At 43.2% G+C, this 288,358-nt stretch overlaps 8 protein-coding genes, 1 long non-coding RNA gene and 1 other non-coding gene across 22 annotated transcripts; 7 read left to right on the forward strand and 3 right to left on the reverse strand.

The window, feature by feature from the left end:
- Positions 1 to 28,637: 28,637 nt before the first annotated feature.
- On the forward strand, positions 28,638 to 33,415 carry LOC115156704 (60S ribosomal protein L5). Of its 2 annotated transcripts, XM_029704300.1 has the most exons (8): positions 28,638 to 28,745; positions 29,946 to 30,015; positions 30,996 to 31,111; positions 31,217 to 31,351; positions 31,850 to 32,052; positions 32,410 to 32,587; positions 32,899 to 32,987; positions 33,247 to 33,415. In XM_029704300.1, exons 1-8 carry the CDS (start codon positions 28,743 to 28,745, stop codon positions 33,347 to 33,349), a joined length of 897 nt encoding a protein of 298 aa, XP_029560160.1. In that variant the 5' UTR covers positions 28,638 to 28,742; the 3' UTR covers positions 33,350 to 33,415. The 2 variants fall into 2 exon arrangements, with proteins under 2 accessions (XP_029560160.1, XP_029560162.1); XM_029704302.1 differs by lacking the exon at positions 29,946 to 30,015 and having other exon boundaries at positions 28,665 to 28,745.
- On the forward strand, positions 32,095 to 32,218 carry LOC115157812 (small nucleolar RNA SNORA26). The gene has a single exon (XR_003868567.1). It is a non-coding gene; the product is annotated as a small nucleolar RNA SNORA26 (small nucleolar RNA).
- Positions 33,416 to 33,607: 192 nt separating the features above from the next.
- Positions 33,608 to 42,625, reverse strand: LOC115156703 (divergent protein kinase domain 1A). The gene is made up of 5 exons (XM_029704299.1): positions 41,978 to 42,625; positions 37,274 to 37,408; positions 36,831 to 36,938; positions 36,288 to 36,464; positions 33,608 to 36,071 (listed from the first exon to the last, which is right to left on the reverse strand). The coding sequence occupies exons 1-5, from the start codon at positions 42,029 to 42,031 to the stop codon at positions 35,259 to 35,261; spliced, it is 1,287 nt and encodes a 428-aa protein (XP_029560159.1). The 5' UTR covers positions 42,032 to 42,625; the 3' UTR covers positions 33,608 to 35,258.
- Positions 42,626 to 44,962: 2,337 nt separating this feature from the next.
- On the forward strand, positions 44,963 to 54,412 carry mtf2 (metal response element binding transcription factor 2). Of its 6 annotated transcripts, XM_029704298.1 has the most exons (17): positions 44,963 to 45,183; positions 46,742 to 46,754; positions 46,874 to 47,087; positions 47,225 to 47,306; positions 49,296 to 49,370; positions 50,481 to 50,576; positions 50,778 to 50,878; positions 51,157 to 51,293; positions 51,370 to 51,465; positions 51,586 to 51,654; positions 51,909 to 52,032; positions 52,514 to 52,581; positions 52,740 to 52,913; positions 53,077 to 53,185; positions 53,268 to 53,323; positions 53,413 to 53,538; positions 53,701 to 54,412. In XM_029704298.1, the coding sequence occupies exons 3-17, from the start codon at positions 46,995 to 46,997 to the stop codon at positions 54,059 to 54,061; spliced, it is 1,767 nt and encodes a 588-aa protein (XP_029560158.1). In that variant the 5' UTR covers positions 44,963 to 45,183; positions 46,742 to 46,754; positions 46,874 to 46,994; the 3' UTR covers positions 54,062 to 54,412. The 6 variants fall into 6 exon arrangements, with proteins under 6 accessions (XP_029560158.1, XP_029560153.1, XP_029560154.1 ...); XM_029704293.1 differs by lacking the exon at positions 46,742 to 46,754; XM_029704294.1 differs by lacking the exon at positions 46,742 to 46,754 and having other exon boundaries at positions 53,431 to 53,538.
- A 9,897-nt stretch (positions 54,413 to 64,309) lies between these two features.
- ccdc18 (coiled-coil domain containing 18) lies at positions 64,310 to 103,976 on the forward strand. 5 transcript variants are annotated; one of them, XM_029704305.1, is made up of 27 exons: positions 64,310 to 64,674; positions 64,868 to 65,069; positions 65,385 to 65,540; positions 65,630 to 65,739; positions 65,879 to 66,007; positions 66,265 to 66,361; positions 66,451 to 66,572; positions 75,172 to 75,490; positions 75,612 to 75,684; positions 76,045 to 76,262; positions 76,554 to 76,664; positions 76,874 to 77,005; positions 77,317 to 77,451; positions 77,671 to 77,748; positions 78,051 to 78,167; positions 78,319 to 78,486; positions 84,058 to 84,200; positions 86,354 to 86,517; positions 86,719 to 86,932; positions 88,472 to 88,571; positions 88,723 to 88,839; positions 89,474 to 89,542; positions 89,941 to 90,081; positions 90,225 to 90,362; positions 90,827 to 91,039; positions 91,951 to 92,652; positions 103,706 to 103,976. In XM_029704305.1, exons 1-26 carry the CDS (start codon positions 64,571 to 64,573, stop codon positions 92,623 to 92,625), a joined length of 4,245 nt encoding a protein of 1,414 aa, XP_029560165.1. In that variant the 5' UTR covers positions 64,310 to 64,570; the 3' UTR covers positions 92,626 to 92,652; positions 103,706 to 103,976. The 5 variants fall into 5 exon arrangements, with proteins under 5 accessions (XP_029560165.1, XP_029560164.1, XP_029560163.1 ...); XM_029704304.1 differs by lacking the exon at positions 103,706 to 103,976 and adding an exon at positions 93,990 to 94,189; XM_029704303.1 differs by lacking the exon at positions 103,706 to 103,976 and having other exon boundaries at positions 91,951 to 93,843.
- Positions 103,977 to 108,844: 4,868 nt separating this feature from the next.
- On the forward strand, positions 108,845 to 131,712 carry LOC115156706 (gelsolin). 2 transcript variants are annotated; one of them, XM_029704308.1, is made up of 17 exons: positions 108,845 to 108,990; positions 112,312 to 112,499; positions 114,426 to 114,580; positions 118,528 to 118,689; positions 119,908 to 120,057; positions 120,603 to 120,692; positions 120,999 to 121,131; positions 121,429 to 121,517; positions 121,819 to 122,034; positions 122,376 to 122,509; positions 122,899 to 122,989; positions 124,325 to 124,495; positions 129,270 to 129,444; positions 129,799 to 129,914; positions 130,119 to 130,196; positions 130,318 to 130,378; positions 130,922 to 131,082. In XM_029704308.1, the coding sequence occupies exons 2-17, from the start codon at positions 112,319 to 112,321 to the stop codon at positions 131,080 to 131,082; spliced, it is 2,163 nt and encodes a 720-aa protein (XP_029560168.1). In that variant the 5' UTR covers positions 108,845 to 108,990; positions 112,312 to 112,318. The 2 variants fall into 2 exon arrangements, with proteins under 2 accessions (XP_029560168.1, XP_029560169.1); XM_029704309.1 differs by lacking the exon at positions 108,845 to 108,990 and having other exon boundaries at positions 112,319 to 112,499; positions 130,922 to 131,712.
- Positions 131,713 to 133,440: 1,728 nt separating this feature from the next.
- LOC115156707 (protein wntless homolog) lies at positions 133,441 to 158,263 on the forward strand. The gene is made up of 12 exons (XM_029704310.1): positions 133,441 to 133,822; positions 136,935 to 137,207; positions 140,981 to 141,105; positions 141,327 to 141,488; positions 141,728 to 141,864; positions 144,954 to 145,122; positions 151,770 to 151,867; positions 151,991 to 152,054; positions 153,344 to 153,487; positions 155,110 to 155,193; positions 155,396 to 155,549; positions 157,007 to 158,263. Exons 1-12 carry the CDS (start codon positions 133,717 to 133,719, stop codon positions 157,102 to 157,104), a joined length of 1,614 nt encoding a protein of 537 aa, XP_029560170.1. The 5' UTR covers positions 133,441 to 133,716; the 3' UTR covers positions 157,105 to 158,263.
- Positions 158,264 to 158,272: 9 nt separating this feature from the next.
- LOC115156709 (uncharacterized) lies at positions 158,273 to 158,830 on the reverse strand. Its single transcript, XR_003868309.1, has 2 exons — positions 158,590 to 158,830; positions 158,273 to 158,456 (listed from the first exon to the last, which is right to left on the reverse strand). It is a non-coding gene; the product is annotated as an uncharacterized LOC115156709 (long non-coding RNA).
- Positions 158,831 to 167,781: 8,951 nt separating this feature from the next.
- LOC115156710 (guanine nucleotide-binding protein G(I)/G(S)/G(O) subunit gamma-12-like) lies at positions 167,782 to 223,804 on the forward strand. 2 transcript variants are annotated; one of them, XM_029704311.1, is made up of 5 exons: positions 167,782 to 167,891; positions 168,024 to 168,105; positions 223,051 to 223,099; positions 223,210 to 223,318; positions 223,554 to 223,804. In XM_029704311.1, the coding sequence occupies exons 4-5, from the start codon at positions 223,226 to 223,228 to the stop codon at positions 223,677 to 223,679; spliced, it is 219 nt and encodes a 72-aa protein (XP_029560171.1). In that variant the 5' UTR covers positions 167,782 to 167,891; positions 168,024 to 168,105; positions 223,051 to 223,099; positions 223,210 to 223,225; the 3' UTR covers positions 223,680 to 223,804. The 2 variants fall into 2 exon arrangements, with proteins under 2 accessions (XP_029560171.1, XP_029560172.1); XM_029704312.1 differs by lacking the exons at positions 167,782 to 167,891; positions 168,024 to 168,105 and adding an exon at positions 220,289 to 220,416.
- Positions 223,805 to 229,142: 5,338 nt separating this feature from the next.
- LOC115156711 (growth arrest and DNA damage-inducible protein GADD45 alpha-like) lies at positions 229,143 to 231,733 on the reverse strand. The gene is made up of 4 exons (XM_029704314.1): positions 231,574 to 231,733; positions 230,746 to 230,847; positions 230,390 to 230,603; positions 229,143 to 230,027 (listed from the first exon to the last, which is right to left on the reverse strand). The coding sequence occupies exons 1-4, from the start codon at positions 231,621 to 231,623 to the stop codon at positions 229,914 to 229,916; spliced, it is 480 nt and encodes a 159-aa protein (XP_029560174.1). The 5' UTR covers positions 231,624 to 231,733; the 3' UTR covers positions 229,143 to 229,913.
- Positions 231,734 to 288,358: the final 56,625 nt, after the last annotated feature.

The raw sequence follows: 288,358 nt of genomic DNA on the forward strand, positions 1-288,358 counted from the left end.
CTTTAAATGGATCTCATATCCATTCATTATCTGTACTATTTGTGTACTTAATTGACCAGGCATCTTGACTGAAATGAATAGCCCATTGTTGTCTTCTCTCCTGGTTTTCACTTTTCCTACAGGTGGCAGTTCATGGGCATGAGGGCTTCCACCGTTAGAGCCAGAAGGACTGTCACTGGTTCCACCCATGCCTACTCTTACACACAGAGCAGGGCAATTGTGGCCTTCATTGTTTCCCTTTATGGATTTGATATCAGACCTAGGTTCAAATCATTTAGTTGGCTTGATTGAGCTTGCCTGGTGAAATGGAACCAATGGAATAGACCCAAGTGCAAACTTCGCCCATCTGGCGCTCCAGACAGACTTAATCAAACACTCTAAAGACTTGAAAGATTTGAACCCGGGTCTGTGAAATCTGTTTAATATTCCACGTTTTTTGTTCCCCTGAAGGTTTATCTGCATCCAGAATATCTGGAGGGAAATATCCCACACCCTTTCCCTTTCCTCAGCGGAGGATTTACCTATATGTGCCTTTTAGGGTCTTGAGAATGAGACTGATTAGACAAATAGCTTGACATGTACAGTTCTGCACAGACTTAACATGGTGTGTCTGCATTGCACAAAAAATACACAAGATCAGAGCATCAAATACACTAAGCCCCATACTCTGTCTAGTCTATAATAACAACTATTTAAGCCATATAAAAAATGAAATGGGCACAATTTCTCAAATCGCTTTGTGTCCTTTTAAACAGTCAATATGAATCACACTACATTGACGTAATCGCAGAGTAGACTGACCTTGTGCAGTGTTGCAGAGTGATACACTACCTAAAGTATATGGACAGCCCATCAAATGAGTGGATTCGGCTATTTCAGCCACACCCGTTGCTGACAGGTGTATGAAATCGAACACACAGCCATGCAATCTCCATAGACAAATATTGGCAGTGAAGTGGCCCGTACTGAAGAGCTCAGTGACTTTCAACTTGGCACTGTCATAGGATGCCAGCTTTCCAACAAGTCAGTTCGTAAAATTTCTGCCCTGCTAGAGCAGAAATCAACTGTAAGTGCTGTTATTGCTAAGTGGAAATGTCTAGGAGTAACAACGTCTCAGCCATGAAGTGGTAGACCACACGGGACCTACTAGTGCTGAAGCTCGTAAAAATGGTCTGTCTTCGGTTGCAACACTCACTACCGAATTCAGCACAAGAACTGTTCGTCGGGAGCTTCATGAAATGGGTTTCCATGGCTGAACAGCCGCACACAAGCCTAAGATCACCATGCGCAACGCCAAGCGTTGGCTGGAGTGGTGTTAACCTCGCTGCAATTGGACTCTGGAGCAGTGTAAATGTGTTCTCTGGAGTGATGAATCACGCTTCACCATCTGGCAGTTTGACGGACGTATCTAGGTTTGGCGGATGCCAGTAGAACGCTTCCTGCCCGAATGCATAGTGCCAACTGTAAAGTTTGTTGAAGGACGAATAATTGTCTGGGGCTGATTTTCATGGTTTGGGCTAGACCCCTTAGTTCCAGTGAAGGATAATCTTAATGCTACAGCATACAGTGACATTATAGACGATTCTGTGCTTCCAACTTTGTGGCAACAGTTTGTGAAAGGTGCTTTCCTGTTTCAGCATGACAATGGGCCCATGCAGAAAGCAAGGTCCATACAGAAATTGTTTGTCGAGAAGAACTTGACTGGCCAGCACAGGGCCCTAACCTCAACCCCATCGAACATCTTTGGGATGAATTGGAACGCCGACTGCGAGCCAGGCCTAATCGCTCAACATCGGTTACCAACCTCATTAATGCTCTTGTGGCTGAATGGAAGCAGGTCCCCGCAGCAATGTTCCAATACCTAGTGGAAAGCCTTCCTAGAAGAGTGGAGGCTGTTATAGCAGCAAAGGGGGGGACCAACTCCACATTAATGGCCACGATTTTGGAACAAAACACTTCAGTCTGGTTTTAGACCCCATCATAGCACTGAGACTGCACTTGTGAAGGTGGTAAATGACCTTTTAATGGCATCAGACCAAGGTTCTGCATCTGTCCGCGTGCTCCTAGATCTTAGTGCTGCTTTTGATACCATTGATCACCACATTCTTTTGGAGAGATTGGAAACCAAAATTGGTCTACACGGACAAGTTCTGACCTGGTTTAGATCTTATCTGTCGAAAATATATCAGTTTGTCTCTGTGAATGGTTTGTCCACTGACAAATCAACTGTAAATTCCGGTGTTCCTCAAGGTTCCGTTTCAGGACCACTATTGTTTTCACTATATATTTTACCTCATGGGGAAGTCATTCGAAAACATAATGTTAAATTTCACTGCTATGCGGATGACACACAGCTGTACATTTCAATGAAACATGGTGAAGCCCTAAAATTGCCCTCGCTAGAAGCCTGTGTTTCAGACATAAGGAAGTGGATGGCTGCAAACTTTCTACTTTTTAACTAGAAAAAAACAGAGATGCTTGTTCTAGGTCCCAAGAAACAAAGAGATCTTCTGTTGAATCTGACAATTAATCTTGATGGTTGTACAGTCGTCTCAAATAAAACTGTGAAGGACCTCAGCGTTACTCTGGACCCTGATCTCTCTTTTGAAGAACTTTTCAAGACTGTTTCAAGGACAGCTTTTTTCCATCTACGTAACATTGCAAAAATCTGTCCAAAATGTTCTGTCCAAAAATGATGCAGAAAAATTAATCCATGCTTTTGTTACTTCTAGGTTGGACTACTGCAATGCTCTACTTTCCAGCTACCCGGATAAAGCACTAAATAAACTTCCGTTAGTGCTAAATACAGCTGTTAGAATCCTGACTAGAACAAAAAAATGTGATCATATTACTCCAGTGCTAGCCTCCCTACACTGGCTTCCTGTTAAGGCAAGGGCTTGCTCCTACCCATCTTTCCGATTTGGTCCTGCCGTACATACCTACATGTACGCTACGGTCACAAGACGCAGGCCTCCTAATTGTCCCTAGAATTTCTAAGCAAACAGCTGGAGGCAGGGCTTTCTCCTATAGAGCTCCATTTTTATGGAATGGTCTGCCTACCCATGTGAGAGACGCAGACTCGGTCTCAACCTTTAAGTCTTTACTGAAGACTCATCTCTTCAGTGGGTCCTATGATTGAGTGTAGTCTGGCCCAGGAGTGTGAAGGTGAACGGAAAGGCACTGGAGCAACGAACCGCCCTTGCTGTCTCTGCCTGGCCGTTACCCTCTCTCCACTGGGATTCTCTGCCTCTAACCCTATTACAGGGGCTGAGTCACTGGCTAACTGGTGTTCTTCCATGCCATCCCTAGGAGGGGTGCGTCACTTCAGTGGGTTGAGTCACTGACGTGGTCTTCCTGTCTGGGTTGGCGCCCCCCCTTGGGTTGGGTTGTGCTGTGGCGGAGATCTTTGTGGGCTATACTCGGCCTTGTCTCAGGATGGTAAATTGGTGGTTGAAGCTTTCCCTCTGGTGGTGTGGGGCCTGTGCTTTGGCAAAGTGGGTGGGGTTATATCCTGCCTGTTTGGCCCTGTCCGTGGGTATCATCGGATGGGGCCACAGTGTCTCCTGACCCCTCCTGTCTCAGCCTCCAATATTTATCCTGCAGTAGTTTATGTGTCAGGGGGCTAGGGTCAGTCTGTTATATCTGGAGTATTTTTCCTGTCTTATCCGGTGTCCTGTGTGAATTTAAGCATGCTCTCTCTAATTCTCTCTTTCTTTCTTTCTTTCTTTCTTTCTTTCTTTCTTTCTCTCTTTCGGAGGACCTGAGCCCTAGGACCATGCCTCAGGACTACCTGGCATGATGACTCCTTGCTGTCCCCAGTCCACCTGGCCATGCTGCTGCTCCAGTTTCAACTGTTCTGCCTGCGGCTATGGAACCCTGACCTGTTCACCGGACGTGCTACCTGTCCCAGACCTGCTGTTTTCAACTCTCTAGAGACAGCAGGAGCGGTAGAGATACTCTCAATGATTGGCTATGAAAAGCCAACTGACATTTACTCTTGAGATGCTGACTTGTTGCACCCTCGACAACTACTGTGATTATTATTATTTGACCATGCTGGTCATTTATGAACATTTGAACAACTTGGCCATGTTCTGTTATAATCTCCACCTGGCACAGCCAGAAGAGGACTGGCCACCCCTCATAGCCTGGTTCCTCTCTAGGTTTCTTCCTAGGTTTTGGCCTTTCTAGGAAGTTTTTCCTAGCCACTGTGCTTCTACACCTGCATTACTTGCTGTTTGGGGTTTTAGGCTGGGTTTCTGTAAAGCACTTTGAGATATCAGCTGATGTAAGAAGGGCTATATAAATACATTTGATTTGATTTGAATGAGATGTTCGACGAGCAGGTGTCCACATACTTTTGATGGTGTAGTGTATCTATCCGAGGAATTGGAGAGTGTAAACTCTCTGAGACAGAACAGGAAACCAGCAACAGAGCAGAGCAAGCACCATCAGTGCTGCTGTGGCAGGTCAACCAAGCTATTTTGTATTTTATTTTTCACCATACAGAGATCTTGATGGTATATGCTACAGTCTCTTAGCAAAAACACGTGATTGAAATAGCTGCAAGGAATTGCTCTGATAACAGCTTGTGTTTTTTTTCTTTCAACTTTCTCAAACATGCTATAGAAATAAACATAGGCTTTGTCTTGCATCTCTGAACCACCAGTCTATTTCTGCTGCTCAAGCTAAAGTTCTTCAACTCATATGTGCACAGTGAGAAAGTATGTGACTGCTGTTCCTAGATATTAATATAGTATTTTTCGTGTGCAAGGCTGTCGCTTCAACACCACATATGCCCTACATGTGAATTTTCAAGAAGACAGTGTTTCAGTTCAAAAGAGCCTATTCAAAAATACTTTGCTGTGCAATATGTTAGTTATTTGAGGGTCGGTTTCCCAGACGCAGATTAAGCCTTCTCCTAGACTAAAAAGCAAGCTAAATGGAGATTCTCCATTGAAAGTGCTGTTAAATCCAGGACTAGGCTTAATCTAGGTCTGGGAATCCGGCCCTGAAAGTTTTGAAGAGAATCTTCTTGACTGTGAGCCCCCACAGTCCATTTTTGAATCTCATGCAACTTAACTTAAGCAAGTTTGGATTCTTGTCCAATTTACCATAGAATATTTAGCTATATTCAGTATATCAAAATAGTCTCCCTAAATCCAAGCAGACAAAGGTAGATCAGGGGGGTTGGAATCATCCAGTGAGCAGAGCCTGTTGTGAAGCCACAGTGTTGAGACATCTCTATAAAAACCACGACACTATCACAAGTTCCTCCTCTGGCCCACTCACAAACCACACAAACGTGAATGGCTAAAGAAACACACACACACACACACACACACACACACACACACACACACACACACACACACACACACACACACACACACACATCTGATCATCTGATCTTACTTTAACTTCACCCACAGGCTCCCGTCGTTCAACCACCGCCCAATGGAAACGGCAAGCCAAATCTGACCGAACCCCAGCTGCCCAAATGCCAGCACAATGCTTTGACTTACTGTGGTCCAGTCGAAACAAAACAGCAAGACAGTTCTTCTTTCAGGTTTAACATCTTGTTTTTCCTTCAAATTTTGTCATCAAAACTATTAAATTAGTGGCTATGAAGAAAAACAATACCCTACAGGCCCCTTCTGTCCACACCTTGTCTAGTTTCTTCTCAGACTGTCATTTCTTTGAATCAGTGTGTCTATCAATCACTCGCCCTTCTTCTTTTGTTGAGGTTTCCCCATATTCAATGTTAAAAGACTACAAAGCAAGAAAGATTAAGTCAAGAAAGTGGAAAAAATGTGGCTTTCAAAATATACAACTTGTGTATATTTTCCTTAGGCTGCACAGGTATAAAGCTACAGTAGTCCTATGTGTCTATTTTACAGCAACATTTTTAGTGTTTGAGTTCTTGACAACACACAAATGCTCTCTCCTGGACTTGTTGAATGCTATAAACAATTTACAAATCATCACCTCAGAAAAGGAGACCCTCATCGATCTTACTGATCAACAAGACCCCTCTTTAGCAAGACGCCAGGACAGCTTCTGGGTGTAAATTATCCAAAATGGGCAAATACTAGGAATCATGGAAGCAGACGTGTGGAAATCTACTCAGAATTTCCTAGTTATTGTGCCCCTGTTTAGGAGCATGCTGGATTTTGTTTTTAGAGGTCAGGGTTCAACCACACTCTCCGCTTGGTTTTCTGATGCACTTGGCTGTCCTCTTGGTATTGATAATGTTAGAGGTGGTCTCCATCATTAAAAGCATTCTTAACAGGACATCAGGACCTTTTGCTTGTTGTTGACATTGATGAGATTTTTTACTTTTTGGATAGCAATAAAAAACATTTTTCTTTACCATACAAACACATGGACATACAAAGACACGCACATGCATGAATACACTAATAGGATACATTCACTGATGCACTCAAATCTTTGTTATGGCAGAGAGGTTTGCTCTGAGAATAAATTATGTCTCTCCGCTCGTCCTTCTGCAAGTAGGTGTAAAAAGTCTGGTCAATGTGTCACAAAGATCTAGGTTTTGCTTGATGGTGACACTGTCTCAGTTATTTCCGATATATTTGGCAAGTCCTAGTTTTTTTCAAATGTACTTATATTTGTACAGCCATTTATTGTACTTAGGCCCACATAAAACCATTCTGTTGCAGCACCAGCTGACCATGGACTGCTTGTAACTCAACTACCAATAGGCCTATTTGTCACGTCCTGACCAGTTTAGGGATTATTTGCTATTGTAGTTTGGTCAGGACGTGGCAGAGGGTATTTTGTTTATGTGTTTCGGGGTGATGGTTTATGTAGTAGGGTGTTAGATTTATTATTTCCGGGTTTTGGTTTATGTTCTGTTTTGTATTTCTATGTTCTTTCTGGTTTGTGGTATTTCTATGTGTAGGTTAATGGGGGGTTGGACTCTCAATTGGAGGCAGGTGCTTTCTCGTTGCCTCTGATTGAGAGTCCTATAAATGGGTAATTGTTTGGTGTAGTGTTGTGGGAGATTGTTTCTTGTTTTGCCTGTGTGAGCGTGACAAGACTGTTTTGTTATTTTGGTGTTCTCTTTATTTAAAATAAATAACAAGATGAGCATCCACATTCCTGCTGCGTTTGTCACGTCCTGACCAGCAGAGGGTGTTGTTATGTAGTTTTGGTCAGGACGTGGCAGAGTATGTCTGTGTATGTGTGTTCTGGGTGTTGTGTTTCTATTTAGGTCTGTGTGGCTCCCGATCAGGGACAGCTGGTTATCGTTGTTCCTGATTGGGAGTCATATAATTAGGAGTATGTTTGTCACTTGGGTTTGTGGGTGGTTGTGCTAACACTGCTAGTCTTTGGTATGTACTTAGCCTGTTAGCCTGTTAGTCGTTTTTGTTTATTGTTGTTCCCGTGGATACTTTGCTCTTATATATTAAAAAGATGAGTATCTACATTTCACCTGCTGCAGTTGGGTCTCTTCAACACGGCTGTAACTGTGACAGCGTTTTGGTCCTCTATTCCCGACGACAACTGTGACACTATTACAGCCACTATAAGATGACTGGACTGTACCACTCCCATGGCTGCACTTTCTTGCGAAATTAGTTCTGCAGAACAGAGCTTCGGAACAGTAGCTGATGTTCAGTTACCCAATGTAACTGAACAACAGCAGTGATGATCTCACTGAGAGTGAGAGAGAAAGATCTTGTCTGTCATTTTAGCCAGAAAAGGAGAAGACACTGGTTCCTTTTTAGGGTTACGTGATCTATAGATAGAGCTTCAATTGAACAAACTCATAGTGCGATGAAGAAATCTGGAATGTTTTATCTTTCTATCATGAGAAAAGGGTTTGAGTAAACCCGGCCAGGCGGTTGTTTGTTATGTACCTTGAATAGACTTATCGAACTCTGGAAAATGTTTTTTAATAGTTGATCCTTCATTGATGTGCTAGTGTTTTGTCATCTACAGTGAGCTCAAAAAGTATTGGGACAGTGACACATGTTTTGTTGTTTTGGCTCTTTGGGTGCATCTCAATATTAGGAAGGTGTTTCTAATGTTTGGTGTACTCAGTGTATACCATTACAAATGAGAAATACTGTAATGTTTGCCTTTATTGTGCCAAGAGAACATAATTTGGCTAATCAAGGTTTCAGGCAGAACAGTTGAAACTGGAGCAGCAGCACGACCAGGTGGACTGGGGACAGCAAGGAGTCATCAGGCCAGTTAGTCCTGAGGCATGGTCCTAGGGCTCAGGTCCTCCAAGAGAAAGAAAGAAAGACAAAAAGGAGAGAAAAAGAAAGAGAATTAGAGAGAGCATACTTAAATTCACACAGGACACTGGATAACACAGGAGAAATACTCCAGATATAACAGACTGACCCTAGCCCCCGACACAAACTACTGTAGCATAAATACTGGAGGCTGAGACAGGAAGGGTCGGGAGACACTGTGGCCCCATCCGACAATACCCCCGGACAAGGTCAAACAGGCAGGATATAACCCCACCCACCTTGCCAAAGCACAGCCCCCACACCACTAGAGGGATATCTTCAACCACCAATTTACCATCCTGAGACAAGGCCGAGTATAGCCCACGAAGATCTCCCTCACTGCACAACCCAAGGGGTGGCGCCAACCCGGACAGGAAGATCACGTCAATGACTCAACCCACTCAAGTGACGCACCCCTCCTAGGGACAGCATGGAAGAGCACCAGTAAGCCAGTGACTCAGCCCCTGTAATAGGGTTAGAGGCAGAGAATCCCAGTGGAGAGAGGGGAATCAGCCAGGCAGAGACAGCAAGGGTGGTTTGGTGCTCCAGTGCCTTTCCGTTCAACTTCACACTCCTGGGCCAGACTACACTCAATCATAGGACCCACTGAAGAGATGAGTCTTCAATAAAGACTTAAAGGTTGAGACCGAGTCTGCGTCTCTCACATGGGTAGGCAGACCATTCCATAAAAATGGAGCTCTATAGGAGAAAGCCCTGCTTCCAGCTGTTTGCTTAGACATTCTAGGGATAGTAAGGAGTCCTGCGTCTTGTGACCGTAGCGTATGCGTAGGTATGTACGGTAGGACCAAATCGGAAAGATAGATAGGAGCAAGCCCATGTAATGCTTTGTAGGTTAGCAGTAAAGCCTTGAAATCAGCCCTTGCCTTAACAGGAAGCCAGTGTAGAGAGGCTAGCACTGGAGAAATATGATCAATTTTTGGATTCCAGATTAAGATTCTGCAGCCGTGTTTAGCACTAACTGAAGTTTATTTAGTGCTTTATCCGGGTAGCCGGAAAGTAGAGCATTGCAGTAGTCTAACCTAGAAGTGACAAAAGCATGGGTTCATTTTTCTGCATCATTTTTGGACAGAAAGTTTCTGATTTTTGCAATGTTACGTAGATGGAAAAAAGCTTTCCTTGAAACAGTCTTGATATGTTCGTCAAAAGAGAGATCAGGGTCCAGAGTAACGCTGAGGTCCTTCACAGTTTTATTTGAGACGTCTGTACAACCATCAAGATTAATTGTCAGATTCAACAGAAGATCTCTTTGTTTCTTGGGATATAGGACAAGTATCTCTGTTTTGACCAAGTTTAAAAGTAGAACATTTGCCGCCATCCACTTCCTCATGTCTGAAACACAGGCTTCCAGGGAGGGCAATTTTGGGGCTTCACCATGTTTCATCGAAATGTGCAGCTGTGTGTTGTCCGCATAGCAGTGAAAGTTAACATTATGTTTCCGAATGACATCACCAAGAGGTAAAATATATAGTGAAAATAATTGTGGTCCTAAAACGGAACCTTGAGGAACACCGAAATTTACAGGTGATTTGTCAGAGGACAAACCATCCACAGAGACAAACTGATGTCTTTCCGACAGATAAGATCTAAACCAGGCCAGAACTTGTCCGTGTAGACCAATTTTGGTTTCCAATCTCTCCAAAAGAATGTGGTGATTGATGGTATCAAAAGCAACACTAAGGTCTAGGAGCACGAGGACAGATGCAGAGCCTCGGTCTGACGCTATTAAAAGGTAATTTACCACCTTCACAAGTGCAGTCTCAGTGCTATGATGTGGTCTTAAACCAGACTGAAGCATTTCGTATACATTGTTTGTCTTCAGGAAGGCAGTGAGTTGCTGCGCAACAGGTTTTTCTAAAATTGTAGAGACATTTTTACAAAATCCTTAATGTTCCAAAATGTTTTGAGTGTTCTTCAACTGAACTGTTGACCTTTTGCATCTTATCTCAAAAGCCTTTTCACAAACATGACAAGGAGGTGGAAAATGTTTACTTATTGTGGATGGCCGGGTAATGGGATTTGAATATAAAGAAAACTTCAATATGTCTGGTAATACGTATTTTTTTTGTTTTTATTATCAAATAGATATCAATATTAGGTACACCAGGGCCTGCGCCAGAACGAATTAGTTAGATGGGCCTTTGATATCCGTAGGCAGGGACGTTTTTTCACGGTACCTCCTATGAGCGCATATAACTAAAATATAGCCTATAGGGCATAGGCCAATGCAACAGTAGGCATATAACTTCCATCGTCAACTAAGTAAAATACATAGAGCCGACAAATAAAAACAGTTGAGAATATCCTGATGGCAATTCCGGTTCTTTCAATCTAATTAATCTCTCCACTCTGCCTGTCTCTTCCTTTCTATCTTTCTTGACTTGAGTTATTGCTAGTGAAGTGCAACATTGTATCAAATCATCAACTGGATCCAGCTCCAAACTGTCTCTGGCGAACTTGCAACATTGTATCAACTAGCCTATTCCGGGCCCTCAGTTTCCTGTGCCAGTAAGCTTGGGACAGACAGCTGTTTTTATGATGTTTCCACTGGATATATGGGATCATTAGATTATAATAGTTTACTCTTTCATACTGAGGCTTGGTGATTATTGAGGCCCCGAGTGTTTGAACGTTTTTTTAAAATACTGAGTAACTATCATTTGCAATGGATGTTAACAAAACAAACTTCGTTAGCAATGTGTGAGGTGAAGAAAAAATTACTGGGAAGCTCACTTTATTAGTGGTGGACGTGGTGAGTTAAGTCAATCAGACATTTCCAAATGGTCACTTTCTCACATTTGCATGCAGGAGGCCAGCTAGGTCTACTTCTATGCATGCTCAGACCGCTTGCTCCCTCAATGTTATCAGGACAGAGAAACCAGAAGCATGCTCGTGGATCATGGAGCACTCCAAACAAAAGACATCGAAAAGATTGACAAAACTCTTAATGGTTATGAAATGAACTAAAACTTGTTTCTCACAAGTGTAGCAGGTTGTGAACTCTGCAAACAACGTTTCCACTATAAGAATGAGAATGGTATATGACTAAATAATACATTTATTAACACAAATGTATGTAACCAAATAAAAAATGATTAATGGTACATTTACTAGGCCTACTGGTGACATATATAATAGGGAATTGATACAAAAGAAACCATCAAAGGGCAAACAATTCACACAATGAAACAATGAATGGGCAAGAATTAGCGGGAGACAGCTGAGCGCATTCTGGAGAGCTGAGTGCATTCATTCTTGAGAGAGACACACAATTTCTTCGCCACACAGCCCTCCCCTTCTTGTTGCTACATTTTTAATTATACTCAAGACACATTATTCTCACACATATTTTAGATGCTTTTCACTCACAGCCGCAACTCAATCAGCTAGACATATTGCCACGCGCGCTGCCCAAATTGCGGGATTCACAAATAGGCATATGCATACGCTTGTAATTTGAAAGAAATAAACTAATGATCCTCTGTGGCTAAGTCATGCTCTCTGGTGAAGTATTTTGAATGTTTTTATTTAGACAAGAGTAAATATAATTTTGGCCAAAAACCTCAATTTACTTTAGGGCAAGCCAGTATCTGCCAACTTCCTTTCTAATTCGCAAGAGGTTGACACCAGAGATCAGATTTTGCTGAGAGTGAACCCTCTCACTTCGCCTCTTGCTCTCTGCTGAAACGACTGTATGTCACCATGAGAAAGCATCCGAGTAGGCAAAACAGTGCCCCTGTCATAAGCGTTGTAAGGATTGGACCAAAACGCAGCGGGTAAAGTGCTCATCTTCTTATTTTATTAAAGAAAACACTTAATAAAAATAAACAAACGACGAAAACAGTCCAGTAAGGTGCACAGACTATACTAGAAACAACCACCCACAAACACAAGTGAAAACAAACACAACTAAATATGGCCACCAATTAGAGACAACAACCAGCTGCCTCTAATTGGAGGTCATTGCCAAAAACCCAACATAGAAATATAAAACTAGATAAACACATAGAAATAGATAAACACCGAAACATACAAAACAAACACCCCCTGCCACGCCCTGACCAAACTACAATAACAAATAATCCCTTTTACTGGTCAGGACGTGACAGTACCCCCCCCCCAAAAAAGCTACAGACCCCGAATTCACCTCAAAAACAAAAGCGATGTTTCGCTCGCTCGGAACCTTTATCTGAGATTGATGCATCTTTCTTTGGGCGTGCGTCTCGATCAAATAAATTATCAATATTTTAATATTTTATTTGGAGGGTAAGGCCGGCCCTTAGGTACACACACAGTAGTGATTTCTTTTAAATCAACGTTTCAAGCATCCTGTCCTATAGTTGACCCCTGTGACCCATGGGGTGAGGCCTCCTTGAGGCTTGACTGCAGCATGACACTGCACTGATTAATCACAGTAGAGTGCTCATTGGGTGAATCTTCACATATAGGTCAATGATCTCTACTCATCACCAACTGGCCCTGCCAGGGAGGAGCTGGATCAGCAGAGCGGACACTTCACTGGGCATGGCTGCTTCAACGACAAGGGAGTCATTGGCTCTGACCCAAGAAATTCACACTAGGATACCATTCATTATGAAGCAATGAATTGAGCACGTATTCTAAATGTTACACTTAGTAATGATATTGGAACGTGGCCGTTTTTTTCTTAAGAACCCTATTTCAACAGTGAACACATTTTGTCAAAACAAATTTCTGATGTTCGGTTCTTAAAATATACTCACGCTAGCTGACCTGGGTGTGGCTGTCCCTGCCATCACTGCAGGACTTTGAAGCCACAGAGTAGCAGAAATACATGGGCAACCAAGTGGAACATTGGTTCAGTTGCCAGGGTGTGTACATCCAGCAGGGTGTGTACATCCAAAATGCATAAGAAATGTTACATTGACACATCCTCTTATGACGACAAAGCTCAACATATTCACAATGCCTCACACTCTGATCAGTGGAAATAGACTCATCTGTTGACTCAGACCTGTGGGCAGAAGTTACTTTCAAATTCACTCATAATAGGTGGCTGCTGTAAAAACAAAAAAGGTCAAATAGAGTTCACAGATTTGTTGCAATTCTGTCTCGAACTGACTTATTATTTGGACATTGAGCGTTCTTAAATTCAACCCAACATTCTCATGAGTCAGACGATATTTCACAATGCAGTTTGTGAGATGGTGATTTCTTTAAAAAAAAAACATACATATAAAGTAGCGGTCAAAAGTTTGGACACACCTAGTCATTCAAGGGTTTTTCTTTATTTTTTTACTATTTTCTACATTGTAGAATAATAGTGAAGACATCAAAACAATGAAATGACACATATGGAATCATGTAGTAACCAAAAAGGTGTTAAACAAATCAAAATATATTTTTGATTTTAGATTCTTCAAAGTAGCAACCTTTTCCTTGATGACAGCTTTGCACACTCTTGGCATTCTCTCAACCAGCTTCATGAGGAATGCTTTTCCAACAGTCTTGAAGGAGTTCCCACATATGCTGAGCACTTGTTGGCTGCTTTTCCTTCACTCTGCGGTCCAACTCATTCCAAACCATTTCAATTGGGTTCAGGTCCGGGGATTGTGGAGGCCAGGTCATCTGATAAAGCAGTCCATCACTCTCCTTCTTTGTCAAATAGGCCTTACACAGCCTGGATGTGTGTTTTGGGTCATTGTCCTGTTGAAAAACAAATGATAGTCCCACCAAGCGTATGCCAGATGTGATGGTGTATCACTGCAGAATGCTGTGGTAGCCATGCTGGTTAAGTGTGCCTTGAATTCTAAATAAATCACAGACAGTGTCACCAGCAAAGCACCCCCACACCATCACACCTCCTCCTCCATGCTTCACGGTGGGAACCACACATGCTGAGATCGTCCGTTCACCTACTTTGCATCTCAGAAAGACACGGTGGCTGGAACCAAAAATCTCAAATTTTGACAGACCAAAGGACAGATTTCCACCAGTCTAATGTCCGTTGCTCATGTTTCTTGGCCCAATCAAGTCTGTTCTTCTTATTGGTGTCCTTTAGTAGTGGTAACTTTGCAGCAATTGGACCATGAATGCCTGATTCACACAGTCTCCTCTGAACAGTTGATGTTGAGATGTGTCTGTTATTTGAACTCTGTGAAGCATTTATTTGGGCTGCAATTTCTGAGGCTGGAAACTCTAATAAATGTATCCTCTGCAGCAGAGGTAACTCTGGGTCTTCCATTCCTGTGGCGTTCCTCATGAGAGCCAGTTTCGTCATAGCTTTTGATAGTTTTTGCGACTGCACTTGAAGAAACTTTCAAAGTTCTTGAAATTTTCCAGATTGACTGACCTTCATGTCTTAAAGTAATGATGGACTGTCATTTCTCTTTGCTTATTTGAGCTGTTCTTCACATAATATCGACTTGGTCTTTTACCAAATAGGGCTATCTTCTGTTTACCCCCCTACCTTGTCACAACACAACTGATTGGCTCAAACGCATTAAGGAAAGAAATTCCACAAATAAACTTTTAAGAAGGCATTCCAGGTGACTACCTCATGAGCTGGTTGAGAGAATGCCAAGCGTGTGCAAAGCTGTCATCAAGGCAAAGGGTGGCTATTTAAAAAATCTCAAATGTCTAATATACACTGCTCAAAAAAATTAAGGGAACACTTAAACAACACATCCTAGATCTGAATGAAATAAATAATCTTATTAAATACTTTTTATTTTACATAGTTGAATGTGCTGACAACAAAATCACACAAAAATAATCAATGGAAATCCAATTTATCAACCCATGGAGGTCTGGATTTGGAGTCACACTCAAAATTAAAGTGGAAAACCACACTACAGGCTGATCCAACTTTGATGTAATGTCCTTAAAACAAGTCAAAATGAGGCTCAGTAGTGTGTGTGGCCTCCACATGCCTGTATGACCTCCCTACAACGCCTGGGCATGCTCCTGATGAGGTGGCGGATGGTCTCCTGAGGGATCTCCTGCCAGACCTGGACTAAAGCATCCGCCAACTCCTGGACAGTCTGTGTGACAACGTGGCGTTGGTGGATGGAGCGAGACATGATGTCCCAGATGTGCTCAATTGGATTCAGGTCTGGGGAACGGGCGGGCCAGTCCATAGCATCAATGCCTTCCTCTTGCAGGAACTGCTGACACACTCCAGCCACATGAGGTCTAGCATTGTCTTGCATTAGGAGGAACCCAGGGCCAGCCGCACCAGCATATGGTCTCACAAGGGGTCTGAGGATCTCATCTCGGTACATAATGGCAGTCAGGCTACCTCTGGCGAGGACATGGAGGGCTGTGCGGCCCCCCAAAGAAATGTCACCCCACACCATGACTGACCCACCGCCAAACCGGTCATGCTGGAGGATGTTGCAGGCAGCAGAACGTTCTCCACGGCGTCTCCAGACTCTGTCACATCTGTCACATGCTCAGTGTGAACCTGCTTTCATCTGTGAAGAGCACAGGGCGCCAGTGGCGAATTTGCCAATCTTGGTGTTCTCTGGAAAATGCCAAACGTCCTGCACGGTGTTGGGCTGTAAGCACAACCCCCACCTGTGGACGTCGGGCCCTCATACCACCCTCATGGAGTCTGTTTCTGACCGTTTGAGCAGACACATGCACATTTGTGGCCTGCTGGAGGTTATTTTGCAGGGCTCAGGCAGTGCTCCTCCTGCTCCTCCTTGCACAAAGGCGGAGGTAGCGGTCCTGCTGCTGGGTTGTTGCCCTCCTACGGCCTCCTCCACGTCTCCTCATGTACTGGCCTGTCTCCTGGTAGCGCCTCCATGCTCTGGACACTACGCTGACAGACACAGCAAACCTTCTTGCCACAGCTCGCATTGATGTGACATCCTGGATGAGCTGCACTACCTGAGCCACTTGTGTGGGTTGTAGACTCCGTCTCATGCTACCACTAGAGTGAAAGCACTGCCAGCATTCAAAAGTGACCAAAACATCAGCCAGGAAGCATAGGAACTGAGAAGTGGTCTTTGGTCCCCACCTGCAGAACCACTCCTTTATTGGGGGTGTCTTGCTAATTGCCTATAATTTCCACCTGTTGTCTATTCCATTTGCACAACAGCATGTGAAATGTATTGTCAATCAGTGTTGCTTCCTAAGTGGACAGTTTGATTTCACAGAAGTGTGATTGACTTGGAGTTACATTGTGTTGTTTAAGTGTTCCCTTTATTTTTTTGAGCAGTATATTTTGATTTGGTTAACACTTTTTTGGTTACTACATGATTCCATATGTGTTATTTCATAGTTTTGATGTCTTCACAATTACTCTACAATGTAGAAAATAGTAAAAAAATTAAGAAAAACCCTTGAATGAGTAGGTGTTCTAAAACGTTTGACCGGTAGTGTATATACCAAATCTGGAGTTAATCTGGATTATGGTTAACATTTTTAATAATTGTACATTAGCATATGTGCTAACGTGCATTTATAGGTACAGTGCGGACATTTTTGAATGCATCTACTTTTTTCTCAAAACCATTAAAGACTGATGTAATGTCTAAACACAACATCTAGAGTGAATCTTATGTAGGGTTCATGAGGTGAAGATGATTGCAGATGACTTTGAGCATCAGTGTTACATTTGCAAAGAATGAGTTGTTAATAGTTTTCTTGTTTGTTATATCAATACCAAATTTGTTGTTGTTCATCTTAGGCACATCCATGATAGCGATGACAAGTTTGATAGGCCACTGTGGAGTGGATTTACAGTGGTTTAAATTGACACTTAAATCAGATTTTTGATTTGTCAATAACTCAGCCATCTTTTGACCAATAACTTAGTTTCCCTCAAACTAAATGAAGACATGTACCATGGACATACATTCCAAATTTGGTCCTATGGTTCATGAGAAGAAGATTTTTTGCATATTGTAGCATATTAGCATGTGTGTTAATATGCATCTACTGGTATAGTGTGGCCATCTTTGAATGCATCAACGTTATTTTCTCAAACTCTTTAAGGACTATTGTGATGAGTCTAAAGACCAAATTTGGAGTGAATCTGACTTTTAGTCTATGAGAAGAAGATATTTTATGGATTATTTTAAGCATTAGCGTTACATAGTTAAAAAAGTGAATTGTGAATTTAAGATATCAATGCCAAACTGAAGAAGGTTCATTATGGTAATGCCTGTGATGAACCTAAACTTTTCAAGTTGATAGGACATTGTGGAGTGGATTTACAAAGGATTTAAATGATTTCTTGGTTTATCAATAACTCAGCCATCTCTTAACCAATCCCTTAGTTTTTCTAAAACTTAGTTGATACCGAAGTTGGTGTCATTTAGTTATTGAGAGGAAAGGTTTTCCAAAATTTCCAAGATGGAGGAAAATCTATACTGATGGACCTTATGGGTCCTTGAGGCACATTTTTTCACCATGAGGAAAACCACCGACATACAAAGTTTCAAGTCTCTAGATAAAAACGGGGTGACGGATATGAGGGTTTAAGTGAGACTGCTTATAACAGAATCCCCTATTGGCCAATTAGTGCCATTCTTTTTGACCAAGTTACTCATGGCCAGTTTCTGTATGTCGAAATTAGAAAAAGTTACCAATCTATGCTTGAGTTATTTGACCATGTAAAGAAAAAACATGTAATAATTAAGGCAATATACAGCTTAGCTGTGAACCCCTAAAAAGTAAAAGAGTACAAAGTATAGGCTATAGGTTGAAAGCTAGTTCACTATGCATAGCTACATGTTTAGCATGTAGCCTAGGGAGTGGCTCAAATGCCTTATTCTGAGATCACAAACTGTAGGGCTACTTACTGTACATTGAAATGGGTTGCTGCTGCTCTCTGCTGGTGTCTTGGTAAATGTAAGCCGGTACAATTACATTTACCAAGACATATAATGGTACCGCTTTACTTGACACTTAGTGTCATAACACGTTATGATACAGCAGTGGTGGGAGAAGTACATCATTGTCATACTTGAGTGAAAGAAAAGATACTCTATGACAGAATGCCCAAACATGTTCATGTAAGATATAAGACATAAATTACTGCAGTTTAAGACCATAGAATGTACTATATGCCAGTGAAACTGAATATCCTGCACTCAGACATTGTATTATTCTGCTGGAAGTGTAAAACACAAAAGGGGACATATTTGTATGTTATGATCTTGTGAAGGCTGGCTGAATTCTGGCAAAGAGTATGTTCTTTTTATCTCAGCATGTCTACAGATTCTCCCTGGTTTTGTTTGCTTGGAAATGTTGATGCTGGAGACTGTTATCAGAAGAAACTGTGTAACATAGCATTTATAGCGGCTAAGAAATGCTTTGCCATTAACTGGAAGGTTGGTTATCCTCCCACAATGGACGGCATACACGTCAAGGGGGAAAGGGGGATAACTAGTCAGTTGTACAACTGAATGCATTCAACTGAAATGTGTCTTCCGCATTTAATCCAACTCCTCTGAATCAGAGAGGTGCGGAGGGCTGCCTTTACCGACATCCACGTCTTCGCCGCCCAGGGAACAGTGTGTTAACTGCCTTGCTCAGGGGCAGAATGACAGATTTTTACCTTGTCAGCTCGGGAATTCGATCCAGCAACCTTTCGGTTACTGGCACAATGCTCCTACCCGCCAAGTTATGTATCACTAGATTTGATTTATTACAAGATTAAGGGTATACTGTGCAACTTTCATACGGTCTGGATGCCTTATATGGAATACAGTACGACAAAAGGAGTCTGTATTGGAAACATGCCCACATCAGTGGCGATACCTATTTAGGCAATCCCTAGCTGCTGAGCTGCTCAGTCCTGGCCCTGGGGGTCTGCCGTACTGTTGGTTGTCACTCTGGCCTTGGCCTAACACACCAATATCCTAAAGTTGAGTGGGGTGTGTTGGATTGCGGCGCTGCAGGGCCGTGGACCCCTAGGGGCAGGACGGGGTGACCCAGCTATATTGTTTGTAAGTAAAACGGGCTCTACAGTACTATTAGGCCTATGACATTAATTATATGGAGAATGTACTGTCTTTGTGTGTTTTTATTCAACTTTTGTTTTTCAAAACTTTCTCTTGATACATAAAAAAAAGGATGGGAAGGAAATTGTTGGGAGAGAGTTGAGTTATTGACTAGACTTGTGGGGGTCGAGCGTGCAGGCGGCTCTGGCTGGCTGGGCGGTCTGGCTGAAATTTGATATAGAAGATGTCGGAAATAAAGATAATCAAAACATAGGTCTTTGTACCTTATTCGTAGGAGTTGTTCATTTGTTAGGCTAATGGTTAAAGGTGCAACACAATATTGATTATTGAATTATCATTGATCTAGTTCAGTCTTATCAATCACTTAAACATACTGAATAATGATCTCTTACCTAGCTTGATGACTGTGGACATTTTTGCTTACTTTTTGTTCTAAGTAGAGACGGCTAGAAACGCAGGTAATGAGCTTTAGATGCTCCCCCCAAAAACGACCCCCCCCCCCTAAAGAAAACAACAACATTCCATTACACCATAGCCTACTTGTCAACAGTATTTTTATGTTATATAACATTTTCTGAAATGTACCATATTTAATAGTCATTGTAATTGAGCACACGTTATGTCAGACATGCACTTACACCAATTCTCTGTTGTTGATGACTGGGATGAATACAGGAGCAGATTTCAGGAGCAGGACAAGACACCCTCTTTTTGACTGATGACTGACATAAGGGCATGTACGTGATAGGCCTATCTGGCTTTTATGATTATGATGGTCATAAGGCTTCTTGACAGTGTCATAAAATGAATTTTCTTAGTCCAAGTAAAGTGACACAGTGTGATCATAATGCTTCTTGACAGTGTCATAAAGTGTAAAAACATGACTTTAAAGAATTCATTACAACAACGAAAGATTTAAGAAACAAACTTTCGAAAGAAAGGAAACTTCTTGGTAGGGAAAAAATACATTTGAATAAATGTGGGTTTTGACACTTTTTTTGTAGGTGTCATAATCTGCCATGAATTAACACAATATATGTCACAACAGGTGTAAATATATCAGTCATTACAGTGTTATGACCATATTCTGACAGGTTATGACAAATTATGTTAGCTGTTATGACATATTATGACATGGTTAAGTAAAGTGTTACTGATATAATATACTAAAAGCACATATCCCAGCATACTACATACAGGTCGCAGAGGGACCTACAATTTCTGTGGAGATAATAACTGTGAGAAGGTGAATTCTTGTGACTTTTTTAAAGGACATCCTACTCCAAAATGAAGGAATGAGCCCAATAACATATTGGTCCATATTATCAGGCAGGTGTAATACTTAGCAATAAGCATTATCACTTGTTGTAGCCCAACTGATGCAGCATAGTGGCTATACTTACATACACTGAACAAAAATATAAACGCAACATGTAAAGTGTTGGTCCCGTGTTTCATCAGCTGAATTAAAAAATCCCAGAAATGTTCCATAAACTCAAAAATAGTATTTCTCTCAAATTTTGTGCACACATTTGTTTACATCCCTGTCAGTGAGTGTTTCTCCTTTTCCAAGATAATCCATCCACCTGACCTGTGTGGCGTATAAAGAAGCTGATTAAACAGTATGATCATTACACAGGTGCACCTTGGGCTGGGGACAATAAAAGGCCACTCTAAAATGTGCAGTTTTGTCACACAACACAATGCCACACATGTCTCAAGTTTTGAGGGAGTGTGCAATTAGCATGCTGACTGTAGGAATGTCCACCAGAGCTGTTGCCAGAGAATTGAATGTTTATTTCTCTACCATAAGCCGCCTCCAACGTCATTTTAGAGAATTTGGCAGTACGTCAAACCAGCCTCACAACCGCAGACCATATGTAACCACACCAGCCCAGGACCTCCACATCCGGCTTCTTCACATATGGGATCATTTGAGACCAGCCACCAGGACAGCTGATGAAACTGTGGGTTTGCACAACTGAAGAATTTCTGCACAAACTGTCAGAAACCGTCTCAGGGAAGCTCATCTGCATGCTCGTCGTCCTCACCAGGGACCTGACTGCAGTTCAGCATCGTAACTGACCTCAATGGAAAAAATATGACCTTTGATGGCCACTGGCACCTGGAGAAGTGTGCTCTTCCCGGATGAATCCTGGTTTCAACTGTACCGGGCAGATGGCAGACAGTGTGTATGGTGTCGTGTGGGCGAGCGGTTGGCTGATGTCAACGTTGTGAACAGAGTGCCCCATGGTGACGGTGGGGTTATGGTATGGGCAGGTTTAAGCTATGGACAACGAACACAATTGCCTTTTATCAGATGGAAATTTGAATACACAGAGATACTGTGATGAGATCCTGAGGCCCATTGTCATGCCATTCCTCTGCCGCCATCACCTCATGTTTCAGCATGATAATGCACGGCCCCATGTAGCAAGGATCTGTACACAATTCCTGGAAGCTGAAAATGTCCCAGTTCGTCCATGGCCTGCATACTCACCAGACATGTCAGCCATTAAGCATGTTTGGGATGCTCTGGATAGATGTGTACAACAGTGTGTTCCAGTGCCGGCCAATATCCAGCAACTTCGCACAGCCTGATCAACTCTATGCAAAGAAGAAGTGTCGTGCTGCATGAGACAAATGGTGGTCACACCAGATACTGACCGTTTTTCTGATCCACACCCCTACCTTTTTTTTAAAGGTATCTTTGACCAACAGATGCATATCTGTAATCCCAGTCGTGTGAAATCCATAGATTAGGACCTAATTTATTTATTTCAATTGACTGATATCCTTATATGAACTGTAACTCAGTAAAATCGTTGAAATATTTGCATGTTGCGTTTTATTTACGTTCAGTGTAAATAGGCTGAGGGTTGCCCATCTGCATTTACCCAATTAGGCTAATCATTAGCTAGATCACAGACTCTAAATATGATCTTGTTGCTAGTTAACAACATATTGGTGACTTGAATGTCCCAAACGTTCCACTGGCACTCAGCCAAGGATCATGTAGAGTGAATATTATGTAGGCCTACCTAGTACATTCAGCCCCGGTCTCTACTACGCATTCAACGCCATTGGTACCATTGCTGCTGCTATAAACTCTGGTTCTATACAGTTTACTACCCATACAGTAGGTGGAGGAATGCACATTCAATGTGTGTGAACGCCATTATACCAGAGAAGAAGAACACTGATTCTAAAATGGTGCAGTTCGCATATTTTGTGGATTTGAGAAATAAGTGTAGTAACACTAAATAGCTCTGTGATCCTCCTCTTTTCAGAGGTGGTTTTTCCCGCAACTGCATTAAGAATGTTGTACAATGACTGGGCATGATTTCTGTTCTGTGCGGCACTCGCAATTTGAAAGCGCTTTGAGAGGATATTATTTTCTCTCATAGAATGCGACGAGCTGACCTATTGAATAGATAAACAATTATACTATGGGATTGTCGGATTTTGCTGTTGCTTTCTCGTGATGTTGACTGAGGAAAATTAAATGTGGGCAACAATGTTTCATTAGATAATAAAACATTTGCATAACCAAAGATACTGGGTCTCAGCTCTGCCTGGCTCTCATTTGGATCATAGGTACCGGGACCCGGCCCACTTTATAAATTATCAATCAATCAATCCAATGTATTCATAGAGCCCTTTTTACAACAACAGTTGTCACAAAGTGCTTAAACAGAAACTGAGCCTAAAACCCCAGATGTAGAGGCACATTGGGTAGGAAAAAGCCGGGTGGAGATTATAACAGTACATGGCCATAAAGGCCAGATCGTTCTTCAAGATGCTCAAACGTTTATAGATGACCAGCAGGGTCAAATAATAATCACAGTGGTTGTAGAGGGTACAAGAGGTCAGCACCTCGGGAGTTAATGTCAGTTGGCTTTACATAGCGTTTAGAGGTCGAGACAGCATGTGCGGGGGGAGGTTCTGGTGAACAGGTCAGGGTTCCATGGTTCAGGCAGAACAGCAGAAACTGGGTCAGCAGCACAACCAGGTGGACTAGGGACAGCCAGTTGTTGTCAGGCCAGGTAGTCTTGAAGCATGGTCCTAGGGCTCTGGTCCTCCGGGAGGGGGGGAGCGAGAGAGAGAGAGAGAGAGAGAGAGAGAGAGAGAGAGAGAGAGAGAGAGAGAGAGAGAGAGAGAGAGAGAGAATTTGAGGGAGCATGTCTAAGATCACACAGGACACCAGATAAGACAGGAGAATTACACCAGATATAACAGACTAACCCTAGCCCCCATCCCATAGACTACTGTAGCAAAGATATAGGAGACTGAGACAGAGGGGGTCAGGGGACACTGTGGCCCCGTCCAAAGTTACCCCCAGACAGGGACAACCAGGCAGGATATAACCCCACTCACTTTGGCAAAGCACAGCCCCCACACCACTGAAGGGATATCAACAGGCCACTAACTTAATACCGAGACAAGGCCGAGTATATCCCACGAAGATCTCCCCACCGGACAAGCCCGAGGACAGGAAGGATGGAAGAGCACGAGCAGGCCAGTGACTTACCCTCCGTGATTATCACCTATATTAAGTACAGCGACTGGTGCTAGTCAGGGTTGGGTAAATGTATTCCGTTACAGTTAGTAGTTACCTGTTCAAAATTGTAATCAATAAAGTAACCTTTTATAAAAAAACAACAACTCTGTAGCGTAATCTGATTACTTTCAGTTACTTTTATATTATGTTCACTTTAAGGAGCATTAGAAGAAGACAAAAAGGATCCGTCAAATGCATTTAGCGTGCCATCAGTGGTCTCTGACTTGTGTTCAGACTTGTTCAAGTGGAAAAAACTTAAACCTGCTCCTTTTTTTCAATGCTGAATTGAATGTCATTGAGAAAACAGGAAGGTGTCCTTGTATTTTTTCACAAACATCCTTTCTGAATTTAAAATTATGCCTAATCCAAGAAGTAATCATCTAGTTTTTCAAAAGTAGCTGTAATCTGATTACAATAGTTTTGCTGGTAATGTAACCGATTACAGTAAAAAAAATTTTTAACTGATTACATGTAACCAGTTACTCACCAACACTCAAATAAAATACAATTGTATTTGTCACATGCTTCGTAAACAACAGGTGTAGACTAACAGTGAAATGCTTACTTACGGGCCCTTCCCAACAATGCAGAGAGAAAGAAAATAGAGAAATAATAGAAAAATAATAACACAAAGAATAAATACACAATGAGTAATGATAACTTGGCTACATACATGGTGTATCAGTACCAAGTTGATGTGCGGGACTACGAGGTAATTAAGGTAGATATGTACGAGCAAAGTGACTAGGCAACAGGATAGATAATAAACAGTAGCAGCGGCGTATGTGATAAGTCAAAAGAGTTAGTGCAAAAATGGCCAATGCAGATAGTCTGGGTAGCTATTTGGTTAACTATTTAGCAGTCTTATGGCTTGAGGGTAGCTGTTCATGGTCCTGTTGGTTCCAGACTTGGTGCATCGGTACCTCTTGCCATGTGGTAGCAGAGAGAACAGTCCATGACTTGGGTGGCTGGAGTCTTTGACATGTCAATGAAGACACTTGCCAGCGGATCAACACATGTTCTGAGTACACATCCTGGTAATCAGTCTGATCCTGTGGCCTTGTGAATGTTAACCTTTTTAAAGGTCTTACTCACACCGGCTACGGAGAGCGAGATCACACAGTTGTCCGCAACAGCTGGTGCTCTCATGCATGGTTCAGTATTGCTTTCCTAAAATGCAGCATAGAAAGCATTCAGCTTGTCTGGTAGGCTTGCGTCACTGGGCAGTTTGTGGCTGGGTTTCCCTTTGTAATCCATGATAGTTTGCAAGTCCTGCCACATACGATGAGCGTAAGAGCCGACATAGTAGGATTCAATCTTATTCCTGTATTGACGCTTTGCCTGTTTGATGACTCGTTGTAGGTCGATGCAAGATTTGTTATAAGCGTCCGGATTAGTGTCCCGCTCCTTGAAGGCGGCAGCTCTAGCCTTTAGCTCAGTGCGGATGTTGCATGTAATCCATGGCTTCTGATTGGGATATGTACGTATGGTCACTGTGGGGATGACTTCGTCGATGCACTTATTAATGACGCCGGTGACTGATATGATAAAATCTTCAATGCCATCGGAATAATCCGGGAACATATTCTAATCCATGTCCTTGTTTATCTACGACTTCAAGAAACATAGAATATTGCAGTTCTTCAGGTCCCGTTGATAGTACAGTCTCGAACGGAGCTCGTCCAGTTTGTTCTCTTGTGACTGTATGTTCGGCAACAGAATAGAGGGTAGAGGTGGTTTATTTACTCACTAACGTAGTCTCGTTAGGATGCCGGCTCATCTGCCTCTCTTGCGCCATCGCTTCCTCTTTTGAGTCCCGGGGATTAGTGCCTGGTCCGAGTAAGAAGAACGTCTATAGCTGCCAACTCGTTGAAGTAGAAATGGTCTTCCAAATCGAGGTTAGTGATCACTTTTCTGATGACCAAAAGCTGTTCTCAGTCATAGGAAATGATGGCGGAGACATTATGTAAAATACAAAGGAAAATGCTGCACACTGCTTCACATGATACCAGGTGATTTTATTATAACAAGTGTGCAGCGTTTTCCTTTTTATTTTTCATGAATTCACCTACAACTCCTGTAAAAAAGGCAGCCGTGCTCCTCTCCTCTACTTAACTTCCCCTCACAGTCCCTTCATGTTTCCCTTTACTGTTAGTTTGACTGCTCAGCCTACCTAAATTATCCCTCACGCATCATAGACCTGCCCTTCCCAACCAATCAGAGCGCTTGGAAATGTGCATCTGGACACTGCACCCTCCCACTCAGGTACGAGTGTTATCATCATCCGAAGGGAGAAGACACAAGTTTCTGAGGACATTTTATTGTCGGCAGTAACACGAATGTCTGAATGTTGCGCGTGCAACATTGGGGGTTTTACATACTGTGTAATAATAGGTAATTACCACCAATTACTTCCTGTTACTTTGATAGCTTTCAGACATATGTTCTACTGTATGGCTGTTACTATTCTTCAATGTTAGAGTTGCCAATACTTCTTTGCCAATACTTCTTTGCCTGTGGCTCAGTTGGTAGAGCATGGTGTTTGCAACGCCAGCATGGTGTGTGCAATGCCAGGGTTGTGGGTTTGATTCCCACGGGGGGCCAGTACATAAAAAAAAAAAATGTATGAAATGTATGCATTCACTACTGTAAGTCGCTCTGGATAAGAGTGTCTGCTAAATTACTAAAATGTAAATTGTATGTAGTATTATTCCGTACTGCCATAAGTGTTATTGCATTGGTTGCACAAGTACTTTTGCAGAAAGGGTTTAATTGTTGTATTGGTAAAGATAGTATTTTGCATGCACAAGCTAACACAGTGTTTCCATAGTGGCCTTTATTAAGGTGTTTTATTGCGCTGTCATGGGGAGCTTCAGAATCATCCCAGACAGCTCTTGGAGCTTGCTCATGCGTAGAGTAATTTAAAGACCCGGTGGCGCCAGGGCAGCTCTGATAAGGTCTCAGCCTGGCAGATTCTCACACAAAGCCGGAGAGAGAGGGTGTCATAAATCTCGACCCTTAGTCAACCTAAGTAATTGTCTTCTCTTTCTCTCTAAGAGATGACTGTTTAAGTTTATGTTTATATTGATGCTGTGTTTATAGCCCTTTATAGACATGTTGTAAGTGTAATGCCATTTGCCATTTATTCATGTACATATATGTATATTGTAAAGTTATAACCCTTAACTAATACTGTTTACATGTGTTCATATCTTTGTCTTATGAGCCACAACAAAAAAATTCCAAGTCATTCGGGATGACCAAAATCATATATAAACATCTTCAAATGGAAACAGCTGTGTCTGCGAGTGTGCGGTGGTGACTATCAAGAGAACATTGATGCGCCTCAACATCATGTTCTAACCAGACAGCACTATAGAGGACGGAACCAAACCAATCAGTTGTAAGTATAGAGCGGGTGAGGGCATACCAGCCAACCGTTTTTACGTGGTCCTTCTAGCCGGATTTAGAGACCAACCGTTTTTCACATGGTCCGTCCTTTCTCCGGGTTTAGCGACCAATAGTTTTTACAACTCCAGCCCCTGCACAAATTACCTGGATGTGCGTATGTTCTTCAGTTTTTAATTGTTTTTATTTTACTAGGCAAGTCAGTTAAGAACACGATCTTATTTACAATGACACAATGGAGACATTATGTAAAAAAAAATGACGATCAGCAGAAAAAAGCACAAAATTGCAGAACTGGTCAGGAGCCCATAAAATGGCTGCTATCCACTGCAGCGCCATCTGGTGCGAGGGAACACAAATAAAGAGCTGGTTTTACCACACACTGTTTGAAATGTTCATGTAGAAGTACAAGGATGCTTTGCTTACTGTGAATTTGTTTTGAGTGTAGTTTAAAAGGGTGGTCATTTTATTTCCTGTGTTGTGTGTATTGTGGCTTTGCCTTCATTATGATGAAGTTAATAATTGAGACACCAAAATAGGTTATTCTAGCAAAAGACTCACTTTTTGTAACCTTGCTTGCGCAGGTAGGAGAGACATCAGAGACTGTAATATTTCTACCCTCTGCCCAGGCTTTTATCTGGGGGCCGAGGCTAGTAGTCTCCCTAGTCCCCAGGCAGACAGTTTGCCTCCCACATGAACAATGTTCTGTTGCCCTATACAGCTGCGTTTAGACAAAGAATATCTATTATATTGACAAGATAGCCAAGTGACTGCTCTAATGGAAATACATGTTCTCAATGATTGCAGGCAGGAGAGAGCAGGTGGGGCCACTAGCCAATGAGAGGGCAGATAAACATGTGAACAACAGGCACAATTAAGTTGTTTTTCTAAAAGTTGCAGGAATGCCCCGTGCATCATCCACCTATATAAGTACATTTGTAACAGCCTAAGCATTACGAAACGTTTTGGTTGAGGTAAATTCTCTCGCTCAGCCTCTTCCTCTCCGATTTTGATATTGGTGAAGTTCGTTTTGCATTGCCCGGTACCCCGGTTGAGCTGAGTTTGTCATTTTTAGACCATTCCCTTGGCCCTTAAGCGAAATTTTTACTCACCCGGGGCACCGGGACATGCAAAAACTCCACCATTTTTACTATTATCACATCAGGGCGGGATGAACGAGTGACGAATTTTCGGGCAAGGGCGGTCCATTTAAAAACCATTCCTTCCTCCCTCGCCCTGCATACTTGTCAGACGCCATGAAACGTCATCAGAAGTGTCCACTTGATTTGACGATTGAGGGGATAGGGTTTGTCTTTTAAAGTGTTTGGAACGTACAAGGTCTGGGATTTCCCGAGACTACGATGAATAAAATAATATTCATACAATTTTTCCTCCCATCCAGTAGGTGGCGTGCTTTACCGTTTCTATTCATAGAAAGCGGTATCCTGTCTGCGACGTCAGCATATTTCACCAACTCTGCAGCTACTTGGGAAGACTTTCAACTGAGAAGTTGAAAATATAGCAAAAATGGTCAGTATTTTGTCATCATATGTTGACAATCCACAACATGTTCCGCGTATACTTGTAATTATGCATAGTCATGTCGGATATACGTTTCTTTGGAAATGGATGAGGGTGGATTTGTGCGGCATACTTTCGCCGGTCAGCTGTAGGCTAGGTTCCAGCGTGGCGATATGGCGCTCAAAGGCCTACCTCAACATTTCAAATGGCATAAAAACACGTTTGTTGTAGATGTCAGCCCAAATGCTGTGTTTAGATGGTACGAGGTAGACGGCAAACCAGATGTAATTGTTTTTCAACGAGAACACAACGGTGAATGCCGCCAGCCTCCACGGTAAACGGGACTTGCCGCCAGAGTTAAAATATTTAAACTTCTGCCTTCGCGTTGTTTTCTGCCTGATTTGTACTGTTTACTGAAATCACTATAGTAATGCATACCGCCGCGCTGGCTTACTTTTGCCTTCAACCAAAAAAGAAATGGAACAAGAAGAAAAAAAGTTTCTGCCGAGGTGCACTTTGAAGATGTTACAAACTGTCCACATTTAGTTTTCCTCTGCAAGCAAAACTAGTAACGCATAGAAAGCCAAACAACCCCATAGTAGAATTGTCTATATTTTTTACCTAGTGAGCGTGTTGTGTTCGCAGAAAACTATTAATCTACAGACGTATTCAAGTTATGAGTGGCATAGGGAGGGAAACATGTATTCGTACAAGCAGTCAATGCACAACTATTCGTTACTGTCGCAGGTTTAAGATGGGGATCTCCCCCCCCAAAAAAAATATCAAATACCCGCGCGAGCTGTACCATTTTTAAACCCGGAAGTTTTAGCGGCAGCATGTTAAGTACATTATGTGGCGCTAAATATAACACGTGTCAATTGTAGACAAACTTGGGGTAAAACTCCACCCTACCTCAGTCATTTTGGAGTGACATAAATTTTGATGAGAGATCACATTTTTTGTTGTTGAGCAGAAGTAGTGGCATCCAGGGAAAGTGGGAGGGAGGGAGGGATGGCGACATTAACTGGTTTCTGTGAGAAGCACAGGCGTGTTATCCTCGGTGGCGTTTGGCCTACGTTATATTCATTGTGCTTATGCACTTTATTTAGGGCCCAGCCTGCAGAAATATGTATTACATGGTAGCTGACACGCCTGAACCATTCGACAGAAGTCTGCAATGGCAGCTGTTTCACCTCTTTCTTTCTACAGGGCTTTGTGAAAGTCGTTAAAAGTAAGGCCTACTTCAAGAGATACCAGGTGAAATTCAGGAGAAGGCGAGGTACATTTTTCTTGATATGTAAATGCACATTCACGCACCCTTTATATGTCATATTCTCGCCAACTTCTGGCTGCGGTTCAAACTCATAAAAGACACACCCTATTTGTCGTTGGTACAAATTATTAGCCAAGCAAGGGAAGTTTGCTACGTAAGCCCCTCAGCCCTAGTTTTTTAATGGAGTTTGCGAGTGTACAATTATGTACACTTCGGGGCCTGAACCGCCCCATAATTCAATTCGCGATGATTGTACATCCGCTAAGAAAAATCCGGCAAAACGTAAAACCTCAACATGGAGTCAACATACAAGTGAAAGTAAATAAGTTAGAAATTGGGCTACTCGTGCACAAACACGTCTCGTAAAAGTAACAATGTTTTTGTTGGGTTAGCTTTTGGAAATTGTAGAAATAAAACATTTTCCTTCAAAAGTTCCAGCTAGGCAGGCTAATGCTAGTTAGCTAATTAATTTGCTAGCTATCATACAGTAGGCGTATATTAATAATTCTATAGTTAATATAAGTAGACATGCAATCATAATTGACCGTAGCGCATATAAAGCACCTATAAGCTAACGATAGCTCAAAACACAATCGGTGGGGGATGAATTTCCAGGCAAGGGTGGTCCATTTAAAATTCACTTGCCCTGAGGGGAGAGGGTGTGTCTGTTAAGTGTTTGGAATGCAGCCACTGACTGAATAGAATGGAGAATAAACATTTTTTTCCCTTTTATGACAAATGCTGGCACACTAACCAGTTGTGTGAATTTGTGATAAATTCACTGCTTCTTGATGATGATTCCAAGACCTCTGAGCAAATTGTAGTTGGTCCTTCGTTTGCGACGGCTGATGTTTTTTTGTTCTTTCAAGACGGGGCTGAGAGAAGCGAGATGAATGCACTACTAGAAGTGCTGAAGAAACAGTCAAGTGATTGGCTAATTCTGGCATACTAGCCAGTTGTGTGTTTGGTGTGATTGTCTTTGACAGAGGGGAAGACTGACTACTTTGCCCGTAAGCGCCTGGTCATACAAGACAAGAACAAGTACAACACTCCCAAGTACAGGATGATCGTGAGGTTCTCCAACAGAGATATCTGCTGTCAGGTGAGTGCAGTGTGCAGGCTTTTGTCCCTGCCCAGCTCTAAGAATCTTGATTAAAAACATTTTTTTACCACATCCAGACCCTCACCACTTCTATCTCTGTTTCAGATCGCTTACGCCAAGATTGAGGGTGACCAGATTGTCAGTGCCGCCTACTCCCATGAACTGCCAAAGTACGGCATCACAGTGGGACTGACAAACTACGCTGCAGCCTACTGCACAGGCCTACTGCTGGCTCGCAGGGTAAGGGACAGACACACACACGCTCACCCTAATGCATGCTTACACACACATACTGTATGCATACACACGCCTCGTGCAAAAAATGTTCTCGCATTTTCTCATAGTTAATTTCTCTGTTTTCATGAGGAAGCTGGTTGACGTCGCTGTAATTATACTGGAATGACTTCACCCTGAGTAAAGTTGTTTGTCAGGGCGTTGATGCACTGGCAAATTAATTGTTGATTTTTTTTAAATGAAGACCTGCATCATGCTGAAAGGGGAAGACAGACCTGTGTGTACAGTTTTCTGAAGCTTATAATTTTCTCTAACCTGTGACGCTGGTATGGGGATATTCTTTACCTGCTTTTACAGTCGTGTGGCCTCCGTCTATCAGTGAATGCAATTAATTTCAGTATAGCAAGCTACTATTCATTTGAGGATATACATTTGCAACCAGGATTGCTGCGAAATGTTAGACTGCATTTCTCTAATGAAACATCGTTCTCTCTCGCTCCTCAGCTGCTGAACAAGTTTGGCCTGGACCAGGTGTACGAGGGCCAGGTGGAGGTGACGGGAGATGAGTTCAACGTGGAGAGTATAGACGGCCAGCCGGGGGCCTTCACGTGTTTTCTAGACGCCGGGCTAGCCAGGACGTCGACGGGCAACAAAGTGTTCGGAGCACTAAAGGGCGCCGTAGACGGTGGCCTCTCAATTCCTCACAGGTTAGTTGAGTGCAGGTTAAAGCTGAATATGGATCCCCTTTTTTGCCCATCTAGGACTTGAAATGTCCTATATGATCAACACAGAGGGGTAAAGTATTATAGTTCTCTCATAAACCTGTAGTGAAGGCTGAACACCTCACTGCGGATCCTGTCGGGAGATACAAATGTGTCCACGTCTCTTTTGCACTTCATCGGAAAATGTTTGCCCAAGACTAGACTATCAATTCTGTAATAAGACATTGCCTTTTTGTCATTTTAAAATGTTATTATGGAAAACTTCGTTTTTAATTTGACTATTCAAAGTCACTGTCCACTAAATCGACCAAAGTAATCGGTGTGGTACCTCTCGCTCCTCAGCACGAAACGTTTCCCAGGCTATGACATGGAGAGCAAAGAGTTCAACGCAGAGATGCATCGCAAACACATCATGGGCATGAACGTGTCGGACTACATGAGCTACCTGATGGAGGAGGACGAAGACGCCTACAAGAAACAGTTCTCCCGCTTCATAAAGAACGGAGTCACTCCAGACACAGTAAGGTCATTTTACACAGGCCACTGAATCAGACATTAGTGACGGGAAAGCCTGTACTCCTGATCCTGTAATGGGAGAGTATCAGTTGGTTTGGCAACTCCTTTTAAACACGCTACGTTAAATTCGCTGCTTCTTGATGATGATTCCAAGACCTCTGAGCAAATTGTAGTTGGTCCTTCGTTTGCGACGGCTGATGTTTTTTTTTGTTCTTTCAAGACGGGGCTGAGAGAAGCGAGATGAATGACCAGATAGTGCTGAAGGTTGAACTGTTTTTGTTACCTTACCTCGGTCTAAACAATGTGTTCTTTCAGGTAGAGGAGATGTACAAGAAAGCACATGCTGCCATTAGAGAGAACCCAGTCCACGAAAAGAAACCCAAAAAAGACATCAAGAAGAAGAGGTGGGTTTGGTACACAGTTGCTGGCTTTTCACTTGGGAACATTTGGATATTGTGCATTGGGGTAGTGCTTCTTTATGATGATACAAAGTATGCTGAGCAAAATGTAGTTGGTCCTTCATTTGCAACAGCTGATGTCCATTGTCCTTTCAAGACGGGGCTGAGAGAAGCGACTGTATATTGTAGCGTCAACTTTGAGCTATCGGTCTTTAATCTCATTCACTGTGCTGATGGTTAATGGGGGTATTGTTTTCTGTCGCAGGTGGAACCGCGCCAAACTCTCGTTGGCACAGAGAAAGGACCGCGTCGCCCAGAAAAAGGCCAGCTTTCTACGAGCACAGGAAGCAGAGGCGGCGGACGGTTAGACGGACCGCTGGCTTAATAAATGTATTGCAAATGACTTTGTTTCACCGTCACTTTGCGAGAATGGCTTCCTGTATACTGCCGTTTTTTTTTATATTTGAGGGAAATTCTGGTGTAATTGAATGAGTTGATTTAGCAGGTCCTCCCATTCCGTTTTTAACATCCTTTACTAACCTTTTTAGTCTGGGCATATTTTTTTTCATACTCACTGCACAGACAGTCAGGATAATCCACTTTCAACTCGACTGAGACCACAGTGGTGAGTGGTATGTGATTTTTATTGTGCAAAATCATGCTGGTTCAAACGTCAAGGTAAACATGGAAACATACATCAGGATTAGTTGGTCAGGATATCAGGGTACATTGCAATTCATCCCTCAAAACCGAAGGTCACAGCTGCATTTAACTCCTTCAGAATCCACATCGGACTGGGGTTCCTTCTTAAAAGATGTACAGTGTGACCTACTTGTTTTTAAGTTTAGGCTTGAAAGAACATAGAAACAGCAAGTAAAATGCAGTTCATGTACACTACCTCCTTAAGTGGTAGATAACAAGTCTGGTGTTTTCAGCATGATCTCTAGCTTGTACAGAATATGGCACTAGTATGCTACACAGGGTTTAGTGGGAAACTACAAATGTTTGAGAAATGTACATGGTACACAAACCAAGCAAACTGGCTCTTGTCGGAGGGCGGAGAAGAGCCTTTAATTATTTGTCCAGTTTTGATGCAGCACTGCTATATGCCAATACAAATCATCAAGTGAGGAAGGGTGGTGAAATGTCCAGCAAAGTGGATGTCTCCGTGGGATGTGCCCCAGTATCTTACCTCCTGCAGTATACACTCGTTCCATTACTTCCCATGAATCTAAAAGCAATGGATCGACTAAAAGGAGGTCCACCATATTGGTAATACCGGTCATTTCAAATCATGGCAGGAAAGATTATTGGGACAAAGCCATAGACTTCTATACGCTTTCCCCGGTTTTATATATATATATATATAGGTCACATTGTCTTCATGTAATGTGAAAGTGTAGTTCATGCTATCACTTCAAAATGTTCCATGAGCTCCTTCATAAACAGCAAATATCTACAGTTTCCCAGCATCCTGAATATGAATTGTAGTAGTCCATTCTTCCAACGACTCATGCCTAGATTAAATTGGGTCAAGCTTTAGCCGACACTAGCTAATATTTTGGCGGGTCTGAGGTGGAGCTGTCAAATCGCTGGGCGGCTGCTTTTGATTGTCATGAAGCCACTCGCGTTAGAAGTTCAGAACGAGAAAGTGTAGGCTATATAGAAATAATGATGCTCAAATTGAAAATCATTCATCAGCCTAATTGAGGTCTAGACTACATCTCACAGTAGTGTTCGAAGTTGTACAACGTTTTAATTTATCTTAGAGGGAAATGTAAAAAGGAAAAAATATCTCCACACCAACATCAAAATGTGAAAATGGCACATTTGTTACGCAGTAAAAAAAGAAGGGACAATTTCCAATGACGTCAACCAATTAGTAGGCAATGTCTACTCATAATTGGTTACAATCACACGATGCACACCGATGGTGTCACTGGAAACTTATCTTCCTCAAGTTTTACTGCAAAACAAAGTAGTGATAAAATAGCTTTTCTAAAGGTATAGACTAAAGGGAGTTCCACCATATTTCGAATACCAGTAATTTCCGTTCAAATAGGTATAATGCCAGGAGCCGCTGGTGGATTTGACAGCTCTACTGTAGTTACACCGCCAAAACAACTGCTATGCAGCATAAAACGGGTGGTAAATAAAACAATATAGTACGTCTTGAATGAACGATCCACCAAAATGGTTGAGTTTTTAGAAATCATTTCCCCAAAGGCTTCTCTGTGCCAGTAGCAGACTTGTCAGTACGTCTTAATTCTTTGAGCATCATGAGTCTTTAGTATGGGAGATCTGTCTCCACAGCAGAGCTTTGAGGTTGTTCAGGATGAGTGAGTGTTCCATGTCCATCTGGCCCGCTGAGCCCCTGAGGGCCATGCAGGCATACAGCTGCCTCTCTAGCTCCTCTCTCAGCTCCGACGGCGCTCCCCTCAGGAGGTAGTCCCTCAGCGCCCTGCACGCCTTGGCCAGGTTGGGCTGGGTAACCTCCTCCCTGCATCGTTTCTGAGCCACGTCGCAAGATGTCCGGCAGTCCGCCCCCAACAAGCAGTCGTCGTCCTTCTCGCAGTGCAGCGTGCGCATGGTTCGCCTGAACGCGTCCTCGGAGACGATGGCCCTCGGGTCGGTGAGGCGGAGGTCGTGGCGGTCCGTGTAGCCGAAGTGGCCGGCGCTCAGGTCGCACATGAGGAAGCTGCCGTAGTTGCCGTGGAAGATGTCCTCCACCAGCTCCAGGAGACCCATGGAGATCTTGGCTTTGCGGGGCCACGAGGGGGTGAACCACTGGTCCATGCTGCGTTGGGCCCCACTGGGGACCCAGGCCTCCAGGGGCCAGGGGAGGCTGACACCGTAAAGGGGGCCATAGGGTACCCTCTCGGTCATGTACAGGTCTCCACAGAAGCCCATCAGACGAGGGGTGTGGCCCCGTTCCTGGAGGAGCAGGCCCAGCAGCACCTCGTCCAACTGGAGAAGAGCCCAGGCCGAACGGGCCTCTGGGAGCGAGACGTGGCCGTCCTTGTTGCCATCGGCGACACTGAGTATTTGGGTCACCAGGCTGGCCAGATTAGCTTGCTCGCCCAGTTTTGACTGGAGATGGGAGTAAGTGGAGAGAGGGGGAGGAAGGACATGAAGAGAGGTTTAAAATGTATCCTTTATAAACTATGCAGATTTCAGTAAAAATGTTGGTGCAATAAATAACCAAAGCATCAAAGGACTTCGATGGAGACAAAAACCCATGTCAAAACGGTATGCTGATTATTTGCGACAGCATCTGACAGTCAATAGCGGCAACAGTTCCAAGACCTTGAGGTGATTGAAGACCATCTCGCGGAACTTCTCCACAGACGTTCCGCGGGTGGGTTTGTCGAAGACTGCAGCCTCTCTCCGGGGCTCCGGCTCCTCTCCCAGCTCATAGTGCAGCACCTCCCCCACCTGGCAGCGGATCACCCCGTCCACGTCACCCCAGCCACCTGTGTACACCTGAGAGCCCCAGGCAAGAGGAACGAGAGGGACAACCAGAGATGCATTACATTATTTATACACCTAATGTCAATAAGAACTGATGGTACTGGATTACTATTTTGAACTGACGGTGCATGGAAATACTGTAGTGAACTTCTACTGAAGACACCGCGCCCTTCAATAAAACCATTGGCCACATACGGGAACTTGCTGAAGTGCCTTCTTGAGTCAACACTAGGGCTGTAGGTCCGGGTCCTAGGAGGATGCACTGATCTAAGGTTGGTTTTACTGATCCTGGACCTGTACTTGGCACAGACCAAGACAACTTGTACAGTACAGTAACCCCTGCAGCTCAGAGGTAGGGTGCACGGTCTGTTACCACACCTGGTTGTTGGGGCTGGTAGAGAGGCACCTGCCCAGGTAGAGGGTGTCTTTGTCACAAAGGCTGCTGCAGGCCGAGCCGTCAATGATGCCTCTCCTGTATTTGTCACACTGGGGGAGCAGTGGACATGGGTCGGTGTTAGTCTCTCTCTCTCTCCATTGCTTTACTCTACAACAGTACAGCAGATTTTACAAAGTGAGATCTATAGAGGGCGGACCACTTGTGAAGATGGGTGAGAAATGCTATGGGTGATGCTCTATAGCAGTGCTACTGCCACTGCTGCCGCCCCCCACACAGTGGCCCCACTGCCTGTTCAAAGCACTCCTCCTGTCTTTCCTGTAGCCCCTACCGACTGTCTATCAATAAACACAGCAAAATATGTAAGAGAAGACAACAACAAAAAAACGAAGTGGATCATGGATATGACCGATGTGTCCGTACTCACTATGGCGTTCTTGCACTCATGTCCTCTGCACAGCTCGGTGTAGTTGGAGTACTGGACGTAGATCACCCAGCCCCCGACAAACACAGTCAGCCAGGTGAGGAACAGGTATTTCACCCGCACAAAGGAGATGCGAGCCTACAGGGATCAAACAAAGCAAACCGGCTTAGTTGTTTACTTTATTCTTCACCTTCCCTTTAAAATGCATAAGCATGCACCAATGCATCAATGAGTAGAGCATTAAGTGCACAATGTTTAACCACCATGTTCAATCTACCACATCGTGTTGTAAAATAGTGTGCCGAGTCCCCTACCCGACACAGTAAACGTCATTCCATCTAATTCTAAAGTGCAGTTGTCCGTTCGATTTTAAATGTATCTGAAACTGTGGATTTTTCATTCATGGCATGAGGTGAATGAGCTGTTAGGATTCTGGACTTTTAACGGGACACATTCACATGCGTCTACAAACAAATGGAGTGAGAGAGAACAAACCCCTATTTTGCTATGACAGTGAAAAATGAGACAGTGACAAATGAGGCCAGCCTGGTCAATGGCGGTATACTAATTAGCGCATCCTAGTCAACACCGTCATGTGACCAACAACAGAACCAGCGGTACTGTAGTTTCCACGGTGACGGGGGGGGGGGGGGTGTCACATAATCAAGCTATTGATCTCATAACCACAGTGGCCCAACAATGGCCCGTTGAGACTAAACAAGAGTTCTGGGGTTGACTGTTGGTTTGGTCTTAATGTAACAAGACTCTAGACATGATTCTAAATCAATTGAGTTCCAACCTAGGCTATAGGCTGTGTCACAGGCCTCATATCACATGACAAGATAACGAACGGCCTGTATGCAGTCAGACGCTTACGTTCCAATGTCCATACCAGCATACTACCTAGAATGCATGCCTAATCAGGGATTGATGCCAGGGATCAGAGATTGACTGCCCCACTGCCCTGCCAATAAATTGCATCATACTGTGTGTGGATATCAAAACAGAATCAGAGTATGTCTGAAAGGTAAACTGTGACCAATAAGATACTTGTGAGGGGAAAGGGACAAATCACCTATGATTTTCTCTGACTAAGTATTTCTAATCAGGACTCTATGATCAAGCCTGGAGCTTAGAGCGGTGTTGTTTTTGGATGAGAAGAATAAGCTAGAATCATGAGGGAGTTATTGCTTAAAGGGGTTAGAGAGAGAGGGGCCTCCAGAGGTAGGACCAAGTCACTGTTGTTCAAGTCACAAGCCAGGCCTCATTCTACAGTGAGCAGTAAAGTATTGTTCTAACAACATCTCTTCAGGAGGATGTAACGTTAGAGAACGTTCAGATTGAAATGTTGTGTAAAACAGATAGGATTGTCTGTCAGAAAGAGAAAAAAAATCATATTGAGCGATTTAATCATGTCTGCTCTACTTGTTCTATTTCTATCTGCAAATTTAATCATGTCTGCTCTACTTGTTCTATCTGCAATGTTCAGAACGTTTCACATCACTGAATACATCCCAGGCTGCTTTTCAGATGGTAGAACAACTATTGAGTACAGCAAAACATGGGAACAGAATACAGTTAGAGATGGGGGGGAATCGAAACAGTTACATATTGGGATATTATATCATATCGTTTTGACAATATTGGAATATTATTTTTGCACTAGTATGTTTGCACCAAATGCCAGTATTTTCCCTTAGCTAGTTCTCCATTTTCTTTTTAAAAAGGGAGCCAATTTGTTTTCAGCACTTTTATTTCCATGACTGATCAAAACTTGTTTTCTCAGGCCCTCTCGTCCCTTTGTAGTAGTCATATGGTGAGCAATATGTTTGGAACATCGAATCGCAATAAAATCACAGTACTGAATCGCAATACATATAGAATCGTGAGAATTGCAATACATATCCTATCGGCACCTAAGTATGGTTATAATATCGTATCATGAGGTCCCTGGCAATTCCAAGCCCTAAATACAATCATGTGCTATTGAATGCCCTCGACATACTGCAACAGAAAGTCCTCTAAAATGTATTCTGTGGTTTGAATAAGTTACATATTATATAAGTCTATTCCATATTTAACAAAAACATTGGGCTCCCAAGTGGCGCAGCAGTCTAAGGCACTGCATCGCAGTGCTAGAAGCGTCACTACAGACACCCTGGTTCAATTCCAGGCTGTATCACAACCGGCCGTGATTGGGAGTCCCATAGGGCGGCGCACAATTGGCCCAGCGTCGTCCGGGTTTGGTAGGTAGTCATTGTAAATAAGAATTTGTTCTTAACTGACTTGCCTAGTTAAATGGAGGTTAAATGAAAACAAATTATAATAATAAGCAAAGCAAGCATGTCAGACATTGAGAGCAATGTCGACATTACCATAGTGATGGATTGGGAACCATAGTAATAGGCTGTGCATCACTGGCCAGAGTGAACAAGCAACTCTGTCACATCCAAGCTAAATATTATTTTTACATTCTATCCAACCCAAAACAGACAGACACACAGCGCGTGTTCTGTACATCAGTGCATACGGTCCCTCTCACCCTCTTCCCACTAAGCTTCTTATGGTATAGGGCTAGGTTCCCCCATACATACATATATTTTAAACTAATTAATTGTTGGACATAAAAGACTAAAAATACCAGGAAATCAGCTCATTTTTACATTTTAGTCATTTAGCAGACGCTCTTATCATACATTCCATACATTTTTGTTGTTGTTTTTTTTCTCTCTGTTGTGGCCCCCCATGGGAATCGAACCCACAACCCTGGCATTGCAAACACCATGCTCTACCAACTGAGCCACAGGGAAGGCTCCAAATGATTTTAATTTTGGAAATCTGTACAAATATTCCAACGCAAAATAGAGAGATGTGATAGTATACAATTGTAAGCAAGGTTTGAAATTACTACGTTTTAGACAGATATTATATCCGTTTGGGCTTCTACGTTCCGGCTCCCCGACCATCCGCTTAAGAAAAAGGCTGAATCTACACTAAACAAAAATAGAAACTGAAATAAAAGATCCCATAACTGTTCCATACACACAAAAAGCTAATTTCTCTCTAAATGTTCCACAAATTTGTTTACATCCCTCTTAGTGAGAATTTCTCCTTTGCCAAGATAATCTATCCACCTGACAGGTGTGGCATATCAAGAAGCTGATTAACAGCATGATCATTACACAAGTGAACCTTGTGCTGGGGAAAATAAAAGGTCACTCTAAAATGCGCAGTTTTGTCACAACAATACCACAGATGTCTCAAGTTTTAAGGGTGTGTGCAATTGGCATGCTGACTGTAGGAATGTCCACCAGAGCTGTTGCCAGGGATGGTAATGTTAATTTCTCTGCCATGTTGTTTTAGAGAATTTGGCAGTATGTCAAACTGGCCTCACAACCGCAGACCACGTGTATGGCGTTGTGTGGGTGAGCAGTTTGCTGATGTCAACGTTGTGAACAGTGTCCCATGGTGGCGGTGGGGTTTTGGTATGGGCAGGCATAAGCTACGGACAACAAACACAATAAAATTTTATCGATGGCAATTTCAATGCACAGAGATACCGTGACGAGATCCTGAGGCCCATTACCATGCCATTCATTCGACGCCATCTCCTCATGTTTTAGCATGATAATGCCCCATGTCGCAAGGATCTGTACACAATTCCTGGAAGCTGAAAATATCCCATTTCTTCCATGGCCTGCATACTCACCAGACATGTCACCCATTGAGCATGTTTGGGATGCTATGGATTGATGTGTACAACAACGCGTTCCTGTTCCCTCCAATATCCAGCAACTTCGCACAGCCATTGAAGAGGAGTGGGACAACATTCCACAGGCCCCAATCAACAGCCTGATCAACTTTATGCGAAGGAGATGTGTCGCGCTGCATGAGGCAAGCGGTGGTCACACCAGATACTGACGACTTTTCTGATTCACGCCCCTACCTATTTTTTAAGGTATCTGTGACCAACAGATGCATTACTTTATTCCCAGTCATGTGAAATCGATAGATTAGGGCCTAATGAATTTATTTCAATTGACTGATTTCCTTATATGAACTGTAACTCAGCAAAATCTTTTAAACTGGGAATAAACTAAAAATCTGTTGCGTTTATATTTTTGTTCAGTTTTGTTGATGATCCCTGGTATAGGGGAATTGCAGGCCCCCCAGTGCCCAATACTCTTGGTTCAGCCTTACTATCCAGATCATTCCTGCTGTGCCACTGGATAAACAAACTGTTGCAGCTGCAGAATCACATATGCCACTGGTGGCCTCAGGCAAGGACAAAGGTGGTAGCCCAAATGAATCTGAGTAAATTCAATATGAGTGCATTAAGCTTTATGTAATAAAGTGTAGCCTAGTGCCCTAGTCCCATAACATAATAATAGGCCTAATTTATTTCTGCCAGTTCTTAGGGGTAGGCAGACTATTTTTCCAAACCAAATTGACGCACCTCATGGTAGCATCAACAATTTCAGCATGCAAGAATATGCATCGCAGCCAAATGTTTTCTACCTCCATGAACTGCTGTGTAGGCTACTATTAAATGAACATTTTAGTCCCATCAGAATTTTAAGAGTCTGCACGACAAAATGCATATACTAGCTACAACAATCAGCGACAGTAACCACACGGTGTCAATCTTATTGACTGCAAGCTCTGTCAATATAAAAGGTGTAAAACGCTTTAGAATAGCACTGTTACCTGGAAAAAGAATGATTTCTTTATCCAGGCCCGTGGAAACAGACCTCTCGCCATCACAAAAATAGACCATCTCAATACGTGGAACTGCGAAAGAGAATCCAAATAAATGGAGTGAAGCTGGAGCTCATGAAGAGACTGTCCGTGTTCGTAGGCTACACAATTTTCAGTTTCCAATGCGTTCGAAGCACATTCTAGATTTCACAAAATATATTCTAACATCGAAAATCTCCCGGTACCCGATTATTCTTAGTTCTCCATTTGTGTGGTTTGCCTACAGCCAAAGACCGGCTCTTTACGCAGTTCACGGGTCGGGCAGCACTGCTGTGTTGCTCGTGCAGCTGTCTAGTATTCTGCCAGCAGCACAACGGATAACGTCACGGTAATATGGTAATGAGAAAACCTTCAAAATAAAACTACACATTTCAAAATATTGCAATGCGGATAACTCATTCAAAAGACATTGCATTTTAATCAATGGCCAGCAAGGAAAGGCAATTAGTAATTTAGGAAAACAAATACAAAATATGGTTTAAAAAAACAACATTTTTAACCAACAATGAAAAAACACTATCGTTGACACTGGTATGTTGAGAATATTGGGCTGCAGAGAGAACTTTTCTACCGTTCTCAGAAAAAAGTGGGGTGGAAAATACTCAGTAGGGTCTCTACTAACCAAATATGTGTTGTTTTGGAAGGGGGACTGTGCCATACATATCCTGTAATAGACTGTACATGGGATACATATTGACTTGTAGAGAGAACTTTTCTAAGTTTTGCAGACTCAACTGTGTAATTCCAATAACATGCATTTGTGTATTTCTTTAAATATAGTCTACACAATAGCTTTCAACATACAAGTATGTGTGTGTAAAGTTTCAAAATAAATGATGGTGTGAATAAAACAATATAAAGAATTAAATGTTATTATTCACAGGCCTTCCTCTGACACCGCCTGGTATTGATGTCCTGGATGGCAGGGAGCTCGGCCCCAGTGATGCACTGGGCTGTACGCACTACCCTCTGTAGCGCAGCTAGCGCCTTGTAGTCAGATGCCAAGCAGTTGCCATAACAAGCGGTGATGAAGCCAGTCAAAGATGCTCTCAATGCTGCAGCTGTAGAACTTTTTGAGGATCTGAGGGCCCATGCCAAATCTTTTCAGCCTCCTGAGGGGGAGAAGAGGTGTTGTTGTGCTCTCTTCATGACTGTGTTGGTGTGTGTGGTCCATCATCGTCGCCTGTAAATCAGGCCTACCACTGTCATGTCGTCGGCAAACTTAATAATGGTTTTGGAGTTGTACGCGGCCATGCAGTTGTGGGTGAACAGGCAGCACAGGAGGGGACTAGGCATGCATCCGTGTTGAGGGTCAGCGTGGCGGATGTGTTGTTGCCTACCCTGGCCACCTGGGGGGCGGCCCGTCAGGAAGACATTTCACTGTAGTTGTGCATGAGATATTAAAACTTCAAACAGTTTCAGAGGGAGGTGTTCAGTCCCAGGGTCCTTAGCTTAGTGATGAGCTTGGAGGGCGCTATGATGTTGAACGGTGAGCGGTAGTCAGTGAATGGCATTCTCACATAGGTGTTCCTCAGTGTATATTGTCCATGTCCTTGTTCAGCCACGACTCCGTGAAACATAGGATATCACAGTTCATCAGGTCTAGTTGATAGGATCGTCTCGAATGGAGCTTGTCCAGTTTGTTCTGCAGTGATTGTACTTTCACCAATAGAATGGAGGATAGAGGCGCTTTTTATGTACTCGCCGACGTAGTTTCGTCAGGGTACTGGCACGTCGGTCTCTCTTACGCCGCCTTCCTCTTTTCCATGTTTTGAAGATTAGGCCCTGGTCCAGGGTGAGCAGTATGTCCTGCGCCTCCGACTCGTTGAAGTAGGAATCTTCATCCTAATCGAGGTTAGTGATCGCTGTTCTGATGTCCAGAAGCTCCTTTCAGTCATAGGAAAAGATGACACTATATACAAAAATAGTTTAGATTATTATTTTATTTTTTTTCAAAGTTGGTAGCAATGGTTTGAAAAACAGTTTTACTGCACTAGAGTGCAAAAAAAAAAATCGATATTCACAAAGTTTTGCATGTCTTTGCAGGGGGGACTCTTATTTTGAGAAAACATTTATCCGCGATCGTGCTGCCAGCATAATATCCTGCTGCAAGGAGAAAGGATTTTACCACTAGCAGCCAGCCACATTCTGTATCTCACAAGGACTGCAGAAAATAAAGGCAGAGTGACGATTTTTTGCCGACGCAAAAGCTTTGATCCCCTCTGTGCAAAGCAATGCATAGCCATCATTTCCTGTATGAAATCTATCATATTAAATCATTATAATTTCAAGGAAATAATCATACATTAATAAATTATAACTATTTTTCTGTCACTAATTCAGAATTTCATGAATGCTGGAATTTGCCATAAAATGTAAATGTTTGAAAAGGGATAGCCTACAGCAGCTCGCAGTTATAAAAAGCAACAATGTCGCAGCTATTAATTTTAACTGTTACAATATATCAATGTTACTACTTTGTTACATTGTAACACCGCGGTGAAAATGGTCCAGTTTATGGTTCTCAAGCGCCGACAAGTGGACGGTTGATGCATCCATATCTTTGATGGGAAGTAATATTATTTTTTAATTGCCATCAAAGATATGGATGAATCAACCATATTATTAATAATACTAATGATAGGGCATTCTACTACAGCTCTACATTTCCCATAACTCCCCCCCCCCCCAAAATTCCAGAAAAGTAGGTTGCATCTGCACTATGCACATTAGAATGAAGTTGTGGGCTCACGACCTGGATATGCAGTCAAGGTGAGACTATAAAATGAATGTAGATTATAAACATTGGATTGGTCCTCCGACTCTAGTCTAAATCATAAAAAAAGGTTAAAGTGGGTCGTGGAGGAAAAAGAGTCCTGCCTACATTTTCAAATGTATGAAAAAAAAGTGGTTAGTGGCTGGTCGAGCCAACGACTCCCACAATGCACTCCCAGATCAGCGGGAAACCAAAATGGCGAATGTATTAGGGGAAAATGACCCGTTTGTTATTTTCTAAAAAACCTTGGTAGTGTGTCATATTAAGAGAGGTGCATTTCAAAGAGATTTACCGCTACTCGGATACGAGGCCAAGCACCGATTACGACAGAGTATTTCAATATATGTGGCATTTTGACCCTCCGAACTGACCGAATGAGGTACCTTATCAACATTACGATGTTTTTATATTGGGGGTGTGGGTGCGCTCCAGAATCATCCCGTCTGTGATGGCTCGATACCTGTCTGTCACTTGTTTTTTAGCCTAGACAACCGCTAAGACTAATTGCATGCATGCTGCATCAACCTTACTCGTTGAACTGAAAACGTATGTGCAGGTAAATGTATCCATTCATTATTTCATCCTGGATGCAATGACCTGACAGCTAGCCCACGAACAAAAGGAAACGGTGACGGTGCACAGTGGGACAGGGTTCGAATCGAACACCCCATTTTAAAACCAATTCATGCTTTTTATTGAAGGACATCATGCACCAAGACTCAGTTATTTTTCTCACAGCTTGTTAGTCTGATTAATCAGGCTGTTATACACAATGAATTGGTATATACAGCCTGAAACTAATACCTGTAAAATCGTGTAAATGTTCCTTACAAGCCAGAATATTGGATACAATTACATGTTAAAGTTACTAGACCGGTTGTCTGTGCGGTTTCCCCTTCAACAATACATTCTATATTCTGAATCAGGGGAGGATGCAGAACAATTGACACTTGTTTTGTGTTATAAAAATTATTTAAAATGTAAATCTTGTCATGCTTGGTTCAATATCTATTGACGAGAGAACCGAATATCCAGTATAATACTCGTTTTACCTCGGGGCAAACTGAACCACATACCTATCGACTAGCTAGCTAAAAAGTAGGGCAAACAATACTTTCCAGTGGATATTTGTCTCAAATTTCGAGCAGCTGAAGGACAAACTGCACAGACAACCGATAGAGTAAGTTTAAAGGAGCAATATGCTGGAATCGATTCGCCATTTCCTGGTTGCTAATATTCTAATAGTTCGCCTAATTTCAGTATGTGACAAAAAAAAGCAATGTATAGAAAACCATTGTACCATCTAAACCCCTGTGTGAAAAAAATATATATTTTCAATAACCAAAAATATTGTATTTTCAGCTTGTTTTACGTTGATGTACACGAACTAAAGTAAAAGACTAAAACTAAACGTAAGAACGAAATGCATAGCAATAGAACATATTGTAACGACCCTGGGTTTATAAGCGCGGATATCGACTACGCCGCAAACGATAGCGCGCTGGACTTCGGGCTAAAAGGTCGAGGGTTCGAGACCTGCTCCCTACCTGTTTCATTACAATATCCACCGCTTCTTAGACTTGCATTCAATGAGAATGACCGATATATAACTAATATTTCTATGTGCATTTGGTTGGGTTTCCCAAAAAGTTACATACTGCAGCTTTTAAATGTAATTTATTCAACCATCTAGCTTGTAAGGAACATTTACATGATTTTGCAGGTATTAGTTTCAGGCTGTAAATAGCGATCAATCGGACTAACAATTAGTATGATGAGTTAGTTACTTGGCAGCTGAGTTGACAGCCGTCAAATTCTATGCAGCTATTCTATTCTGCAACATTTTCTCAAAAATATGTGATTTAGGCTTTCGAGTGTTTCTGTTGAAATAATCCTCCTTTATTCTGTGTCTCCCTTGAATATTTTGGCAATGTCAGAGATGCTCTCATGGTGAGACTCCACTCGCCTGTAGCTTTAATACAATGACAATGCTTGACAGTGACACCTATTTTTTGGGGGGGTAGAATGTAGGAATTAGGCTAATTCACCTCTCTCTTCCAATATGACAGAGACTCAACAGCATTAGAGCATTTGCCGGTCCACCAGCGGAAAGCACATTCCCATCGGCAGCACAAGACGCCAGTGTCCCTGACCAGCGTCGAACCTGCCGAGGATGGACATGGAGGGAACATGGACACCAACCTCGGCGACAAGTTTAAAGAGGGACAAGAGGTCCTAGCCCGATGGTCAGATGGCCTGTTTTATTTGGGGATTATCACTAAGGTAAGCAGCTGTTGCTAATAGGTAGAAAGTTTCTATTTGATGTTATTGTTCACATGTTCTATAAAATGCAATTTCAGCCATGTCTTATGTCATTTTGCAGTAAAGGATCATATACTAAAAAATGATCCCTCCCTCAGATAAATAAGGGGAAGCAGCGCTGTTTTGTTGTCTTTGAAGATCGTTCGAAGTCCTGGGTTCTGTGGAAGGACATTCAGACAGGCAAGTAGTTCTCCTGCCCAAGACATGCTGCCATGTCAAGTTCGAGTCATATTTTCGATAGTCAATGGGATGAACAGTTTTATGCTTGCTTGATATGTTGACCTTGCAACTTGTTGCATATTTGCCATCTGTGTAATATGCTTGTATTACACTCTAAATAATAATAAAAAAGCCATCTGCTAAGAAAAATACATGCCTTTCTATTTTCTCCACAGATATTACCCATACGCGATGGGCAGAATCCTTCGAATTTTGCTTTTAGAACGTGTATTTACAGTGAGGGGAAAAAAGTATTTGACCCCCTGCTGATTTTGTACGTTTGCCCACTGACAAAGAAATGATCAGTCTATCATTTTAATGGTAGGTTTATTTGAACAGTGAGAGACAGAATAACAACAACAAAATCCAGAAAAACGCATGTCAAAAATGTTATAAATTGATTTGCATTTTAATGAGGGAAATAAGTATTTGACCCCCTCTCAATCATAAAGATTTCTGGCTCCCAGGTGTCTTTTATACAGGTAACGAGCTGAGATTAAAGCTGTATAAAAGACACCTGTCCACAGACGCAGTCAATCAGATTCCAAACTCTCCACCATGGCCAAGACCAAAGAGCTCTCCAAGGATGTCAGGGACAAGATTGTAGACCTACACAAGGCTGGAATGGGCTACAAGACCATCGCCAAGCAGCTTGGTGAGAAGGTGACAACAGTTGGTGCGATTATTCGCAAATAAAAGAAACACAAAAGAACTGTCAATCTTCCTCAGCCTGGGGCTCCATGCAAGATCTCACCTCGTGGAGTTGCAATGATCATGAGAACGGTGAGGAATCAGCCCAGAACTACACGGGAGGATCTTGTCAATGATCTCAAGGCAGCTGGGACCATAGTCACCAAGAAAACAATTGGTAACACACTATGCCGTGAAGGACTGAAATCCTGCAGCGCCCGCAAGGTCCCCCTGCTCAAGAAAGCACATATCCATGCCCGTCTGAAGTTTGCCAATGAACATCTGAATGATTCAGAGGACAACTGGTGAAAGTGTTGTGGTCAGATGAGACCAAAGTGGAGCTCTTTGGCATCAACTCAACTTGCCGTGTTTGGAGGAGGAGGAATGCTGCCTATGACCCCAAGAACACCATCCCCACCGTCAAACATGGAGGTGGAAACATGCTTTGGGGGTGTTTTTCTGCGAAGGGGACAGGACAACTTCACCGCATCAAAGGGACGATGGACGGGGCCATGTACCGTCAAATCTTGGGTGAGAACCTCCTTCCCTCAGCCAGGGTATTGAAAATGGGTCGTGGATGGGCATTCCAGTATGACAATGACACAAAACACATGGCCAACGCAACAAAGGAGTGGCTCAGGAAGAAGCACATTAAGGTCCTGGAGTGGCCTAGCCAGTCTCTAGACCTTAATCCCATAGAAAATCTGTGGAGGGAGCTCAAGGTTCGAGTTGCCATACGTCAACCTCGAATGACTTGGAGAAGCTCTGCAAAGAGGAGTGGGACAAAATCCCTCCTGAGATGTGTGCAAACCTGGTGGCCAACTACAAGAAATGTCTGACCTCTGTGATTGCCAACAAGGGTTTTGCCACCAAGTACTAAGTCATGTTTTGCAGAGGGGTCAAATACTTATTTCCCTCATTAAAATGCAAATCAATTTATAACATTTTTGACATGCGTTTTTCTGGATTTTTTTGTTGTTATTCTGACTCTCACTGTTCAAATAAACCTACCATTAAAATTATAGACTGATCATTTCTTTGTCAGTGGGCAAACGTACAAAATCAGCAGGGGATCAAATACTTTTTTCCCTCACTGTATTCTCCAGGCTGTACAGTTTTCAGTTAAACGTGTTCATTAATGCCGTTTGGCTTGCCCTCATTCATTCTATCGCCAGTTGGGTTGATATCCTTGGTTGAGTTTTCTTCCTCTTATCTCCTCCGTTCAGCCTGGGTTTATCTTTTGTAATTTGTCCCTGACAGTCAACAAACCACAAAGATTCTGGGCTCACGCCAAACGTAAGTTCCCCACGGAGCCGCGAGACAAGCATAGGGAAGGTACTCCTCAGCTTGTATTACTACTGTATTCATTCAGTTCATTGTTCAGTTCACATGTTAATTGGTTACACTTCAGTGAGGGGCCTAGACATTAGACCGGCATGCCTATTTCAGTTAGATGACACATGACTAATGTTTGACATACTGGAATTGGGCAATCTTTTTTGGTCTAAGTGGCAGGAAATTGAATCTCGTGACTGTTATGTTGAACCTCAAATGGCACCCCCAGTGGTATTTGAGTATGAATTCATATAAAGTTAGGCCCCTCAACTGAAGTCCCTCTAAGTAGTAAAGGTTAGGGCCCTATAGAATCCAGACATTAAAACGGAATTCAACTATATTCAAAAATGTCGTGAATCAACCAAATATATTGAACATGTATTAATTTGGCCAAGTTTATCATAAGACACGAACAGAATGCATCCATGATTCATATTTCTTGCAAATTTCTGTAGAGAGGCAACGAGAATTCCCTGTCTTTGTGTGGCGCACACTTCTACCGCTTTGTGTGTAGCCGTTTGCGATGACGCTAATGAAAAGTCTTCTGGTAGATGGAAAGGCTTTCCCAAAAACCTTCTAAATTAAATGTTAATAACAAAAAATTAAAATGATTTTATAGGGCCCTAAAAAGTTATTTTCACTGGTGTTTATCTTATGTCATTTTACTCCGCAAGGTTGCAGTTGTTGCCATAAAAAATGTCCCTTCCCTGTTTGGGCTGGATATGAATGACATATTTTAATTTGTCGACTTTGGGTGAAAGCAACAGCTTATTACGTTGGATTGGAAGCAAATGGGGATGTGTTTGTGGAGATATGACCCCATATAGCCTGTGTGCACATCACATTAGCAAAATGGGGATTTCCCACCTCGGTCTCACTTTTTTGTTGTTGTCAGTTACAAAGCACAAGCGTGAACTGTTCTGCGTTATTGAGCTCTCGCTATCGTTTGTTCTATCTCTTCAGTCTACTCCTTGAAGCTCTCTCTTTCTTGAAATGTTCTCTCTTTCCTTTGCTGTGTGATGCTGGTTGCCTGGTTGTTCCCTTTTATGAATTAAAGGGCCGTGTGTGGTTATCTAGAGGAGTGACCTATCCCGTCCTGTCTGTTTTCAGGGGACGAGGGAGGGGAGGACATGGTCTGCACAATATGCCAGGACGAGTGCTCCGAGGAGCCAAACGAGATTGTCATCTGCGACAAGTGTGGACAAGGTTAGGGCACAATCACCATCCTAACCCCTTCCTTCCTTTAACCTGACCGGGTTCGGAAATTTCACCTGGGACCAAATGTTTGCTGGTTCATATCCAAGTTAAGGAGTCCTTGTTTATCTGGTCATTAGAGGTCCCACCTCTGGAAACACATCGATACAATAGTAATTCTCTCTTAACTGTGATCCATCTTTCCCTTTTTAGGATATCACCAGCTCTGCCACTCCCCCATCATCGACTCCAGTCTGATCGACACCGACGAGAAGTGGCTCTGTGGGGAGTGTGTGTTGGCCACAACAACAAATGTACGATAACTATACACGATACTATACACGAAAACTAACTATGTTTCCATGGAAATTCATTTTGTGAGTTCAGCATGCAAGGTACACAAACCAACACACTATAATACATTACAACATAATGCAATATGACAACACTGGAAAGTGAGCACACGCATTCACATGACTTGACCTTACACGGACTCAGAACCAGTGTGTGAAAAGGTTGTAATAAACGGTAAGGGGGACGCTCCAACCAATTGAGCTCACAGTCGGGTGTATGTGTGTGTGTTCTCTGACAGAAGGGCGCACTAAAGGGTCCCAGAGCCCAGCAGGAGATGAACCACTCTTTGCCTTATGCCCTGGAGTACCTGGTGTGGGACCAGGGCCACAAAACCAACATCCAGCAATGCTACTGCTACTGTGGAGGACCTGGAGAGTGAGTAACACACACACACACACACACCACTCCCATACACCCTCTGTTTTAACCCTTCTCCCCTCTTTCCCTTTAGCTGGTACCTGAAGATGCTGCAGTGCAACAGGTGTAAGCAGTGGTTCCACGAGGCGTGTATTCAGTGTTTTAAGACGCCCATGCTCTATGGAGATAGGTACGAAACAGCCCCCCTCCCCTTTTAAAGCCTCACGATACGTCATATTTCAGGAAGCATATGCTGGCTACCAATGCGGTGCCAGAAAATAAACCAGCGCTTGTGCTTCTTTCTCACCAGGTTCTATCTATTTATTTGTTCAGTTTGCAATAGTGGACCGGAGTACCTCAAACGACTGCCTCTTAGATGGTGAGTGGAACTCGTGTAGAAGAGATTTGTGTACGCAATAGATTGATGTTATTCAATTGATCTATTATTTCCTGTATTGGAACAAGCAAGATAACCCAAAGACACTGCATCAGTTCAGTGTATGGATTGTTTGATGAAACAGAAGTTCCCTCTAGGAAAAATGTAGCAATTAAATTGTATTGCACAAAAATCGTATAACGAATCCTATTGAATTGTAACCGTTTTGAGCTTCCTTCCTTGTTTCTCTCCAACAGGGTGGACGTTGCACACCTGAGCCTCTACAATCTGAGTGTGATTCACAAGAAGAAGTACTTTGATTCCGAGCTGGAGCTGATGACTTACATCAACGACAACTGGGATCAACTACAGCTCCGGGAGGTAGGACAAACCTTGACACAGTTGAAGAAACATTCATTTATACAACTTCTCAAATATCTTATTTTTTTCTACACGGAACAAAAAATAGAAACGCAACATGTAAAGTGTTGGTCCCATGTTTCATGAGCTGAAATAAAAGATCCCAGAAATGTTCCATATGCACTAAAGCTTATTTCTCTTTTAGTTGAGGAGTATTTCTGTCTGTAATGAAGCCTTCTTGTGGGGGAAAAACTCATTCTGACTGGCTGGGCTTTGTCTGGGCCTGGCTCCCCTGCAAAGTCATGTGAAATCCATAGATTAGGGCCTAATGAATTCATTTAAATTGACTGATTTCTTTATATGAACTGTAACTCAGTAAAATCTTTGAAATTGTTGCATGTTGCGTTTTTAGATTTTTGTTAAGTGTATTTTATTTGACACAGCAATATATGAAATTCCAACCTCTCAAATTAATCTTACTATTACCTTTTTCCAACTCCAGCTTTCAGCTACTCCTCAGTCGGACCGATATGAAAGTATTCTGGAAGCACTGAATAGCAACCACAGCATGTGAGTTACACACTCTCCCTATGATTTCACGATTGTTCCAATCATGTCAGCATCACTATTCTCATGTACATCCCATCCCCTCTCCCTTCCTCTCTCATTCATGTCCTCCACTTCTCCATCCTGCTCTCTCTCGCTCATCCCCTCTCTCCCTCTCCCAGGTTCATGTCGGGGAAGGAGATTAAGAAGAAGAAGCACCTCTTTGGGCTGAGGATCCGTTTTCCTCCGGGTCCCCAGAGCTCTGAGGTGCTGGCCGACAGAGGGGAGCCAGAGAGGGCCTCCAATGAGATCAAAATCAAAGGCAGGAAGGCTATCCAACCGCTGACCAACACCAGGTGAGACCCAACTTTCTATGAGAAACTCATTAGAAAAATCGACACTTTTGCATGCTATATATCCTGGTAAGGCTTTTAGTTGTTTTTTTTTTTGGGGGGGGGGGGGGGAGTAGCAGAAAGGGAAACTGATGACTCAGTTTGACGATTTTGAATCTTGTTCCAGTGAATTAACCAATGGCGTGGTGAAGAAAGCCAAGAAGAGTAAGAAGCAGGGAGGTCACTCGCTGGAGACTCTTGCCAAGCTAAGACGCTCCAGTGAACTCTTGGCACAGGTAACACCTTTACCCAAACTTAAAACATTTGAGGCATGTTGTTTATATATTGAGATGTCATGTCTTTTTATCCCCCCTGAAGGATGTGACGCCACCACAATTGCTTGATTCCCACTCGTTGGATCTCTTAGCCTCTAGGTCAGTTATCCCCCCCCCCCCCCAAAAAAAAAATATTTGTGAGAACAGTTGCTCAATTTGTGAAAACTGATGAATGGTGTTGTTACCAGTGTCCCCTTTACTCCCAGCAGCAGGAGCGACAGATCTCTGCCATCCTCCAGTACCTCAGACGTGGACTCCGTCGGTGCCGTCAGCACCACTGAAACTACCTCAACTAACCTCTCCAGACAGTCCAGGTACATACTACATGATCAGATTCACACTCAGGCTCTCACACATTCAAATGGAAAGTCATTGTACCGTTGTATTGTAGTCATTGTATGGTAGGTAATTGGGAGTACATCTAAGTGTTTTTCTAATCTCTCTCCCCTGTTTCTCCCTCCCCTATTCCACCCCAGCCTGTGTATCTCCAGTAAGACGCGCACGGGCCGCCACTGGCCCATTGCCAAGCCCCCCCTGAAGAGAAGACGGGGCCGGCCACGACGGGTCCCCCTGCAGCCCCCCAACCATGAGATTCAACACCCAGGCCCCCATGCCCCAGAGCCCCAAAACACCTTGCCGGGGCTCCACTCCACAGATATAGTGCACGGCCTGGGCCCAGGCGGCCAGCTGTCCCACCTCAAGAGCTCAATCAGCAGCTACTTTGGGGCGGCAGGCCGCCTGGAGTGCGGGGAGAAGTACCGCGTCCTGGCCCGCCGGGTCACCCTGGACGGCAAGGTCCAGTACCTGGTAGAATGGGAGGGCGTCACTGCCTCCTGAACGTCTCGCAGCGCTTACATAGTTTATTACGTGTTTACACAGCGCTTATAAAGCATTATACAACGAGCGGGTCTAATCCTGAATGCCGATTGGTTAAAACCGTATTCCAGCCAGTGTCTATTCCGCAAGTTACCACCGGCTAAGTCTATGACGTTAAAATGCCTATTTACTCAGTTCCGCCTGACTGCGCAATCCACTGTCTCTTCAGCCCAGCCAAGCGATTTATAAACTTGGTCTCCACTATAAAAAGCATCTAGATATTATCTAACTTTTCTTTTAGACTAACGTTTAGTTTTCAACAGCGGAGATTTGTAATAACCTTGCTGTCTGTCTCCGACATCTGCAACATTGTTTCAATATTCAAATTCGATCACCAGCTGTCGCATAGTAATGAACGTGTCAAGAATCGGGATGAGACAGGCAGGCAGCTTTTCTCAGTCGGTCGAAATCATGAATCAGCATAATTTTTATGGATATATACAAAGAAATATCAATAGAAAACAGGTAAAATTAAACAAAGTGCAGCTAGTTTGCAGTCTTTTCCGCTTCAGTTTGAAGTGGTTGTGTTAGCTGTGTTGTTGGCTAGCTCCTCTGAACAACAGTGTCCTGACGAGAGAGCACATTTTCCACGCCAGGTGAAATCGCGCATCCTTAGCTGATTGTTATGGATGTATCCAAATAAATATCACTAGAAAACTGCATAAACAAATGCCAATGCAGCTACTTTGTTATTCTGGCTGCACTGTTTGACGTGACTAAGTTAGCCATAGTTGAATGTTACCAGTCTGTATGGTAATAAAACAAACGACTGGGTCGTGTCCATAGATGCAGAACAAACAAAAAATTAATGACTGCCAACCAAACCGATAGAACGGATGACCAGCCGGCTTGGGTAGCAACCCTAGATTTGTGTCGGGACTATATCTTGTGGAAGGATGAAATGGTATGAATAAATTCATAAAAGTAACGTTAATGAAAATATGTAAATCATAATTTTGAATATGTTGTTAACCCGTTGTATAAAAGTGATAATGCCCTCGAAGCCCGAGTTAGGAGGATGTATGGGCACCGTTTGCCAGCCCTTGACTTTGTCTCGGGCCTAAAACCCGTGCCAATATATCCTCCAAACACTGGCTTCTCAGGCATTATCACTTATAACCCTCGCCTTCTGAGAACGGGCCTCCGTGTTGCCCGGTCAGGAAGGGAGCTTGAGTTTCCCTATTTAGTTTTTCCTTTTCGTCCAGTGATATGCTCTTTTCTGTGACTCGTTGACTTCAGTGTTTCAGATCTGTTTAGATTTTGTAAACTGAAGGGGGTGAGAGACCAGTTTAGGCAGAATGTAAAAGGGTTAGATAGGGGGGTTTGAATGGTGTTTGGGTGCCTCGGCGCCTGACCTGGTATGTTGAAAGTGTGCCTGTTTGCAACTAGTTGACGTTCGAGAGGGACTCAACAACAGAGATTTGTGCTGCTGCAAACCAGTTTTATTATGTCTATTTACTTTTCTACTTGTATTTACTGATGTCAGTGTCCAGTGAGGCGCAGTACTTTTTTTATTTTACAATTTGGATTTGATTGCACATCAAGTTCAGCCTGTTATACTGTACAACCATTGTCCTAAACTCGTCATAGCCGAGCTCATTAATCCACAGAGGCAGAGATGCGAGTGGTCTCCTTTCACTCTCTCAGCTGAAAGTGTGTAACCTCTAGCTCTAACCTCTGCTTCATGTTCTGCAAATCATCTCACTATGAACAGTATTGTTTTCACTGTGTCATAGTTCAAATGTCCAGATTTACTTACAGGGGTCTAACACCAGATTCATGAATAAAACGAGTTGAATTTGCTTTGAGGGCTGAGCTTGTGAGAAGGAATGTTAAGAGTGAGTTCAAGTGTAAAGCGGTAACTTAGTTGGACTTAAGGTTTTCGTGTGACTACATTTGAAAGGTTGAGTAATGTACCTACATGTGTTCTATATGTTCTGAAGATAGAAATCGTTGCTGTATTTTGTATACGCAATCTACCCCTTACATTTATAAACTCCTCAAATAGGACTTTGTTCTTTCATTTCTCTCGGCCTGCGTTTTATATTTTATGACATTGATAAGTTCGTTAGAACACTGACTACAAACACCTCTTGGACCTTGTACTTTTTAAAACTGAATTCAGTTCTCATAGCCGCCTATGCAACTCAACCCTAAAAAATGGTTGCTTTTGTATTTCAATCACTTAACGGCAACAACAGTATTTTGCTTAAGTCAGGCTTTGTTGATTTTATTTCAGGTGCTATTTATTTCACTTTCTCCTCAACTGTGCACTTAGACTTCTGCTGGTACAGCCAAGATCACCTAGAAACCACTCAGGACATGCGCAGCAACTTCACTGTATGTATAACGTGCTCATAGAACTCCAGCAAAGATGTGGAATGTAAAATCGAGGTATTAATGGGATGGAACATTTTGTGGTGTAAGTATTTCATTGATATGTTCATTTAAAAAAAAATGGTAGCATTAATTTAGACATTCCTATGTGACTGGTTGTTTTGAAAAAGACTGAAATTCAGTACATTATGCTACAGGGTCAAAAATGTTGATTTGTTTATCCAATAACATTTTCTTCCACTTATCTCTGGAAAATAAAGTCTCTTCTGAGTTCCTTGTTTCATTTTAAGAGTTGAAGCAGTTAATGCCTCTTGGTGTTGGATGTGCTACATTATTCTCAGAAAATGACCTTTTCCCCTTCAGGCAGTGGAGTTGGATCTTGACGTTGATATCTCTATTTTAAAAAGAAGTTGTGTTTTATTTGAAGCTTTTCTCCTGTATGTCATTGTGCCAGTGTTAGACCCTAGATACATTTTTTTCTACTGGCTTTGAGCAGGCTTCTTCAGCCACATAATAAATATTTAAAGCCCTAGTTCTGAATTCATTGTTTCTTTTTTCAAAAAGACTTGCAGTCTGTTAAATTGGCACTTTTGGTAGAAATAACATGGTTTCCACTGCATGTTTATGCCAGTAAGATGTATTATTTTATGATTCCAGTAGGTCATCTTTGACAGAAATAAATGAATGGCATGTAACATTGACTTGAAGACTGTAGATTAGTCATTCCGGTGATGCATTATTACCAGCTAGCTCGTTAACATTACACCAGAAATACATTCTTAAAGGTCCAGTGCACTCAAACATGATTTTCCTGCGTTTTATATACATTTCCACACAGAGGTTGGAATAATACTGTGAAAATGATAATGCCCTTTTAGTGTAAGAGCTGTTTGAAACCACCACCTGAAATTTCAGCCTGTTTTGGTGGGATGGAGTTTTGGCTTCCCTGGTGACATCACCAGGCAGTTAATTAGGTAATAGTCCAATAGGAAAGAGTTCCAAACCCCTCTGCCAATAACAGCTTGTTTTCATTTATCCACACAGAACACTCCCAGACAGTCCTGAGAAATTGCTCTTTGCTAAGAAGCTATTTGTTCCTTTTTGCCGATTAAAAACAAACAAAAAAATCCCAGTAAAGTACTTATAGTGCATTCAGGAAGTGTTCAGACCCCTTCACTTTTTAAAATCAAACTTTATTTGTCACATGCGCCGAATACAAATGTAGACCTTTTGTTACGTTACACCCTTATTCTAAAATTGATAAAAATATCCCCCCATCAATATACACAATATCCCATAATGAAAGTGAAAACAGGCTTAGAAAATGTTGCTAATTTATATTTAAAAATGTTTTTTATTTACATAAGAATTCAGACCCTTTGCTATGAGACTTGAAATTGAGCTCAGGTGCATCCTGTTTCCATTGATCATCCTTGAGATGTTTCTGCAACTTGATTGGACATGATTTGGAAAGGCACACACCTGTCTATACAAGGTCTCACAGTTGACAGTGCATGTCAGACCACCTTTATAAAGCAAGGACTTCCCTACAGGATGTTAGGCTGAGGTATTGAACAGGAATATGTGGTATTGAACTACAATAACCTGTGTCAGATATTGGACTTGAAGTGCTGGAGAGGGTGGAGGGCCATGATAAAATGCCCCCAACACACTCTGGGAGGAAATGGATGGATGCAAATGGCCATGTCATGGAAAATCTAATAGAAATGAAAGATCTGGTGTGCCTGAATAATGGCTGAGGGACCAGGATTGATGTAGCCACAGGGTAAGAGTCTGCCTTGGACCTCACTGGTATCTAGTGCGATGGCAGGAATCTGTGAGTGGGAGGTATGGAAGGAGTCGACAGTAGGGAGTGATCATTACCTCATAGTATGCACAGTAGGGCGGAAGGAGGAGGAGGAGGTGTCAGTGGATGGAGTAGGCAGGTGGGTGTTTGGAAAGGCAAAGTGGGATCAGTTTCAGGAGCTGAGTGTGCAGGTGATGGCTCGGGTGGATATGAGAGGGAATGTGGATAGTATGAATAACTGGGTGAGAACAGCGTTAGTGGGGGCAGCTACTGAGGCTATACTTTAGAGTTCAGGGAGGAGGAGGGAGAAAGCAGTCCCAAGGTGGACTGAGGAGTTTGGGGAAATGGTGAGGAGTAGGAACAGGGCATTTAGAGTACTGAAAAGGACTTCCAACATCTGATTCAGTATAAGCAGGCTATGGTGAGGACAACTATCCATCAAGCAAAGAGGTCATGTTGGCGTCGGTTCTGTGACACCATTGGAAGGGCGACACCAGTGAGGGATGTTTAAGAGGATCAGTGGGGTCAGAAGGGAGTGGGATTATCCAGTGTTGACTAGTGGGAAGGATGTGGCAGTAACAGATGAGAAGGCAGAGATGATGGCCAAAGCGTTTGTTGAAGTGCATAGCTCGGCCAAATTGTCAGAGTAGGGGCAGAGGGGGAGAGAGACAACGAGAGAGGAGCATCCTGAAGTGCTGGGTAGGAGGGAGGATGTAAATGATGCATTGAATGCACCATTTACCATGGCAGAGGTGAAAAGGGCAATAGGTAAGGCTGGGCTAACTTCACCTGGAAAGGATGAGGTGGGCTATGTTATGTTGTCCCATCAGTGATGAGGCACTGGATAAGGTTTTGGTGTTTCACAACACAGTGTGGGAGGAGGGGAAACTACTAGGTAGTTGGAAGGAGGCAGCAGTGGTACCAATCCGGAAGCCAGGGAAGGACCCAACGAGGCCAACAAGCTATTGGCCAATAGCTTTAACGTCACATGTATGTAAGATTATTGAACATATGATTACGGAGAGGCTAACTTACTTCCTGGAGAGCAGGGGTCTAGTATCGACACATTAGAGTGGGTTCAGGAAGGGAAGGGGAACTATGGACCCAGTGTTCTGCTTAGAAGCAGAGGTCAGGAAGGCTCAGGTGAACAAGGAGACTGTTGTAGCTGTCTTTTTTGATGTAGAGAAGGCGTATGATGTGGAAAGAGGGATTGTTAATCAAGCTTGATATTATGGGGGTAGGAGGAAGGACGTACAACTGGATAAAGGATTTCATGTTTGGAAGGTTGATCCAGGTGAGGCTGGGAAAGTCGCTATCAGGCAGCTACCTGGTGGATAACGGTACACCACAGGGGAGTGTGATTAGTCCTCTGTTGTTCTCAATCATGATCAATAATGTTTACTCTCAGGTACAGCGGGATATTCGGAGGTCGTTATTTGCAGATGATGGGGCCTTATGCCAGAGGGGAAGAAATGTGCCATACATAGTCAGGAAGGTACAGGAAGCAATTGATGTGATAGAGCGGTGGGCATTAATGTGGGGATTCAGGTTCTCTGTAGAGAAAACAGACAGTGTTCTTTACCAGGAGGAAGGTGGGAGATGAGGGATGCTTGAGGTTATATGGGAGAAACTTGGGGGCCTTCAGAGTTGGGGGCCTTCAGGTTCCTTGGGGTATACTTTGACACTAGACTGACCTGGGCAGAACACATTGAGAGAGTGGTGGGAAAGTGTAAGAAGGTACTAAATGTGATGCGCTGTCTGACGGGGAAGGAGTGGGAGGCTGGGCGTTGGTCATTAAGGACCATGTACGTTGCGTTGATCCGATCTGTAATAGACCATGCAGTATAGCGCATGTTTTGGCAGCCCGGACATCCTTGAAAAGGCTAGATGTCATACAGGGGCAAGGACTCAGAATATGTAGTGGGGCGTTTCGGACGTCCCCAGTGGCTGCGCTACAGGTGGAGATGGGGGATATGCCATTGCAGATTAGGAGACAGCAGCTGGCAATTAATTATTGAGTCAACCTACAGGGACATGGGGTGTCTCATTCTGCAAAAGGGATTTTACAGGCATGCTGGGGACATGAGCGAAGACAGAACACGAGCTTTGGGTGGGTGGGTAATACCCAGGTGAAGGAGATGGGACCGTATGGAAGGGAGTTTAGCCCAACTGTAGCTATTCCTGTAAGTCCACCATGGCTACTCCTGCCTCCAGTAGTTGATCTAGAACTATTGGAGAGGCTAGGGAAAGATAGGGAGGGTGTTGAGCCATCTGATTTGTTTAAGAGACGTCTGGATTCTGTGTATCAGGATTTTGTGGCCATTTACACAGATGGTTGATAAGATCCTAGGACAGGACGTACTGGGTCAGCATTTGTGGTGCAGGAATGTGAGGTGGAAGTCAGAAAAAATATTACAGATCATCTGGCTGAATATACAGTGGAGCTGATGGCCATACTGTTGGCCTTGCAGTGAGTGGAGGAAGTCAAGACAGACAGAGTAGTTATTTGCTCTAATTCATGTGCAGTGTTAATGAGTCTCCAGTCCTTTAGGTCACATAGCAGACGAGACCTGCTTTATGAGGTGCTACAAACCCATGGCAGGGTTAGACAGATGGGTATACAGATAACATTTACTTGGGTCCCAGCCCATGTGGGGATGGAGGTGAACGAGGCAGTTGATGTACTGGCTAAACAAGCACTTAGAAGTGGGGATGTTGATGTCGTAGTTTCAATGAGCAAGGCAGAGGGAAAAGCCTGATATGGACAGTGATGGTGCAGAGATGGCAGGAGCAGTGGAATAGAGATACTCAGGGCAGGCATTTATTTCAAGTACAGAGCAAAGTCGGGGAAGGGAGGACGGCAGGAAGGGACAGAAGAGAGGAGACTATTTTTACAAGATTAAGGGTGCAACGCAGCCAGTTGAATAAGTCCTTAAATGTGATAGGAAAGCATCCAACGGGAAAGTGTGATTATTGCCAGGAAACAGAGACCGTGGAGCATGTATTGCTACAGTGTGGACAGTATCAGAGGGAAAGAGAGAGGCTGAGATCTAGTATAAGGGAGAAGGGGATACAGGAAATTAGTTTAAAGAGTATATTGAGTAGAACGTCATTAGATATAGTCTCAAATATTTTGTTAGCTTTTTTAAGAGCAACATGGCTGGCAGGTAGGATTTAGTTTCTCCCTGTCTCTGGCCCACACTCCAGTACAGTAGGTGGCGGTAATGCACCATAATTTGGATGCCAACTGCCGATAAACCCCACCGAAGAAGAAGTGCATGTCAGAGCAAAAACAAAGCCATGAGGTCGAAGGAATTGTCTGTAGAGCTCCGAGACAGGATTGTGTTGAGGCACAGATCTGGGCAAGGGTACCAACATATTTCTGCAGCATTGAAGGTCCCCAAGAACACAGTGGCCTCCATCATTCTTAAATGGAAGAAGTTTGGAACCACCAAGACTCTTCCTAGAGCTGGCCTTCTGACCAAACTGAGCAATCGGTGGAGAAGGGCCTTGGTCAGGGAGGTGACAAAGAACCCTATGGTCAATCTGACAGAGCTTCAAAGTTCTTCTGTGGAGATGGGAGAACCTTCCAGAAGGACAACCATCTCTGAACCACTCCACCAATCAGGCCTTTATGGTAGAGTGGCCAGACGGAAGCCACTCCTTAGTAAAAGGCACATGACAGCCCGTTTGGAGTTTGCCAAAAGGCACCTAAAGGACGCAAACCATGAGAAACAAAATTCTCTGGTCTGATGAAACCAAGATTGAACTCTTTGGCCTGAATGCAAAGCGTTACGTCTGGGGGAAACCTGCACCATCTCTACGGTTAAGCATGGTGGTGGCAGCATCATGCTGTGGGGATGTTTTTCAGGGGCAGGGACTGGGAGACTAGTCAGGATTGAACATCTCTGGAGAGACCTGAAAATAACTGTGCAGTGATACTCCCCATCCAACCTGACAGAGCTTGAGGATCTGCAGAGAAGAATGGGAGAAACTCCCCAAATACAGATGTGCCAAGCTTGTAGCGTCATACCCAAGGCTGTAGTCGCTGCCAAAGGTGCTTCAACAAAGTACTGAGTTAAGGGTCTGAATAGTTGAGGATAATCTGCATAGCAATGATAGGAGCGACCATGTGAGGATAGGACTGAGCCGAGTGACTTGGTGTACAGAGAAAAGAGGAGAGGGCCAAGAACCGAGTCTTGGGGGACACGAATAGTGAGAGCATGTGGTGCAGACAGATCCTCTCCACGTCACCTGGTAGGAGCGACCTGCCAGGTAGAATGCAATCCAGGAGTGTGGAGAGCCTGACACCCCAGGTCTTGAGAGGGTGGAGAGGAGGAACGGATGGTTCACGGTGTCGAGGCAGTGGATAGATCTAGGAGGATAAGAACAGAGAGAGAGAATCAGCTTTGGCAGAGCAGAGAACCTCAGTGACAAAGCAGAGCTGTCTCCGTTGAGTGAGCCGTCTTGAAGCCTGACTGGTTAGAGTCAAGAAGATCATTCTGAGAGATAACGACAGTTTATTATAGACAGCCTGTGCAAGTGTTTTGGGTAGCAGGGACACTAATCTGTTTTTCAATTATTTTTTGCAGTATTTCTTTAGTGCCTTGCCGCAAACAGGATGCATGTTTTGGAATATTTGTATTCTGTACAGGCTTCCTTCTTTTCACTCTGTCAAGTAGGTTAGTATTGTGGAGAAACTACAATGTTGTTGAGCCATCCTCAGTTCTCTTATCACAGTCATTAAACTCTGTAACTGTCACCATTGTCCTCATGGTGAAATCCCTGAGCAGTTTCCTTCCTCTCCGGCAACTGAGTTAGGAAGGATGCCTATCTTTGTAGTGACTGGATGTATTGATTCACCATCCAAAGTGTAATTAATAACTTCACCATGCTCAAAGGGATATTCAATATCTGTAAAAAAAAAAAATATATATATATATATATATATATAAAAAAAAATACCCATCTACCAATATGCCCATCTACCTTTGTGAGGCATTGGAAAACCTCCCTGGTCTTTGTGGTTGAATCTGTGTTTGAAATTCACTGCTTGACTGAGGGACCTTACAGATAATTGTATGCGTGGGGTACAGAGATGAGGTAATCATTCAAAAATCATATTAAACATTATTACTCCACACAGAGTGTGTCTATGCAACTTATTATGTGACTTGTTAAGCACATTTTTAACACTGAACTTAGGCTTGCCATAACAAAGGGGTTGAATACTTATTGACTCAAGACATTTCAGCTTTTCATTTTTTATTAATTTGTATAAATATCGAAAAACATAATTCCACTTTGATATTATGAGGTATTGTGTGTAGGCCAGTGACACGAAATCTCAATTTAATCCATTTTAAATTCAGGTTGTAACACAACAAAAATGTGGAAAAAGTCTAGGTATGTGAATACTTTCTGAAGGCACTGTAGGTAGTCGATTCCTGGAATCAAGCTGTATATTGCATGTCTAACGAATGAAGCCACACGTGATAGAAACATATGTGTGTGAAATGGCACTCATACATTGGCATATTGGAGCATTCAATTGAATATTTTATTAAACTGTATATATGGCATTTCTTTCCTTCCTCTTAAATTACTTTCAAAGTAAATGCAATTTTTATGATTGGGCTATCAATGATGAATTGTGTCAAAAGGTTCCTGTGAGAAATGTTTTCTCTATTTAAAATGACTGAGGGTCAGTCTCGCTTACATTTGGAAGGGAATTCATTCAGCTATGACTCACGATATATGTTGTTGTCAACTACATGAATCAAAAGTAAACATATCTATGCATCATTTTTTTCATTATCCACTATATTTCGTCATCCTGCATATTTCTGCTCGACAAATTGAGATGAATAAGAATTTGCCAGGTGTAACAGAAACCAACACAGACAAAAAGGAAAGTTCTCGTAGGCCGGGATGCATATGCTTTGAATTGGTCAGCCAAAACGCGCCACCATTCGCGGCCTTTGCAGTTCACGACTTCTTCGTGAAACCAATCACTTTTCACACAGTTCCCTCTCGTCCAATCGAATGACGCGATGTTGGAGCGATGTTTACATTTTGTCAGTGAGCAGATTGGACTGCCAAGCAGCGAACGATTTTTAAACTTTATGAACCTTTTAAAAGATTACCGCGTATTTTCCTATTCCACTAGCTAAGTAACTTTATCCAGAGTACCACAGCATATATTTGCTATACATCTTCAGTTAGCTAACAATAACCCTAGCAACCTGTTGATTGATAAACTGGCTACGCGAGTTGTTGATGTTAGCTAGCTAGCTAACGTTAGCGTGTGCAAATGACAGCCACCAATGTTTAACAACAACGATGAGGATCTTGTCGAAGATGTGGCCAGTTTAAGGAATCAATTGCGATTGACGGAGATTAGTTTGCAAAGTTTGGGAGAACAATTAAGGTAAGCGACGCCAACTTGCTGCTAGCTATAAATATACATGGCTAACTTGATTTCTCCACTTTAGTCACAGGTAGGTGCCAGTCAATGCAAATTCCTCACGCACATAGCCCAATTGACTAACAGACTGTTAGGTCCTCTGAAAGTCCAACAGGTGTAGCACTTACTTTGACATGTCTTTTTTCCATTCTCCAAGTCACTCAGGACATGAGAGTCACAGTGAGCGGTCTGAGAGGAGTTTAGTACATGGGTTGCCAGGTCTTCTGTCCCTAGAGGACCTACAGCGGCCTGATGTCCCACATCCTCCACCTGACAACCCAAGTCTTGAGAGACCCCTCCACAGAAGTAGGACAGCTGAGAGACAGGCCTGTGAAAGCCTACCCAGTACTGACTCCAGGGTGAGAGAGAGAGACAGCCCCTTTATTTAGAGGTGGACCGGTCTATGTTACTGTATGTATGTATGTATGTATGTATGTATGTATGTATGTATGTATGTATGTATGTATGTGTGTGTGTGTGTGTGTGTGTGTGTGTGTGTGTGTGTGTGTGTGTGTGGTCATTTGTACACTAACTCTGTAGCTGTAATGTCACAGACTTTGTCTGGTTGCATGACATTAATCTGAGTTGAGTGTGTTTCTTGTCTTTGATGTTTGTGTGTGTGTGTTAGGTTTGTGGTTCATGTCTTAACCTGTCTATACGTCTGTATCCATCAGTGCTCCTCATCTAGGGCAGTGGAGATGGAGGTTGCCCCCCTCAGGAAGAAGCTTGGCTTCTTGCGTCAGGAGAACGCCTCCCTGGCTCTGGAGAACAGACAGCTCATCAGTGACCTGGAGGCGACCCAGATTGAGCTGGCCAGCTCTAAAACCAAGGTACTAAGTGAGAACAACCATGCATGTAAAGATCATTGACATTCACTAGGAGAGATGCTAAATGGTTGGTGTATCTGCTCTTCCTTCAGGCCCGTCTCCTGGGCTCCACCGTAGGGGCTAAGACCTCCAGTGTGACCGTCATGAGGGAGCAGATCCTGGGCTTGGAGGCTGAGGTGGAGGCCCAGGCCAAAGAACTCCGGTCAGTAGGCATATTTTTTTGTTGCTGTGTCTTTAAATGTAAGATTGTAAGTAAGTCTCACTGAATTTGTATTTTTCATAATTTTTTTCAGAATGAAAATAGAACTGAATTGTATGTTGTTGTTGACTTGTTGATTTAGGACTGCAGAGTTGAAGGCAGAGCAGAGCCAGCAGGCAGCAACCCAAAGTGACAGACAGGTAGCCGAACTCAGAGACGAACTGAGCATGCTCAGAACAGAGCTTACTGACACAACCAGACAAGGAAAACGGTAACACTTGACACTTGTTTCCCCTTGCATTCATTTGTTTTAGCTTTGATTCTTCCCATCTAAAATAATTTGCCCCCTATTGTTCTCAATTGATTTTGTTGCTGGCATCCTAGGATGTTCCTTCAGGGCCTTTGTGCCCGGACATAGGCAACAATCCAACTAAGGAAAACACTGACACTTGTTGCTCATTCACAGGCATAAGCATGTCTTTTAGTGTGAAATAACGACAATGTACTGAGCTGTCTCGTTTCTTACAGAGCGGAGCAACAAAGGAACCAAGCCCTTCGCAATGCGGAGAAACTCACAGACGCTTTCAAAGACTACAAGACAAATATTTCCATTAAGCTGAAAAAGGTAACTCATTGAACCCTTACTTAGTTCAGTATAGTAAATAATGAGTAGTGATCGACCCTTTGACATTATGGCTCGACTGTGTTTCCAAGGTCATGGAGAACGAGAGCAAACTGAAGGAGAGTCTCATCGTGTGTGACCGAGAGAGAGAGGAGCTGGAGAGCAAGTGCACCGTGATGGAGAGATCGCGAGAGGAGCAGTGCCAAACCATCAGGTGGGTGTGGGCATTATCATCAACAGGGCCTAAAATTACCACCTGCCAAATGCGGGTGGAGTTGGACATTGGCGGGTAATATGTCTATTTCACCAGCCACGTTGGTGGGTGGCCAGGGCTCCACAGTGCACTCAGTTCACTCGCATTTGTGAATAAAAATAGTTACGTATGATCATATATACTGCAAAATAAATTCTGCAGTAGCTGTTTTCAAAGTATTTCTGCCGTTTTTGTTTCGATATACCACTACTTCTTACTAGTTATACATTTGTTTTAGAAACATTACAAAGCATTCGCATCTGTTTTTTTTGTGTTTTGTTGGTGTAATTAAACCGAACAAAAATCTTTTGATTGGTAAAAAAAATCTGAGTTGGTGATAGATGTTAGTATCTACCTGATTTAAGTGGCTAGTAGCTAGCTATACGGTTAGTGGTGTTAAATTGAGATTTTGGCCTACACACAATACCCCATAATATAAAAGTGGAATTATGCTTTCAGATATTTTTTTTTACCAATTAATTAAAAATGAAAAGCTGAAATGTCTTGAGTCAATAAGTATTCAACTTCTTTGTTATGGCAAGCCTAAGTAAGTTTAGTAGTAAAAATGTGTTTAACAAGACCCATAATAAGTTGCATAGACTCACTCTGTGTGCAGTAATAGTGTTTAACATGATTTTTGAATGATTACCTCATCTCTGTACCCCACACATACAATTATCTGTAAGGTCCCTCAGTCAAGCAGTGAATTTCAAACACAGATTCAACCACAAAGACCAGGGAGGATTTCCAATGCCTTGCAAAGAAGGGCACCTATTGGTAGATGGGTAAAAATTTTAAAAAAGCAGACATTGAATATCCCTTTGAATATTAAGTTATTAATTACACTTTGGATGGTGTATCAATACACCCATCCAGGGTTTCCGTTAGCCGGTAGAAGCCGGCCTTTGTCCGATATTTTTTTTTGGAAAAATCCATAAATAATAATACCAAAAAAATATGCTTTTTAGCTTATTCATTGATGGAAATGCCAGTCGATTGAAATATTTTAGTTTTTTAAATGGGCATGCTTATCAGCCTTTAAGGGAATTTCAATAATTCGTTATGTATCTTATTTATCACACGCTAACAGCATACAGATACAGAGCCTTTGAGTGGAAAATTTGTCAGACAACTCAAGAGCTGCTGCTGCAGCATCTTGTTGTACTTTCAAGACAACTGGGAACTCTGAAATATACGAGGTCAAGTCATGACATCAGTGATCTTTAGTTTAGAAAGTTGGAGCTATAGAAATAAGCCAGAGTTCCGGATTTGGAATTCCGATTTGGATGACTGTTCAAAACAAATTTTCCCAATCAGAGCACTTTTTTCCCCCCAGTTGTCTTAAACGCAGTGAAGTCTGAAGTCTGAGATTTCCGAGTTCCCAGTTGTTTTGAACGCGCCATTGAGCGGCTACGTTAAGGCAGGCTACATCACCCTGTCACACACCACTGCAATGAGCTGGAGGCAGTATGCATTTTTAAAACATACACCTAATTGGGGTCCCGAGTGGCGCAGCGGTCTAAGGCATTGCACCTCAGTGCTAGAGGCTTCACTACAGACCCTGGTTTGATTCCAGGCTGTATCACAACCACCCATGATTGGAAGTCCCATAGGGCGGCGCACAATTCGCCCAGCGTCGTCCGGGTTTGGCCGGGGTAGGCCGTCATTGTAAATAAGAATTTGTCTAGTTAAATAAAGGTGAAAGAAACATTAAAAACATGTTTTAATGCACATTATGAGGCATGTTTTGCCTCTCTTCAAAGTAGCCTATTAGATATCCTCTCTTTCTAAATTTCATCTCTGTCACATGAAACCGCTCGCGTGCAATGCGTTTTTGACAACTGTGTTCCCTCTAATTGCATTATGGAACGAAGATTTGTGCGTAGCCTACTGCCTTGTGAGCTTTGCTGCGCTTATAATGTGAAGAAATGATAGTTTATCAACATTTTAAGCTAAACTTTCTGATCTGTTGGATCAGACTCATTGCTTTTTTCATTGTATTTAAAAAAAAAAGTATTCTAGGTGTACTTGGTTGTTTGAATTTGGGATCGATCGTCCCACGACTGTCCCAGAGTTTGTTTGGAATAGGCTATTTCTTTCTTGACAAGCTGACTAATAGAATAGGTAGCCTAAACCTTTCTACTAAAGTCGATTGACATTGGCGAGTGATTTTGCTGTTTGTTACTCGTCTTGTTGGCTCAGAATTCGGTAAGAAACCCTGCACATCGTTGCATCCTCGATTTGCATGTTCTGTTAAAACCCCCTTTTTTTTCAGTTTTTGCCTAAAATGACGTACCCAAATCTAACTGCCTGTAGCTCAGGACCTGAAGCAAGGACATGCATATTCTTGATATCATTTGAAAGGAAACACTTTGAAGTTTGTGGAAATGTTAAATTAATGTAGGAGAATATAACACATTATATCTGTTAAAAGATAATACAAAGAAAAAAACTCGTTTTTCTTGGTTGTATTTTTTGTACCATCTTTGAAACGCAAGAGAAAGGCCATAATGTGTTATGCCAGCCCAGGATGCAATTGAGATTTTTGCCACTAGATGGCAGTAGTGTACACTACCGTTCAAAAGTTTGGGTCACTTGGAAATTTCCTTTTTTTCTCCATGAAACATACATGAAATGAGTTTCAAAAAGAATAGGAAATATAGTCAAGGTGTTGACAAGGTTATAAATAATGATTTTTAATTGAAATAACAATTGTCCTTCAAACTTTGCTTTCGTCAAATAATTCTCCATTTGCAATTACAGCCTTGCAGACTTTTGGCATTCTAGTTGTCAATTTGTTGAGGTAATGTGAAGACATTTCTGGCTTGATGGGCACTTCTTACGTACCATACGGTCAAGCTGCTCCCACAACAGCTCAATAGGGTTGAGATCCGGTGACTGTGCTGGCCACTCCATTATATACCAAGTACCAGCTGACTGCTTCTTCCCTAAATAGTTCTTGCATAGTTTGGAGCTGTGCTTTGGGTCATTGTCCTGTTGTAGGAGGAAATTGGCTCCAATTAAGCGCCGTCCACAGGGTATGGCATGGCGTTGCAAAATGGAGTGATAGCCTTCCTTCTTCAAGATCCCTTTTACCCTGTACAAATCTCCCACTTTACCACACCCCAGACCATCACATTGCCTCCACCATACTTGACAGATGGCGTCAAGCAGTCCTCTAGCATCTTTATATTTTTTCTGCATCTCACGAATGTTCTTCTTTGTGATGCGAACACCTCAAACTTAGATTAGTCTGTCCATAACACTTTTTTCAAATCTTCCTCTGTCCAGTGTCTGATCTTGTTGCCCATCTTAATCTTTTTGTTTTATTGGCCAGTCTGAGATATGGCTTTTTCTTTGCAACTCTGCCTAGAAGGCCAGCATCCCGGAGTCGCCTCTTCACTGTTGACGTTGAGACTCGTGTTTTGCGGGTACTATTTAATGAAGCTGCCAGTTGAGGACTTGTGAGGCGTCTGTTTCTCAAACTAGACACTCTAATGTACTTGTCCTCTTGCTCAGTTGTGCACCGAGGCCTCCCACTCCTCTTTCTATTCTGGTTAGAGCCAGTTTGCGCTGTTCTCTGAAGGGAGTAGTACACAGCGTTGTATATGAGATTCAGTTTCTTGGCAATTTCTCGCATGAAATAGCCTTAATTTCTCAGAAGAAGAATAGACTGACGAGTTTCAGAGGAAAGGTCTTTGTTTCTGGACATTTTTGAGCCTGTAATCGAACCCACAAATGTTGATGCTCCAGATACTCAACTAGTCTAAAGAAGGCCAGTTTTATTGCTTCTTTAATCAGAACCACAGTTTTCAGCTGTGCTAACATAATTGCAAAAGGGTTTTCTAATGATCAAGTAGCCTTTTAAAATGATAAACTTGGATTAGCTAACACAATGTGCCAATGGAACACAGGAGTGCGGTTGCTGATAATGGGCCTCTGTACGCCTATGTAGATATTTCATTAAAAGTTAGCCGTTTCCAGATACAATAGTCATTTACAACATTAACAATGTCTACACTTTTTATTTGTGATCAATTTGGTGTTATTTTAATGGACAAAAAAAATTGGAAATGTCTAAGTGACCCCAAACTTTTGAACGGTAGTGTACAGTTGAAGTCAGAAGTTTACATACACTTAGGTTGGAGTCATTAAAACTCGTTTTTCAACCACTCCACAAATTTCTTGTTAACAAACTATAGTTTTGGCAATTCGGTAGTTAGTTTTGGCAAATCTACTTTGGGCATGACACAAGTAATTTTTCCAACAATTTTTTAATGACAGATTATTTCACTTATAATTCACTGCATCACAATTCCAGTGGGTCAGAAGTTTACATGCACTAAGTTGACTGTGCCTTTAAACAGCTTGGAAAATTCCAGAAAATGATGTCATGGCTTTAGAAGCTTCTGATAGGCTAATTGGCATTATTTGAGTCAATTGGAGGTGTACCTGTAGATGTAGTTCAAGGCCTACCTTCAAACTCAGTGCCTCTTTGCTTGACATCATGGGAAAATCAAAAGAAATCAGCCAAGACCTCAGAAAAATGTTTTGTAAACCTCCACAAGTCTGGTTCATCCTTGGGTGCAATTTCCAAATGCCTGAAGGTACCACGTTCATCTGTACAAACAATAGTATGCAAGTATAAACACAATGGGACCACGCAGCCGTCATACCGCTCAGGAAGGAGACACGTTCTGTCTCCTAGAGATTAACGTACTTTGGTTCGAAAAGTGCAAATCAATCCCAGAACAACAACAATGGACCTTGTGAAGATGATGGAGGAAACAGGTACAACAATATCTATATCTACAGTAAAACGAGTCCTATATCGACATAAACTGAAAGGCCTCTCAGCAAGGAAGAAGCCACTGCTCCAAAACCGCCATAAAAAAAGGCAGACTACAGTTTGCAACTGCACATGGGGACAAAGATCGTACCTTTTGGAGAAATGTCCTCTGGTCTGATGAAACAAAAATAGAACTGTTTGGCTATAATGACCATCGTTATGTTTGGAGGAAAAGGGGGAGTCTTGCAAGCTGAAGAACACCATCCCAACTGTGAAGCACGGGGGTGGCAGCATCATGTTGTGGGGTGCTTTGCTGCAGGAGGGACTGGTGCACTTCACAAATAGATGGCATCATGAGGGAGGAAAATTATGTGGATATATTGAAGCAACATCTCAAGGCATCAGTCAGTAAGTGAAAGCTTGGTCACAAATGGGTCTTCCAAATGGACAATGACCCCAAGCATTCTTCCAAAGTTGTGGCAAAATGGCTTAAGGACAACAAAGTCAAGGTATTAGAGTGGCCATCACAAAGCCCTGAACTCAAACCTATAGAAAATGTGTGGGCAGAACTGAGAAAGCGTGTGCGGCAAGGAGGCCTACAAACCTGACTCAGTTACACCAGCTCTGTCAGAGGGAATGGGCCAAAATTCACCCAACTTATTGTGGGAAGCTTGTAGAAGGCTACCCAAAACATTTGACCCAAGTTAAACAAGTGAAAGGCAATGCTACCAAATACTAATTGAGTGTATGTGAACTTCTGGCCCATTGTGAATGTGATGAAAGAAATAAAAGCTGAAATAAATCCTTCTCTCTACTATTATTCTGACATTTCACATTCTAAAAATAAAGTGGTGATCCTAACTGACCTAAGACAGGGATTTTTTACTGAGATTAAATGTCAGGAATTGTGAAACTGAATTTAAATGTTTTTGGCTAATGTGTATGTAAACTTCTGACTTCAACTGTATGTTCAAAATGTTAGACTGATCCAATTGCATTTCTGCTCAAAATGTTGTTTCAAGACTGCCTAAATGTGGCTAATTGGTTTATTAATTTCTAATTTTTATTTTACCTTTATTTAACTAGGCATTGAAAAAAAGAATTTGTTCTTAAATGACGGCCTAGGAACAGTGAACAAACAACTGCCTTGTTCAGGGGCAGAACGACAGATTTGTACCTTGTCAGCTCGGGGATTCGAATTTGCAACCTTTCGATTACTAGTCCAAAGCTCTAACCACTAGGCTACCCTGCCGCCCATTTTCAAGTTCATAACTGTGGACTCTCCTCAAACAATAGAATGGTGTTCTTTCACTGTAGCTACTGTAATTTGGGCAGTGCATTTAGATTAACAAGAATTTAAGCTTTCTGCCAATATCAGATATGTCTATGTCCTGGGAGATGTTCTTGTTACTTACATCCTCATGCTAATCACGTTAGCCTATGTTAGCTCAACTGTCCCGCAGGGGACCCACCGATCCTGTAGAGGTTTTAAGAAGCAGTGTGGCTAGGTTGGGTTGTGTTTCGGAGGACGCATGGCACTCGACCTTCGCCTCTCCCGAGTCCGTACGGGAGTTGCAGCGATGAGACAAGACTGTAACTACTACCAATTGGATACCACAAAATTGGGGAGAAAAAAAGGGGTAAAATAATAATAATAACAATTTTAAAAAACTACGTTGTAGTTACACCACAATACTAACCTAATTGACAGAGTGAAAAGAAGGAAGCCTGTACAGAATACAAATATTCCAAAACATGAATTCTGTTTGCAACAAGGCACTAAAGTAATACTGCAAAAAATGTGGCAAAGCAATTAATTTTTTGACTAGTATACAAAGTGTTATGTTTGGGGCAAATCCAATACAACACATTACTGAGTACCATACACCATATTGTCATGCATAGTGCTGGCTGCATCATGTTATGGGTATGCTTGTAGTCATTAAGGACTGGGGAGTTTTTCAGGATAAAAAAGAAATAGAATGGAGCTATGCACAGGCAAAATCCTAGAGGAAAACCTGGTTCAGTTTGCTTTCCACCAGACACTAGGAGATGAATTCACCTTTCAGCAGGACAATAACCTGAAACCCAAGTTGCTTACCAAGAAGAGAGTGAATGTTTGAGTGGCCGATTTACAGTTTTGACTTAAATTTACCTGAAAGTCTATGGCAAGACCTAAAAATGGTTGTCTTGCCAATCAACAAATAATTTGACAGAGCTTGAATAATTTTAAGAATAATGGGCAAATATCTAGGAAGATGGCGCCGGAGGGGATGGCTGGCGTTTTATTGGCTCTTAACCAACCGTGCTACTTTGTTTGTTTTTTGGCATTGTTAAACTTTTTTTGTTCATAATGTTGCTGCTACTGTCTCTTATGACCGAAAAGAGCTTCTGGACATCACAACAGCGATTACTCACCTCGAATTGGACGAAGAATTTTTCTTTAATGAGTCGGATGGGAAGGATATACTCCAAACACCCGAACAGGCCCTCATCCCCATCATTTGCTGGAGAAAGAACAGCGATTTCACGGAAAGAGATCGGGGTGCTTTGTGAGGATCAGGCGACAAGTGGCTAATCTGCCGCTGCCATCCGTACTGTTAGCTAACGTTCATTTGGTGGGAAATAATTGGGACGAACTGAAAGCACATGTTTCCTACCAATGGGACATTTAAAAACTGTAATATCTTATGTTTCACCAAGTCGTGACTGAACGACGACATTAATAGCATACAGCTGGCGGGTTATACATTCTATCAGCAGGATAGAACAGCAGCCTCTGGTAAGACACGGGGCGGGGGCATTTGCATATTTGTAAACAACAGCTGGTGCACGATATCTAAGGAAGTCTCAGGTGTTACTCACCTGAGGTAGAGCATCTCATGATAAGCTGTAGACCACACTATCTACCTAGAGAGTTTTCAGCTGTATTTTTCATTGCTGCCTACATACCACCACAGACCGATGCATCACTGCCTGGTATGGCAACTGCTCGGCCTCCGACTGCAAGGCACTACTGAGGGTAGTGCGTACGGCCCAGTCCATCACCGGGGCCAAGCTTCCTGCCATCCAGGACTTCTATACCAGGCGGTGTCAGAGGAAGGCCCTAAAAATTGTCAGTCTCCAGCCACCCTAGTCATATGCTGTTCTCTCTGCTACCTCACGGCAAGCGGTACCGGAGCACCAAGTCCCCCCCCCCCCCTTTTACCTACATGTACATATTACCTCGACACTGGTGCCCCTGCACACTGACTCTGTACCGGTACCCCCTGTATATAGCCTCGCTGTTATTTACTGCTGCTCTTTAATTATTTGTTATTCTTATGTCTTACTTTTTGGGGGGTATTTGCTTTAAAACTGCATTGTTGGTTAAGGGCTTGTATGTAAGCATTTCACTGTAAGGTCTACCTACACCTGTTGTATTCGGCCATGTGACAAATACATTTTTTTAATATATTGGGCAAATATTGCACAATCCAGGTGTGGAAAGCTCTTAGAGACTTACCCTGAAAGACTGAGTTGTAATCGCTGCCAAAGCTGATTCTACAAAGTATTGACTCTGGTGTGAATACTTATGTAAATGAGATATTTCTGTAATTTAATTTTCAATATATTTGCAAACATGCTTTTGCTTTGTAATTATGTGGTGTTGTTTTACACACAATCTATTGAATCCATTTTGATTTCAGGCTTTAACCCAACATGTGGAATAAGTCAAGGGGTGTGAATACTTTCTGAATGTATTGTATGTCATTGAAACCATCTCTTTAGTGAGCTGAAGGAGGAGGTCACCCAGGTGCGTACACTCAACACCAAAAACTCTGAGCTCCAGGGACGTCTGGAGGAGGCTGCCCAGCGGGCCTCGCGGCTGGAGATGGAGCTGGGGGAGCGGGCCTTGGCGGCCAGGGAGCTGACCTCTCTCCACAGGGAGACGGAGGACCTCCGGGCCCTCACCCAGTGCCAGGAACACAGGCTGGTCCAATGCCAGAGAGAGGCCCAGCAGAGCCTGGCTGAATTAGCTAGTCTGGAGAGCATACTGGCTTTGCTGCACCTCCGAGAGGTATGGAGGATTGGGGACACGTACACGCACGTACGTAGACACGTACAGTCACTCACATTCAGACATATATTTATATACACAAACACACTGTCAACTTGGGGGTGATGGGGAGATACTTGTTTAGACACTTGATGGGGTTGTGTTGTTACAGGGCGATGAGGGACCTCTCTGTGTGAAGCCCTGTATGCTGCCCCCAGTGGATTACACAGGAACTACAGACCCAGGTGTGTGTGCAGTACAACCGAATCACAGGCGGCTGGTGGCACGTTCATTGGGGAGGACAGGTTCATAGTAATGACTGGAACGGAATTGATGGAATGGTATCACACGTTTGATACCATCCCATTCACGCCATTATTATAAGCCGTCCTCCCTTCACCAGCCTCCTGTGAACCAGATGTATGTCTTTGTACTAAGTTGATGTATTTATGGTTGTTGGGCTGTGTGATACTTCTTCTTTATCTCATTCTCTTCTACCTACCCCCTCTTCCAATCTATCCATCTCCCCCTTCTCCCTCTACACCCCTCCACTCCCTTTTCCCTTCTGTCCCCCGTCCCCCGTCCCCGTCTCTCCACTCCTCCAGGTGAGCGATACCAGCAGCTGCTCCCAGTGCTCCAGGCAGTGGAGGCAGAGCGGGGCAGACAGAGCTCCTTGGCCTCCAGGCTCCAGGAGAGGCTGTCAAAAGCCCAGGAGGAGGTCTCCTCCCTGCACAGCTCCATGGCCCAGAGGGCCTCCCATTACCAGCAGGTCCACAGCGAGCTGCTCCAGAGGGCCAGCCAGGCTACCGATGCCGAGAAGGAGGTGAGGAGAGTGAGTGGGGAAGGGGAGAGGTGTGCCGAGTCCAAAAACACCAAGACACTAGCTTCTTCCCTTATCCCCTTCTGGGTTTGCAGATGTGTAGTGAAGGGGTAAGGGTAGTAGGGATGGCTTCATCTGCCCTTCCAGTGGACATAGAGCTTCTTTCAGATCTGCCAACACAGATGGACTAGAGCTCGTTTGTTGTCGTGTGTGCGTGCGCGTGTATCGGATGTGTGAGTCGTATTTGTTGAATTCTGACCGCCACCCCACGGTGGTCTTGCTGTCCTGCTACAGTTGAAGAAGAAGAGTGCTCGTGTGGCGGCTCTGGAGAAACAGCTGCAGGAGAAGAGCTCTGCCTACTCACTGGCCGCTCTGAAGAACACTCAGCTGGAGCAGGAGCTGCTGGTACACAGACACACACACACACACACACATATACACACACACACACACACACACACACACACACACACACACACACACACACACACACGTCACATTTAAGTGACTCATAAAGGATGCTCATTGTAATGAGGTACTCTCTTTCTCTACTTCTATCTTTTTATCTCTCTCCCTCTCTTTCTTTCTCTCTCCGTCTCTTTCTCTCATCCCAGGAGAAGGCCAGTGCTATCCAGCACTACCAGTCTGTGATGACCAAGAAGCAGAGGGACTTCCAACAGGCTCTGGACAAAAGTAAAAAGACCCGTGCTGACCAGTGCAAGGAACTGCAGGACAGAGTGGAACTGGTGAGTCTCGTGTTTGTGTGTGGATTGATTCATTTCACTGTCTTTCTCCCTCATTCTTATGTACAGTTCCTGATTCATCATCAACTTCCTGTGCCGCTTTATCTTTGACTTTTTTTGGGCCAGACAGTCTCACTCTTCCTTCTCTCATTTCCTCTCTTTTCTAGGAACTGTACAAATAATGGACTCAAGAAAAAGTAAAAAAAAAAAAAAAAGCATGTCGTTGTGGACTCTCTCAGTAGTAGTTGCTTTCTCCCTTTTTATCTCTTTACCTCTGTCCCTTTCTCCCTCTCTTGCTCCTTCCCTGTCGCCAGCTGCAGTTGTCTCTGGACCAGACCCGGGCCCAGGTCTCAGAGCTGGAGCAGGCTGTGTGTTGTGCCCAGAGGGAGAGACACGAGGCCCAGAGCACGGCCCACCTACTGCAGGTCTCCCTGGACCAGCTCACACAGGTCAGAGCCACCACAGCTATACAGTTTCATCCTACACACCCTCTCACGAACCACTACTATGTAACCGGGATGCATGGCACGGCAGCCATTTTGTGCCAGAACACTCATTAAATGACATTTCATGACCGTACGTGAAGCCATAGCGTTAATGTAATAAATAGAAGGGCTTGCCTGTGTGCTGTGCACCTTGTCATGAGATCTCAATGTACTTATCACCAGGAGAGAGAGACCAAAGTGAGAAGCAGCGAGGAGGCTCTACGGAGTGTCAAAGAGCAGGCCACCGAGTCTTCCACCAAGGTAACAATAAATGGAAAACACTGTATTCAATGCTATACCCAGGTTTTTCTAGCACTCAGTTTAAATGCATATCAACTGTATGTACTGTGGTCTACAAAGACGTCCGACTGAACAGTTACCACAGTACCAGTCTTGTGCTTGGTGACGACATATCAAATCGGATGTCTTGCCGTAGATCGTTGACTGGGAACGTGTACAAGCTTCACAAGGGACGTATGCCGAGGAAAGAGGACAGGAAGGCGCGTGGTTTGACGCAGACCGTATTTATGCTCTGCGTTTGATGTCGCGTGTCTGCGTTTCAGGTGAGGCAGCTGGAGACAGCCCTGTCGTCCTGCAGGGATGAGCTGAGTTCCCACCTACTGCAGGCGGAGGACGCTAAGCAGCGCCATCAGAGACAGCTGGACCTCAAGAGCACGGAGGTGTGCGTCTATGTTCCGTGTTGCTTAATACTCCATTGTGACTGTCTGACACTCTCCGCCACCGTGTGTGTGTGTCTCTCACCTTGTTGTCTGTGTGTACGTGTGTGAGAGTCCCGTGTGTGTAACCCCCCTGTCTCTCTCTACTCCACAGCTGTCGTCTCTGCAGGAGGAGTTGCGTAGCAGCGCTCTGGTGTGTGGTCGCTCCAGTGAGCGCTGTGTCCAGCTTCAATACTCCCTGCAGCGGCAGCAGAGCATGCTGCAGGAGAGCAGCACCCGTGTGGCCGAACTGGAGGAAAGCCAGAGCCAGCTACAGGGACAGGTACGGAAGCCTGCTTGGAGAGACTGAGAGATGCTCTACCTAGATGCCAGGTAGGAATATATGTCTTGTAGACAGGGAGACCGCTGACATTGCAGTGAAACCGAAGGTAAAACACACACCTGTCATGGAGCTCCCTACCGAGACATGGAAACTTGACCCAGGTTGTATCTCAATGGTCAGTAGTCTTCATGCAGCTGAATAAGCAGACACAGCCTATTATATTGACTTCAGTGTTAAAGTGCAAACCACTTCCAGGAAGACCCCCTGAAAAGCAAATGTGTATATTCTATTAATTCACTTCAGCTCATTTTAGTATTTGACTTATCAGGGACATTTTACGTGGTTGGAATCATTTCGCATGCCCTTATGTGGGCATGTGAAATGATTCCAACCACGTAAGGGCATGTGAAATGATTCCAACCACATAAGGGCATGTGAAATGATTCCAACCACATAAGGGCATGTGAAATGATTCCAACCACATAAGGGCATGTGAAATGATTCCAACCACATAAGGGCATGTGAAATGATTCCAACCACATAAGGGCATGTGAAATGATTCCAACCACATAAGGGCATGTGAAATGATTCCAACCACATAAGGGCATGTGAAATGATTCCAACCACATAAGGGCATGTGAAATGATTCTAACCACATAAGGGCATGTGAAATGATTCCAACCACATAAGGGCATGTGAAATGATTCTAACTACATAAGGGCATGTGAAATGATTCTAAAATCATTTCACATGCCTTTATGTGGTTAGAATCATTTGCCACATTGTTCATTTTTTTCTTTCTCAAACTCCCCTCACAACAAGAACATAGTACAATGACTCCATTAACCAAAGCCAATATAAATCTATTCACTTGCGGGCAGGACTGTTCTGTCTACAAAGCCGTGGCTTTATAGGGAACATGAGAGCTGAATTTCCCACAGGCAACATGCTTTCTGTGTAAACCTTTTGTCAACTAGGTTATCATCAAGTCTTCCATTTGTTTTAAGGTCAATAATTTAAGTGGATATTTTACCTTAAGAAAAACCATTATACAGAGGTATAAATGCAATTTTATGTAAAACTAGTTAGTATTACAGTATTTGTAGCCTATGTTCAGGATAGTGCTTAAACAAACATGGTATTACTAATGGAATATGAATATGGTGTATACATACATACATACATACACACACACACACACACACACACATACATGCACACACACACACACACACACACACACACACACACACACACACACACACACTCACTCACTACCTGTCAAAAGTTTTAGAACACCTACTCATTCAAGGGTTTTTCTTCATTTGTACTATTTCTACATTGTAGAATATTTGTTGAGACATCAAAACTATGAAATAACACATGGAATCATGTAGTAACCAAAAAAGTGTTAAACAAATCAAAATATATTTGAGATTCTTCAAAGTATGCACCCTGTCGTTCTTCTTCATTCTCATGGACAGTTCCTGATTTATCATCAACTTCCTCTATGTAACTTAATCTTTGACTATTTTTGGTCAGACAGTCTCACTCTCCCTTCTCTCATTTCTTCTCTCTTTCTAGGAAAGAGAATGACAGATCAAATAATGTAATCAAGGCAAAGTCCAATGTTTCCTCATCTCCCACCCCTTCTAATGCGACTATCCCTGATGCTTCTTCCATCTTTTCCCCTGCCACGCTACAAAATGTCTCCCTGCAGGCGGTCATGGAGTCCGAAGGTGCTAAAGGAGCTCCCTTTCTTCTTTAAGGTTGATGCCCCTATCATCTCCAAGCATATCGCTGACCTTTTTAACCGGTCTCTCCTCTCTGGGGAGGTTCCCATTGCTTGGAAGGCAGCCACGGTGCATCCTTTATTTAAAGGGGAGATCAAGCTGATCCTAACTAGACTAATTCCTATTTTGCCCTGTTTATCAAAAGGGTTGGAAAAACTTGTAAAGAAAGCCAGTCAGTTGATTATTGACATCTATAGTATTCTCTCGGGTACGCAATCTGTTTTCCGCTCAGGTTATGGATGTGTCACTGCAACCTTATAGGTCCTCAATGATGTCACAGTTGCCCTTGATTCTAAACAATGTTGTGCTGCTATTTTTATTGACTTGGCCAAAGCTTTTGATACGGTAGACCATTCCATTCTTGTGGGCCAGCTAAGGAAAGGGAAGATTTTTACCTTGTCAGCCTTTCGGTTACTGGCCCAACGCTCTAACCACTAGGCTACCTGCCGCTTCTCAGGTATATTGGTGTCTCAGAGGGGTCTTTGGCCTGGTTTGCTAACTACCTCTCTCAAAGAGTGCAGTGTATAAAGTCAGAACATCTGCTGTCTCAGCCACTGCCTGTCATCGAGGGAGTACCCCAAGGCTTGATCCAACGCCCCACGCTATTCTCAATATATACTTCAGCAATATAGCTCAGGCAGTAGGAAGCTCTCTCAACCATTTATATGCAGATGATGCAGTCTTATACTCAGCTGGCCCCTCCCTGGATTTTGTGTTAAATGCTCTACAACAAAGCTTTCTTAGTGTCCAAAAAGCTTTCTCTGCCCTTAACCTTGTTCTGAACACCTCCAAAGCAAAGGTCATGTAGTTTGTTAATAAGAATGCCCCTCTCCACATCGGTGTGATTACTACCTCTGAGGGTTTAGAGCTTGAGGTAGTCACCTCATACAAGTACTTGGGAGTAGTACACTGTCCTTCTCTAGCACATATCAAAGCTGCAGGCTAAAGTTAAATCTAGTCTTGGTTTCCTCTATCGTAATCACTCCTCTTTCACCCCAGCTGCCAAACTAACCCTGATTCAGATGACCATCCTACCCATGCTAGATTACGGAGGTATAATTCATAGATCGGTAGGTAAGGGTGCTCTCGAGCGGCTAGATGTCCTTTACCATTCGGCTATCAGATTTGCCACCAATGCGCCTTATAGGACACATCACTGCACTCTATACTCCTCTGTAAACTGGTCATCTCAGTATTCCTGTCTCAAGACCCACTGGTTGATTCTTATTTATTAGGCCTCACTCCCCCCTATCTGAGATATCTACTGCAGCCCTCATCCTCCACATACAACACCCGTTCTACCAGTCACATTCTGTTAAAGGTCCCCAAAGCGCACACGTCCCTGGGTGGCTTGTCTTTTCAGTTCGCTGCAGCTAGCGACTGGAATGAGCTGCAACAAACACTCAAACTGGACAGTTTTATATCCATCTCTTCATTCAGACTCAATCATGGACACTTACTGACAGTTGTGGCTGCCTTGTTTGATGTATTGTTGTCTCTACCTTCTTGCCCTTTGTGCTGTTTGTGCCCAATGGTATTTGTACCATGTATTGTGCTGCTGCCATTTTGTGTTGCTACCATGCTGTGTTTTCATGTGTGCTGCCTTGCTATGTTGTTGTCTTAGGTCTCTCTTTATGTAGTGTTGTGGTGTCTCTCTTGTTGTGATGTGTGTTTTGGCCTATATTTTATAAAAAAAAGTATAATCCCAGCCCCCGTCCCTACAGGAGGCTTATGGGGATATGGTAGGTAGTATGGGGATGAGGTAGGTAGTTGGTTGGATGGGCTATTTACAGATGGGCTGTGTACAGCTGCAGTGATCGGTAAGCTGCTCTGACAGCTGACGCTTAAAGTTAGTGAGGGAGATACAGTTGAAGTTGGAAGTTTACATACACTTAGGTTGGAGTCATTAACTTGTTTTTCAACCACTCCACAGATGTCTTGTTAACAAACTATAGTTTTGGCAAGTCAGATAGGATATCTACTTTGTGCATGACAAAAGTAATTTCTCCAACAATTGTTTAAAAACAGATTATTTAACTTATAATTCACTATATCAGAATTCCAGTGGGTCAGAAGTTTACATTCACTAAGTTGACTGTGCCTTTAAACAGCTTGGAAAATGACAGAAAATTATGTCATGGCTTTCGAAGCTTCTGATAGGATAATTGACATCATTTGAGTCAATTGGAGGTGTACCTGTAGATGTATTTCAAGGCCTACCTTCAAACTCAGTGCCTATTTGCTTGACATCATGGGAAAATCAAAAGAAATCAGCCAAGTCCTCACAAAAAAATGTAGACCTCCACAAGTCTGGTTGATCCTTGGGAGCAATTTCCAAACGCCTGAAGGTACCACGTTCATCTGTCCAAACAGTAGTATGCAATCATAAACACCATGGGACCACGCAGCCGTCATACCACTCAGGAAGGAGACGCATTTTGTCTCCTAGAGATGAAACACTTTGGTGCGAAAAGTGCAAATCAATCCCAGAACAACAGCAAAGGACCTTGTGAAGATGCTGCAGGTAACGGGTACAAAAGTATCTATATCCACAGTAAAACGAGTCCTATATCGACATCACCAGAAAGAAGGCCACTCAGCAAGGAAGAAGCCACTGCTCCAAAACCTCCATTAAAAAAGCCAGACTACGGTTTGCAACTGCACATGGGGACAAAGATCGTACTTTTTGGAAAATGTTCTCTGGTCTGATGAAACAAAAATAGAACTGTTTGGTCATAATGACCATCGTTATGTTTGGAGGAAAAAGGGGGAGGCTTGCAAGCGGAAGAACACCATCCCAACTGTGAAGCATGGAGGTGGCAGCATCAAGTTGTGGGGGTGCTTTGCTGCAGTAGGGACTGGTGCACTTCATAAAATAGATGCCATCATGAGGTAGGAAAATTGTGGATATATTGAAGTAAAATCTCAAGACATCAGTCAGGAAGTTAAAGCTTGGACGCAAATGGGTCTTCCAAATGGATGATAACCCCAAGCATACTTCCAAAGTTGTGGCAAAATGGCTTAAGTACAACAAAGTCAAGGTATTGGAGTGGCCATCACAAAGCCCTGACCTCAATCCCATAGAAAATGTGTGGGCAGAACTGAAAAAGCGTGTGCGAGCAAGGAGGCCTACAAACCTGACTCAGTTACACCATTTCTGTCAGGAAGAATGTGCCAAAATTCATCCAACTTATTGTGGGAAGCTTGTGGAAGGCTACCCGAAACGTTTGACCCAAGTTAAACAATTTAAAGGCAATGCTACCAAATACTAATTGAGTGTATGTAAACTTCTGACCCGCTGGGGATGTGATGAAAGAAATAAAAACTGAAATAAATAATTCTCTCTACTATTATTCTGACATTTCACATTCTTAAAATAAACTGGTGATCCTACCTGACATACGGGGAATCTTTACTAGGATTAAATGTCAGGAACTGTGAAACTGAGTTTAAATGTATTTGGCTAAGGTGTATGTAAACGTCTGACTTCAACTGTATAAGTCTCCAACTTTACTGATTAGAATGCCAAGAGTGTGCAAAGCTGTCATCAAAGCAAAGAGTGGCTACTTTGAAGATTCAAAAATATAAAATATATTTTGATTTCTTTAACACTTTTTTTGGTTACTACTTATTCCATATGTGTTATTTCATAGTTGTGATGTCTTCTCTATTATTCTGCAATGTAGAAAATAGTAAAAAGAAAGGAAAACCCTTGAATGAGTTGGTGTGTCCAAACTTTTGACTGGTGCTGTATAATATGAATGATATTTGTTGCCAGGTGTCTGCGTTGGAGCAGGAGCTGGAGCGGGCGCGCTTGTCTCTGGAGGAGGAGCTGAGGAGGAGAGAGAAGGAGGTGCAGGAGGCTGACAAGGAGGTGCAGGAGAAGAGGCGACAGGCTGCACAGCTCTCTGGCTCTGTCACGTAAGACTAGACAGTAGATTTGTATGCATTCCAATTAAGCATTTGTCATTGCTTAGTTTGATATAGAATGCTTCAGTCAAACAATTCACTAAATGTAATTCAATTCAGACATTGCACTAACGTCTGATTCGTTAATGAAGCCTTTCAAATATGCTTATTTGTTTTGCTTACCCCCAAAACAAACACATTTTATCATATCTGAGCCATGAAAAGATTGTTTAAAGTAACCTTCAAGCTATAGCGCCACATTGATCCATATCATACTAACTTTGTATTACCTTAAGATAAGACCTCACAAAATCCTCTCGGTATGTATATTGCAACTGTTCTCTGTTGGTCAGTGGGAGTTGTTGGAGTTCAGGCCAGACCGAGCAGCTCCTGCCCTATAGCAGAAAGAGAGCGAGGAGGAGAGAAATGTTCCCATCGGCATAGTGCTGACAGAATAAGACTGTCCCATGACTCTAGTGCCTCCACAACCAGGGGGTTTATTGCGTGTGTCCCATCTCTCCCCCCCCCCCACACACACACACACCACACGCTCCTTCCTCCCTTTGTCAGGGGGTATATATAGGGGGTATATATTCACCGCTACACTCTGAAGCATTCTCCTTAGAGCGAGAGCTTATTTTAGGGTAGAGTTTAACACTCAATAAAGGAGCATAGCGAAGCATAGAGGACCACTTTGACTAGGGAAGCACACTGCTTTGTCTATTAAGTCACTACTTAGGGAGGATCGATACAGAGATCGTACTCAGAGTTCTAACTCTGGTTACTCAGTTAGTATTCTAGTTCAGGTTACTCAGTACTCTAGTTATAGTTATGCAGTTAGTATTCTAGTTCAGGTTACTCAGTTAGTACTGTAGTTCAGGTTACTTAATTAGTATGGTAGTTGTTACTCAGTTAGTACTCTAGTTCAGGTTACTCAGTTAGTATTCTAGTTCAGGTTACTCAGTTAGTATTCTAGTTCAGGTTACTCAGTTAGTACTGTAGTTCAGGTTACTCAGTTAGTACTCTAGTTCAGGTTACTTAGTACTGTAGTTGTTGTTACTCAGTTAGTATTCTACTTGTTGTTAGTCAGTTAGTACTGTTGTTCAGGTTACTCAGTTAGTACTCTAGTTCAGGTTACTCAGTTAGTACTCTAGTTCAGGTTACTCAGTACTGTTGTTCAGGTTACTCAGTTAGTACTGTAGTTCAGGTTACTTAGTACTGTTGTTCAGGTTACTCATGTAGCACTGTTGTTCAGGTTACTCAGTTTGTACTCTAGTTCAGGTTACTCAGTTAGTACTCTAGTTCAGGTTACTCAGTACTGTTGTTCAGGTTACTCAGTTAGTACTCTAGTTCAGGTTACTCAGTACTGTTGTTCAGGTTACTCAGTTAGTATTCTAGTTCAGGTTACTCAGTTAGTACTCTAGTTCAGGTTACTCAGTTAGTACTCTAGTTCAGGTTACTTAGTTAGTACTCTAGTTCAGGTTACTTGGTTAGCACTCTAGTTCAGGTTACTCGGTTAGCACTCTAGTTCAGGTTACTCGGTTAGCACTCTAGTTCAGGTTACTCGGTTAGCACTCTAGTTCAGGTTACTCGGTTAGCACTCTAGTTCAGGTTACTCGGTTAGCACTCTAGTTCAGGTTACTCGGTTAGCACTCTAGTTCAGGTTACTCGGTTAGCACTCTAGTTCAGGTTACTCGGTTAGCACTCTAGTTCAGGTTACTCAGTTAGTACTCTAGTTCAGGTTACTCAGTTAGTACTCTAGTTCAGGTTACTCAGTTAGCACTCTAGTTCAGGTTACTCGGTTAGCACTCTAGTTCAGGTTACTCGGTTAGCACTCTAGTTCAGGTTACTCAGTTAGTACTCTAGTTCAGGTTACTCAGTTAGCACTCTAGTTCAGGTTACTCCGTTAGCACTCTAGTTCGGTCCAAGTCATATAGAACCTGAGTTGGCTCAATTTTTTTTTTTGGCTGGTAGTGCAGTGGTCTAGGTTGCTGAGAGGATTCCTAATGGGGGCACATTTGTGCACAGTTCGGTAGGCGCCAGATGGAGGGTGTCTAGGATGTGTGTGAGTGCAGGGTGTGAATCTCTGCATGTCTGTAACTGTACATGTATTTTATCCGTGTTAGGATACTTGTATGCTAGCTGTGTGCGCATGTGTATTCCAGTCAGCTGTCGTCTGAGATGAATCGGTGTCGTGGGGAGCTGTCATCCATGGAGCAGGAGCTGCAAAGGCTGCGGAAGGACGCCAGCATGAAGTCCTCCCAGCTCAGCTGCATGGAGGAGACCCTGCAGCAGACCCAGGGCCTACTGGAGAAGAAGAATGACGCGGGTAAGACACACTAGGGGGGATTGGTGATTATTTTAGTTTCTGTCTTTCTTCAATTCTTCATTCAATCAAAGTTGGGGCCAATTTTATTTACATTTTTCATGATGACTGTATATATCCCCCACGGTCTGCATTCCACTGACCTCTCTACCACATCTATAGTCATCGTGGAAGCCCTTTCTCCCCTCCTCCTCCCCCCTGCAGTTGTGGACTTGGAGGAGAAGCTCCACCGCTGCGAGGAGGACAGGCGGAACTCTGTGCAGCGGGCGGAGACTCTGGAGGGACAGCTACAGGGGGTGCGCGGTGAGATGCACGACACCCTAGAGAACCTACAGGAGCTGAGAGAGCTGTTACAGCGCACGCAGGTCAGCGCAGACGATCGACAGACATCACTGGAGAAATTGTCCGCCGAGCTCAGGTGAGCCTCTCTCTGCCAACCTCCCGACAGGGGGAGGGGCCTTGACCTGGGTTGTCCGTTTGTTGCTCTGCTGAACAAAACACGTCTCCCCTCAAATCTTTAGGAAATGCTTCCTAAACAAAATAAACTCAATGCAGAGCAGTTTTGAAGGTAAAGATATTCATATCATTGAAGAAGCGCCGCCCGCACAGCTGGAAGTCACACGCGCTTTCAATTGACCGTGTAACCATGGCAACCACTGACCGGTCTAGCGCTGTGGATTTGTGTCTGAGACCTCATTGACGGGCGATTTGGGAAGACTGAATCAAAAGTCATGTGTTTAGACGTTCTTTGGTCTGGTTTAAGAGTAATTGATTTTGGGTGACCTTTTTCGTCTTTAACTGTCACTTTTTATTATATAATTAGTTAATATATTATGTAATATATGTCTGTAAATGTTTAAGTAAATATGATGTACTGTGCACATTTGTGTTTGTTGAGCATTAGTTGCAATGTTAAATAACGTAACTTTTCTTTGCACTAAAACCTGATGTGAGCTCATCATCGAGGGAAAGCCTCTGTTTCAAGAGGATAGGCTAGCTATGTGTCGTTAGCCTCTGGCTGAGCTAGCCTCAGGCATTCATAATATGTATCATGCTATATTATTTTGTTTAAATGTATTTTTATAATAAATTGTGCATTGTTTTGAGGCTTTGTCGCAGTCAGTGAACAAACAGCAGTTGCTTTGGTGGCACACACACACACGACCCACACGGATACCAAGCACCCACGGGACTCATAAAATGAGTCGGAAATAATTTTATACACATGATCTCTTTGTGTGCATAGGACCACAGAACAGGAGTTATAATATCACTCGTATCTGTCTGCTATGGATTCAAACCCTCCTTCTGATACCAACCAGTTAATTTCTGGTAAACGTCTTGGTCAAATACACAATTGTCCCACACTCAACATGCCACCAGCCAATATGACAGTGTCACAAGCTGTCTAAGGGCACGTTCTAATCAGATGACTGTAATGGCTAGGTATTATTGTGAAGCTTTGACAGTTTTTTACAAGTGGATTATCTCTCACTGTCATTCAAACATATAACCGGTACAGTAACACCTGATCTGTAAACCCTATTGAGCAGCTACAGTGCTGAACCTCAACCACTGATGCAATATAATTCAAGAAATGTATGTAAAAGTAAAGGCCTAAAAAAAAAAAAAGGCTGTTTGAGGGGATCAGTTTGAGCAAGGCACGGCGCAGAATCACTAGTCTTGACCACACAATGGGTAGTTATTTGGGATGCAAGGGGATTTGCAAACACACACAATATCTCTGCGTTACTGTCTCAAGTAGTTTTCCTTTGAGTCCCCTGTGTGTGTGTGTGTGTGTGTGTGTGTGTGTGTGTGTGTGTGTGTGTGTGTGAAACAAAATGCCCGCTACACAGCTGCGATCAGCTGTTGAGATCTTCTGTGTGAAATAGAACATGCCCCTGGTGTACAGTGATTTCACTGCCTGTGTTTGTGTGTGTGTGTGTGTGTGCTGCAGGGAAAGCCAGAGGGAGTTGGAGGAGAGGAACCACGAGGTGTTGGACATGGACACAGCATTGAAGGAGAGACAGGGGGAGCTCCAGCAGAGAGCACAGCTGGTACGTACACACACACTAAACCGAGGAAACATTTCATTTCATGGCGTGCTATATGAGGTTTATTCCACATGAATAGGGTCTTTGTCTTTAATGGGTGGAATGCTAAGAAATCCAGAGCTTCTCTCCTTATGCGTGTCTCCCTCTCCCTCAGCTGGGCCAGTTGGACGTGGCCATCAGAGACCATAAGGTGGAGATGGACAAGAAGGTTCAGGCCCTACAGCAGACTCTGGACCAGAGGGAGGGAGAGGTCAAAGACCGAGACAAGCGGGTAAAAGGCCCCATTACACACACACCTCTATTCTTCCATCTGTGTAATTCGGGGTAATTTGTTGCCCCTGGAAAATCATATTCCCGTTACAAGTACTGTCCATTCTGCTATAGCGTTATAGCTGAAGTACTGTCCATTCTGCTATAGCGTTATAGCTGAAGTACAGTCCATTCTGCTATAGCGTTATAGCTGAAGTACAGTCCATTCTGCTATAGCGTTATAGCTGAAGTACAGTCCATTCTGCTATAGCGTTATAGCTGAACTACAGTCCATTCTGCTATAGCGTTATAGCTGAAGTACTGTCCATTCTGCTATAGCGTTATAGCTGAAGTACAGTCCATTCTGCTATAGCGTTATAGCTGAAGTACAGTCCATTCTGCTATAGCGTTATAGCTGAAGTACTGTCCATTCTGCTATAGCGTTATAGCTGAAGTACAGTCCATTCTGTTATAGCTGAAGTACAGTCCATTCTGCTATAGCGTTATAGCTGAAGTACTGTCCATTCTGCTATAGCGTTATAGCTGAAGTACTGTCCATTCTGCTATAGCGTTATAGCTGAAGTACTGTCCATTCTGCTATAGCGTTATAGCTGAAGTACTGTAGTAGACTATCGCCTCATGTTTTGTCTCCCCAGGTGGCGTTTTTGAGTGAACGGTTAGACCTGCTAAAGGCACAACTACAAGGGAAGGAGGATTCCGAGAAGGTATGGTGGGATGAGGCGATGAATGGATCTATTGATAGATAGAGGGTTAAGTTGATGTACGGAAAGATGGGTAATACTTATGGTATCATTATTCTCATGGAGGGGGAGAGAGATGGTTGAACAGAGAAGTTAAATAAATACCACCGACAGCATTCAACCTAGAAGCTATAGCAATTGGCAAGATGTTTCTGGATCGATGACCTCATAATGGAATATCATGCATTGTTCAGTGTTCCCTTTCCGGGAACCTTTTTGAATGAACCACATAATGAACCCTGGACAATCTTAATGTCTATTTGGAGTAATCCATAAAGTAAATGCTGTAAAAAAAATAAAAAAAATAAATCTGACTGACCGTCTAGGCTCTGTCTGATTTAACCTTTGACCTTTTGCTCCAGGACTCTCTGGCACAGGGCCAGAACCTGCGTGTGTGTCGTGAGGAGCTGCAGAGAACAACGCAAGAGCTGCGGGACACACAGAATCGCTGCGAGAGCCTGACCGAGGAGCTGGACAGCATCACTCAACATGCCAGGGAAAAGGTGAAACCTTCATTTTGTTGTCTGTAAATGCCCAATAAATCCATGTATTCTTGCTCTTTATCCATAATAACAAATTGTGGTATTTCTGTTCATTCTTCTATGGCCAGATGATGACCTTAACTGTGTTGTCGGGTCTCATATAGGAGGCGCAGGTGAGGAGTCTAGAGGAGAAGCTGTCTGCCAGGGAGGGCCGCTGGGTCCAGGGGGAAGCCAGACTGCAAGTCACCATCTCCTCCCTACAGCAGGAGCTGGAGCAGGAGCGGGAACAGCACAGCAAGGAGGTACAACAGGGCCCGAGAACTGTGGAGGTCTATGTAGTACAGCCTCTCTGTCCATCTGTCTGTTCGTTTGGCCGTCTCTTTCCCTCTCACGCACACTCCCATCTTCCTCTTTCTCCACTGTTCTTCCGTTTCTGTCATCCTCTACTTCAGGGGTGTTCTACGAGGTCCGAAGCCTGCTGTTTTTCTGTTGCCACCTGATAATTAGTATCACCCACCTGGTGTCTCAATGGGGGGGGAAAAAACGCAGTGGAACTGGCTTCGAGGTCCAGAGTTGAGTTTTTGAGGGCACTACTGTATATATCACCTCATCAATCTCTTCCCCAGTCCCTCTTTCACTTCTTTGTTTCTCGTAATTTCCCTAATCACCCGTTCTTTCACACATGCAATAACCGCTGAAGTTCCTACAATACACGCTTGTAACTTCCCTCTCCTCCTTCCCCCTTTCTCTGTTGCCCCTCCCCCAGCTCTACTCCCTGCAGCAGACGCGGGGCCAGCTCCTGAAGGTGTCGGAGCAGATGAGCTGCAGCCTGCGGAGCTCCCAGGAACACCTGGCCTCCAGGCTGCAGCAGAGCCAGCTGCAGCTAGAGCAGACCAGGGCCCAGGCGGCCCACCTGCAGGCCCAGTTCCACGCCACCCAGACCAGCCTGCAGAGCGCCCGCGAGGCCCTGCTCATCAAGGTAGAGTACAGTAGGCCTGGGACTGGGCTAGTGAAGTGCCCCCCCCCTACTGGTCATGAACATATACTCCAGTTTCATTGTGCTGTTTTCCTCCAAGATGGGGGACATTATTAGAGAGGAAATAATTGTCTCATTCTATAAGGTATTAAGAATTGGTGAAGGAGTCAGGGCAGCTGTTATTCAAATGTGATTAGGGTCCCCTGGGAAACACTGACCAACACTTTGGTTCCTAGATTTAAAATTCAATTTTTCTGACGCTCCTTTATTTCATTTGATGTTATTAACTATTGGCCTAGCTGATAGTTTTACCTCATTGTCAGTAACCGACAATTGCGGTGGAAACACCTTTATACACAAATATTAATATGATAACCATCATATCGAAGTCAACTTGGAGTCACGCAATGATATGTTACATTGTAGGCCTACCACCATGACGTGGAAAAGCATTCAAAGTTAATAGGCTGGTTAAATGAGTTATGATGAACTTCACATGGTTCCGTGCACGGTGATGATGCACATTTTCATAAAATATCAAGGGTAGACTTTTATTTCAATGCTTGTGACATGATGCTAGGTGCTTGGCTGCCAATTATCAAATAAAATGATCTCACCATATAACCTGCTCCTTGTCTAGAGAGCATGCCCCAAAATCAGATTGGGCAAGTTTGCTATTTATCCCAACAGTTTGTGTCACAAAACCATCGGTAGAGTTGAAAATGTGCCGAAAAGTTCAACTTCAGTTTTTTATTTTTTTTATTCTGAAATTACGCGTGAAAGTGCTTTTTAACGTGACCTACGTTGTCACACGCAGCTTTTTATCCGCAACAAGTCAGTTTGATGGAAACACCTCTGATGGGGAAAAAAATAAAACCTAGCTATTGAATGACTGACTCTTCTCATCCCTTCAGGAGTCCGAAGTCACTCGCCTACAGGCCAGAATTTCCAGTCTGGAGAGAGCTACAGAGCTCCACCACGCCACATTCCACCTTCACCCAGAGATCACCCTGCCCTCATCCCCTCAGCCCCCACACACTCACTCATGCACCCACTCTCCTCATAAACACACCTGCTCCTCCCCACCCACCCACTCCCCTCCCAAACTCTCCCACCCCTCTCCACCACCCACTCACTCTCACACCCGTTCCCCTTCATCCCCCCACGTACAACACCACTCCCCTACTCGCCCACCCCAAACCCACACTCCAGACTGGCCCGTGGAGGGCGGCAGTGTGGACTCCTCCCTCGATCTCCCTCAGAACCTGAAGGCCACGTTACGGGAAGCCCTGGGTCAACACCTCCCCTGGGACACCTCCTTTCTGTCCCCCACCCCGTACCAGCCTGACCACAGCTGGCAGGGCCTCAGCCGACTGGAGGCCACCTCTGCCTCAGACCTCTCCTTCAATCCCCTCACCTACATGGTGGACAAAATGTCGGAGGAGAGAGAGCCGGAGAGAGAGTCCCCCCTCAGGCAGGAGACCCAGGAGGAGATGGACATGAGCTCCCTGACGGGCATGCTGAGGTTTGTCAACCAGACGCTGGCCCTGCAGGAGGACCCGTCCCTCTGTGGCTCGGCGGGCCTCTGAGAGGCTGAGCACACCCTCGCACTGCAGGTTAGCATGAGCAACTCTCTCTGGGGTACAAAGGACGAAATGAGGTCGTACATGTAGCTGTAGTTTGAGCATTGGCAATGTGTAATTGTGGTGATTGATGAAATGGTTGGTGCTTGTTTAATGCCTTTTGTATAGGTAGTTGAGAGCTGGCTGACACTCTTAACAAAAAATGTTGTAAACAGTCCGAAAACTGTGGTTCACCTTACACACACACACACACTCACACACACACACACACACACAAGGATCTCTCAAATAATGACACACCTGCTGTTAAAAGCAGTTCCTTCAATAATTAGGTCAGAGGTACCACACCTGTATTCAAACATCCACTCAATTAACTAACCAAACAGGATACAGCACCAATTAGGGAAGAGGCGCAATTGACGGAGTATCACGTTATTCGGAACCCACGTGGTTCTCAGGGGCAGGCCTGACGGTTTTGACTAACAGAAGTGACTTTTCGTAGCAGGTTAGGAGAACTTACGCCGCAGGATAGGAGAATTAACGTGGCAGGTTAGGCAAATTGGTTGAGGTTAGAGAAAGGGTTAGCTAAAATGCTCAAATTGTCCTCGACTCGACTTGAACATATCTAGCTACATCCAGACCAGCACTGAGAACACCCTACGTGGCGGCAGGGGTCCAGGTGAGTCGCGGGATGACATTGACATTTAAAAAAAAATACATTTTCGGGATAGGAAAACATTTTCAGTGTGAACTTAAACGACTAAAACTATGTAGCAAAGATAATGGACCTATACATTTTTCAATAATAGCCTACAATCTTTGAGAATTTACAATCCGCAAAATAAAAGCCCCCATTTAATGTTGTAATGTTTTGAGCGTGAGAACACCAGCCATGTCAGAATGCATAGCAATTTCCACACCAATTTCCTACAATTCTATCTTTTTTTCTTATTCTTTGATCTGTGTGTTTTTTTTATTTTAATTAAATTTTTTACCGCTCAACCCTTATGGTGGGTCGCGACTCACGACACCTCAATTGGTGGGTCACAAAGCAAAACATTTTGGGAACCCCTGCCCTTCGTTTCCAACAATGCAATTCTGTGCAATTGACATTGTAGCTATAGTATTAATTGCATGGAATGATGAATGGTTCAAATGAAAGGGATTCTGCATACAACTTGGTTTATCCAATAAATGAGCAATAAATACATTAACTAAACAATGTCCTTGTAGTGAAGAGCTCACTCCTTCGCAATAGTATAGTAATGCTGTTCTACGTTTAGGCTCTAATCAGCAGAATTTTTTTCCTCCCGGTGACACAATGGACACCTCTGTTATTTCACTAATCCATATCGGTGTTTCATTTTCAGGGGGACCTTAAAGATTGTGGATGCTGTTCTACGGGGGAATGTATAATAGTGGGACCCATTTAGACTTTTGAAGACTTAGTGTGTGTGGTTTGTTTGTTTGTGTGTTTGTGAATGAAGCGTCAGGCCACGCTACTGTCTGGTAGGAATTGGTTTCATTACATTTAACTCCAGCTAAGGCTTGCCCTGTATATGGCTACCAAGGTTCATGCTCTTTTACCTAGACACACGTTATGTATATACAGTCAGCTCCGAAAGTATTGGGATAGTGATACATTTGTTGTTGTTTTGGCTCTGTACTCCAGCACTTTGGATTTGGAAACGTTACAATGGCTGTGAAGTTAGTGCAGACTGTCAGCTTTAATTTGAAGGTATTTTCATCCATATCGGGGGAACCGTTGAGAAATTTACAGAACTTTCTGTACGTAGTCTCACCATTTTTGGCGACCAGATGTATTGGGACAAATTCACTTATGTGTATTGAAGTTGTCAAAAGTTTAGTATTTGGTCCCATATTCCTTGCACGCAATGATTACATCTACCATGATTACGGATAGTCCTGAATGAATCGTGAATAATGATGAGTGAGAAACGGACGCACAAATATCATACCCCCAAGACATGCTAAGCTCTCACCATTACAATAACAGGGGAGGTTAGCGTTTTTTGGGGCAGGGGGAGGTGTGATATTTGTCCGTCTAACTTTCTCACTCATTATTTACAATTCATTCAGGAATATCTGTAATCATGGTAGCATCCACATTAATGTTGATCTGTTTAGAAACATTCGATTTTTATTTACAAGAAAAGTGACTCCAAAAGGACAATACATTATTTACCATTCATTTCAATTGGGCACAAACTAATCTGAAATGCAACCAAAGCAAACAGCAAATGCACTCAACAAGTTTGTAGAGTCATAAGCTTGATGTAATCATTGCGTGCTGGGAATATGGGACCAAATACTAAATGTTGAACTACTTTAATACACATACAAGTGAATTTGTCCCAATACTTTTGATCCCCTAAAATGGGGGGACTATGTACAGAAAGTGCTGGAATTTCTAAACGGTTCACCAGATATGGATGAAAATACCCTCAAAGCTGACAGTCTGCCCTTTAACGTCATAGTCATTCCACAATTTCCAATCCAAAGTGCTGGAATACAGAGCCAAAACAACAACAAAAAATGTCACTATCCCAATACTTTTGGAGCTCACTGAATATCTTTTAAGTATAAATGTGTATGTTATCTATTTTCAATCTGAATTAAATTAAATCATTTTTAGTAGAATACATTTTTGATATTTAAATATTACTTATTGTGTGAAGTGGGGTTCCTCATTTTATTTTAGAAAAAGAAAATGCACTTTATAATTTTTTTTTTTTTTACCTGAACTTCACTTTGATGCTTTTGGCATCTGTGTGCTGGACAGCATAGTCATGTTGCAAGGGGAACTTGCAAGGCCTAACAAAGAATTTGTGGTCTAGACGGTGGTCATGTTGGAACAAAATGACAGCCCGACTTGCTGCATTTGATTGGGCGCCCAGAGGGGTTTAAATAACAAGAACAAAAGTTGTGTAGAATTAGTATTTTTAGGATCCTAAACTCTTGTGGATAAGTCAAATGTTCAATACTCAAGTTAGAGTTGATGGAAAATTCAAACTAGAGAAAAATTATATTTTCGGTAACAAGATTGTAAGCTACATTATTGTGATTTTTCTGTGCTCAACACATGCACACTAATTGAATACATATTTCTTTACTTTATATTTCTTTAAAAATTGTATTTCTTTACAAAGAGGAAAAAGTAGGTTTTACTGAATAAAAATTCCACTGATGATAGGGGACCTATGAAATGTATAATTGACGTTTAACAGGCCTAATGAATTGCAGCAGAGTAACATCAATCAAAATGTAACACACACACCGCAGGATACCGCTACATGAAACACAATGCTTGGTGTACAAATGTGGGTTTGCTATTTGGTCATGGTGCAGTAGGATCCACACAAAGCTGTCAGTCTGCCTTTGTGTCTGTATGTTTGTCTGCCTGTATGTGTTTGAACAGACTCCCCGCCCTTTCGGCCTGTGCCATTTGTTTCTGAAGGTTACTGGAAAAATGCCATTTTTTTTCTGCGTGTGTGTGTGTGGGTGGGGGGGCGTAATGTTTGTGTTGACACTCCAGACAAAGACGGAACATGGACATCACCGTTAGCAACCAGCCTGCATGACTTTCTCTGTGGGATAACAAAACCTCTTCTCCAAAAGCAGCAGCGCTGGCCCTTTTTAAAAATGTTTTTTTTTACAATGTTAGTATTGTGTCGCGTTTTAATTGGTGCTCTTGATCAGTGAATTTTTTTGTACTGAACGGTTTTTGGGCGCGGATCTGTTTCTTCCAGCCACCACTAACAAGCTGTTTTATTACTTGATTCTCTCTCTCTCTCTCTTTTTTTTTACTCCTCTCTTCCTCTTCCGCTCTCACTGTCGTGGATTACTAAGGTGGAGGATGTGAGTGCAGTTCTCAGTAAAGAAAGATGTGGTCACATTTTGAAAATGGCTTGTGGTGCAGAAGCAACCTATAGGTCTTTTTTTTATGATTCAAATTCCTAATTCTATACATAAACCCCTGTCTTCCGCTTCTAACTTCCCACTGTTGTCATTCTTTGTGTGTGTGTGTGTGTGTGTGTGTGTGTGTGTGTGTGTGTGTGGTAACGTTTTAAATTTGAGACATTTGTAAGATGCTGACGTTAGCTTATGTAGCAATACATGTAGGTGAAAAAGGACCCTCCTTGCATGGTGGTCATAGATGGTTGAAAATGCATGGGTGCAGTGGTTCATGCAGGCTTGGAGAGATTTGAGGTAGATGTGAAAGAGAGAAGTGTGGGTGGTTCCTGTGCCACACGCCTACTGACCACATCTGGTACTGGTTGTCCCAGTTACAACAGTGAAACTACAACTCTACAAAAGAACATCTTCAGTTGTTGGCACCATTTGTTTTATACGTGGCAAGGAATAAAAACATACTTAAAATGGAGGTATTCTAATGAGGAAAAAGAAACGAAATGTACCAGAATCGTGTTGAACCGTTCAGTGATGAGCACTCCAAACTCTAATGTTGACTATTTAAGGTACCGTATGGTTTTGACAGGGTGCCATTTGATCAAGCAGAACTCCGCAGATTTTGTTTTGACAATGACTGATTCTACACTGAAGAAGTCGGCTCCATCCCAAAGTCAAACAGCTCTCTATTTGACCACCCACCCCCCCATCCCATTGTAGATAGACATATTGATTTGCTATGCTTGACAGGGACTTGGCAACAGCCAAATTATTACATGCTACTTAACCAGGCCGTGCCCCTTGGCATTCAGCACAATGCTCAGCCACACAACACTGGCCACAAAGGAGGTGGGATAGTAAAGCCTATTCCAATAGAAAACCCTGCCTCGTTTGAATGTCTTTTTTTTTGAAAGAGCGACTGCCCCTAAAAAGCAACTTTTCATTTTGAAAATGGCCTGTGGCATCGATATGAGTCAGACATTTATTCTGGTGTCAACATTGACTGGCGAAGTGTAAATAGGATCATTTTGGTCATAAAGTCAATCTCGTCCAAAACTGAGATTTTATGAGATGATAGGAAAAAATGGTATGTCATGGAATGAAGGCTACCGTAACAGTTTCCATGGGTTGGGTTTGCCCACAGCTGGCAGCACTCAAGTAATCATCAATAGGATCATAATGCCCATATGTTGTCACAGAGATAGAGGGCTCATCATGGATATTTAATCAATAGGGCCTGAGGAGGTGTGGTATATGGCCAATATACCACGTCTAAGGGCTGTCCTTAGGCAGGATGCAATTTGACATGAATGTGCTGTAAAATTTAGACCATGCATATGCACATCTGCTTGTGGTATTGTAGGCTACTGCAAGCTGGCAAGTGAGTATTTTATGCAAATGGAGGTTATGATGAAAAGCTTATTAATGAAAGTCAAAGCAGGAATACATATAAACAAGTATGCAACCATTAGTGAAGGGGGGCGTAAATCTGTTTTCTCTTTTTAGATTCTAAAATAATTACACAAAGGAAATCTTTTTCCTATTTATTTTATTTTCATAACCATATATTCCTCACCTTTTCTGGCAGTGATGGGTTCATATTCCCGTAGGAGCCATACAACAAATGACCATGCACATCTCTCATTTAATTGGACCTAATAGCCTAGTAAATAGATAGGCTATATGTATTTCAAGTTTTGCAATGTCATAGGTAGTGCGGTTTATCATACTTGTCGAATTTAACAGCTGATCTTCATTGAAGTAGGCCTATGTATCAAGTTTGTATTGTCATGTGCACATGTAGGCTACAGTGACATTCCTTTCTTGCGTGCTCTTTCCTAACAATGCAGTAATCAATATAAGTAGTACTATAAAACATATTTATACTTTTTTTGTATTTTTATTTAAAAATTAGAACAACTAGAACAAAAACACAAGAGAAATAGAACTGTAAGTACTGTAATTGCCTTTTTTTGAGTAGCGTGCCCAACAATGTTTCAGAATTCGCGGGCAGTCCATGATACACTATTTACGTTGGTGGAAAGGTTGATACAAAAACATTGCTGAATTCAAACGTTCTGCTGACAGGTCCACGAACATTTTTTTTTCTATCTTTCGGAAACCGACAGTCATTTTCCAGATGCAGCATAAATTCCTGCTAAAGATGAAAACATTATGCCTACACAGTAAATAGCCCCCTGTAGTGTATGTAAAATATTTGACAGTATGGGTAGGCTACAGAAGGCCTATTGCTGTACGATAGGAGCGCGACATAGTTTCCTATTTAATTTCAGAGCCTGTACAAAGGCAGGACATATAAACCCAATAATCTATTGATAAACTAAATATTGAACAACCATTCGCTTTTTGCATGCAGTGGCCTATTGCCAATAAATTCCAGATTTTACAGCAAATAAAGACCGTCATTGTCACCATAAAAGGCGAATGGAGGCGTTTTCCAGGTGGTTTTAATGCTTGTTCGCGCTTGCATAGTTTTATGACCGGTCTGAGTTATAACGAGGAACATGCATATGTATGACGTGCGCCAAGTTTATGCATCTCAATATTTTTGTATGTGCGCGGACTTTTCAGAAATGGCGCGGCAGAAATGTTGTACGCAGTGGCGGTTCTAGTTTGTATGGCTCCCTGGGCGCCCCCCCCCCCCCCAAAAAAGAAAACACCATTCTGCACTAACTGTAATTTTTATTCAGACATTTGGAACAACACCACAAATAAATAATCATGACATTTAAAACGATATCAATATAACAATATATACAAAACTAAGACTCTTAAATATAAAAAACAAGTACCAAAGACAAATAGAAACACATTTGATTTGGCACTCCAGCGTCAATTCATTACCCATCCCCCAACACTGTCAACCAAGAGTAAAGACAAAACGAATTCACCTTGGTGGTGTGCAGACTGGTTTTATATTATTCTTAACAATTTTGCACAAACCAGAAAAAAATGCAACAATATGTCTGTGAAACTATATATTCACAGTATTATGAATGAATTGTGGTTTATTTGGAAGCATTTTGAAGTGTGACTGATTTTATAAATTGCGTTAGTACTGTACAAAGTTAGAGTTGTGCTATTTGATAGATTCCCCTGCTCTCCCTACCTCAGTGGGGAGACCGGAGGTCAACCTACCCACACCCCCCTCCCCATCTCGTACTTCTGAGTGGGAGACCTTCCCAGGCAATTGCCTGCCTAGCTCACAAACTAGAATCAGGGCACCCAGTCCGACAAGGTTAATTCATCCACAGTCCCACACGGTGACATGATATCATTGACGTGATGTGCAAATGAGCGATAGAAAACCGATGGCGCAAATGTCACCGTGCCGCCCCCGGCAAGATGCCACCCTGGCCGGCTGCCCATATTGCCTATACCTAAATCCGCCACTGGTTGGACGCAATTTACAAAGGTTATAAATGAGGCCCCTGGAGTGGACCTCAGGGATCTGACCTCAGTTGACTTCCCAGCTAGCACATAACGTTCTGAGAACCATATGTTTCTTAGGTGGGAATTTCAGTACTTCAGCATAACGTTTCCTCATGGTTCTATTTAAAGTAATGTTGTCAAATTGTTCAGAGAATATTAGGAATAACGTTCTTCTGTGGGAATTTCAGTTCTTTAGCATAATGTTTCTACAGGTTTCCTAATGGTTCTATTTAAAGTAATGTTCTCAGAACATTAAGATAATTTTTCAGAAAAGCCACAAGAAAACATTAGTAACATTCAAAGTACATTCTAAGAATGTTAATTAAAAACATACATTCTGTTCTCAGCCTCAACAAAACTCTCTCTGTCCTTTATCTTGTTACGTGTGTTCAGGTAGGTTGGCCATGCTTACTAATTGGCCGCACCTGATCTTAATGAGTGCTTGTTTCCTTTGAAATGGGGTCTGTTTGAATAGACTAAAATGAACAGCTTTGTATGAGTTTTAAATAAACATGGCATGCTATGTTTTCCATTCTCGGAACGTTAAAACCTCCCAGAAAAAACTTTAATGGAACCATAGTAAAAACGTTCTAAGAACCTCCCAACAACCTAAAAATGTATGTTCCCAGAAAAAGCAACGTTTTCACTTCCGTTCTCAGAACGTTTGAAAATGTTCAGTTTTACTGCTCAGGAAACTTATGGCTTCAATCCCAGAACCAATGGGAAACTAAAAATGTACGTTCCCACAAATTCCAATGAACCAAATGTGCTAGCTGGGTTGGGCTTATCTGACAATAGGGCCCTTCTCATGACTGCCTCCATCCCAATACCAGCACTGTTTAAAAAGAGACAGATTTCAGATTCCGGAAGGATATCAGTCACCCCCACTCATTTGCAGAAGCATTATCTGATGTGCAATTACTTCCCTCATCCTCAACCTCACTTGAAATAGCAGTTGAACAATATAACCAGGGACTGTGCACAGTTATTATCATCATTGCCACATTAAAAACTCTGGAGATATCTACATTCCGCTGCTGAGTGTAAACTGGAAAGAATATGGAGGAAAACAAACCTAACTGCATGCCATATCTTCGGACTGCATACAAAGAGGCACTGAACACTGCACATAAGTTATACTATACCAATCTCATTTCAAATGGTGAGGGGAACCCCAGAATGCTATTTTCTGTTGGAAAGAAACGTTAAACCCCCAAATAACTCTTCCATTGAGCAATCCAAGAATTTTCTTGACATTTTCCAATCCAAAGTCAAGGACATGTACTGTACAAATGACCCATTGCTTGGGGCCTGCCCCTCTGCTTCATACTGAGCCTCCCAGCTGCAGTTTCAACAAATTCTCATTGACACCTCCAACATCTGTATCCTAAATTGTAAAAATTATGAAGTCAAATAAATGGCCCTTGAACCCTATTCCCACAGCGCTCATAAAATCCAGACTCACTCTTCTCAGTTCAACTATAACCAAAATCATACACTACTGGTCCAAAGGTTTAGAACACCTACTCATTCAAGGGTTTTTCTTTATTTTTACTATTTTCTACATTGTAGAATAATAGCGGAGACATAAACTATTAAATAACACATGGAATCATGTAGTAACCAAAAAAGTGTTAACCAAATCCAAATATATTTTATATTTGAGATTCTTCAAATAGCCACCATTTGCCTTGATGGCAGCTTTGCACACTCTTGGCATTCTCTCAACCAGCTCCATAAGGTAGTCACCTGGAATGCATTTCAATGAACAGGTGTGTCTTCTTAAAAGTTAATTTGTGGAATTTCTTTCCTTAGTGCGTTTGTGCCAATCAGTTGTGTTGTGACAAGGTAGGGGTGGAATACAGAAGATAACCCTATTTGGTAAAAGACCAATTCCATATTATGGAAAGAACAGCTCAAGCAAAGAGAAATTACATTACTTTAAGACATGGTCATTCAATATGGAACATTTCAAGAACTTTGAAAGTTTCTTCAAGTGCAGTTGCAAAAACCATCAAGCGTTATGATGAAACTGGCTCTCATGAGGACCGCAACAGGCATGGAAGACCCAGAGTTACCGCTGCTGCAGAGGATAAGTTCACTATAGTTACCAGACTCAGAAATTGCAGCCCAAATAAATACTTCAGAGTTCAAGTAACAGACACAGCTCAACATCAACTGTTCAGAGGAGACTGTGTGAATCAGGCCGTCGTGGTCGAATTGCTGCAAAGAAACCACTACTAAAGGACACCAATAAGAAGAAGACTTGCTTGGGCCAAGAAACATGAGCAATGGACATTAGACTGGTGGAAATGTGTCCTTTGGTCTGGAGTCCAAATTGGAGATTTTTGGTTCCAATCTTTGTGAGACGCGGTGTGGGTGAACGGATGATCTCCGCCTGTGTATTTTGCACCATAAAGCATGGAGGGGGAGGTGATATGTTGTGGGGGTGCTTTGCTGGTGACACTGTCTGTGATTTATTTTGAATTCAAGGCACACTTAACCAGCATGGCTCCCACATCATTCGATACGCCATCCCATCTGGTTTGGGCTTTGTGGGACTATAATTTGTTTTTCAACAGGACAATGACCCTACACACCTCCAGACTGTGTAAGGGCTATTTGACCAAGAAGGAGAGTGATGGAGTGCTGCATCAGATGACCTGGCCTCCACAATCCCCCGACCTCAACCCAATTGAGATGGTTTGGAATGAGTTGGACCGCAGAGTGAAGGAAAAGCAGCCAACAAGTGCTCAGCATATGTGGGAACTCCTTCAAGACTGTTGGAAAAGCATTCCAGATGAAGCTGGTTGAGAGAATGCCAAGAGTGTGCAAAGCTGTCATCAAGGGAAAGGGTGGCTACTTTAAAAAAATATGTTTAACACTTTTTTTGGTTACTACATGATTCCATATATGTTATTTCAGAGTTTTGATGTCTTCACTATTGTTCTACAATGTAGAAAATAGTAAAAATAAAGAAAAACCCTTGAATGAGTAGTTGTTCTAAAACTTTTGACCGGTAGTGTAAATCACTTTCTTAATTCAGGCACTGTGCCTAATTTTCTGAAAACTGCTTCCATTATACCAACCTTGAAAAGACCTGGACTGGATCCCAACACCCTAAGCAATTACATATCAATTTCCACCTGCCCTGTCCACCAAAGGTCCTTGAAAGTGTGGTCTCAATACAGCTACATAACTACTATAACTTTCTACCAACAATCTGCATGAACCCTTCTAGTTCGGCTTCCATGCATGGCATAGTACAGAGACAACACTGAAAAGAGTGTTGTGTCAAGTTGAACGGTTTCGAGACCTTGTAGAGTCCATGCCCAATGAATTCAGGTTATTCTGAGGGCAAAAGGGGGTACAACTCAATATTAGGATGATGTTCCTAATGTTTTGTACAGTCGGTGTATGTGAGGACAAAAGTGGATACTGAGAGCGTAACAACCAAACTGACAAACTGTTTAGATGCAATCAAGAGGTGGATGCAGTTGAACTTCCTAAAAAATTGATTGCACTAAAACAGAGCTTGTGCTTATTGGCTCCAAGAGTGCATGGAGCAAGATGAGCACATTCTCTCTTTCTCTAGCTGATGACACCATCAAAGCTTCCCCCAATGCAGAAACCTTGGTGTTTAGACTCTAGCCTCGTTTGAAGCAGACATCTGCAACATCATGAGTGTTATTTTTCCACCTAGGGAACATCGCTTGAATCAGGTCCTTCTTGTCCCCTGCGGCTGCTGAGAAGCTTGTGCATGTCCTGGTAACATCTCAGGTTGACTGCTGTAATGCACTGCTGACTGACATCCCAGTAAGGCGCGTCTCAACTCCAGATGATCCAGAATGCAGCTGACAGGATGCTCACAAACTACACAAAAAAACTCACATCACCCCTGTTTTATTCAACCTCCATTGGCTTCCTGTTCAATACAGGACCAAATGTAAGATTCTGCTGCTCACCTTTAACCAATGGTGTAAAAATACTTTGAAGTACCACTTAAGTTGTTTTTTTTAGGGGTATCTGTAATTTACTTTAGTATATTTTTTTACAACTCTTACTTTTACTCCACTACATTCCTAAAGAAATGATGTACTTTTTACTCCCATACATTTTCCTTGAAACCCAAAAGTACTCGTTTAGATTTTGAATGCCCAGGCAGGACAGCAATATGGTCCAATTCCATACCTATCAATATAATGTATTATCTTCCCAGTTGTGTAAAGTACTTAAGTAAAAATACTTAAAGTACTACTTAAGTAGTGTTTTGGGGTATCTGCACTTTACTTTACTACTTTTACTTCACTACATTCCTAAATAGATTATGTATTTTTTATACATACATTTTCCCTGACACCCAAAATAATTAGTTACATTTTCAATGCTTAGCAGGATAGGAAAATATTCTAATTCACACACGTATCAAGAGAACATCCCTGGTCATCCCTACTGCCTCTGATCTGGCAGATTCACTAAACACTGAGTGTTGGAGTGTGCCCCTGGCTATCTGTAAATACATAAGGAATTTGAAATTACTTTTACTTTTGATACTTAACTATGTTTAAAACCAAATAATTTTAGACTTTTACTCAAGTTGTATTTCACTGGGTGACTTTTACTTGAGTCATTTTCTATTAAGTTATCTTTACTTTTACTCTAGTATGACAATTGGGTACTTTTTCCACCAGTATGTCTTCCCTACTGCCTCTGATCTGGCGGACTCACTAAACACAAATAATGCATTTGTAAATGATGTCTGAGTGTTGGTATGTGCCCCTGGCCGTAAAATAAAAAATGGTGCCATCTGGTTTGCTTAATACAAGGGATTTGATGTATAGCATTTAGTTTTACTTGTTACTTTTACTCAAGTACGACAATTGAGTACTTTTTCCACCACTGCCTTTAATGCCCTCAAGGGTGATGCACCTAAATACATATGCCAACTTCTGAAGATACACTATGATCATCAGACTCAAACAACGTGGGAACACCAGCCACAAACCTGTGCAGCATGGGTGACGGGGCCTTCTCACATCTGGCCCCTCAGCTCTGGAATGCTCTACCTACACGTCAAGGAGGCAGCTTCAATTTCCTTGTTTAAAACAACGAAATACCTACCTATTCAAGCTACAGGTAACAGCCAAAATAATGGAAACACTTGAGTAAACGAGGGACACAAAGTTTGACAGCAGGTGCTTCCATACAATTGTTGTTCCTGATTTAATTAAGAAATGAACATCCCATAATGCTTAGGGTCATGTATAAAAATGCTGGGCAGGCCATTATTTTGACTACCTGGCTATGCCGTGGGAAAACAGAAAGGAAAATGCCGCACACTGCTGCTCATGGTCCCAGGTGATATTTGTTTATAACAACTGTTTTGACCCTTAGGTCTTCATCAGGCATCCATATCCCAGGTGGGGGTGGAAGGTCCTATATATAGGGTCAGAACTCCGTGACATCACTTCCTGAAACAGCAGGTAAAAAGTGTATAACAGTTTCACAAAGTTAACATTCAATGTATCAAAATATATGATCATACACAAGGAATGTGATCAATATGTATAGTAATATACATACAATTATTCATTTAGGATTACAAAAACAACACAATTTGGTCATTTTAAAACTATAAAAATGATTTCAAGTCAAACTCCTCATTCAGGCCAAGAGGAGAGTCTCCTCTCGTTGTCTCCTCCCCTGCGTGACATCTTGACCATTTCTATTCCAATGTATCTCTGAGAACTAAAATGATGTCCAGCTTATACAAAATGAGCAGCAACTGGAATTTTTGTCTCACCTGTCCGTATATTGCTGCGGTGCTCACTGGATCCGTGTCTTAAGGCTTCTACGGGTTTTCCCTATGTAAGACAGACCACAAGAACATTTCAACATGTAAATAACGTTGGTGGACATGCAGGTAATCAGGCCCTTGATCTTAAATCGTTGTTCTGTGCTGGGGTGAGTAAATTAGTTGCATTTGTACGTGAAGCTGCATTGAACACACTGGCTACATTTGTAATTACCCTCCGGAACCTTGTCCAAGAAAGTTTCCCTTTTCTCTTTAGGGTCAGATTTAAACCACAATGTCTCTCACGTTTGGGGGTCTTTTAAAAGACCATATGTGCAGGATATTTAAAAATGGGTTTCAATTGTGGGTCAGTGCTTCCTGATAATCGTCCTTAAATGTCTTTCCCAATTGTGAGCGTTGGGTGAAGCATGATGGGACATGTTCTGCTTTTTCTTTAACTTTTGGTTGAATGCTTTCCAACTGTGTTCGTCCTTCAAAACGATCATTGGCATGTTTTACCCAATTATCTTTGTACCCCCTTTCCTTAAACCTTTGTGTGAGGTCCCTGGTCTGTTTCTGAGAAGAAGCATCGGAGCTGCATATTCTTCTGATGTGGAATGAATTTACTTTTATTAAGTGGACGTAGATGAAAGCTGTCTCCTCTAAGGAGGGTATTCTTGTCCGTAGGTTTCCTATAGAGATCTGTAGAGAGGGACGTTTTGTCCCTAGTATAAATCACATCAAGAAAACTGATTTGTGATAGATCATAGTTAATGGTGAAATGAAGGGGTTCATTCATAGTTTAGAGAAGCATGGAATTCGCTATACTCTGCCTGAGAATGTATTATTGGCGGACTTTCAGGTAGAAGCTAATTGAGGACACATTGGCGAATGCGCCTGCTCTGTGTTCCCTCAGTATTGTCGTTGACCCCCATTGACCCTCTATCTAAAAAAGCCTTATCATGGTCGTTTTGGACACTTCCACGGCGTGGTCTTTGGTTGAGGGGGATGCTTACCCGGTTGTGCTTGTGGTGCAGCCACATTGCTGTCTGAGCAGTCAAGGCCTGACGAGAATGCAGAATATTCATTACTGTGTCATTTTACTAACCATGGTTCCAAGGCTTAAACCTCAGTCGAATCAGCATTTTACGCCTGGTTTTCAAGTTCATTGAACTCATCGTAAAGTCCAACGTTCATTTTGAGTCAAAATCAATTTCAGGAGGCGTTAGCTACTTAACCGTATTCTATTACAAACAAGCACATGCTTCAGTACTGTGAGTGAAGTGATGTGTAATAACACGTTTATTAAGTGTGAGCATATTTCGATCAGACCATATTATGGCAGACAGTGGGGTGGCTTAGCGAGGCAAATCCCTAAAGCCAGGGTGGTGAGGTGGTTGCATTGTCCCTCAGGGTCTGTAATACTCTGTATCAACTCCCTGTCTGCGTCCCTTATTTTGACCAGAGTCCTATGGCCACTATGTAGAGACTCGGGTGCCTTTTGGGACGGAAGTCCTATGAGTGTGTGGCACGCTACATTCCGGTCAGGCAGACAACTGCCATCCAGCCCTGCGGTGACATCACTTTTCCCTCGTGTTTCAAAGACCGTGAGCTTTCTCTGTGACAGCTCCGCAGCCATCACTGTCATAGTGAGGCTATCGTGAGAGACAAAAGTACTTCCTCTTGTAATCGGATATCAAACACAAAGACAGTAGCACAGCTGTTTCCCCTATTGCTGGTTGCTGTGTAGATACATGTTTTGGCTTGTTTTGGGTCATTCGTTTTCTGTGGTTTCACTGAAAAGGGTAGAATTTGCATATGTACCCTTTATCAGTCTATCAAACTTCTGTACAGCATATCTCTTATCACCAACATGTGGGGTATGTTGAATTGGACACAGAATTTCTGAATAGGAATGCAATTCACTGGTCCTGAAATGACCATAGTCAAAGCTGATGCTGACTATTTTGCGGAATTTTCCAGTCATTATTAAATCAACTGGTCCAATTTTATTTATTTTTTTACTTCAGAGGGAGTTTCTACCAGACAGATCATGAGGGAGTCTTTAAGAAGTGAACAGCCAGTTCTCAGAAAGTTAAATTGAATTTGGAGCTAAATTAGGTGAGTCATCCTTTCACAGTGAAGCCTTCAGCTCTTTGAGTTGTTGGTATCGTCAGAGGCCATTCTGAGAGGATTGTCTTTTGGTTGAGCCAGGGAACTGAAAATCTCTTGCTGGCATTGACCAGCTACTTTCCCATAGCATCTGTTTTAGATGACCATGCCTTTTGTGTGGGTTTGCTCCTCATGTGGGTTGTATAACCTCATTCACAGGAACACATGCTATATCGCACTTCCCAACCAGTGCAAGGCACATATCTCTCCTATTACTGACTTCTAGTGTGAACGTTGGGAATCTTACAGTGTGTAAACATCTCTTTACACACACAAAAAAATGGAGCTATCTAGAACCTTTAATGGTTCTTCGGCTGTCCCCAATAGGAGAACCCTTTAAATAACCCTTTTTGGTTCCAGGTAGAATCCTTTTGGGTTCCACGTATAGCCCTTTATACAGAGAGAGAGAGAGAGAGAGGGTCAGTGGGTGTGAGCTTGTAGCATACCTTTTAGGCTTGATTTGGGGGAATGGTTTCTGTGTGTTTGTTTGATGAACTGAACTGGTTATTGTGAGGGGCGTTCTCCAATGTTATGTGTTGGGCGTTGTCCAACGTCCCAGCTAATGGGTTATAGGCTACCCAAAGTCATAATCTGTATGCTACCTCTAGTCTGCAGAATGGAAGTCCCTCAAACACAACCTAAATATTATGACAGTCCAGGAAGTAGCTCATGATGCCTATTTCCTTTATCTCAAAATAAGATGTAGTTTGTCTGTACTGTTTCAGTTGGCTCTGACCAAAGAGCTGCAAGTCACTCAAGTCAAAAGGTTACAGAAGGAGAATTACATGCTTGTTTCTGACCTTACTTGACCAATTACTGGCTGCATAGCCTCCTTCCCAGTGTGTGTGTGTGTGTATGTGTGTGTGTGTGTGTGTGTGTGTGGGTGTGGGGGGTGGGGGGGGCTAAACCCTCCCACAAGCAATTAACAAGGCTCTTTGCCTCTGGAAGAGAAGTCGCATACGCGTCCACATCTGCTCGCTCAACACACATTCTCGTATCCTCCGTTATACATCTATCAAGCGGTGAGTTACTTTTTATATTAACATTACATTTGTAATTATAATTTGGATGACTTTTATTCGTTGTTGCGAGACCTGTTGTTTTGAACCTGCAAAGGTCCATATGGAAACTGTATTACGCATAGATCTATATCGAGTTTTGTCAAAGTTGTCGTGCGCAATATATGTTGTAGGCCTGTTTAAGTTTGGCCTTCATTCTTCAACAGTTTTGCGCAAAGTTTCACATGAATTCATATGTGTGACATACCGTGCATTCACTCAATTCCTCTCTTGTAGCCTAAATTTGAACCCGAAATCGACTGAAACATGATCTCTTCAACTGCTTATTGCTTTTTGTAGTTGTCTAAAAGCCAAACTAATGCCTTTATTTTTACCAGCTGTGTCAATGAAGTGTAAATAGGTCTATCACAGTGAAAGAGAGTCGTGCACGGACAACTTGTTACTAGGCTTGATAACATTTCCAGGCATAGGCTAAGTCTGTTATACGACACATTCCCTGGAAGACAAAATATCATCATTGAGGTGTGTGCGCGCGTGGGTGGGTGTGTTTGTGTGTGCGTGTGTCTCAGCTTCTCGGTCTGTGTCTGTGTGAGAGAGGAATGTCATTTTAATATTTGGTCATGCACAGTGACAACCAAATTTATGTTCAGTAGATATGATAACTATCTCACCTAACACATTTGCATTATCCCAAGGTGTTGTTGATTTGAGTGCGAAGATAATTTCTAGTCTATCTCGTCAGAGCAGAACCAGACAGCTTGTTCATTCATACACAGGCAAGCACAGTTAGCTGAGGTTACTGGTAGAGGAGTGCACTATTTCTACAGTGTAAAACCATGAAACATGTGACACGTTTATAACCTAAATCTCAGTCTTTCAAACATAAACAGTAGGCGTTTATATTTGCCAGTACGTGTTCTCATCTTAAACACAGGTGTTGAGAATGCAAGATTAAACATGATAGTCCGATTTTTCGAGTCAGTTTCCAAGTGTTCAGATTTTAAACACTAATGTTTACTTTTCCATTATCCTGTTTAGAGTGCATTTAGTCGTTAGAAATGTATGTGACTTTCCATGCCTTTTATTCAGATCAGTGTTAGGAATGTCTGTCATCCTACCTATATTTCAGCACAACTGATTCAAGAAATATTTTAAATCGTGTAGTGTTGTTACTCGACTGTGTTGAGTTCATTTTCGTTAACTCTCGGAGTGAAAAATATGTGGGAGGGGCCTCTGTCCTATTTCCTAGTATGCTTTGTTGCGGGTTGGTTTTTAAAAATAGTTTGTTTTAATATCTCTGTTTCCTCATGCACATGGATTGATTAATTGATCGTATACTATACAAAGATAGATAATTTACTTTTTTCTAAACTAATCCAATTTGTAAGGGGTTGGATTTATTGCACCCATTACTGAGATGGTTGTTCCAGTTTAGATGGTTTAGTTAGCCTCGTATGTTAAGTCCTCACCATAGCAGTCATTCTGAGTGGTAGAATATTGAAATTATTGGCTATCCTCCCTCTGGGTGGATTCTGATAAGAATTACTAATCCCTTCACATACGAGTGTATTTTGAATTGCATGTCTGATGTGTCTCATGAGCCAGGATTTTCAGACCACAATGTTGAGGATAACAAGGCCACACCTAAAGTCATTATGTGGCCATAAAAGGCTTACTTTTATTTGAAACACTTAGGCAGTCATTTGATGAAGACTTCAGAAATGGAAGTTATTTAATGCAACGAGCATGTCTCTGTCACTATCAAGCACAGTCATGGGTGGGTATCTTTCACGTTCACTAGAAAGGCATGCTGAGAAATATGCAAATATACAGGGGTTTTACACCCTACAGTGTTCAAACAACACCCCCAGTGTTTAGTGTTTAAAACCTAATGCCTTGTACTGTGTTCATGTGATAAAAAAAAAAGTATTGTGTTTACAATCTAAACACTGTGACAGGTTTTCATTTAAATTCTCAATACCTTCACAGTGTTACAGAAAAGTGTTTAATTATGTGTTCAGATCCTAAACACTTGGTTTTACAGTGTAATGATGTGTAGTGATTGGTTTTACAGTTATCATACAATAAGATCGCTGATGTGAAATGCATCAGTAGAAGTAGTGGTTTCATAATTACTGGGCACATAAAATGTTATCTTTGCTTCTATTTTCAGTTTAATCTGAGCCATTTTCTTTGTTCGTGTTCTTATATTGTATTATTTCTTATTGTTGTTGCATTGTCCCCTGTGGCTCAGTTGGTAGAGCATGGTGTTTGCAACGCCAGGGTTGTGGGTTCGATTCCCACGGGGGACCAGTACGGAGAAAAAAATGTATGAAATGTATGCATTCACAACTGTAAATCGCTCTGGATAAGAGCGTCTGCTAAATGACTAAAATGTAAATGTAAATTGTCGAGAAGGAACCTGTAAGTAAGCATTTTGTTGGACAGTGAATACCATGTGTATCCCGTAGCATACATAAGACAAATAAAAACGTATAATTCTAAACTTAAATTAGTCTCCCTTATCGTCCTCGGGTCATTTAAATGTCAAGAAAGCATATTGAAGCCAGGTTTATGTCACCATAATCTTGTCCTGTGCGCCTGTGGTACCAAATCTAATTTCTTTGTAGTAGGCCACCACGCCTTTCAGAGGAAGTAGCACATTTTCACATATAGAGTTATGTTAATGCTTTCGGTATCTAGTGCCTCAAACATAATCGCTTCTCACAAAATGATCAACTAGATGGTCAAGATAACATGGGTATTTATAACCTCAGTTATGACCGTTGTTAGTTGACTACTACAACCCTAGACTAACAAACCCTATCTGAGGTCCTGTTGAGACAGGCGACAGCTTTGGTTCCCCATACAACATTTATGACAGGTCTGCTACTCTCTCTCGCTCTCTCTCTCATTCTCGTTCTCTGTCCAATTATCTTTTACAGCCTGTCTTTTTAATTTAAAAGATGGCAGATGCAGTCAAATTACAACAGACAATGCAATGATCGAAACAGTGACGATAAAGGTTAGAAATGAGAAACTGTCACCATTTTTGAGGAACATTGAGATACGATCATTTTCTCCCTTCCTTCCTTCCTTCCTTCCTTCCTTCCTTCCTTCCTTCCTTCCTTCCTTCCTTCCTTCCTTCCTTCCTTCCTTCCTTCCTTCCTTCCTTCCTTCCTTCCTTCTGTCTCTCTCTCTCTCTCTCTCTCTCTCTCTCTCTCTCTCTCTCTCTCTCTCTCTCTCTCTCTCTCTCTCTCTCTCTTCCCCTCTTTCTCTCTCTCTCTCTCTCTCTCTCTCTTTCCCTCTTTCTCTCTCTCTCAGAGCCATCATGGTGTCCCACAAGGAATTTGTGGCCGCTGGGAAGGAGACAGGGCTGCAGGTGTGGCGTATTGAGAACATGGACCTGAGGCCAGTCCCCAAGGCCCTACACGGCAACTTCTTCACAGGAGACGCGTACATCCTCCTCTACACCACCGCAGCCCCCTCCCACTACATACACATGTGGATGGGTAAGACACACACACTACACCTACTAGGCTCTTAACATCCATTTCTTTAGATGTTGAAGAAATGTCGCTGCTCAAATGCTTTGATAATACTCACATTCCTCATAGTAACCACTGATCAGACATGGACTGGACTTGTGAAAGCTATGTAGTGGAGGCTATGTAGTGGAGGCTATGTAGTAGTGAAAGCTATGTAGTAGTGAAAGCTATGTAGTGGAGGCTATGTAGTAGTGAAAGCTATGTAGTGGAGGCTATGTAGTAGTGAAAGCTATGTAGTGGAGGCTATGTAGTAGTGAAAGCTATGTAGTGGAGGCTATGTAGTAGTGAAAGCTATGTAGTGGAGGCTATGTAGTAGTGAAAGCTATGTAGTGGAGGCTATGTAATAGTGAAAGCTATGTAGTAGTGAAAGCTATGTAGTGGAGGCCTTGCTTTCGTCCAGTCTTCTTAGGTCAATGGTTACTTTGAGAAAGAGAGGAGTTATTGGATCTGGGTCACCGGCAGACATGACACAGACAGACTAGTATGGACATATGGATGGGGTATAGATCTTCCCACAGACAAATACACCAGATGAGGCTGGTGGGAGGAGCTATAGGAGGACGGACTCATTGGAATGGTTGGAATGGAATCGATGGAACCGAGTCAAGCGCGTTGTTTCCGTGCGCTAGATGTGTTTGGGACCATTCCATTGATTCCATTCCAGACATTACAGTGAGCCCGTCCTCCTATAGCTCCTCCCACCAGCCTCCTCTGAAGTACACCCGTATGAATTTCAATAAGAGTGGAAGTCGCATTCTTTCCCAATCATGAGTTACACTCACTTATAGAAAACGTGACTGTTTCATAGTGTCTATATGTGCAAACAGTAACACTCTTTTATTTAGACACTTTGGTAAATCTAAATATAGCAGGTATTGCTTGCGCAGAAAATGTTCCGTTTTCTCACACTTGGTGTGAAGTGAGGTGACCACATGAGAAAGCATTCCCAGCAACACACATCACTATGATGCTTTGGCAATGTTGTGTTGTGATAACAGTGATGTTGAAACTCTCCTTCCTGGTACTCACACTCATGTGTGAAATGTATTTGTGTAAATCTATTTGCCCTCTTGCTTCCCTGTCTTGTCTATTAGCTTAATTCAATTGGCTAAAGATCTTTCTGGGCATTGTAGGCTACATACAAGTCCACTTGTCTTCAAAGAAAGCCCACATCAAATTAGAAAACTCTCTCTCCTCTCATTTCCTTACTTCTCTCTCTCTCTCTCTGTCTGTCTCTTTTTCTCTCTCTGTCTTCCCTTCCCTCCATATCTCCTCTCTATAAACTTCTAGTTTGTCAGTTTGACTTTACAACAAGACAAAACAGAGTGATCTCGGTGTGCGTGCTGAGCCGTGCGCGCACACATGGCATACCAGTTCCGGGTAGTCATTACCCACCCACAATACACAGACAAGCCTGGTCTGGACATGTTTATATGGTACCTTGCTAACAAGGCTTCATTTCTTTACTGTGGTGCCGGCAGATCTAACATTCTCTATTCCCCCCCCCCCCCCGTTCGAGATCTGAGAGGGATCAATGCAAAATGGCGAACAACTCCACCAGCCCAACCACAGAAACGTTTACCCGTCATAAAAAGGATTGACTGGACCTTGGTGGAATGTTTGGTGGATCTGATCAAACCAATTCTAATATAAGCATTTTCTTTTACTCATTATTTGAATGTAAACCTTGGCATGAAGTCTCATTCCGTTAGCTCGGAGCAATCACTAAAGAATTGTCCAGAACCAAAACAGGCCGTCACCAGACTATACTCCACAGTTCAAATGAGAACACTTTGAATAAATGCTTGGTCTTTGGTCTGTGCATGATTTTTAGCAATTTCTCTGTGAATGATGACTCACTTTCTCCCTTCTTCTCTTTCTTCTCTCCAGGTGATGAGTGTTCTCAGGATGAGAGCGGAGCGGCGGCCATCTTTGCCACGCAGCTGGATGACTTCCTGGGCGGAGGGCCGGTCCAGTTCAGAGAGGTCCAGAACAATGAGTCCATCACCTTCATGGGCTACTTCAAGTCTGGCATCAAGTACAAGGTCAGTCGCTTTCAACTAACAATCAGACAGATATGAGTTGGGAGAGCAACTATTTTCCAATGTATGGTCCACTAATGACATTTTGAATGAGAGCAGACATTTGAATGAGAGCAGTCATTTTGAATGAGAGCTGTCATTTTGAATGAGAGCAGTCCTTTGAATGAGAGCAGTCATTTCAATGAGAGCAGTCATTTCAATGAGAGCAGTCATTTCAATGAGAGCAGTCATTTTGAATGAGAGCAGTCATTTCAATGAGAGCAGTCATTTCAATGAGAGCAGTCATTTCAATGAGAGCAGTCATTTTGAATGAGAGCAGTCATTTTGAATGAGAGCAGACATTTTGAATGAGAGCAGACATTTTGAATTTTGAATGAGAGCAGACATTTTGAATGAGAGCAGACATTTTGAATGAGAGCAGACATTTTGAATGAGAGCAGACATTTTGAATGAGAGCAGACATTTTGAATGAGAGCAGTCATTTTGAATGAGAGCAGACATTTTGAATGAGAGCAGACATTTTGAATGAGAGCAGTCATTTTGAATGAGAGCAGTCATTTTGAATGAGAGCAGACATTTTGAATGAGAGCAGACATTTTGAATGAGAGCAGACATTTTGAATGAGAGCAGACATTTTGAATGAGAGCAGTCATTTTGAATGAGAGCAGTCATTTTGAATGAGAGCAGACATTTTGAATGAGAGCAGACATTTTGAATGAGAGCAGACATTTTGAATGAGAGCAGACATTTTGAATGAGAGCAGTCAGTTGATGATAAGGAAGTGGTTTTAGAAAGGTAAGGGTTAGGGCAAGAGGGGTTGGTCGTAGTGACCTGTAATACAGTAACATCTCTGTTATAATACTACAACCATGGGGTTTGAGAGTTTTGCCCCTTGTTGTTCCTCTCACCATCTGTTTTATGTTTCCACAAAAGCCACAGTAAGGATCACAGTAATTAAACCATTTCTGTTTACCATTGGAAACTGGAAACTGGCTTCCTTCTATTTTAGAGTTGCACACTGTGTCCTTGAGAGAGGGAGGGAGAGGAAGGGAGAGGGAGAGAGAAAAATAGAGAGAGAGAGAAACAAGCTAGCTAGGGCTGAATATCTGAGGCCTTTGTTACCCTGCAGTCAAAAAACATTCCTTCCTGCTGCATCTCTGCCATGGAAAGTTCTCTGTTTTTCTCAGGAGAACCTCTCTTCCTCAGACTGGACCTGTTTCTCATTTTGGGAATTTCATAAATAGCCACATAATATAACAACAAGCTTTGAAAAGAAAAACCAAGAATTATCAATGGTGGAAACCTAAAATTATTTGAGTTAAATTGTAGTTTGGACAGTGATATCTATGGTTTGCAAACGGAAATCTGTTTTTGTGTTCATATCTGGCAAAGTCTGTGTCTAAAAACAACAAATGAATGCTCTTGAAAGTGCATTGCAGCCTGAGGGGAGGAACCTTCACTCCTCTCTCCCAATGTGCTTTGAGAGGCAGGTGAGGAATGGGGGAAACAAGGGAAGGACCTCTGACCTTCTCATCCAATGGGTTTTGAGAAGGAGAGCGGATGCGACTAATCAAGAAAATGCAATTGAGATTCAACTATTAAAGCCCACATGCAGTCTTTGTAAAACATTTTTTTTAATCATCGCTCTATGTCTAATAAATCACTGTGTGTGTTTATTTAATGAAAATAACTTTCCCTGAGAGGATAAGAGGCAATCCGTAATTTTGATAAAGACATTAATGAGCAAGCTAGGACGGACGTTAGTCAATATAACTATTTGTTCAGCAGTTTTGAAATGTACAGCGATAGAATTCAGAACATGGGCCGTTCTTACAGTGTTCTCCCTGTACACCAAGTCTGAATCATAGGATAAATAAAGGGGGTATATAAGCAGACAATGAAAGCTCTTACAATATTCTATGATTACATTTCTCAAAAACATGTGCACCACGAAGTCAGAACAGTAGGCGAAATTAAGAGGGGAAAATAGACCAAATTATTATGGTGAGGCAAATGGGATACTAACAGCTTACTACACAACATATACTTAGTATTACTTTCTTAGCTATGGTATACATATCTCCCCGGCATATTACATCATTCATGCAACAGCATACAATACATTTTTGGACTCACCGAGTTGTGCTGTGCTCACAGGAATGTAGCGGTTGAACAGGAAGGTAGCGCGGCGGTGCTTTGAGGGCAAATTTAGTCATTTAGTCATATATACTGTAGTCATTTTGTCATCAAAGTCTGGCATTCTCTGGATTTATGGTGCTTTCAAGACAACTGGGACCTCTGGGGGAAAAAAAGGTCAAATCATGATGACATCAGTGATCTTCAGATCATAGCTCTAGAAAGAGGCCTGAGGTCCCCATTTACAATTCCGAATTGGATTCAAGTTTCAAAAGTATTTTCCCATTAGTAGCTTGTTTTCCCGAGTTCCCAGTTGTCTTGAACTCATAGATTCCTTCCAAACCACTCATTGTTGAATTTGCGATTTCCAACTTGTTGTGTAATGTTTATGTCCAATGGCCGATGAGCCCCGATACGTTTTATCTATAATTTCTCATCATTATTTCTCTTCATATGACAAGGATTAAAAAGGATTTGCCAGTAGATTGTCAACTTAATTCATGATAATGATGATGATGACTGCTAGCTAAGATTTGGAAAGTATGATGTTGACAGTCCAATCAAAGCTACTGTAGATATAACGCGATTTGACGTCATTTTATCTGTGGCCAATGACCTTGAGCCTTCTTGGATGGACGCTTCTAATGTAACTCTATGGCAGCACCCAAGGGGCTAGAATTTTCTAAGTCCATCCTTAGACTTGGAGGTGACATAGTGTCCCCATGAGTGAGGGTTTTCTAATGATCAATTAGCCTTTTAAAATGATTAACTTGGATTAGCTAACACAACGTGTACGCCTACGTAGATATTCCATAAAAAATCTGCCGTTTCCAGCTACAATAGTCATTTACAACATTAACAATGTCTACACTCTGTCTAATCAATTTGATGTTATTTTAATGGAAAAAAATATGCTTTTCTTTCAAAAACAAGAACATTTTTAAGTGACCCCAAACTTTTGAACGGTAGTATATATATTTTTTTACATTGTACATTGTTTGCAAACTGATATGTGACATGTATTAATGCCAAAATAACATGCAAAACAGGCAAGCCCCCCCAAAAATGTGTGGCTCAAAACAGGCTCTGCTCCACCTGCCCTGATTGACAGGTCTCCACTGACACCAGCTGTTTATCACTTGATTCTCATTCAGAAAATCCTTTCCTGAATCAGCTGATGTTGCACAATAATTTCCCCACATAACTAAACAGCTAGACATCAAATGCGCATCAAACAACTGTTATGCATAACAATTTAAGAACCCCTTTAATGACAGTATTGATTTTTGTTTGATTCATCTTGTTAAAGTTACAATATTCTTTCTGTTAGAGGCATTTGATTTTGCAAATCCATACATTTTTGGGGATATGTGTGCCCACGAAAGCTGTTTTCACACCGTGACATAGGGATATACGAAATATTACGGGTTACAGTGCACTTCCGAGATCTCCATACAAGAAGGAGTCTAATTTTGGATTTTGTAATTCAATGTGTAATTCAATTGTTAAATGCTTAGTATATGATATAATGACAAACAGCAGTATGATAGATGTAAGGAAAGAAAGGTAGTGTTTAAACAGGTTTTGATTCAACTCATGAATTATATTGAATGTATCTATGTTACCCCTTTATATCTTAATGTATTCACATGACAAAAAAGGCAAATTATTACTAATAACTTTGTAACAGCTCCAAACAGTTGTCCACTACAAGAAACACTCACTGGTACCCTAGTTTATAGAGAGACCCACCAACAAAAAAGCCTCTGATCTCCTCTTTACTCTTTCACCTAATTTGACCCCTCCCATCACAGCAAGGGGGTGTGGCCTCAGGCTTCCAACACGTTGTGACCAATGACATGACCGTGAAGCGCCTGTTGCACATCAAGGGGAGGCGGGCCATCCGAGCCACAGAGGTGGCCCTGTCCTGGGCTAGCTTCAACCAGGGAGACTGCTTTATCGTGGACCTGGGAAAGGTAACTCTCGTCGACACAGTACAGCCTTGGTGAAATGTAGACCTGTGTATATACACTACCAGTCAAAAGTTTTAGAACACCTACTCATTAAAAAGGTTTTTCTTTATTTTTACTATTTTCTACATTGTAGAATAATAGTAAAGACATCAAAACTATGAAATAACACATATGGAGTCATGTAGTACCAAATAAGTAGACACCAATAAGAAGATGAAGATGAAGCTAGTTGAGAGAATGCCAAGAGTGTGCAAAGCTGTCATCAAGGCAAAGGGGTGGCTATTTGAAGAATCTCAAATATAAAATATGTTTTGATTTGTTTAACACTTTTTTGGTTACTACATGATTCCATATGTGTTATTGCATAGTTTTGATTTCTTCACTATTATTATAGAATGTAGAAAATAGTAAAAATAAAGAGAAACCCTTGAATGAGTGGATGTTCTAAAACTTTTGAATGATGATGTTGGTATTTGGAAGCTAGAGTCAGAGCTTTTAGCTAAGTTATATGATGAGCAAAATGATGTGGCTACACCATTGAAGGGACTCTGTAGTCGGTAGAATTGGTGAAATGATCACCATTAACCTGAACTCATATTTACAGCACCTCACATTTCTGTGTAAATCATGTATTGATGTCAATGATTATCTGCATAAAATTTCAAGTTAGGCATCTCAATATAGGAGTTCAAGCCTGAAGGGCTATAGCTAGGTAACATGAGAAGCAAAAATTATGTACACCAGAAATTGGAATTGGATGTAATAAATGGTTCACTAGTCACTTTAAACAATGCAACTTTATATAATGTTTACATACCCTACACTACTCATCTCATATGTATATACTGTACTCTATACCATCTACTGCATCTTGCCTATGCCATTCGGCCATCGCTCATCCATATATATTTTTATGTACATATTCGTATTCATTCCTTTACACTTGTGTGTATAAGGTAGTTGTTGTGAAATTGTTATATTACTTGTTAGATATTACTGCATGGTCGGAACTAGAAGCACAAGCATTTCGCTACACTCGCATTAACATCTGCTCACCATGTGTATGTGACAAATAAAATTTGATTTGATTTGAAATCACATAGCTGAATTTCAATACACGTATAGAGCACTTAGGCATCGAAAAGACATGTAACTAGGTGACACTGGAAAGCTAGCTAAACCTTTTATTTCCTCATCTTCTCCACTCTACCTCTTCCTCAGGATATCTACCAGTGGTGTGGCAGTGAGTGTAACCGCTTTGAGCGTCTGAAGGCGTCCCAGGTGGCCATTGACATCAGGGACAACGAGAGGAACGGCAGGGCCAAACTCCACATGGTGGAGGATGGGGCTGAGCCACAGGCACTTACTGAGGTGAAGGATAGGGATACACGCACACACACACACACACACACACACACACACACACACACACACACACACACACACACACACACACACACACACACACACAGATTGTGCAGAAACACACACACACACACACAGATTGTGCAGAAACACATACACACACACAAGAAAATCAATCATGCTTATACACGTACAGTATCCAAGTAACATTCAAACAACATTCAAATATTCATCATTGGACGTGGTAATTACTGTATAACATCATAAAACGGCGCTATACATTTTTGAGGCGTTTCCTGGTTATTGAAATCGCCTTCACCGTGGGAATGCAGATGGGTACAATGCCCCCCCCCCCCCCCCCCCAAACAAGTATATGGCAATGTCACTAAGACTAACGAGAGAGAAAAGGATAAATAAAAAGGGGGGGAGAGAGATAGAGAATGTGAATAAGAGAGAGAAAAGAGAGACTGGCCATGCATGTGTATGGGTCCTGGAACGAGGCTTCTCTGTGTTTCTGTATGAAGCTAATCTTCCATGTTGGATCCTCCTAGGCTCTGGGGCCCAAACCCAGTATCCCCCCTGGCACACCCGATGATGAGAAGGTGGACACCTCCAACAGGAAGAAGGGTGCCCTCTACATGGTAACTGATGTTACTGCACTTTGCTGTTTAGCATCAGCATCATGATTTGTCATTGTTCTTATCTCATTGTTCTCTTCTCTTGATAACGGTGTTATCCATTTCACTTCTCACATATTGTTGATCTCTCAAGCTTATTCAGGTACATTGTAGATCTCTGATGTTGTATCTATTTGTTGATTCCATATTGATCCCTTATTTAGACATGGGAATCCGTAGAGAAGAACACATTGCTTTTCAAGGGAGTACTGTCAACATATGTACAGGATGAATATGTGTCTGTTGATATCCAATCCCTGTGTTTTGTAGATCTCCGATGCCTCTGGCTCTATGAAGTCATCGGCGGTGGCCTCCTCCAGTCCCTTCAAACAGGCCATGCTGACCGCTGAGGAGTGCTACATCCTGGACAACGGAGTGGACAAGAACGTCTTCGTATGGAAAGGTAGGCTGCACTTCTGCTCTCCGCTTTGCTTTTGAAACATTTGCCAGGATATTGATCCATTATGTGACGCACTTCGGCGAAGCAAGTCGATTATCGGAAAATATGTAACTTCTGGTAAACAGCTCCGTCTGGTCAAGAATAGTGTCGGGGCGTAAATGGCTACCTCAACGTGTAATGTTTTACAGCAATCTTTTCAGAGTTCTCTCTTGACGTATTTTTTTTAGCGATCGTCATTTTTTTTTTTTCTTGTTGAGTTGGGTTGATAATTTAGCATCCCTATCTGTTTCCCCTCCGCAGGACCCAAGGCCAACACATCAGAACGTAAAGCAGCCATGTCAGCAGCCCAGAAGTTCATCAAAGAGAAGGGCTACTCCGATAAGACACAGGTACACTGATGGAATCACAGGAAGTTTCATTTTTGAAAAAAAACCCATTTTGACCATTCCTAGGTCTTGCTCAGGCAAGACCTAGGAAATGGAAATGGTCAAAATGTTGTTAGCCATGTCCACTTAAAAAAAAAAAAGTGACTTAAACTTTTGAACGATAATGAATATAAAAAAAAGATGGAAGTACGGTTACGTGAAACTATCAAAGTTTCATTTATCACTCAGCTATTGACACAAACGTGAGAGGAATTTGTGGTTTATGGCAAAAAAAAAAAATTGTATTTCTTCTTCGGCCCTGCAGATCCAGGTACTTCCAGCAGGAGGCGAGACCACTCTTTTCAAGCAGTTCTTCAGTGACTGGAAGGACAAGGACCAGACCACAGGTCCCAGTAAGGCCTACAGCATCGGCCGCATTGCCAAGGTGGAGCAAGTGCCCTTCGACGCCTCCTCCCTCCACTCCAACAAAAACATGGCCGCACAGCATGGCATGGTGGATGATGGTAAAGGCAAAGTCCAGGTAAAACACATAATACTGGACTACAATGGAAATAACTAAGTCAAGGGTCTCAAACTAATTTTTCCCAGGGTCTGTCTGTTTAAATTTACATAGACAACTACGGGCCGCATTTAATCGGCTTGTGGGCCGGATGTGGCCCACCACCCGAACGTTTCAGACCCCTGAACTAAATCTTTGGACTTTACTGTGTTTCTATCTTAAATGTAGGAAAGTCCAGGCAAATACAAGGTTTTGAAGCAGCAGTCAGGGTGCTGGGCACTTTCAGAACAAATCAGGGCGGCAACATAAACGTTGAAAATGATATTGTGAGTGAGCACCCCTAACTATTGCTTTGGTTTCAGATCTGGCGTGTTGAGGATGGTGATAAAGTGGCTGTGGATCCCTCCTCCTACGGCCAGTTCTATGGAGGAGACTGTTACCTCGTCCTCTACAGCTACAGACTGGGAGGCAGGGAGCAGCACATCATCTACACCTGGTCAGTAAATATGACATCATCCACAACTATGCTGTAAACATGACATCATTTATTTACACCTAGTGAGTGCAAATGACATCACCTACACCTAATCATCTACTGTGCACCTGGACAGTGCAAATGACATCAACGCCAGGTTTGTGTACAACAAATCAGTTACACAAAGGGGGCATTTTACCTAACCCTAACCTGTTCTTGAATATTCTGAAACACTTCCACGTGTCTTCCTTAACCTAGTTGATAAAGAAAGATGTATCTGAAATGAGCATGGCAAACTGACTCAATACTTATAGTCCATATCTGATACCTGTCGGAAGGTCCCAATACGGTGTGGTTAACATGTTTGTTGGTTTGTGTGTGTGTTTTTTTAATCTGTATCCGTGTATCAGGCAGGGGCTGAAGTGCACCCAGGATGAGCTGGCTGCCTCTGCCTTCATGACTGTGAAGCTGGATGACTCGATGGGAGGAGCCCCTGTTCAGGTGGGTCTCTTTACTCTCCAGCTCATCTTCCTGTCCCCAACGCAATCAGTGTCAATAGCACAGCACAGTCAATAGCTAGGACGGTGTGGCATTTTTATTCGTAAGGGCACTGGACAAAGAACTTGAATTCAATAGGTCAAAGGTTGTCAAGCCGTTGAATTTATTGTGGTTCATAAAGTCGATTAAAAAAAATTGACTTAACCAGGTAGGCCAGTTGAGAACAAGTTCTCATTTACAACTGCGACCTGGCCGATATAAAGCAAAGCAGTGCGCCAAAAAACAAGAACACAGAGTTACACATGGGATAAACAAAAGTACAGTCAATAACAATAGAAAAATCTATATACAGTGTGTGCAAATGGAGTAAGGAGGTAAGGCAATAAATAGGCCACAGTAGCGAAGTATTACAATTTAGCAAATGATCACTGGAGTGATAGATGTGCAGGTGATGATGTGCAAGTAGAAATACTGGTGTGCAAAAGAGCAAAGAAAGTAAATAAAAACAATATTGGGATGAGGCAGATAGTTGGATGGGCTATTTACAGATGGGCTGTGTACAGCTGCAGCTGCTCTGACAGCTGATGCTTAAAGTTAGTGAGGGAGATATGTCTCCAGCTTCAGCGATTTTTGCAATTCATTCCAGTCATTGACAGCAGAGAACTGGAAGGAAAGGTGGCCAAAATAGGTGTTGGCTTTGGGGATGACCAGTGAGATATACCTGCTGGAGCGCGTGCTACGGGTGGGTGTTGTTATGGTGACCAGTGAGCTGAGATAAGGCGGAGCTTTACCTAGCAAAGACTTATAGATGACCTGGAGCCAGTGGGTCTGGCGACGAATATGTAGCGAGGGCCAGCCGACGAGAGCATACAGGTCGCAGTGGTGGGTGGTATATGGGGCTTTGGTGAAAAAACGGATGGCACTGTGATAGACTACATCCAATTTTCCTGCGCATGTATGATCTTTTGCCAAGGGCAGCTGCTGCGTTGGTATCCAGTCTCTAGCAAATGAGGTCACATTATTGAGTCTCCTATGCATTTTGTCCTGTCTTTATAGACTGAATAATTGTGTGGAAAGGTTTTGATTCTGACCAGCAGAGGGCAATCATTCTTTGTTTTGCTTCCAGTTGGGTGTTTCAAGCAGTTTTGCGTTTAACATTTGAATGGGTACCACCATATTGGCACATAATGTTACATCGTGACAGTTCAGTCTATTAAGGAAAGCAACCTTTGCCTCAATTTTCATGAAATCAACAGAATGACCCATCACTTTAGAATGTTTTTTCTTAATCTACATCATTATTATTAAGTGCCCACGTTTGTCTATTTCCCCCTACAGGTGCGTGTGACCCAGGGCCAGGAACCCCCCCACCTGATGAGCCTGTTCCAGGGCAAGCCCATGATGGTCCACATTGGAGGAACGTCCCGTAAAGGAGGACAGACAGGCACTGGCAGCACACGACTCTTCCACATTCGGCAGTCCTCCACCCGCGCTACACGAGCTGTAGAGGTGAGTTCTCAGTGTGTCTATGTGTGAGGGAGAGGAACAGATAAATCAGGTCGGGTTCAACAGGGTTATATTATGTATTTATTATTTTTATTTCACCTTTATTTAACCAGGTAGGCCAGTTCAGAGCAAGTTCTCATTTACAACTGCGACCTGGCCAAGATAAAGCAAAGCAGTGCGACAAAAACAACAACACAGAGTTACATATAAACAAACGTACAGTCAATAACACAATATAAAAATCTATGTATAGTGTGTGCAAATGTAGAAGAGAAGGGAGGTAAGGCAATAAATATGCCATAGAGGCAAAATAATTACAATTTAGTATTAACACTGGAGTGATAGATGTGCAGATGATGATATGCAAGTAGAGACACTGGGGTGCAAAAGAGCAAGAGGATAAATAACAATATGGGGATGAGGTAGTTGGGTGTGCTATTTACAGATTGGCTGTGTACAGGTACAGTGATCGGTAAGCTGCTCTGACAGCTGATACTTTGATAGAGAGGGAGATATAAGACTCCCGCTTCAGTGATTTTTGAAATTTGTTTCAGTCATTGGCAGCAGAGAACTGTAAGGAAAGGGGTTCAAAGGAAGTGTTGGCTTTGGGGATGACCAGTGAAATATACCTGCTGGAGCGCGTGCTACGGGGGGTGTTGCTATGGTGACCAGTGAGCTGAGATAAGGCGGAGCTTTACCTAGCAAAGACTTATAAATGACCTGGAGCCAGTGGGTTTGGCGACGAATATGTAGTGAGGACCAGCCAACGAGAGCATACAGGTCACAAAACGGATGGCACTGTGATAGACTACATCCAGTTTGCTGAGTAAAGTGTTGGAGGCTATTTTGTAAATGACATCGCCGAAGTCAAGGATCGGTAGGATAGTCAGTTTTACGGGGGTATGTTTGGCAGCATGAGTGAAGGATGCTTTGTTGAGAAATAGGAAGCCGATTCTAGATTTAATTTGGGATTGGAGATGCTTAATGTGAGTCTGGAAGGAGAGTTTACAGTCTAACCAGACACCTAGGTATTTGTAGTTGTTCACATATTCTAAAGGAGAACCGTCCAGAGTAGTGATGCTAGTCGGGCGGGCGGCTGCGGGCAACAATCTGTTGAAGAGCATGCATTTAGTTTTACTAGCATTTAAAAGCAGTTGGAGGCCACAGAAGGAGAGTTGTATGGCATTGAAGCTCGTTTGGAGGTTTGTTAACACAGTGTCCAAAGAAGGGCCAGATGTAGGCCAGAATGGTGTCGTCTGCATAGAGTGATCAGAGAATCACCAGCAGCTAGAGCGACATCATTGATATATACAGAGAAAAGAGTCGACCCGAGAATTGAACCCTGTGGCACCCCCATAGAGACTGCCAGAGGCCTGGACAACAGGCCCTCCGATTTGACACACTGAACTCTATCTGAGAAGTAGTTGGTGAACCAGGCGAGGCAGTCATTTGAGAAACCAAGGCTATTGAGTCTGCCGATAAGAATGTGGTGATTGACAGAGTCGAAAGCCTTGGCCAGGTCAATGAAGATGGCTGCACAGTACTGTCTTTATTGATGGCGGTTATGATATTGTTTAGGACCTTGACCAGCTCGGAAACCAGATTGCATAGTGGATAAGGTACGGTGGGATTCGAAATGGTCGGTGATCTGTTTGTTAACTTGGCTTTCGAAGATTTTAGAAAGGCAGGGCAGGATGGATATAGGTCTACTGTATAACAGTTTGGGTCTAGAGTGTCTCCCCCTTTTGAAGAGGGGGATGACCGTGGCAGCTTTCCAATCTTTGGGGATCTTAGACGATACGAAAGAGAGGTTGAACAGGCTAGTAATAGGGGTTGCAACAATTTCGGCAGATAATTTTAGAAAGAGAGGGTCCAGATTGTCTAGCCCAGCTGATTTGTAGGGATCCAGATTTTGCAGCTCTTTCAGAACATCAGCCGTCTGGATTTGGGTGAAGGAGAAGCAGGGGGGGCTTGGGCAAGTTGCTGCAGGTGGTGCTGAGCTGTTGGCCGGGGTAGCCAGGTGGAAAGCATGGCATAGAAAATTGCTTATTGAAATGATCGATTATGATACCATTACCTATTAAAATGGGATTTGCTGCAAGAGGGGGCTTGGCGGTGTGGGAAGGGATGGGAAACATGGTTTCCGGGTGGGGAGGAAGGATCCTGGCGGGTGGATGGGGACTGAGGGGGTTGGGGGTAATGGGCTGGGGAGGGGTGCCTTTTTTGTTTCTTTTCCTAAATACAAAATATTACAAAACTGTTGATACTGTTCTTTATCTTTGTATGCATTTCTCCTTATTTAAAAACTAATAATGTACCCACGGGTACAAGAAAATATATGTGAAAATATGAAATACAAATATGATAACTGAATATATCTGAATTAATATGACTTTGAATGTTGTTCCTGTACCCGTAACTAGGGCTGTAAATAGGGCTGTTGGGTTAATCAGATTACTGTCATGCTGGCAGTCATGAGTCATGACCGCAGTAAAATTCCACGGGACCGCTGAGTAACGGTAATCTCCTGTTATGCACTCTGGACATGCTTGGTAGTACCCATTTCGCTAATGACCATCAGGTCGCCAATGGCCTGGTACTCAGGGCTCTATTGTCCCTCCATCAGGTCCTAATGGTCTGGTACTCAGGGCTCTATTGTCCCTCCATCAGGTCCTAATGGTCTGGTACTCAGGGTTCTCTTGTCCCTCCATCAGGTCCTAATGGCCTGGTACTCAGGGTTCTCTTGTCCCTCCATCAGGTCCTAATGGTCTGGTACTCAGGGCTCTATTGTCCCTCCATCAGGTCCTAATGGCCTGGTATTCAAGGCTCTATTGTTCCTCCATCAGGTCCTAATGGTCTGGTATTCAGGGGTCTATTGTCCCTCCAAACTGAGTGGAAAACATCATTGGTCATTGTGGATGTTGTTTTAAAGCCTCACACAACTTCCTAAGGTGATGATTAATTCAAAACATCCAAACGCATATTAGAGCTTATGCATACGCATATGCCTATATATGAGCCCATGCCCGAAAAAATACAGGAATTAAAATATTGATTGTGCCATTATACAATACATAGCTTATCGCATATTGCGCATGTCAGAAAAACATAGAAAAAAAAAGATTTAAGACGTCCTTCGTACATAATTGATCTAGCCTATACTTCCAAATTAAACAAATTCTAGTAATCGCCTTTGATTGTGTACTGTATTGTTATGCATACTGGATGGACTGGTTACCTTATTCTATGCTCCAAACTTCCTATTAAAGAGTCTGGGAGAGAACGTACTGAATAGGCCTAGGCGATGCTGTTGGTTCATTGATTGTGCAGAGTTAGCCTACAAGTATAGTGAATTTGTATTTGATTTGGAATAGCCTAGTAATAGGGATTTAAAAAAATATTTGTAATTAATTAATAGGCTGACACATTACCTTTAGCTACAGAATATCTCATCACCATGCGTTTCCATCTCATCCCCTTTCTCCTTCATTCCTTTCTCGAGTGCACAGAGAGAGGGGCTGTCAACAGTTTAATGAAATGTGTTTAGTTGTGAAAACATGTTGCTATTGATGTTTCAGAACAGATTTCACTTGGTTTACCAAATGAAGCACTGGGTACCTGCAGGAACAGGGTTGGAGAGCCCATGGCATGGGGTTTGGTTGGAATATAACCTGTAGCCCAGCGTGGTTGATGCGTGGAGTGAAATAACCGGAGTAGCCTACCTGGCATGATTGAAAAACGAACAGGCGGGAAAGTGGCCTCCATTCGCTGTTCAAGTGCATATGGATGACGTTGTTTACCCCCTGCCCCTGTTCCTGCCTATTTGATAATGGTCCATTCTAAATCTAAACTAATTTGATGTATTAGGAAAGACAAGATTACATTGAGAATAGTCTGATGGGTGATAATATGATCACTTGATGAGAGAACAGCTGTGCAGCCTGAGGTAAGGAGCAGAGCGCATGCTTTTTTTGTGACTTTCTCAAATCATCAGTAGGCTATAATCACATCATGCAGCCCATACAGTGGGGGAAAAAAGTATTTGCTCCCCTGCTGATTTTGTACATTTGCCCACTGATAAAGAAAGGATCAGTCTATATTTTAATGGTAGGTTTATTTGAACAGTGAGAGACAGAATAACAACAAAAATATCCAGAAAAACGCATGTCAAAAATGTTATAAATTCATTTGCATTTTAATGAGGGAAATAAGTATTTGACCCCTCTGCAAAACATGACTTAGTACTTGGTGGCAAAACCCTTGTTGGCAATCACAGAGGTCAGACGTTTCTTGTAGTTGGCCACCAGGTTTGCAAACGTTTCAGGAGGGATTTTGTCCCACTCCTCTTTGCAGATCTTCTCCAAGTCATTAAGGTTTCGAGGCTGATGTTTGGCTTTTTTCAATGTAGATGTTCCAAAGGCGCGCATCAGTGGATTGTATGCGGCTTGTATGCATGGAGGCCTGGTGATACTAAATGTGTTTATATGAATTAAGAGTCAATTACTGTGAGACAGGCAGTATTTTGCATGACAATAACTGGCTGACAAAATTGTATGACCGCCACAGCTCTACGCTGTGACCCCCTTCTGAAAAAAATGACAAACAAAATAAAAAGTTGAGATAATGACCATCGGTGTGGGAGGAGGATTGACAGGCCCTTAGAAGAACATCTAAGACTATAATATAGTAGAAGTATAGAAACAGTGTAGTATAAGAAGTAGGATTATTATTTTACCAAACCCTTTCTGAACACCTCTTGTCTTTTTCTCCCTGTCAGGTAGAGCCCTCCGCTTCCTTCCTGAATGCCAATGACGTGTTTGTGCTTAAATCTCCTGATGCCATGTTTGTGTGGAGGGGGGTTGGCGCCAGCGAGGAGGAAATGGCCGCCGCCAAGCATGTGGTGGGCATCCTGGGTGGCAGTGCCAGTGATGTGTCTGAGGGCAAGGAGCCAGGTAAGGATTTCATGCAGTTTTCCATCTTTATTGTATTAGTGGGGTTGCATCTCAATAGTCCAACGTGTCTTCCTCTACTTGTCTTATCTCCTTCATCTACACTAGGCTGTAATCACAGGATAGGTAAAGGCTATTTGGTGGTGGCTTCCTCTCATGTATTTGCTCGACTATATACCTTTTCAGATCAGTGTTGATGAAGGAAAGGTTACAAGGAGAGGAAACAACTTTAGACAATTGAAATGAGCCCCTAAAATAACACAGGAAAGAGAACATCACACATCCTAATATCACAACAAAACGCGATAGTTCCGAAGAACCAGTGAAATGAATCTATGCTGGTCTTACCTGTCCTAGCTGGGTTCTGGTCTGCCCTTGGAGGAAAGAAGGAGTACCAGACCTCCAAGAGTCTGCAGAACATGGTCAAACCTCCACGCCTGTTTGGCTGCTCCAACAAGACCGGATGCCTCAGCGTAAGTGATGGGAGTGTTGTTGAGTGTGTCAATCGTAGCGTCTCTCTTGGATAGATAGATGGCTACTCAATTCAACCCCCAATGAGAAATTCAGTGTCACTCAGGAGAGAACATTGCATAGGTAAAACAATGTGGAATACTACAATGCAAAAGTCCAATGTGCCCATGTTCCACAGTGCTGTATTGTAATCTTCCAATCACCAGGTGGAAGAGGTTCCTGGAGACTTCCAACAGTCTGACCTGGCCACTGATGATGTCATGTTGCTGGACACCTGGGACCAGGTGAGTGAAGCTCCCCCATCATAATCATAATTCACAAGCTTGTTCAACTTCTGCTCTCAAAAAACAATGCAGAGTGAATCTGAAAGTCTATAAGCTAACAGCATGTGTGGCCTCCCAACAGATCTTCCTCTGGATCGGCAACGATGCAAATGCGGAAGAGAGGACTGGAGCACCCAAAATAGGTACGAGAACACGCAGAGAAACAAACTTTTACAGTGGCCCCTACTCAGGATCCAGACAGGGGTCACAACTGATTAAGAAGAACATGAGTTGTCTTATGACGCTCATTGTATCTAGCTATATAATCAAAGGATGACCTTTATATTTGTAAAATGTTGTTTTCTCCCTCCGACGCTCACCATTGCATACTGTTGAACTTGAAGTTTGTTTCAGCCTATGGTTAAAGCTTCACTTTCTGTGGCCTTCATAAAAATATTTTCTGGATCAAAGCATATGAGTTCCTTTTGTGACATAATAACATAACAGTACTGTATTTCTGGTCTCTCTCTTTAGCTAGAGACTTGGACTGTCAGTAAACAGGAGTAATGTTTATGCTCTTTCCATCCCTCCCTCCCTCTCTCTTTCTCGTCTCCCCCCCTCCCTCCCCTTCATCTCTCTCTCTCCCCTCCCTCCCCTTCATCTCTCTCTCTCTCCCCACCCTCTCTCTCCCTCTCCCTCTCTCCCCCTACCCTTCTCCCCCTCCCTCCCTCTCTCCCCCTCTCTAGCTAAGGACTATGTGGACTCAGACCCCTCTGGACGCAGAGGGCTGCCCATCTCCACCATCAAACAGGGGGCAGAACCCCCAACCTTCACTGGCTGGTTCCAGGCTTGGGACCCCAAAATGTGGGAAACAGACCCTCTGGAGAGAATCCGTGCCGGCTTCTAAATGCAAAACTCCACCCACCCCCTTACCTATCTGCCACTTGCCCATACCCATTCCCTTGCCACTCCCCTGCACTGCTGTTTGGGAGTTTCTGCCTCTATTCTGTACCAGTGCAGTGCACCGCTCTGTTACTCTGGCTTGAAAAAAGTGCCATAATGTTGTCGTTTTTAAGGCTGTATGAAATGTCTGCCTAGCATGTTTTTTTTATTTCCCGTTAGAGCATATATTTGGGTGCCTTCTCACTCCAGTAGGCCTAGTGTACTGAATCCAAAAGGTATTTGTTGCACTTTGTCTTGATATGTGATGCATGCTGCATTTTAACAAGATAAACTACATGGCCAAAAGTATGTGGACCTGCTCATCGAACATCTCATTCCAAAATCATGGACATTAATATGGAGTTGGACGGTGTTTGTCTATGGAGATTGCATGGCGGTGTGCTCGATTTTATACGTCCGGCAGCAATAGGTGTGGCTGAAATAGCCGGATCCACTCATTTGAAGGGCTGTCCACATACTTTTGTATATGTAGTGTGTCTAACTGAAGAAATACGTGATATCTTTTTGACATTATTTTTGATGATTCTGAAATGCTATTACAGATGGCTTTTAAATAAATTCCTACTATTTTAAAGGATTGTCTTTCTTCTTTGGACTGTGGTAGAAATAAGAACATGTTGGTAGCCTACATGTTCTATGTTGACAGGAGGCCACATGGACAGGAATGACAGCAGACCAGTTTCACACTTTTAATATCAGTACAACCTCTTTCTTCCATGTAACATTTCTCTGTCTTCTGAAGTTGGTCAAATGGTGGAAAAAAACGTACCTAACTTGATGAGAACAGAAAACCATAGTAGCCGTCTAGGATACTTTAAAAAAAGGAAGACGCCAAGAGAATGTTACCCTTTTACACACCATTTGGCTAAGGAGAGTTGCCTGAATTCCTTCTTCCTGCTTTTAGAGCTACAGCGGCGGAGCGCTTGGCATGATTGACAGGGTGACCTTGATCGAACTGCTCATCAGCCAATCTCGCGGGAGCCTGGGCGGACAGCTCTTTCCCGCCACTCTTCGGGAAAGTGAAAATGGTTTGCTGCTTGCCATGGCTCGAAGAAAGGACATGAAAGCTTCTTATACATCAGCTTTCACAGCTATACAGGCCTACAGGGACTTCATGGGAAACTGAGAAAGGTTCATAGAGAAACAAAGAGCTGAAAGCTTTCTGTTTTTCTGCAAGTGAGGAATAAGCCTATAGGGTAGGCCTATATATGAGTGAGTGACCCACATGGCAGGCCTGTGTAGGTAAGGCATTCTGGTAAAATATGCTGAGTGCCTTTTGATAGGTTGAAAGCTTTTGGTTTGGCCTCAGACTACTCAGTATTTGATATTGTAGCTAGGCTTTTAATCTTCAGTAGGCTACATCAAATTCATCAATTGGAGCTTGGGTAGTCTGGCTCCCGAGTGGCACAGCAGTCTAAGGCACTGCATCTCAATGCTAGAGGTGTCACTACGTACCCTGGTTCGATCCTGGGCTGTATCACTATTGGCCCAGCATTGTCGGGGTTAGGGGAGGGTTTGGCCGGGGTAGGCTGTCATTGTAAAATCAGAATTTGTTCTTAACTGACTTGCCTAGTTAAATAATGGTTAAATAATAATGCATTTTAAAAATACTGTCTTCTACCACAGGTGTAGGCTTCTGTAGCTAGGCCTTGGACTCCTTAAAGTTTAGATCTCCCAAAATCCACATGCTAAAGTGAGGGGGAAAAGCATAGATTATCCTTGCACCCATGTCACTGTGATCATGACGGTCACTATATATAATAATTTGACCTGTTTCTTAGACTTCCTTCTCTTGTCACCAAGTAAAGTGACATTTGTCCTGTAACTGCCTGCGCGCGTGACAAATACGCCCACTCGCTGCAGCTCGCCTCCCTCCAACACTATCTAAAAAAAATAAGTGGCTTATAGGTGGTTTTAGCCTCTCAATAATAGGCTATCTTGGGCGCCGCAGACACACAACAAAACAGTAAGCTAAAGTGTGCATACGCTTTAATATTTGCATAAGGAGTCCAAAACTTGAGGCCATAACTTCCCATTCAATAATTTGCATGAAATCTCCTTCACACATTCATTTCTCTAAATAAAGAAACGTGATAGGATCATTTTTGTATAGGCTGATCCATAAATATCACACATATTCAGACTTAGGACATTTATGGACTAATAGAGTTTTTAACACTGGCAATGAGGGCAAAATCACGTCAAGATCAAAACACTTCAAGCTTCACTGAAAACGTTCCTTTGCATAGCCCTTTACTGGCATAATAGAGGCTGTTATTATTCGGGCACTCAATGTCAAAGCAACCTGGCGTTACGGACCACTATTGCTACGCGGCGGCGCTCCACGGATATTTCTGCAGTGGAGTGTTCAGAAGGGATAGGCAGGCGTGCTATTCCGTCATGTGATTCTCCTTTTTTTCTTCCTCACAGTCCTCCTTCGAAGTTGAATTTCAGGCGAGGCAGTGCGGTGCCAGCCTTCCTCAATCTCGGCATCTGGAGTACGAACTAGATGCGGTGACTTTCGTCCCGACTCCCTTTATTTTCCCTCACTCGGCGTAGTTTTCAACAACTTTTTAAGATGGCCGGGGCAATTATTGAAAACATGAGCACCAAAAAGTTGGTGATCGTGGGAGTGATTCTGCTTTTGTTCCAAGCGTTTTCTTTTATGGTCGGTGGCTTGATTGGTAAGCGTGGTTTTCCCAATTGTATTCTCTTTTGTTGCAACCTTTGCCTTTTGTTATCCGACATCTACGGTTGAAGATCCAGTATTTGTCGAGTATATTGAATATTCTATGTAGGCCTATCAAATAATGAAAACAATTGAATTATTTAGTCAATGTCACTTATGATTTGTCATTTAAAAAGTGTTGTCTATGTAACTTAACAATGTAGCCTTTAACGAAGTTACAATGTATCAACTTTTGTATCAAAAGTTGCAAGAAAAAGAACATACTGGTATTCGTCTGTCTCCAACTCAATATTTCCCTCTGGATTTGCCTTTACTAATACAAAGCACCTTTCCTATATTTAATAATACCTTTTTATTGTAAAGTATTGAGTGAATTCACTTTTTAATTTGCATGGTTTTGTTTTCTCTTTAAGAATGACACATCTTACTGTAAAACACCATAGGAATTGGTGTGTATAACTTCACTCGGATCCAGCACAGAACGTTGCCTGCCCCACTTCTCTCCACCTTCCTCTCATTATGTATGTCTGCTCCGTAGCCCCAGGCAGGCACCATCTCTTTATTTCCCCCTTGCATCTCCCTCTCTCCCTAAATCACAAACCCCTCTCAGCATTGCATATTTTGACTAATGCCGGTGCCATTTGCATGACTCTGCTCCCCACTGACACACACACACTCAGCACATACATACATACTCATACAAACTGCCACAAACTCAATGCCTCAATAGTTGAGTCCTATGAGGCCTGTTGTTACAGATCCCAATCTCTGGTTACTTTTGGCAAAACACAGTCAGTCAGTCTCCTCTCCTCTCCAGAGCTTGGTGGCTGCTGATAAATGAGCTTGTTTGGGCTACTCCTGCCCAAGATAGTTTTAATGAAGCCGGATGCCTTTTGTATTTGCTCGGTGGCCGGGGCCAGCCAGGGTAATTGAGTAGAAAGGCGTTCGTCTCCCCCTGTTATTGGACAACTCCAACACAGCGTGAGGTCACTGGTGCCGAGAGGCGGCCATTATTGCGGACACACTGGGGTGGAGACTGGAGGAGCGGTGTGCTCCCCGAATCTCAGGGTGCCAGGATAATTGAACTCGGAGGGGTTCCGTAGAGCTGGTTTAATTCAATTTGGTGCGTCTGTGCTTGTTCCCGAGTAGGCCTAAGTCCATTGTGAGGCGACATTGGCGCACCTAGCTAAGAAGACACACTCGCACAGAGAGAGATAGTTGATACTCTTCTCAAGATGGCCTTGGATTACTTCTATGGGGAGGGTGCCAAAGGCCTAGCCTCAAGGGTTATTTTATGTTGTGTTTTTGTCTGTTACGCTATTGAGAGTAAATAGGCTCAACATCGTCTAGTAATCGAGACCGGTCACACTTTATTCGGATAGTCCATCTGTAGATGCTCTACATGGTCAAACTATCTGTTGATAAGCAACGTTGGTTGCTAAGGTTACGCCTAGGGTTAGGGTTGGTAGATGGTTAGTTGAAATGTCACTCAGTCTGTAGAGCAACTAAAGATGGACTATCCAAAGTGTTACACAGGGGCCATCAGCACAGACCACGGCGTCGTAATCAGACGCGTTCCCTTGTTTTTAGCAGGATAGGTTATCAAGAGAGTATGAGGATTTTAGAACTGAAGTAACTCCTGTCGAGCGGTGCATTGCAGGTGTCTCATTCCTTCACTTTGAGCAGGTTTTAAAGGGAATGGTAGCAACACTGATGTATACATAGTAGAGTTTAGAAGTTATTTTGTTCATGGCTGAATGTCTGTCTCTGGCCCTGAGGGCATGGTCTGGCTCTTGTTGACATCTATTACCAATACATCCTGGTCTTTTTTTACGGACTTAAGGTGCCCTGAGTGACCCAGAGAGTCTTTAACTACTGCCTAATCACATAACCCCCTCCGACACCTTTTCTTACCCTGTCAATACCCTTTTTCAGTCCTCATACCTATTCCTCTTTCATCCCTCAAGCCTCCTTGCTCTATCTACACAGCACCTTTCACAGTTTATTTTTTTTTACCTCAAACCATATCCTCAGCTTTCTAATGCTAATGTTTAGTACCTTTCCCAACGACTAGTGAAATCCTACGAGAGAGTGGCCAACCTCATCTGGCTCATGAATCTCTATAAGGATACAGTATTATGACTTAAGTGCTGGGGCCTTTCCCGGGAGCCACATTTGAAATGGATTGGGCCTTAATACAGATTGTACTGTCAACATGGTTAGAATGAATTGTCACTTTGTTTAACCAGGATTTGACTAGGTTTGATCTTCAACTCAACTTCTTCCCGTGTGCGTACTTTGATGAGCTTGGTAGCCGTCTGACACAAGTTAAACTCCAGAACAACGCTTTGATTATGAGTTTGGAAATGTATTCATGTTTAAAACTTCACAATTAGCCTGGCTGTGAATTAATTATTTGTAGTGTATTCTGTAATTGAAGAATATACTGGGCTTTTTTAAAATTCCAGATGATTGCACATGGGCTTTATATTTCAGCACAATAATAAAAAGTTACACAATATATATATATATATATATATATATATATATATATATATATATATATATATATATATATATATATATATATATATATATATATATATATATATATATATATATATATATATAGTATGTGTATCTCATAAACAAACCTTTATTTAACTAGGCAAGTCAGTTAAGAACAAATTCTTATTTACGATGACGGCCATACCCGCTGGGCCAATTGTGTGCTTCCATATGGGACTGCCAATCACGGCCGGTTGTAATACAGCCTGGAATCGAACCAGGGTCTGTAGTGACGCCTCTAGCACTGAGATGCAGTGCCTTAGACTGCTGCGCCACTCGGGGAGCCAAGCATTGAAATGAGAACCACAACAAAATTGTCAGTGTGGTCCGCAACGAAAAATTCCCCCAGAATGCTTATTCCATTATTCAATAGCTTATACCATAGCTTACAGAATATATAGCTATAGCTTACAGAATTACTGTTTTTATTTCTACACAAAAGGTCTCATCCTCAGGTCAGATGACTAGGACATCTTATGGATCTAGGTGAACTACCATAGTGATCGGGCAGTAACTTAGCAACTCCCCTCTTCCTGTAGCTCCCAGCCCCACCACGGCAGTCCATTACCTGGCTACCAAATGTGTGGACACGGACAAACATCACCAGAGTAGCAGGTGGTTCATGCCCTGGGGCCCTAACCAGTGCCACAAGATCCAGGACTTTGATGAGGCTATGTCCAAGAAGATCGAGGCCAACAACATCGTTTTTGCCGTCCACATCCCCCTGCCCAACAAGGAGATGAGCCCCTGGTTCCAGTTCATGCTGGTCATCTTGCAGTTTGACATCGCCTTCAAGATGTACAACCAGATAGGTAAGGGGAACTGCAGACTTGGGCTCAATGTGGTTGGCGTTCATTGTCTTTTCATTTTTTGATTTTGTGTTATTTTGGTGTCGAGACATTCTTAGCTTTGATCTTTGTGTCTGTCTTTTTTGGTTTTGTTGTGTCTGTGTTTTGTGTGTTTGTCTGTCAATTGTTTGTTTTTTTAGGATGTTAATTGTGTCTCTGTCCGGTCTGTCTTTGTGTCAGTATAATTCATGAGGATTCACTCGTACGAGCATCTGTATGACCTCTAAAATATTCGGGTGCTTTGCCCTTACGCTCCTTGTGGATCCAATTTCTAAAGTATCCGTGTGTGTGTGTGTGTGTGTGTGTGTGTGTACGTAGATGCTGTTAATATTAGTGTCCCTCTGTCACCTCAGGGTATTGCCTGCTTTTGTCCTGTTTATTGTGGCGAATGCATGAGCACCCAGAGGAATGTGCCTTTTTCTCTCCTCTCAGTAGATTGGATTTCTCTCGCACTGAGAGAAAGGCCTATCAATGATGGATGTGCTGCTGGTTCTCCATAGTGATACAAGCCTCAGGGCTCCACGTCGGAGGCTTATAGTCTCTATAGAACAGGTAGCTGGCGGCGGCTCGAACTGTGGTGGGCTGTCTCAAATTGGACACTGATAGCTTTGCAATTTCCTAATATGGAGTGGAATAAAACTCTGCAACTTTCCGTTGCAGGGTAGTGTAAAATGAGAAAAATAAAAGCCCTTGAAATATTGAGTCATTTTCGGCAGCTGGTGTTCGCTCAATTAACTGTCACCTGATCTGATAAAAGCTTCATTCCCCCCCCCCCCCCCCCCCCCCAAATTTGCTCATCAAAGCAGACATCCCACATCTCCCTGTATCCTCTTAACATTCCTTTATGTTCAGACCAGGAAGGGTTTACCATGGTCCTTATCTGAACATGGTATCCGTCAGATCTGTGCCCAATTTCAATCTGAACCCAATGTACTTCCTGTACACCTATTACAATATGGCAATAGACATAGGAAAATGTCACCATCTTTCTTACACCAATTCCAGTCCTTTCTCCCAGAAGAGCCCAGGTGTAGGGATGAGGGTTTTGTTTTGGAAGTGTGCACAGTTATTACATTCAGACAAGGGTTCAGACATGGCAACCGTCTTCTGATCTGGCATTAAGGGTAATGTGGAAGCTTGAGCTTGCTTCTCCCTTCTTTGACAGTAAGTGGAATTTCTCTGTGTGCGTGGTTGTTAAGGAGAGGCCACTGACAGGGCGGGATCGGAGCTGCGCCAGGTCTGGGGCTGTGAAAGAAGGGCTTAGAGGGGATAACGGAGGACTAATGAAGGGGGATTGGCGTGCCGGCCTGGGAAAGTGATCAGAACGCGGGCTCCTTCAAGCTGCAGGAGTCCTCGCCCTTCGGGAAACGGATGGGGGCAGGGTGCACGGCATGTACAGTAGGGCACGAGGCACTCTGTGACATCCTCCTCTCACCAAAGATATGTTGCAAACGTATAGTTTAGAGCAGCGAAGCACTGCATTTTTACCACAATAGAAAAGCTAAAAGTAAAGTTTGATCTTGTTTTACTATGTTATACTGTGTAGTCCAATTTTAGCTATAGCTATGTTTCAGTATTTACTCCTCAAGATGTCGGGTCATTAAAAACAAAAAACCTCCTGTCCTATGCAGGACGTGGGCTTGTTTACAGCTTGCGCTGCCAGACTACTCGTCGATTCACTACCCCGTCCCAGAATTCCACCCACCCAGATATGGGACTGTTGTCCACCCCACTCTAAGCCGCCGGGGCCAGGCAGACTGCCTCTGATCACCTGCCAGAGGTTTTACTGTGTGGGGCCCCGGGCCCTGAGGATCACCCTGATGTCAAAAGCTGTCTATGACCGAGCCGCGGAGGAGAAATGGACAGATTGCCTGGGCTTTTTTTTAAAGAGTCATCATGCACAGAAATGGCATGCGGCTGCATATAAAACGACGCATTCAGCTTCAGTGCTGAAACATGTAGCTGTAATGTAACCGATCGCAAGTCAAATCCCGGTTGTCCTTGCCACTCAAGACCACATTAGCTCGCTGAGCTCTTAGGTCTCATTTTGGTCTCAGAGGTCAGATGGTCTCAGGCAGGAATATTCTTCATTTGTGGCTCGCCCTGCAAACTACCTCTGTAACATTAACAAGGAGCGGAGTTACAGTTTGTTCAAAGAAGTTCCAGCAAACTATTGACATTGAGCTCTTCGGGATTTACTTTCTCACGGCATCCAAATCTCTCTGTCTGAGAGGGTAAGCAATGAAAGCCAGAATCCTCTGTGTGACAAAATGGCGTCGGCTTGTCTAACTCAACCAGAACCACTTTCTTTAGACATTCACCATGCCAAAGGTTGGTCGCTGAGATTAATTGTCCCCTTTTTCTTTCTCCCCACCCCACTCCACCCAGGCAACAGCCACCCCTGGCAGGGGTCCAGCAATAACACAGCTGTTGAGAAGGCTTAGTGGCGATGGGCACTGCACTGGGGTGGAATGTTTGTGTGCGGTAAGCTGACATTCAGGATATTTGGCGGTGTTCACTTGAGAGGGGCGGGAAAGAGGGGTATATGGAGACAGTAGAGGAGAGAGGACTGCCAATAACTCCCCCTCCCTCCTTTTCCTCTCTTCCCCCTCTCCCGGTCAGGGCACCAGGTTTCTTTCAGGGCTCTCCAGCTTGTTTCATAACCACACGAGTCTCTTTGGAAGGGTGAAGCACAGATCTAAAGCCTGTGTGTGCATTCTGACGGCCATTTTGTTTCTCAAAGTACCTAAAACCAGGTTCAGCTCAACGTTTTGCACCTTCAAGTCAGTAATATTGTATCATTACCAACTGTGTAGGAGACGGAATTCAAGGCCTTGTGTACGTAAACTATCTTTAAGCCCCTCAACAGGGAAATGTTTCGGATCATTAATCATCCTTGGACTATTTTGGGATCAACATGGCACGCCGATGTGAGATTTTGGTGCATCTGTTCTGTCTTGATAGTATTTTTCATGACATGCATTCTTTCCTGCATACTTTGAAAGTTAAAGGGATTGATCACCCCTTGAAAGTTTTTCTCTAACGTTTTCACATCTCAAACTCCAGATGAGTCACCTTTTTTATGACATATTTTCAAGATATTAACTGAAATCTAACCGACAAACTTTTTGTGGGCTGAACTATCCCTTTTAATAAGCCCAGTACCACATTTGTAGCCTTTGGAATAGTTTAAAGTTGCACTCGTCCTCTATAGTGGATGCGTTGTCTAGGAAATGTATAGCATTTCATGCTAAGCGAAAGCAAATGAAGTGTCTGCTAATTTGACGGCATGAAAATGACCCAGTGTTGCTCTTAGCACAGATCGTATGTGTAGTAGTCCAGACTGTGGATTTACAGCGGTGAATGCATTCTTTTCATAGCTCTAGACGTTGCTCCCTCTGGTCATCCGAGACTTATTTCACCCCAGTCACCGCAGGTTTACACCAAAGTATTGTTGTCATAGCTATAAATTGAGTTACGGAATAGGGAATTGCAGGTGGAGAATTTGATTTAATTGCAAATTCCCCCTTCCATGCTGATCTGCTTGTTAAGACCCTCGTAGAGCAAAAACGGGATATATATGCCATTTATAATGAAGTCTCCCCAACTGTTATGTGGCATCTATATAAAGTTTGGTAGTTGGTAAACATGAAAACCTTTTTTTTAAATTTATTTTTATTTTTTGTAACTTTTAGGATCCCACTAAAGTGTGCTGTATTGACATCTTCCTCCTACAGAGGATGGAGCAGTGGCCACCATCGACGTAGGTGTGGCCTACAGGGATGACATGCTCGGTGAATGGACAGAGATGGCCCACTCTATAGAGCAAAGGAAGCTTAGCTGCAACTTCACCACCACCAAGGTAAACACAGGACTTTGTGGAGTGTTCCAACCGTTCCCTTCCCTCTGGGGTTAAACACTTCCTGTCCTAAAGGTTTTTTTTTGTGCTACTGGCTTTTCAATCAGGTCTCCCAAAGTTCTGTGGTTTCAGCTGATCAAATTGAATTTTATGTTCGAAACAAAATTCCGTGTAGTTGGTGTCCCATCAGATGCGTGTAAGTCATCTCTCGCTGTGTCCTGTAGACGTATGAGAACGAGGGTCGCTACTACGAGTGTGACCTGCTGCCCTTCATGGAGCTGGGCAACGTGGCCCACAAGTACTACCTGCTCAACATCCGCCTGCCCGTCAACGAACGCAATAAGATCAACGTGGGCATTGGAGAGATCAAGGACATCCGTCTGGTGGTTAGTAGTGTGTGTGTGTGTGAGTGGGTGTTGGAAGAGAGACTCAATGAAGTCAAATCTATTCATAAAATATCTGCGATCATTGAATGTCCTTTACTTTTGTCTTGAAACGTGTGGAGATGCTTTAAAAAAAAAGAAACGTTTTTCACGTCCTAACTGATAGCCAAAAAGGCCAAACGAGATGTTGAGGTGAACTGTGTGAAAGACTGTCTGACGTTTTTCATTTCCTATCCTATCAGGGTATCCATCAGAACGGCGGTTTCACCAAGGTGTGGTTTGCCATGAAGACCTTCCTCACACCCAGCATCCTCATCATCTTGGTGTGGTACTGGAGACGCATCACCCTCATGACACGACCCCCCGTGCTATTGGAAAAGTAAAAGGCCGCCATATTGTTTATTGGACTGTGAACGGGATGGTTCTTTTGTTGTGTATTACGCCGTTCAGTCATCCATTGGCGTTGGTTGCTTCGTGAGCTGGTGCACCGTGTAGGTGTGCGGTGAGAATTGATTTCTAATCCAAAATGCATGGATATCCTTGTCCTAGCTTCATACACACGAGGAAGGCCTTCAGCCAGGGTTAAACTCATTAACCCCCAGTGGATACCAGTTAGGCCTTGGGCTTATGGCAACGTTAGCAAGTACAGGAGGAGACGTGTCGTTAAATGAACTATGGATGAACTGTGCATCTAGGTCAGATGTTCTCAGTGCACTGTCCTGGGCCCGTATTCATAAAGTGCCTCAGGGTAGGAGTGCTGATCTAGGATCAGGTCCCACTTGTGCGTCATGTAAACTTATTCATAATGATCTAAAAAGACAGAACTGATCCTAGAGCAGCAGTTGGGCTGCTACACTGTTAAATAAAAACGAGAACCAGGTGTAGCTTTTTCAAAACCTGTAGTGGTGACAACTTAATTCAAACAATAACTAACGGCAGATTTTAAATGATATACCGATGTAACGTAGAATGATAACTTGTGCCGAGAGCTAAGTGTTCAGTTTGGTTTATCCCCTGCAGCGCTGGGAGTGTATATCAGTACGTCGCTACGTTCAACACCACAGGAACGTTCGTCCAAGCGTGAAACGCGCTACACAATCGTCTAGCACTCAGCTAACACTTCCACCCCAACCTCTCCTCCCTGTGTCCGTCTTCCCCGTCGTCTCTACGGCTCAGAGCCCTCGTTCCCAAATGACCGCGCAGCTCTCAGGAAGTGGCACTCAAACTCTATTTGTGGAAAGTACATTTAAGGTCATTTATCAGTAATTAGCCATATTCATTTCTGGTGGACTACTTTGCATGGTTTCCTGGAAGAATATAAGGCACTGGAAGAATACATTTATCAATGGCAGTAGTCCACACTGAAATAATAAGTGAGTCTACACAGAGTACAAAACATTAGGAACACCTTCCTAATATTGAGTTGCACCCCATTTTGGGTGGCGGACCATTCTTGATACACGCAGGAAACTGTTGAGCATGAAAAACCCTGCAGCGTTGCGCTTTGTGACACAGTCAAACCGGTGCGCCTGGCACATACTACCATACCCAGTTCAAAGGCACTTAAATATTTTGTGTTGCCCAGTCACCTTCTGAATGGCACACATATACAGTCCTTGTATAGCTTTCACCTGGTCAGTTTGTAATGGAAAGAGTAGGCGTTCCTAATGTTTTGTCCACGCAGTGTCTTTTTTTCCCCACCAAATCTATTCCTTTATACTGTAGTTAGTGCTTTTATTTCCCCAGGTTGTAGGTTGAGGCCTCTTGCTGCTTATGTCTCTCTTACAAGTTATGGAGCTAGCTCTGCAGCTTGTTTAGTTTAAGTGTTCTTTATACAAACAAACACACACACCCCTATCTCTCCCATCTGTATATTCGCAGGGCGTAGGACATTCCTTTCATACCAGCCCAATGGAACGTATCTCGCTGCCGACTCTTTTGGAATGTGATCAATGTTTTTAGTCAATTGCAACCCCCCCATCCACACACCCCATACCACCATTTCCCCCACTCTCAGCCCGTGTTCCACCCCCTCCCTGCAATACACCCCCCCCTTCTCTATCCCTCATCTGCACCCCTCCCTCCTTTTCTTCCCTCTATGCGATTATCCTTTCATCTTGTCCCGGCATGCGGGGACTTGCAGCGGTTGAACAGAGAAGCTTTGTTCTGTGTCTGTAATAGGTTGGTTCAATTTTTTTATTCATTTATTTATTTTAGAAAGTGTGATTTATCATGGCAGCGTGGTCCAGTGATTGGAGAGATGGAGAATGGAATCTCCCGGAGGTCCTACCCCACGGCTCCCTGAGGGGTCTACGGAGAAACGTCCTGGTAGAAGTTCTCCTGCGACACACTGGCTTCTGTGTCCCCAAGTATTTCTGATGGAGCCAATGCCTTCTCAGCGGAAGTCGTCTATTACCGAATGAATGGCCGCGCACAACTCCCAACACCATCATTAAGTTTGCTGACGACAGGACGGTGGTAGGCCTGATCACCGACGACGATGAGACCCCGCCTAAAGGGAGGAGGTCAGAGACCTGGTAATGTGGTACCAGGACGGCAGCCTCTCCCTCCAACGTCAGCAAAACAAACGAGCTGATCGTGGACTACAGGAAAAGGAGGGCCAGGCAAACCTCCATTCACATCGACGGGGCTGTGGTGGAGATTTGGCATGGGCACTCCGATCCTCAAAGTTCTACAGCTGCACCATTGAGAGCATCTTGATTTTGCTGCATCACCACTTGGTATGGAAACTGTCCGACCACAAAGCGCTACACAGAGGGTAGTGTGTACGACCCATTACATCACTGGGGCCGAGCTCCCTGCCATCCAGGACCTCTATACCAGGTGGTGTAAGAGGAAAGCCCCAAAAACGTTCAGACTCCAGCCACCCGTCATAGACTGTTCTCTCTGCTACCGCACGGCAAGCGGGTCCGGGTAGCTATTTGGTTAACAATTTAACTATCTGCATTGATCCTTTTTGCACAAACGTTTTTTAACTCATCACATACGCTGCTGGTACTGTTTTCTCTATCCTATTGCCTAGTCACTTTATTCCTAGTTATGTACAGATCTACCTCCATTACCTGGACTCGGTTCTGCTACCCCGTGTATACAGCCAAGTTATCGTTACTCATTGTGTATTTGTTATTACTTTTCTATTGTCTCTCTTCTTTCTCTGCGTTGTTGGGAAGGGCCTGTAAGTAAGCGTTTCACTGTAAGCATGTGACAAATAACATTTTGATTTGAATGACAAAGGAGATTGTTAAACTTTTTTTTACAATTCTGACCATTATATAAAACTAACGGACATAATAATAATAATGATGATGGTGATGATGATATTGATTATGATCATTATATTAATACAGTGCGTTATGGTGATGATGACTGGTATTTTAATTTGTGTTGATTTAGCATGTTAATGGCGGATGATGGTGGTACTGATGATGGTGCTGCTGTGTCCTCCAGGGTGATCTTTGCCCTGGGCTTGTGCATGACGTTCATCAACATCCCGGTGGAGTGGTTCTCTGTGGGGTTCAACTGGACCTGGATGCTGCTGTTCGGGGACATCCGGCAGGGCATCTTCTACGCCATGCTGCTCTCCTTCTGGATCATCTTCTGTGGAGAGCACCTCATGGTTTGTCGCCAGTCTTTTTACCTCTCCCAAGTATTCTTCCGACGACTTAGTATCTATCCATTTGTGTTAATTTGGCTTATTATCCAATGGTTGAGTGTGACTTAAGGAGAATATCGATTTAGCCAACTCGGAAGTGTTAAGTACCGTGAATACACATTTGGAGCATGACCGGGAGTGTGTTGGAGGGCGTTGGCTGACATTCTCCCGGAAAATCTGATGGGGTCGTCGGTTTGACACTAGCAAATCAGGAGCCGATCACTACAGACCGGGGGGTGTTCCCAAAGCATGTCATTGTGGGGGGACACAGCGCATCTTGATATGGAGCGCAGTTCACAATGGATGTATCTCATCAGTTGGTCACTTTTTTGTCTCGTCTTGTGACAAGTAAATTTGCTGCACCATAGCCTATAGTAATATCATTGCTTTAAATCAGTCCATTCAAATTGCATTTCTGTACCTTGTAAATTGTCGAGAGTAGACTTCTTCAAGTGGTTGCTTAACTTGGCCTAGGCTAGATGCAGTTAATTCGGAATGAAACGTGTATTCAAAACGTAGAGCTTTTGAGCGTTTTTATTTCAAATACATATTCGCTGCAGTTTACAGCTTAGACTAGAGTTTTGTAATCCCTTGCAAAGAATAATACAATTCTTCTTCGTTTTTGGAACCTAAGTAGGATCATTTTATTCGAAGAGAGATGCCAGCTTGACGACATACTGTATTAGGTTCTCAGTCAACTTACCTTGTAAAATAAAAAGCTAGCTCTTGTTTGCTGAATGTAAAAGACAACTGCCAAAATAAATGCTGGAGAGACAGAGATGGTCTGAATGGATATAGCAGTTATTTATTTAGACCGTAACTATTCAATCTTTGTGAAGACGCAAAAGCGCTGGATCCTATTGTAGTCCAATATTATTCAAGCATGTCACTACAATAATAAAGAGAAGGACGACACGCCATGCGGGAAACATTCTGAAAGGTACAGTGCATTCCGGAAAGTATTCAGACCTCTTAACTTTTTCCACATTTTGTTATCTTACAGCCTTACTCTAAAATTGATTAAATAGTTTTTTCCCCCTCAATCTATACACAATACCCCATAATGACAATGAAAACAGGTTTTTAGAAATCTTTGCAAATGTATTAAAAATAAAAAACAGATCACATTTACGTACAGTTGAAGTCGGAGGTTTACCTACACCTTAGCCAAATACATTTTTCACAATTCCTGACATTTAATCCTAGTAAAAATTCACTGTCATAGGTCAGTTAGGATCACCACTTTATTTTAAGAATATGAAATGTCAGAATGGTTTATTTCAGCCTTTATTTCTTTCATCACATTCCCAGTGGGTCAGAAGTTTACATACACTCAATTAGTATTTGGTAGCATTGCCTTTTTAAATTGTTTAACTTGGGTCAAATGTTTCGGGTAGCCTTCTACAAGCTTCCCACAATAAGTTGGGTGAATTTTGGCCCGTTCCTCCTGACAGAGCTGATGTAACTGAGTCAGGTTTGTAGGCCTCCTTGCTCGCACACACTTTTTTTTAGTTCTGCCCACAAATTTTCTATAGGATTGAGGTCAGGGCATTGTGATGGCCACTCCAATACCTTGGCTTTGTTGTCCTTAAGCCATTTTGCCACAACTTTGGAAGTATGCTTGGGGTCATTGTCCATTTGGAAGACCCATTTGCGACCAAGCTTTAACTTCCTGACTGATGTCTTGAGATGTTGCTTCAATATATCCACAACATTTTCCATCTTCAGGATGCCATCTATTTTGTGAAGTACACCAGTCCCTTCTGCAGCAAAGCACCCCCACAACATGATGCTGCCACCCCCGTGCTTCACAGTTGGGATGGTGTTCTTCGGCTTGCAAGCTTCCCCCTTTTTCCTCCAAACATAGCGATGGTCATTATGGCCAAACAGTTCTATTTCTGTTTCATCAGACCAGAGAACATTTCTCCAAAAAGTACAATCTTTGTCCCCATGTGCAGTTGCAAACTGTAGTCCGGCTTTTTTATGGTGGGTTTGGAGCAGTGGCTTCTTCCTTGCTGAGCGGCCTTTCAGATTATGTCGATATAGGACTCGTTTTACTGTGGATATAGATACTTTTGTACTGGTTTCCTCCAGCATCTTCACAAGGTCCTTTGCTGTTGTTCTGGGATTGATTTTCACTTTTCGCACCAAAGTACGTTCATTTCTAGGAGACAGAACGCGTCTCCTTCCTGAGTGGTATGACGGCTGCGTGGTCACATGGTGTTTATACTTGCGTACTGTTGTTTGTACAGATGAACGTGTTACCTTCAGGCGTTTTGGAAATTGCACCCAAGGATGAACCAGACTTGTGGAGGTCTAGGCTGATTTCTTTTGATTTTCACATGATGTCAAGCAAAGAAGCACTGAGTTTGAAGGTAGGCCTTGAAATATATCCACAGGTACACCTCCAATTGACTCAGGCTAATTGACATAATTTATCAAAGCTTCTAAAGCCATGACATTTTCTGGAATTTTCCAAGCTGTTTAAAGACACTAAGTTGACTGTGCATGTAAACTTCTGACCCACTGGAATTGTGATTGTGAAATAATCTGTCTGTAAACAATTGTTGGAAAAATGACTTGTCATGCACAAAGTAGATGTCCTAACCGACTTGCCAAAACTATAGTTTGTTAACAAGAAATTTGTGGAGTGGTTGAAAAACGAGTTTTAATGACTCCAACCTAAGTTTTTGTAAACTTCTGACTTCAACTGTAAGTATTCAGACCCTTTACTCAGTACTTGTTAAAGCACCGTTGGCAGGGATTACAGCCTCGAGTCTTCTTTGGTATGACACTACAAGTTTGGTACACCTATATTTGGGGAGTTTCTCCCATTCTTCTCTGCAGATCCTCTCAAGCTCTGTCAGGTTGGATGGGGAGCATTGCTGCACAGCTATTTTCAGGTCTCTCCAGAGATGTTCGAACGGGTTCAAGTCCGGGCTCTGGCTGGGCCACTCAAGGACATTCAGAGACTTGTCTCGAAGCCACTCCTGCATTGTCTTGGCTGGGTGCTTAGGGTGGTTGTCCTGTTGGAAGGTGAACCTTAACCCCAGTCTGAGGTACTGAGCGCTCTGGAACAGGTTTTCATCAAGGATCTCTCTGGACTTTGCACTGTTCATCTTGCCCTTGATCCTGACTAGTTCCCCACTCCCTGCCGCTGAAAGACATCCCCACAGCATGATGCTGCCATGCTTCACTGTAGGGATGGTGCCAGGTTTCCTCCAGATGTGACGCTTGGTATTCAGGCCAAAGAGTTCAATCTTGGTTTCATCAGACCAGATAATCTTGTTTCTCATGGTCTGAGAGTCTTTAGGTGCCTTTTTGGCAAACTCCAAGCAGGCTGTCATTTTCCTTTTACTGAGGAGTGGCTTCCATCTGGCCACTCTACCATAAAGGCCTGGTTGTCCTTCTGGAAGGTTCTCCCATCTCCATGAAGGAACTCTGGAGCTCTGTCAGAGTGACCATTGGATTCTTGGTCACCTCCCTGTCCAAGGCCCCCCCGATTGCTCAGTTTGGCCGGTTGGCCAGCTCTAGGAAGAGTCTTGGTGGTTCCAAACTTCTTCTATTTAAAGAATGATGGAGGCCCCTGTGTTCTTGGGGGCCTTCAATGCGTCAGTAATTTTTTTGGTACCCTTCCCCAGATCTGTGCCTCGACACAATCCTGTCTCAGAGCTCTATGGACAATTCCTTCGACCTCATGGCTTGGTTTTTGCTCTGGCATGCACTGTCAACTGTGGGACCTTATATAGACAGGTGTGTGCCTTTCCAAATCATGACCAATCCATTGAATTTACCACAGGTGGACTCCAATCAAGTTGTAGAAACATCTCAAGGATGATCCATGGAAACAGGATGCACCTGAGCTCAATTTCGACTCTCATTGCAAAGGCTCTTAATACTTAAGGTGTTTCTGTTTTTTTTACATTTTGAATAAATGTGCTAACATACCCATAATGACAAAGTAAAAAAAGGTTATTATTGTATGATGGATTTAAAAAAAATAATAATTTTATCCATTTTAGAATAAGGCTGTAACGTAACAAAATCTGGAAAAAACTGAAGGGGTCTTAATGCTTTCCTACTGCACTGTACGTGTCAGCCTACTGATTATACATTTTTTAAATAGGCCCTATGATTATAAACAAATTCATTCAAATTGACTAACCTATCATTTTAACTTTGTAGGCTGCATGTCCTGCACATATCAATGAACCATCAGCATTGCATGCTTTAGCCCAGCTTCATTATTTGAAAGAGGTGTGTAATTCCAGTACATAAAATGCAGTCCACACTCAAAGAATAAGATTACTAGATGTTCTCAAGACAGCGTACATCTATGGGGTTTTAAGATTTTATGTTTTGTGTAATATAGCCTATCATACACTATATATACAAAAGTATGTGGCGACCCCCTTCAAATGAGTGGATTCGGCTATTTCAAACTCACCCATCGCTGACAGGTGTATAAAATCGAGCAGACAGCCATGCAATCTCCATAGACCAACATGATCAGTAGAATGGCCTTACTGAAAGAGCTCAGTGACTTTCAACGTGGCACCATCATAGGATGCCACCTTTCCAAAATGTCAGTTTGTAAAATTTCTGCCCTGCTAGAACTGCCCTGGTCAACTAAGTGCTGTTGTTGTGAAGTGGAAACGTAGCGTGTAAGAATTGTCTGTCCTCGGTTGCAACACTCACTACCGAGTTCCGAACTGCCTATGGAAGCAACGTCGACACAAGAACTGTTCCTTGGCCGAGCAGCCGCACAAAAGCTTAAGATCACAATGCCAAGTGTTGGCTGGAGTGGTGTAAAGCTTGCTGCCATTGGACTCTGGGTGTTTTCTATAGTGATGAATCACACTTCACCATCTGGCAGTCCGACAGATGAATCTGGGTTTGATGCATGCCAGGAGAACGCTATCTGTAGTGTTTGGGGGAGGAATACATTTCTGGGCCTGTTTTTCATAGTTCAGGCCCCTTAGTTCAAGTGAAGGGAAATCTTAACTCTACAGTATACAATTTACATTCTAGACGATTCTGTGCTTCCAACTTTGTGGCAACGGTTTGAGGGAAGGCCCTTTCCTGTTTCAGCATGACAATGCCCTCGTGCACAAAGCGTGGTCCATAAAGAAATGGTTTGTCGAGATCGATGTGGAAGAACTTGGCTGGCCTGCACAGAGCCTGTAGGGGGTGAGTCCCAAAGACCCTCCCCATTATTAATTAAGGGGACCTTAAGATTCATATGTTTTGCTGCAGGCCTTAGCAACAGTATCTTATTATATGTGTCTAAAAACTCTGCCACTATACGTTGCAGTAGCATCTATATTAGTCTTTGTGGTTAAGCCCTGGCTGTTGTGAGAGTGAGCTGCAGGCTGGGTCTGAGTCAGACCGAAACTAGATAAAGAGAAGTAACCACTGTCAGGTTTCGATATTTTGATCTTGTGAAACAGCGGACAATGCTAAAACGTTCAGAGAAGCTACTGTACTAGGTCGCCTTGTAAGGTAACCTCAGCTTATTGATACACACACACACATTGACGTAGGTGATCATACCACTAGGGAGTGATCACATATATATAATCAGCTGTGCCCTTAGGTGGGGTGCAGAACTTACTCTGAAACATGCGTGCTATGATCCCGTTAACTTTTGTCTGCAATTGCATTAATAAAGGTTTTGATTTAATTAAAGATATTGTCTGAATGCCAATTTCACCAATGATTGACAAGGAACAAGGAACGAACACCATCAAGCCCTGACCTCAACCCCATCAAACACCTTTGGGATGAATTGGGACGCCAACATCAATGCCCGACCTCACTAATGCTCTTGTGGCTGAATGGAAGCAAGTTCCCGCAGCAATGTTCCAACATCTAGTGGAAAGCCTTCCCAGAGGAGTGGAGGCTGTTATAGCAGCAAAGGGGGACCAACTCCATATTAATGCCCATGATTTTGGAATGAGATGTTCGACGAGCAGGTGTCCACATACTGTTGGTTATGTAGTGTATGTGTTGGTTAGCGGCACAATCATTTTGGCTTTTTCTGGCTTGGACTCAACATGTATCTTTGTAGGGCTCATTGGGTTCAGGTAACATTATGTTTGACGTTTCAGGCCGATCAAAGCTCATATACATATTGTAGAGGCCTGTCCCCTAGACCGTGCTCCTTTTTTGCACGCCATCAGGACCACATCGGACGGATCCAGTTCGGTCATTGGGTGGGGCATTCTGATGAGTTGGGTTTGGGGGAGTCTGGACCGAAATTGAATGATTTTAAAACTACCTTGAGTATCCATTGACTTGGTATCCATTGACTTGGTATCCATTGACTTGGTTTGACTTTTAGAATCCATTTCATTCGGGCAGCAGGTACCCTAGCGGATAAACGCGTTGGCCAGGTAACCAAAAGGTCGCTGAACCCAGGTGAAAAGTCTGTGCCCTTGAGCAAGGCACTTAACCCTAATTGCTCTTGTAAGTCGTTCTGGATAATAACGTCTACTAAATGACTGAAATGTAGATGGATACATTTTTATTTTGAACTACATTTTATTATTTTATCCCTCTCTCTTGTCTTACTGTTCTGTCCCACTTTTTATAATTTCCCCTCACCCCAGGACCAGATGGAGAGGAACCGTTTCTCAATCTACTGGAAGCAGGTGGGACCCATTGTCTTTGGCTCCTTCTGCCTCTTCATCTTCGACATGTGTGAGAGGTGAGCGCGCGCACGCACACACACACACTTCACCACACTGTAAAAACAAAGCTCCGACCTATTTAAAGGTTATCCGCACAGATTTTCAGGGGCCATTTCTGACGTATTTGTTCTCCCCACCAGGGGAGTCCAGTTGAAGAACCCTTTCTACAGTATTTGGGCTTCCGACGTGGGGACTGAGTTGGCTGTATCCTTTGATTACGTTGATGACTTCTTGCCTTAAAAGTTGATGGCCCGAAGGAGACTAAATTAGGGATGAATTATCTCTTGTCTGAAAAAGAATGTGTCCATGCAATTGTACTGTATATCCCCTTACAAGTTTCCAGTGTATCCTGGAATTATTTATATGATCATTTTTTACATTTCTTCGCAAGATGGGGCCAGATTGTGTATCAGCATTTGACATCAACATACTAACATTAATCAGAGCACGTCTCCTCTGTTAGTTTCACAGTCACAGTTCCTCTCGTCACTGTGTTCTGTGCTGAAGTTAGCAATAATTCAGCGGTGCTGGCAGTGCCTACTCCTGCCTTGGGCCATCTCTCCTCCTTATTTACCCTCTCCTAGCCCCCTCACTCTGTGTCTGTGTGTGAGAAGGAGAAGAGCTGCATAGGGGAAACCCACAGGCCTAGGTGATGCAAGATTCATCAGAACAACCCCCATCAGAAACTAGTAGCAGCAAGACTTACTTAATCTCTCTGCTTCACCTCTCTCCCTCTCTAGCAATCCTTCTCTCTTTCGCTCTCTTTTTGCTCGCTCTCCAGACTAGTGGGAGAAAAAAAGCCCTTTAAAAAGTTGGTCGTGACAGGGAGACCCATGAGGCGACGCCCAGCGTCGTCCGGGTTAGAGGAGGGTTTGGCCAGCCCGGGGTTTCCTTGTCCATTGCGCTCCTTGCGACTCCTTGTGGTGGACCGGGCACCTGCAAGCTGACTTCGGTCGCCAGCTGGACAGTGTTTCCTCCGACACATTTATGTGGCTGGCTTCCGGGTTAAGCGAGCAGTGTGTCAAGAAGCAGTGGAGCTTGGCGGGGCCGTGTTTCGGAGGACGCATGGCTCTCGACCTTCGCCTCTCACGAGTCCGTAGGGGAGTTGCAGCGATGGGACAAGACTGTAACTACCAATTGGGGAGAAAAAGGGGTAAAAGTACATACGAAAATAAAAAAACGATGGCCATCTCTGTCAAGCATGGAACCTTTTTAGCCAAAGTGGTTTCTATTTAGTGTTCCTAGAATTAAGTGGAAGGTCTGCAAACAGCCATGGGTTTCTATCAGCCTGTTGGAAAATGTACTTTTACTGCTACTGTGCTGTAAGATGCATCAGGCTAGAGCCAGGGGTCTATATATGGTGCTTCAGTTATGGTCAGTCCTGTCTAATGGTAAGAGTCTAATCATTCAGTTTGCGTAATCGAACGATTTGTTAAGCTATGTTTTATTAGCATCACCATGCACGTTAGCTCCTTGACTGAGGTTGATTACAGATGGCGTTCATCATCGTGGCGGGGATCTGTGCCTGTCTCTACTTCCTCTTTCTGTGCTTCATGGTGTTCCAAGTGTTCCGCAACATCAGTGGGAAGAGGTCCTCCCTGCCCGCCATGTCCAAGGCCAGACGCCTGCACTATGAGGCAAAGGGGGGCTATTTGAAGAATCTCAAAATATATTTTATATAACACTTTTTTGCTTACACATGATTCCATTTGTGTTATTTCATAGTTTTGATGTCTTCACGATTATTCTACAATGTAGAAAATAGTAAAAAATAAAGAAAAACCCTTGAATTAGGTGTTCTAAAACTTTTGACCGGTAGTGTATATCTGGAGAAAGGTAGGAAACAATTTCTACAGTGTTGAACTTTTCCAAGAGCACAGTGGTCTCCGTCATTGGGAAACATAAAACATATGGAACTACCCGGACTTTGGTCGGACTGCCAGCTCTAGGCAATCTGAGCAACTTGGCAAGAAGGGGCCTTGGTCAAGGAAGTGACCGAGAACCGAATGACCACTCTGACAGAACAACAGAGTTCCTTGGCTGAGATGGGAGAACCTGCCAGAAGGACAAGTCTCTACAGCACTTCACCAATCTGGGCGTTATTGGAGAGTGGCCAGATGGAAGCCATTCCTGAGAAAAAGGCACATGGCTGCACGCCTGGAGTTGGCAAAAAGGCACGTGAAAGACTAAGGCAAAAAATAATATAAGGCAAAATATTCTGTGGTCTGATTAGACAAAAATGTAACTCTTTGGCCTGAATGCAAAGCAGGCACAGCTCATCACCCGTCTAACACCATGCCTACTGTGAAGCATGGTGGAGGCAGCATCATGCTATGGGTATGCTTTTCAAAGGGCAGGGACTAGGAGACTGGTAAGGATAGAGGGTACAATGAATGAAGCCAAATACAGGTAAATCCTTGATGAGAAACTGCTTCAGAGTACAAACAACCTTAGACTGGGGCGAAGATGTACAATCCAACAGGACAATGACCCCTGGGCATACAGCCATAGCAACACTGCAATGGCTTCAGAACAAGAATGTGAATGTCCTTGAAGTGCAGCCAAAGCCCAGACTTGAATCCCATTGAAAATCTGTGGAAAGACTTGAAGATTGCTGTTCGCCGCCGCTCCCCGTCTAATTTAACAGAGCTTGAGAAAATCTCCAAGGAAGAATGGGAGAAAATGCGCAAAGCTGATATAGACATACCCAAGGCGACTCAAAGCTGTAATCACCACAAAAGGTGCTTCTACAATGTATTGACTTAGGGGTGTGAATGCTTATGTAAATGAGATGTGTGTGTATATATCTCATTTTCAATACATTTGCTAACATTTCTAAAAACATGTTTTCACTGTCATTATGGGGTATTGTGTGTAGATGGGTGAGAGAAACAATTTAATCCATTTTGAATTCAGACTGTAACAAGATGTGGAATAAGTTGAGGGTATGAATACTTCCTGAAGGCACTTTAAGTCCCTGTCTAAATTTGTGTACCGTATGTACCTAAATCACAGGAGTATGGTGACCGCTTAATTGGGGAGGACGGGCTTGTGGTAATGGCTGGAGCGGAATAAGTGGAATGGTATCAAACGCATGGTTTCCATGCGTTTGATGCTATTTAATTTGCTCTGTTCTAGCAATTGAGCCGTCCTCCCCTCAGCAGCCTCCACAGACTTAAACATTTTATTTTCAATGAATTTGCTGTGTCTGTTTCTTTTTTCATGGATAGTAGTATTAATTCTAATCATCTTCTCGAAGGGGCTCATCTTCCGGTTCAAGTTCCTCATGTTGGTCACTCTGACCTGCGCTGCCATGACTGTCATCTTCTTCATCATCAGTCAGGTGAGTTCTGTCTGTGTGCCTCCAGGGGTATCACAGAATCCTCTGGAGAGGGTTAGGTATTGAAGCAGGGTCATGCTAATTGGGGAATTCCATAACAAAACGTTTTGTGTCGGAAAACGAAAACAACTGTTATTGGACAAGTTCAGATAGTTTTGTTAATGTTGTACCTACTGAACACAACCCATATTGTGTGTGTGTCTAGGTGAACGAGGGCCACTGGCACTGGGGAGACTACACGGTGCAGGTGAACAGTGCCTTCTTCACAGGGATCTACGGAATGTGGAACCTCTACGTGTTCGCCATCATGTTCCTGTATGCTCCCTCACACAAACGCTACGGAGACGAGCAGTCCAGGGGTGAGTCCAGCTAACGCCTGCCTCTAATGGTCAACTGTCAGTAGGTCAAACGTGACGTCAAATGTTATTTAAAGTGCATTGTAAGAGTCCCAATACACTTCACCGGGGTGAGCGAATGTTGACACGCAACAGTGTCTCCTTTTTGAGGTACTAACATTACTTTCAGATGTATGTTTCTTGCTGAGGTTAAGGGCCTCTGGTGCTCGGAGGAGGGTGTGTCTAACGGACACCAGGGCCCGTATCCACAAAGAATCTCCGAAAAGATTCTAGGAATCCTGTTAAAACCTGTTTCAAGACTAAAGAAACTCCCAGCTCAGAGGTAGCTTATAGAACAGGGGTAGGTAACCCTGGTCCTTGGAGTGCCGCAGGCACTAAATATTTTTGATTCAACCAATCCGTAAGACCAGGTGTGTTGAATTTAGGCCTGAACTAATCAATTACCTCAGTAAGTCAGGTGTGGTGCCTAGTCCTGCGGCGCTCCAGGAACAGGGTTGCCTACCCTTGTTATAGGAGGACGTTAAGACACTGCCCAGGTAAACTCTCAGCCAGGAGTAAAATCGACTCCTAAAACTCCGCCGGTAATCACGACAGTGCGGTACTGCAAAGGAAAGATGGTAAAGACGCTCATTGACATTGGTTATTCCCCATCATTTGCAACAATCTCGACGAGGCATTGCCAGCTGTGAAATCTAGCGCGCTTCAGACAACCACTGCGAATGTGACTACATCAAATGTTGCAATGGTAAAATGTTTAACTTTCCTCTGACACCATCACTTTGCCTACTCTTAGTTATTGCCTAATATGTTGGCATGCATAACCTTCTTTTTAACCAATTCTCATGGTTGTTGAAAGTGGACATTTGACAATACTACCGTAATAGCAACACACTCGTCACTCCCATTTTAACAACTCTAAATCACTTTGGCACAGTAGGCATAAGAGGAGACCTGTTGGAGTTCGGGAAAGGGTTCCCTGAAATGCGTTAGCCTGGAGTGGTTTGTGCGTGTCTCTTTCTGGAGCGGTTTCTCGCCTTATCTCCCTCTCCCTCTCTGTCCATTTAATCAGGTCGCTGTTTCAAAAGACAAAGTAATAAATGACGTCTGTCGTGAACCAGAGGGCGTGACATAAAGAGCAAATTGACGAGGAAAAGGTTTTAATGAAAGCTGTGTCTTTTTAAAAAAAACGCATTGCGGCGTTAAAGCCTGCATCAGGGGACAAAATAAGTCCGTTGTATACATTGTGACTGAAATGGGAAGCACAACAGCACAAGGTTTGTTCAAAACCATTAGGACTCTCAGGATAGACATCTTTTCTTAACATTTTTCAACTGAAGACGACAAGCTTTTCTTGTATTGCTCCGTTTAACTGTTTGGTGCCTAACGAGCCCAACGCAGATGACCCAGATGTACTGCTGCCTGTGTACTGATTTGTCTGTTGGTCACTGTGCTTTGTTCAGGAGCCAGTGGGGAGGACATCCAGCTGACCACCACCATCACCCACGTGGACGGACCCACCGAGATCTACAAGATGACGGGCAAAAAGGCCCAAGAGTAGCCCCCCCTCCCCTGGACCTCCCACCTTCTAATACCTACCCTACAAAAGTCCTTCCCTCGAACCCTGACTGTTCTTTCTTTAACCAAATCCCAATGTCCCCCTTCCAGTCACTGTCCCAAAAGTTCAAAAGCTACTTTTTTTTTGTAGGCCTACGGTCCATTCATTTCATTGCAGACATGGGGCCGGATTGTATATCCATCTTTGACATTTGACACAGTCTGTTAACTGTCAGTGTTTGTAATGTTGTTTTGTAATGTTGTTGCACAACTGTACTCTTTCTTATGAAGTCCAGATTGTGGACTAGCTGCTTTGAAATGGAAACGGACTAGAAGGATGTAGCACACCATCTGGTGGTCATAAGAGGGAGTTGTGGAGGAAATCGCACTCCAGGTAGATGTTGCCTTCAGGCACAGTTCTAGGATCAGTTTACCCTCCCCAAATCCTAAATGTTTCCATTAGGGGGAGGGAGTACAAATCTGACCTTAAATCAGTGTCCAGTGGTAACTGCATCCAACTCCAGGAAAAACACTGGGCCTTTCCAAGGTGTAACTGGTTGCCCCACTGAAGACATTCATTTGTTATTTAGAGGGAACAAATTTTGTATGGATGCCATTTTTTGACTGTTCACCTCAGCAGTTTTACATTAAAATAACCAGTAGGATATACACGAGTGTGTATGCCTCATCGTACAACGTCCAACATGGCCACTTTCAGAAGATCTGTCAAAAGAAAGCACACCTCCGCAAGTTGTCAGTAATATCAGTAATAACGGCAAGCTTTATTGTCACTTCTGTCTGCACTCACTCTCACCTGTACACGTCCATGGAAAGTTCTAGACTACTGGATTCACTTGTCTATCACTCTTCCAAGTGGGGTTTGCCTTTTTGGATTGTGGGGAAAGTGTACAAACCACAAGGCCTTTTTGGGAAACACCAAGTTCATTGTTACCATCTAGATATATATTTTTTATAAAGTGCTTATTGTCAACTGTATGAAATATTGACATGCTGTATCACTTACTGTCTGTTGGCAAAAGAAACAGTTTTGAAATTTGAAGATTGTATTACACGTGGGAGTGTAGTTTTGTGCTTTTTATGATAATTAAATTAACTTTATGCCATGTCCTCTAATATTTGCTAAGTAAAGTATATTCACTCAAGTTTTTGTATTGAATTTTCTTTGTCAGTTTTATTTTCTTGATAATGTTATCAGACAGTACTTATAAATTCAATGAAAAACAAACACTTTTGCAAAGAAATTACAAAAGTTTACTGAACATTTTTCTATTCCTAAATGGGAATTATTCCTCGTGCTTGCAGTAGTTTATCCTCTGCCTTAGCAACTCAATGAGCCTGGGGGGAAAAAAGGAAACCGTTAATCACAAATTTGTAACTTCAATATTCTGTGTTGACAGGAAGTGTTGCTACAGTATTAGAGAAATGAAATACGGAGTAAAAGTACAACAGAGCGATTAGTAATGCTTACAGGCTTCTTTTCCATTCCTCTGACTACTGTCAGTGCTCTCCATAGTCCCCGGAAGCAGCCAGTTCCTCCAGTATTTTTCCCCCCCACCTGTAGCAGTGGAGAGGCTGGTGGAGGATAGTTATTTCTCTGCTGCCTTGGTCTCCCCTGCTACATGGCTGCTTTGAAGGAGTGCATGTTTCAACCAGTGTTTAGCACCTCATCACTATAGGCTGCTGCAGTGAGGCCTCAGCCAGAAGCATGCCACCCTGAGGGGCCACAGAGCTCACTGGCAGCTCTCTGGTTGAGAGGGGGAACCCCATATGTTTTCCTAGAATAATTTAAATAGCTGCCTTATCAAGGACCTGGCCAAAGATCTGGTCTGCCAGACAGGAGACATGTAAAGTCCTAGATGCTGCAGTGTCTATGCTGCTTATGGAAGTAAAGCTTCCACTAAGTGATAAGGACGGGGAGCTGTCGTAGGCAGTGTAAGCATACTCATGGATTCCCACTTATCAAGATCAAGTTAAAAACCTCAGGTGAAATCCGGTCTGAAAGAAACACCATGGCAACACAAACAAAAAGTTGGATAACAAGTTATATTCTCATCCATAACTTTTTCCCTTTCAGATATCAATGAAAAGTATTGATTCATGCGAAATCTATAGTATAATTGCTTGGTATACAACAAGCACAGCCAATATACCTGGATTAAATATATTTTTGTTATCCTATTTCTACTCAATGTTTTATAAATTTGGGCTTTTTAAATTAGATCAAAAGAAAACGTCTCACCTGACATGAAATTGCAGTTCATATTTGAAAGCTAACTAATCTTTGGCAAACAATTGTCTTTCTAAAAGAAGTAGCTGTTTCTTTGTTGTGATTGTAGAAGGAACTGAGAGTTTGAGAAAGAACCTCCCCATTGGGCACACTGGTTGTTTCAACAACTTGTCAATATATTGACTTAACCGGACTAACAGGTTGTTACATCACTGTAATTTCAACATAATCATCAGAACTACGTATATGTTGAAATTGCATAAAAAAATTCCACGTAGAAACATATAAAATATTTTTTATCCTCTATTCAATATAACATATACACCAGCTTATTAGGTACACCACCCCATTCATGAAAATAGATTGCTCCTACAGGCAGAGTCACGTGGCCGTGGCTTGCTATATAAAGCAGGCAGGCTGGTATCGAGGCATTCAGTTACTGTTTGTTTTAACATTAGAAAGGGCAAAACGAGTGACCTAAGCGACTATGAGCTTGGTATGATTGTCGGTGCCAGACAACCATGATTCAGTATCTCAGAAACGCCCACCCTCCTGGGATTTTCACGCAAGACAGTGTCTAGGGTTTTACAAAAAAATATGCGACAAAGCAAAAACATCCAGTCAGCGGCAGTCCTATGGGTGAAAACGGCTCATTGATGAGAATGGCAAGAATATTGCAAGTTAACAGGCGGGCCAAAAACAGTCAAATGATGGCAGTACAATAGTGGTGTGCAGAACGGCATCTCGGAACACACAACTCATCGGTCCTTGTCACGGATGGGCTATTTCAGCAGAAGACCACACCGGGTTCCACTCCTATCAGCTAAAAACAAGTAGTATTTTACTGGGTGACTTTCACTTTTACTTGATTCATTTTCTATTAAGGTATCTTTACTTTTACTCAAGTAACTGTATCCATGTGGAATAGAGTAGATGGCGCTTAAGGGCAGCAAAGCATTTCATTTATGGATGTTGTTTGTGTCTATCAGAATAAAAGATCAACACCAACCCTGATCCTTTGGTCATATGTAAGCCGATCAAAACACAACGCAGAGGCAATCTACACCGGTCACAGTTGGTGCCGTTTCCTTTCGGATCTACAAGATCACTGCTCGCATGATCGCTGGATTGCTCCATCACTACTGGACTCCCTTCCTCTCTCCGGTACTGGACCGTCTGCATTCCTCTTGTGTGTGCAAGTCTATGCACCAGAGGTACAGGGCATTTGGCACAAGACAAAGACATTCAGTACTTTGTTTGGTGTTTACTACAGCATTTTCTTTTTTTCATGAAAGTTATTGATCTACAGTGTCTATTTTATCACGGCAGATATTTGTTTCTCAAGTTTATTTCAGTTTCATTTATAAGTGTTTTTGCATGTGAATGTGCATACTGAGTATTTCATTTCTGATTTACAAACAGTATTGGATATTTAGTCTGTTGATAGCCCCAACTTCTTTTCTCTCTCTAAATTATATTTTTTTGCATATGAATAGGCATTGTTTCCATCATGTACTATTCCAGTGACACTTATGAGCTTATTGTTAGGGAGGTTTTAGTCGGCACAACTGACAACACAGAAGTTTACATGAATCAACATCTGTGAGTTCATCAAGATCAGAGCTGCTGTCCTCATACCTCCCACATAGTACAGTTAAAACACCCTTGGAGACGAGTAATACTGTTGTCATTCCAGATCTGGACAGTTTTAACTGTAGGTTTCTCCCTCTTCAGGAGCTGACAGTAGTTTGGCCGGAGGTAGACAACATTGTGGTCTGATGTCCCCAGGGGAGGTCTGGTGGTGGCAGAACTTATGTTCACCTCCCACTGTCCAAACCCCAAGCTCGCCCAGTCTTTCCAGTTTAAGCCTGCTTAGGTGTGGACCGTATCAGAGGTCCAGGGATGGTTGGATGGCCATCAGAGGGATCTGAGGAGGCAAAGCTCAAGCTCAATACGCAATGCTGCTGTCAGCATGCAGTCAGAGCCCAGCAGCAGTCAGCCAGCCCATTCTCCATCACAGTGAGCCACGTCAGCCCTCTGAGGTATTCAGCCAGTCTCAGTGCTCCTTCAATACTCCAGCTCCACTATCGGCCCCTCCAACCAGTCTCACCACAGAGGAACCAGGCCTTCGCCATGTGGTTGGCATGTTGGACAGAGTCCTCTCACTGTGCACCGCTTCTCAGACACACCAAGTCCAGCCTGAACAACCACCACACTCAAGCCAAGTCCAGTCAAGTCCCTCATGCCAGGTCCAGCCAAGTCTCCCATGCAAAGTCTGTGGCACCACTGAGCGCACAACCTATGCACGTTGCAGGCTCCACAGGCTCTGTCGCCACTGTCTCAACCCTGGCCATTTCAAGAGAGACTGCCCAAAAGCATCTCAGCCTCCCATGACATCAGCACCCCCCCCCCCCCCCCGACATCAACCCATTTTAAAACTAGCCAGCAATTCAAGGGAAAGCATGGGCAAAGATAAAGTGACCCTCACAGATGAGTCAGACCTGTAGTAGCCTAGTGGTTAGAGCATTGGACTAGTACCCGAAAGGTTGCAAGATCGAATCCCCAAGTCTACAAGGTAAAAATCTGTCATTCTGCCCCTGAACAATGCAGTTAACCAACTCTTTCTAGGCTGTCAATGAACTGACTTGCCTAGTAAAATAAAAACAATCTATGTAAATATCTGTAGGCTGCAGTCAGATGACCAGAAAGCCATTTTTGTCAGACCATGGAGACTAGAAGGGGATAGTGAGCTGTTTTATGCCCCAGTACTAGTTAGTGGCCAGTTAAAGTTGAATGGAATGTTGGACTCAGTCTCTGTCAGGCACAACAGTGAAGAGGCAGAGTCGAGACTGAAAGCTGCTGGTGTTCTTCCCTGTTCTCAGCTAGCCCCCAGCAATGTGGTTTTCGTCGGTTGTGGTGGTCTGACTACAAAGCCCAAAAATATATACTGCATGACCTGGAAATAAAAGTTTACTAATCAAAGTTCACTGTGCCCTCTCTGGCCAATGAGATGTTTATCTTAGGGAAAAAGCATTATCAAGTCTGTCCTTCAGAAGATGAAGTCCAATAAGAAGTACTGGGAAGGTATCTCCTCCCCGAGTGTGAGCAGTTCCTCAGGCAGGGCAGGCCCCGAGTCGACAAGCAAGATTGGCACGGTAAGGCTTAGGCAAGCTGTTACTCTCCTTCCACAGCAAGAGTACCTCGTATGGGGGAAGTTGTCAGGCGGTGCTCGTGTGTCACCTCGGAGCACTGTCATTGTTGAGCCCACCTCCGCCCACTCAGCCACAAAGAACATTCTGGTAGGGAGAGTCATAACACCCATGTGGGGAGGTCGCTGGGTCCCAATGAAAGTCCTGAACGCATCACTGGACCCAGTCATACTGTGCCGCAACGCCAAGCTAGCGGATGTCTCTCCTTGCCTAGCAGTTGAGGATCTGCCCGTCCCTCAGGGGCTGCAACGACAGTGTGACACCCCAAGTCTTTCCACTTCTCCACAAGAGTCGGCTGATCCCATACAGTTGCTGAAGCACTGGGGTTTGAGAAACGGGAATATCGAGGCATATGAAGTATCTGCTGAGTAGAAAGCTAAGCTGGCCGAGATCCTCGTGAAGTACCAATGTCTTCTCAAAGGACAAGCTGGAATGTGGAGAGGGGTGAAGTACTTTGTGCACCTCATTCACCTATCCGACGACCGCCCTTTCAGGCTTTCCTACTGCCGTGTCTCTCCTGCACACTATCACAAGTTGAGAGAAGTGTTGAGCAAAATGGAGGAGAAACAACTCACCAAGTCAGTCAGTACGCCTCGCCACTGGTCATGGTCTGGAAAAAGAACAGGGACCTGAGGATCTGCACTGACTTCCGCTTGCACAACGCGAGGACCATCAAGGACATTCCCCCTCTGCCACATCAACCTGACTGCCTGGCTGCCCTTGGTGGAAATGCCTATTTCAACGTCACGGACCTCACATCAGGGTTCTACAATGTCCCTCTTCATGACTCTGACACCCCTGGACTTGTATGAGTACAATAGGCTTCCACAAGATTTGTGCAACAGTCCGGCGTCCTTCTTGAGGATGATGCTCAACATTTTTGGTGACCTCAACTTTTCCAGCCTTCTGCGCTACCTGGATGATATGCTCGGCTTTCCTCCTTCCGAGGAAGAGCCTTTGAGACGCCTTGAAGTCGTGTTCAGTCGATTGAGAGCCATCACAGAAGAAATTTCACTTTTTGTGCAAGTGTGTGAGGTTTCTGGGCGATACCATCGACAGCACTGGAGTCTCTGTTGACCAGGAGAAGATCAAGGTAATCTCAGGCTTCAAGAAGGAAGATCTGATGAAAGACGACGCCTGCACACCATCACAGAAGAGAGTGAGATCCTTCCCAGGGATGGTCCTTTACTACCAGCACTTCATCCCCAGATGTTCCTCCATCGCAAAGCCCCTCTTCACCCTGACTGCGGGACAAAGACGTAAAGGCAAACAGAAAGGCAATGTTGCCGGAGGCCACAGGAGAGCTGTAACCTTCCATGAACTAACGCCTCAGGACTGGATGCAGAGCTGCGACACTGCGTTTGAGGAACTGAAGAAAGTGCTGATCAACTGTGTGGTGTTGGCCCATCCAGACTTCGACAAGCCTTTCATCCTGTCCACCAACACCTCCCTGGATGGCCAGGGCGCTGTTCTCTCCCAACTGCGAAGAGAAGACAAGACTGATTACGTTCGCAAGCAAGTCACTCAGCCGCAGTCAAACTAACTACCCTGCACACAGACTGGAGTTCCTGGCCCTCAAGTGGTCTGTTTGTGACAAGTTTAGTCATTGGCTCAAAGGTCCCAAGTTCACAGTGTGGACTGATAACAACCCTTTCACATACATCATGACCAAGCCAAAGCTTGATGCATGTAAGCATCTCCAAGCTGTCACCATACTGCTTCTAGATCAAGCACGTTCCAGGGAAACTGAATGTTGAGGCGATGCTCTGGCAGGGACCTGTTCGTGAAGCCACTCTGTCGTCGACACTTGTCTGAGCCATATTTAGAGCTGCTTAGGAAAGTGTGCGATGTGGAAGATCGATGTGTGCAGGAAGCATTCTGCCTGACGTGTCAGTCCTAGATAACTCCTCCCTTTGTGTGTCTGCGGATGTGTCCTTGTCTGAGGATGATGTGTCAGCCTTAATCTCCTCTCATGATGACTGGGAGTCTGCGTCTCGGCAGAGAGTTGCTTCGTTTGTGGACCACATTAGCATTTTAGCACCAGCTGGCCAAGACACAGTACCTTCTTTGTCCGTAGAAGAGCTCAAGTCCCACCAACAACATGATGTCGCCATCTCCAAAGTGATACACTATGTTGAGAGGAAGAGCAGACCACCCAAATGTGAGCGTCACAGTGAGAACTAGCTGGCTCTGACGATTCTCAAGCAATTGGATAAGTTTACACTGCTGAATGATATCCTGTAGAGTTTCCTCTGAGGAAGGAGCCTTTGTCTGGTGTTCATGACCTGGCTGACCACCAGGGTCAGCCACGCACTCTCTCCCTTGTCCGTCAGAGGTTCTTCTGGCATGACATGGAGAAAAACATACGCAACTATGTCAAGACCTGTCAAAGGTGTGTCCTCAGCAAGACCTCAGAGCCCGCAGCAAGAGCTCCAATGAAGAGCAATGGAAAACGCAAACTTGCCGACATGTGGGAACCAAACATCTACACTGTCATGGCTTCAAAGCCTGTACTCCACATCTACAAGATCCAGGATCATTCTGGAAATGAGAGGATGGTGCACAGAAACCTTTTGCTCCAAGTCAAGCCAAGCCTGGGCAGACCCCGCAGTAGTCTTATATACGGCTATACACAGACAAGTTATATTTGCATGATTTAGCATAATTAATTAATAATTACCGTCTTGTTTCATTCATGTGACTGACCAATACTGTTTCATAACATCTGACAGACCAACACCTCATGAGGCTTCTTCTCTCTTAGCTGAGACCTTGAAACTGAGATATCGTTCGTTCTTAAAACAAGGTCTGGGCGTACTGCCAAATTGCAGCTACTGATAGTGAGGATTTGTACAGTCAGCCACTTGCATGAACAAAGAAATTGGTTTATATAACAGCACATGAATAGAACACAGACAGTTATAAGAAAAGCACAAAAATGTAAATTACATTACAAGAGGTTTTCAGAAATGTTAGCTAATTTATACAAAAATAAAAGAAAATGGAAATACCACATTTACGTAAGTATTCAGAACCTTCACTCAGTACCTTGTTGAAGCACCTTTTGCAGCGATTACAGCCTCTAGTCTTCTTGGGTATGAGGCTACAAGCTTGGCACACCTGTATTTGGGGATTTTCTCCCATTCTTCTTTGTAAATCCTCTCAAGCTCTGTCAGGTTGCATGGGGAGCGTTGCTGCACAGCTATTTTCAGGTCCAGAGATGTTTGATCGGGTTCAAGTCCGGGCTCTCGCTGGACCACTCAAGCTCATTCAGAGACTTGTCGCGAAGCACCTGCTGTGTTGTCTTGGCTGTGTGCTTAGGGTTGTTGTCCTGTTGGAAGGTGAACCTTCACCCCAGTCTGAGGTCCTGTGCGTTCTGGAACAGGTTTTCATCAAGGATCTCGCTGGACTTTTCTCCTTTCAGCTTTCCCTCGATCCTGACTAGTTTCCCAGTCCCTGCCGCTGAAAAACATCCCCACAGCATGATGCTGCCAAACCATGCTTCACCGTAGGGATGATGCCAGGTTTCCTCCAGACGTGAAGCTTGGCATTCAAGCCAAAGAGTACAATCTTGATTTCATCAGACCAGAGAGTCTTGTTCCTCAAGGTCTGAGAGTCTTTTAGGTGCCTTTTGGCAAACTTCAAGCGGGCTGTCATGTGACTTTTACTGAGGAGTGGCTTCTCTACCATAAAGGTCTGATTGGTGGAGTGCTCCAAAGATGGTTGTCCTTCTGGAAGGCTTTTCTCCCGAGCGGACAGCTCTAGGAAGAGTCTTGGTGATTCCAAACTTCTTCCATTTAAGAATGATGGAAGCCACTGTGTTCTTGGGGACCTTCAAGGCTGCAGATATTTTTTGGTACGCTTCCCCAGATCTGTGCCTTGACACAATCCTGTCTTGGATTTCTACAGACAATTCCTCATGGCTTGGTTTTTGCTCTGATATGCACTGTTATCTGTGGGACCTTATATAGACAGGTGTGTGCCTTTCCAAATCATGTCCAATCAATTGAATTTACCACAGGTGGACTCCAATCAAGTTGTACAAACATCTCAAGGATGATACATGGAAACAGGATGCATCTGAGCTCAATTTCGAGTGTCATAGCAAAGGGTCTGAATACCTATGTAAATAAGGTATTTCTGTTTTTTATATGTAATACATTATTTGTAATGCAGTTGCAAAGATTTAAAAAAAAACTTTTCACTTTGTCATTACGGGGTATTGTGTGTAGATTGATGAGGAAAAACATTTATTTAATACATTTTCGAATTATGTGACTTTTTCCACATAACAAAATGTGGAAAAAGTCAAGCGGTCTGAATACGTTCGCAGAGGGAATCTATAACGGTCACACCAACATCACCGCGGAACGTTTCTGACACCTTGTAGAATGCCCCGAATAATCCAGGCTGTTCTGGAGGCAAAGGCAGTTCCGACCTGATTCTAAATAGGCGTACCTAATAAACTGTCCGTCGAGTTGGGTGGTTGAAATGTATGTATGTTGAATTTCATATTTGATTAGACATGTTATTTGACCTTGTTTCAATGTTGATAGTAAAATGGTATGTTTTGAATAAACGTCATTGTTTCAACGTCATGCCATCAACCTAAATAGAGGTATATTGAAATAAAATGTGAACCCACAGTCCAATGATTCCTGCCTGAACAGTGACTCCTTCTGGTATATGAGGGGTAATGCACTTCCGTGAGAACAAGTTGACCATCCAGTAGCCTAACTCTTGTGTACCCTGCTTAGCCTTGGAAACAAGTTTTTGATTCAGCTGAGCTATCATGTCAACACATTTAGACATTGATCAGCTTCCATTACTCATTTTTGTACACTACCTAAATAGCATTTAATATTTTAAAGTAACTCCTGTAACTTTTCTTACACAAGCTGTATGCGAAAGTAAATTCGCCAGGAGTAAGGTTGGGTTTATGTAGGCTACATTGACATCTGATTTGCCCAAAGGACATCATTTTAACGTGAAGCTAGGTATACTATAATTTGTCTATGGTTGATTGGATCTTTGGAAGTTTAGAAGTAGTTGCCATTAGCCTTATAAATAAGATTCCAACCAGCCATTATTGCTTAAAAAAGACGCTATTGCTCTCTAAAGCCTTAGTAAATACTGTTTGTATAAGAAACGCTATTGCACAGACAGAGGGCGCCTAGGAGGCGGCAATAAATAAAGGAGCAGAGACCGCAAAACATAACATTCTCAAACATCCGCTATGTTCCTTCCCACTATTCTGTGCATCTCCATTTCTCCACCCGTCTCGGTTCCTTTGTTTTCCTCGCGACGCGGAGGAGAGCGTATTCCTATGCGCAAGTAGGTGGAGAAAATAAAAAGTTAACGATATTGACTATAAGCGACAGCCAACACAGTGTGAAAGTGAATGTGGCACCAGTTGGCATTCCAAAAGACCGTCGTTTGATCTGCTTTTCATTGCTGTCCCCATAGAGGGTTGTTACTGAGGGAGGTCTCCTCCTTATCGGTGACGGTTACAGTAGGCGACACGGAGCCTGTACATTGTCCTGGCCAGGTAAGTGTGTCGTGTCAGTCTACCTTGGAAGTCATAAGGGTTTATCAATAGGCCTATAACATTCACAGTTTTACGCGCTACAAAACGTTCAGAAAGATAACTGTTGCCATTCAAATGTTAGTCTTCATTTGTACTCCTGCGTCACCCATATTGACAACATCAAATATTGACATTGTTGCCAATTATGCGCGCATTCAGACATATTGTGTCACATTTGTAGCGTGCGTAATATGCGCATAACAGTTATTGCCGTGAGAATAGCATGCTATGATTTTGGGTGTCGACAGTAATCGCACTTCTGACCAAGAACGAATTGCAATAGTCTAATTGTGTAATAGGAACCGCACAATGTATCTTTCCAATTCGTCTATCGACAGACTATGCGGGTCGACTTGTTAGCGAAACATTGTTAATCATATGCATACAGTAGATCATCAGATCTCTTGTGAAAAGGCAATACATAGCCTACTGTAGTAAACCAGTTAGCCGAGCAACCATTACATGGCATTAGTCGACTTAATTCAACTCCAAGAGTTACGATGGAGTTGAGCAGCGGCTAGTCTGGGCGGACTTGAGCTCCGACATCACATACAATTTATTTTTTTATCAATAAATATGGATTTCAGGACCCAAAGAATAGCATGCAATATTGTCCAATTACAGTCCGCACACACTAGTTGCAGCTCAACACCATCATTCATCGTGGAGTTGAGTTTAGTCGGATAACATGGCACATGACAGCTCTATGACGAATTCCAAATTTTTAACCCATTAAAAAAAGTGCACGATTGCATGTTCTTGGCTTCCTAAGGTAAGTTTGACAGACCTGTGAGCTCAGTTCTGTCCAATGTGTATCTTATCATCATCAATAACAGCACTGACTTTGCAGCCTGGTCTCATAGACTAGACGTAACATAGTAAAGGTAAATACGTGCCTCTGAAATTAGTATGATATGTTACATTTGGTATGGTTACATAAGACAGATGGTTATTTATAGCAAAAAGGAAATAGGATTGCTGGTCGGGGTGGATGAGTGGGCGTATAACACAAACATCTAGCAATCCAAAGGTTGCAAGTTCAAATCTCATATAGACAACTTTAGCATTTTAGGTAATTAACAACTTTTCAGCTACTTTCTACTTTTTAGCTACTTTGCAACTACTTTCATTGTTAGCTAACCCTTCCCCGAACCTTAACCCTTTTAGCTAACCCTAACCTTAACCGGTTAACCTAACTCCTAAACTCAACCTTAAGCCTAAACCCTAGCCTAGCTAATGTTAGCCAGCAAGGCAATGTTAGCCATCTAGCTAGAATTCTTAACATACTGTATCATACGTTTTTCAAATTCATAAAATATTATACGTTTGCAAATTCTTAACATATAATACAAATTGTAATTTGTAAGATAGCATACGAAATGGGTGATAGACATCCACAAACTAATACATACCATATGAAACGTAACATATCATACTAAATGGAGTGTCTCAGATTTACATATAGAATAATACGAAATGCTCTGAGACCAGCTGGGACTCTTGAGATAGATGATGCAGCTGAATTATGGCCAGCACTGGAGCTCCTCTGCCAAGGTGTTTATACACAGACAACAAGCCAGCACTGGAGCTCCTCTGCCAAGGTGTTTATACACAGACAACAAGTCAGCACTGGAGCTCCTCTGCCAAGGCGTTTATACACAGACAATAACCCAGTATGTGTTCTCTCGCCCATCAAAGAGTGAACACAGGCACGGCATTGATCAGTGTTTAAGTTGAGGATGTATAGGTATACACTATATCCTCTCACCCTGTGCCAGAAGACCAATGACACCAACACATCGGTGTCATCTGTAATCATGTCCGACAGATTATGTCTCTCGAGGACTACATGTGTAGAACAATGTGAAGAGTTTCATTCCAAAACGCTATTTATCCATTTTCAGAAATATTAGTAAATTAGATTTTTTTCTTTAAAGAACTTATGAAAGAGACTGGTTAGTTTTTTTCTCATCTAATCATGGCATGGGGTTGTTCAATGACGGACATGTACAGTTGAAGTCAGAAGTTTACATACACCTTAGCCAAATACATATAAACTCAGTTTTTCACAATTCTTGACATTTAATCAGAGTAAAAAGTCCCTGTCTTAGGTCAGTTAGGATCACCACTTTATTTTAAGAATGTGAAATTTCAGAATAATAGTAGAGAGAATTATTTATTTCAGCTTTTATTTCTTTCATCACATTCCCAGTGGGTCAGAAGTTTACATACACTCAATGAGTATTTGGTAGCATTGCCTTTCATTTGTTTAACTTGGGTCAGACGTTTAGGGTAGCCTTCCACAAGCTTCCCACAATAAGTTGGGTGAATTTTGGCCCATTCCTCCTGACAGAGCTGGTGTAACTGAGTCAGGTTTGTCGGCCTCCTTGTTCGCACACGGTTTTTCAGTTCTGCCCACAAATGTTCTATAGGATTGAGGTCAGGGCTCTGTGATGGCCACTCCAATACTTTGACTTTGTTGCCCATAAGCCATTTTGCCACAACTTTGGAAGTATGCTTGGGGTCATTGTCCATTTGGAAGACCCATTTGCGACCAAGCTTTAACTTCCTGACTGATGTCTTGAGATGTTGCTTCAATATATCCATATAATTTGAATTCCTCATGATGCCATCTATTTTGTGAATTGCACCAGTCCCTCCTGCAGCAAAGCACCCCCACAACATGATGCTACCTCCCCCGTGCTTCACAGCTGGGATGGTGTTCTTTGGCTTGCAAGCCTCCCCCTTTTTCCTCCAAACATAACGATGGTCATTATGGCCAAACAGTTCTATTTTTGTTTCATCAGACCAGAGGACATTTCTCCAAAAAAGTACGATCTTTGTCCCCATGTGCAGTTGCAAACCGTAGTCTGGCTTTTTTATGGCGGTTTTGGAGCAATGGCTTCTTCCTTGCTGAGCGGCCTTTCAGGTTATGTCGATATAGGACTTGTTTTACTGTGGATATAGATACTTTTGTACTGGTTTCCTCCAGCATCTTCACAAGGTCCTTTGCTGTTGTTCTGGGATTGATTTGCACTTTTCGAACCAAAGTACGTTCATCTCTAGGAGACAGAATGCGTCTCATTCCTGAGAGGTATGACGGCTGTGTGGTCCCATGGTGTTTATACTTGCGTACTATTGTTTGTACAGATGAACGTGGTACCTTCAGGCATTTTGAAATTGCTCCCAAGGATGAACCAGACTTGTGGAGGTCTACAATTGTTTTTCTGAGATCTTGGCTGATTTCTTTAGATTTTCCCATGATGTCAAGCAAAGAGGCACTGAGTTTGAAGGTAGGCCTTAAAATACATCCACATTTACACCTCCAATTGACTAAAATGATGTCAATTAGTCTATCAGAAGCTTCTAAACCCATGACATAATTTTCTGGAATTTTCCAAGCGGTTTAAAGGCACAGTCAACTTAGTGTAACTTCTGACCCACTGGAATTGTGATCCAGTGAATTGTAAGTGAAATAATCTGTCTGTAAACAATTGTTGGAAAAATGACTTGTGTCATGCACAAAGTAGATGTCCTAACCGACTTGCCAAAACTATAGTTTGTTAACAAGAAATTTGTGGAGTGGTTGAAAAATGAGTTTTAATGACTCCAACCTAAGTGTATGTAAACTTCCGACTTCAACTGTATATATTTTTTATTTAACCTTTTTTAAACTAGGCAAGTCAGTTAAGAACAAATTCTTATTTACAATGACGGCCTACACCGGCCAAACCCGGACGGCGGTTGGCCAATTGTGGGACTCCCAATCACAGCCGGTTGTGATACAGCCTGGATTCAAACAAGGGTGTCTGTAGTGACACTTCAAGCACTGAGATGCAGTGCCTTAGACTGCTGCGCCACTCTGAAGCCTTGAGTAAGCCTTGAGGTGGTACCACCCAGCACATCTAGAAGGGAGTGTATTTCATACCGAACCCCACCCTTGAGATGACATAGAGGCACGTGATTTGAACCGCTAGGGACAAAATGACAGATTTACAAAAAAATACCAATATATAACTTTTGCCACAAACTCTCAAAATGAAGACCAGAATTTACGTTTCACTATAACATCAGGTTTTCTATGAAAATCCTGTATTTTTAAATATACAGGAGAAGAACATTCCATTCCAGGTAAACAATGGATATATAGCATTTTGCATTAAAACACATTCATATTTTACACACACATAAAGTAACCATAAATATTAATTTCTGGAGAATTGGTGGATATAGTGTTTTTGAAATAAACTCTTCATGTGCTCATCCTTGGCCAGAAAAAGTCCCACAAGATTAGTTTATCTTATCTTGACCCTTAGTCAGGAACAGACAGGCTGTCGCTGTTGGCATTGCTGCTGGCATAAGTGTTTTTCTATGAATGACTGTGCTCTTCAGGGAAGGCTGTCTAGTCAAACCATGTCTGGTCTGGTCATAAGGCTCCCCAGCCTGTTCTTGGAATATCAGTCCAGTTACTGTTAAAACAATTATTCTTAGAATGGTTCATTGTCATTCTAAGAATTTCCTGTAACTTCCCATTTTAGGTATTTATGACTACATACACATACATGAGCTTTCATTGTAGCTTTCATTTTAAAACTAGTAGTAGTAATTTCACTTTGAAACTAGTAGTAGTAATTTCATTTTGAAACTATTCTGTCTTCCTTCCTTCCCGTTTTGGGCTGAAACACTCAGATTTGTGTACGAGGAAGGCCGAGTTTAGAGAATTAAACATTGTTAGGGTTAGGTTATGTTTCTTCATACTGCAATGGATGCCATGCGATCTTTGCTCGGTTGTTTGTGTGTGTTCTGCTCTCGAGGCCTCAAGTTCTTGTTGATACAGTTTAATACTAACAGTCTTGCCAGTGATCCAAACGTGTGTGAACACACTCTCTCTAACTCACTTCCTCTCTTCCAGTTAGTCCACGTTCATGTGGGCGATTGATTAACCTTCTTAGTATTTAAATCTCTCTATCACGTATATAGTATTAGTCAGAGGATATGACTTCTCACTCCACAGCCTAATGCAATCCGTCAACTTTTGTCCCCAAGACAATATCATAATGCACTAATACAAATAAAACGTATTTGTAGACATAGTAGGGAACTAAGCCCTTTGTCATCACACACAAATTACATTGACAAAACAGTGAAACATCAATAGCACCTTTTCAGTTGAGTTTAAAGTTTAAGTTTAAAAATGATAATTTCAATTCAATAAATCCAACAATAGATTATTAGCCTTTATTAGTGCTTGCAAATCCAGAGTCACATTTCGTCTCACCCAAAACTATAGATTTGCCTAAGGAAATCAGTCAATTCAAATACAATAAGTAGGGCCTTATCTATACATTTCACATGACTGGGAATACAGATATGCATCTGTCGGTCACAGATACAGTATCAATGCCTAAGGAATCAATGCACCAACAGGGTAATATTTTACAGACAAAATTGTGTTATAACAATCTTTGTGCCCTGAGAGTTGTTTCTTTTTAGCTCCCCCTCCCTCGATTTTATAAAGAACTACATATTACTTCACAGGAAATTACATATAATAGATAAACACATCTTCCTCTCTGCAGGATGCAGGAAGTGTGTGTGGACTGATATTTTAATCTGATTTGAATGAGGACCAAACGTGTGCTGCACTAACTGAGGGGTTGTCGTAGCAACTATCTGAGATGGGTAGAAGCCGACTTCATTTTTCCTCCTAATTTGTGTAGTCATCATCTCCGGCGTTTTGTAACATGTTGTGTTTCGTCCTTATAAGCCCTGTGTGACACTGTCTAGTGTAATGTATTCTTCTTCCCTTCTTTTCTAACAATTGCTCTTGCTATTTCCATCAGCTACATGGGAAATACTCTGTTTTGGTCATGCAGTTTGGTCATGCATTCTACACTGAATAAAAATATAAAAGCAACATGTAAAGTGTTGGTCCCATGTTTCATGAGCTGAAATAAAATGTCCTAGAAATGTTCCATATGCACAAAAAGCTTATTTCTCTCAAAGTTTGTGCACAAATTTGTGTACATCCCTGTTAGTGAGTATTGCTAATTTGCCAAGATAATTCCCCCACCTGACAGGTGTGGCTTATCAAGAAGCTGATTAAACAGCATGATCATTACACAGGTGCACCTTGTGCTGGGGACAATAAAAGGCCACTCTAAAATGTGCAGTTGTGTCACACAACACAAGACAGTCTTGAAGAAGCGTCCACCAGAGCTGTTGCCAGAGAATTTAACGTCTCTACCATAAGCCGGCCAACGTCGTTTTAGAGAATTTGGCAGTACGTCCAACCGGCCTCACAATCGCAGACCACATGTAACCACGCCAGCCCAGGACTTCCACATCAGTCCGAGGGAGTGCTGAGGAGTATTTCTGTCAGTAATAAAGCCCTTTTGTGGGGAAAAACAAATTCTGATTGGCTGGTTCTGGTTCTGGCTAAGTTACAGTTCATATAAGAAAATCAGTGAAGCTTTTTGTGCGTATGTAAAATTTCTGTGATCTTTTATTTCAGCTCATGAAACATGGGGCCAACACTTTACATGTAGCGTTTCTATTTTTGTTCAGTGTAAAATACCCTTCAAAAGTAATTCTAAGATGTCCGTTAGAAGGGGGATGGGAGGAAGAGAGGATGGATGAGAAGACAACAAAGAATGGAGCGATATGAAAAGGGGTTATTTTTGGATGCATGCAGCATTGTGCCACGTGCTGTCGCCGTGACCATGTGAGTGGTTGCCATGTAGAAGTTGTCCTATGCAGAGACCTTTTCAGTGGACGAGCTTTGTCTTCCACCTGGTGCTCTCTCTCCCTCTCTTTCACGTACTGTACTTATGGTGAAGGAATGGTTCTCATTGAATTTACACATGCATTGACGCTGCACACACACACACACAGCTGATAGGAAACAATGGCATTTTCATTTAATTTAAGGCAGTCTATGGGAAGCTCAGATCAAGCCCTGGGCACTCATAGCCTGGCCTTTTGAATGCATCCGAGTGAGGTGAGCAGCTGTGGATACTGAGGGTAACGCCAATGATAACTGATTGCTTGTCCAAACCCAGGGAAGATGTCTTATTAATCATTATTAACTGGGTGGTTCGAGCCATGAATGCTTATTGGCTGAAAGCCGTGGTTTATGGTCTGACAAAATATTTATTTTTACTCTAAGTACAGTTGAAGTCGGAAGTTTACATACACTTATGTTGGAGTCATTAAAACTCGTTTTTCAACCACTCCACAAATTTCTTGTTAACAAACTATAGTTTTGACAAGTCGGTTAGGACATCTACTTTGTGCATGACACAAGTCATTTTTCCAACAATTGTTTACAGACAGATTATTTCACTTATAATTCACTGTATCACAATTCCAGTGGGTCAGAAGGTTACATACACTAAGTTGACTGTGCCTTTAAACCGCTTGGAAAATTCCAGAAAATGATGTCATGGCTTTAGAAGCTTCTGATAGGCTAATTGACATAATTTGAGTCAATTGGAGGTGTACCTGTGGATGTATTTCAAGGCCTACCTTCAAACTCAGTGCCTCTTTGCTGGACATCATGGGAAAATCAAAAGAAATCAGCCAAGACCTCAGAAGAAATTTTTTTTTGTAGAATTGTAGTCTGGTTCATCCTTGGGAGCAATTTCCAAATGTATGAAGGTACCACGTTCATCTGTACAAACAATAGTACACAAGTATAAACACCATGGGACCACACAGCCGTCATACCACTCAGGAAGGAGACGCGTTCTGTCTTCTAGAGATGAACGTACTTTGGTGTGAAAAGTGCAAATCAATCCCAGAACAACGGCAAAGGACCTTGTGAAGATGCTGGAGGAAACAGGTACAAAAGTATTTATATCCACAGTAAAACGAGTCCTATATCAACATAACCTGAAAGGCCGCTCAGCAAGGAAGAAGTCACTGCTCCAAAAAAAGCCAAACTTCGGTTTGCAACTGCACATGGGGACAAAGATTGTACTTTTTGGAGAAATGTCTTTTGGTATGATGAAACAAAAATAGAACTGTTTGGCCATAATGACCATCGTTATGTTTGGAGGAAAAAGGGGGAGGCTTGCAAGCCGAAGTCCACCATACCAACTGTGAAGCACAGGGGTGGCAGCATCATGTTGTGGGGGTGCTTTGCTGCAGGAGGGACTGGTGCAATTCACAAAATAGATGGCATTATGAGAAGGAAAATTATGTGGATATATTGAAGCAACATCTGAAGACATCAGTCAGGAAGTTAAAGCTTGGTCGCAAATGGGTCTTCCAAATGGATAATGACCCCAAGCATACTTCCAAAGTTGTGGCAAAATGGCTTAAGGACAACAAATTCAAGGTATTGGAGTGGCCATCACAAAGCCCTGACCTCAATCCTATAGAAAATTTGTGTATGTAACTTCTGACCCACTGGGAATGTGATGAAAGAAATAAAATCTGAAAAATCATTCTCTCTACTATTATTCTGTCATTGCATATTCTTAAAATAAGGTGGTGATCCTAACTGACTTAAGACAGGGAATTTTTACTAGGATTAAATGTCAGGAATTGTGAAAAACTAAGTTTTTAAATGTATTTGGCGAAGGTGTATGTTAACTTCCGACTTCAACTGTACGTTGGAAACCAACTTAAATTAGCAATAAGGCACCTCTGGGGTGTGTGGTATATGGCCAATATACCACATGTTGCGTCGTGCCGAAGAATAGGCCTTAGCCATGGTATATTGGCCATATACCATACCCACTCTGGCCTTATTTCTTAAATATAATACCATACTATTGATCACTTAGGTAGCCCATAGGTTGCTGTTATTCAATTCAAAGATACAGGTACAGTAAGCAGTGAAACTCAGCCAAGATGGTCTATCCACTTAGACAATATGGTTTATAAGGATTTATAAACTGGGTGGTTTGAGCCCTAGCTATTTCAGTGGATGTTGCACACATTTCTACCAGCAAATGTGTTAAGTTATAGCCATGGTATGAAAAGGGTAATTAACAAGGGGCTATGCATTCTATGCAAAATTTTCCATAGGATGCATAGCCCCTCCATAGAACGCATAGTCCCTCGTTGATTATCCCTTTTCTGACACCATTTTGTGGGATTGTGGGAAGACTAGTACTAGCTGAGAGTGTGAAGGGTGGCTGTTTGACCTAGCCTGCAGTCCATTTCCTTATTGTGCTATCTGGCAGTGTTTGTATAGTGATTTAGAACCGCCGAGGTCGATACAGTGGATCCGATCCAAACCATGGATCTCAGGAAGTGTGACGTTCATTCCCTAAAGGCAGACATGCTGAACCAGTCTGAGGGGGATACAATATTGCTTCTTAATTTGTGGTTCCTGTCATAACAGTTGAGTCTCTCGTCCGGTGAGCGGCTCAGGCTAATGTCAAGCTAACGTCAACATCCTTCTGTTGTTGATATGGAGCTCTGGGCTCAGACCATGACAAGTGTTCTCGCCACTCTTCTAATGCTTCTTCTTCATGTTGGAAGACTAGGGCCAGGATTCAATATAAGGCACGTTATAGAGCAACGCATTGCTCTATGACTTTGAAAGGTCATTTACGCTTGAGCTGAAATAAATGCGCAGCGTTTACCATGAATTTCTGAACCTCCTTGCTGTGAATCCGGGCCTAGAAGTAGTGTTACGCCACATGTTGCCAGGATAGGGCAGAGCCAATGTAAACTTAAACTGGGTACAAAGTTAAATAAGTATAGCACAGCACATGGTAGATTTCTAGTGAATACACAGCATTCCGGTTAGGTTCAGTGGATACACCGCATTCCGGTTAGGTTCAGTGGATACACAGCATTCCGGTTAGGTTCAGTGGATACACAGCATTCCGGTTAGGTTCAGTGGATACACAGCATTCCGGTTAGGTTCAGTGGATACACAGCATTCCGGTTAGGTTCAGTGGATACACAGCATTCCGGTTAGGTTCAGTGGATACACAGCATTCCGGTTAGGTTCAGTGCATACACAGCATTCCGGTTAGGTTCAGTGGATACACAGCATTCCGGTTTGGTTCAGTGGATACACAGCATTCCGGTTAGGTTCAGTGGATACACAGCATTCCGGTTAGGTTCAGTGGATACACAGCATTCCGGTTAGGTTCAGTGGATACACAGCATTCCGGTTAGGTTCAGTGGATACACCGCATTCCGGTTAGGTTCAGTGGATACACCGCATTCCGGTTAGGTTCAGTGGATACACTGCATTCCGGTTAGGTTCAGTGGATACACAGCATTCCGGTTAGGTTCAGTGGATACACAGCATTCCGGTTAGGTTCAGTGGATACACAGCATTCCGGTTAGGTTCAGTGGATACACAGCATTCCGGTTAGGTTCAGTGGATACACAGCATTCCGGTTAGGTTCAGTGGATACACCGCATTCCGGTTAGGTTCAGTGGATACACCGCATTCCGGTTAGGTTCAGTGGATACACAGCAAACTAGCACAGCAAACGTGAGGATGCCACACAAAAGTTAAAGTTAATCACAATTTATTTAAAAAAAAATATTTAACTAGGCAAGCCAGTTAAGAATAAATTCTTACTTAAAATGACGGCCTACACCGGCCAAACCTGGACGACCCTGGGCTAATTGTGCACTGACCTATGGGTCTCCCAATCACGGCCAGTTGGGATACAGCCTGGATTCAAACCAGGGTGTCTGTAGTGAGGCCTCTAGCGCTGAGATACAGTGCCTTAGACCGCTGCACCACTCAGGAGCAATAAGTACAACTACTAAATATTAAGGCTCTAGGCAAATGTAGAATGTTCACAGTATGAAATGCAATAAAAACTGCGCTTTACCTGGTTGTTCTCCAAGTTGCCAAGCAACAACCAATACTCTTTACCTTAATTTCACTTTAACAATGAAGCTCAATAAGAACACTAAAAATCGCCCTTGCAGGAGAGCGGCATGGCAGCTTGGATCCCGACCGCTGGCTTTGTCTCCCTATCTTGGCTTCTGAGCCCCCGGAGCACACCATGTGTTCCTCTTTTAAACGGAGCTCAATTACAGTGCATTCATAAAGTATTCAGACCCCTTGACTTTTTCCAGATTTTGTTACTTTATAACCTTTTTCTAAAATGGATTCAATTATACATTTTCCTCATTAATCTACACACAAACCCCATAATGACAAAGTGAAAACAGGTATTTAGAAATGTTTGCAAATGTATTACTAATAAAAAACAGAAATACCTTATTTACATAAGTTAATTTATAAAAAATATATTTCACCTTTATTTAACCAGGAAGGCTAGTTAAGAACAAGTTCTCATTTACAACTGCGACCTGGCCAAGATAAAGCAAAGCAGTGCGGCACAAACAACACAGAGTTACACATGGCATAAACAAACGTACAGTCAATAACACAATAGAAAGTCTATATACAGTGTGTAAATGAGGTAAGATTAGGGAGGTAAGGCAATAAATAGGCCGTAGTGGCGACGTAATTACAATTTAGCAATTAAACACCGGAGTGATAGATGTGCAGAAGATGAATGTGCAAGGAGAGATGCTGGGGTGCAAAGGAGCAAAAATAAATAAATAACAATATGGGGATGAGGTAGTTGGATGGGCTATTTACAGATGGGTTATGTACAGGTGCAATGATCTGTAAGCTGCTCTGACAGCTTATGATTAAAGTTAGTGAGGGAGATATGAGTCTCCAGCTTCAGGGATTTTTGCAATTCGTTCCAGTCATTGGCAGCAGAGAACTGGAAGGAAAGAAGGCCAAAGGAGGAATTGGCTTTGGGGATGACCAGTGAAATATATACCTGCTGGAGCGCGTGCTATGGGTGGGTGCTGCTATGTTGACCAGTGAGCTGAGATAAGGCGGGGCTTTACCTGGCAAAGACTTATAGATAACCTGGAGCCAGTGGGTTTGGCGACGAATTTGAAGCGAGGGCCAGCCAACGAGAGCATACAGGTCGCAGCGGTGGGTAGTATATGGGGCTTTGGTGACAAAATGGATGGCACTGTTATAGACTGCATCCAATTTGCTGAGTAGTTTTGGAGGCTATTTTGTAAATGACATCGCCGAAGTTGAGGATCCGTAGGATAGTCAGTTTTACGAGGGTATGTTTGGCAACATGAGTGAAGGATGCTTTGTTGCAAAATAGGAAGCCAATTCTAGATTTAATTTTGAATTGGAGATGCTTAATGTGAGTCTGGAAGGAGAGTTTAGTCTAACCAGACACCTAGGTATTTGTAGTTGTCCACATATTCTAAGTCAGAACCGTCCAGAGTAGTGATGCTGGACGGGCGGGCAGGTGTGGGCAGCGATCGGTTGAAGAGCATGCATTTAGTTTTACTTGCATTTAAAAGCAGTTGGAGGCCACGGAAGGAGAGCTGTATGGCATTGAAACTCGTCTGTAGGTTAGTTAACACAGTGTCCAAAGAAGGGCCAGGAGTATACAGAAGGGTGTCGTCTGCGTAGAGGTGTATCAGAGAATCACCAGCAGCAAGAGCGACATCACTGATGTATACAGAGAAGAGAGTCGGCCCGAGAATTGAACCCTGTGGCACCCCCATAGAAACTGCCAGAGGTCCGGACAACAGGCCTGAGATGTAGTTGGTGAACCAGGCGAGGCAGTCATTTGAGAAGCCAAGGCTGTTGAGTCTGCCGATAAGAATGTGGTGATTGACAGAGTCAAAAGCCTTGGCCAGGTCGATGAATACGGCTGCAAAAGTATTGTCTTTTATCGATGGCGGTTATGATATCGTTTAGGACCTTGAGCGTGGCTGACCAGCTCTGAAACCAGATTGCATAGCGGAGAAGGTACGGTGGGATTCAAAATGGTTGGTGATCTGTTTGTTAACTTGGCATTCAAAGACCTTAGAAAGGCAGGGTAGGATAGATATAGGTCTGTAGCAGTTTGGGTCTAGTGTCTCCCCCTTTGAAGAGGGGGATGACCGTGGCAGCTTTCCAATCTTTGGGGATCTCAGACGATACGAAAGAGAAGCTGAACAGGCTAGTAATAGGGGTTGCAACAATTGCGGCGGATAATTTTTGAAAGAGAGGGTCCAGATTGTCTTGTCCAGCTGATTTGTAGGGGTCCAGATTTTGCAGCTCTTTCAGAACATCAGCTATCTGGATTTGGGTGAAGGTAGCCAGGTGGAAAACATGGCCAGCCATAGAAAAATGCTTATTTTAATTCTCAATTATCATGGATTTATCGGTGGTGCTCTTATTCTCCATGAAGGTGCTCTTATTCTCCATGGACTTTACAGTGTCCCAGAACTTTTTGGAGTTTGTGCTACAGGATGCAAATTTCTGTTTGAAAAAGCTAGTCTTTGCTTTCCTAACTGCTGAGTATATTGGTTCCTAACTTCCCTGAAAAGTTGCATATCGCGGGGACTATTCGATGCTAATGCAGTATGTACGCCAAAGGATGTTTTTGTGCTGGTCAAGTGCAGGCAGGTCTGGAGTGAACCAAGGGCTATATCTGTTCCTGGTTCTACATTTTTTGAATGGGGCATGCTTATTTAAGATGGTGAGGAAAGCACTTTTAAAGAATAACCAGGCATCCTCTACTGACGGAATGAGGTCAATATCCTTCCAGGATACCCGGGCCAGGTCAATTAGAAAGGCCTGCTCGCTGAAGTGTTTTAGGGAGCGTTTGACAGTGATGAGGGGTGTTCGTTTGACTGCAGACCCATTACGGAAGCAGGCAATGAGGCAGTGATCGCTGCGATCCTGGTTGAAGATAGCAGAGGTGTATTTAGAGGGCAGGTTAGTCAGGATGATATCTATGAGGGTGCCCATGTTTACGTATTTGGTGTTGTACATGGTAGTTCATTGATCATTTGCGTGAGATTGATGGCATCTAGCTTAGATTGTAGGACGGCCGGGGTGTTAAGCATGTCCCAGTTTAGGTCACCTAACAGTAGGAGCTCTGAAAATAGATGGGGGGGGAAATCAATTCACATATGGTGTCCAGGGCACAGCTGGGGGCAGAAGGTGATCTATAACAAGCGGCAATGGTGAGAGACTTGTTTCTGGAAAGGTGGATTTTTAAAAGTAGAAGCTCGAATTGTTTGGGCACAGACCTGGATAGTATGACAGAACTCTGCAGGCTATCTCTGCAGTAGATTGCAACTCCGCCCCCTTTGGCAGTTCTATTTTGTTGGAAAATGTTATAGTTAGGGATGGAAATTTCAGGATTTTTGGTGGCCTTCCTATGCCAGAATTCAGTCATGGCTAGGACATCCGGGTTGGCAGAGTGTGCTAAGCAGTGAATAAAGCAAACTTAGGGAGGAGGCTTCTAATGTTAACATGCATGAAACCAAGGCTTTTACGGTTACAGAAGTCAACAAATGAGAGCGCCTGGGGAATGGGAGTGGAGCTAGGGGCTGCAGGGCCTGGTTTAACCTCTACATCACCAGAGGAACAGACGAGGAGTAGGATAAGGGTATGGCTAAAGGCTATAAGAACTGGTCGTCTAGTGCGTCCGGAACAAAGAGTAAAATGAGCAGGTTTCTGGGCGCGGGAGAATAGATTCAAGGCATAATGTACAGACAAGGGTATGGTAGCATGTGAATACAGTGACGGTAAACCTAGGCATTGAGTGACAATGAGAGAGGTTTTGTCTCAGAGATACCATTTAAACCAGGTGAGGTCACCACATGTGTAGGAGGTGGAACAAAAGGGCTAGCTAAGGCATGTTAAGCAGGGCTGGAGGCTCTAAAGTGAAATAAGACAATAATCACTGACCAAAACAGCCATGGGCAAGGCATATTGACATTAGGGAGAGGCATGCGTAGCCGAGTGATCATAGGGTCCAGAGAGTAGCTAGGCGAGCTGGAGACACGGCGATTCAGACCGCTAGCAGGCCGGGGCTAGTATTCAGACCCTTTGCTATGAGACTCCAAATTTAGCTCAGGTGCATCCGGTTTCCATTGACCATCCTTGAGATGTTTCTACAACTTGGAGTCCACCTGTGGTAAATTTAAATTGATTGGACATGATTTGGAAAGGGCAACAATTGAAAGTGGATGTCAGAGCAAAAACCAAGCCATGAGGTTGATGGCATTCCAAGACAGGATTGTTTCGAGGCACAGATCTGGGGAAGGGTACCAAAATATTTGTCTGCAGCATTGAAGGTCCCCAAGAACACAGGGGCCTCCATCATTCTTAAATGGAAGAAGTTTTGGAACCACCAAGACTCTTCCTAGAGCTTGCCGCCCGGCGAAACTGAGCAATCGGGGCAGAAGGGCCTTGGTCAGGGAGGTGAACAAGAACTCGATGGTCACTGTAGAGTTTCTTTGTGGAGATGGGAGAACCTTCCAGAAGGACATCCATCTCTGCAGCACTCCACCAATCAGGCCTTTATGGTAGAGTGGCCAGACGGAAGCCACTCCTCAGTAAAAGGCACTCAGGACGATGATGGCGCCGACAGAGGGCTACCTCGCTTCTAGTCCTTAGGAAACTTTGCAGTATTTCGTTTTTTTTTAATGTATTATTTCTTACATTGTTAGCCCAGAAAATCCTAAGTATTATTACATACAGCCGGGAAGAACTATTGGATATCAGAGCGACGTCAACTTACCAGCACTACGACCAGGAATACAACTTTCCCGAAGCGGATTCTTTGTCCGCAGCACCCAGGCTGACCCAAAACTATGCCGCCGGAGAAGAGGAAGACATACTATCTCCAAAGAGAATTCTCTTCCATTATTGTCACAGCCGTGTATATCCCCCCTCAAGCTGATACCACGATGGCCCTCAAGGAACTACACTGGACTTTATGCAAACTGGAAACCATATATCCTGAGGCTGCATTTATTGTAGCTGGGGCCTCAACAAAGCTAATTTGAGAACAAGGCAACCTAAATTCTATCAGCATATTGATTGTAGCACTCGTGAAGCCAATACACTGGATCACTGCTACTCTAACTTCCGCGATGCATACAAGGCCCTCCCCCGCCCTCCTTTCTGCAAATCTGACCACGACTCCATTTTGCTCCTCCTTTCCTATAGGCAAAAACTCAAACAGGAAGTACCCGTGCTAAGGACTATTCAACGCTGGTCTGACCAATCGGAATCCATGCTTCAAGATTGTTTTGATCACGTGGACTGGGATATGTTCCGGGTAGCCTCAGAGAATAATGTAGACGTATACGCTGATTTGGTGAGTGAGTTTATAAGGAAGTGTATAGGAGATGTTGTACCCACGGTGACTATTAAAACCTACCCTAACCAGAAACCGTCGATAGATGGCGGCATTCGCGCAAAACTGAAAGCACGAACCACCACATTTAACCATGGAAAGGCGACTGGGAATATGGCCAAATACAAACAGTGTAGTTATTCCCTCCGCAAGGCAATCAAACAGGCAAAATGTGAGAATAGAGAGACAAAGTGGAGTCGCATTTCAATGGCTCAGACATGAGATGTATGTGGCAGGGTCTACAGATTCTCACAGACTACAAAAGGAAAACCAGCCACGTCACGGACACCGGCGTCTTGCTTCCAGACAAACTAAACACCTCCTTTGCCCGCTTTGAGGATAATACAGTGCCACCAACGCGCCCCGCTACCATGGACTGTTGGCTCTTCTTCTCTGTGGCCGACGTGAGTAAGACATTTTAAACGTGTTAACCCTCGCATGGCTGCTGGCCCAGACGGCATCCCTAGTCGCGTCCTCAGAGCATGCACAGACCAGCTGGCTGGTGTGTTTACGGACATATTCAACTCTCACTATCCCAGTCTGTTGTCCCCACATGCTTCAAGATGGTCACCATTGTTCCTGTACCCAAGAAGGCAAAGGTAACTGAACTAAATGACTATCGCCACGTAGCGCTCACTTCTGTCATCATGAAGTGCTTTGAGAGGCTAGGTAAGGATCATATCACCTCCACCTTACCGGTCACCTTAGACCCACTTCAATTTGCTTACCGCCCCAATAGGTCCATAGACGATGCAATCACCATCACACTGCACACTGCCCTATCCCATCTCGACAAGAGGAATACCTATGTAAGAATGCTGTTCATTGACTACAGTTCAGCATTCAACACCATAGTACCCTCCAAGCTCATCAATAAGCTTGAGGCCCTGGGTCTCAACTCCGCCCTGTGCAATTGGGTCCTGGACTTTCTGACGGGCCTCACCAAGGTCGTGAAGGTAGGAAACGTCTCCACTTCGCTGATCCTCAATACTGGGGCCCCATGCTCAGCGAGCATGCTCAGCCCCCTCCTGTACTCCCTGTTCGCCCATGACTGCGTGGCCATGCACTTCTCCAACTCAATCGTTAAGTTTGCTGACGACACAACAGTAGTAAGCTTGATTACCAATAACAACGAGACAACCTACAGGGAGGAGGTGAGGGCTCTCGGAGTGTGGTGTCAGGAAAATAACCTCTCACTCAACGCCAACAAAACAAAGGAGATGATCGTGGACTTCAGGACACAGCAGAGGGAGCACCCTCCTATCCATATCGATGGGACAGCAGTAGAGAAGGTGGAAAGTTTTAAGTTCCTCAGCGTACACATTACGGACAAACTGAAATGGTCCACCCACACAGACAGTGTGGTGAAGAAGGCTGGTGCAAAAGTTCACCTTCCAACAGGACACCCACTCTAAGCACACAGCCAAGACAACTCAGGAGTTGCTTCGGGAGAAGTCTCTGAGTGTCCTTGAGTGGCCCAGCCAGAGCCCAGACTTGAACCCGATCGAACATCTCTAGAGAGACCTGACAGAGCTTGAGAGGATCTGCAGAGAAGAATAGGAGAAACTCCACAAATACAGGTGTGCCAAGAAGACTTGAGGTTGTAATCGCTGCCAAAGGTGCTTTAACAAAGTACTGAGTAAACGGTCTGAAATACTTATGTAAACATATTTGCACACAGAAAAAATGTAACTGTTTTTGCTTCGTCATTATGAGGTATTTTGTGTAGATTGATGAGGGAGAAAAACAATTTAATCCATTTTAGAATAAGGCTGTAACATAACAAAATGTGGAAAAAGTCAAGGGGTCTGAATACTTTCTGAATGCACTGTACCTATAAAACCTGTAAGCAGGAAGACCAACATAGTCAATCACAGAGCACATTCAAAACAAATGCTAAACTGTATGTGTATTATGTTTACACTAAAATGTCATTATCATAATTTTCACAATTTCACTGTATTATTCCAACCTCAGTGTGGAAATATATATAAAACATACAAATATCATGTTTTTGATTGCACTGGGCCTTTACAATCAGTCGGAATTAACATGTTTTAGGTTAGGGTTGGCATGGCTCATATGTGGCAATTCTTCTTTATGGCCACTTAGTGGCGCAGCAGACCACATTCCCACCTGTCTCACATTTTCTTTGCCATCAGACAGTATAACACTTTCCTGCTGCAGTGCATTGTACCTTGCTTATAGTGAGAGATCCAAATATTATAATACATACATCACTCTGATATTGTGCGTATGTGAGGATTTGCTGCCTTAGAAGATAAGTGTGTAGTGTGCGTAAATGTGGATTAAAGAATGTAAATACACTGAAGTCACAACCTTAGACTAAATAAATACCAGAGGTGGGACCAAGTATTATTCAACTCACAAGCAAGTCACAAGATCCGACTATCAAATCGAGTCCCAACTAGAATGGGTCAAGGCCAAGTCGAACTCGACCAAAACAATGGAATTTCCATGGAAATGCATGGAGGAAAGCGCTGTCCAAAGTCTCCTCATTGCCCTTAGCAAAATTAGCCTACATTTAGCCTACATATGTGAATTTCACACTATGTTGAGACAAAAATCTGAGTATAATGCTTGTATGGATGTCGACCCCAATGCATGTTCAAGTCATTATCACCAATCAACTGCATTACAGTTAAAAACAACTTTGACTTCTACCACCGATTTATGCATCCTAGCTATGCTAACCAGTTTATATGAACGTGAGTTAGCATTTAGCAGTCACTTCTAGATGTGAAAAGAGACAACTTCTTCATGTTATGCAGCAAAAACAGCCAAATAAACTCAGCAAAAAAATAAACGGCCCTTTTTTAGGACCCTGTCTTTCAAAGAAAATACTTAAAAATCTAAATAAATTCACAGATCTTCATTGTAAAGGGTTTAAACACTGTGTCCCATGCTTGCTTAATGAACCATAAACAATTAATGAACATGCACCTGTGGAATGGTCGTTAAGACACTAACAACTTACAGACGGTAGGCAATTAAGGTCACAGTTATGAAAACTTAGGACACTAAAGAGGCCTTTCTACTGACTCTGAAAAACACGAAAAGAACAATGCCCAGGGTCCCTGCTCATCTGCGTGAATGTGCCTTAAGCATGCTGCAAGGAGGTATGAGGACTGCAGATGTGGACAGAGCAATAAATTGCAATGTCCGTACTGTGAGACGCCTAAGACAGCGCTACAGGGATACAAGACAGCTGATCGTCCTCACAGTGGCAGACCACGTGTAACAACACCTGCACAGGATCAGTACATCCGAACATCACACCTGCGGGACAGGTACAGGATGGCAACAACAACTGCTCGAGTTACACCAGGAACGCACAATCCCTCCATCAGTGCTCAGACTGTCCGCAATGGGCTGAGAGAGGCTGGACTGAGGGCTCGTAGGCCTGTTGTAAGGCAGGTCTTCACCAGACATCACTGGCAACAACATCCCCTGTGGGCACAAACCCACCATCGCTGGACCAGACAGGACTGGCAAAAAGTGCTCTTCACTGACGAGTCGCAGTTTTGTCTCACCAGGGGTGATGGTCGGTTTTCGCGTTTATCGTCGATGGAATGAGCATTACACCGAGGCCTGTACTCTGGAGCGGGATCAATTTGGAGGTGGAGGGTCCGTCATGGTCTGGGGCGGTGTTTCACAGCATCATCGGACTTAGCGTGTTGTCATTGCAGGCAATCTCAATGCTGTGTGTTACAGGGAAGACATCCTCCTCCCTCATGTGGTACCGTTCCTGCAGGCTCATCCTGACATGACCCTCCAGCATGACAATGCCACCAGCCATACTGCTCTTTCTGTGCGTGATTTCCTGCAAGACAGAAATGTCAGTGTTCTGGCATGGCCAGCGAAGAGCCCGGATCTCAATCCCATTGAGCACGTCTGGGACCTGTTGGATCGGAGGGTGAGTGCTAGGGCCATTCCCCCCAGAAATGTCTGGGAACTTGCAGGTGCCTTGGTGGAAGAGTGGGGTAACATTTCACAGCAAGAACTGGAAAATCTGGTGCAGTCCATCAGGAGGAGATGCACTGCAGTACTTAATGCAGCTGATGGCCTCACCTGATACGAACTGTTACTTTAGATTTTGACCCCCCTTTGTTCAGGGACACATTATTCAATTTCTGTTAGTCACATGTCTGTGGAACTTGTTCACTTTATGTCTCAGTTGTTGAATCTTGTTATGTTCATACAAATATTTACACATGTTAAGGTTGCTGAAAATAAACTCAGTTGACAGTGAGAGGACGTTTCTTAATTTTGCTGAATTTATATCCAAATCGGATTTAGTATCCATATCCAAAAATTGTTTTGAACGGTCATCCAATGTGGAATTCCAAGTCAGAAACTTGGGCATCTTCCAAAACTAGAGCTTCTACTTCCTGAAGTCATCATTTGACCTTGTTTTTTCCCGAGTTTCCAGTTGTCTTGAAAGCACCAACAGACATAAACCAGGATTATTTTAACTAGGCAAGTCAGTTAAGAACAAATTCTTATTTACAATGGACGGCCAAACCCGGACGACGCTGGGCCAATTGCACGCCGCCCTATGGGACTCCCAATCTTAGTCGGATGTGATACAGCCTGGATTCGAACCAGGGACGCCTCATGCACTGAGATGCAGCGCCTTTGACCGCTGTGCCACTCAGGAGCGATATGAACAAAGGAAACCATACATTTAATTAAATAAACAGAACGTCTACCTCCAGTCTTGAGAATATTAATGTGAACAATTAACATCGCGCCCACTGAGGGTAAGAAATGGTAAATGAAATTGCATCATATCAAACATGAAACAGAAATGTCTAAGTGTTGCGATAAATGGTACGGGAATGATGAAACGCTAGCAATTATTGTAGGATTAGATGGAATATAGATTTACCATATATGCATTTAAACGTGTGAAAGCAACAGCAAGCGTTTCAACAAGAGAACAACGGGGTCTCCACAGGGGAGAGTTTCGAGAGCATAAGTGGAGACGCGCTTACGGCAAGCTTCATAAGTAAATGATCAATTGCAAGCAATTTTGACATACCAAAAGACCAGTAGGCCTAAGGTAGTAATTATTGGTTGTTGCCCCTATGCTAGTGAGCTTGCAAAGTAAACAGTTGATATTCTGGATCACCAACAGTTTTTGGAGCTGCATATTTATTTATGGCAATCCTCTCTCCCTACAATTTGACGTTTGCGCTGCACCCAATCCGTTAGCTGTACAGCAAATCAGTAATCTGTTTGCTAACTCACCCGACCTGTGTGGATTGACTGGTCCAATCAGAGGGCCGAGTGTGCTTTTCACTAGCCAATCTGTTGCAAGTTTTTTTTTTTTGCAAGGGCGATGCTACTGTCTGCGGCTACTGTCGCTGGCAGCGTGGAGAGTAATCCAGAGAGAATCTGTGCCACAAAATGAGTAACAAAACGTTACAAAACCTCGCCAGATCATTTGAAGTCGTCAAATATGAGTCTTGAAGCTCCAAGTCAAGTCTCTCAAGTTATTTTATTTTCTGTCAAGTCTCAAGTCATCAAATTTATGACGCAAATCCATGTCATGTAATTCGAGTCCACAACTCTGCTAAATTTCCTACTTCCCAATTCTTGAAACGAGGCTGCTTTCTTTGGCCGAGGACAATGTTATGTTAATGTGCGTTAAGTTCAGTGCACTTAGTCAGTAGGGTAATAGGGTCCTCATTTGCAGGTGCATAGTTCCCTGTTAGTTAATGATGCGGTCAGGATGGGAAGTTATGCATTGTGGATTTTCTTAACCCCACGTCACGTGTTACTATGGAAACATGGACGAGGGGCTTTACTACAAGGTCCAGGTGTCCTGACAATCCTCCTCTCCCTCCTTCTGCCAACTTGGCATTGCCAGGTGGGCTAACTTCAACCTTTACTGAGTATACTCATCCACTGCCCTTTTCATATTGTTTTCTCTCCTATCCTCTCTCAAACACACACACGGTAGAGTAGTGTGTGTCTGTGTGTTATACAAACGACAGTTGGGTCACTGAGGTAAAGTTTACGCTGTCTGGATATCCGGGCGACCTGGCGCCATTGAAGTAGCCTCTAGCAGCCCTGTGGAGTGTGTATTTTTTTATCTCCCACGCTCCTAAAGATATGTGTCTCTCGTTTATTGATCCCACTATGCTGTCACCAGCTCTGATAACACTGCGGGTTGCTGGTGGATCAAACGGTGTTTCGTTTACTCTGAGGCAACATGTGTACACTGTATAGCAGGCCTATTGCTTCGTGGTTTGCGTGAAGAAAACACTGGCAGGTGTTATTTTCTATTCTAGAACTCAGACTGCCAATGATAACTTTCTCACGAAATGTGTTAGGCTACTGTCATTTTCCATGTTCTCTTGGTGATTTTAGATGTGTTGCGAGTGTTTAAATTTATCAGACCCAATTGCATTCACCTGCGATTACCACCAGCACATTTCCTGTCGGTTTGCAATATGCCCTTTTTTGGATCGTTATCTTTTGATGGTTTATAGGTCTCCTTTGTGTAGGCTGTGTCAGAGTTGCATAAAAGGCTTCCTGTGAGTGTATCTTTGGGCCAAGAGTTATGTAGACTCCTGTCAGGGCGACACACCTTTCACAAAGACATCAACTCTCTCTAACATGCACAAATATTAGTATTGACACTGGCCTGTACACTACAGTATTTCATAACCCGGTTGTCCTTATATGGGCATTTCCCCTAAGGGGCGGAGGTAAATGTCATAGAGTAGATATGTCTTCATCTGGGATGGGCCGATAAGGAGGAAGTGGTATAAATAATAATGCATTTTTATTGATGACATTCAATTACAAGGAAGTTCAAGGGTACATAGGGTGGCAGGTAGCCTAGCAGTTAAGAGTGTTTGGCCAGTAACCGAAAGGTTGCTGGTTTGAATCCCTGATCCCACTAGGTGAAAAATCTGTTTTTGTGCCCTTGAGCTAGGCATTTAACCGTAATTGCTCTGGATAAGAGGGTCCGCTGAAATGACTCAAATGTGCATGACAGGCAGTCAAGTTGATAAAAGCATGGGCAATGAAAGTGATATAATAATGTGCTGAAATTTAAGTGTTTGTGTTGCCAATCAGCAGCTCCATCTTCTGTAAACTATTCTCTTTGTGGAGCTTAGGCTTCAGATTGCTCAGAATTGATTAATTATTTAATATCTTTAGAGTCTTCAAGGAAGTCGACTGGCAACCCAAACAAATGGAAGGATTGTGGGTAATTTGTGGGTCCTTGTTCAGGCCTACCCAGTGGCCTTGTGGATAAAGTGTCTTCCCTGAGTTTGCAAGGTTGTGAGTTCAATCCCTGGCTGAGTCATAATAAAGACTGTGAAAATGGGACCTGAGGAGTCTTTGCTTGACACTGAGCATTAGGGAGATGGATTGGGGCTAAGGCCATGTGCTGTACTAGCATACTGTCCAGAGAGTGTAGATCAAGCTCCTGCCCTATGAGCTGTTTCTGCTTGTGCAAGGCTACATATGTTAGGCCTGGGATGGTTTTCAGCATTCTGTGTCTAAGGTAGGAACTGAAATGAACTCCTGTGGAGGTTTGTGTAAGAGAAATGACACTACCTGTTATGCTCATTGGGCCCCAAAGTTGTCTCTCACAGGTGTGAGAGATGCAGACACTGATGTCCATCTCATCCTACACAAGTCAGGTTCTGCATTGACATTTAGCCACATTCAAAGGGCACAAAACTTGAGTGTGCTTGTACACTAGCACCTTATATTGGCCCAGTGTTAGTAAGTAGACACTCACTTTCTGTGATGGTCACCATCTTTAAACAAAACTTGCTACATCTTTATGGTAGTGTGAAAGTTGCAGCCTTGACCACAGCCTCACGTAGTGGTGCAGAGAAAAGACTAGAGCAAAGGGTTAGGGGGATGTAAAGGGAATCATTGTGACCGATATCAGGGTGGTCTCTCCAGGAAGTGACCTCAGTTTGACCCCATGGTGTCCAGCCCCACTCCCTTGGAACCCTGACATTACCACAGGAGGAGAGGGAGGGGTATGAGTTGGGTTTGTAAGGCCTTTAGGTTGGATAGGAAGGATGTGGTGGTCTGGAAGGGCGATACAAAAGAGAAACATTAGGTACACATAAAAACAGTGCATGAAATCCTAGTAGTGCCAGGTGAATATGGGCTTAACATTAACTATAAACTGAGGCCTTCCAACATAACTAGAAGAAAGGAGCCATAGCATTAATAGCAAACTGAGGGCATGGCTATAACGTAGGGAAGCAAGTATACTGAACAAAAATAAACGCAACAATTTTAAAGATTTTACTGTGTTCATATGAGGAAATAAATTACGTGACTAGGAATGCAGATCTGCGTCTGAGCACAATATTTCTGTGCATTCAAATAGCCATTGCTAAAATGCAATGGCGTTCGTTGCCCGTAGCTTATGCCTGCCCATGCCATAAGCCCACCACAGGGCAGTTTTCACAACGCTGACATCAAACCGCTCATCCACGTGGTCTACGGTTGTGAGGCAAGTTGGACGTACTGACAAACTCCCTAAAATGACATTGGAGGTGGCTTACGGTAGACATGAACATTAAATTCTCTGGCAACAGCTCTGGTAGACAGTCCAAATGCACTCCCTCAAAACGAGACATGGCATTGTGTTGCATGACAAAACTGCACATTTTACAGTGGCCTTCAGTGTCCCCAGCACAAGGGGCACCTGTGTTAAAATCATGCAGTTTGTGCATATGTAGGAGTTGATAAATACATAAAGTAGGAATGGAAAGCTGGACCTCTTTTTAACTAAGGTCATCAAAACAGCTGTTTTCCCTGCAATTGCAAGATGGCACTCAACTCGAATGTGCCTGGAGAGGAATATTTATCTTGCATAGAACATAACAGATTTTTAGATTCATTACTCGTTTTGTTTGCAGAGGAAAAGTTGACTGTTCTAGAATCTTCAAAGTGCGCCTTGGCAGAAATATTTTTTTCATGTTCCATATTTTTGGGGCATGGCAGCAATGATTTTGCCATGGCGCAATGCCACATATAAATTGCTGTCTCTGCCATGCTGGTGGGCTGGCTTGCTGCTAACCTGCCTGTCTGGTTGTCTTTCTGTTTGTGTTTGGTTGGAAGTCTGGCTGAGGTTGGCTGTACACTGATGGATCTACAGCTGAACCAGGGGTCAAAAGGTTCAAGGATTTACCGCTGATGCAAGATAGGGAAAGCATGGTGTATTCTCCCCCTTCCTCTTTCTTTATCTTGCTCTTGCTTTGTGTCTCTCTTTCTCTTTCTTTCCCCCTCGCTCATGTCTGAAAAGCAAATCCAAAAGGGTTGTTGTAGCCTTCAACTTCCTTCCTCTGTGTCTCTTGTCCTCCATCTCAATGTCTGAAAAGCAAAATCAAAAGCTTGTTTTCTATAATTCTGTAATATCTGTGTGGTTTTGAGCAGGTGATACATTGTTGGAAACTTCATGTGAAATCCACTTGAAAAGTCTTGGCACATTGGTTGGAAGTCCTAGGCCTACATTCTTGTCCTGTTACATTCTTCTCCTTTCACTCTCTGTTTTCCCTTAGTCAGATCTTATTGGGTTGAACTCTCATGACCTGACCCTGCCCATTCCCACTCTTAGATTCAAACAGTCCCTGACCTTTCCTTGAACCTGTCATAAAATCATAAAATCTGGAATATGCCTTTAGCGTAGCAGCTGTGCAGTATCATATGAATACAAATGCAATGACGACATGATATTGCAGCAAATGCAATAGGACTGCTCATATATTACATTTCTACCTTTTCTTCAGTGTGTTGACTTTGTCAGTGTTTCGCCTAGACGTTTGCATAGAGGCAAAGGCCCCTGAAGCAACTTTCATGGCTGCCATGCCAATACCCAAAACTTTCAGTTGAAGCCAATTGTATTTTTTAATAGGTGGGGGCAACTGTAAGGGTAGGGGAAACACTTCTCAGAGTGACACTTTTTTTCCTGTTACACTAATAACTGGGGATTTACATTGATAGGTCATAGTACACGCATGTCCTACAGTAACTCTTGAGTTATGACTGACTCTTTCCTTTCATGGGATCCTCCTTGAACATTCCCCATGCCAGAGCATGGTGCTACAACGTGTAGCTGCCGTGTTATGGGCTCATGACCTATTTCGTTTTTTTGCGCTGATCTTCATGATGCACTATGCAGAAATCACGCCGCCATTTCCTGGTTGCTACAATTCTAATAATTTGCCTAATTTCAGTTTGTGTGACAACTAGCAAGTATAGTGTAGAGAATCATTGTACCATTTAAACCGTTGTGAAATATCTTTTCCATAACCAAAAATATTCTATTTTCAACTGTTTGAAGCTGGTGTACAAAACCGTAAGTAAAAGACGCAGAAAATAAAACTAAAGAACGGGAAGCATGGAAATAGAGCACATAGAACAGATCTACCGCTTCTTAGACTTAAGTCACATTTCTATGTGAATTTGGTCAGGTCGCCCAAAAAGTTACATATTGCAGCTTAAACTTTTTTGTACGCAATGTTTCCGCCATAGTTTCCTATGACTAAAAGAACAGCGGTCACTTACCTTGATTTGGATGAAGATTTCTACTTCATTGAGTCGGAGGCTCAGGACATACTGCTCACCCTTGATAAGGCCCTAATCCCCGAGACTCTAAAAAGAAAAATGGGGCGTAATAGAGGCCGACGTGCGGGCACCCTGACGAAACTACGTCGGCGATTACATAAACCGCCTCTACCCTCCGTTCTATTGGCAAAAGTACAATCACTGAAGAACATACTGGACGAGCTCCGTTCGATACTATCCTATCGACGTGACCCGAAGAAGTGTAATATCCTATGTTTCTCGGAGTCATCGCTGACCAAGGACATGGATAATATACAATACATCTAGCTGGTTTTTCTTTGCACCAGCAGGACAGAATGGCAGTGTCAGGTAAGCTCAAGGGAGGAGGTGTGTGTCTCTTTGTTAACAGCAGCTGCTGCATGATCTTTAATATTTAGGAAAGCTCGAGGTTATGCTCGCTTGAGTTAGAATACCTCATTAAAAATTGAAGACAGTACTATTTACCAAGAGTTTATCTATATTTTTCGTAGCTGTCTATTTACCACCACAAACCGATGCTGGCACTAAGACCACACTCAACGAGCTGTATAGGGCCATAAACAAACAAGAAAAATATCCAGAAAAAACAAAATCAGTTTTACCTCATTTCTACAAGCATGTCACCTGTGCAACTAGAGGCAAAAGAAACTCTAGATCACCTTTACTCCACACACAGAAATGCATACAAAGCTCTCCCTTGCCCTCTATTTGGGAAATCAGACCATAACTCTATCCTACTGATTCTCGCTTACAAGCAAAAACTCAAACAGGAGGTACCAGTGACATGCTCAATACGGAAGTGGTCCAATGAAGTGGATAATAAGCGACAGGACTGTTTCGCTAGAACAGATTGGAATATGTTCCGGGATTCATCCGATGGCATTAATGAGTTTACCACATCAGTCACCAGCTTCATTAATAAGTGCATTGATGATGTTGTCCCCACAGTGATCGCATGTACATATCCCAACCAGAAGCCATGGATTACAGGTAACATCCGCACTGAGCTAAAGGCCAGAGCTGCCACTTTCAATGAGCGGGACACTAATCCGGATGTTAATCCGGATCCCGCCACGCTTTCCGACGAACCATCAAACAGACAAAGGGTCAATACAGGACTAAGATCGAATCCTACTGCACCGACTCTGACGCTCGTCGGGTGTGGTAGAGCTTGCAAACTTTCACAGATTACAAAGGGATATCCAGCCACGAGCAGCCCAGTGATTGGAACCTACGAGACAAGCTAAATGCCTTCTATGCTCACTTTTTGAGGCAAGCAACACTGAACCATGCATGAGAGCACCAGCTTTTCTGGAAGACTGTGTGATCACTCTCTCCGTAGCCGATGTGAGTGAGACCTTTAAACAGGTTAGCATTCACAAGGCCTCAGGGCCAGACGGATTACCAGGGCGCATACTCTGAGCATGCGCTGACCAGCTGGCAAGCTTCTTCACTGATATTTTCAACCTCTCGCTCACCCAGCCTGAAATATCTATATGTTTCAAGTAGACCACCATAGTATCTGTGCCCAAGAATGCAAAGGTAACCTGTCTAAATGACGATCACCCGGTAGCACTCACATCTGTAGCCATGAAATGCTTTAAAAGGCTGGTCATGGCTCACATCAACACCATCCTTCCAGACACCTTGGACCCACTCCAATTCGCTTACCGCCCCAACAGATCCACAGATGACGCAATCTCTATTGCACTACACAATCTCTATTGGACCCTTTCTCACCTGGACAAGAGGAACACCTATGTGAGAATGCTGTTCATTGACTACAACTCAGCGTTTAACACCATAGTGCCCTCCAAGCTCATTACTAAACTATGGACCCTGGGACTGAATACCTTCTGCAACTGGATCCTGGACTTCCTGATGGGCCGCCAGCCAGTTGATGAGGGTAGGCAATAACACATCTTCCACGCTGACCCTCAACTCCGGGGCCCCTCAGGGGTGCGTGCTTAGGCCCCTCCTGTACTCCCTGTTCACCTATGACTGCGTGGCCGCTCACGACTCCAACACCATCATTAAGTTTGCTGACGACGGTGGTAAGCCTGATCACCTATAGGGAAGAGGTGAAAGACCTGGCAGTGTGGTGCCAGGACAACAACCTCTCCCTCAATGTCTGCAAGACAAAGGAACTGATAGTGAACTACAGGAAACAGAGGTCCGAGCACGCCCCCATTCACATTGATGGGTCTGTAGCGGAGCGGGTTGAGAGCTTTATGTTCCTCTGTGTCCACATCAGTAATGATCTATCATGGTCCACACACACCAACACAGTCATGAAGAGGGCACCACAACATCTCTTCCCCCTCAGGAGGCTGACAAGATTTGGCATGGGCCCTCAGATTCTCAGAAGGTTATACAGCTGCACCATTGAGAGCATCTTGACTGGCTGCATTCCGTATTCTGGTATGGAAAATGCTTTGCATCCTACCGCAATGCGCTACGGAGGGTAATGCGTATGGCCCGGTACATCACTGGGGCCGAGCTCCCTGCCATCTTGGACCTCCAGCCACCAGAAAGACTCCAAAGACTCCAGCCACCAAAGACTGTTCTCTCTGCTACCGCATGGCAAGCAGTACCCATGCACGAAGTCTAGAACCAACCGAACCCTGAAAAGCTTCTACCCCCAAGCCATAAGACTGCTAAATAGTTAAATAGCTACCCAGACTGTCTGCATTGAACCTTTTTGCACCAACGTTTTTGACTCATCACATACACTGTTACTACTTTTTAATTATCTGACACTTTATTCCTAGTTATATGTATACTGAACAAAAATATAAACGCAACATGTAAAGTGTTGGTCCCATGTTTCATAAGCTGAAATAAAAGGTCCCCAAAAATGTTCCATATGCACAAAAAGCTTATTTCTCTCAAATCTTTTGCACAAATGTGTTTACATCCCTGTTAGTGAGCATTTCTACTTTGCCAAGATAATCCATCCACTGAAGAGGTATGGCATATCATGAAGCTGATTGAACAGCATGATTATTACACAGGTGCACCTTGTACTGGGGACAATAAAAGGGCAAAATAAAATACCAAAATAAAATTCTCTCAAATAAAAGGCCAAAATAAAAATTCTATAAAATGTGCAGTTTTGTCACAACATAATTCCGCAGATGTCTCAAGTTTTGAGGGAGCATGAAATTAGCACGCTGACTGCAGGAATATCCACTGGAGCTGTTGCAAGAAAATTTAATGTTAGTTTCTCAACCATAAACTGCCTCCAACGTCATTTCAGATTTTGGCAGTACATCCAACCGGCGTCACAACTGCAGACCACGTGTAACCATGCCAGCCCAAGACCTCCACATCTGGCTTCTTCACCTGCGGAATCGTCTTAGACTAGCCCCCTGGACAGCTGCACAACCCAAGAATTTCTGCACAAACTGTCAGAAACCATCTCAGGGAAGCTCATCCGCGTGCTCGTCGCCCTCATTAGGGTCTTGACCTGACTGCAGTTCGGTGTCGTAACCGACTTCAGTAGGTAAATGCTCACCTTTGATGGCCACTGGTATGCTGGAGAAGTGTGGTCTTTACGGGTGAATCCCAGTTTCAACTATACCGAGCAGATGGCAGACAGCGTGTATGGCGTCGTGTTGGCGAGCGGTTTGCTGACTTCAACATTGTGAACAGGTGGTGGTGTGTATCTGTGACCAAAGTATTCCTAGTCATGTGAAATCCATAGATTAGGGCCTAATACATTTATTTGAATTGACTGATTTCCTTATATGAACTGTAACTCAATAAAATCTTTAAAGTTGTTGCATGTTCCATTTATATTTTTATATACAAAAGTATGTGGACACCCCTTCAAATTTGTGGAATTGGCTATTTCAGCCACACACGTTGCTGACAGGTGTATAAAATCGAGCACACAGGCATGCAATCTCCATAGACAAAGATTGGCAGTAGAATGGCCTTACTGAAGAGCTCAGTGACTTTTAACATGGCACTGTCATAAGATTTCCAACAAGTCAGTTCGTCAAATTTCTACATTTACATTTTACATTTAAGTCATTTAGCAGACGCTCTTATCCAGAGCGACTTACAAATTGGTGCATTCACCTATAATATCCAGTAGAACAACCACTTTACAATAGTGCATCTAAATCTTTTAAAAGGGTGGTTAGAAGGATTACTTTATCCTATCCCAGGTATTCCTTAAAGAGGTGGGGTTTCAGGTGTCTCCGGAAGGTGGTGATTGACTCCGCTGTCCTGGCATCGTGAGGGAGCTTGTTCCACCATTGGGGTGCCAATGCTAGAGCTGACCCGGTCAACTGTTAGTGCTGTTATTGTGAAGTAAAAACATCTAGGAGCAACAATGGATCAGCCACAAAGTGGTAGGCCATACAATCTCACAGATCGGGACTGCCGAGTGCTGGAGCAAGTAGCGCGTAAATATCGTCTGTCCTCAGTTGCAACACTCGCCACCAAGTTCCAAACTGCTTCTGGAAGCAACGTCAGCACAATAACTGTTCGTCAGGAGCTTCATGAACTGGATTTCCATGGCAGAGCAGCCGCACACAAACCTAAGTTCACCATGCGCAATGTCAAGTGTCGGCTGGAGTGGTGTAAATCTTGCCGACATTGGACTCTGGAGCAATGAAAATGCGTTCTCTGGAGTGATGAATCACACCTCACCATCTGACAATCCGACGGCCGAATCTGGGTATAGCGGATGTCATGAGAACGCTACCTGTCCGAATGCATAGTGCTAGATGACCACCGTTTGCCTTTTCATAGAGTGATGTTTGTTACTTTATCACTTTTCGTTGTGAGTTTAGTGGCCCAGTGGTGTGCTTAGTGCATGTCTATCGATCTTTCAATGATTGTTCTTGGCAGAGGCTGCAGCTGATGTTGTCTCATAAAAGGTGATGTGGACAGGCTACACTCTCTCCCTTTCTTTCGTGTCCATCTGTAAGGAATAGTTTAATGGTTCCTTTATAAACATGTGCTAAAATGATAATGCACAAGAGGCTGTGGTATATCATGAATTTGGCTGGGGTTATGTTGTCAGGCAGAATGTTGTCACTAATTGAATGTTCTTGGCCAATCAGCAAGCAGGAGTGAAATATCAAAGACCCATATGGTGTGCTGATGTGCATTAAAGCCCTTTGTTGGCTAGCGCCTACTGTATTCCTGTCTGTCTTCTCCTCCCCTCTCAAACCTGTTCCAACTCTCTACTAAGCCAACTTCCTCTCAACATGGAAAATAAACCCGATTTTATGACGCTCCCTTTGTTGTCCTCTGCTTGGTATTCCTGTCCCTGCTCCCTCGCTCTCTCACCCCAAAACCTGCCCCGGATGGAGGGAGGAGGAGGGAGAGGGCGGAATGCAGGATGCACCGTGGACCTTTAGCCTTATAAATGCCACCTAATTTCTTTGGAAACAGTAATGTAGTAATGTACATGAAGCTGGACTAGCTCTGGGAGTGGACAGAAAGAATACTTTGTTGATTGTTCCATACAGTCAGGGCTCTCTTGGGGCGAGAGATGGAGATTGGTGTTGAATTGTAAAGTATCACTCCGCCTGCATAATGAATAGCAGTATTCAGTAGAGGAGAGGCGAGAGCAAGAGGACACAATAGCTTTAAGTTTTATGGTGCTACTGTTGCTGGAGCAGATTTTGGCACGGAGCCTATGGCATCACACATACAGCTGCAGTGCTTGCTTTCCCCCATCTGAACTCTATCTCTCTTTCGGCTCACTCTGTTTCGAACTCTCCCTCGCTCTTTCTCTGCTTCTCTCTTTCTGTCTTCACACTTATTCAAATTTTCACAGTCTCTCCACTTCGTTCTCTCCCACCTCTACCTGACACTTTCCCTTCCCTCCCCTCTTTCTATCACTCCATCTCCTCTTCTCTCAAATTCCTCGCTCGTTATTTCTCTCATACACTATATTATGCTAATTTACAGCTCAACTATTTGCTCTGTGGCCCTGGTTTATATGCCTAGTTTTCAAAACAATGGCATTTGTTTTCCGAAGGGCTGTCAGGCATTGCCTTTGCCACTTGGCCGCCGTGGCTTCTGCATGTCACCCTCTTGCGTCTGCGGTGACGTCTTAGGGACATTATCTCCCATAAGCCTCTGTTTGTTTTGGCTGCCTGGGACCTGATAATGGCCCCATTACTGGAGAATTAGGGCTCCTGTGCACTTCGCTGGAAGACCCACTGTCTGGAATCTGGATCCTACCCAGCTGGCAACTCCTCCTGTTCCCTGCTTACTCCACGGTCGCTAGCCAGTGGCCACTGGCCAGGCTATTTTTAGGACTGCTGCATGAGGCTATTGGTGCTTATGCTGTCATCACGTTGGCTGGGTTCCCTTTGTCAGTCAACTTCGGTACAACATACTATGGGGAGTCACACTGTCGTGACATCGAATGAAGGATCTACAATCACGCTTGACAAGACCAATGAAAACCGCACCTTGTTGGAAGCCCCGCCTTTCACAGGTGATAAGCGTGAGGCTCGGATTCAATCGTTGAGTTATTCCGCTCTTCACCTCAGTGTGAACAGGAATTATTTACGCTACTAAAACAAACAATTGGAAAACTAGACGGTCTTATGTTGCGCCAATTAAATTATCCCATAGTGGTAGAGCGTGCTCACCCCCTGGATGTTGTGTGCTGAAGTTTGTAACTAATTGTTCTTGATAAGGAAACAAATAATCCTCAATTTGCTGGAGGAATGAGTAAGCTGGCTAAGAAAACAACCGAGATGATGATGATGATGATGATGATGGCTAAGCCGGGTTCGGTGTCGAGATCATGCCCCCAGTTGTGCTGTTATACTAGTTCTCTGAAAGATATTCACGATTTATGTATAGTTTATCTTACCTTGGAACACGCTTAGGCGGCCCTCACTCTAACCAGTTCGTGGACGCATTACCATGTACTGCGTGCAAACTCCCTGAAAAGACTAGCATTGTTGACGAAGCTTGGAGTTACCAATAGCGACTTTCCTTTCCCGGATGTCTGTGCCTTGGCTGGGACCGAGGTACAGGAAGCGGCGAGGGACTTGGGGCAATGGTCAGAACAGTTGGAAGTAGCATCCCAGCAGGGAGATAGTGACCCGGCTGGTTAAATACAGGGCCAGGTTCGGAAGACGACTTGGTGTCTCTGGACAGCTCCGGGGGGTTCTCGGGTGATGAAGAGCTTAGTTCCGGGGCAGCCTCCTCTTCACGCTATGGGATATGGAGGGGGCAGGGCTGGTGCACACGCCTCCGGTGTATTGCAAGCTATCTGGTTACCTAGCCCTGTATCTAGCCCGTGGCTAATGCATAACCTATGCTCCCTGACAAGCACTGTCACTTTTCGGCTGCTCAGCTGGATAAGGTGTATCGTGCAGAGGGGGTGGCTGCCCGATCACTGTCATCTGTCACTATGCTGCAGGTTTACAAGACAGAATTGCTGGAGGAGCTGGGCATGGCTTTGCCCGCAGGTAAGCCCCACACAGAGCTCCTGGATGAGATCCATGTTGCGGCCGACTTCATTCTGCGCATGTCCTGGTGCACTGCTCTGGCGCTCGGGAAGACCATGGGAGCTACTGTGGTGACACAGGATCATCATTGGCTGACACTTTCGGAGGTGCCATCGCGGGACAGACAGGTGTAGCATGATTAGCCGATTGCGCCCACTGTGTTGTTCGGCCCTGGAGGCCAAAAAGAAGCAGTTAGAGGCGTTACGCGCTTTTCTCCCTTGGCGGTCCTTTGGATGCCTGGGAGGGGCACCTTCCAGAAGGCCGACAGGCGGAGCTCCGCCGGCATAGCGGACTACACCAGGGGCTGGGCCCAGCACCAGGTCGACCGGCCTGATTCCCAGTCACAACACCAGTCTGCCTAGCCCCCTTCCAGGGGCAAGGTGAGAGATGGTCCTGCCGCGGCACAGGGAAGAAACATTCTAGGCCTACTTAGCTCGGGATGGGGGGTGGCACAGGATCGGGCCCTCACTTGCCAGCTGCACCAAACACCAGTTATGAGAACAGAACCCCCAAGTGGCACAGCCAGTCGGGATACGTCATGGATGGTCAAAGCCCCTGAACCCAGAGTGGATGAATCTTCAGGCGAACATTTGCACTTAAATACATTGTTTCAACCCTATTGTTTTCTGGTTCAACATGTGAGTTCAATAAAACATTTCCCCAGACACAAGGTTGTAGAGAATGGTGCCGATTTTAAATAAAAATACATTTAAATGATTTCTCACAGTCCACGAGAGTGCGTCATGCCCCCGCAGATGTCACTTTATGGGAGACTCACTGCCTGCTCCGACCAATGGCGCACATGTGCAGTGTCACCCTGGGTAATGCAAACAATGATGTCGGGTGCAGGCTACAATTCAGGATGGCTGGTACAGTCTGTATTTCCTGGTTCCCAAAAGGGATGGGGTTTTGTGCCCCATTCCAGATATGCGTGCCCTGAACAAGCATCTCAGAGTTTGCAAGTTTAAAATGCTCACAAACCGGTGGCTGTTACGGTCCATGTGTCCCGGCGATTGGTTCACCACCTTCAACCTAAAGGATGCGTACGTTCATCTGCCCATGTACCCCATAACAACATGCTTGGATGCATCTCACCACCTTAACCGGTTTGATTTCAGGTGTCCCCGACATGCCTTCGGTAATGGCCAAGTGGAGGGATCCCTGGCTACTGTCTCAAGGGGTTCTCATTGGCCAGGTGTTGTCCTGCAAGGTGGTCATGACAGATGTGTCCCCCCAAGGCTGGGGCATGCTGTGCGAGGGTTACTCAATTTGGGGAGTATGGACATACCATCAACAGGCAGGAGGGGAGTCGGTCCATCCCCCTTCTCACCTTGGCTCACTTGCTGTTGCTGTGGAGCAGTGTGTATTTCTTCTCAATTTGAGCAATGCATGGTCCTGGTTTATTCCTGGTTGCCTCAACTTGGGTATGGATCTGCTATCTGGGGGGGGGGGGCAGATCTTTCTCTGCAGTGGAGGCTACACCCCTGAGTGGATGCCCAGATATGGAGAATGCATAGCGAGAAGACACACAGTGTCATCTATTTTCCTCAATGAAGGACCCGAGTGCCCGGTTGGGAAAGTACACTCTGGAGCACCAGTGGCCTTGGACCCTCTACTCATTTCTGCCAGTGGTTCTTATTCAGCCCACGTTGTAAAGGGTGCACCGGGAGGGCTTATCATTGATTCTTGCAGCTTCCTGTTCACAGAGATCATTTGCATTTTAGATGGGGACCCATGGCAACTTCAATTGTGCAGGCGCACTGGCAGGTTTGTCACGCAAGGCCAGAGATTTTGTTCCTGAGAGGGCCAATCTGATGGCTAGAAGTTTACCTCACAATGTTATTGCTACCATTTAGTCTGCAAGGGCACACTCCACAAGAGGGCCGTCTCCAAATAAGTGGCAAGCGTTTGAACTCTCGTGACAAGATAAAGGATTTGAACCTTGACTTCAGTGCTCTGAGAGGGGTATCCTATGTTCCTGCAGGAGCTTTTCGAGCAGGTGCGGAAATTCTCCACGCAAAAAGTGTACATGGCCTCTATCTCAGCCTTTCATGTGGGAGTTGACAGAGCCTCACCGGGGGCTCACACCCTGGTTGTGTGATTCCTGAAAGGTGTACAACGTTTCAGACCGGTCTTTAAACCTATTGCGCCCACATGGGACTTGGCACTGGTTTTGGAGGCACTGTGTGCAGGCCCCTTTGAGCCTCTGGAGTTGGTTGGATCTGACAATCCTCCCCTACAAAACCTCCCTGCTCATGGCTTTGGCCTCGGCTAAATGTGTTGGGGACGTCCACGCGTTTTCCGTACACCCTTCCTGTACTCCTTTCGCCCCGGGCCACTCTAAGGTGATGTTGCGTCCAAATGCGGCCTTTGCACCGAAAGTCATGGCTATGTCCTACAGGTCCTTAGTTTTTTAGCTATTTCCCTTTTCACCTCCTCCTTTTGCTTCGGAAGAGCAACAAAGGTTACATGCCTTGTGTCCGGTGCGAGCCTTACTTACGTACATTGAACAGACACAGGATATCCGGTTATGTGACCAGCCTTTTGTCTGTTTTGCTAATCCAGCTCGCGGAAGGCTGCTCTCTAAGCAGCATCTCCCCCACTGGATTGTGGCCGCTTGCTGCTATCTCCCAGGCATATAGCGAAAAGCGGCAAGTGTTACCTAGTGGTGTACGTGGTCACTCCACCAGGGGTTTTGGGAAACCACCAGTGACGCGGGACTCACTTTTTCACTTTAAAATGTATGCCAAGCAAAAACCATTGAATGCAAAGTTTAACAAATCATACACCTATATGCAGAAGTCTATTTTCAACAATTGCAGTTAAGTACAGTGAAATGCCTTCCTTGCAAGCTCTAAACCCAACAACGCAGTAATAATAACAATATGATATTAAAAATAACGTAAGGTAGAACAAAAACACACAAGAAATATAAATGAGAAGAACACAAAGTATGTAAGCATACTACAGTGCATTTGAAAGTATTCAGACCCTTTCACTTTTTCCAAATGTTACATTACAGCCTTATTCTAAAAATTATTAAATAGTTTTTATTCCTCATCAATCTACACACAATACCCCATAATGACAAAGCAAAAACAGGTTGCTAGAAAGGTTTACAAAAATCTAACGGAAATATCACATTTACATAAGTATTCAGACCCTTTACTCAGTACTTTGTTGAAGCACCTTTGGCAGTGATTACAGCCTTGAGACTTCTTGGGTATGACGATTTAAGCTTAGCACACCTGTATTAGTGGAGTTTCTCTCATTGTTCTCTGCAGATCCTCTCAAGCTCCGTCAGGTTGGATGGGGAGCGTCGCTGCACAGCTATTTTCAGGTCTCTCCAGAGATGTTCGATCAGGTTCATGTCCGGGCTCTGCCTGGGCCACTCAAGGACATTCAGAGACTTGTCCCGAAGCTACTCCTGTGTTGTCTTGGCTGTGGGCTTAGGGTCGTTGTCCTATTGGAAGGTGAACCTTCGCCCCATTCTGAGGTCCTGATCACTCTGGAGCAGTTTTCATCAAGGATCTCTCTGTACTTTGCTCCGTTCCTCTTTTCTCGATCCTGACTAGTCTGCCAGTCCCTGCTGCTGAAAAACATCCCCACAGCATGATGCTACCACCACCATGCTTCACCGTAGGGATGGTATTGGCAAGGTGATGAGTGGTGTCTGGTTTCCTCCGGATGTGACGTTTGGCATTCAGGCCAAAGAGTTCAATCTTGGTTTCATCAGACCAGATAATCTTGTTTCTCATGGTCTGACAGTCCTTTAGGTGCCGTTTGGCAAACTCCAAGCGGGCTGTCATGTGCCTTTTACCAAGGAGTGGCTTCCATCTGGCCACTCTACCATAAAGGCCTGATTGGTGTATTGCTACAGAGATGGTTGTCCTTCTGGAAGGTTCTCCCATCTCAACAGAGGAATGCTGGAGCTCTGTCAGAGTGACCATCAGGCTCTTTTGTCACCTCCCTGACCAAGGCCTGATTGCTCAGTTTGGTCTGGTGGCCACTTCTAGGAAGAGTCTTGGTGGTTCCAAACTTCTTCCATTTAAGAATGATGGCGGCCACTGCGTTCTTGGGGACCTTCAATCCTGCAGAAATGTTTTGGTACCCTTCCCCAGATCTGTGCCTCAACACAATCCTGTCTCGGAGCTCTCTGGACAATTCCTTCGACCTCATGGCTTGGTTTTTGCTCTGACATGCACTGTCAACTATGGGACCTTATATAGACAGGTATGTGCCTTTTCAAATAATTTCTAATCAATTGAGTTTACCACAGGTGGACTCCAATAAAGTTCTAGATACTGCTCTTGGATGATTAATGGAAACATAGCCAAGGGTCTGTATACTTATGTAAATAAGGTATTTCTGTTTTTTTAAATTTGCAAACATTTCTAACAACCTGTTTTCGCTTCATCATTATGGGGTATTGTGTGTAGATTGATGATTTATTTATTTTTTAAATCAATTTGAGAATAAGGCTGTAATGTAACAAAATGTGGGAAAAGTGAAGGGGTCTGAATACTTTCCGAATGCAGGGTCAGTCAGTTCCAGTGCCATATTTACAATGTGCAGGGATACTGGAGTGATAGAGGTATAGGGGTAAGGTGAATAGGCATCAGGATATATAATAAACATTCTGTCCTTTACTCCTTGTGATTATGGTCTTGTGATGTGGGGCAGGTGCCTGCATTCCCCTTCACTGAGGTCATGGAGAAGAAACTGTCAGTTGACAAGCTATTTATAACTCAATTCCGTGCATGGTTCAATGGGGAAATTCCATTATGTTTACCCCCAACACTGAAGCAGAATTCTAGTGCAATGATTCAATGGCCTTAAAGACCCCTTCTCCACACGCTGGGAAAAATGATGAAAAATGATTCTGCACATAAATGTAGTTCTTGTGGAAGACCATGACAACACTGTGTGTACGGTCTCTAGTGCCCTGATAAAATATTAAACAATGCACTTCCTTTCTTGAAGAAATCACTGGCTGGAATGATGAAAGGTCGGAACTGTTTGCATTTATAAGATGCTTAGGCCTACATCAAGTAAAGGGTGAAGAAAGATACATTTTTTACAAGTGGGTAGTGCTGAGCAATTCACCGGTATGTCAGTTATTTTTTGTTTTTTAGACAACTAATTGAATTCCATTTCGTTCCGCGTTTTTCTGTGAGCTCAATGCGCACATGCGCTGCAGTTTATCCTGAGATAAATCAGATCATGCCCGTACTGTGCGATGTAGTAGGGAGATGTAGTTTCCAACAGGCCGATGTTCTACATAGGTTAGCTTTGTTAATGTTCTACATAGTGTTCCATTGTGCAGTTATTTGCCCGTCTGTGTTTCTTTTACGCCCGCTACATCAGAGACAGAAGAATGCTTGATCAAGATACATCAAGAGCAGTTGCTTTGCAATGTATTGGTATTCAACAGCCATAAAAGTACATTAGATGTTTGCGATTCCACGATTCCAATATTTTTGGTATCTCATAGGAACTTCATTGGGTGGAAGGATATTTAAAATGCTTTTTTTTAATCATGATGAAATTGGGAAAATTTTGCCCCCTTTTAGAACTATATTGTACATGTCTCCTGTAAGACCATGTGATCTGTGAACCGTACATGATGCGGATAACATATTGTGTTATTATACTCCTTATAATTCTCTCAATTATGAAGTATGTCTACACAGTAAAAACTGGAGAGTATTTCTTCTGGAGTTAAAATTATTTTCCTCTCAAGGAGTGAAATTAAATCATTTTAGAGTGTAATTATTACCAGCAGCCACTAGAGTGGGAGCAAAAATACAGATTAAATTCTATTGGAGTAAAACAGCATGACCATGCCCACTAATGTTGGTGAAATTTAGATTTTGCCGCCATTGTCCATTTGCAAGTGTCTCGTGAATGGAAAGAGTGGACAGATCGAGTGTCACGATCGTCGTAATAATTGGACCAAGGCGCAGCGTGAGTAGCGTTCCACATCTTTATTATAGTGTGAAACTTAGGAAAATACAAAAAACAATAAATGAACAAACGAAACATGAAGACAGTGAAGTGCAAACAGGCACCTACACAAAAACAAGATCCCACAAACACAGGTGGGAAAAATAACTACTTAAATATGATCCCCAATTAGAGACAATGATTACCAGCTGCCTCTAATTGGGAATCATACAAATCGCCAACATAGAAATAATAACCTAGAACCCCACATAGAAATAATAAACTAGAATACACCCCAGTCACGCCCTGACCTACTTCACCATAGAGAAACAATGGCTCTCTATGGTCAGGGCGTGACAGTACCCCCCCAAAGGTGCGGACTCCGGCCGCAAAACCTGATACAAAATAGGGAGGGTATGGGGGGTGATTAGTGTCGGTGGTGGCTCTGGTGCGGGATGAAGTACCTGCTCATCCCGCGGATCCGCCAGCATCGGGGGCGGCTCTGGTGCAGGACGAAAAACCCGCTCAGCTCGCGGACCCACCATCTTTAGTGGATCAGGCTGAACACTGTGCCTGGACAGTATCTCGATGCCGAGGAAGGCTCCTGCCATGGACCGGGACTGGACACCAGCCCTGGCCTGGACATCGGTGCAGAGGAATACTCCTGCCATGGAGCGGGACTGGATGCCGTGTCTGGACTGGGCATCGGCGCCGAGGAGGGCTCCTGCCATGGAGCTGGACTGGACGCCGTGCTTGAACTGGGCATCGGCGCAGGGGAAGGCTCCGGCCTTGAAGCTGGACTGAACACCGTGCCTGGACTGGGCATCGGCGCAGAGGGAGGCTCCTGCCCTGGAGCAGGACTGGACGCCGTATCTGGACTTAGCACCGGCGCAGAAGAAGACTCCGGCCATGGAGCAGGACTGGACGCCGTGCTTGGACTGGGCATCGGAGCAGGGGAAGGCTCCAGCCTTGGAGCTGGACTGGACACCATGCCTGGACTGGGCACCGGTGCAGAGGGAGGCTCCTGCCCTGGAGCAGGACTGGACGCCTTGCCTGGAAGCTCCGGACCGTTGACCCCCGCTGGAGGTTCCGGACTGTTGACCGTCGCTGGAGGTTCCGGACCGTGGACCGTCTCAGGAGGTTCCGGACCGTGGACCGTCTCAGGAGGTTCCAGACCGTGGACCATCGCCGGAAGCTCTGGACTGTGAAGGTTCACTGGAGGCGTGGTGCGTGGAGCTGGCACAGGACGCACTGGGCTTTGGAGGCGCACTGGAGACCTGGTGCGTAGAACTGGCATCAATGGTACCGGTTCGATGATACACCTGGAGCTGGCACAGGACGCACCGGACTGGGGACATGCATTTCAGGGCGAGTGCAAGGAGGGGACACAGGACGTATGGGACTGGGAAGGCGCACTGGAGGCCTGATGCGTGGGACCGGCACAAGTTGCACCGGACTGATGACACACTCCTTCAAACGCCTGCGTTGCCGCATACTCTTAGCCAACTCCATTCTCCGGTATACCTCCTCGCACTGTTCCATTGACTCCCAGGCGGGCTCTGGTACTCTCCTTGGGTCGACCGACCACCTCTCTATCTCCTCCTAGGTTGTCACTGGCTCACTCCCCGGCTCCGTCGACCACCCCGTGTGACCCCCCCCCCCCCCGTCTTTGTGGTCGCGAACCCCGGCGTCGTCGCTGTCCTCCCTTCTCTCCCTGCGTCCTCTGTGACTCCTGCCAAGGAAGGGTCTCCTGTCCTTACGTTATTTCCTCCCAGGTCCAACTTATTTTCCCCATCGTAGCAAGCTGCTTGGTCCTGTGTTGGTGGGATCTTCTGTCACGATCGTCGTAATAATTGGACCAAGGCGCAGCGTGAGTAGCGTTCCACATCTTTATTATAATGTGAAACTTAGCAAAATACAAAAAACAATAAATGAACAAACGAAACGTGAAGACAGTGAAGTGCCAACAGGCACCTACACAAAAACAAGATCCCACAAACACAGGTGGGAAAAATAACTACTTAAATATGATCCCCAATTAGAGACAACAATTACCTCTGCCTCTAATTGGGAATCATACAAATCACCAACATAGAAATAATAACCTAGAACCCCACATAGAAATAATAAACTAGAATACCCCCCAGTCACGGCCTGACCTACTTCACCATAGAGAAATATTGGCTCTCTGTGGTCAGGGCGTGACATCGAGAGCATGGATCTGTTGAACATCAGAAGTCATTCACAGAACCACAGAATTTATTCCATTCTAAACTTAATTAGAATTCCAGATAAGTTCACTGTTATTGGTTAACTTTGTGTGCAAATGAAAACTGTTGAGCAACATTACAGCTAGCTAGCATTGTCGTGTAGGCTTACTGTTACTGTACGATTTGCATAGTCAGAGGCTAATGTGAGCATCTAGCTAGAGCTAATTAGCTAGCTACAGTACATTTAAGTTATACCACTTTTAGTGCTTTATGGACAGTATGTACGCTCAGTGGATCGGTGCATCACCTGTTTTACATTTTCAACAGAGCGGTATTAGCTATTATCAGTAGCTAGCGGACTTTACTGACTACTGCCAGCAGGTTAGTCAGTGCAACATGTGTTTTACTCTGAAAAGCGAGCTGTTAGCAGACAGTTAGCAGCAGTTGGTCTGTGCTACATGTGTGTTTCACTGAAATTTAGAGCTATTAGACAGTTTTTAGCTGTAGTTTGGTCGGTGCGACGCGTGCATTTTACTCTGGACAGAGCTGATGGACAGTTTTAGAGCAGTTTGGTTGGTGCAACATGTGCATTTTACTCTGGACAGAGCTGATGGACAGTTTTAGAGCAGTTTGGTCGGTGCAACAATTGGCAGTAGAGTTGTTTCCATGTTACTCTAAATAGAGTAAATTACAGTTTATAGAGTTAAATGTAGACACTGAATAGAGTAGAAATAACTCTGAAAATGTAACTCTGCAATGAGTACTTTTTACTCTATTTAGACTGGGACCAAATGTTATCTTTTGTAGAGTTTAATTGTATTCAATTTGAGTAAAATTTACTCAGATAAATTTTACTGTGTAGATTCTGAAATAAATAAAAATATGTTCATTTGTTCAACATGCAAATATAAATATCTCAAAAGTACCCTTTTTATTTTGCTCATTTTAGACATATTATTTGTAGTAATATACTCTTCAAACACCTCAAATGTTCAGAGTGGGCTCTCATTGCATATGAGAACATTATAGTTTCTCCAATGCGTATATTTTTTGGAACAATGTTGTAGATTTTCTAAACAGAGTTCACAAATATCAGACCTCTGTGGCCGTTTGCAAACAGTAAATGTGTTTTTTAAATGTAGTTGCATTCCCAAAACATAAATAAATTCATCACAATTATATTTTACAGTCAAAATTGCAAATAGATTTGTCAAAAGAACACGACTGCCTGCCAAAAGATTAATGCAACCCTACTTTTCTCTCGAGTCCAAGCAGACAAAACAGAAAGTAAGTCTGGCTTTTAATAATCCCAGTAGACGAATACATTTTCTTTTGCAGTCAGTAGATCATGCTGATCAAACTTGGAAGTACAAACAATTTCATACACATCAAATGAAATATTTGTTTAAAGCACATTGTGTGCAGGTTTATTTTCTCAGTATCATCACAATCCAATGACATGTATTCAATACAAAGGCTGGTTTGCTCATTGTTTTGTAGTCTTTCCATTGGCGCACAGAAACACAATCCATATTAGAAATAAGGGAAGGTGAATACAACGGAGAAAAACAACTGATATGAATGTATAGGCCTCAATCTACACCAAAACAAAGCTCTATAATGGCTAGGTTTCCATGCAATTGGTGACAGATTTTCATGCAAATATTCTAAAATCCGCATACAGCATACAGTGGTGTTTCCACCAAACTGACTTGCAGATAAAAATCAGTGCCTGATGACGTAGTACACACAAAATGTTATTTTTTGCTTTAGTTTTCATGTACCGAATAAAAATCGAAAGTCTCAATCATGGGTTGTTGGTATCATTGCATATGAGAACATTTATAGAGTTTCTCAAACACGTAAATGTTTTGGAACAATGTTTTAGATTTTCTAAACAGAGTTCACAAGATCCCACCATGTCGAGTTTCCAACACATTTTCAACTCTACTGTTTTGTCACAAAAGCTGTTTTGTTATCAGTAAATATGCCCACTCTGGTCTTGGCACGTGCGCTCTAGCCAACAGCTCACAGATACAGTGCAGAAAGGCTGTGCGGGTAGGCTTGTCTACATAATGAGATTATTATGGATAATATTTTTATTTGTCAAACGACAGTCAAGCATCGATCATTATGTCACCAGAATCAGACACTCAATATTTATTGGAAAGGAGCATCAAGATCACCGTTCACTTTCACCACCCTGTGAAGTTCATCGTCAGTTATTTAATCGTAGCCTAATAAACTGCATGATTTCCTGAGTCGTAGTGGGAGGACCACACACCATATCATCGCGTGACATATCAATATTTGCACTGCTTCTTAACACGCTGCTCGCTTAACCTGAAAGCCAGCCCGCACCAATGTGTCGGAGGAAACAACGTTCGACTAATGTCCGGGGTCAGCTTGCAGACGCCCGGCCCGCAACAAGGAGTCGCTAGAGCTCCTAGAGCCCCCCTGGCCAAACCCGGACGGTGCTGGGACAATTGTGCTCCGCCCAATGGGGCTCCCGGTCACAGCCGGCTGAGATCGAACCCCAGGCTGTAGTGGCGCCTCAGCGCTGCGATGCAGTGCCTTAGACCACTGCACCAGTGGGAGGTCACGTTATAAATTTTACCGACACAAACATCCCACCATGTCGAACAAACAAATTATCTGTCAGCATTTATAAAATTGTACAGAAGCTTCCTGTTTCCATCATAGCTGTCTTGATAATTGTTTATTCGGTATGACTTTACTGGCATAAAACTGTGGAAGAAAATGTGGTTAGTATCGAGGATGATGTCTTGAGTTACCGAAAGTTACTTAAAAGTACTGATTGCCGGAAACAGTTAACACAATTGCACACGTTTCTCTTCTGAGGAAAACAGCGTATTAAATTCTGTGAACAAAACACTTATCAGTGAATTTTGTATTCACTGATGACATTTGTATTTAAAGTTTTGCAAAAGTTGTTCTAAGATATGCAAGTCAGGTAATAAGGCAAGATAATGATCAGAAGTTCTGTAAATGTATTTAAGCATTTGATCATCGCTGTTCTGCTATAGATATGTTTCAACACAGATCGAAAGATTGCTTGTACGCGACTGAGAAACTGTAAGGTCTACACCTTTTTGTATTCAGCACATGTGAAAAAGAACATTTGATTTGATATATTCGCCTACGAGACATTTTTCATGCCAAACATTCTACGACAACGACGTTGAATGCAGAAATAGTCCAGCTAACAGGATAACATTTCTTCCCAGAGGCGAGCGTTCTATCTCTAGAGGACACTTTTATGGCTGCTCTGTCAGTAAAGACTCAACATGGGTTGAAGAGTGCATGGGGCAGAAATGAGCCTAAAGTAATTACATGGGAATTTGGGATTTGTGGATTCTTCTGAAATGAGTTCAGTCTAGAGGCAGCTGTCTAGACAGAGCTGTGTTGTGCTGCTGGTCCAGAGCGTTGGGTGAAACCTCTGAAAGCAACAGGACTGTTTTCAATAAAGAGCGCCTGTGTGCATGTATGTCTGGAGGTATGTGTGGACAAGGAAATGACTGTATGAGTACTGTACTGGACAAGTGTCTTTTGTGTGTGTGAAACAGAAATGTATCAAGTAATCTTCCATAGTCAGCGGAGGGAGTTCACTGGCGTCGCTTTGCATGACGAGCAACCTGGTCTGAGACCTGAATACTTGTGTTGTTACTGTAGTTTCCAGAGATAATATCAAGACTTAAGGTCAGCAGGCTAACACGGTCTTGGGGTGGTTATACCAATAACACAAGCCACTTACTTAAGGATTACTTTTGACTCTTGTCTGCCACCAATGCTAATACCAGACTGGGTGGGGTCACCCAAGCTAAGTTATCTCTGGAACCATGCCCTCTTCTTTGGGTGGTGCACTTTTTCTCATCTTTTACCCCAGAACTGACGTTACCTATGTCTCACCCCTGCAGCTTTTTTTTCTGTGAACCTACTAATGCTACAGCTCAAATAACCACTAGGTTTCTAAAGTTACTGAACTCTCACTGCGCTACATTCTTCCAAACACTGAAACCTTGTGAGTTGTCTGCATGATGTAATCTTTCTATTTTTAACATCCACAGACTACTGTTCGAGTTGTCCAAGCTATTCGATTGGTTAGAAAAGGTATCCAACAGAAAGACTGGACCAGTGCGGTCCCAACCAGTGTGCATGACAACAGTTGCTCGGCAAGCTAAACGCCGAACGGCTCTGAGCAGCTTTTCTGGTGGGAATGGAATGATGTCATCCTCTCTAGCTCCTCAGTGCCTCAATGTTTCTCACACTTCAACAAACACAAGCTCCTACCATCAGCAACTTTTCTGTTTCTCTCTCATCGACTCGTCAAGCTATCCTACTTTACTCAGCAAAACCAGTGGTCTTTTACGGCGTTCGATAAACTGGGTAACGAAGTGAACACAACGAAGTGTTTACTGTAAACAAGTGATTGCCAGCGGGGCTGATCTTCTATTAGCCACAATGATGGTGTTGTAGGAGAAAACTATTTTATTCACAGACTCAGCTGGAAAATGCTCATACTGGCAAAAGAGCACGGCTCGAATGGTGTGAACAGCCACTTTTAGCTTTTCGCCTGCAGACAAGGGAACTCCTGCAGCAAACATATAGCTAGCTGTAGGATCTTAATTTGAGACAAACTTGCTACAGTAGGAAAACAATACTGCAGCAACAGGAAATGTGGATTAGCATTAATTAACATTTTTGTAGGGGTTGATACATTTTTAGTAAGGGAAAATCAAGTTTGAAATTTCAAATAGGAAATTATAAACTTCAGAAGCCTTTTTAAACCTCAAGTACAGTACCTCTTTTAAATGTCCTGCATTGCAGGAAGGTGTTTCTCACCCTTTGCCTTGATGACAGCTTTGCACACTCTTGGCATTCTCTCAAGTGTGCCTTGTTAAAAGTTAATTTGTGGAATTTCTTTCCTTCTTAATGCGTTTGAGCCAATCAGTTGTGTTGTGACAAGGTAGGGGTGGTATACAGAAGATAGCCCTATTTGGTAAAAGACCAAGTCCATATTATGGCAAGAACAGCTCAAATAAGCAAAGAGAAATGACAGTCCATCATTACTTTAAGACATGAAGGTCAGTCAATCTGTAAAATGTCAAGAACTTTGAAAGTGCAGTCACACTTTCAAGTGCAGTCGCAAAAGCCATCAAGAGCTATGATGAAACTGGCTCTCATGAGGACCGCCACAGGAAAGGAAGACCCAGAGATACCTCTGCTGCAGAGGATGTTCATTAGAGTTACCAGCCTCAGAAATCAGTAATCAACTGCACCTCAGATTGCACCTCGCGGAGTTCAAGTAACAGACATCTCAACATCAACTGTTCAGAGGAGACTGTGTGAATCAGGCCATCATGGTTGAATTGCTGGAAAGAAACAACTACTAAAGGACACCAATAAGAAGAGGAAACTTGCTTGGACCAAGAAACACAATCAATGGACATTAGACCGGTGAAAATCTGTCCTTAGGTCTGATGAGTCCAAATTGGAGATTTTTGGTTCCAACCGCCGTGTCTTTGTGAGACGCAGAGTAGGTGAACGGATGATCTCAGCATGTGTGGTTCCCACCATGAAGCTTGGAGGAGGTGGTGTGATGGTGTGGGGGTGCTTTGCTGGTGACACTCTGTGATTTATTTAGAATTAAAGGCACACTTAACCAGCATGGCTACCATAGCATTCTGCAGCGATAAGCCATCCCATCTGGTTTACGCTTAGTGGGTCTATCGTTTGTTTTTCAACAGGACAATGACCCAAAACACACCTCCAGGCTGTGTAAGGGTGATTTGACCAAGAAGGAGAGTGATGGAGAGCTGCATCATATGACCTAGCCTCCACAATCACCTCAACCCAATTGACATGGTTTGGGAGGAGTTGAACCGCAGAGTGAAGGAAAAGCAGCCAATAAGTGCTCAGCATATGTGGGAACTTTTTCAAGACAGCATTCCTCATGAAGCTGATTGAGAGAGTGCCAAGAGTGTGTAAAGCTTTTTTGGTTACTACATGATTCCATATGTGTTATTTCATAGTTTTGATGTCTTCACTATTATTCTACAGTGTAGGAAATTTGAATTTATGTGTCCAAACTTTTGACTGGTACTGTATATAATTTATTATATGCAAAGACGATTAAATCAAGAATAGTCTGATGGGTGACAATATTAGCCTATCACTTGTGAATGATATATTATCACTTGTGAATGATGCCCAGCTTAAGGCAAGAAACAGTACATGAGTTTCAAGTTTGGGGAAGATCATGCACCTTTATAATAAAAGCATTACATGCATAATCGCATTTGCGGTCACTTTTGAGAATGGTGTTTTCCTGCTAATGGAACATTCGCGGTTATACCCACAGCTGTCCCAGACTATGCTTGGAATATTTATTTCTTGCACAGAATAGAATAGGTCAACCTTTGTACAATGGGGGATAGTAGATTGACATAGGCTAGTGCTTTTGCTGTTTGTTAGGCCCACTCATCTTGTTGGCTGACGAAAAGTAAATGTGGACAGTTCTTCCAATATCTTCATGCGCCTTGGAATTGGATAAGGAAGCTTGCAGTTGCATCCCCGATGTGTCTGTCTTCACTTGCAGCCTGTGAGAAAGACCCGATCACATGATGGATAGTCATGTGAGTGAGAGGTGCTTCGTAGCACGCAGCCAGAGAAGGGAATTCTAATTGTTATGTTCAGCCCAAGGGCACAACAGCCAATGGCCGCAAAAGGCATGGATTTATTTAGGGGGCGTTACGGCCACACAAAGGGGATGCTGTTGGGAAATTCGATGCATTATCAAGTGCTTGTCAAGTTGTGAATGAGAGACTGATGAAGTGTGTACAGCCTGCATAAAAAACAAAGCAGAGATCATGCCTTTCATGCAACTTTTTTCAAATCATCATTAGAGTCTCATCATGCAGCCTTAGAATGTATTAAAAATATAAACATATAGCCCAATGTTTGTATCACAACTAAAGTTACATAAATATCTCTAAATTCAGCATATAGGAGTACCTGTTTCTTTGTTAACCGCTCAACACAGAATAGCCACATGTACACACTCCCTCAAATAATTTGGAGAAAATATAATTTCAATTGTATTCTTCATACTATAAAATAATATGAAATAATGCCAAATATTTTCTGTGTCTGCTAAATGAACTAGTGTAGCCCACAGCCATATGGCATGGTCAGATCAGGGCCTAACATAAGGACAACTCAGAGTATGCTACTCTATTCATTTGAAATAGACTACATTTTCTTCATATCATGTACCTTTAGACCTGTCTAAAATAAATAATGGAGGTATTGTGATGGTGTAGGCTATATTACATGAACTTTTTACATGCAGATATTCCAGGTTTGCATCACTGGCTTGTAGACTATGCGTGGAGATGGTAAATGTCTTTATGTCAATTACCGTCAATTAACAGTTATTTGCTTGACAATCACAGGCTGACAACATTTCATGACCGCCACAGCCCTATCTACTGCCAATGTTTATCTATGTCAATTGCATGGCTGTGTGCTCGATGTTTATGCACCTGTCAGCAACGGGTGTGGCTGAAATAGCCGAATCCACTCATTTGAAGGGGTGTCCACATACTTTTGCCATGTGTAGATAATCCTCTATGAAAACGAATGGTCCATACCCCATGTCTCTATCATAATCTGTTCAAAAGTTATTGGAGTTTTACCCTTGTATGATGGCCAAAATTTGTGGCCAGAGGAAAAAAGTGGTAAAAAATAAGGAAAATTGCACAGCATCGCATCAGCTAGGCTGGATGCTGTGCGAGAATTAACTACCTAACAGGCTCATATTCCCGTTGAACTCGTCATCCTTCTTCTTAAAGACTTCTCACAAAACAAGCGTGTCTCTGTGAAATGTCAACGGAGCATTGAGCGTTTCGAAAGCTTTTTTATCTTCAAGCTTTTCAGATTTAATTCAGCTCGTCATGCAAATGTTGGTTTTTGCGACCTGCGGGAATAACTTTGAAGACCCCCCTTACTTGCTCTGACTTTGCTGATATTTGTACTTACTATGACTGTGATATGTGGTTGTCCCACTTAGCTATCTTAAGATGAATGCACTAGGTCACTCTGGATAAGAGCGTCTGCTAACTTACAAAAATGTAAATGTATTTGTTTCCGAAATCTGACTTTTTTGAATATATTGTTTATGAAATGTTAGAGAAAGACACCACTGAACGATTCAGATCATGAATAATCAAATTTGTCTTGGTAAAATGTATTTTATAATGTAAGGAAGTGATATTTCATCACCAACGACAACCTACTATATGTGAATCGTAATAATCTAGCTAGCCAGCAAAAAATCACCTAAAACTAATGTTATCAAGGTAGGTGACTAACTGTCAATTCTTCATGGCTAGCTTGCTAGCCCTACGGACTTACTATGGGCTTGTGATTTATGCACAAGCCCATAGTAAGGGAATTGTAGGCAGGTAAACATGCCAAAATTAACACAGTATATATTTATTAACGTATCAAATATTGTAGTAAGGCAACATATGAGCTGTGAGAGTTTATTTTATTTAGCTTAAGCAAAAATACTGGGTTTTGACTAGATGGGATACAGCTTTTGTCAGATTTGACCTTCGTAGCCGTTTAGGAGAATTTACGCAGCAGGTTAGGTGCTCCGTTTCGCATAGTTTGATTTGGACTCATACTCTGACTCTCCTGTGCTCCGATGTGCGTGTTCGGAGCACGGTAATATGCGTACTGAAAAACACCCTGTGTGTGTGAGGGAGAGACCGATTTTGGCTCGCAGCCCAGGGCTTTGAACTCACAAAAGTTCAAAGAGACAGACTTCTGTCTAGACTCCAAATATCGCGCCATTATACTGTTCCCATGCAAAAGAGGAAACTTTGGCGTCACCACTTTTTTGGCAGATGCCCATAGCCCCACACGATGTCTATACACAACTTAAATGAACACATTTCAATAAGCCATAGCCTTCTATAGATATAATCATGATGACGTCAAATGATTAAAACTCCTGCAAAAATGTTTGTTTATAAGTCCTGGCTTCAGGCAAAGCTGTACAGCTATTGTCAGAGGTGTTAAGTAATATACTGACTTTAATATAAGCAATTTAGCAAATGCTTTTATCCAAAGTGACTTACAGTTATGCATGCATACATTTTACATATGGGTGGTCCCGGGAATCAAACCCACTATTGTGGCGTTGCAAGCACCATGCTCTATCAAGTGAGCTACAGAGCCTATTCAGAGCAAACTCTATTCTTTCTAGTGACTCACAAGGACTCCCAAGCATTGTGCTTGGAATGTAATGTTAATTAATAGCGTGTGTGTGGGTGAGTGTGTGTAAGGTACAGTAGAGTAGTGGGCCTGCTCTATTCAGTGCTGTTGGTGGTCCTGTTGAGGTTTACATATGAGGGCTGGAGGGTGGTGGTGGGGGGACGATGGGGTGGGCTATGTTATGGGGTGGTCCTCTCTCTGATCCTAGGTGGTAGAACTACTGTATGATGAAGCCTGTGTGGCCCCATGCCTTGGAGTTACTGCAGGGGGATGGGGGTGCCCTCCCAAAGTCAATTAGGATGGTGGTGGTGTTGGTTGGCGTCAGATTATAGGCTTGCCAACCTGACTCACTTGGGCAGGTCTGAAAACTCCCTTTCACTACAGGCTGGTTGAACTGGTCTCTCGAAGCCACAGAAGAGTTTCTATGGTTCGGGGGCGACAGTTAATTCAGGTACCATCGCTGTGCGAGGCTACAGTATCCAAGACCAGCTTACCTCTGCTACACACAGTCATTTGGTAAGCTGGTCCTGTATACCATATTCTGTTCTTTGTAAGCATGCACTGTGAACTTCTACGAATTTCAGGTTGAATTGAAATATTGCCAAGTGACAGCCAACATCAACTGACTGCAGCTCTATCAGAATCAGCAGAACCCTGTTCGACCTAGGTAATGCAGCACTGTCTTCCTTTAGGAACAGCAGAACACAATTAGCTAAACTGCTCTGGCCTACATTTCCTTCTTTCCAAGAACAGGAAATAAATATCTGGTCGCTGTTTACTGCTCCCAGGAGGGGTCTTTACTTTCGCCAGTGATACCCTAACGGCGTTCTTTAACTTGTTGACTGTAAACGGGTTGCTCTTTTCATTGTGGCAGTATTTGCCCTGCTCTGAAAATTACACAATGAATCTCTCATCATGGTTTCTAAGGGGACCAAGGATGCTGGAGTAATTGATTTTTACAAGGAAGAGCTAGTCATTTATTACCAGAATATGTAAAAATATGTTATCACACTTTTGCCCGAGGAGGATGTAACATACTTTTCTCCTCAGGTCATTGACTGTTCAGCTCTGTTAGCTTGTGTCATTATGTCAGTTAAACACCAGGAAATGACCCACCAAAAACCTTAGGTGGGAAAAGGGAGTTTTTACCCCTCAGAACTCTCGGCCAGAAGAGTCTCCGGAAGAGTTAATAAGAAACAAAACTGCATTGTTTTTTATTGGTTTCAGATTGATTTAGCTTCACTGGCATGCAGGGTTGGCAGAGATTGAACTTGTGGCACTGACTTTTACATTGGTTGTATTGTACCCGGAAAGCTAAATCAAGAAAGTAATTGAAAGTATCTGACATATTTATTGCAGCAACAACGCTTTGAAGCTCTATCATTGCTGTCTCCCGCTTTTTCCAATGAGCTATTTTTCCTCTGGAGCGTCATGCTTTAATCAGTCAGGCCAGGAAACAAGAGTCCTCCCTCCTTCCTGGACTCTAAGAGAGATACAGTGGACTCCTGTTGTAGCATCAAAGCCGTCAGAAGGGACCACATCCTGTTGGGCACAGGGGTCAAACAAAACAACCCAATCACTCGAACCAGTGGAGGAACAGGAGAGCTCGACTCCCAGCTCTGGCCCTGTACACACTTTTGTATTCTGATTTGTTAAGTTGTGTGTATTTGCATTCAAATCCTTTACTTATTCTATGCATTTCTTTACAAACTCTCCTATGACATTCTGAAGACTGCACTGATTGCAGACGTTTAGTTCTTACATTTCAGTCTGCAGTAATTCCTCGACAGTGTGTTTGGAATATGAATACTGTAGGACTGTTAACATTGGGTGCGGATTGGCTTGGTTGAGGATTTGAGTAACACCAATGTTCTCAGCTTATAGGGCATTTGGAATGAGGCAGACCTTTTTTTTTATGGAAGTAGCGCTCCATTTATGCGGGCCTCTTTATTGCACATGTGATGTTTCTGTTTATTACACAATATATTCTGACGAAAGGTTTCCTGTCTCTGGCAGTAAAAGATAAAGTGTGTGTGTGTGGGAGGGAGGGAGGGAGGGAGGGAGGGAGGGAGGGAGGGAGGGAAAAAGACACCGAAACCAGAGATCCCAGGAAGCCGAGTAGAGGATGTGCCCAAACATGTTCCCATCGTCCCTGTAAATGATTATCAGGAAGTGGAATTATAGCTCAGAGAGAATGTCTCCTCCAACCAACTGTGAACTTCACCCCACTGTTCACAACCACTCAGGACTATACTCTCTACTTTAGACCCGCTGCTCTACTTTGGTGCACTTAAACTACCTTCTCTTATGTAAAGGGTTATCTTTTTGCTCAGTTTGGCGGTTTCCACCACCTTACTTTGGGGCAGCTGCTCTAGGCTTGGATGTGTGTGTATGTTTGTCTTAACTGTTTTTACTACCGACTCTGGCATCGTGTGTCTCTGTGCACAACGAGGAAGCCCTTGTGATGTTATTTATGGGGAAAAGCCTAAGAAGAGAAAGTGTTTGAGCAGAAGCCGTTAACCCTCATGTTTAGCCTTGTTGCAACCAGCTGCAGTGTCTCTTTAATGTCTCTCCTACCAATAAAACATGGTTATATCATGCAAAGACATACTGGAGAACTGATCGACATCACGCTTTGTTGACACAACAGTAACCCTCCGCAAAAGCCACCATCTCATTGTGCTCTTTCGTTCTATTATTTGTTTACTGTTATGGTCCCTTCGCTGACATATGATTGGTTTGTTATGACATGCTCTACCGTACGGTGATTTTTCAAGCGGCTGGCAAAGTGTCATAACTGCTTCTCATGCGTCGAAGATGTGTTGGTCTTTACCGTCAGATAGTAGGATGTATGTCTGGGGCAAGATGGAGGGGGAAAATGTTCTGTCCCAATGCTTGCTTTAAAGAGAGTGGTCATGCTTTTAATGAAATGATTGCTGGTTGATTTAGGGCCCTATTCAATCCATAAAGCAGAAGTTCAGCACTAAAGCCCAATTGAAATTTAAAGGCAATGTTCCCGCGTTCACGGTTAACGCTGCATATGTCGGTTCAAGCGGAAATTACCTTTACATTCCTATCGCGCAATCTGTCATGCTTCAGCCATACAGATTGAAAAGAGCCCTAAATCATTTTTTTATTATTTTTTTGCAGGTTTTTCCCCCCAAGATTCAATAAGGTTAGATTTCAAGTCTTTGACTAGGTAAGTGTTGTCCAATTTGTCTATATATTTACTGTACTTTTGCCATATTTGTGTTTTTTCATTAAACATTCTATTCTATTATGTACTTTTGTTATACTTAATGCGTATAGTGGTGTGGAGGCCAAGATGTCATCGAAGATGCCAAGCTCTAACAACATAGCCCAAGCCAGGAGGACAGTACAACAGCTGAGGATAGAGGCCAGTATTGAGAGGATAAAGGTATGGTATGCTGAAAGTTAGACTGAGTAGAAAGCAGTGTTGAGTAACAATAAAGTACATTTCCTGGTCCTTACCTAAATGTCTCCCTAAATGGACACCAACTTGCAGCTAAGGATGATCTGTTGTCAGTGAGTGTCTGCGCGTGCTTGTGGGATGGGTGTGCATGTGTGTATGTGTGCGACTCCTGTGTCAGCAGAAACCCTCCCATTCACACTCATGTCGCTCTGTCCTGTAGGTATCTAAGGCCTCGGCGGACCTCATGCACTACTGTGGTGAACACGCCAAGTACGACCCTCTGCTCATGGGAATCCCTGCCTCAGAGAACCCCTTCAAGGACAAAAAGCCCTGCACTATATTGTAGTGAAGGCTTTTTTATTTATCTGTTTGCTTCTTAATGTTGCCTGTATTTTATTATCTGGGGAGAATTGTGATCTAAAACCACTACTCATCCATCAATCTTGCCTTAAAGCCTGTAACGCTACCCTTTAATGAAAATGCTGTATTTTATCACTCAATTTGAACTTGCCATAGTTATATACATAACATACAGTAAACAGTTAGAATATACACTACCATTCAAAAGTTTGGGGTCACTTAGAAATGGTCCATTAAAATAACATCAAATTGATCTGAAATACAGTGGAGACATTGTTAATGTTGTAAATGACCATTGTAGCTGGAAATGGCTGATTTTTAATGGAATATCTACATTGGCGTACAGAGGCCCATTATCAGCAACCATCAGTCCTGTGTTTCAATGGCACGTTGTGTTAGTTAATCCAAGTTTATCATTTTAAAAGGCTAATCGATCATTAGAAAACCCTTTTGCAATTATGTTAGCACAGCTGAAAACTGTTGTTTTGATTAAAGAAGCAAATAAACTGGCCTTCTTTAGACTAATTGAGTATCTGGAGCATCAGCATTTGTGGGTTTGATTATGGGCTCAAAATGGCCAGAAACAAAGAACGTTCACCTGAAACCCGTCAGTCTATTCTTGTTCTGAGAAATGAAGGCTATTCCATGCGAGAAATTGCCACAGAACAGAGCAAACTGGCTCTAACCAGAATAGAAAGAGGAGTGGGAGGCCCCGGTGCACAGCATGGTGTTTATACTTGCGTACTATTGTTTGTACAGATGAACGTGGTACATTCAGGCGATTTGGAAATTGCTCCCAAGGATGAACCTGACTTGTGGAGGTCTTCAATTTTTTTTCTGAGGTCTTGGCAGATTTCTTTAGATTTTCCCATGATGTCAAGCAAAGAGGCACTGACTTTGAAGGTAGGCCTTGAAATACATCCATAGGTACACCTCCAATTGACTCAAATTATGTCAATTAGCCTGTCAGAAGCTTCTAAAGCCATGACATCATTTTATGGAACTTTCCAAGCTGTTTAAAGGCACAGTCAACTTAGTGTATGTAAACTTCTGACCCACTGGAATTGTGATACAGTGAATTATAAGTGAAATAATCCGTCTGTAAACAATTGTTGGAAAAATGTCTTGTGTCATGCACAAAGTAGATGTGCATGCCAAAACTATAGTTTGTTAACAAGAAATTTGTGGAGTGGTTGAAAAACGAGTTTTAATGACTCCAACCTAAGTGTATGTAAACTTCCGACTTCAACTGTAGATATTCCATTAAAAATCTGCCGTTTCCAGCCACAATAGTCATTTACAACATTAACAATGTCTACACTGTATTTCCGATCAATTTGATGTTATTGTAATGGACAAAAAAAATTCTAAGTGACCCCAAACTTTTGAACGGTAGTGTACGTTGGGACATTGACTGTTAGTGTCTGTCTGATTTAGCTCAGTGGATTTAGCCGTGGTTTCCATCCGTCCCTTTAACAAGTCTGTTATTTGTCTTCAATCGTATCTGCTGTCATGTGTGTTACAATGACCGTATATAATGTATTTCAGGCTTTGGAGTCATGGTTGGGACATTTGACTGTATTATCTTCTCCCCATTGACTCATGCTGTTTATTAATAACTTCCTAGTTTAGCAGGGAGTCACCTGGGTTGTCAGTGACCAATGGAGGAAGTAGACATCATCAGAGCCTTCTATTAATGTAAAGAGCAGAAGTGCTTGGTTAGTGCAGAGCATATGTCAACTCAATGCCAGTTGTCGGATAGGAAACTGCAATGTAATGCTGAGGCAGGTCATTCACCCAGACAACCTTAGTATACAGCACTCCTCCCAGCCATTTAAACCAGGTGTTACATAACCTAACACTGTGAGCCAAGTCGCCTTACGTATTATTTATGATAGAGATCATATAATTAATGTATAGTTTGGTTTTTTAAAGAGGAGTTTCAGGTACAAGTATTCCGTTGGGAGAGACCATAGAAGATGCATCAGCTGAGCATGTGGGTTGTAATTAACAATGTAATACATGATTTTCACTCCAACCATGTGTACTATATCATGTATTCAAGGCTGACCCCAAAGTCCAGAGATAAGTGTCCTGTTGAACAGTAAAGAATAGAATGTGCTGTATGCCCTGTCGTTCAGCTTTTGGGAACATGTCCCCCGTGACAAATCTAGATGAGACGAACCAGCTGTATCTGTGTGGTTAGCACCTACGGGCTGGAAAGTACAATTATTTTTGGGAACAATGAATCTTTCTGTGCTGAATTGCAGTGATTTCTAACTGAATCGTGACATTGTTATGTCTACGCCTTGTCACGAGTAAAAGAGAAGCCAAAACAGGTCTGATTGTACTTACCTGGTGCTACTGTTTGTATTTTTGGTGTTAGCCTCCCTCCTCTAAAAGGTACTTCATTAGACATAAAGGTCTTGAGATCAGAGACAAGGAAACCCAGTAATGCATTACGAATTCTTCAGCGATGACAATTGTATCTCGACTAAGTTTCTCTCTAACAATGGGTTTTATTGCCATAAACTTAGTACGCTAAATCAGGCTACCGTTAATTTGTGTGCCATCACCAGATAATTCTGATTCAACCAGCATACCAGAAATGGCCTTAATGTACCTTTGGGAGACTCTTACGTGACCCTTGTGAATCTGCTGGATTAAAGACATCTGTATGTGGCTTTGTTCTCTCTCTGCCGTAGTACAGTCGTTCCTACTGTTATTAAACATGGTTTTATTATTGCACCTTGTTTTGTCTGCTCTGCTTCTTTTAAGTCTTCCTCTTTGTTGCTTTCTCGCGTAAGATGCTAGTTTCCCTCAGGGAAGTATTTTTTTCATTGTTCGTCTGATAATGTGTACTACCTCATGTGCAAGAGTACATTGTGCCCATTATGTTAAGATAATCTATCAATGAATCTCAGAAAGCATAATATTAAAATATAGCATCCAATGGCACTCATATCAGAAAGGAATAATGAACAAATACAAAGGGGATGCAGACCAAGCTCGTCCATAGGACTCCCAACCATGTGGCCTAAAGAAAGCTACTGTGAGTTATCTATAGCCTAGCCTTGCTTCCTCTCATTACGTGGGTTCTAGTGGACATGTATTTATACCTCACCACAGAGAGAATAGAATAGGCCTTGGCCCATGGCCGTCTGGGCCCAGTGAACAGGAGAGAGCTAAACATAGAAGGTAACGAAACTCTTGTTTCCGCTCTCCGAGAGAGGAGGAGCTATTTTGGGGGATTTGTCAGCATAGCCTGAAGCTTGTTGCCCTTGATTTTCTGTCCTTATCTTTGGGCAGCTGGTGGGTAAACATGTTTTTTTCTCACTATGAGGGAAATGGTGGATCGTAACCGAAAGAGACATCTTAGCTATTGTTCCCTCTTGCAGCTGGGAAAGCTAGGCACAGTTTTACCATCTCACAATGGAAGCCTTAAGGCAGTGTCCTGCACAAGCCTGGCTGCACAGTAGCAGTGTATTGATATCAGCTCTAAGCAGACGTATCAGCCATGAAGCACACAGTGTAATCCTGGTGAGCACAATATCATTGTGTTCCAGGGCGACCCTGGTGTGCACATTGCTAAGGCCTGGCAGGCCGACTGACCGCGGGCCTCCCTCTGTGAAAGCTTGGCAGTTACAGTGTCAGTGTGTTGGAATGTGCTGATGTGGGGAGGGGTGGGGCAGTGTCGATCCAATCTCTGCACTGTTGGCAGTCCCCCCCCCGCACAGCCACCTCGGTTAGACCGAGCCACTCACTCACCTATTCAGCAGTGCAGTGGACCGTGCCAACCATGGCATCTAATCTACTGGCTACTACCAACCAGTGCACCCTCATGGTATTATAACACTGTTGTTACACAAGTTCTTCAACTTTTGTGTTTGGTCTGTTATTTTCCTATAGAGATCTACGCTGTTATTATGGTATTAGTAGTGTTCTCTGTTGAGTAAGTGTAACATGTTGAGTGTCCTGTAGATGTAAAACATTGTCTCAAGATTCCTTCCCCCCCAGATACATTGAGTGAAAAATATGAGTCTGATTCATTTGAAATCTGTCATCACCTGAGTCTTTATTGCCTTATACAACCTTCTAAAATGTGTGTTGATTGTGATAACATGAATACACAGGGGTACCCAAGGAGCAGGTTGGGTAGCTACTAAAGCCTGGGGATTGTCAAATCCCTTGCTTGAACTCCTCCAGTACCAACATAACACTTACATCAACCCTACCCTAATTCTATATATATATATAAAAAAAAAACTTTTCCCCTACACCAACACAATACCACATGACATCAGTGTTAGACTTCTCCACCGGTCGGTCACACACCTAGTTACATCATGGTGACCTTCAACACGGTGCGGTCGGGAAGGTCTACTATATAATATACAATATTATTAATACAAGATAATAGAATCCACTTAAAACAACTTATTTTTAGTTTGTGCTATAAAAAGAAAACTATATAAAAAAAAATAAAAAAATCATTGAGCTATGGAAGTATCTTGAGTTTTTTAACATTTTTAACTGTATTCCAAAAGGTTCTTAAAGCCATTTACAATGAACACACAACAGAAAAAGATCCTTCTCCTCATGTGGGAAGAAACTGGGTTTTGTTCTGCAAAGGTGACAAGCTCTTCTCGTGATTATAATTAAACGGGGTGGTAAGCCTGCCTTACATGAGCTCTGACATCATCCACACTCGACGCCAGCGTCACATGTGAGCATGTCACTCAATAGCAAGTGGAGGAAGGAGTGGGTGGTTTACGCAATCTGCACCCACTGCATTCTCCCTTACAAAGCTTTACAAAGACTTCCAGTCATGTGTTCTCTAACACACCTTCCCTGTGAAAGACTAACAGGCACAAAAAGCCTTGCTTACACTATTACCTACCCCAGCAGAGGTTTTGTAATATGTTGCATTGTATGTAACATGTCCCCACTGGCCATACACTATTAGTTGAAGCCGTGAATTTTGTTCCTTTTTCCATTCTACCTTTATTCACCTGAGCAACTCACTATTGTCTAGTTCAATAGCTAGTTTTGCATGCAAGTCAAAAATCAGAGCAGAAACCCGGATTGTCAAATGTGCTGCAAATGTGCGTGCAGTACTTTTCCTAGTGAGGCGGCAGGCAGGCGTATTGCATTCAAAGAGGTATGCAGAAAGGGCACTCAGCTCAATCATGGGCTGAACTCAGGACGGGTGAAAATGGGAAGCCGTTCGGATGAATGAGCACGGCCTTGCTGACCCAAGCAGAACAAAGCGTGGAGTGGAGGGGGGCTATTGTCTCCCAGGGATGAGGATGTCACTGAGTCCATAGAGGCCAGTGTGACCTCCATGATCCACACGTGATTCCCTATACAACTGTCAGAGGGGTCAAAGCTCAACTAGCTTTGTTACATTTCCAGAAATTAAGAAAAAAAATGAATGAGGACCATCAAGTTCTGGCTCCAAAAATACTTTTTATTGATGACAATAACACACCTGTGCCTTTACAGACAATTGCAGAGAGGTAATGGTAAAACAATTGTAAACATAAATACATTTAAATATAAGAAATAACTTAACTGTAAAAAAGAACTATTCACTTGTGTAAAAAACTGTTGGCATTGGAAACACTGACTGAATGCATAGTATCTTCACTGTTCATTGGATATTTAGCCCTTCCCTTTTTAAATAATTATATAACAACAATAGTAAAGACAACATCAACATTGTGAATAAAAAAAATACAACAAGTCCAGTGTTTCTACAAGTGCTCTTGTTTTGGCAAAGAGAGAGGCCTTGGTTGTCTTAACAACAGTGCCTACAAAAAGAGCTCATCTTTTTGTTTCTCTCAATCTTTTAAGTCCCCACAAGTGCTCTGCCATACATGATTTTATCCTTCTGTACAGTGTGTCCATCTTCCGTTAAAAAGCACAGACGTCGGTTTCGGTCTCGTGACTGAACATAAAAAGTGCCTCGTCATCTCGCCTCGACTGCCATAGCCGAGAGTTCAACTCCACCAGTCCCAGTGGAAATCCACCCCCTTTTGTATCCCATCTAGATGGCTGGATCTGATCTTCTTTTTTTCTTCTCAAAATGCTTTATTTTGTTGTTGTTTGACTTCTTTTTCCTCCATCAGGAATTTTCCCAGGGTAGTGTGTCCATCAGGGATCACTCTACTCCAGTACAGAGAGAGTCCTTCGCAGGTCTTGCTGTTGGTGGGACCCTTCATCGCTCAGGGAGGTTAATGATGGGTACCCACTGGTCCATGCACCGGCTCTCCCTGCAGAAGCGGTTCACTTTGCTCAGGGCTGGGTCTTTCCAGGAGGAGGAGTGTGGGCTCTGCAAAGACAAGAGAAAAAGAGAGAGAGTCAATAGTTGCAAAAGTATCCTAATGCCTGATTTTATGGCCTGCAATAGAATAGATAGACACCTGGGAGTTTCAAGACGATAAGCAATTTAAGTTATTTCCCTCAATGAAAATTCCACAGAAGTCATTAGTGGCAAGACTGAGTTGTTCGGTTACAGGACACAAGGAGTGAGTAATTAGTGGGTGTGGGAATGTTCTGGCATGTCCAAAGAGAGTGTCTCATGTGGACCAGTAAAATAAAATAACTTTTGAGCCATTTTTAGCACCTGTTTGTGTTTGAAAGTTATCATTTTTGAGTGAATATGAGGTGAATAAAGTGGAAATAGATACTTACAGTGACCAGGACACAGTGCAGATCCATGGGCTCTCCCCCCTGTGTCCCTCCGCCGAGGATCTCTGCCAGACGCCTGGTGTTGTTAACTCGCAGGATGCTGATGTCATTCTCACAGCAGAATGCCTGGATCAGGGTGAAGTGGATCTGAAGGGCCACGTCCTTTACATCATCGTCATCTGTAGCCAGGATGCACAGAACCACATTATCTGGATCTCTAATGATGAAAGTAACAGATATGTGGTTAGTAACACAGTAACAGAACATGAAATGCAGACATTCTAAACAAGCATGCATAGACAAAAACTACATCATTGGAACTTTGAACTTTCATTGGTTTTAAAGTGTAGCCTACTTACACATTCAATGATTTTGCTGCTTCATAGACCCCTACTGTTATGCATCCTTGGGGTAATGCCAATGAGAGAACCTCTTCCAATGCTTTTGCCACTGTGTCCATCCTAAAACAGAGAAAATAGTGTATTATTAAAACGAACATCAAACTCACATCAACTTTCACATATGCATGGGCAAAGCTCAACTTATTTAAAAGGAGGGTATGCCAGGGCTAGTCTATCTGACCTGGCAGACGAACGTTACTGCCAAGCGCAGGAGCTGGCTATCGTGTACTTACTAGGATTTAACGTTAGCTAGCTAGCTAGCGTAGGTAGTTCTGTACCTTGACCTAGCTGCGAGTCCAACTGACTGATTTGCAAGTTCAAACTCTGAAATCGCGTTTGTTTTTCGGTGCATGTCACTCCATAATTGACAAAACTCCTATTGTATGATGAGTACAACGATAGACAATTACACTGAAGTTTTAAGTTCAGGTCAAACGTGTTTCCCTAAAATTACCTGACACCGGCGTTACAGTGTTAGGCTAACTGCAGATTGGCTGGCCGGAACGCGTCTCGTGAGCTCAACAGAAAAGCTGGCGTTACATATTCGAATACTGCAAATACTGCAACCAAGCCAAGCCACCTAGCTAGTTAACTAACCAAGTCATAGCAAAGTTGTCAAATGACTTAGATAACGTTACAGAAGTTAAATATCTGAATAAAAATACACTGAAGTTTTCAGCTTTATTTTTGAAATGTTAATGCATGCATTGCTCGCCAAGTTAAAGTGAAAAGAGAGTCTTTTGTAAGTTGCACTGGCATTGACAAAAGCGCTTTAAAGTAGTTTACCTTTCTGCAGAATAATCCCCACTTAGTTCCTCAAATGTCATTTTGCACATGAAATCAAAATCGAGACATTAATATTGCTTGCTGGTATGTCACTGTTAGTGCTGGTGAAGTTGTGACACAGTAGCGACTCTGTTTATCGCTGTTGGAAATGAGACAACAACCGGTGTCCACAGATAATATCGCAAGAACAATGCAAGTACATAGGATAACGTAAAATATTTGCATACTTAACGTCATTGGCCACATGCTAATTTACCAAGACTTTTCTGGGTGGGGAATGGCTGTAAAATGAGTGGCAACAGTAATGAGATAATCTGATTGGAAGACTATTTTAGAAAGGCGTGGTCTCTCTCCAGCTGTTGCAGCTACAGTATGTGAGGTGCTGTGCCTCGTTAGGAAACCGGTCAAAATGTGTTATTCAAGGCCAATTTTGTTATTCAAGATAAAATAAATAAATATTTAAAAATGTTGATAAAAATGCTTGACTGTATCGCTATCTGTCAGTGCATTTGTGCATTTTGAAACAAGAACACAACACACACACACACAAACGTATCCAAAGGGTCTAAGTTGCCCTGAACTACTAGGCTACTCTTTATGCTAAACCATCATAGGATGAGATGCAATGTCTGTCAAGAAGTCAACTTCATAAACCAGAAAAAAATACGTTTATCAATTGTATTATTGAACATGGAAATGGTCTACATATGATGACCTGATCACCTGTTTTTTTGCTAGGGAAATTATGCAACCTCACCTGTCATGAGAAAGAGCCGGGTGTGGAGACATAGCAACGAGACGCTACCAGTTTCTGATTGGACAGTCGGCAGAGCGTGCAAATCCTGGAGGGGAAAGTACATACGAATGGCGCGAGAAGGGTGACAAAGACTTTGTGAGGTAAATAGGCTGGCCTATGCATGCACGAAGAAAAATATGGGTCAAGGAATATGATTGTTAAATTTTTCCCTGACGAAATACAACCGATGAAATACCCTAATACACTTTAAGAATGGTAAAAAAAGGCTTACATTTCAGAGGCCCATCTTCAAATAGGAAAGGTGAAAAAATTATATTATTAGGCCTATTTTATCTTTAACTAAGATGAGCTGGGAATGATTGTTGTCAATATTAATATATCGGTCATCTTTGGTAAGATGACAATATAAATACAATTTACCTATAAGGATCAAATGCAGTGCTTTTTCTCATTGACTACTGTCTCCCTATGGGAGTGTTGGCTTACGGCCTCTGACAATAGATGTTACGGCCTCTGACAATAGATGTTATGGCCTCTGACAAGAGGGCGGTACGCTTGGACTGATATGTCATAGGTGGTAGAATCCTGCTATTTTCCTTTTCACATCATCTTTACACATTTGTATCTACATTTGGCATAACCAGCTTATTTTATGCTGTTAAGACAAATGCATGCCTGGCAAAATTAGTTCAGGTGGTACCAAATGTCATTTCATTGCCCTCTGCTGAGTTTTCAGGGGTATTTCACCACATGTGGCGGCAGGTGGTTAGTGGTTAGAGCGTTGGATCGAATCCCCGAGCTGACAAGGTAAACGTCTGTCGTTCTGCCCCTGAACAAGGCCCACTGTTCCTAGGCAGTCATTGAAAATAAGAATTTGTTCTTAATTAACTGATTTGCCTAGTTAAATAAAGATAAAATAAAATAAACATGGAGCCAAGGAAGCTCAGAGGGCTGAACAAAACTTGAAGGTGAGTTGAAACGCGACCTTTAAAGGGGCAATCTGCAGTTGCTATATACAGTTTTTGATTTAGAAATTAATTATTGTGCGATATAAATGTAAAGGTAATTTTAGATTGAGCCGATTCAGCGGTTACCGTGAATACAGTCTCCACTAACGTGGGAACGTTGCCTCTACATTTCAATCACGCTAGAACGCTGTATTTCTGCAATACACATTGAATAGAGTCCTTGCAGAATATAACTTAGAAATGTCTCATGAATTTATTTAAACTTTCGACTCGTACCGCATCAGAACCCAAAATATAAGCTTGTTTGTAAACAAAATAAATGTAAACAATTATAGTCTCAAAATATGGTTAAAACTTACATTTTGATATCATGGATTGATGGTCAGTTTCTGCATCCATCGCTCTGTCTATGAATTTGAGAGTGGTTACATTTACAGCCTCATCCCTCAGGTTCTTACCGACACATGGCGGGGATTATGCTTTGATATCGTTTAAACTGCTTTCATGGTTTTCTGTGAGACTTTAGTATCTTGGTCACTTGGTGTACAAAGCAATATGATGACAGTTTAGATTTTTTGTTTTAGAATTAAATGTATTTTCTACTAGGTCTATGAATATGTAGTCCTTGAAAGTTGGATCCTTTCATGTAATGTCCCTTTTTATACTCCAGAGGGAGATAGAGCTTCATTGATCATAGAGCAGCATGGAGCTCAGTTCCAGAAAACAACTGATTTTGGCCTTTTGATGCCATCAGTTTGTCTCAGAGAATATTCAGCACTTCAAGCCTATCTATACTTTAATTTCAGTGGGCATTTGGTTACACATTTACACATTACTATTTTTATCTACTATATCAAGATAAAAATATATATATATTTTTAAAGTATTTTACCAAATCATGTTACCAGTAGACTGTGTAGGCTAATAGTATTATACATATAATAGTATTTTTAATAAATATTAATAATGATCCTTTTTTTCTAATGCCGTCCCACTAGAAATGGAAAAACATTTGATATTTTCCAAAAATGAATACCCTAGTCGTGTTTACAGCCAGTGTTTATTTTGTGACTGCCATTGTGGGATATTGAGCTGCCCTTATTTTACATGTGAAATGCATACAATCAAAATATGACAGTACATCATATTAATGTAATTACTGAAGTGAGCCCATGCAAGCTATATCAAACTTAAAGCTTTTATGAGTCTAATGAAAAAATAACCCCAGGGAGTGTTTTGTAATGGGCAAAAGCTGAAAGCTCCTCTCTAAGCAGGGAGCTGTAGTAGCTACAGTACCCTTGAGGGGCCAGCGGCCCCATTCTTACTTTAGTCTCTCCTCCAGCCCGCAGCCTGGAACAAGGGCAAGGTTAACACTGTGGCCTGGAGCCTACACCAGTCTACACCAGAGAGGGAGCCTAATGTACTTCCATACAGGACCATCAGATGATAAATCACTATTGTACAGCACAACCTCTTCCACCTCAACTTGTGTTATATTAGGGGTAGGCTTAGACTACTACTGAAATGGTGTTTTAAGGGCTTCATAAAATTAGAGACAATCATTTAACTGAATCAAATTAGAGAAACTTTAAAAACGATTAAATCAACTAATTCAGCCGAGGAGTCACATACAAAGGCATGTAAAAGAAAAGAAAAAAACGCAAAACAAAAAAAAAAAACGATTTCTCCAATTAGAGCTGCTTGTACAAAACAAATGAAAGGTGACATGCTCAAGTTGTACTGTATAAGCACAGTATTAAATATACATACATCAAGAGAAACAAATAAAGATTCATTTAGGCCTCAATCAAGAAAAATATAAGATTAAACATTTATCTGTGAATATGTGTCGAAAAATTACCTCAACATAATTTGATCAACTATGGCTTTAATAAAAATCGAATTCAAACATTGTAACTTCATTCAACAGTATTACCCATCCTTTTTATTGCATTGGTAAGATGGTGCCACACAGAGAAAAATGGAGCGCGGGGCGGAAGTTGAAGAGGATAGGTCTGGGTGACACCCATGATAAATGCATCAGGTGCTGACACCACTATCGAAAAGAAGAAATATACCTTTGTCTTGTCACAATAATCCTAATCTGTTTGGTGATAGGGGTACATTAAAACGATAAGCGAGAGGAGGGGGGAAAACACATAAAAGAATGGGACCGCCAGTCGAGGATGATAAATGTGGTCTCGGCAATAGAGAAGCCGTGTACGACATTTCTTTCTAATGGCCTGATTGCTCAATTAATTCCGTAGCTGTTTTTTTTGCAGCCCTCTTTAATGTGGAAACAGTCATATTTCCTCTCAGATTAGTATAGATACAGGCTGACAGTCTGCACTGCTCAAGGTATTTGGGAGGCGTAATTCATTCATAATGCCACAATACGCCCCATCTATCATCTCAGGTTTTTCCTCCGCCACCTCGCTCCCTCTTCTCATTCCCAGCTCCTGGCTCTTTGGTAAGGAGGGGCCCGGCCTGGGCCCCGTGTATGTGTGAGGTTGGAAAGTGGGGTGTGTGAGGTTGGAGTATGTGTGTGTGTGAGGTGGTGTGTGTGAGGTAAGAGTGCGTGGGTGGTGGTGCGTGTGCGTTTTGGGGGGGGGGGGGGGGTGTAGAGAAGGTTGGGAGGTCGGCAGCTTCTCTCCCACTGATGTATTAGCTGGCATATGCAAGCGATGAATTACCAGGCGAAGGGAGTCAATTATCCACTGTAAAAAAACTAGTGACTGGTCGCCCCAGTGGCCCCAGGGCCCCTTTTCCAATTCAGGGAATGATTTCCCAAAGAGTGGGAGAGGAGAGGAAGGAGCATGTGAGGGGGAGGAAGAGGAGGAAGAAGGAGGGAAAAGAAACGACCCGCGTCCCCTACTCCGCTTTCTTCACCCTTCGTTCTCTCCACTCAAATCCAGAACATGGGAAGCTGGGTGAAAATGCTAAATGCTATTATCACCCCTTCGGAGTACATAAACCCTCACTTATGATGGATGTGTATGGGATTTGGAATGGATTTAGTCAAACAGCAGCCATTACCCCCTCTTACCTGGTTCTCGCTTGTTCGTTGTATTGAAATTGGGCCCCTAGTTGATCTGGCCTAGCTATTAAAGTAGAATATTTGAGTAGTCACACACACACACACACACTGTCCCTCGTCACCTTGCCATGTAATTTTTGGTTGGCCACTGATTTCTCTAACCTCTTTTTGGAGGCGAGAGGAATGGAGGGTAGGGAGCGGTATGGGGTACTCCATCCGGACCCTTTTTGGATGTACGCCAGTGCAAGCGTCCCTGCCGCTGACTGACACAGGTGACACTTAGGGAAATGAGGTCATTAGCTGGATTTACAGGGGGTTTTGATAGCTGGGTAATGGGTTTTAATGATAGAATTGAACATACAGAGCCACCTGGGACAGACAGCATGTACAGGCAGACAGGTCGTTTAATAAAGTGAGAGAGGAAGCGAGTGTGGAGGAGAGAGAGGGGAGAGAGATCAGGATAGAGAGAAGAGGAAAGGAGAGAGAGAGAGAGAGAGAGAGAGAGAGAGAATGTGTTTGTGAGAGTATGCATAAGGAATGTGGAACAATCCTCAGCACTGAGCCTCTGTATCAGAAGAAGAGGAAATGTGATAGACTTTCCAAGTCAGATAACCGCCTTCATTTTCAGATCCCCATCTGTAAAATAAATGTACTTTGTACAGTATGTGTAATGGTCAAATGTGCACACCATCGGCAGTAGGCATATTCAAACACACAACAAACTGTGTCAAGTTTTATAAGTAGCATGAGTGTTTAAATTCACTACAGAATATGCATTACTTTACAATACCGTTGAGGTACTCTTCACCAAAAGTAAACCACTTGTCGATAAGGATAGGCATGACTTCCTTTATCAATTGCATTATGAATAGTAGGACATTCAAAGAAACTCAACTAATTTAAGAGAAAAGAACATAAGCCCGGAGTCTACAAACGCAGCCAAGTCCTAGAGTTTTAAGTCTTAAAGTTAAAGATTTTCAAATGGAAACAGATAATAACAAAAGATTCTTAAGTTATAAGAGAGGATGCAGCCATAAGCCTGACCAGAATTGCAAATGAGTTAAACAAACAAGGGGCAGATATAATACTAAAACAAAGGAGACTGGTATCCAGTATTTAAGCTGCATAAAAGCTACCAGTTGGGGTGGGTATTAGTGTGGTAACACTTTATTTGAACTACATTATGCGTACAAAAGACAGCAGAGTTATATAATAACTATCCATGAAAGTTAAAAACACATTTACTTTCAATGCCATGAAGTATGTTTACTATCAAACAGAAAACCTGGCCACAAAGTTGTCCAACATACATTTGTATTAGATTTGGAAAAGAGGTCATGTTATTTTCATTTACATTAGCGTATGAAAGAGACTATTTTATACAGACCGCCGTTGGGATAAAAACAGTAGTGGAAGTGGAGGATCTACGTATACAACCTCTGACCTCTATCCCCTACAGAGGAGAGCCTTCTGATTGGCCAGACTGCCTCTCTCCTCAAAACCCCAGGATTCAAATCAGGGCCGAACAATCCAAATCCCGTCTTGGAGACCGAGAGCCACATTCATGCAGCCCACCGACCATCGAGCGCCCGCTCTCTCGCCACGAGGCGAGCGGAGAAGGACCCAAGAGGATAGGTGGAGAGAGATGAAGCCAGTTTGCCCTGGGCTAGGCTGCTACCAAAAGAGGTTGTCTTTGTAAGAGAGAGAACAAGGACTGACCCTAGTCCACAGTGGATCTTTTTCCTAAATTGTATCATACGTATGTGTATCAGCCGTACAACTAATCGTGAGGAAGTAGTCAAAGGTTTTTGCAAGTGTTATCTGTTACAAGTCAAATTTAAGCACTAAGATTTTGTGACAGAATGCTTGTATACCACCTACTGTATACAATAGGCTATTACCTGGCTTCCCCTAACTACCGCACCTGTGATATTTCTGTAAAGTAAATACCTGAGCATTACAGATCTTGAGCAATCCAGCAACAACAGAAGCCATGCTGGTGCATTATCATATCCCTCTGTGCTCAGGTAGTAGGAGGTGCATTGACAATGGAGTTATGATTATTACTGAGGCTCTGGGAAATAGCTCTGCTACTAAACGAATTCTGTTTATCAACATGTGTTCACTATTCACTCAGAGCCACATGGTAAGATGCCCTCTCACAATGCATTTACAGTATGTGTTTTGTAAATGGAGCAATTTAGTAACACTTTATGTTGGGTTGATAAAGCAATGGGTTTTTCCTGCCTGTATCTGTACAAGCTTCTATTGGTATGCTGTTGGACTAGAACGCGTGCACACACACACACACACACACACACACACACACACACACACACACACACACACACACACACACACACACACACACACAGTGTTTTCCTACCAGACCAGCGGAGGCAGTAATGGCTTGTTGAGCCGCTATTAGGTCAGGCCCGGGGCCAACAGGAGCCATATCTCAGAGAGTATTGACCAGCTCAGTGGCCCCTCCCCAGCCCTTCCTCCCCCTGTCCCTGATCCTGTAAAGTAATAACTGTACTCGTGTCAGGGAGGTAATTATCATTGATCTGCAGCAAAAGGTGACAAATTTCACTGTTGCTCCGCTCCGTGATTCATCCTCTGTTGTGGTTCGCTGCCCTGTTGTTACAGTGGATCTAGGGTCTGTGTATTCTTACTAGTGATGGGAAGTTTGGCTCTTTTTACTGATTTGTTCAGTCAAAAGAACATATGTTTCGACTCATTTAGTTCATTTGATTCAGTAATGCCCAGAGCATGAACACACAGTACCCCCTACTTATACTTCAGCGCCCCCTACCGGCAAACGGTGAACTGAAAACTTGAAAGAGTCACGATTCTACGAGCCTCTTGTTCACATGTTGTTCACCATAGGGGGCCTATTGGAGCTGTAATTTGTGACTGAGACTTGTAAACGTGTGCTTTAAACAATGTACATTTGATGATTGCTAGGCAAACAAATACGATTATTTCTTAATACATTTGAAACGAGGTCTAGGTGTGGCCACGAAAGGGACTAGATTGTGAACGACTCTTGGCGGAATGCTTTGCTTGACTGCCGTGAAGGTGATAGGTCCAGTCGTTAGCGAACTGCATCCCCCCCAAACGATTCGTTCTCGAGTTTGAGTTTGTTGAGCAGAGAGGCTGTGTCCCTCATAACATTCAATTATTCATTCATTGCGGTCATTCTTGCACCATGCGATCAATTATCAATTCTAACCATGTATTTTTCTTCTCTATGCTCATGTTGTATTTTCCTGCGCGCATATGACACATGGTCGGTGGTCGGAGCTTGTCTCTGGAGCTGCTGAGCCGTTGTTAATCCTGCTCAAGCACTCATTGCGGCCAGCAGTAGCAGGGCAAATGAACGCGAGTCACTCAGAAAAACGAATCATGACTCTCGAGTTGGTATAGAGAGTTGTTCAAAAAGAACGAATCGTTCGCGAACTGCACATCACTATTTCTCGCATCCTGCCCAGCTTTAACTTGACCTTTAACCCACGGGAGGAGAGGGAGGATTCTGACGGGCTTTTGGACTAGTTAGTCTACTCATACTAGACGAGTTGGTTGTTTAGCAACAAAATAGATGCGTGCGCAACTATGGGGCAAAACAGACCGGGTTGGCTGAGATTGTTTACAATATGGAAGCTATATTTCGTCTCCAATGTTTACTGAAAACATAAATACTTTTGCACAGTGAGCATTTGTTGTCTCTCAAATACATTGTTACCGTTGTTGGTTAGCTAGCTAACGAATTTTTGCCATTTTAGCATATACTTGACATCAGTCAAAACACCTCAAAACAAGACAATATACTACGAGCTGAAAAGAGCTACCTACGATTCCCCACATGGTAGCTTCTTGTCATTGTAGCTAGCTATCTGGCCATCCAGAATCACAACAACACACGGACTTCTGCCCCACTGAAGTGCGTGCATTGTTTTTGTGAAGTTGTCAGCTATGCTGTCAATACAGTACCTTCAGAAAATATTCACACCCCTGGATTTATTCTGCTTTTTGTTTTATCCACAGCCTGAATTTTAAATGAATTAAAATGAGATTTTGTGTCACTGGCCGACAAACACGAAATGTTTACAAATTAATAAAAATGAAAAGCTGAAATGTCTTGAGTCAATAAGTATTCCACCCCTTTTTGATGGCAAGCATAATTAAGTTCAGGGGTAAAAATTTGCTTAATAAGTCAAATAAAAGTTGCATGGACTCACTCTGTGTGCAATAATAGTGTGCAACATGATTTTTTAATGACTACCTCATCTCTGTACCCCACACATACAATGATCTGTGAGGTCCCTCAGTCGAGCAGTGAATTTCAAACACAGATTCAACCAGGGAGGTTTTCCAATGCTTCGCAAAGAAAGGCACCTATTGGTAGATGGGTAAAAATATCCCTTTGAGCATGGCGAAGCTATTAATTACAATTTGGATGGTGTATTAATACACCCAGTCACTACAAAGATACAGGCGTCCTTCCTAGCACAGTTGCCAGAGATGAAGGAAACCGCTTAGGGATTTCACCATGAGGCCAATGGTGACTTTAAAACAGTTACAGAGTTTAAACAACCCTGGGCCAATTCGGCTCCCGAGTTGCGCAGCGGTCTAAGGCACTGCATCTCAATGCTTGAGGCATCACTACAGACACCCTGGTTCAATTCCAGGCTGTATCGCAACTGGCTGTGATAGGAGAAAACTGAGGATGGATCAACAACATTGTAGTTACTCCACAATACTAACCTAAATGACAGAAAAAAATATTCCAAAACATGCATCCTGTTTGCAATAAGGCACTAAAGTAAAACTGCAAAAAATGTGGCTAATAAATTTAATTTTTGTCCTGAATACAAATGTTTGGGGCAAATCCAACACATCATTGGGTAGGTCTTTGTATTTTCGAGCATGGTGGTGGCTGCATCATGTTATGGGTATGCTTGTAATCGGCAAGGACTAGCGACATGTTTTAGGGTAAAAATACATGGAATAGAGCTAAGCATAGGCAAAATCCTAGAGGAAAACCTGGTTCAGTCTGCTTTCCAACCAACACTGGGAGACAAATTCACCTTTCAGCAGGACAATAACCTAAAACACGATGCCAAATATACACTGGACAGTGAATGTCCCTGAGTGGCGTATTTACAGTTTTGACATAAATCGGCTTGAAAATCTATGGCAAGACTTGAAAATGGCTGTCTAGCAATGATCAACAACCAACTTGACAGAGCTTGAAGAATTTTTGAAAGAATAATGTGCAAATATTGTACAATCCAGGTGTGCAAAGCTCTTAGAGACTTACCCAGAAAGACTCACAGCTGTAATCACTGCCAAAAAGTGAAATACAGATATTTCTGTATTTCATTTTCAATGTGTTTGCAAAACTTTCTAAAAACACGTTTTCAATTTGTCATTATGGGGTGTTGTGTGTAGATGGGCGAGAGAAAACAATCAATGCAATCCATTTTGAATTCAGGCTGTAACACAACAAAATATGGAGTAAGTCAAGGGGTATGAATACTTTCTGAACGCATTATACGCATTATACTTTCTTGGACAAAGGTCTTGGGTTTGCGGTCATGATTATGGCCATATTCAAAGGACAAATGACAGAGAATATTCCCAGTATGTTCCCAATACACGGTCTGTAATTTACATTTAAACTCAAAACTATTGTGGATTTAAAACTGCAATTAAATCCTGTTGAGTATGTAGCCTACTAGCCTACTGCAAACCATAAATTGGACACCAGAACTAAACAAATCAAAGCAAGGAAACATTTTGTCAGCCTCTTGGTCTTTTTGAAGTTCTCATCCCACTTAGCTGCTGGACCCTACTGGCAACAAGTCGACCAAGCCTCCACTGTGTCACATCATAACAAATTAAGCAGACAGTGCAACAGGGTGGGAGATTGCTACATTCATCATGGGAGAAATGGATCATGGCATGAAAGTTGTGGAGCCCTCTCTGCTCCTGTGGGTCTATGGATGGAGCAGCTATATGGTAGCAAATCGAATACAGCTACAGGAAACTGCAGCAAGGTAAATTGTGTAGTAATATAGGAAACTAGAGAAAACTGTTTGGCAAGGTCATTTTTTTGGGTTGTAACAAGAGATGTTTTATTTTGATATACCAGAGTTACAGTGACTTCAGAAAGTATTCAGAGCCCTTGAATTTTTACACATTTTGTTACGTTACAGCCGTATTCTAAAATTGATTAAATAAATAAAAAAATCAGCAATCTACACACAATACCCCAAAATGACAAAGCGAAAACAGGTTAAGACATTTTTGCAAATGTATTAAAAATGAAAAACATCCCTTATTTACATAAGTATTCAGACCCTTTGCTATGAGACTCAAAATTGAGCTCAGGTGCATCCTGTTTCCATTGATCATCCTTGAGATGTTTCTACAACTTGATTGAAGTCCACTTGTGGTAAATTCAATTGTTTGGACAAGATTTGGAAAGGCACACACCTGTCTATATAAAATCCCACAGTTGACAGTGCATGTCAGAGCAAAAACCAAGCCATGAGGTCGAAGGAATTGTCTGTAGAGCTCCGAGACAGGATTGTGTCGAGGCACAGATCTGGGGAAGTATACCAAAAAAATGTCTGCAGCATTGAAGGTCCGCAAGAACACAGGGGACTCCATCATTCTTAAATGGAAGAAGTTTGGAACCACCAAGACTCTTCCTAGAACTGGCCTGCCCGGCCAAATTGAGCAATCGGGGAGAAGAGCCTTGGTCAGGGAGGTCACCAATAACCCAAATGGTCACTCTGACAGAGGGAAATATGAATGGAGCAAAGTACAGAGAGATCCTTGATGAAAACCTGCTCAAGAGCGCTCAGGACCCTACCTGTCACCCAAGCCTCACTTCAATTTGCTTACCGCCCCAATAGGTCCACAGGCGATGCAATCGCCATCACACTTCACACTGCCCTATCCCATCTGGAGAAGAGGAATACCTATGTAAGAATGCACTTCACTGACTATAGCTCAACATTCCACACCGTAGTACCCTTCAAGCTCATCATTAACTTCACTAGGGTAGGGGGCAGCATTCAGAATTCTGGATGAAAAGCGTGCCCAAATTAAACTGCCTGGTACTTGGGCCCAGAAGGTAGGATATGCATATTATTAGTCGATATGGATAGAAAACACTCTGAAGTTTCTAAAACTGTTTGAATGATGTCTGTGAGTATAACATAACTCATGTGGCAGGCAAAAACCTGAGAAAAATCCAACCAGGAAGTGGGAAATCTGAGGCTTGTAGTTTTTTCAAGTGATTGCCTTTACAGTATACAGTGACTTAGGAAGTCCAAAATGAACCCTAAGGCTTCCACTAGATGTCAACAGTCTTTAGAACGTTGTTTCAGGCTTCTACAGTTAACAGAGAGCGAACGAGAAGGCCGGGAAGTTGGTGACTCAGTGGCGCGTATTCACGTGAGAGGTAGCTGTGTTCCATTACATTTTTGAAGAATTGTCCGGTTGGAATATTATTGAAGATTTATGTTAAAAAGGCCCTAAAGATTGATGCTATACATCGTTTGACATGTTTCTACGAACGTAAATAGAACTTTTTTAGACTTTTCGTCGTGAAATTTTCGGCGCGCTTCCTACATTTGGAGTAGCTTACTGAACGCGCTAACAAAAAGGAGGTATTTGGACATAAATTATGGACTTTATCGAACAAAACAACATTTATTGTGGACCTGGGATTCCTGGGAGTGCATTCTGATGAAGATCATCAAAGGTACATTAATATTTATAATGCTATTTATGATTTTAGATGACTCCAAAATGACGGGTATCGGTATTGCCCGATGTTGTTTTCTGAGCGCAGTACTCAAATTATTGCAAAGTGTGCTTTCCCCGTGAAGCTTGTGAAGTCTGTCACAGCGGTTGCATTAAGGAGATGTTTATCTATAATTCTTTGAATAACAGTTTAATATTTTATCAACATTTATGATGAGTATTTCTATAAATTGATGTGCTCATTCACCGGAAGTTTTTGAAGGAAAAACATTTCTGAACATTACGGGCCAATGTAAAATGGGGTTTTTGGATATAAATATGAACTTTATCGAGCAAAACATACATGTATTGTGTAACATGAAGTCCTATGAGTGCCATCTGATGAAGATCAAAGGTTAGTGATTCATTTTAGCTGTATTTCTAGTTTTTGTGACACCTCTCCTTGCTTGGAAAACAGCTGTGTGGTTTTTCTTGTCAATGTGATGTCCTAACACAATCTAATGCTATGCTTTCTCCGTAAAGCCAATGTGGTTGGATTAACGAGAATATTCTCTTTAAAATTGGATATAATAGTTCTATGTTTGAGAAATTTGAATTATGAGATCTTTGTCGTTTTGAATTTGGCGCCCTGCTATTTCACTGGCTGTTGAATAGTGTGTCCCGTAGGTGGGACGGTCACGTCCCGCATACCCAAGAGAGGTTAAGCATAAGGCCCTGGGTCTCAACCGCGCCCATTGCAATTGGGTCCTGGACTTCCTGACGGGCCGCCCCCAGGTGGTGAAGGTAGGAAACAACATCTCCACTTCGCTGATCCTCAACACTGGGGCCCCACAAGGGTGCGTGCTCAGCCCCCTCCTGTACTTCCTGTTCACCCATGACTTTGTGGCCATGCACGCCTCCAACTCAATCATCAAGTTTTCAGACGACACAACAGTAGTAGGCTTGATTACCAACAATGACGAGACAGCCTACATAGAGGAGGTGAGAGCTCTTGGAGTGTGGTGTCAGGAAAATAACCTTTCACTCAATGTCAACAATACAAAGGAGATGATCGTGGACTTCAGGAAACAGCAGAGGAAGCACCCCCCGATCCACATCGACAGGACAGCAGTGCAGAAGGTGGAAAGTTAAGTTCCTCGACGTACATATCACTGACAAACTGAAATGGTCCACCCACAAAGACAGTGTGGTGAAGAAGACGCAACAGCGCCTCTTTAACCTCAGGTGGCTGAAGAAATTTGGCTTGTCACATAAAACCCTCACAAACTTTTACAGATGCACAATTGAGAGCATCCTGTCGGGCTGTATCACCACCTGGTATGGCAACTGCACCGCCCACATCCGCAGGGCTCTCCAGAGGGTGGTTGGGTCTGCACAACGCATCACTTGGGAGCAAACTACCTGCCCTCCAGGACACCTACAGCACCCGATGTCACAGGAAGGCCAAAAAGATCATAAAGGACAACAACCACCCGAGCCACTGCCTGTTCACCCCACTACCATCCAGAAGTCGAGGTCAGTACAGGTGCATCAAAGCTGGAACCGATAGAAGCTGTTTTTCCATCTATCTCAAGGCCATCAGACTGTTAAATAGCCATCATTAGCACAGAGAGGCTGCTGCCTACATACAGACTTGAAATCATTGGCCACTTTAATGACTGGAACACTAGTCACTTTAATAATGCCACTTTAATAATGTTTTTATATCTTGCATTACTCATCTCATATGTATATACTGTATTCTATACTATCGATTGCATCTTAGCCTTTGCCGCTCTGACATTGCTCATCCAAATATTTATATGTATATATTCTTATTCCATTCCTTTACTTACATTTGTGTGTATTAGGTAATTGTTGTGGAATTGTTAGTTATTACTTGTTAGATATTTATGCACTGTCGGAACTAGAATCACAAGCATTTCGCTACACTCTCAATAACATCTGCTAACCATGTGTATGTGACCAATAAAATTTTATTTGATTTGACCTCAGACTGGGGGCAAAGGTTCACCTTCCAACAGGACAATGACCCTAAGCTCACAGCCAAGACAACGCAGGAGTGACTTCGGGACAAGTCTCTGAATGTCCTTGAGGGGCCCAGCCGGAGCCCGGACTTGAACCCGATTGAACATCTCTGGAGAGACCTGAAAACAGCTGTGCAGCAACTCCCCATCCAACCTGATAGAGCTTGAGAGGATCTACAGAGAAGAATGGGAGAAACTCAACAAATACAGATGTGCCAAGCTTGTAGCGTCATACCCAAGAAGACTCCAGGCTGTAATCACTGCCAAAGGTGCTTCAACAAAGTACTGAGTAAAGGGTCTGAATACTTATGTAAATGTGATATTTCAGTTTTATATACATCTTTGCTAAAAAATCTAGAAGCCAGTTTTTGCTTTGTCATTATGGGGTATTGTGTGTAGATTGATGAGGGATAAAACAATTTAATCAATAATAGAATAAGGCTGTAACGTAACAAAATGTGGAAAAAGTCAAGGGGTCTGAATACTTTCCGATTGCACTGACTAGTCTCCCAGTCCCTGCCGCTGAAAAACATCCCCACAGCATGACGCTGCCACTACCATGCTTCACTGTAGGGATGGTATTGGCCAGGTGATGAGCGGTGCCTGGTTTCTTCGAGACGTGGTTTTTGCTCTGACTTGCACTGTCAAATGTGGGACCTTATATAGACAGGTGTGTGCCTTTCCAAATCATGACCAATCAATTGAATTTACCGCAGGTGGATTCCAATCAAGTTGTAGAAACATCTTAAAGATGATCAATGGAAACAGGATGCACCTGAGCTCAATTGCGAGTCTCATAGCAAAGGGTCTGAATACTTACGTAAATCAGGTATTTCTGTTGCTTATTTTTAACTTGTTATGGATAGGGGGCAGTATTTTCACGGCGGATAAAAAACGTACCCGATTTAATCTGGTTAATACTCCTGCCCAGAAACTACAATATGCATATAATTAGTAGCTTTGGATAGAAAACACTCCAAAGTTTCTAAAACTGTTTGAATGGTGTCTGTGAGTATAACAGAACTCAAATGGCAGGCCAAAACCGTAGAAGATTCTGTACAGGAAGTACCCTGTCGGACCATTTCTTGGCCTTCTTTGTCATCTCTATCCAAAACAGAGGATCTCTGCTGTAACGTGACACTTAAGGCTCCCATAGGCTCTCAGAAGGTGCCAGAACGTTGAATGATGACTTTGCAGCCCCTGCCTGAAAAACAGTAGCGCATTTGGATAGTGGTCGATCTGAGAACAATGAGACGGGCGTGCGCATGCACGTGAAGAGTCCATTTTGTATTTTCAGTCTTTGAACCAAAACGACTCCCGGTTGGAATATTATTGCTATTTTACGAGAAAAATCGCATAAAAATTTATTTTAAACAGCGTTTGACATGCTTCGAAGTACGGTAATGGAATATTTTGATTTTTTTTGTCACGATACGCGTCCGCGCGTCACCCTTCGGATAGTGTCTTGAACGCACTAACAAAACGCCGCTATTTGGATATAACTATGGATTATTTGGAACCAAACCAACATTTGTTGTTTAAGTAGAAGTCCTGGGAGTGCATTCTGACGAAGAACAGCAAAGGTAATAACATTTTTCTTATAGTAAATCTGAGTTTGGTGAGTACCAAACTTGGTGGGTGTCAAAATAGCTAGCCTGTGATGGCCGGGCTATCTACTCAGAATATTGCAAAATGTGCTTTCACCGAAAAGCTATTTTAAAATCGGACACCGCGATTGCATAAAGGAGTTCTGTATCTATAATTCTTAAAATAATTATGTTTTTTGTGAACGTTTATCATGAGTAATTTAGTAAATTCACCGTAAGTGTTCGGTGGGAATGCTAGTTCTGAACGTCACATGCTAATGTAAAAAGCTGGTTTTTGATATATGAACTTGATTGAACAAAACATGCATGTATTGTATAACATAATGTCCTAGGAGTGTCATCTGATGAAGATCATCAAAGGTTAGTGCAGCATTTAGCTGTGGTTTTGTTTTTTGTGACATTATATGCTAGCTTGAAAAATGTGTGTCTGATTATTTCTGTCTGGGCACTCTCCTGACATAATCTAATGTTTTGCTTTTGTTGTAAAGCCTTTTTGAAATCGGACAGTGTGGTTAGATAAAGGAGAGTCTTGTCTTTAAAATGGTGTAAAATAGTCATATGTTTGAAAAATTGAAGTTTTCGGATTTTCGAGGAGTTTGTATTTCACGCCACGCCCTATCATTGCATATTGGAGTGGTGTTCCGCTAGCGGAACATCTAGATGTAAGACATGTGCAAAAATTTTGAAAAACTTTTTTTTGCTTTGTCATTATGGGGTATTGTGTGTAGATTGACGAGGACTAGTTTAAAAAAAAAAAGAAAAAAAAAAGAATAAAAGCCACTAAAGCCGATGCAAATGACCAGTGTTGTATCGAGCTGCCTGCCAACCGAAGGTGCTGCCTGCCAACCGAAGGTGCAGTGGGCAGTTGTGGCTTATCAGTGTCGCCGGCGGTAGCTAGTAACATGGGTCATTTTTTTGTTCTTTCCCAAGATTATATCTGAAGTAGGATGGCAGCCAACACAATAAAGAATTCATATTGGTAGCCATCTAGATGTCACCGCGATATAGTCTATTAGTCAACAGGGAGACCATGAACTCCAACAACACCGGTACACAGTGTTCTCCTCAACACTGTGGGATTCGATTCATTCAGCGCTCAGCTGCTCGACCCGTGTCATCGTTTTGCAGGCCAGGAGTTTCCGTATACCCTCTCCCAGCTAACCATTTATTTAGTTTCACCTGGAGAAGATTGACCCCAAGAGACATGTAAAGAAGGGGTGTGTTATGTTGAGCCTCTGTTGGCTGTCATGGACATTTTAACAGTAAGATTTTAACTTATATATATTAGTAAATCTGTTCCCTTTACCAGTAGTATGTAAACATTTGGTGGCAGAGAAAGAAAGGAACATGTGAGTCTGGTAAAAATAATCTGCGGTATTGTGATTATGCTATAGCTGTAACTAACGGCTGTCTGAAGTAGTAGACCAAGGTGCAGCGTGGAATTTGTTCATCTTTTATTTTAGATGAAAAAAGGTACTTCACAAAGAAACACAGATGACAGCCAAACAGTCCTGTCAGGAGTCCTAACACACTAAACAGAAAACATCTACCCACAAAACCCAAAGGAAAAACATGCTGCCTAAGTATGACTCCCAATCAGCAACAACGATGTACAGCTGTTCCTGATTGGGAGCCATACCTGGCCGAAACAAAGCAATCCCCAACATAGAAATACAGACATAGAATGCCCACCCAAATCACACCCTGACCAAACCTAAATAGAGACATAAAAAGGCTCTCAGGTCAGGGCGTGACAGTACCCCCCCCCCCCCCCCGCAAAACCTGAACCTATAGGGGAGGGTCTGGGTGGGCATTTCTCCGCGGTGGAGGCTCTGGAGCGGGACGCAGACCCCGCTCCACCACTGGCTCACCCCACTTCACTGGCTCCCCTAGAGCGTGATCTCCTGCCACCGACTGGGGACCCTTGCAGCGGGCCCCGGACTGGAGGCCGACTCTGGCTGCACCCGGCTGGTGGGCGGCTCCGGACTGGCGGGCGGCTCTGGCGGCTCCGGACTGGCGGGCGGCTCTGGCGGCTCCGGACTGGCTCTGGGCGCAGGATTCACCAGGCTGGGGAGACATGCAGGAGGCCTGGCTCTGGGCGCAGGCACAGGACTCACCAGGCTGGGGAGACATGCAGGAGGCCTGGTTCTGGGCGTAGGCACAAGATAGACCGGGTCCTGAAGACTCACTGGAGGTCTAGAGCGTACGGCCTGCACAGCCCGTCCTGGCTCGATGCCCACTCTAGCATGGCACTTGCGGGGGGCTGGGATGTAGCGCACCGGGCTATGAGCGCACACTGGAGACACTGTGCGCTCTACCGCATAACACGGTGCCTGACCAGTACCACGCCGCTTCCGGTAAGCACGGGGAATTGGCTCAGGTCTAACGCCTGACTCCGCCAATCTCCCCGTGTGCCCCCCTTTTGGGGGGTGCCTCTTCACCTCCACCTGCTTCCCCGGCAGGTTGTTGCAATGATCAAATAGCTGTTCCCAAGTCCAGTCTATTCTTCCCTCCAATTCCTCCAGCGACCAGGATGCCATCACCTCCCGAGCACGCTGCTTCCTCCACTCCTGGTGCTGCTCCCCTCCACGCTGCTTGGTCCGTTTTTGGTGGGTAGATCTGTAACGGCTGTCTGAAGTAGTAGACCAAGGTGCAGCGTGGAATTTGTTCATCTTTTATTTTAGATGAAAAAAGGTACTTCACATAGAAACACAGACGACAGCCAAACAGTCCTGTCAGGTATCCTAACACACTAAACAGAAAACATCTACCCACAAAACCCAAAGGAAAAACATGCTGCCTAAGTATGACTCCCAATCAGCAACAACGATGTACAGCTGTTCCTGATTGGGAGCCATACCCGGCGAAACAAAGCAATCCCCAACATAGAAATACAGACATAGAATGCCCACCCAAATCACACCCTGACCAAACCTAAATAGAGACATAAAGAGGCTCTCTCAGGTCAGGGCGTGACAATAGCAGTGTTTTATTAGTTAGCAAGGGTTTGAAGTAGGTGTATCTAGCTGTCTTATTTGTATTTGTTCATTGCCTACATTTATTTCATGAACTATATTGGATATATGCTGTTGGTTCGAATCAACCCAAGATGATGAACCCTGAAGATGGGACAAAGGTGACCTTGGGGAAGCCAGGTGTTTTCAACCCATACATTGCCCCATTCTTTCAAGAGCTGGCTGAGTTTGAATGAAGACCTCTAGTGAGGTAAGTACACACACATCTCGGTCTCTTAGTCTATTCTTAATTTTTCTATGCTTGTCCTATTTAAGGGTGAGAAGAGCTAGCAAATCAGAACTGAGGAGGATTGTTACGGAGACCCATGAGGAACACCTACGGTAATGCTGCGCTGAGTTCTCTCTCCTGCCCAACTGTCCCGTTGTGTTTTTTCCCCCTTACCCCGAATAGAGTTGCCCCTGATCATAGATCTAGGCTTGTACACAATTTTACCTCCATCTCCCTCTTTCTCTTTGCCTCTGTCCCACACACCGCCCCACACGCACAATAACGTTTTTAGATTAGTGTTGTAATGATGCTCTTATTTGGTTACGTGTGTTAACTGTTGTTACTTCTATTGTCAATTATGCTGTTAATTTGTTGTTAATGTTGTTACCAATTTGAATAACTGTATTTTACATACAAATATATTGTTTTTCTTTATTTAGATTTCAGGGAGAATTTACTGTAAATGTACAGCATTATCCTGGCACCAAAGTTGCCAGTTTAATATTGTAATTTTGCTTTACATCAGAGATGCTGTAATATATTTTAATGTACTATTTTCTTTATTGGTAAACATTACAGCATCCCTGTACATTTACAGCAGGGATGCTGTAATATGTTTTTTACAGTAAGGAAAATATTACTGTGAAATATATGACAACTTTTAACAGGGAAAAGTTTTACAGTGTATAGCTCTACTCAGTAAGAGAGAGAGGTAGGGAGAAACAAAGAAAGGAAGAAAGAAAGAAACAGAAAGAATGAAAGAGAGAGGGACGAGAGGGTGAAAACGAGAGGGAGAGGGACAGGCAATCATTTCTCTCTTTGCGGGCGGCAGAGCGGGGAGGCGTGCAGATGAAACCCCATTTTCCTCTGATTAAGTCCTCCGAAAATATTCCATTTGTCAGTGCCATCGTCGTGGCGACAGGCCCGGCCCGCGCAGCCAGCCGACTGTGTCTGTTGACTATGTAGCGCCGCGATTTACATCGGTCACTGACAACATCATCTCTCCCGCTAATGTCCTCCTTCACTCCTGTCTGCTAGGCTACCCCCCTCACCTCCCCACCTACTCAAACCCCCCACCCCCCACCTCCCCCTCCACTCCCCCCATTTCATCCCGTCCGCGGCGCTCAGTACCCCCCAACAGCCTATTTCTGTGTGATCTGCCCTCATTGCAAGGTTGACTGCTACCAAAGAGAGGAGCGTAAAGGGACCTGTCTCCGTCATAGTCCTTTTCAATGTCATAAATTTCAATTTCCAATCTCTCTCCTTTTTCTCTCTCTCTCCCCCTCTCCAACCTTAGCCACTCTCCCCTGCTCTCTCCCCCTACCCCATCAGGGAATTTGTCATTTCTCCCTCTCTCTCTGTATCTCTCTCTCACTCCCTCTCTTCTAGGCTACACACCTATTGCCCATTATCCAGTCTCGCTTTCCAAGGCTTTCGCCAAATAGAATGCAATTTCCCCCGGCCGCCTTTCTGATGATACCCAAATGAAATATCATTAATATTTTGTTAAAAAAAAATTGAATTGCATCCCCTGATTTTTAATATTGTTTTTTTTCTCCTTTCCTTGCTCGTCGCGAGGTGAAGTGTTCTATCACACCTTCGTGGCACGCGGCGGTCGCATATATGAAGTCCTGTTCAATAATGACAAGACCTGCCACCGCGCCCGCACCCCCCTAAACAACCAGATTGTAATACAAACAGGTAACTCTCTCTCCCTGTTCAGTCCTTTTAAAAGGTCTTTAAAGTCGAAATGGAGACAGTGGTTGAATGGGTCTCGCTCAATCTGTCTGACTGAAGAAGAGATCGTAAGTCCCAACTCCCATAGACACTGTCTCTCATGGCAAACACTCTACTCTGGTTTAGGTAGGCCAAGACCACAGATAGGCACAGATAGGTAGATAGAATGGCTGAGATTCCACCACTTGGTAGCAAAGACTTGTTTTTTGTTACTAGCCCCTTATCATTAAATGAGAGCCTTTGCCCTTATTGGATTAAATACACAATTTCATTATGTGTGAGGATGTCAGGTGTGCAGACTGTCCATAAGTTCCCATAATGGGATGCAGTGCTGTAAAAATACTTTATATTTTAAAGTTTAAGTATACTTAAAAGTGAGTCACCTAGTAAAATACTATTTGAGTAAAAGTCTAAAAGTATTTGCTTTTCATATTTAAAACCAAATACTTTGACTTTGACTCAAATAGTATTTTACTGGGTGACTCACTTTTACTTGAGTCGTTATCTATTAAGTTATCTTTACTTTTACCTAAGTATGACAAATGGGTACTTTTTCCAACACTGATGGGATGCCAGGTAATCCAACGTGGTCTCAAAGCATTTCATATTTCGTAGGTTAGGGTTAGGGGAAGGGTTAGCTAAAAGGGTTAAGGTTAGTGTTAGCTAAAAAGTAGTACGTTGTTGCTAATTAGCTAAAATGCTGAAGTTGTCCATGATGAGATTCGAACATGCAACCTGTGGTTATACCCCACCAATCCACCCTCCTTTTCGTTTTTGCCTTAAGTAACCTTTTATCTTATGCAGCTATACCAAACATAACATATCATTTTGTGGCCTTAGCATAAATTGGAGAGAAAAAAAACCACTTCAAAATCCCAATCTCAAACTTGAATCTAAAACAGACTGTTTCAAAAATGCTTGCTATTTCGTTATAGAGGATGATTTCCTCCTGCTGAGGAGGATGAGCTGGCCAATCAGCAGTCTACTCACTTTAATATTTTTAATGAGCGGTATACACCCACACCGTTCTGTTGTTGGGGTGCACCCACAACATTCCAAAACATAAAAGCTGCTTTTTAACATACTTCATTCAAATTTTCTGGAAGGAAAACTATTTCACTCACATTGTAATTATTTCATAGAAACCTGAAAACACTGGACAGTTACTTTAAACTTGTTTTCTAGTCTGAGCCAAAGTAAGAGTTAGTTAGTTAGTGCCTCTTATTTCTATTCTGCTCATTAATCCTGTGTCTACAGGAGTCATAAAGACAATAAAGTGCAAGTTAACGAGAAACAATAAAACAAAAACAAAGGATGGAAAAGAGAGCGAGAGAACGCGTGTGGAACGGTGAGAAAAGAATAGGAGCGAAGTTGTGAAATGTAATTTGGGAATCAATCAGCATCCATTAGGCTGCGGGGCCTTCTCTCGTCTGTTTCTTCTCTTTCTCTCTCCATCTTTCTCTTTCGTTCTCTCTGTTGCTAAATGTTCCTTCTCTCAGCATGGCCGCGTGGGTACTCACTGCTCACCCAAGCAGCGCCCGTTCGCCCGCTGTCTCGCCAGCCCGCTCCCTAACCAAACTTTACCCCCTGCCTGCCCCCTCCCTCACCCTGCTCATTAGCATTCTATTAGCATGTAATTTGCATGCCTTCAATCTCTGCTCTGATTCTCACATCCTTTTCTGTTCTTTTTCAAGGGAGAACTTCCCTCGTCTGCTTAAATTATGCCCTGGCACTCGAAGGAAAGAGGGAAGATGTGCTACAGGCCATATGCATATGAGTGTGTGTGTGTGTTTGTGTGTGTATGTGCGTGTGTGTTTGTGTTAGATATAACATGGGTATCACCATTTTTTGGGTGGTCATTTCCTCCTCGTTATAGTCCAGACACTAAAAAACAGGGAAAAAACAAGAGCAAAGTAAGTACAGTAATCTAATCTATAGGATTCTAGACCTCGACAACTAAATTCACAACAAACCAATTGCCAGTCCTCTACCCTAATTTGAAATACTGAAGGAAAACTCCTGTACAAAGAGAGAATCATCATTTTCTTTTTGGCAGTGTCTGTCCACTCCCTGTTCATGCCAATAAAGCTCCTGGAATTTGAATGGAAGTGAATTGCGAGCCCTAAAGACAGACTAATTAGCCAGGTGAATGGAGGGGGCGGGGTCACAGCCAGGCAATTAGAACAGTGACAGCCCATCCAGCACAGTGACAGCTAGGCCTGGGAGGCGAGAGAGGAGCAGTCATACTATCGGCTGGGTGACCAACCTCTGGCTGCACAGCGTGGGGGAGATACCTAACTGCCTGGTTAATGCAAGTACATCTGGAACATACGGCATCTCTCTTTCTCTTCACCCATTTCGTCATTCTCACTTTCCCTGTCTTTCTGTGTGTCCTTGCTCTGAAATTAGATTTCAAAAGCATAATTTAATGTTTAGCTTGAGTAATACAACGGCAAATTGCAGTGGTGTAAAGTACTTAAGTGAAAATACTTTAAAGTACTACTTAAGTCATTTTTGGGAGTATCTGTACTTTACTTTGCTATTTATATTTTTGACAACTTTTACTTTACTACATTCCTAAAGAAAGTAATTTACTCTTTACTCCATACATTCTCCCTGACACCCAAAAGTACTCATTACATTATGAATGCTTAGCAGGACAAGAAAATGGTCCAATTCACGCACTTATCAAGAGAACATCCCTGGTCATCCCCACTGCCTCTGATCTCGTTGATTCACTAAACACGAATGCTTTGTTTGTAAATTATATCTGCCATCTGTAAATTTAACAAACAAGAAAAGATTGTGCCGTCTGGTTTGCTTAATAAAATAAATTAAAATGATTTATACTTTTACTTTTGATTCTTAAGTATATTTTAGCAATTACATTTACTTTTGAAACTTCAGTATATTTAAAACCAAATACTTTTAGACTTTTACTCAAGTTGTATTTTACTGGGTGAATTTCACTTTTACTTGAGTCATTTTCTATTAAGGTATCTTTACTTTTACTCAAGTGTGACTATTGGGTACTTTTTCCACCACTGGCAAATTGAACAGAGAGCATGATGCCAAATTAGAATAGTTCCTACTTTTTCCTACTCTACGTATATCTATCTAATTCTTTAAGTTGAGAAAAAACAGCAATTAAAAAGGTCAATGCTTTGTATGTTTAGTGGTACAGTAAATATGGTTGACTCCTTTCAGTTCAAATCAAATCAAATGCTATTTGTCACATGCAGCAAATTAAACTGGTGTAGATTTTACTGTGAAATGCTTGCCCTTCCGAACAATGCAGTTTAAAAATTACAAACATAATAGTAACACAAGAGGAATAAAATAAATTACACAACAACGGAGCTATATACAGGAAGTACCAGTACCAGATCAATGTGCAGAGGTACGGGGTATTTTAGGTAGGTATGTACAAGAATGCAGGATAAAAGTTTCTAGAATATCATTAGTCAAAATCACAACATGTTTCATGCTTGCATGACAAATCCCTTGTGTGTAAGAGAGAGAAAGAGGGAAGGTGAGAAAAGAGGTGAGTGAGAGAGGAAGCGAGACAGAGAGGCTTCAGAAGAGGGGAAGCAATCCATCTCTCTCTGACTTGAGGGCTGAGCAGCATGAGTGATGACATCGCTGTGTTGATATGATATTTGTGTTCTTTTATCAATTCAAATCACCCCCTCATTCCGCACACACACACACACACACACACACACACACACACACACACACACACACACACACACACACACACACACACACACACACACACACACACATCCTCAGCCTCCACACATACACACACCCCATAGAGTCATCTGTGTGACAGACAGACGAGCAGGCACGGGTGGGCTCACTCAATGGCTCGCCTCGATCACCTGTGACAGTTTTGATTTGATGTCACTCCTTGGGCGCGTTTGTGCGGCACCTGTCTGAGCGGTTAAGAGGTAATTGTATGACATTAGGAGAGGGGCGCTCTCGCTTTGTCTCGCCGCCGCCACCAATGCGCCAGCCAAACTTGGGGGGTGGGGGGGTGCAGGACGCAAGCGTCAGGCAGTTATAAATGGCCCCCATTTCCCGAACCTCTCCCTTCTCCATTGTGAAGCGCGTGTCGCCCCAGGGCGGGGGGGAGGAGCCAAGGAGGGGAGTGGGGCATTGTTGGGGTAGAGGTATGGGGGGGGCGTTAGTCCCAGAGGAGAGCTAGCTATGTGGTGACATGGAGTGAAGACAAGGAGATGCACCTATAGATAGTCTGGTTATCCGCCCTACTCACCGTCAGGGAACCCTGTCCTCACCCATGTAATACTGGGGGGGGGGGGGGGGGGGTTGTTGTCTGCGCAGTTAGCGAGGGGGGGGGTTGTCTGCGCAGTTAGCGAGTGGTCGTACGATGTCGTTTCCTATGAGTGTGTCACTGTGCTTGTGGAGAACACGGTAGCGTTTATTTTGTTACTGAAGTTGACACTTTTTAGTCGAAGAAGTTCAGCGGGCACTTCACAAGTCAGTTTGTGTTTCTGTTCATATACCTCGAAATGTAGGGTTGGAACCCACCATTACCTTTCTTCAGCACTTACACAGACCAACTCCTCTTCTTCATGTTGTGGCCCCTCCATTAGCGTGCATAGCATATCTACATCTCGTCTCCCCACCACCATACACCCTTATTCTAAATATTGATGACTGTCAATAGGCTGATGTCTCCTCTCTCCTCTCCCCTGAGGGCAGACTGGCTGGTGATCTAGGCCAGTCATTAAGCAAAACACGGCGTGTGAACAAACATCTCTAATCACAGCCTCTTAAAGACTCCTAATGAGTCTGAGCTAATTAGCCTGCCCAGAGTCAATCTTTTCTCTCCCCAATCTGTTTGCCTGCCTAATTTGGCTGGTATAGATTAGTGGATGAAGGGGGAAGCATGGCAGGAGGTGTTTTTGTGAAGGGGGTGTTTGTGTGTGTGTGTGTCACTGGTCATTTGTCTGTCATTGATCCGAATTGAAAACAAACAGCGCTTTCCTTATGCCACATGCCTTAAACCTGTTGTCTCTCTTTTTCGAACACATTCCAGAATCATCACCAACCATCTACTGTATTATCGCTCCAACTTTCTCTGGATAATGTTCAGTGCAAAGCTATGTATGTATCTATCCGCTGCCTCTGTTATCGATAAACGGCATTCCGAGCCACGACGCAACGTGACGAAATATCCCTCTTTCGACCTGTCTAGTTGATTACAGGCCCTACTCAGCCTCTCCTAGCAACCGGCTAAAACCCATTTCAATAATCACTGAATTCCCCCACTGTCTCAAAGTTTACCACTGAGAGAGCTCAGGCTCGGGCTGTAATCCCCAAATCTGTGACTTAAATCTGCTAAGAGTCCCGGCGCTATTGTGAGGCGATTTTCCCCTCGGAAGTCCATCCATGATCCCACATTTTCCTGAGTCCTTCCACTATATTTCCCGACCGGTGTGGATTGCTGCAATAAACTCCAATCCTCCGTTGTTTTAAAAATGAATTTCAGCCTGCACTTCCTCCCCTGGCTAGCTGGTAGTGCTGCAGCAGTGCGGTGCTGAGGTACTTAGAGGCCAGCAATGCTGCGTGAAAGATGAGTTGATCCGTTTGTTATCTCAATCCGGGATTTGGAGAGATACAAAGCTGATTAGGCAACAAAAGCATATGGGGAAAAGAAAGAACACTTAGGTAATTGGTTTTGACAACCTATTTGGCACGGCAGAAAACGTATCCTCTTTCTCTCCTTTCTCTCCCTGCTCTAAATGTGTTTGTTGTTCTTTTTCCTCCACCAGTCGCTTTTTAAGAAGGGAGGGAAGGAAGGGTTAGGACCAGGAGGATGGAAGCATCTTTAGGGAGCGCTGTTCAGAAGTCTATAAAACAACTGGAATAAAAAGTGGCACATCTCTGCCTGACGAATGCCTGGTGGTTTTGTGCCTTCATTCAAACTTCTGGATTCCAGGGTGTGGGTATACTGCAGGCAAACACATTTGTTTTTTAACCTATATACAATTCATGTATAATAGCAGGTAGCCTATTTGTAATTAATGTAATGACAATGCATTTGTCACGTCTTACCCAGGGGCGTAGTAGCCGGGCGGTTGTGCATCAGCAGTTTTTCTCTTGTTATGTCAGCCACTGACAGTCACTCATTCAATTAGCCATGTCAGCTAACATTTTTTAGATTGGTAAGTTAGTCTAGCCAGCTATCTAAACTTGTAGTAATCATGGTCGAATTACCGACCGGGGGCCCCCATTTATTATGTTAGTCACTCTCAGATATCATATTAAAAACTGCAAACATTTCTCTCCACCCCATGGCAAAATGTGTAGAATTGCAGGAAATATGCTGTAAAACTGCAAATTTTCCCCTCTGCCCCATGGCAAAATCTGTACAATTGCATGAAATGAGTGATTCAGTTTCTAAATCTTCTCTCGGCCCAAGGCAAAATATGTAGAATTGCAGCAAAGTTGATATAAAACTGCAATATTTTCTCTCCGCCCCATGTCAAAATGTGTAGAATTGCATGAAATAAGCTGTAAAACAGCTCACTTTTCTCTCCGCCCCATTGTAAAATGAATAGAATTGCATGAAATGAGTTATAAAATTGCTCAATCTTCCCCCACCCCCATGGCAAAATGTATAGAATTGCAACAAACTTGATTTAAAACGGCAACATTTTCTCTACACCACATTGCAAAATGTGTAGAATATACACCCCCAGGAATAATATGTCTTTTTTTAAATTTTCTTTCTGACAAGCAAGCACTTTAGATATGGTAATTTTCTTGTTTTCATACTGTACTTTCATAGACTGTTTGGGAACGACGTAGAGTAAGGCATTTCTGAAAATTCTATTGCAATATAGAGTGGGAAAGTGGGCGCGCATTTGGATTAATAGACACTGCAGTAAATAAAACCTAATAAAAACATCTGTCTTTTCCAGGACCCAATTCTACATGCTATAGCCAATCAGAGCCTCTCAGCTTGTAGTTGGCCGTCAATATTGCACTGATAAACGATGGGGAATAGCAGACTGCTCGCCCTTCTGCAACTTGCCTGCCTGCCCGCCAATTAGATTGATGCAAAATACATTTCATTGACAACTAAGAGATATGCTAACTGTGGATAACAGTCATTCAAGTTAAGCATAGCTACCTAGCAAAGTGATTCACATTTCTTGTTAGGTAACCAAATGACACCTGCATCTCCAGCAGTAGAACCGAAAAAAGATATGGAGGGAAAAAGTTATCCTCTCACCCACTTGTACAATGACTGGACATCCTTCCAGCAGCTAGCTAACATTAGGTGCCGTGTTTTAGCTTGCTAAATAAATAACTACATAAATAGATAAGCTAGCCTATTAGCCCCATTGTGACTGACTTGCGATCATTGCTCTTGCTAGTTCGATTTTATTGATATTCCCAGCCTTCAGTAACATTTGTCAGTTTTTGTCCAAAATATTGATTAATTGAAACTGAAACTGCATCCTGAAAGGCTGGAGGCAGCAACATACCAGACCAGCTGTGCTTTACAACCTGATAGCAATATTTGTTAGACTACTAAGAAATGTTTTGGTGAATTGTATTAAACTGCATATCCATCTATTCTGCCAACAATGCCTTACTCTAAGTCATGGAATTTTGAATCGAATAGAACCTATTTTTAAAACCCTGTATAAAGTTAGTTTCATAGCATAATTACTGCAGCTGGCCAAATCAGAGTCACACAGAGTGATTCTTGGTAGTCCTAAACAAATCTACTTTGAAACAAAAGTATTGACCTCACACACATAGTAATGGGCTTAAAAAAAAGAAGACACCTGTACCATGTCAGATGAAATGTTGAAACGTATTAAATAACACTTTATTTACATCACAGAAGACAATTATTTTTTTTTTAAAGCGTTTGATTAAAAAAATTATAATAATGCTTATTAATTATGAAATTATGAAAAACAAAGTAGTCAGTTCTACAGGGTGTATTGCATGTGGTAACTTCATGCAGGAGAGAGGCAGCCATGATGATATATATTTATCATCATTTTGTCGAGTGGAGATTGATTGATTTCAGTTTGGCCAAAAACATTTCATTGCATCTAAGAGATATGAAAACAACAACAACAACAAAAAACATCTAAGAGATATGCTAACTGTGGATAACAATCGTTCAGCATAGCTACCTTAAACAGTTTTTAACTGTATGTTGGTGATTATTATTACAGTACAATAACTGTATTATAAGTTGTAAATATTACATTAAGTTTCAAACCATACAGTATGTAGAGCAGCGGTAGTAATAATCAGACAAAGGGGAAGTGAGAAAACTACTAGGGAATGAATCATTCAGTATATATTGTAATGTTTACACATTCGAAAGTCTCTCAGCCTATCACACGATGTTATGCAAATTAGTTGCTGAATGTGAGGATACAGGAGGCATGCTGAGAGAGAGTTTTTGGGAAGGCGTTTTGTGCGGCGGGTCAGTGCTGGCATGCACTGTCTGTTCATCCAAATGAAATACAACTTGATTGTTTCATGGGAAATCAGTGTCCTAGACTGTTTACGCTAGTCAACAAACAACGTGCGAGTTGCAAATTAGGGACAGCGGTGGGATCAGCACGTCAACTAGCTAACAGCAACTCGCGAGCTTGGCTAACTTTAGCTGGTTAGCTGTGTGGGGAAAATGGAGAGAGAAGTCGAACGACCCGGGATCAGCAATCAAAAACCACCAACCGACCGACAGCCAGCCAATGGTGGATCAGCCAGGTGCCATGGACAGGCGGATTGACTGGCCGGTGTTCATGCCAGAATCTTTCGAAGGGAAAGAAGGCGAATGGACTTCCAAGGGTTATCCAGATTACAGTGCGAGCACATGTGATTTGCTGGCACGAGACCATTTTAATACACACATTGGGTGCAGTGAACTTCGTATGCACCGGCGCTAGGTAGTACCAAGAACGTTGGAAGAGGCAATTAGCATTGCTACAGAGCTTGATCAGCTAGATTTGCTGGAAAGCAAAGACACTGCACAATAGAGGTCAACCTACGTTGACCAATAGCAGGGCCTGCTGGCGCTGTGGTTGCACATTGCACATGAAAAGAAGCTGTCCTTACATGCAAAAGGACAGCACAGCATGGGCTTCAACTACATGCACAGCTGACCAGTCCACAACAAGGATTACTTCAAGTGTTGTGGGGAGTGGGGTTTACATGGGGTGCAAAATTGCTGACTTCGAGTGTGAGGTCATGGTGGACTCAGGGGCCCAGGTTTCCATGGTACACGAACAGGTATGGAGAAATGCTACTGGAGGTAAGAGTGGTACACTGCAACCATACCACATCACAGTTAAAGTAGCAAACAGACAGTTTCTCTCAGTCCTGGGGAGCTGATCCACAGTCATGAACATTGACGGTTTGAATCTGACTTGCGATTTTGTAGTTGCTAGCGGTGCAAACCAGTGTGCTCTGATAGGGACAGACTTCCTGGTTAAAATACCTGGCTGTACTTGATTTGAGAAAGAAAACATGTTGTGTTTTGGTGAAGCAGATTTAGTTGATTTTCAGGGGAGGAGTGAAATGTTTATAACTGGTCAAATTGAGGGTGTAGTAAACAATAACAAAACTGAGGGTTTTCTTGAGCCTTATATTAAAATCACTGATACAAGTAACCTGTTGGCAGCATTTAGCGTTTGCAGCTCAGTGAAGGGGAAACTGCCAGTGTAGTGAAGACACCTTCATTGTGGCACACACTGATCTGTATCACCTCATTGTTCTTGTCTCCACCTCCCTCCATGTGTCGCCCATCTTCCCCATTATCCCCAGTGTATTTATACCTGTGTTCTCTGTTTTTCTGTAGTCAGTTCATTTTGTTTAGTCAAACCTACCAGCGTTTGTCCCTTTGCTCCTGTCTGTTCTTGTTCCTGTTTTCTAGTTTTTCCCGGTTTCCCTGGGTCACACCTGAAACCTGATAGTACGACTGCCCATGACTGACCCAGCAGACTCAGACCATCTTCACAATGCTGTTATCTAGTCTTTCCCAGTTTTGACCTTTCTGCCTGCCCTGACCCTGAGCCTGTCTGCTGTTCTATACCTTGCCACACCTCTCTGGATTATTGACTCCTGCCTGCCCTAACCCTGAGACTGCCTGCCATTCTGGACCTGTTGCACCCTTTCTGGATTACTGACCTCTGCCTGCCCTTGACCTGTCGTTTGCCTGCCCCTGTACTAGAAATAAACATTTGTTACTTCGACACTGTCTGCATCTGGGTCATACCTGAAACCTGATACGTTGCTAGCCTACAGGATTCTAACCAGCCGCCATACTCTCCCACCACAGCAAGTGGGACGTAGAACAGTTAATGCAAGAGGTGGCCATAGATTGCAGCCAGCTCACTGATGTGCAGCTGAGAACTGTAAAGGAAATGGTGGGAAGGTATGTGGGAGTGTTTAGCACTGGTGATTTTGACTTGGGCTGCACAAAACTAGTCCAACATATGATTGACATAGGGGACACCAGGCCTATCAAACAAGCATTGAGGCAGTTGCCTGTTCATCTGCAAGCAGAGTTCGACAAGCATTTGCAGGACATGTTAGAAATGGGAATAGTTAGCAGTCCATGCGCAGCGCCAGTGGTGTTAGTAAGAAAGAAGGACAGCACAATCAGGTTCTGTGCGGATTACAGGAGGTTAAATGAGAACACTGTTCAATATGTTTATCCACTTCCTAGGATCGACGAGACCTTGGAGTCGCTTGCCGGTGCTCAGTGGTTTCCCACTTTAGACTTAGCTAGCGGGTACTGACAAGTCGAGATGCACACCGAGGATCGTTGCAAAACTGCTTTTGTGACAAAGAGAGGGCTTTTCAAATTCCAGGTCATGGGGTTTGGGTTGACAAAAGCAGCTTCCAGCATCACATGGACCTGGTTTTGGCTGATTTACAGTAGACAACATGTTTGGTGTACTTAGACGACGTCATAGTGTTTGGTCTTACATTCCAAGAGCATGTGAAGTGTTTAGACAAGGTTTTCAGCAGATTGGGGAAGGCCATCTAAGTGCCATTTGTTCAGGTCGCAGGTGAGCTACCTGGGACACATTATCTCGGCTGAGGGAGTGTCCACTGACCCCATGAAAACAGAGACAGTCAGGTCATGGCCTAGCCCCAAGTCACTAACAGAGGCAATAAGCATTTTAGGCCTGGCGTCATACAGGAGGTTCATACCAGATTTTGCAACTACGGCGGAGCCTTTGTACAGATTGACAGATAATGGGAAAATGTTTGAGTGCGACGCAGTGTGTGAAGTGGCCTTTCATGAATTAAAGTCCAAGCTTACCACATCCCCCATACTCGCTTTCCCAGACCCAAATCTAGATTTCATAATGGATACTGACGCATGTGACACAGGCATAGGAACAGTCCTCTCCCAGAAACACGAGGGTAGAGAGAGAGTAATAGCATATGCCAGTCGGGCACTGTGAAAACAGGAGAGGAAGTATTCTACTACCAAGAAGGAGCTTCTTGCTGTGGTAGTGTTTCTTAAAAATCTCAGACACCCTTTGCTGGGGAGGACATTTCTACTGAAAACTGATCACAGCTCATTGAGGTGGCTGAGTAACTTCAAACAACCTGAGGGACAGTTGGCTAGATGGTTAGAGAAACTGGATTAGTTTGACTATGATATTGTACACAGGCCAGGGAGAACGCACAGTAATGCAGATGGTGTGTCACGTCGACACACACAGACAGAGAGTGTAGACACAGCCGTCTCACAGGAGGCCACTCAATCTGAGAGCCGTCGTAAACAAGCCTTAGGATGTCACTACTGAGCCTGTAGTTAGAGCTCAAACAAGCCAGGCAGTACCCAAAAATGCAGCTTTCCTTTTGGAAGCACAGGATAGGGACCCGGTGGTCTCCCAGTTAAATAAATGGAAAAAAGAGGGTAGAGCAGAGCTCCCTGTGGAGTTGCAATCAAAGCCAAAGTTTAGGCCTTTCAAACAAGTGTGGGGGGCATTACATGTGAAGAATGGGGTGTTATGCCTTGAGAGTCAAAACTATGAGACAGATGACACCATCTGAAGAGGGGTTGTACCAGATGAGCTCATACATGAGATACTTACCTTTATCCACAATGACAGAACAGGAGGCCCTTTAGGAGTTGAAAAACTCACCAGTAAAATCAGAGCAAGATTTTATTGGCAAGGCTGGCAGAGAGCCATAAAGCAGTGGTGCAAGGGCTGTGTGCGCTGCATACAAATAAACGTGCGAGTTTCAGTGGCCTTTCCACATTATCATTCACAGTGGTATTCAGTATAGTAGGAATGGCCATGGCCCTAACACTGATTGGACTGTACCTATGGAACGCCGTTTGGGTCTTTGTGTGTTGAAAAAGATACACGTCAAATAACACTATTTGACGTGTCAAATAACCTTGTTGACCAATTAGGACCTGAATATTACTGCACGTCACATAATAATTTAACACGTTCATACATTTTTTACGTAGTTATTACACATTGATTACACTATGACTTGTATTTCATATATCTCAGCGATTCACCGATACGTATGCTAGCTATGATGCAGGTAAAGTTTTGTCATGAGCAGTTGCCGCTGCCGCACAACGTAGACACACACAATCAGGTGCAACTGCTTGGGATATGGCTAACGTTAGCTAGCTGGCTTTCCATGCTTTCTCTGTGGGGTCTGATCTGGTTGCATTTCGTTGGGGAATGTTGGACTATTTTGCTAACATTTTTGATCCTGCTCATTTGATCCTGATCTCATTTCAAGTGCTCACACAGTGCTACTGACCGTAGTGGTGGCACCTGCCTCGTGCATGCAAATTCAGCATACCCAACATTCTAAAATCTAAATTTGTAATCTGTTCGGTCAAATTAAAACATTATTTGTCGTGTATCTTTTTTTTTACATGCAAAGACCCAAACGGCGTTCCATATATACCAGCCGCCCTTAGCCTTAGCCTTGTAAATCTGCTCATTAGTAAGTTAATATTTGTCTGTATCCTTTTCTCAAACGGAATTAGCACTTAAAACCTGCTTTTCAACAAAAGAAATCTCCGGACCCCTGTAGCAAAATGTGTCTCCTACAATGTCAGCGTCACTCCTATTCCCCTGCTCTTACCTCTCCCAAGAAACCATTAAAGTGAAAACAATATTCAACTCCATCCTTGTTCTATGTTCTAAATGACAAACAAAGAGCAGTAAACACTTCTTGGGTGGCATGTGTCTAAATGAAGAGCTTAGCGTTGACTCCTGCAATAATAAAGATCGATGCACTGTGGCTTGGGATGAGGGCAAAGTGCAGAAAAACATACTTATTTGTCTTCTTATAGCTTTGGCATATCCTCCCCCATCCATCAGATATAACACTTGAGGTCCTTAGGCTATTTAAACTGTAGAGAAATCTGAACTGACATGGATTATAGAGGGGCAAGGGTGATTAGGACTGCAGCGGGTGTGTGCATGTTTGTTTGAGCATATGCATATTTTTTGCGTGAGAATGTGTATGTGTGTACGCTGATATGAGTGTGTGTCTGTCTGTGTGTGTGTAGACATGAACAATCCTAGGTGTGGTGGATGGTTGGATGCATGGAGGGATGGATGAATAGATGGATGAAGAGAAAGAGAGAGAGAGTATCATTAATCCAGGCTTAGTGTGAGGAGGGAGGCCTTGGCCAGACGGCTCTACTGGGCTAGAGCTTAGGCAAGGCTGGGCCTCAGAGAAAGGCCTAAATGTTCACTTTAGCTCCCTGTCTTACTTCTTTCTCGTAAGCTCTTTTTCTAAAGGATCGCGCAAACAAACGAAGCCCCCCCCCTCCCGTCAACAACACATACACAAACTCTGCACATGCAAAAACACTAGCCCTTGTTAGCCTTGCACCCCTCTTTCTCATTCTCTCAATTTATTTCACTTTCTTTCTCTCTCTCTCTCTCCCTCCCACAAAAACATATATACCTACACGCATACATATACTCACACCTCAGAAGGTATTTGGAGATAGAAATTGTATGTTATGATTTAACCGTAGAAACAAGAGCAGAGTTTAGAGACATTAGTTTAGAGAATACAGACTTCTATTCTATGCTACTGTTGAAGAAACAGCAAAACTAAATTACGTTTCATTAATGGTAACATCAACTCAAGTATTTGTTTACTTTTAGTATGATTGAGTTTAGATCTGAGTTTAAATAATGCTTGGGAAATGATCACAATTAATAGATTTAAGACAGAAGACATTATTTCATCAGGCTGTGGTACACATTTAGACCTTGTAAATAACAAGTGAAATTACGACACAGCTTCAATAACCCAACTACTCAGAATGATCGCCCCATGCTAGTGGCTGTTTATGAATACAAATTGAATTTCCAAGGCGGCCTTGTAGCAGTCATGGCTCATTGAATTTATTCCTTAATGAATATTTCCCCTTTCAACTCCGAAGATGGGAAAACATTTCCCCACTAAATGAGACCCAGCTTTACAGCCAAATAGTTTTGTCACAATGTTTGGCACAACAGCATTCTTACGGACGTGATATTGCATTGTTGTTTCGGATTCAACATAGCTTTCCACGTTGCAAGTGATTGAAGACAGCTTTACATTCTAAAAAGGAGTGTAGAACAAACTGTTCTGTCTCCGTCTTAATACTTCGTTAGACTGACCAAATTAAATCATAAATGAATCAAATAAGACTCAGACCACACGACTGCATGAATGTCCACTTTACTGCATGGCACACACTGCCTCTTTTCCGTAGTCCCACTGTAGTAACTTGACGAGGAATGCCGACACGCAATTCAATATTACTTTCCTTTCTTTCAACCGAATAAATAAAAGGTGTACAGCCATGTACAAACGCTACAAACGCAGCAAAGTGATACAGGCCACTCAACTTGTGGTAGAGTCGCATTGAACAGGTATAACTATGGGTGATGACATCATCAAAGGGGAAAGGTCACGGTCAAGGCCAATAATAACCATGAACACATGAATAGTAATCATACTATACTGCAGGTACATTAACATATTCAATGTAATTATTTATATAGTGTCCACTATAACATTTCTCTCCCCTTAATTTCAATCCCCCCTGTGAGAAAATAACATAAGATTAACAAGTAAACCACATCAGTATTTTCTTTTCAACACTTTAGAACTGTTAAATGGTATAGAATCTGCTTGATTCCCTCTGTCGAAGACGCTTGGACCTAATTTTTTGATATTTTCAGTGGTATTGTTAACAAACATGCCCCTCTGAAGAAAATGAGAATTAAAAACTGTTTCAGCCCCTGGTTCGACCGTGATCTTGCAGAGTTACTCCACCTCAAGAATTGCATTTGGCGAAAGGCTTGGCACACGCAAATTCTGGCTCTCGTTCAGGCAAATGAGAAATAAGTGCACTCAGGCTATCCGGACGGTCAAAGTTAGTTACTTTAAGGAGCAGTTCTCTCTGTGGGTCTAACCCCAAGAAGTTCTGGAAAACGTTTAAAGACCTGGAGAATAAACCCTCCTCCTCACAGCTGCCCATGTCCCTGAAAGTTAATGATGTGGCTGTTACTGACAAGAAGCACATGCTGAGCTCTTTAATCACCACTTCATTAAGTCAGGATTCCTATTTGACTCAGCCATGCCTCCCTGCCTGTCCAACATTTCCTCATCTCCCACCCCTTCTAATGCGACTATGCCCGATGGTTCTTCCTCTTTTCCCCCTGCCCCGCTACAAAGTATCTCCCTGCAGGCAGTCACTGAGTCAGAGGTGCTAAAGGAGCTCCTGAAACCTGACCCCCAAAAACCATCTGGGTCAGATGGTTTAGACCCTGTCTTCTTTATCATCGCCAAGCCTATCTCCGACCTTTTTAACCTGTCTCTCCTTTCTGGGGAGGTTCCCATTGCTTGGAAGGCAACCACGGTTCGTCCATTATTTAAAGGGGGAGATCAAGCTGATCCTAACTGTTATAGGCCTACTTCTATTTTGTCCTGTTTATCAAAATTGTTGGAAAAACTTGTCAATAATCAACTGACTGGCTTTCTTGATGTCTATAGTATTCTCTCTGTTATGCAATCTGGTTTCCGGTCAGGTTATGGATGTGTCACAACCTTAAAGGTCCTCAATGATGTCACCATTGCCCTTGATTCTAAGCAGTGTTGTGCTGCTATTTTTATTGACTTAGCCAATGCTTTTGATACGGTAGACCATTCCATTCTTGTGGGCCGGCTACTGAGTATTGGTGTCTCTGAGGGTTCTTTGGCTTGGTTTGCTAACTATCTCTCTCAAAGAGTGCAGTGTATAAAGTCAGAAAATCTGCTGTCTCAGCCACTGCCTGTCGCCAAGGGAGTACCCCAAGGCTCAATCCTAGGCCCCATGCGCTTCTCAATTTACATCAACAACATATCTCAGGCAGTAGGAAGCTCTCTCATCCATTTATATGCAGATGATACAGTCTTATACTCAGCTGACCCTTCTCCGGATTTTGTGTTAAACCTGTTTGGGATAGGGGGCAGTATTTTCACGGCCGGATAAAAAACGTACCCGATATAATCTGGTTACTACTCCTGCCCAGAAACTAGAATATGCATATAATTAGTAGATTTGGATAGAAAACACTCTAAAGTTCCTAAAACTGTTTGAATGGTGTCTGTGAGTATAACAGAACTCATATGGCAGGCCAAAACCTGAGAAGATTCTATACAGGAAGTGCCCTGTCTGACAATTTGTTCTCCTGCGAGGGCATCTCTATCAAATATACAGCATCTCTGCTGTAACGTGACATTTTCTAAGGCTTCCATTGGCTCTAGGAAGGCGCCAGAAAGTGGAATGAGAGCTCTCCAGTCTCTGGCCGAAAAACAGCAGGGGTTTTTGTGAGTGGTCCTTCTGAGAACAATGACACTGACAATGCGTGCACGAGACAACAACATTTTTTTCTTTCAGTGTTTGAATGAACACAACGTCGCCCGGTTGGAATATTATCGCTATTTTATGAGAAAAATAGCATAAACATTTATTTTTGTAATGGATTTTCTTAGAGAAGTGGAGGAGTCAGGCGCAGGACACAGGGATGAAGGTAAACAAAACGTGTTTATTAAAATTTATAAATCCATCTTCTCATAAAAATACATAGTTAGGAGAAACACCTCCAACTACACAAAACAGACAAACAATCACCGACAAGACAAACAGGAAATGCAGAGGTGTACAGGTGTACACAATAAAGACAAAACCAAACGAACAGTGAAACATCGATCGGTGGCAACTAGTAAGCCGGTGACGTCGACCGCCGAACGCCGCCCGAACAAGGAGAGGGGTCGACTTCGGCGGGAGTCGTGACAGTACCCCCCTGACGCGCGGCTCCAGCAGCGCGCCGACACCGGCCTCGGGGACGACCCGGAGGACGGGGAGCAGGGCGATCCGGACGGAAGCGATGAAAATCCTGGATTAACGATGGATCCAGGATGTCTTCCGCCGGTACCCAGCTTAGCTCCTCCGGGCCATACCCCTCCCACTCCACGAGGTACTGAAGGCCCCTCGCCCAACGCCTGGAGTCCATAATGGCTCGTACGGTATATGCCGGGGCCCCCTCGATGTCCAGAGGGGGTGGAGGAACCTCCCGTACCTCCGACTGCTGGAGCGGACCAGTTACCACCGGCCTGAGGAGAGACACATGGAACGAGGGGTTAATATGATAATCAGGGGGAAGTTGTAACCTATAACAAACCTCGTTCAATCTCCTCAGGACTTTAAATGGCCCCACAAACCGCGGACCCAGCTTCTGGCAGGGCAGGTGAAGGGGCAGGTTTCGGGTCGAGAGCCAGACCCGATCCCCCGGTGCATAAACCGGGGCCTCACTGCGGTGGCTGTCGGCACTCGCCTTTTGCCGCCTGATGGCTCGTTGAAGACGTACATGGGCAGCGTTCCATGTCTCCTCCGAGTGCCGAAACCATTCATCCACCGCAGGAGCCTCGATCTGGCTCTGATGCCATGGTGCCAGGACCGGCTGATACCCTAGCACACACTGAAAAGGGGTAAGGTTAGTGGAAGTGTGACGTAAGGAATTTTGGGCCATCTCCGCCCAAGGGATAAATGATGCCCACTCTCCCGGCCGGTCCTGGCAATAGGACCGCAGAAACCACCTACCCACCTCTTGGTTGACTCTTTCCACCTGCCCATTACTCTCGGGGTGGAACCCTGAGGTAAGACTGACCGAGACCCCCAGGCGTTCCATAAACGCCCTCCAGACTCTAGACGTAAATTGGGGACCCCGATCAGAGACTATATCCTCAGGCACCCCGTAGTGCCGGAATACATGGGTAAATAGGGCCTCCGCAGTCTGTAGGGCCGTAGGGAGACCGGGCAAAGGAAGGAGACGGCAGGACTTAGAAAACCGATCCACAACGACCAGGATCGTGATGTTCCCCCGTGACGGGGGAAGATCCGTCACGAAATCCACCGATAGGTGTGACCACGGTCGTTGCGGAACGGGAAGGGGTTGTAATTTCCCTCTGGGCAGATGTCTAGGTGCCTTGCACTGTGCGCATACCGAACAGGAGGAGACATAAACCCTCACGTCCTTGGCTAACGTGGGCCACCAGTACTTCCCCGTAAGGCAGCGCACCGTCCGACCTATACCAGGATGACCAGAGGAGGGTGATGTGTGGGCCCAACAGATCAAACGATCGCGAACATCAAACGGCACGTACACGCGCCCAACGGGACACTGGGAGGGAGTGGGTTCTGCACGTGACGCCCGTTCGATGTCCGTGTCCACCTCCCATTCCACCGGTGCCACCAGGCATGAGGCTGGAATTATGGGAGTGGGCTCTGTGGACCCCTACTCTATATCATACAGCCGGGACAGTGCGTCTGCCTTGACGTTCTGGGAACCTGGTTTATAAGAAAGAGTGAAAGAAAAGCGTGTGAAAAACATAGCCCACCTAGCCTGGCGAGGGTTCAGTCTCCTCGCTGCCCGAATATACTCCAGATTTCGGTGGTCAGTCCAAATGAGGAAAGGGTTTCTAGCCCCCTCAAGCCAATGCCTCCACGCTTTCAGAGCCCCGACAACAGCTAACAACTCCCTATCCCCCACGTCATAGTTTCCCCACCTGCCGGGCTGAGCTTCTTCGAAAAGAATGCACAGGGGCGGAGTTTTGGTGGGTTACCCGAGCGCTGAGATATCACAGCCCCTATTCCAGCCTCGGATGCATCCACCTCAACTATGAACGCTAAGGAGGGATCAGGATGCGCCAGCACTGGAGCCGTGGTAAACAGAGCCTTCAGGTTACCAAAAGCTCTGTCCACCTCAGCCGACCACCGCAACCGCACCGGTCCCCCCTTCAGTAAGGAGGTAATGGGAGCCGCCACCTAGCCAAAGCCCCGGATAAACCTCCGGTAGTAGTTGGCAAACCCTAAAAACCGCTGCTCCTCCTTTACCGTGGTTGGAGTCGGCCAATTACGCACGGCTGAAATGCGGTCAGTCTCCATCTCCACCCCTGACGCGGACAAACGGTACCCAAGGAAGGAGACGGACTGTTGAAAGAACAGACATTTCTCCGCCTTGACGTAAAGGTCATGCTCCAACAGTCGACCAAGCACCGTACGCACAAGGGACACATGCTCAGCGCGGGTGGTGGAGTATATGAGAATATCATCTATATACACCACTACACCCCGCCCGTGCAGGTCCCTGAAGATTTCATCCACAAATGATTGGAAGACGGATGGAGCATTCATTAACCCATACGGCATGACGAGGTACTCATAGTGCCCAGATGTAGTGCTAAATGCCGTCTTCCACTCATCCCCTCCCCTGATACGCACCAGATTGTACGCGCTCCTGAGGTCCAATTTTGTGAAGAAGCGCGCCCCGAGCAATGACTCTGTCATACTGGCGATCAGTGGTAGCCGGTAACTGTATTTCACAGTAATCTGGTTCAAACCTCGATAGTCAATGCACGGGCGTAAACCTCCATCCTTCTTCTTCACAAAAAAGAAGCTTGAGGAGACAGGTGAAATGGAGGGCCGAATGTATCCCTGTCCCAGAGATTCAGCGACATATGTTTCCATAGCCGCCGTCTCCTCCTGTGACAGAGGATACACGTGACTCCTGGGAAGTGCAGCACCCTCCAGGAGATTTATCGCACAATCCCCCGGTCGATGGGGTGGTAATTGAGTCGCCTTCCTTTTACAGAAGGCGATTGCCAAATCGGCATATTCGGGGGGAATGTGCATGGTGGAAACCTGGTTTGGACTCTCCACCGTAGTGGCACCTAAGGAAACACCTAAACACCTCCCTGAACACTGACAGGACCATCCCTTGAGAACCCTCTGTTGCCACAAAATAATGGGATCATGAGAAGCCAACCAGGGAAGCCCCAATACAACGGGAAACACAGGAGCGTCAATCAGAAAGAGACTAATACTCTCTTCATGACTCTCCTGCGTCACCAAAGCAATGGGAACTGTGACCTCCCTAATCAGCCCAGACCCCAAAGGACGACTATCTAGGGCATGTATGGGGAAGGGAACATCAACGGGAACAATAGGAATCCCTAATCTATTGGCCAAAGACCGATCTATAAAGTTCCCAGCTGCGCCTGAATCTACTAGCGCCTTATGCTGGAAATCTTATAGATAACCACATGTGAGCAACAGGGGGGTCTGGGTGAGTCGTGTGCCTACTCACCTGAGATGAACCACCAGTGTTCCGCCTACCACCTCGACTACCTGGAAAACCTCCCCAGCACCGACCAGCAGTGTGTCCTCTGCGGTCACCTCTGGTGCATGGAACGGTTTCCCCTCCGGTCTCCCTAGTACCAGCCCCGCCCAACTCCATTGGTGTTGGGTCTAAGGGACTGGAGGATGGAACCAACGGACCCCGATCCGGACGTCCGCGGGAGGCCAGCAGGTTATCCAGCTGGATAGATAAGTCCATCAGCTGGTCCAGGTGGATGGTGGTGTCCCTGCAGGCTAGCTCCCTACGAACGTCCTCTCGCAAACCACACCTGTAGTGATCGATCAGGGCCCACTCATTCCATCCTGCACCAGCCGCCAGAGTTCTAAAATCCAGTGCGAACTCCCGAGCGCTCCTCATCTCCTGCTTTAAATGGAACAAGCGCTCTCCCGCCGCTTTTCCTTCTGGTGGATGATCAAACACTGCCCGAAAGCGGCAGGAGAAGTCCTCGTAGTTTTCCCGAGTGGGGTCTTCCACCTCCCAGATGGCGTTGGCCCACTCTAGGGCTTTACCAGTCAAACAGGAGATGAGGGCGCTCACTCTCTCGCGTCCCGAGGGCGGCGGCTGGACAGCCGCCAGGTAGAGCTCTAGCTGGAGTAGGAACCCCTGACACCCGGCAGCTGCTCCGTCATACGCTCCCGGGAGCGAGAGCCGAATCCCACCGGATCCAGACGGCGGTTGGATAGGATCCAGAGGTGTGCCGGGCGGTGGTGTGGCTGGGTCGACGGGACAGCCTTTCCTCTCCACTCTCTCCATGGTCAGCAGCACGCAATCCATGGCCGTCATTAGATCCTGGATCATTTTAGCCTGCTGCTGAACGTGCTCCTCTAGATGACTAGGAGAACTGGCTGCTCCTGCTGACTCCATTTGCTGGTCGGTGATTCTGTAATGGATTTTCTTAGAGAAGTGGAGGAGTCAGGCGCAGGACGCAGGGATGAAGGTAAACAAAACGTGTTTATTAAAATGTATATATCCATCTTCTCATAAAAATACATAGTTAGGAGAAACACCTCCAACTACACAAAACAGACAAACAATCACCGACAAGACAAACAGGAAATGCAGAGGTTTAAATAATGAACATAATTAGGGAAACTCAAAACAGGTGTACACAATAAAGACAAAACCAAACGAACAGTGAAACATCGATCGGTGGCAACTAGTAAGCCGGTGACGTCGACCGCCCGAACGCCGCCGAACAAGGAGAGGGGTCGACTTCGGCGGGAGTCGTGACAATTTTAAACAGCGTTTGACATGCTTTGAAGTACGGTAATGGAATATTTTGAATTTCTTTGTCACGAAATGCGCCGGCGCGTCACCCTTCGGATAGTGACTTGAACGCACGAACAAAACGGAGCTATTTGGATATAACTATGGATTATTTTGAACCAAAACAACATTTGTTTGCGAAGAACAGCAAAGGTAATCCAATTTTTCTTGTAGTATATCTGAGTTTGGTGAGGGCCAAACTTGGTGGGTGTCAAATTAGCTAGCCGTGATGGCCGGGCTATCTACTCAGAATATTGCAAAATGGGCTTTCACCGAAAAGCTATTTTAAAATCTGACACCGCGATTGCATAAAGGAGCTCTGTATCTATAATTCTTTAAATAATTGTTATGTTTTTTGTGAACGTTTATCATGAGTAATTTAGTAAATTCACCGGAAGTTTGCGGTGGGTATGCTAGTTCTGAACATCACATGCTAATGTAAAAAGCTGTTTTTTGATATAAATATGAACTTGATTGAACAAAACATGCATGCATTGTATAACATAATGTCCTAGGAGTGTCATCTGATGAAGATCATCAAAGGTTAGTGCTGCATTTAGCTGTGGTTTTGTTTTTTGTGACATATATGCTTGCTTTGAAAATGGCTGTGTGATTATTTTTGGGAGGGTACTCTCCTGACATAATCTAATGTTTTGCTTTCGTTGTAAAGCCTTTTTGAAATCGGACAATGTGGTTAGATAAAGGAGAGTCTTGTCTTTAAAATGGTGTAAAATAGTCATATGTTTGAGAAATTGAAGTTTTTGCATTTTTTAGGTATTTGTAATTCGCGGCACTCTATACCATTGGATATTGGTGAGGCGTTCCGCTGGACTGCTACTTCAATAACAAATGTTGGTTTGGTTCAAAATACTCCATTGTTATATCCAAATAGCGGCGTTTTGTTCGTGCGTTCAAGACACTATCCGAAGTGTAAATAAGGGTCACGAGCATGGCGCATTTCGTGACAAAAGATTTCTAAATATTCCATTACCGTACTTCGAAGCATGTCAACCGCTGTTTAAAATCAATTTTTATGCCACTTTTCTCATAAAAAAGCTATAATATTCCGACCGGCAAAGCGTGTATACGTACAAAGAGAGAGAAAATAAAAGCATGCTATCCCCTCGTGCACGAGCCTGAGTCTCATAGTACTGTTACTGGCCACTATCCAAACGCGCTAATGTTTTTCAGCCAGAGCCTGCAAAGCCACGATTCAGCTTTTTGCCGCCTTCTGAGATCCCATGGGAGCCGTAGAAAGTGTCACGTAACAGCAGAGATCCTCTGTAATGGATAGAGATAATCAAGAAGGGCAAGAAATGGTCAGACAGGGTACTTCCTGTACAGAATCTTCTCAGGTTTTGGCCTGCCAAATAAGTTCTGTTATACTCACAGACACCATTCAAACAGTTTTAGAAACTGTGGAGTGTTTTCTATCCAAAGCTAATAATTATATGCATATTCTAGTTTCTGGGCAGGAGTAATAATCAGATTAAATCGGGTATGTTTTTTATCCGGCCGTGAAAATACTGCCCCCTAGCCATAACAGGTTAAAGGTCCCCAAAGCACACACATCCCTGGGTCGCTCGTCTTTTCAGTTCACTGCAGCTAGCGACTGGAACAAGCTGCAACAAACATTTAAACTGGACAGTTTTATCTCAATCTCTTCATTCAAAGACTCAATCTTGGACACTCTTAATTGACAGTTTGCGTGATGTATTGTTGTCTCTACCTTCTTGCCCTTTGTGCTGTTGTCTGTGCCCAATAATGTTTGTACCATGTTTTGTGCTGCTACCATGTTGTGTTGCTACCATGTTGTTGTCATGTTGTGTTGCTACCATGCTGTGTTGTTATGTGTTGCTGCCTTGCTATGTTGTTGTCTCAGGTTTCTCTTTATGTAGTGTTGTGTTGTCTCTCTTGTCGTGATGTGTGTTTTGTCCTATTTTTATTTATTTTTAAAATTTTTATCCCAGCCCCCGTCCCCGCAGGAGGTCTTTTGTCTTTTGGTAGGCCGTCATTGTAAATAAGAATTTGTTCTTAACTGACTTGCCTAGTTAAATAAAGGTTAAATAATTAAAAAATAAAAATAATAACTTCTGCTAGTGTTACTGTAAATGTAAACAAACAAAAAATGACAGTCCTTATTTCAGATGGTGGAGGTGCTCCTCCTCCGTCTCCCCTGTAACCACAATGTTGTCCAGGGACACTGCTACATGAGGGATCCCCTGAGCAGATTGTCCATTGTCCTCTGGAAAATGGCTGGACTGGACGCCACTCCGAAAAACCAAGCGGTTGTACCTGAACAAGCCTTTGTGCGTGTTGACTTTTGAGTCCTCGTCCTGGAGGAGCTGTTGGTAGGCATGACCCATGTCAAACTTTGAGAACGTCTTGCCTCCAGCAAGTGTCGCAAATAGGTCCTCCACCCGCGGCAGCGAGTAAGCATCCAGCTTAGAGGCCCTGTTCATGGTGAGCTTTTAGTCCCCACATATAAGCACCGTGCCATCACTTTTCAGAATGGGAACGATTGAAGCTGCCCAGCGGAAGAACTGAATGGGAGTAATGATGTTTGTTTCCTGCAGTCGCTCCAACTCATCCTCAACTTTCTTTTTCATGGCGTATGGCACTGTCCTGGGCTTGAAAAAGCGAGGCTCGGCCTGAGGATCTACAAACAGCTTAACTGCAGTGCCCTGCAGTGTGCCCAGTTCATCTTTAAAAATCTCAGGGTACTCTTGAATGACATCCACAGACACTCGTGTGTGGTTTATCTCACCACAGTTCAGTTGTATTTTGTTGAGCCAGTCACGCCCTAGTAGACTAGGCCCATTACCTTTTACCACTAGGAGCTGTGCTCTCGCTTCCTGGTTGTTGTGTGCAATGTCCACCTCCAGAGCTCCCAGCAATGGTATGGTCTCTCCGGTGTATGTACGCAGTCTGATCTTTACATTACTAGCGGCCATCTCCATCCCTTGAGATAGTTCCAATGCTCTTTTGAAAGTCAGTGTGGCTTCCCCCAGTAAACGGCGCTGTATGCTGTCCTCATCAATGCCACAGACTAATCTGTCACAGAGCATGTCCTCTAACATAGCCCCAAACTCACAATGTTCAGAAAACTCACGTAATTCAGCAACAAAGTTAGCAACATACTAACTTGTTTTCCGGAAATGGCAGTTCAATTTGAACCTCTGGACAATCACTGAAGGCTTTGGATTGTGGTGAGTCTGAAGGAGAGCAACTAGATCCACAAAAGGAATTTCTCCCGGTCTCCGTGATGTAGCCAAATTCCTCATTAGCTTGTAGGTTTTAGCCCCACACACACTCAAGAGAATAGAGCGCTGTTTAGCCTCATCTGTAATTCCATTTGCCAAGAAAAAGTGTTCCAACCTTTACACATATTCCGTCCAGTCCTCGTTGTCTTCCACAAACGTAATGATAGTCCCAAACATTGCCATTATAACGCCAACTTGTCCTTGATCCTTGTTAGCGATTTCCACGTTCTGCTGGTTGTTACCGTCGGCGTTGCCCTTCAGCGGCGGCTGCTCTCCGTCGCTCATTAAGCTAGCTAGCTAACTGACTACATCCACTGTTTCTTAGCTAGCTAGCACATTTCCCTGTACATGCTGATCCAGTTTTATCCTTGTCGCCAAAAAGACGTAGTAACTTGACGAGGAATGCCGACACGCAATTCAATATTACTTTCCTTTACTTTCAACCTAATAAATAAAAGGTGTACAGCCATGTACAAACGGTACAAACACAGGTATAACTCTGGGTGATGACATCATCAAAGGGGAAAGGTCACAGTCAAGGCCAATGCCAATAATAACCATGAACACATGAATAGTAATCATACTATACTGCAGGTAAGTACAATACCATATTCAATGTAATTTTTTATATAGTGTCCACACAATAACACCCACAATACAATACATACAGTAGTGATGTTATACATTAAGGATGCCCACAGGTGTCAAACCCAAAGCCAGCACATGGCATCCCTCCTTTTCTGGGAAATACATTTCCGGTTTACAAACATATATATATTTTTGGGACCAAATGTTTAGTTTTTTTGTCATTTTTTTGGTTTGGGGGTTACAGGAGCATTATTAATTTCAAATTATACATGTATAAAATCTCTACCAATAGGCTGCCTTTCAGAAGTAAACAAAACAGTAAGAAATACATTCTGAGTTAATAATAAATAATACATTCAGTATAAGCATGAAGAAAAAACCCCAGCCAACATGTCTCCATGTTTTGGTACTCACATCTGTCTCCCTGTGTTTCTGACCAAGTCGGAAGGTTAATGAAACAGCAAACATTTGGGTGTCAGGGAAAATGTATGGAGTAAAAAGTACATCACTTTCTTTAGGAATGTAGTGTAGTAAAGGTAAAAGTTGTCAAAAATATAAATAGTAAAGTAAAGTACAGATACCAAAAAAACTACTTAAGTAGTACTTTCAAGTATTTTTACTTAAGTACTTTACCCCATTGGGAATGAGTCCAGCTAGCTCAAGTAAACAAGGGAATGAATTCCACTAGTGTTATACAGAATATATAATTGTTGAGGTATGCAGCATTCTAATTTGCAATGAAAATAGGGATTTTCAAATAAAGAATTGTAAATGCATTTTTTAGCACATTTGTGCATGTATGGTTGGTTAAGACAAGACCCACGAGTTCACTTTGATATCCTCTGCAATAACTATTCAAGATACTGGTGATTTATTGGTTCTTTGAGGTACACTACTGTAAGGCTTGGGTGCCGTGCTGGTGAGGAATCAAATGCAGGAAGCAGCGATACAGGGTAGTGGCTTTAATGAGCACAACGGCTAAAACACAAGCCACCCCAAACAGCGATCAGAGTGCACACAAAACAAAGTGCCCCAAACACAGGGGACAAAACACTGTTGGCGCAAACACCCGAGCAGGAGGGGGCGTCACCTTCGGTGGGAGTCGTGACAACTACATTTTAAGTTGACAACAAAAGTATTATGATGAAGTTTGGTGAAGAAATCTTGATAGCGTCACATCCATAACGGAGAAGGTCACATCCATAAAGGTACATTTTCCTCTCTAAAGTATATATGACCATTTTTATATTTTCATCATTGTTGTTTTTGTGGGTGGCCAAGCCTTACTTTCAAAATGGCTATTCATATTTTCCCTTTAGACTTTGAGATTCACAGATTTTTTGCTCCATTCTCCCAAAATGCATGTCAATTTCCGTCACATCCATAACGCAAGTTTTGTTGTTCCGTTACTTCAAAGTGATATTACTTAGAATGTTCTAATTTTGTGTCTACACTTCCCCTATAGGGTTCTACAAATATACACATCAACATTTTCATTTTTGCTTGATAAGAAAATTCTGGCTTTTTTTGTTGCTCATTGTGTGTGCAAATGTCACATCCATAATCCTGGAATTCACCATTACTGGCCATGATATCGGCAAAGGTACGGATTCCACATTTGGACCATGTAATTTCTTTTGAGTGTTAAAATGCCTGGGCCAGGGCTCCATAGACAATGAAATTTGCAGCAGTGAGATGGGATCACCTTGCCTACTACTTTTAGTTATTCTGAACGGAACAGAGCAGGTATTGCCCGTTATTACCATGGCTGAGTGATTGGCATATAGTATTTTAATCATATTAATGAAATTGGAGCCAAGTCCCATATGTTCCAAAACTGACCGGAGATACAGTATGACCATACTAGTCTATCAAAAGCTTTTTCTGCGTCGAGAGATAGACCTTCCCAAGGGGCTTTAGTTTCTGATAAAGCATGTAAGATATGTAATAGACGACGGAGGTTATCTGAGGATAATACTTTTTTAACAGACATGCTTTGGTCCAGATGTACCAATTTGAGTAAGTAAGTTTCAGGACGACAGAAATTTTGAAAATAGTTTAATATCTGTGTTTATCAAAGATAGAGGGTGACAGTGAGAACACTGGGTGGTGTCCTTACGTTTTTTTACTAAAAGCGAAATTAGTGGTGTATTTACATCCCTTCCAAACAAACCTTTGTGAACGGCTGTTTTAATAATTTCAAGTAACAATGGACCTAATTGGTTCCAAAATTTGAAATAGACCTCAGGAGGAAAACCATCCCAACAAGGTGATTTTAATTTATTCATGTTATCCAATGAGTTCATGGAGAGAGATGTGGGCTCCCAGCAAGCTGGCTTCCTCAGTTGAGAGAAAAGGAGTTCTTATATCTTTTAAAAACAATTATTAAAAAAAAACTGAGAATCTTCGGTTGATAATTTTTCGTTCTGATAATAATTCGCCCAATTCAGATTCAATAGTTGCAATATCCGCTAATTGATCATTACTGCGGAGCTTGTTAGCCAGTAAATGACTGGGTCGATTACATTGGAAGTAATGGTTGAGTCAAACTCGATGGATGGCGAATCCTGCTCTCTGTCTTATCAATAGATTTAGTTCTGTCTTGACTTTGAAAAGAGTAGTAGCTACCTGGTCTGAAAAAAAGTGTTTGTTTAGAACGCTCTAATGTCGTTAACAACCTTTCCAATTATGATATCTTCTTTAATTGTGATTTATTCAGCCCAGATGCAAATGCTGTTGCATTGTTCTTAATAAAACCCTTAATGGCGTCCCATAAAATCAGAGGATCATCCATTTATTTTTTGTTAATCATTATGAATTCATTCAATTCAGTTTCAAATTGTTCACCGAAAGTAGGATTTTCTAGTAAGGACACATTAAAGCGCCATCTTGTGTCTATTTTAGGAGATTCTGAAATGTGTTGAACACTTTTAAACGTGTGGCCTATTTTCTGAACACTTCTTGTTTTCCACCACATACATAACATTACAGTAACACTCAGTTACAATGTACTTCTTTTACAGACATCTTACAAACCTGTGTTATTTCTTTTCAAGTAAACACAACAGTATTTACACATTACCAGTACATTACTTGTACCCTTTTTACTTTATCACAGTCAGACATTTTCAGTGGTGCTCTTTTAACCCTGTGAGGTCTGAATGTCTTTTGAATGTCTGGTGGCACGGTGATGCCCTGGTCAGGAGCCTGAGTAACAGTGGGTTGTGTTTCAAAGCCTGTACTGTTCTTAGCCCCCAGTGTTTCATCCTGCTCAGTGAGTGTTTCACTTGTGTCACTGATTCTGTACCTTTTCACGCGTCATGTTCCTTATGTAGCGTGCTCCCGTTAGAGACTCGGTGATCAACCTGTTTCCTGTTTCGCTTACAACTTTGTGGGGTGTAGCGTTGAATGGCAATGTGAACTTATTTACCTTTTCTTGTTGTACGAGTACTGTGTCTGCCACAGTCACTTTGGAGTACTATGCTCACCGGCGTTCATCTGCATACAGCTTTGACTTGTTTTTCTGCTTCGCATCTCAATCACTCACCTCCAGGTCTGTTTGTGACTCTCGGATGTTTAGCAGTTTCCCCCTCATCTTTCGATTGAAGAGTAGCTCGGCGGGACTCTTTCCTGTGGTGGCATGGTCTATGCTTCTGTGCACAGTCACATACTTAGTTAGTGATTCCATTGCTTTCACAATATTTTTTCCTTTCAGTAGATTTGAGTTGCGGGCCTTGGTCAGATTTACAGGTCACAGGCAGTCCATGTCTCCTGAATATTGCTTCTCAACTGTCCATCACCTTGTCTGTCGTTGGCGATTTCAGAATGTCATAGTAGCGACTAGTAGTCTACTACAGCAAGTCTAGAGGGCCCTGTTGACAGGGGCCCTATTAAGTCCATGAAAACATCCTGCCAGGGACCATCAGGTAATGGTGCAGTTCTCAGGGGTTCTGGTTACTGTCTGACAACCGTAGCAGGATTTGCAATGTCTATTGGCTGCCCTTTCCATGCCAGGCCACCAAACCTTGGTTCTGAGATGCTTCTTTGTGCCCACTATGAAGTGTCCTTCATGAGCTAGTGCAAGCGCTTGTGCATGTAGTGCCTGTCGCAGTGTGTTCCGCGGAGAACTAGGTATCGAACTACACATAATACACACATTCATTCACTTGGGCCATAAGCTTCACAGTTCTCAAAATGTCCACTCGCAATTGCGTACTTCTCTCAGCCTTTATTTAACTAGGCAAGTCAGTTAAGAACAAATTCTTATTTTCAATGATGGCTTAGGAACAGTGGGTTAACTGCCTTGTTCAGGGGCAGAACGACAGACTTGTACCTTGTCAGCTCGGGGATTTGAACTTGCAACCTTTCGGCTACTAGCCCAACACTCTAACCACAAGGCTACCCTGCCGCCTTTGCCTGCGGCTTCCATTACCTCTCTAGTAGTCAGTGTTTTGGGTGTAGCGCTCACTTCTACAAACCTCACACACTCACCTGATACGTGTGAGTGTTTTTCCAGCTGTGCTGTTGCTCCCAGCAGGCATCTTCTCACCTCTGAGGCGTTCTCTGGCTCCCTGGCCTCCGTCACAGCTCGCGCTCTCTCTGCAGTCGGTCCGATATCTTTGGACTCATCTACTGTTGGGATAGGATAGTGTTCCAATAGCCTGTCCCATGTCTAAGCACGTTGTTATCTCATCCTTTGTATTTGGTACAATAATGACCGCTGTCTCTTTGCCAAGGAATGGTTTTCCATTTCCCTTGATTACAATGAACTCTGCTTGCTCAGTTCAGTTCTACTGCTGATTGTGATTTAACATTTGAATGCCCCCTTTACTGATAATTGTTAACTAGAACAATAAGAGTTCAGTTTTCTCTCTGTTTTAGGGACAACACTTAATTTTAACAGTCTTTCCTATGTATTCTCATCTATCACATTGTTAGTTGCACCAGAGTCAATCAACATTCAACTCCCCCCACACAAAAGGTAAGTCTATCTGACATGTCATTCTCATTAACAACAACTGCAAAGTCATTATTTACTCTCTGTCTCTTGGACCCCTTTGTGCGACACGCCTTTGACAAATGCTCCTTCCCATTGAGCTTGTGACACGTCTGCCCCCGTGCGGGACACTTTGGGTCTCGCCCAATGTGATCTGTGTGACCACATCTAAAACACTGTCTTTCGTTATTTCCCTCCTCCTTCCACTTTGAAGTTTGCACGTTTCCCTCCTTTTTGTGCGACACGATTAACAGTCTCTGTCTCCGCCTTAACTGCCATTGACATGGCTAACATCTGCTCCTCGATTCTCTCACACTGAAAGGCTAGTTCCAATGTGCAGGTAGCGTTAGCCTAGCACCTTCCTCCAGTAACTTTCTGCGAAGATAGTCTGATGTACATTTGCTAGGAATAGCATCCCTGATCTGATTCCCAGTATCACCAGCAAAATCACAGTCTCTTGCAGCCTTCCTAAAGTGAATGTTAAGTTGTTGTACAGTCTCACCTTCCTTTTGTGCAATTCTCTGAAATGTTTGGCGGGCAAATGGTGCATTGACTTGTGGAATGAAGTAGAGACTCAATGCTCTGATCGCAGCGCCATAATGTGTAGCCATCCCGGTCTCTGGTAGCGTTAAAAAAATATAGAGATCTCTTCCTTTGATGAGTTGCATCTGTTGCTTCTTCGGCGAAAATCTGTCCTTTGCCATTGGTTTTGTATCCAGCTTTTCTCCGTACTAGCTAAATACACACGTAAATTTGGCAATCCTTGCAGCCGTTGTTCTGTTTCCGTCTTAATACTTAATTGGACTGGCTGAATTAAATCCTAAATGAATCAAATAAGATTCATACCACATGACTGCATGAATGTCCACTTTACCGCATGGCACACACTTCCTCTTTTCCGTAATCCCCCAATACAATACATCCAGTAGTGACGTCATACCTTAATGATGCTCCCAGGTGTCAGACCCAAACCCAGCACAAGACATAAACTCCTTTTTTTATTTGATTTATTTAACCTTTATTTAACTTTGCAAGTCAGTTAAGAACAAATTCTTATTTACAATGACGGCCTACACCGGCCTAACCCGGACTATGCTGGGCCAATTGTGCGCCGTCCTATAGGACTCCCCATCATGGCTGGTTGTGATACAGCCTGCAATCGAACCAGGGTCTGTAGAGACACCCCTAGCACTGAGCTGCAGTGCCTTAGATCCGCTGTGCCACTTGAGAGCCCCCCCAAAACTGTATGCCAACATGGGTTTCCAAACATAGCAAATAGTAACCTTTGACTAAAGCCTATCTAAACAACCGACTGTAAGGGCAACCCACATTATCTAACTTGTTTATAACACAACTTTTAGTAAGACACCTTTTCACTGTAATTCGTAAATACCCAGCTGCACTGTACATGAGCAGAGTCGGGAAGAGAGACAGGAGGAGAGATAGGGGAGATAGAGAGCTGAAGAGGTCTTAGACAACTAAAGCTACATCACTGACTGGCTAATAGAGACGCTAAGGCTACATCATTTACCAGCTCATTTTATACAGATAATGTGCAATTGACCAGAGGCCTTGTAAATAATGCAGACCCGGACTTGGGCCATGAAGAGTATTTAATAGTATTGATAAGCTAATCTGCCAAGGTGTATAATGTATTCAGTCACAAAACCCCCTGCCGCTATTGATCAAAGAGTGGGCTTAAACTGGAATAGCTCAGAGTTTGGAAAATAATAAAATACACAATGAGACAGGAGAATGGTAGGATGAGAGGGGAAGAGGGTGTGACTGGCGAGGGGGGTAGAGAGAAAGAGAGGAGAGCGCGAGATGAAGGGATGTGCTGTCCATCCATCCCCGGCTCCCCGTATCGCCGGGGACCACCGGAGGAGTAAAGATGTTAACGAGCTCATCGACAGCGATGTCATACGGAGAAGAGGTCCATCAGGGGAATGAGACGCGGGCTTCTATATGTCCTGAGGTGCATTGTGGGAGGACACAGAAACTTTGGGGAGATAGATTATGCACCAAACACATCCATATCCACTCACAGGTGCCTGTGAAATGGAGAGGCATAGTTAAGAAGAAGAAAAGGTGTCTGCACACTATCACTCCTCAAAAAGAAAAGAGTTATAGCGCAATCAAAAAGACTATTAGCTCAATGCGATTTCCTGTGTGTACCATTTGGTCTGCAATTCTCCAGTTTGTGTGCGTTTTGTGTATAATGACTACTTTTCTTCAGTGTAATAACTGGAAAAGGCCATTTTCATATAAATTCCATAGGAATGCCATTACAATCGAATCTCTAAGCGAAATGTTCATAACACATGAAGCTGATGTGATTTACATGCACTTTATACTTCCCTTCTGTGGACATGAATTGTGATAAGGATTGGTTGGTGGATTGGTGTCAGAGTGTCTACTGGCAATTGACCTCAACATGATGAGATAAACATATTTATTTCAAAGTAAACATTAGAAAAAGAGCAATGAAATAACAGGTCACATCAATACATTTTTCTTGTCCACATCTTATCAAATAACGAAAATCGATGTTGTTGAAGACATAATCCGGAATTATCAGGACTGAATGTCCACCAAAACAACTGACAAGATACCCATCTTACTTATTAAGAAGAAACTATATGAGTAAATCTGTTATGATCATGATGAGGATCAGCGTTAATAAAGAAGAAAAACATGTTTCTCTCACCAGTATGTAGCCAGTCCAAGGCCTCAGATGCTTAGTCTGGATTGTAGAGGGGGGATTTGGAGGGATTTTAAGGCGGCATGAGAAAACCACTGTTGCCAGTCTAATGCTGACACACAAGTCTCAGCATACGCACAACAACTTCAGAATAATACCATAATGTGTCCAACTTGAATAACAGAATGATGCCATAATAATAAGTGACGAGACTATCAATATTTTTGTCGCTCCAAAACGCTTCCATAGTGTTTGTATAATGACGTACCTAAACTCAACCAAACAATATACTTGAAGAAAGATGTTTTATACCATTAGTAATTACCCAAATGATTTGGATACATTTAACATGTAATGAGTTACCTCTACCTTTCATCTCAGAATATACCGATGGATAATGGGTTTATATTTCATTTCCAATATTCTCATATCAATTTGAGCCCTCCCCTCTTAGCCTGTGATGTTCCTTGTTTGCATGATAAAGGGCTTTCCAGCGCAAATATCAGCCTTAAGAATATTTATGAGGACCATATTTATTCATATGTGCAATATGTGAGAGCAGAAAATTCTAAGGTGGAAAAAATAAATTAATAAACTAACAGTGAAAAAGAAATAGCTACAGTAATAAGGTTAACTATTTTGGCTTTTGATATTGATGTTTATGGGAGGGCTGGCATGGCCCCAAATTAATAACAGTAGACCTAATGCCATTTGGGTACTTGGGAGTGTATCCAATACTTTAAGTAATAGCATTAATGGCGAATTTGAAGGAGATTGATTTGAACATCAAACAGGACCTTAAAGGGAGCACTTCCTTCATGGCCGTGGGTTTTAGAAGTTCTGAAGTAACTTCCTCTCTGAAGGAAGGAAATCATCTTTGGCCAGCTCGGCTCAGCTCCAACCAGAACAGCCTATGCTGGGACTGGGGGAGTGACGCTTGTTAGGGAAAGGCCCAGAAGAGAGAGAGCGCCCAGTAAGTAAGGTTATTGGAAAATAATTAGCCTAGCCCTGGAATCAGCAGGGATATTAAGCCCACTGGGTCCAAATGCTCGCCCCTGGCCTCCTTTCTACAGCTAATTAAGTCTGAGAAGGACCCATTAATAAGGTTTCTTCATATAGTGACTAGTGCAAATGCAATGGGCACCTTTTATTGAATTGCAGAAACTAAATATTCTTTGAGTGTACACGGTAAAAATGGAGCTCATGTAATAATGAGAAGCTAGCTACACCTTTGTTTAAATGCTCTGGTCTTTTGCATAATGAAATAATATGGGACAAGATACAGATCTAAACAGTTGGAGATGTTTCCTGATTATTTTGTAGGTGTGTATCGAGCACATGGGGATGTGTGAAACTTACTCCTTAGTCTGAAGTGTCCCGACTTGCGCCAAAAAATAGCTAGCTTTTTGCGTGCTGCCGACTGGTAAGACACTTCAGGAAGGAGGTCACCTGTGCTATCAAGGCAGAGGTCCAGAGTTCGTGCCAGGTATGGGATGAATTGGGAGGAAGTGGCACTCACGAAGCAAGCAGCGGGACGTCCTTTACACGTACATTGTTGGGCAAAGTAGGACTCTTTGTTGTGGTGTGACTCTGTTGGGTTTTCTCGTTTAGGCATAAGTCCATCCTCTGTCCTCTCTCCTCCGTGACCCGGAAACTGAGGAGTGTGTCAATTAGTTAATAGGCAAAAGGAAGACGGTCCTCGATAGCCTCCTTTTGGCAAGGAAGCACAAGTACATCCTACCTGAGTCCTTTGCAGAAGTGTTTTGAAATCTGGCACACCCCCTTTGAATCAACTATTGTTCTCTCGAAGGAGAAAAGCATGCAACCATTTAGAAACGATATGCTACTTAACTTATCCTATTATCTATAAAATGTCTTGCAAAACTAGCTACATTTCTTTTTTATCACTTTATACATTGATTTTGGAATGAAATGTAATTTGCCTGATGATGCGCGATTGGAGAAAGAGAGTCTAATTTCATAAAAGTGCATTTTCGTCCACTTTCCCTCTCCTCGTTGCCTCTCTTCGATTACCTTTGACCTTTTTCAAAAGGAGG

This window comes from Salmo trutta, chromosome 21 (assembly GCF_901001165.1).
Source record: "Salmo trutta chromosome 21, fSalTru1.1, whole genome shotgun sequence".
Classification (NCBI taxonomy): domain Eukaryota; kingdom Metazoa; phylum Chordata; class Actinopteri; order Salmoniformes; family Salmonidae; genus Salmo; species Salmo trutta.

Coding starts and splice junctions, on each gene's coding strand:
- LOC115156710 (XM_029704311.1), top strand. CDS start 223,226: ATGTCATCGAAGATGCCAAGCTCTAACAACATAGCCCAAGCCAGGAGG. Junction 223,319..223,553: donor CCAGTATTGAGAGGATAAAG/GTATGGTATGCT, acceptor TCTGTCCTGTAG/GTATCTAAGGCCTCGGCGGA.
- LOC115156706 (XM_029704308.1), top strand. CDS start 112,319: ATGGTGTCCCACAAGGAATTTGTGGCCGCTGGGAAGGAGACAGGGCTG. Junction 114,581..118,527: donor AGTCTGGCATCAAGTACAAG/GTCAGTCGCTTT, acceptor CTCCCATCACAG/CAAGGGGGTGTGGCCTCAGG. Junction 129,915..130,118: donor ACAAGACCGGATGCCTCAGC/GTAAGTGATGGG, acceptor TCCAATCACCAG/GTGGAAGAGGTTCCTGGAGA.
- LOC115156703 (XM_029704299.1), bottom strand. CDS start 42,031: ATGGCGAGAGGTCTGTTTCCACGGGCCTGGATAAAGAAATCATTCTTT. Junction 36,465..36,830: donor CTACCAGCCCCAACAACCAG/GTGTGGTAACAG, acceptor TGGGGCTCTCAG/GTGTACACAGGTGGCTGGGG. Junction 36,072..36,287: donor TGGTCTTCAATCACCTCAAG/GTCTTGGAACTG, acceptor TCCCATCTCCAG/TCAAAACTGGGCGAGCAAGC.
- LOC115156707 (XM_029704310.1), top strand. CDS start 133,717: ATGGCCGGGGCAATTATTGAAAACATGAGCACCAAAAAGTTGGTGATC. Junction 141,489..141,727: donor TCAAGGACATCCGTCTGGTG/GTTAGTAGTGTG, acceptor CTATCCTATCAG/GGTATCCATCAGAACGGCGG. Junction 151,868..151,990: donor ATCTTCGACATGTGTGAGAG/GTGAGCGCGCGC, acceptor TCTCCCCACCAG/GGGAGTCCAGTTGAAGAACC.
- LOC115156711 (XM_029704314.1), bottom strand. CDS start 231,623: ATGTGCAAAATGACATTTGAGGAACTAAGTGGGGATTATTCTGCAGAA. Junction 230,848..231,573: donor GGGGATTATTCTGCAGAAAG/GTAAACTACTTT, acceptor TCTCTGTTTTAG/GATGGACACAGTGGCAAAAG. Junction 230,028..230,389: donor TGCACTGTGTCCTGGTCACT/GTAAGTATCTAT, acceptor TTGTCTTTGCAG/AGCCCACACTCCTCCTCCTG.
- mtf2 (XM_029704293.1), top strand. Junction 51,294..51,369: donor TACTGTGGAGGACCTGGAGA/GTGAGTAACACA, acceptor CTTTCCCTTTAG/CTGGTACCTGAAGATGCTGC. Junction 52,914..53,076: donor CAACCGCTGACCAACACCAG/GTGAGACCCAAC, acceptor ATCTTGTTCCAG/TGAATTAACCAATGGCGTGG.
- ccdc18 (XM_029704305.1), top strand. CDS start 64,571: ATGTTTAACAACAACGATGAGGATCTTGTCGAAGATGTGGCCAGTTTA. Junction 65,070..65,384: donor TACCCAGTACTGACTCCAGG/GTGAGAGAGAGA, acceptor TGTATCCATCAG/TGCTCCTCATCTAGGGCAGT. Junction 86,933..88,471: donor AAATTGTCCGCCGAGCTCAG/GTGAGCCTCTCT, acceptor TGTGTGCTGCAG/GGAAAGCCAGAGGGAGTTGG.
- LOC115156704 (XM_029704300.1), top strand. Junction 30,016..30,995: donor GAAATTCAGGAGAAGGCGAG/GTACATTTTTCT, acceptor TGTCTTTGACAG/AGGGGAAGACTGACTACTTT. Junction 31,112..31,216: donor ACAGAGATATCTGCTGTCAG/GTGAGTGCAGTG, acceptor TCTCTGTTTCAG/ATCGCTTACGCCAAGATTGA.